The following is a 238461-nucleotide window of genomic DNA, read 5'->3' as shown; positions in this document are numbered from 1 at the left end:
TAAGAAGCTAGCAGATCACAGGTGCAAAAGCTAAAGGGCTGGAGAAGGAATCTGATAGAGTAGACCATAGGAGAAAGTGAAGGGTGGAGGGGTGGTCACCATTGGGTGGTAGATGGGTGAGAGGAGAAGAAGAAAGAGAGGAGCCAGTGTGGAAAATGGAAAATGAGGGAAGGGTATGAGGGAAAAATTACCAAGAGTTGGAGAAACCAATATTCATGCTAGCAATTTGGAGGCTACCCAGACAGAATATGAGGTGTTGCTCCTCCAACTGGAGAGTGGCCTCATTGTGGCAGTAGAGCAGGCCGTGGGACTACTTGTGGGAATGGGGTGGAGATTGGAATTAAAATGGTTAACCACTGGGAAAATTGTTGCAAATGGAGCTTGACAAAATGGTCCCCCAATCTATGTTGGGTCTCACTAATGTACAGGAGGTTGCATTGGGTGCACGGGATACCATAGGTGACCCCAAGAGACTTGCAGGTGAAGTTCTGCCTCACCTGAACAGACTTGAAGGGAGGTAAATGGGCAAGTGTAGCACTTCCTCTGCTTGCAGGGGGTAAATGGCAGGAGGGAGATTAGTGGAGAGGGATGAATGGAATCATGGAGGGAGCAGTCCCTGTGGAAAATGGGGGGTGGGGGAGGTGGCGCAGTAGTAAAGATGTGTTTGGAGGTAGGATCCCATTGAAGATGGCTAAAGTTGTGGACAGAACTGCCGTTCTCCTGGTGGGCTCGGGCATGAGCTGCATTAAAAAGCCATCTCGAGGGCATTCTACAAATTCCCTCTTTTGGGATCCAACACCAATGGGATTTTCCCAATCTACCTGCATGTTGAAAACCTCCACGATGATCACAGCATTGTCCTTTTTACATGGATGAAGGGAAGGCAGTGGATATTGTCTACATGGACTTCAGTAAAGCCTTTGACAAGGTCCCGCATGGGAGGTTAGTTAGGAAAATTCAGTAGCTAGATATACATGGAGAGGTGGTAAATTGGATTGGACATTGGCTCGATGGAAGAGGCCAAAGAGTGGTGGTAGAGAATTGCTTCTCTGAGTGGAGGCCTGTGACTAGTGGTGTGCCACAGGGATCAGTGCTGGGTCCATTGTTATTTGTCATCTATATCAATGATCTGGATGATAATGTGGTAAATTGGATCAGCAAGTTTGCTGATGATACAAAGATTGGAGGTGTAGTAGACAGTGAGGAAGGTTTTCAGAGCCTGCAGAGGGACTTGGACCAGCTGGAAAAATGGGCTGAAAAATGGCAGATGGAGTTTAATACTGACAAGTGTGAGGTATTGCACATTGGAAGGACAAACCAACGTAGAACATACAGGGTTAATGGTAAGGCACTGAGGAGTGCAGTGGAACAGAGGGATCTGGGAATACAGATACAAAATTCCCTAAAAGTGTCGTCACAGGTAGATAGGGTCGTAAAGAGAGCTTTTGGTACATTGGCCTTTATTAATCGTAGTATTGAGTATAAGAGCTGGAATGTTATGATGAGGTTGTATAAGGCATTGATGAGGCCAAATCTGGAGTATTGTGTTCAGTTTTGGTCACCAAATTACAGGAAGGATATAAATAAGGTTGAAAGAGTGCAGAGAAGGTTTACAAGGATGTTGCTGGGACTTGAGAAACTCAGTTACAGAGAAAGGTTGAATAGGTTAGGACTTTATTCCCTGGAGAGTAGAAGAATGAGGGGAGATTTGATAGAGGTATATAAAATTATGATGGGTATAGATAGAGTGAATGCAAGCAGGCTTTTTCCACTGAGGCAAGGGGAGAAAAAAACCAGAAGATATGGGTTAAGGGTGAGGGGGGAAAGTTTAAAGGGAACATTAGGGGGGGCTTCTTCACACAGAGAGTGGTGGGAGTATGGAATGAGCTGCCAGACGAGGTGGTAAATGCGGGTTCTTTTTCAACATTTAAGAATAAATTGGACAGATGCATGGATGGGAGGTGTATGGAGGGATATGGTCCGTGTGCGGGTCCGTGGGACTAGGCAGAAAATGGTTCAGCACAGCCAAGAAGGGCCAGAGGGCCTGTTTCTGTGCTGTAGTTTCTATGGTTCTATGCCTTGTCCATCTCCCATCGTAATTTGTAGCCGTCATTCTGGCTACTGATCAGAGGCCTGCATGTAACTCCCATCGGGGTCTTTTTACCCTTGTAATTTCTTAACACTACTGGCGTGTACAGTTCAGCTGGGTCTTCCAATATAAAGAAACAAACTACAGCAAATCAGTGGATCACATTATTAATGCATTTATTATTGTACACACAAACATTTGTAGGTTTGCTCACCCAAACCAGCAAAGCACCTTGGGCTTTCATAGATCCCATTTCGTTATATTACACTTCCACGTGCCTGGACATCGATTCAAACCCAGCAGTTTAGGATACTGGTGCTGTTTCTACATTTGCAAGTCAATCGCAAGAAAATGTTCCTGTCAATTGCATCTGTCAGAGAAAAGACAAGCGCTAATCCAACCGCTGTCTTTAGGACTCGTTTTTTTGTTCATGTAGTTAGGCACCTTTTTACAGTGAGAACAATGGCTTTTCTCTTGCCTTAACGGCTGTATACAGTCTCTGGGGGCTGTATCGTCGTATTCAGCGTGCAGAGAACGACAAGACACAGAAGACATCCTTGTCATCCACAGCGCCTAGTCCCATCTCCAGCCGTCTAGACTCTTGTCTTGCCACTGGATCCAGATGGGAATTGGGAAGAGAGAGTGAGGCTGACGCTGCGCAACTCTCCCTCACTTAAATCCAAATCACGCGCCAGTCTCGACACCACCATCATCATCATCATAATGGTGTCGAGGTCTTCATCGACGACAATGGACGAACAACGACCATTCAGCGTGTGCTGATGGTTGCTTTAGTACCGCTTCCTCACGCATTTAGCCAAGCCTATTCTTAAATTGTACCGTTCGTCCTTTGCACTAGGGCTGTCTGACTGAGAATGGAAGTTGATTCACCCGTAAGGCTTTGCATACTTCTCCAAATTCTTTTACCAGTGTAATAGGTACTAATCCCAAATTACGGGATTATTTTCTTTAACAAACATTTCGCTACTGTGACTGCTCCATTCTTTCCACAAGGAAATACTTCACACCATCGTGAGAACTCATCAATAATGACTAATACATACTAACACCCTTTACATTAAGACAATTCAATAAAGTATATATCTAAGTGTTAAAATAGGCCATCTGATGGCAGGGTACGAACCTCTGTTAATTATGCCATTTTCCCGGGATTTTGAAGGTACATCTCACATCACATAAATTGCCTACAGATTTGTTCCGCTACTTGAGATACTCCAGGGTCATGCCAAGTTTATTTCAATTAATTAATCAATCATTCCCCCCTGCCCACATGTGTGAACTTGTGAACTCATCCGGCAATCCACGGTACGGTACCTGGGTCCAGTTTGTCTGGGGCCGCAATCCGTTTTCTCGGGGTGAAGCCTCACTGTGCTACTTACAACCCAGTTTTTCCCAGATCGTCACCTAAAGCCGAACTGTCAACGACGACCATTAACTCGGATTTAACAATAGGAGGATTAGTAAAGTGCTCACGAAATGGTATTGCTTCACGTGTAACAGTTTCAGAGCAGCGTGGGTCGCCGCCTTCCTCCGCGGGGCAAGAGTTGCACAGCGAGTAATTCTAACATTCGGGATCATCGATAACTCGATTTCGCACGTCGTTGACCTAGCGAGGGTAAGGTATTTACGCGGCACAGCGAGTCAGCATGTACTGAACAGTAAGGCAAGAGGTTGCCACTGCTGGGGGACAAACCGATAAACCTCTGGCTATTGGGTCTGAACTCTGAAATAAACAGTTGGCCTTTGTCTTTCCCTGTAATTCTGAGTCAAAATGAGCCGAACAAACCACTCGTGGTGAACAAAAGGTGAAACTCCTTCTGACAGTCTGGGAGGCAGATATCATTGCGTCTTTTATACATTCGAATGCTTCCTCCGCTTCTGGGGTAATCTGGTTGACTGGGAAGAGGTATTTTCTGGAGGGGCTTAACAACAGCGGCATAATCTAAAACCCACTGTCTACAATACCCAGTCAACCCCAGGTTTCCCCACGAGCCCTTGGTTTTGTGACTTTGGCTATTGCTTCAGTTCGAATCTTAATCATTGACTTTGCATCTTGGGATAAGGTGGGTATGTCCCAGATAAGTAACTTCGAAGTGGCTGCACGATCTGGAGTTTCTGCTTTGATACTTCATGATCTTCCTTAGCTAGTTTATGTAAAAGGTAGAGGGAGTCCTGCTCGGGGGCTTCTTTGCTTGGGGAAGTCGACTGGGGGTGATCCACGTGGGTCCTGGGGTCAAACTCCTTGCCTTCTTCCGTTCGCAGTTTACACGACAAAACACAACAAAATACAGATTGCCTCAAAACTGTGTATTGCTCTCTGGTAACTAATTACTTGGAACAACTCTCTGGATCAGGGGTAGGCAACCTACGGACCGCGGGCCAGATCCGGCCCGCGAAGGTCTTTTGACCGGCCCACGAGCAAATACTGGGATACTATGCTTACCCGGCTCGCGAGCGATTTTTCCTTATCCTGAGTGTTTCACACGACCACACTGATGGACATGCATGGCGTCTTGTTACACTGGCCCCAGGTTCCGTTTTGCGCCAAACCAAACACCGGTATACAGTATACGAATGACGGGAAGGCAGACTACCTTATTAATATGTATTAGGTGCAGGTTTTCAAATGGGATCGTTCAAATTTGTAAACAGAAACAGCATCACTGTGTTTTAACAAGAAATCCACGCTAAATATCCAGATATTTACACGTGCTACGATACTTGTTGAATAACTCGGGTTTCGAAATAAAATCGAAGGAAAAAATTCCAATGGCAATGAATGCAAAACGCAGGAAGGTAGACACTGAGTGCTGAAATTTCCAAGGCACTTGGACGCTAGATTACTTCTTCATCCAGCAAGCTGGGAAACCAGTTTGTCTCATTTGCCTAGAAAATGTTGCTGTGAAGAAGGTGGCAAATATCAGGTGACGTTACGAGATCCGCCATAGTGAAAATTTTAACAAATTTACTGGGCAAGCAAGGAAAGATGAAGTTGAGCGAATGAAGGCTAGTTTCGGAAAACAAACGTCATTTTTTGCCAAGAAAAGCAGTGAAAGTGAAGGAAATACCCATGCCAGCTACGAACTCTCAAAACGTATTGCAGAAAAGATGAAGCCTTTTACAGATGGAGAGTTTGTCAAAGAATGTTTACTGGCAGTGGTGTATATTGTTTGTCCTGAAAAGAAATCTTTATTTGCATCTATCAGCCAGTCAGCAAGAACGATCACACGGCGAGTTGAAGAAATGTCAGCAGATGTTAAAAGTTGCTTAAGGGATACCTGCAACGAATTGCAATTTTTGACTTCTATAGAAAATATATTCATCCAAGTGGGAAGTATCCTAACTTAGTGGACCATGCAAAAGAGATGGCATCATTGTTTGGCAGCACTTATCTGTGTGAGCAATTATTTTCAAAAATGAAGCACACCAAGAACGATTTGAGAACAAGATTAATTGATGCCCATCTGGATAATGTCTTGCTTTTGACATCAACAAGCCTGACACCCAATATTGAGAAGCTTTTAAGCAACAAACAGCATCAAGTTTCACATTGATTTATCGGCTGTTTGCATTAAAATTTTCTTTTTTATTATACTTAATTTACCACCATTCAATGCATCATGTTCATACGTTTTACGTTTAAAGATTCTTTGTGTCCTTTTAATAGATTCAAAAGATGCCTTGATTGAAATAAATTGCAACTAAACTGAGTTCTTTGATTACTAATTGGCATCCTTGATTAAGCACAAATGATTTTCTAGCATGCGTTATTCATTAATTTGAGGCAAAACATAACTATATGTATTTAAATGGATAATTCCCATATTTCAAGTTTTTATGGCATTTATCTGGCCCATCGTCCGCTCGTTAATACGCGATCCGGCCCACAGAGGTGAAAAGGTTGCCGACCCCTGCTCTACATTCTAGAATCAGCCATAGACACACATATCCCAATATCCTTAACAAAATCCCTTTAGCTGCTGTACCCTGAATGAGGGGAATGGGGCATTTTTTTTGGTTTTTATTGCCTCCCCCCCTCCCTCTCTGATAGTAACAGGGGGTGGGGGGGGAAGGATCCTCGTCATAACCATATCTGGTCACCTTATCTGTTGCATCGTTCCAATCCATATTTCCATATTAATCCTCTTCCCCTCCTTCAGATCCCAAAACAGATGTTATTCCTCTCTATGCAATAGGTTGGCTCTGCAGCTTTTGTATCTGTTTTAAACACTTTGTATTATTTCCAGTGTTACTTTTTTTTCTTTCCATGTACTGGTTTCTTGTTCAGGATCAGGGAAAGACGCACCCTATCCCGTCTTTTACTTCATTATTAATTTGTTATATTTATGTTTACCAATATTCTAACAACTTACCAGTTTTCGCTACAACGTTCAGCATTTAGTTCCGGCGCCCGGTGTTCCTGACATCTTTTAGCGATTGGATAGTTTACTAATCTCCTTTCTCAGAAAATTTTCACGCGTCCCAGACGCTAGGTCGATCTCTTAACCTTATTCAAAGTTTCTGTCGTCACGCCGACGGTGTCGGAATCGAGACAAGAGAAACTGATCCACCCAAGATCACAGCGTTGATCGCAGTGAAAAGGGCGAAAGCGAGGCAAAGCCGAAGTCAAATTGCTAAGGGTTAAAAAAAGCGTAATTTTCCTTCGGTGGCCTATTTTCCCCTAGGCTGTCCTGTCCTCGGAATTTCCTTCCCGAGTCGCTGTCGCACCCAGACAAGCGTCTCGGTGGAACCTCCAAATTCTGCCGTGTACCGCTGAGCTGGGTCTTCCAATATGCGGGTACAAACTACAACAAATTCGGAGCCGATCACGTTATTAATGCATTTATCATTTTACTTGCAAGGGGAGATGTAACTGCAGCCACGTTTCGTCTGGAAATATAGCTCCCATCTTCTATTTCACCCAAAGTACTTTCATACTTTTTTTTTACACAGAATGGTGATCAGTTTACTCCATTCCATAACATTACATTCCTCTGCGATCTTCATCCTCATCTTGTTCTCATATTTGATCTTTAGAAGTTCCACACACAAAAAAAAATGCTGGTGAACGCAGCAGGCCAGGCAGCATCTATAGGAAGAGGTACAGTCGACGTTTCTGGCAGAGGCCCTTCTCAGGACTAACTGAAAGAAGAGATAATAAGAGATTTGAAAGTGGGAGAGGGAGGGGAGATCCGAAATGATAGGAGAAGACAGGGGGGGGGAGGGATGGAGTTAAGAGCTGGACAGTTGATTGGCAAAAGGGATATGAGAGGATAATGGGACGGGAGGCTGAGGGAGAAAGAAAGGGGAAAGGGGAGGGAAGCCCAGAGGATGGGCAAGGAGTATAGTGAAAGGGACAGAGGGAGAAAAATCTGATGTCTACTATAAGCCTACGGACTCTCACAGCTGCCTAGACTATTCTTCTTCCCACCCTGTCTCTTGCAAAAATGCCATCCCCTTCTCGCAATTCCTCCATCTCTGCCACATCTGCTCTCAGGATGAGGCTTTTCATTCCAGGACGAAGGAGATGTCCTTTTTTAAAGAAAGGGGCTTCCCTTCCTCCACCATCAACTCTGCTCTCAAACACATCTCCCCCATTTCAGGCACATCTGCTCTCACTCCATCCTCCCGCCACCCCACTAGGAATAGAGTTCCCCTTGTCCTCACCTATCACTCCACCAGCCTCCAGGTCCAATATATAATTCTACATAACTTCCGCCACTTCCAACGGGATCCTACCACTAAGCACATCTTTCCCTCCCCCCCCGCTTTCCACAGGGATCGCTCCCTACGCGACTTCCTTGTCCATTCGTACCCCCCCCCCCATCCCTTCCTACCGATCTCCCTCCCGGCACTTGTAAGTGGAACAAGTGCTACACATGCCCTTACACTTCCTCCCTCACTACCATTCAGGACCCCAGACAGTCCTTCCAGGTGAGGAGACACTTCACCTGTGAGTCGACTGGGGTGATATACTGCGTCCGGTGCTCCCGATGTGGCCTTCTATATATTGGCAAGACCCGACGCAGACTGGGAGACCGTTTCACTGAACATCTACGCTCTGTCCGCCAGAGAAAGCAGGCTCTCCCAGTGGCCACATATTTTAATTCCACGTCCCATTCCCATTCTGATATGTCTATCCACGGCCTCCTCTACTGTAAAGTTGAAGCCACACTCAGGTTGGAGAAACAACGCCTTATATTCCATCTGGGTAGCCTCCAATCTGATGGCATGAACACTGACTCCTCTAACTTCCGTTAATGCCCCACCTCCCCTTCGTACCCCATCCATTATTTATTTATTTATTTATTTATTTTTAAATTCTCTCTTTTTTTCTCCCTCTGTCCCTCTCACTATACTCCTTTCGCATCCTGTGGGCTTCCCTCCCCCTCCCCCTTCCTTTCTCCCTAGGCCTCCTGTCCCATGATCCTCTCCCTTCTCCAGCCTCGTATCCCTTTTGCCAATCAACTTTCCAGCTCTTAGCTCCATCCCTCCCCTTCCTGTCTTCTCCAATCATTTCAGATCTCTCCCCTCCCCCTCCCACTTTCAAATCTCTTACCATCTCTTCTTTCAGTTAGTCCTGACGAAGGATCTCGGCCCAAAACGTCGACTGTACCTCTTCCTAGAGATGCTGCCTGGCCTGCTGTGTTCCACCAGCATTTTTTGTGTGTGTTGCTTGAATTTCCAGCAACTGCAGATTTCCTCATGTTTGTGTTTAGAAGTTCCATCCTGTTTGCCCTGTTATCAGCATCCTATCTGGCCATAAAACAAATTGCCTGTCATCAAAGAAAATAGTTTATTCCTATATAACACAAACACTTGCAAGTTTTGTCACCCAACCCAGCAAAGCACCTTGTGATTTCATAGACCCCATTTCGTTACATTACATTTTACAAAAGTCACAAATTCATGAAGTCTTCAGGGTTACAGATATATTTCCACACCACCCTCAAGGATTCTACATTTTCTGATCCTATGTCACTTTTTTCCAGGGACTTGATTTCATTTTTTACCAGTCAAGACACCCCACCCCCTCTGCCAACCTTCCTGTCCTTTCGAAACAATGAGTATCCTTGGATGTTAAACTTCCATCTATGATCTTTCTTTAGTCACAACTCAGAGCTGCCCACAACATCATACCTGCCAACCTCTAACTGTGCTACAAGATCATCTACCTTATTCTGTATGCATTCAGATATATGAATATTTGAATTCAGTCCTGTATTCAAAACACTTTTGACTTTGGTCCCCCTTTATACTTTAACTCATCCCACTGACTGCCCTATTATCATCCTGTCCTTCCTTACAGTCTCACTGAACACTGCACTTTTATACCAACTGCCCCATCCTCAGCCCTATCACTCCAGTTCCTATCCCCATGCCAAATTAGTTTAACCCCTCTGCAACGGCTTTAGCAAACCTTCTCGCAAGGATGTCGAGGAACCGACTAGAGAGCAGGCTATTCTGGACTGGGTTTTGAGCAATGAGGAAGGGTTAATTAGCAATCTTGTTGTGAGAGGCCCCTTGGGTAAGAGTGAACATAATATGGTGGAATTCTTCATTAAGATGGAGAGTGACATAGTTAATTCAGAAACAAAGGTTCTGAACTTAAAGAGGGGTAACTTTGAAGGTATGAGACGTGAATTAGCTAAGATAGACTGGCAAATGACACTTAAAGGATTGATGGTGGATATGCAATGGCAAGCATTTAAAGGTTGCATGGATGAACTGCAACAAATGTTCATCCCTGTTTGGCAAAAGAATAAATCAAGGAAGGTAGTGCACCCGTGGCTGACAAGAGAAATTAGGGATAGTATCAATTCCAAAGAAGAGGCATACAAATTAGCCAGAGAAAGTGGTTCACCTGAGGACTGGGAGAAATTCAGAGTTCAGCAGTGGAGGACAAAGGGCTTAATTAGGAAGGGGAAAAAAGATTATGAGAGAAAACTGGCAGGCAACATAAAAACGGACTGTAAAAGCTTTTATAGATATGTAAAAAGGAAAAGACTGGTAAAGACAAATGTAGGTCCCCTGCAGGCAGAAACAGGTGAGTTGATTATGGGGAGCAAGGACATGGCAGACCAATTGAATAATTACTTTGGTTCTGTCTTCACTAAGGAGGACATAAATAATCTTCCAGAAATAGTAGGGGACAGAGGGTCCAGTGAGATGGAGGAACTGAGCGAAATACATGTTAGTAGGGAAGTGGTGTTAGGTAAATTGAAGGGATTGAAGGCAGATAAATCCCCAGGGCCAGATGGTCTGCATCCCAGGGTGCTTAAGGAAGTAGCCCAAGAAATAGTGGATGCATTAGTGATAATTTTTCAAAACTCGTTAGATTCTGGACTAGTTCCTGAGGATTGGAGGGTGGCTAATGTAACTCCACTTTTTAAAAAAGGAGGGAGAGAGAAACCGGGGAATTATAAACCGGTTAGCCTAACGTCGGTGGTGGGGAAACTGCTGGAGTCAGTTATCAAGGATGTGATAACAGCACATTTGGAAAGTGGTGAAATGATCGGACAAAGTCAGTATGGTTTTGTGAAAGGAAAATCATGTCTGACGAATCTCATAGAATTTTTTGAGGATGTAACTAGTAAAGTGGATAGGGGAGAACCAGTGGATGTGGTATATTTGGATTTTCAGAAGGCTTTTGACAAGGTACCACACAGGAGATTAGTGTGCAAACTTAAAGCACACGGTATTGGGGGTAAGGTATTGGTGTGGGTGGAGAGTTGGTTAGCAGACAGGAAGCAAAGAGTGGGAATAAACGGGACCTTTTCAGAATGGCAGGCGGTGACTTGTGGGGTACCGCAAGGCTCAGTGCTGGGACCCCAGTTGTTTACAATATATATTAATGACTTGGATGAGGGAATTAAATGCAGCATCTCCAAGTTTGCGGATGACACCAAGCTGGGTGGCAGTGTTAGCTGTGAGGAGGATGCTAAGAGGATGCAGGGTGACTTGGATAGGTTGGGTGAGTGGGCAAATTCATGGCAGATGCAATTTAATGTGGATAAATGTGAAGGTATCCACTTTGGTGGCAAAAATAGGAAAACAGATTATTATCTGAATGGTGGCCGATTAGGAAAAGGGGAGGTGCAACGTGACCTGGGTGTCATTATACACCAGTCATTGAAAGTGGGCATGCAGGTACAGCAGGCGGTGAAAAAGGCGAATGGTATGCTGGCATTTATAGCGAGAGGATTTGAGTACAGGAGCAGGGAGGTACTACTGCAGTTGTACAAGGCCTTGGTGAGACCGCACCTGGAGTATTGTGTGCAGTTTTGGTCCCCTAATCTGAGGAAAGACATCCTTGCCATAGAGGGAGTACAGAGAAGGTTCACCAGATTGATTCCTGGGATGGCAGGACTTTCATATGAAGAAAGAATGGATGAACTGGGTTTGTACTCGTTGGAATTTAGAAGATTGAGGGGGGATCTGATTGAAACGTATAAGATCCTAAAGGGATTGGACAGGCTAGATGCAGGAAGATTGTTCCCGATGTTGGGGAAGTCCAGAATGAGGGGTCACAGTTTGAGGATAGAGGGGAAGCCTTTTAGGACTGAGATTAGGAAAAACTTCTTCACACAGAGAGTGGTGAATCTGTGGAATTCTCTGCCACAGGAAACAGTTGAGGCCAGTTCATTGGCTATATTTAAGAGGGAGTTAGATATGGCCCTTGTGGCTACGGGTATGGAGGGAAGGCTGGGGCGGTGTTCTGAGTTGGATGATCAGCCATGATCATAATAAATGGCGGTGCAGGCTCAAAGGGCCGAATGGCCGACTCCTGCACCTATTTTCTATGTTTCTATGTTTCTATGATACTGGTCCCCCTTGGGTTCAGCCGCAACCCATCCTTTTTGTACAGGTCATACCTTCATTAGAAGAGATCCAAATGATCCAGAAATCTGAAACCCTGCCTCCTAAACCAATTCCTCAGCCATGCATTCATCTGTCAAATCATCCTATGCCTACCCTGAATGGTGCATGGCACAGGCAGCAATCCAGGACTTACTACCCTGATTTTCAGCTCTCTGCCTAACTCCCTATATTCTCTCTCCAGGACCTCCTCTCTTTTCCTACCTACATTGTTGGTACCCAATATGTACACGAATTCAGGCTGTTCACCCTCCTTTAGTGTACTGTGGACCCAGTCTGAGACATTCCTGACCCTGGCACCTGGGAGGCAACATATCATCCCACTGTCTCTTTCACCACAGAATCTGCTTTCTGTTCCTCTTATTATGGAATCTGCTATCACTTCTGCACCCCTCTTCTCACCCTTCCCTTCTGAGCTACAGAGCCATACTCAATGCCAGAGACCTGGTTGCTGTAGATTCTCTAAGTAGGTTGTCTCCCACCTCCCCCCACCACCAACAGTATCCAAAGATGTATACATATTATTGAGGGGAATGGTCACAGGGGTACTCTGCACTGGTTACCTATTCCTTTTCCCTCTCCTGACAGTCACCCAGGTACCTGCTTCCTGCAACCTACCTCCCTGTATCTCCTGCCTATCACCTCCTCATTCTCCCATGTGAGACGAAGGTCATTGATCTGCAGCTCTAGTTCCTTAACATGGCCTCTAAGGAGCTGTAGTTCTGTGCACTTCATACTGATGTAGTTATCAGGGAGATAGGAGGTAAACAGATTTCCCACGTCTCACACAAGGAACATACTACTACCACCAGCTCCATTCTCAGCACACTAGCTATGTATTAACAGAAAAAGAAAAGTTGCTGGAAACTTTCTTACTTACTTAGAAGCTCGAGCCCGAGCTGTTGGTCACCAAAGCAAGCCCGCTCTAACAATGCCCACTCCAACAATGGCTGCTCTGCTCACTCCTCCTTTTTATTGGCTGATTGCCACCCAATTAAAAAAAGCTAAAATGCACCTGGGCTCTTTTTAAACCTCGCACTGTGTCACCGACGAATGACCTCTCGCACTGATTGCTGCCACGAAGGAAAAAACCTTGGCCATTTATCAATGAACTGCATTTAGGTTATCAAAACCTGTCAAGTAAAAGCATGAAGATTTTGGATCATAACAGTGTACTTAAGAAACAGCAAAGTGTTCTCTATATGAATAGCTGAGTTACAAGTCATCCCTGGATGAAAATGCTGTACACTAAGCATAAAAATTGTGATAGAATTGGCTCACAGTAAGCATAGCAACATAGAAACATAGAAAACCCACAAAGCTGTGCCAGACATGTCCTTATCTTAGAGCTACCTAGGCTTACCCATAGCCTTCTTTTTTAAAAGATACTTCATTTACAATTTTCAGTCTTACAAAGACAAAGTAAATTGAAGACATTCAAAACAATACAGGGGAAATACAAACAACAGGAATTCTGCAGATGCTGGAAATTCAGGCAACACACATCAAAGTTGCTGGTGAACGCAGCAGGCCAGGCAGCATCTGTAGGAAGAGGTGCAGTCGACGTTTCAGGCCGAGATCCTTCGTCAGGAAATACTTCAAAGGAAATACAACTAGCTCCAGGTGGAGCACAGACAAAACAAATCAAGAACAAAAAAAGCAAAAAGGCTGCCAGACAATTTACAAGATTAAATAAATAAACTTTCAGATAAAGAGTTGACACAATAGTGACATCACGGAAGCAATGTAAAGCAAAATCAATAAAGAAATCTGGTTAGGCCCCACACCCACTCATGAGACTAAACAGGTCAAGGTCACTATGACTGTGAGGTAATATGACACTGAGCCAATAAGGGTCCCCATATTCTCTCAAATGTATTCTGTGTACTGTATTGGGTTCGTGCAGACGCAATCTTTCCATTTGTGTAATAGACAACATCTCCTTGAGCCAGTGTGCGAAGGTGGGTGGAGTAGTCGACTTCCAGGTCAAAAGAATAAGTTTCTTAGCCACCACCATTCCGAGATGCAGAGCAATCTGCGTGTCATGAGGCAACTCAAGAGTCTCTGCAGAGCATCCGAAGATGACTGGGCTGAATGTCTCTAGAATAGACTTTTGAGAGCCACTCAAAAATTGCAGTCCATTTTTCTATTTTTCTAAGCTCCATGTATCCATCTAGGAGTGTCTTAAAAGACCCTATCATTTCCACCTTCACCACTGTCGCCGGCAGCCCATTCCATGCACTCTCCACTCTCTGCATAAAAAGCTTACCCCTGACATCTCCTCTGTACCTGCTTCTAAGCACCTTAAAACTATGCCCTCTCTTGCTAGCCATTTCAGCCCTGGGAAAAAGCCTCTGACTATCCACAAGATTAATGCCTCTCATTATCTTGTACACCTCTATCAGGTCACCGCTCATCCTCCGTTGCTCCAAGGAGAAAAGGCCAAGTTCACTCAACTTGTTTTTATAAGGCATGCTCCCCAATCCAGGCAACATCCTTGTAAATCTCCTCTGCACCCTTTCTATGGTTTCCACGCCCTTCCTGTAGTGAGATGACCAGAATTGAGGTCAGTACTCCAAGTGGGGTCTGACCAGGGTCCTATATCACTGCAACATTACCTCTTGGCTCTTAAAGTCAATCCCACATTTGATGAAAGCTAATACACTGTATGCTTTCTTAACCACAGTGTCAATCTGTGCAGCGGCTTTGAGTGTCCTATGGACTCGGACCCCAAGATCCCTCTGATCCTCCACACTGCCAAGAGTCTTGCCATTAATGCTATACTTTGCCATCATATTTGACTTACCAAAATGAACCACCTCACACTTATCTGGGTTGAACTCCATCTGCCACTTCCCAGCCCAGTTTTGCATCCTATCAATGTCCTGCTGTAACCTCTGACAGCCCTCCACACTATCCATAACACCCCCAACCTTTGTGTCATCAGCAAATTTACTAGCCCATCCCTCCACTTCCCCATCCAGGTCATTTATAAAAATCACAAAGAGTAGGGGTCCCAGAACAGATCCCTGAGGCACATCACTGGTCACCAGCCTCCATGCAGAATATGACCCACCTACAACCACTCCTTGCCTTCTGTGGGCAAGCCAGTTCTGCATCCACAAAGCAATGTCCCCTTGGATCCCATGTCTCCTTACTTTCTCAATAAGCCTTGCATGAGGTACCTTATCAAATGCCTTGCTAAAATCCATATACACTACATCTACACCTCTACCTTCATCAATTTGTTTAGTCACATCCTCAAAATATTTAATCAGGCTCGTAAGGCACGACCTGCCTTTGACAAAGCCATGCTGACTATTCCTAATCATATTATGCAGATTTATAGATTTTATGTAAGAAAGATTTTTAAATTGTATACGTAAAATAATGTAATACTATAAAGGTTTAAATTAAAATGTTCATATTGAGACTCTTCTCATAAAGTATCTTTCTGATAAACTGAAATATCTGTAAAGGAGCTCTATCAGCCAGAATTCACCAGGGATATGTTACAGTAGACATCTGTAGTTAAGTTTTAAGAATGCCTTTAAAGGGAAGTAGGACAAGGGAGGGAGATATGACAACTGAAGGCTTGGCATCAATCGTGGAGCAATCAAATTCAGAAATGATCAAGGAGGCAACTGGTAGAAAACATACTTTTGCAGGTTATAGGGCAACTGGAAATCATAAAACAAACTGAAAACAAGAGAACTCTTCTTCCGCCGTCTCCGTCTTCGAGCCTACTTCTTCGGCAAGGACTCTCCCACCCCCACCAATGACCCCTTCTCCCGTTTTCAATCCTCCTCCTCTTCATAGACACCCTGCTCTGGTCTTCTGCCTGCTCTGGATCTCTTTATCGCTAACTGCCGACGGGACATCAACCGTCTCGACTTCACCGCACCTTGTCCCCATTCCAACCTCACTCCTTCCGAACGCTGTGCTCTCCACTCCCTCCGCACTAATCCTAACCTTATTATTAAACCCGCCGATAAGGGGGCTGCTGTTGTAGTCTGGCGTACTGACCTCTACCTTGCCGAGGCACAGCGACAACTAGCGGATACCTCCTCTTATTTACCCCTCGATCGTCACCCCACTAAGGAGCACCAGGCCATTGTCTCCCACACCATCACCGACTTTTATCTGCTCAGGGGATCTCCCATCCACTGCTACCAATCTTATAGTTCCCACACCTCGCACTTCCCGTTTCTACCTCCTACCCAAGATCCACAAACTTGTCTGTCCTGGTAGACCTATTTCCGAACTCATTTCTGCATACCTCAACACTGTTTTATCCCCCCTTGTTCAATCCCTTCCTACCTATGTTCGTGACACTTCTCACGCTCTGAAACTTTTCGATGATTTTAAGTTCCCTGGCCCCCACTTATTTATTTTCACCATGGACGTCTAGTTCCCATATACTTCCACCCCCCATCAGGAAGGTCTCAAAGCTCTCCGATTCTTTTTGGATTCCAGACCTAACCAGTTCCCCTCTACCACCACTCTGCTCCGTCTAACGGAATTAGTCCTTACTCTTAATAATTTCTCCTTTGGCTCCTCCCACTTCCTCCAAACTAAAGGTGTAGCCATGGGCACCCATATGGGTCCTAGCTATGCCTGCCCTTTTTGTTGGCTTTGTGGAACAATCAATGTTCCAAACCTATTCTGGTATCTGTCCCCCGCTTTTCCTTCGCTACATCGACGACTGCATTGGCGCTGCTTCCTGCACGCATGCAGAGCTCGTTGACTTTATTAACTTTGCCTCCAACTTTCACCCTGCCCTCAAGTTTACCTGGTCCATTTCCGACACCTCTCTCCCCTTTCTAGATCTTTCTGTCTCTATCTCTGGAGACAGCTTTCAACTGATGTCTACTATAAGCCGACGGACTCTCACAGCTATCTGGACTATTCCTCTTCTCACCCTGTCTCTTGCAAAAATGCCATCCCCTTCTCGCAATTCCTCTGTCTCTGCTGCATCTGCTCTCAGGATGAGGCTTTTCATTCCAGGAGGAAGGAAATGTCCTCCTTTTTTAAAGAAAGGGGCTTTCCTTCCTCCACCATCAACTCTGCTCTCAAACGCATCTCCCCCATTTCACGCACATCTGCTCTCACTCCATCCTCCCGCCACCCCACTAGGAATAGGGTTCCCCTTGTCCTCACCTACCACCTCACCAGCCTCCGGGTCCAACATATAATTCTCCGTAACTTCCGCCACCACCAACGGGATTCCACCACTAAGCACATCTTTCCCCCCCCCCCCCCGCTTTCCGAAGGGATCACTCCCTACGCGACTCCCTTGTCCATTTGTCCCTCCCCATCCCTCCCCACGAATCTCCCTCCTGGCACTTATCCTTGTAAGCGGAACAAGTGCTACACATGCCCTTACATTTCCTTCCTCGATACCATTCAGGGCCCCAGACAGTCCTTCCAGGTGAGGTGACACTTCACCTGTGAGTCGACTGGGGTGATATACTGCGTCCGGTGCTCCTGATGTGGCCTTCTATATATTGGCGAGACCCGACGCAGACTGGGAGATCGTTTTGCTGAACACGTACACTCTGTCCGCCAGAGAAAGCAGGATCTTCCAGTGACCACGCATTTTAATTCCATGTTCCATTTCCATTCTGATATGTCTATCCACGGCCTCCTCTACTGTAAAGATGAAGCCACACTCAGGTTGGAGGAACAACACCTTATATTCCGTCTGGGTAGCCTCCAACCTGATGGCATGAACATTGACTTCTCAAACTTCCGCTAATGCCCCACCTCCCCCTTGAACCCCATCCGTTATTAATTTATTTATATACACACTTTCTTTTTCTCTCCCTCTGTCCACCTCACCATACCCTCTGGTTTTTCCCCCTCCCCCTTTTCTTTCTCCCTAGGCCTCCTGTCCCATGATCCTCTCATATCCCTTTTGCCAATCACCTGTCCAGCTCTTGGCTCCATCCCTCCCCCTCCTGTCTTCTCCTATCTTTTCGGATCTCCCCCTCCCCCTTCCACTTTCAAATTTCTTAGTAGCTTCTTCTTTCAGTTAGTCCTGATGAAGGATCTCGGCCTGAAACGTCAACTGTACTTCTTCCTAGAGATGCTGCCTGGCCTGCTGTGTTCACCAGCAACTTTTATGTGTGTTGCTTGAAAACAAGAGGCAAAGTTTTAAAATTAAGGTATTTATTAAATGGGAACCAGTGTAGGGCGGGGCACAGAAGTGATTGGAGAGAACTGGCAGAGAGTTATGACATGGGCAAAAGTATTTTGCATGACCTTGACCTGAGGCAAAACAGATTGAAACTGTGTTAATAAAGTGTATAGACATGGATAAGAGCTTTTGTAACAGCTGAGCTGAGGCATGCGTGAGATTTTGTAATGTCACTGAGTTGCAAAACGAAGTCAATGGAAGCAACCTATGTGTGATTAGGAGGCTGAGATTGGAGACTGTGAGGCCAGTGACTGAGAGACAGAAGCCCAGTGTTTTGCAGTGTCGGGTTATGGTCCAGAGAGTGGTGAAAGGAGCTGTCAGAGAGCTGCTGTTCAGTCTCTGCAGTTCACCAGACTACAATAGCACCAGTCTTCTGAGTACTTCCTGCAATGTATTTTATTTCAGGTACACCAACAGCTGCAATATTCTATTTTTGGATTACAGAGATGGAAACTGGCAGTCTCCGTGATGTGATCCAAAGCTGATCCTGTGAATTTACTTGACAATGGAGTTTCAATTTCAGGCAATAATTGTATCCTGTGACTAGGGAATGAAATCTCTCACCAGAAGTAAAGACAGTTGTTTTGGTATTCTGAATATTAAGCAGCAGACTCTTTCTCTCCAACTGGTACTGTAAGCCGGACAAGTAGTCTGATGGTTTTGAAGCAGTAGAGACCATCAAGAGAGGTCAATTTGTGCCAAGGGTTGATATATCCATGCACAAATGGAAAATGACAGTGTTTTCAGATGATGCTGTTAAGATGAAGCAGACATACAGTATATGAAGTCAAAGAAGACCAAGTATAATTACAAGATGTAACCGTGTGGATGAAGTAAGATAAGATGCTCTACAATTCTGTGGCTGCTGAGAGTTATATAAGAATGTGACCCGGGGCGAGCATGGTCCAATTTGCTCGATGATGGTGGACACATTTGAGGGGAGTACTAGCAGTGGCAATGTAAGGTTGCAGACAGGGTAAGTTAGGATAGATTACATAGGATGCTATGAGTGAATAGCATGAGGCATTATTGATGGAAATCTAACTGGATTTAAACAAAGAGTTTCAGGAAGGATGATGAAGGATGCAACATGTTCAAGGATGGTGTATGCAGACAAAGACAACAGGCTCAAAGGTATTTCTTTTGGGCAATTTGAAAGTCAGGGCATTAGTATCAGCTTGGATGAGAAGTTGAATAAACAAGAGAAAATCTACAGATACTGAAAATCCGAGCAACAGAGACAAAATGCTGGAGGAACTCAGCAAGCCAGGCAGCATCTATGGAAAAAAAAAGCACAGTCGACGTTTTGGGCCGAAACATCGACTGTGCTTTTTTTTCCCCCTAGATATTGCCTGGCCTGCTGAGTTCCTCCAGCATTTTGTATGAGAGGTTGAATAGACAACTGTTTAACAAGAAAAACTGTTGAGGGAGCAAGAGGTGGGTCTTTTGGACAAGCTGAGCTTTGAGAGGATGCAGGGACGAAACCAGAGAGAGATATACCTGTAACACCCTGGTTAAGCACGTTTATTGTATCACTACAGTTACCCCATTGGATATTTTATTTTCTGCAGATTTATAGTAAAACGCAGTGCATTCTGTTAGTCAAATTTGACAGTCTCTGTTAAGTTCTCAGTTTCCTTCTCTGTTAAGATAATGAGTCATTTAGTTATCTTAGGTACGTTTTATCAGTCAGTCGGGCTTGTCCTGATAGCATTTTGTCCGGTAAGATGCCATGGAACATTCGGGAGAGATTAGTGGCATCCAATTTCTGGGAGAACGTGGGTTTTTGGGGGTATTTTTGTGGGAGCTGAGGGAGAAGTGAGGTGCAGAGAGGAACGCAATGGACGATGCTTACGGAACCCTGCCCGAAGGAGAGACACTGTTGTAAGAAATTCTTTGTGCAGACAATTGGTTCCACGGAGGAAGTGCCAATACTTCTGAGTTAGCCAGTGAGATCGTAACGGACTTCGAGGAAAGTTCGATTCGTGGCTGGTGTCTTCCGCGTGGAATGTGAGTGCAGTGTTGTGAGTGATTAAACCAAAGCACACGACTACACAGCAATGAGCTCCGTTTATGTGCACATTCGGTTGGACCTGCATGGACCTCGTTTCTGTTACTGTTTGTTAAAGTTGAAATATTTGTAAATAAACTTCCACTGAAAGTTTGTGTCCGTGTAAGTTTCGTTATTTCCTGGTGAATGATAACTTTTGCATATCGCAGTGTTTATACAGCATTCACCATAATCTTCCTTCCCTTAATGGAACATTCCAACTTTCCTGCTTGTGCTGGACCCGAATCATTCCAACCCCGGAAATGTGTTGCTTATTGGAAAAAGCTGTCCCAGGCATGCTGAGTTAATCGGAGATAGCCAATGAGCCTAATTTGTTACGAGCCACTGGAGAGGGTTACGTACCAAATAGCCCATAACTCTAGAACAGATTAAACACACCCACCCACCACACCCTTCCCAAACCTTGTAAAAGTCTTATGAAACGCTGCTGTACAGATTCCTGACGAAGGGTCTCGGCCTGAAACGTCGACTGCACCTCTTCCTAGAGATGCTGCCTGGCCTGCTGCGTTCACCAGCAACTTTTATGTGTGTTGCTTGTACAGATTAAGGATTGAAAGTCTAAACAAATGGACTTTAAGAGTTTAGCCATTCTTCTTTCAAATGACAGGAGGAACTTTCCCATGATTTTCTGACATTAAAATAGTGTGTTGCTTTCTTTTGGAAGATCACCCACGGAAGAGTTTATGCCATCACCCACTGAAATTCTGAAACTGCAGAGCAACCTATTCTTCACGTGCAGAACTTGAAAATGCAAATAGAAAATAAATCCATGGTGTTTGCAATACTGTAAGATTCACTGAGATCATTATACACCGTGCAGGTTTTAAGTTGTTTTTATGGGTTTTTTTCTTTTTATACTAGTCTGGTAAAATATAGTTTTGGCATCACCAATATCTATAATTAAATTTAAAGGAATTACTGGAATATGGTTCCAGCAAGAAATTCCTCCGCCAAAACTATGGTATAATTTGTCACCAGGAGTTGACACAGTGGATTCAGACGATAGAGCTGCTTCCTTTCCAGCTCCGGCAACCCCGAAACGATCCGTGTGGAGCTGGCACATTCTCCCGGTGACCACGTGGGTTATCCACAGAACGTAAGTTGGTAAATTGCCCCTAATGTGCAGATGAGCTGTAGCAGTGAGTGGAGTGGAGTTGCTGGGTATGTGTGGTAAACCATATATGTACGTATGTTGTAACTGGGTTAACTGTCTGGACACACCCCTCTGCTGACTGCTCCTGTGGCTCCTCCCACAGACCCCTGAATAAAGGCTCCTCCCACAGTCCAGGACAGACATACAGCATGGACGTGGATCCATTTTACTGTTAATAAAAGCCTTTCAGTATTTACTCTACTTCCAGTCTTTTGGAGTAATTGACAGTGCATCAGTACGCGAAGAAAATAATGTAGGTTTTCGTAAATAAAATGGCAGAGGCGTTTTATGTTTAAGAGAAACTGTAACTACTCCTTTTATTGTAAAGCCAGATGCTAAATATAAAGCATGGTAAAAAAAAATACAGCAGACTAGCCTCTTAAAGTGAACTCCAACTCAACGTCGATGGTTGTGCATTATGCATATATTTCCACTCGTTACATTACCTACACAGAAATCCTACCACCCTGCCAGAATTTACCAAAACCAGCACCGTGAGCCTGGCCCGAGCTTAGATGGTGTGCATCATGGCGGACGAAAACAAACGAGCCGGAATGGGGTGTGATGTAGCCTGATATCGAGGTTATGGGCCATTGCAGCCCAGAGGGCTGATGTGAACTGGAGACCGTGGTCAGAGGAGCTATCAGATGGGGTGCCAAACCGCGCAACCCAGGTGCTGACGAACGCTCGGGCCACATCTCTGGCTGTCGTCGATGCTAGGGTGACGACCTCTGGCCACCGTGGTAACAAGGTGCACGATTAAGAGGACCAAGCAGGTCCACGTGGACATGGTCAAATTATCGCTCAGGGTGGCAGTGGTGCCCAAACATGACAGCTAATTTTTGCCCGCTGGCACAACACAGGCTGCACTCCAATCACACCGTGCCACACAATCTTTAGAGCAACCAGTTTCTCTGAGGTCTTAGGGCTCGGATGTGAGAGGCCGTGAATGGAGTTAAAAACAGTATGCCTCCAGTTTGTGGGCACTACGGAGCAAGGACAACTCGTTGAGACATCACACAGGGAAATAAGAAAGAACAGCTTTCCTGAACTTAATGCAGCCAACCGCAGGCCCGTGACTGCTGATCGGTAAGCCTGGACCTCTGGGTCAGTAGCTTTGCCGGCTGCCATGCCGACACAGTCAACCCCTATGTGTACGGCCTCAATGGCTGGCCGTGAGAGGCAATCAGCCACAGCATTATTTTCCTCTTGATGTGTTGTCTTATCAGTTGTGAACTCTGATACGTTGACTCTGAAAGGTGGCGTTGCTGTCGTGCAGACCAAAGGTCTGATATTTTGGCCATCACATGCATGAGGGGTTTGTGCTTAATGAATGTTGTGAAATGGCATCCCTCTAGAAGAAAACAAAAAAAAAAACCAGACAAGCAGATAGAAACTGAGAAGCTTACGATTAAACGTGCTGCATTTCCTTTCAGGTGGGACAGGGTGCTCGTTGAAGAAGGCATGCGGCTGCCTGCCACACACCGCCGACCAACTGTTCACGCACAGCACAGTCTCAAGCGCAGTAGTAATGGCTCTAGGTGAAGAGCTCGTTTGGTGTCATCAAATGCTCTTGGTCGTGTCCGCTGACCAGTCAAGCATGTGATTGAGGGTATTGCCTTTAAGCACACTATACAGGGGGGCATAAGTTCAGCAACTCACCGAATGAAGCTATGATAGAAATTCACCGTTAAGTAAAGACTCAGTATTGTTAGTAGCGTGGGGTGGTGGGAAAACCATAATAGCAGAGACTTTTGATGGGGTGTACACACTGACTGCAGATACGCAATGGCCGAGAAAGTTAATGGTTGACAACCCAAACTGCATTTATCAGGGTTAATAATCAACCCGTGTTGGCTTAAGTGCTCAAAAAGTGTGCGGAGATGTGATACGTGTTTGGATGTACTGTCAACAAGTATGCCATCCAGGTAAACAAAAAGAAAAAAAACAAGCCTTTTAATACAGAGTCCATCAGCCGTTGAAAAGTCTGTGCTACATTTTTCAGACCAAACAGCGTGCACAGAAACTCAAGCGGCCAAACGGGGTTATCACAACCGTTTCGGGAATGTCATCCGAGTACACAGGCACCCGATGGTAGCCCCTAAGTAAGCCAACTTTAGAAAAAAGTTACTTTTCCAGCTAAACGTGCGTAAAGGTCTTGGATGTGTGGGACTGGGTAACAATCGGGTGTGGTGGCCTCGTTAATCACAACATGGGCGGCAACCACCATCGGACTTAAGGACCATGTGGAGGGTGAATGATGCCCAGGGGCTATTTGACCTACGTAAAATGCCAAGTCTTTCCATGTTGGCAAAGTCAGCCTTCGAGGTTGCCAGCTTTTCTAGGTCTAGTCTTCGCACGCGAGCGTGGACTAGTGGGCCACATGTGGGAATGTGGTGCTTGACTCCATGTTTTGTGACCGTAGTGGGGAATGTGGGAATCTGGGCTTGGTGAGGCTTGGGAATTCAGCCAGTAGTCGAGTGAACTCACACACGGTGGTGTAGGCGCTTGACAGAGTCGTTGTGGGGAACTTACTGGGGGACCAGGGTAATGACTTAAAGTCTTTGTGCACACAGTGCGTCGAGCAGAGGTCTAGCCTCTTTGGCCAGGATGAAGTTCCACGTAACGTTGCCCACTGCAACAGAGTGTCACCCATCATGTCCCGTAAGTCTGGATCCTGCTGCTGTTGGCGGCCTCCAATGAGGTTTCATCACTCTTTGCCTTCTGATCAATAGGATATGAGTGGCAGCACACTCATGTGAGCACCCGTGTCACACAAGAAGCATTCAGGATGTCTGTAATGAACAGTAGACAGCCCTGGCAGCTGGAACCCTCGCTGTTCAGACCTCTGATGCCCTGACGTGCTGGCACTGTTGAAACTGCAAGGCGGTCGGCACATCCTCGTGTTCCTGCCAAAGCAAGTGTGGGAAAAGCACAGACCCAGCATTGTGTTTCACAGCCATGGGTGTGCATGTGTTCGAGGTCCTGCTGACCAGGATTATTGAAGCAGGGAAAAGAGAAGGGATGATACACCTCTGCCTGGCTGAGTGTGAACTATCAGCCATTTACTACATGAAGAATTCTTTAAAAATAAAACAAGGATTGTGATTTCCCAGGAAAGACAGCATGTGGTCCATTAGCTCCGAAGGCTTAGGATTCCCCCAAGCCAAGCAAAGAGAGGAACTGTTAGGCGTGCTCAGGCTCCAACAGTCCGCATGTCATAAAGGCGAGTCTTCAGCATGCGACATTTTTGTGTTCAGGCAGGTGCACTCTTGCTGCCGTGGAACTACTGAGCGACGCTACCGCGTAATGTCTGGTGCTGCCTGCGGAGATTTCTCGCAGCGCAAATCGGGGCTTGGTTTGTACAAACCAAGCATTGGCATTCTGCTCCCAAAACTCCGGCAGTTTCAAAGCAACTGTGTTAGCCGATGTGTTGAATAACTCTGGAATCGTCCTAGAGCAATGGGGTTACCAATGTAGGTTTTCATAAATAAAGCGGCAGAGGTGTTTTACGTTTAAGGGAAACCATAACAACTCATTTTATTGTAAAAAAACAAACGTAGAACATCAGGCACGGTAGAAACTTCAAGCCATTACGTCATCACACCAGACCGCATCTTAAAGTGAACTCCAACTCCATGTCGGTGGTTGTGAATTAAAATATATTTCCACCAATTATATTACCCTACAATAACATGGATTGAGGTGGCCAGGATCTGCGTAACAATATTTACTCTTGGTTAGCAGCATACTGTCTCTCTCCATGACTCCAATTCATACAGACCAACCTTAAAATTCTGTTAAAAAATAAAAAATGTTACTGTTCTGGTTGCCATGGCTACTTCTTGGGGAGCCTGCCAGCCCTTTGTTAAGTTAATGGAACTGAGATCTCCTCTTCAAAATGAGTAGTAGTTACTATCAGACAATTGTCAAAAAGGGGAGCCATTTAGCGTTTACTGAAAACAATTTTGCAAAATTTATTCACAACCATTTCCTTACAGCAAAATGGTGCATAATTATTCACATCCAGGAAGCTAACAGAAATCAAACAATAAGCTGTAATATTGGTGCACGTTTTTGTGAAAATTGGATTAAACACACCCTTTATGTCCACTTTATTTGTACTGTTCTGGCAGAAGTAGAATTCTATATAACTGAGCTGGCTCAGGGATTACACAAGCATTCAGTAAATGCTCAAGAAATCATGGAAGGAATATATTTATAAAGATAATTGAGCACACCAACCCAGCAAATTCAGTTCCTGAAGGCTCCACATTTACTAGCCCTTCCAATAACCTCTTTCAAGAGATCTCCATCCATTTGCCAAAATGCGTCAGTGTTGGTCACAGCAGTCAAATGATTCACACAAAATTTGAAACAAAATTCTTCTAAATCCTACAAAGAAAGCAGAGAATCAAATGATGGTAATACAGGGAACATTGGAAATATTTTGACAGATCATTTCCTAGATTAAATATTGCAGAACAGTTGTACTTTACAGATGTATAGAGAGTCAGGCAAAGAACATGATGTGACAACTTGCATGTCTTTGGGATGTGGGAGGAATGAAGAGCAGAATGAAAGAAGTACAGTCACAGACTGCACCAGATTCTGGACAGAGCCTAGGTTGCAGAAGCACTACCTCTTGTGCCTCTGTGCTACCCAACGTCATCCAAGACTATGCTGCCATTATCTAAACTTGCACCAGGCTATTGTATTTGAGGTGTAATGGCTCCTGATTAAATAAATAAATGTCTTTGGAGTTGTCAATTCTCCTTTTCTCTGATATAATCCACACTCCTTCAGTTCCAATAATAATCATGACCCCGCATCCCAAACCACTAAACTCTAACTTCCTTCTCCAAGTCACACTTCACTTCTTCTTTTAAAAAAATCCGAGCATTTTTTATTTCCCAGCCTTCATATCTATAATTAAATTGTGAGCAGTTTTGGCTCCTTATCTAAGAAAAGATGTGCTGGCATTGCAGAAGGTGCAGAGGAGGTTCACAAGAATGATACCAAGAATGAAAGGCTTAAGGTATGAGGAGCATTTGATGTCTCTGGGCTCGTAATGCTGGAGTTTAGAAGAGTGATGGGGGGGGGGGTGATTTCATTGAAACCTAGTCAGCATGGCTTTGTCAAAGGCAGGTCGTGCCTTACGAGCCTGATTGAATTTTTGAGGATGTGACTAAATACATTGATGAAGGTAGAGCAGTAGATGTAGTATATATGGATTTCAGCAAGGCATTTGATAAGGTACCCCATGCAAAGCTTATTGAGAAAGTAAAGAGGCATGGGATCCAAGGGGACATTGCCTTGTGGATTCAGAACTAGCTTGCCCACAGAAGGCAAAGGGTGGTTGTAGACAGGTCATATTCTGCATGGAGGCCAGTGACTAGTGGTATGCCTCAGGGATCTGTTCTGGGACCCCTACTCTTTGTGATTTTTATAAGTGACCTGGATGAGGATGTGGAGGGATGAGCTAGTAAATTTGCTGATGACACAAAATTTGGGGGGTGTTGTGGATAGTGTGGAGGGCTGTCAGAGGTTACAGCGGGACATTGACAGGATGCAAAACCGGGCTGAGAAGTGGCAGATGGAGTTGAACCCAGATAAGTGTGAGGTGGTTCATTTTGGTAGGTCAAATATGATGGCAAAATATAGCATTAATAGTAAGACTCTTGGCAGAGTGGAGGATCAGAGGGATCTTGGGGTCCGAGTCCAGGTATCTTATCATCTGGAATGGTGTAAAATCTTGTTTGGGAATGTTCTATAAAGCACAGGCTGAATTTTACTGCATTAAAAACTCTATAGAAACAGGATGCTTCTGTTCAAAAGTAGGTGAGAAGCCATCTCTACTGATCTAAGTCATTGAAGTGAAACTCTGACCTTGTTTCTCACCCTTGCACAACAGCATGCTGCCTGATCCAGGGTATTGGAAACATTTTCTGTTTCCTTTACTGATTTCCAGCATCCGCAGAATTTTGTTTTGAACATTTCATGAACACTCACCTTAGCGTCATATCGTACAGCTGCCGAGAGCAACAAAAACGCGTTCTCCACACTAATGTCCCTCTTGATTATCTCCTGGCACAGCTTCTTCACCCTTTTTTCACAGTAAGATGTAGCCAGATCCAGAAGGCCTATGAACAACAAACTCAGTCAGTACTGTAAAACAATCAGTGTCAAATTCAACTTGTTGTAAACCAAACCATAAACTCAGAGCTAGGTATCTTGAGGTTGCTTCCAAGAAGTTACAAATCACGTACACCACAGCAGGCTGCACTGAAGGCTATATTTTGACAAAGGTTAGATCTGTACTAAGTGCAAAAAGAAACATATAAACAGAAGATATCACCAAGCACTGAGAGAAAGGATAGTATACATCACCCACCATATTACAATGACATACTGCAAAATTACATTTAAGCGTTGGAGTGGATGTAAAAAGAATTTGCAGAAAAGTTCAACACATGCAGTGCAGAGATAAGAGATGACAAGGAAATGAGATGTGTATATTTAGATTGTAAGCAGAAGACAGGACCAGAATTAGGTCATTTGGCCTGTGGCGTCTGCTTTGCCATTCCATCATGGCTCTCATCTTGCTAAGCAGGCCACCATGAACTTCTCAAAGGCCTTCTGAAAATCCAATTCAACAACATACACTCCTTTGTCTAACTTGCCTGTTATTTCCTAAGATAATTCCAATATATTTGTCAGGCAAGATTTCCCTTTAAGGAAATCATGCTGACTTTGGCCTTTTTTAATCATGTGCCTCCAAATATCACAAAACTTCATCCTTAATAATGAACTCCAACATCTTCCAAATCACTGAAGTCTGTCTGTCTGTGTCTTGTTTTACGGCGGTTGGAATTTTTAACTAGCCTAAAAATTCCTTTCTTTTCTTTCCCACCCTTCTTAAAGATTGGAATGAAAATGCAATTTTCCAGTCCTCTAGATCCATTCCAGAAACTAGTGACTCTTGAAAGATCACTACTTAATGCCTCCACAATCTCTTCAGATACTTTTTTCAGAACCCTGGGGTGTAATCCATCTGGTCCAGGTGACTTATCTACCTTCAGACCTTTCAGCTTCCCAAGCATCTTTTCTTTAATAATAGCAACTACACTCACTTCTGCCTCCTGACACTCTTGAATTTCCGTCATACTTCAGGTGTTTTCCACAGTGAAGACCGATGGAAGATACTTATTGACTTTGTCTGCCATATTTGTCCCCCAGTACTACCTCTCCAGCATCATTTCCCAGCAGTATGATATCCACTCTCATCTCTACTCTTTAAATATCTGGAAAAAGCTTTTGGTAAACTTTCTAAGAAAATGCTTTGAAATAGGCAGTTTTGAGTGTCTAAGTAGTCCAGGTCTTTAGGGCCAAGAATCAGGAATTTACAACAATCTTCTGTGCACCAGTGCACATGTGACACACGTTTCCATCATGTTACTGGTCAAATTGAACACAGAAGACAAACAATAGGGCTTAGTGGGAGGAGTTGACTATCAGAAGGGCTCTAGGGGTAATGGTGAAGAGCATGAAGACAGACCCACTGCAGATGATTTTCCGAATGAGAGAGAGTGGCCATGTTCAGCTGGACAATGAGAGATGATGGAGGAGAGCAGTTTCACTGCCATCGCAGAAACATGATTGGAATACTTGAATATAGAGCTGTGAGAAAGGTGGATGTGGATTTGGGAGGCAAATCCATCTGGAAAGGAAGGGGAGATTGGAGAAAGGTCAGTAGTTCATTGGAAATTCCTTAAACAACAAGTAATAAATGCCTGCAATCATACCAAAACAGAAAAGTGATTATTAAAACAGCTAGGTAACAGACTGGCAGAATTGGGATATGGAGGATCAGTTTGCTTCTGCTGTCCATACTCTTTCCTCTCAAGCAGTGGGTTATTAGGTCAAGCCTCACACCATGATCTGATGATTCATTATACTTCTGAAAAAAACATTCATAATTGAAATTCATAAGACAGAGAGCAGAATTAGGCTTTGTGGCCCATTAAGTCTGCTCTGCCATGCAACAATGACAGGAATTTGCAAGGGTTGATTAGGAGACATTGTGAGTAGGTAAAGGGATATCTAGAAAGACTTTCAAAAGTAAGATAGGGAAGTTCAGGGGCTGCATGTTTCTGTTAGAGAAGCGGTCCCCAACACTGGGCTGTAGAGCATGTGCTACCGGGCCACAAGGAAATGATATGAGTCAGCTGCACCTTTCCTCATTTCCTGTCACGCACTGTTGAACTTGAACATAGGGTTGCCAACTGTCCCGTATTTGCTGGGACATCCCGTATATTGGGCTAAATTGGTTTGTCCCATACGGGACTGCCTTTGTCCCATATTTCCCCTGCTGAGGTAGAGCGTTCCTATGAACCATTTTGTGCCAAAATGGCGTAAAGTGAAGAAGCAATTACCATTAATTTATATGGGAAAAATTTTTGAGCGTTCCCAGACCCAAAAAATAACCTACCAAATCATACCAAATAACACATAAAAACTAAAATAACACTAACATACAGTAAAAGCAGGAATGATATGATAAATACACAGCCTATATAAAGTAGAAATAATGTATGTACAGTGTAGTCAGGAAGATGAAGGCAAAACCGATTTGTGGAAAAAGATCAGCATGTACGCGCCTGCGCACGGCTATGTGCACGTCATGCATGCGCACACAGGTGCCCGTGTAAGGCTTCATGGTCATGGTAGTCTTTCCTGGGGTAAAGTGTCCCGTATTTGACTGCTACTTCTGTCCCTTATTTGGGAGTGAGAAAGTTGGCAACCCTAACAGTAAAAGACGCATGGAGGTGAGTTTAACCCTACTTGAACACCGCCCCCCCCCCCCACCCCCGATCGGCAAGAATATTGTCAATATTAAACCGGTCCGCGGAGCAAAAAAGGTTGGGGACCCCTGTGTTAGAGTAAAGGGCAACACTGGTAGAATTAGGAACTCTGGCTAATGAGGCATACTGAGGTCAGGAAAGAGGAGCGATATGTCAAATATAGACGGCTGGGATTAAGTGCATCCCTTGAGCAGTATAAGGGATGCAAGAATACACATAAGAAAACTAGGAGGGTAGTTAGGGGACATAAAAGGATCAAACTCCAGCTGTGATTAGTGGAAGAAAAATCATTTTGCAATGCACTGGTTAAGATTTTTCCTGCTATGCTGTAGGTATTTCATTACAGCGGTTCTGTAAGAGCAGTCTGTTCTGCTTTCAGCCTGTTTGGATTTGAGTTGAGATGAGGGGCCTTGTTGTTCAACTTGGGAATGTGGTGTCAGCCAGTCAGGATGGTGAATTGGCAGAATGCTGGGCGGAGAGCTTTTTGTGACAGACACTGGTGTGGATCGAGGTGTTTTTGGCAGGAGCTGGGAGGGGACGGAAGGGAAGATGGCTGAGGATGCCGTCCCTGTTGCACAAGGAGTTTTGTGCAGATGATTTGCTTCAAGGAGGAAGGGACAGTACTCCCATGGAAGAGCCCATTTGTTTGAAATGAATTTCGAGTGACATTCAGAAGGTGACATGTGCTTTCACGCAGACTGAAGGTGAGTTAAAGCCAACTTCAAGATGAGCTCCAATTTATGTGAACATTTGACTGTTAAATTATGATGAGCCCTTTTGTTTTTTACTTTTTCTTTAATAACAGTTTGGTTAAGTTAACATTCTTAAATACACTTTCTTTATAATTTTATGCAGTGTTCAGTCTGTTATTTCTTGATGACAGGCGACTGCATGGGAGCAGTAAGTTACACAGCATTCACACAATTCGGTGTTCGGGTGGGCGAGACATCCCAACCTCGAGAGAGACGCCCAATAAAAAGGGTTTCGCTTTCCCGTGCCACCTCAAGCAGCATTCTTCTTGTGAAACATCAGCAAACAAACTAATACTGACTCCCATAGCTCTAACTTCAACGGCAATCATTGAGCAGTGAGCAGTCACGCATATTGTACCTACGGCATCCTCAGGAGGTAGGTTAACAGAGTCTGTGTAAAGGTATTCGAGGAAGGCACGGTAAACTGGATAGCTAAACTGGTTGATTTCAATCACTTCTTTCTCGTCCTCACTCCAGTAGGACTGGAACATAGTCCGGAAATGTTCACACCTGGAGTTAAACAAAATAAACATTTGCAACAAATTTTACACACCTTAAATTCCAAAAAAAAAAGTCACTGGATGAATTTTCAAAGCAGTACCTAATTTTTAGAATAGCTTTATGAACATGGATGAATTTTCCTTCCACACAGAACTTTAAATCTGACGTTTCCAAACTGTCAAACTCCTTGAGCAGAGACTGGGCGACTGTCAGGTGATCATCTTCTTCTATAGAGAATGGCATGAGACGACACAGTTCAGTGTTCCACAACTAAATAGATAAATACCCTAACAAACTAAGTCTGCCTTCAACAAATTTGTCTGGGGAAAGCTTTCCAAGTGTACTGAAAACTCATCTAAATAAAGCTCAACTGAAAACAAACAGGAAAAATTAAGGCACAGAAATCTAATTATTCATAATGCAATAATAAAAGAAAAAATATTAACTAGTGGAAATAAATTCAAATAGAAAATGCAAAAGAGAAATGAGGTTTAAAAAAAAAAGTAACAAGAGGGAGAACATCTGAACTTCATGCAGAGAGCACCCAAGATGTGGTTGAGCCTGGATTTCTGACACTACTATCTGTACCATCACATCACCCAACAATGCTACTAATTCCTTTTGGTAACAATTAGTTACTGGACCAAAATAATTAACAGGTCCAAGATAAATGCTATATAATTTATAACTCAAATGTAAACATTTCAGATTTTGAGGGTGTGCCTTCCTCTAATTCATCATGAGCTTACCAACGTGGAGGAGACGCCACATAACTGCTGGGCTCGCAAAGCAAGCAAACACATCATCTGTGCAGGAGAAATGTGTGAGGTGCGGGACAGTCACCGATTGTCCACGACATAGGCCCCACATGTACACTTGACCACTCTGGGTCTTTGCAGCTGAAGTATTAGTGGGATGGCAAGCTGCAATCTCTACAATCCTACCAAAAGAAAATAAAGAACATGAACTGATAGGAAAGCAACAAAGCACAACATAAACACGAGAAAATCTGCAGATGCTGGAAATTCAAGCAACACACACCAAATGCTGGGGGAACGCAGCAGGCCAGGCAACATCTATAGGAAGAAGTACTGTCAATGTTTCGGGTCGAGACCCTTCCTCAGGACTAATGGAAAAAAGAGATAGTAAGAGATTTGAAAGTGGGAGGGGGAGACCCGAAATGGTAGGAGAAGACAAGAGGGGGAGGGATGGAGCCAAGAGCCGGGAAGTTGATTGGCAAAAGGGATACAAAGCTGGAGAAGGGGGAGTATCATGGGATGGAAGGCCTTGGAAGAAAGGGGGAGGGGAGCACCAGAGGAAGATGGCGAACAGGCAAGGAGTTATTCTGAGAGGGAAAGAGAGGGAGAGGGAGAGGTAAAGAGAGGGGGAGGGAGAGGTAAAGAGAGGGGGAGGGGAGGTTAAAGAGAGGGGGAGGGGAGGTAAAGAGAGGGGGAGGGGAGGTAGAGAGAGGGGGAGGGGAGGGGGAGATTAAAAAAAATTAGGGATGGGGTAAGAAGGGGAAGGAAGGGGCGTTAACGGAAGTTAGAAAAAATCAATGTTCATGGCATCAGGATGGAGGCTACCCAGATGGAATATAAGGTGTTGAGCACAACACAACATATTCCAGGCATTTTTCTATTGAATTAATCAATTCTCATAACTGAGTTTCCATACCCCTCACACATACAGCTCAATATGCTCAAGTATCTGTAAATTGCTCAAATATTTACATTGCTGTATTTGCTTCAACTTTCAGTATCACCTTTCATAATATACCCATTTGGTGGTCAGTCAAGAGGTGAAGAGCATTCCATAAACACCAGAGAAGCTCGGAGAGAAATTACAGGAAAGACGGTCAAATTCACCTGACCAAGAACCTGGCTCAGCTTTAGTGAAAGGTGGCAAGGGACAGTCTTTACTTTGGGGTGGGGAGGAACAATGAAGGCATTAAACCATGTAAACAAGGTGGGGAAAGAAAACAAGAATTTTGAACAAATCACTTTATCACATCCAAGATGGTTGTGCATGGGCAACTGTCAGTCAAGATGAAATCATCCACTTAATTTGTACTGACAACTGTATTTAAGTTGGTCTTAAATTTTGCTTACAAAACATGAACTTCACAAGGCAGAATTCATTTCCTGAAACATGCCCAAATTGATACATTTCTGCTTGTAATCACTAATAACAATAAATCCTGAAGGACAAATTTAAATGAGATAAGAATAGACTTTACAATCCAGTTCACCAAACGAAGACAACTTTTGTGGCCTATTCATTTCTGCAGAAAAAAGTCTTCATGCTGTTCTTCAACCAATTTGCTGGCATTTCAAGCTGTATTTAGCTACATGTACAAATTTCTGCTGAATATTTAAAACTCTTGCACATTGATGCTTTTTCCCATTCAAAAGAGCATCAGCATTACAAATGTGCAATTACAAGGCTGAATTGTTAGACATTTAATGCCATTTCCATTGATATATTTTCAATGTCACACTCACAATACTTACAATGTCAACAGCAGTTCATTGGCAATCTCCGAGGGTGGAGATCACAAATCCAGCACCCATTCCAGTGATAAAACAGCTGGATTGTCCAACCTGTTGTCCAGTGGTTACCCCAGTAACCGTCAGGACTTGTCTTCCTTTCCAGATGGAAAATGACCAGATTAGACCACACTTGTAGTGTGTGCAGTTCTGGTCTCTACACTATAGGAAGGCTGTTTTGGGACTGGAGGAGATCCACCAAGATGTTGCCTGGATTGGAGGACTTCAGTTTTGGGGGAAGGTTAGATAGGCTAGGCTTGTTTGTCTTGGAGCAAAGGAGGCAGAGGAGTGACTTGATAGAGATGTGTGGATAGGGTAAATTGTCAAAAACTTCCTCCCAAGGTAGGGGTATCAAAAAGAAGAGTGTAGGTTTAAGATGAGAGGAAAGAGTTTTTGAAAAGAAGTGAAAGAACCAGAGGGGCAAGGTTTTTTTTGTTTACACAGCTGGAATGCACTGCCATAGGTGGTGGTGGAATCAGATACAATCACTACATGTGAGAGGCATTGAGAAAGAGTTAAATAGGCAAAACACAGAAGGATTTGGGCCTAATGTGGGTAAAAGAGACTGGCATTGATGACATGAACGTGTTGACTGTTAAGTATTGTGTGATTCCAGATGCTATGAATCTATTAGTAGAGTAGCTTGTCAGTTTCCCAGCTGGCCATTTTCCTCCAGGCTGGAAATGTTGACTGTACTTTTTTCCATAGATGCTGCCTGGCCTGCTGAGTTCCTCCAGCATTTTGTGTATGTTGCTCGGATTTCCAGCAAATGCAGATTTTCTCTTGCTTCAGCTAAATGATTATTTCCATGCCACTGGGAAATCTCTTCCCCCACCATTCAGCAATCAACTCTGCTGGGATATCATGGTGTTACTCCAAGAGGCCTTTAGCTGAGGGAGACCAGCTGATCAAGTCTGGGCTTCGGTGGGGGAGGGGGGAGATGTGAATTTGGTGATTACTATCCACATAAAGGTCTGTCTAAAATACCAGCTAATAAGGCACAGGTGTATTTTATCCAAGCAAAAGAATAAACTGACCAGTTTTTAAAAAAAAAGTCTTCACATTTATGCTTTGTTTCAGATGAATGTCACGGAAAGTGCAATTTCTCATGTATCCTTTCCTGAGGTGGAGGAGGGTATAATGCTGCTTCCCATCCCCACAAAGGGCTCAGCTAAAAGGTGTCACTGAAGATCTCCATGACAACCACCCATGAAAAAAAGGCAGCAACGTCACCAGATCTCCCCCACACATGGATGACCACAGAGAGCACCAGAACAAGGGTGGCACTCAAAGTGCTGTGGGGTTAGCCTGGGCAATTTAGTCAGAAGCTTGCCACTGTCCAAGAATGCTGAGCAGCAAAAGTTCCAGCTGCAGCTTATAGGTGGATTATTCTGCTCATCATCACAGATTCCAGGCTGATGTTCCACAGCAATATTGAACAAAAGGTAAACTGTCAAAGGAGCACTCCATTGGGCAAGACATTAAACTCAGATGCCAAAACATCCCACAGTGCTATTGAGTCTCTTTTTAGATTCTAGGACTTGCAATTCCATCCCAGTGCACAATCCCAGGAACTTCCTGCTTCATTCTAAATGGACTACACACACTTTACTCTTGATTTTTACCATTTAACCTCAGAACTAAGGTCAATAATGTCTTCAGTATGTGTCCAGATTTCTAAAACCAGGAATGATGGCCAATTTTTAATTTTATTAAATTTTTTAAAAAACTGGCAATCATTCCCAGTTTTAGAAAAGCAAAATCTCTTCCCATAGCTCTTTCTGTAATACCCTGTAAAGTTTTAGTTTTTCATTATTTATCCAACTCCCTTTGGAAAGTTACTGTTGAATCTGCTTCCATCATCATATCCTGCAGTGCATTCCAGATCAAAACAAGTCACAATACAAAATAATATTTTAATCATTTCCACACTTGATGCAACTAGAAATGAGACTAATATAGTCCTGTCATAAACTGAATGAAATGTTCAGCATTTACAAAAAGCATTATTACCTTTCTTTCTCCAAAACGATCTGCACCGGGACCATCTGGTTCACCTTATTTCCAAAACCCAGCTGCCCCACTGCATTAGCACCCCAGGCATAAAGCAAGCCCTCATCTGTTAGTGCGAGTGTGTGAGCATAACCACAGGCAATCTGTAATCAAAGTAACCTTCATCAACCATAATAAAACCCATGAACACATTCTACAAAATAGACCTGAGATTAAATACATGGTACTGAGGTGCACTGAGGAACCAACAGAAAGCATGAAATTTTGAAACCACTCAGTTGTCAAGCTGATTTAAAAAACTAATTTAAGATCACCTCAGATTTCACATATTGTTACGCTGCATCAGAGAATACAGAAGCAGGAAGAGAAATTACAAGGCATTTAGTGAATGGAAAACTATTGGAAGATAAGTGAAGGCTTCGGTCTAGCACAGGCCAAGAGTAAATAACCTTTTTTATTATGAGATGCAAATTCATTGTAATAAATATTTCAGCTGAATGCTTCACAGAACAGACAGCAGGTATTTTAAGGCACCATCTCCCAAAAACTACAAACTGGGTCCCAGTCACCATGATCATCTGTTGAATCAACCCCCCATCCTGGACTTGCAGCTCTTTCAAGGTTGGACAAAGTCTGAAAGCAAAATGGCCCCGCACAATCTCAGAAAGCCAAGCAAAATTCAAGGTGGCAAGTTAATTTTAACACAGGTTTAAACATATTGTCAACAGTTTTGGGCCCCATATCTCAGGAAGGATGTGTTGTCATTGGAGACAGTCCAGAGGGGGTTCATGAGATTGATTCTGAGAATGAAGGGGTTAACAAACGAGGACTGTTTGACAGCTTTGCCAGCCTGTATTCACTGGAATTTAGAAGAATATGTGGGGATCTCATTGAAATCTACCAAATTTTGAAAGGACTAGATAGGGTAGGTGTGGAGAGGATGTTTCCTGTGGTGGGGGTATACAGAATTAGAGGGCACAGCCTCAAAATTGAGGGGTGACCCTTTAGAACAAAGGTAAGGAGGAATTTTTTTAGTCATAGAGTAGTAAATATGTGAAATGTTCTGCCACATACTGTGGGTATATTTAAGGCAAAAGTTGATCGTTTCCTGATTGGTCAGGACAACAAAGGATATGGCAAGAAGGCAGGTGTATCCGGTTCAGCCATGGTGGAAAGACGGAGCAGACTCGAAGGGCTGAATGGCCTAATTCTGCTCCTATGCCTTATGGTCTTATAACTCTCCATACGAGGCAGTAATTGCTCACCATAAAATGGAAGCCTGGATTCAAGAGCAGGAAACACTATGGATATATTTGCAAAGTGATCTGGATATATTTTCCAGCTGGGAAAATGAGTTGAAAAATGGCAAAGAATTTAATGCAGACAAGTGTGAGGTGTCGTCCTTTGGGAGGACAAACCGGGCTATGGCTTACAATATGAATAGTAAGGAACTGAGGAGTGTGGTAGAACAAAGAGACCTGAGGATACAGATCCATAAATCCCTGAAAGTGGCATCACAGGTAGATAGGGTCATAAAGAAAGCTTTTGGCCTTCATGAATCAAAGTACTGAGTACAGGAGTTGGGATGTTATGATGAATCTGTATAAGATGTTGATGAGGCCTAATTTAGATTATTGTGTGCAGTTCTGGTCACCTACCTCGAGGAAAGATCAAGTTCAAGTTTATTGTCATCTGACTACATATATACATTCAAATGAAATAGAGTTCCTCCAGATCACGGTGCACCCACAACACACAAAACAAAATATTACATGTATGTGAAGGACGTAAGAAATAAAGTCAATTCAATTCAATTACCAGAAATAATTAAATAAAATATAATTAAAAATGCATTTAGCGTGCAGCACAGGTGAACAGAAAATAGCTTGCTGTCTAGTGACAAGACCTTGGTGGTGGTAAGGTGTCTAGTAGTCTCACAGCCTGATGGAAGAAGCTATTACCCAGTCTGGAAGTCTAGTCCTGATATCCCAGTACCTCCTTCCTGATGGCAGTGGGTCAAGAGATTGTGGGATGTCTGGTAGGGATTCTCAACAATGCTTCGGGCCCTTCATATACAACACTCCCAGTAAATGTCACAGATGGGGGGAGGGTGACCCCAGTGACCCTCTCAGTGAATTTTACCATCCTCTGCAGGGTTTTGCTGTCCAATGCCTTGCAGCTTCTGTACCACACAATAATACAACCAGACAGGACACTCTCGATGGTTCTCTTGTTGAAAGATGTTTGAATGGGGGCGGGGAATCTCCTCAGAAAGTATAGACACTGCTGTGCCTTCTTGACTAATGAGGAGATATTGTGGGTCCAGGTTAGATCGTCCACTGTGTGCACAGCAAGAAACATTGTGCTCGTCACTCTCTCCACGGCAGAGCCATTGATGAACAATGGAGAGTGGTTAAGCCGCACCTTCATGAAGCCTACAAACATCTCTTCTGTTTGTTCACGTTGAGACTCAGGTTGTTGTTCTTGCACCATTTGACAAGCCTCTCTCCCTCTCTCTGTATGCCAACTCATCATTGTTGCTGCTGAGGCCAACCACTGTTGCATCATCAGTGATGTGGTTTGAGCTGGATCTGGCAGTGCAGTTTTCAGTCAGCAGCATGAAGAGCAGTGGGCTGAGCACACAGCCCTGGGAGGCACCGGTGCTCAATGTGATGGAACTTGAGATGTTACTGCCTTGGGATCTTTCTGTTAAAAAGTCCAAGATCCAATTACAGAAAGGTATTGAGTATTACTGAGGACAGTTTACCCACTGGCCTCTGAGGAATGAGTGTTAAATCTCAAGTTGAAGTCAGTGAACAATACCCTGGCATATGAGGCACCATTTTCTAGGTGGGACAGGACAGAGTGGAGATCCAAACCTATGGCACAGGGGTTCCCAACCTGGGGTCCATGGTTAATGGTCAGGTTTCATGGCATAAAAAAGATTGAGATCCCGCGCTGTGGCATCATCAATGGGCCGGTTTGGGCAGCAGATGAACTGGAAAGGGTCTAATATAGCTGGAAGGTGGGATCTTAAATGGTCCATTGCCAGCTTCTTAAAGTACTTCATGATTGCTCAGATCAGTGCCACTGGGCAGTAATAGTTTAGGCCAGTTACCATCACTCTCTTGGGCACTGGAACGATGGTAGATTCCTTGATGCATGCAGGGAGCAAAGAGATATTAAAGATGTCTGTTAAGATGCCTTTTAGCTGGGCCGCACAATCCCTCAGCACCTGACCAGGTATGTTGTCTGGCCCTGCAGCTTTTCGTGGGTTTACCCTGATTAGCATCCTCCTCCTCTCAGTTGTGGCCAGACAAGGTGCCTGTTCCTCAGGGGAAGAGGGGGCTTACCTCATTGTCACATTATTTGTGGTGTCAAGACATGCATAGAAGGCATTCCCTCTATCAGGAAGGGAGGTGTCACTGTCAGTGATGCACAAGGTGGACTTGCAATCTTGTACGGTCTGTATACTGTGGCACATGCGCCCTGTGTCCCTGGTGTTACAAAGGTGCCTGTGAATTTTCTGTGAGTATTCTCACTTTGCTTTCCTGATGGCACAAGAGAAGGCAGCTCTTGCTGACCTTAGAATTGTCCTATCAGCCCACCTGAAGACAGTGTCCTGAACCCCAAGAAGTGCATGAACCTCTGCAGCCAGCCATGGTTTCTGGCTTGCCCTGGCTGTGTAGTGTATAATCATGGTAAGTATCAATAAACTTGAAAGGGTGCAGAGACACTTGACAAGGATGTTGCCTGCACAAGAGACCTGAGTTATAGTAAAAGGTTGAATAGGTTAAGACTATTCAATGGAGCACAGAAGAACGATGGGAGACCTTATAGAAGTCTTCAAAATTATCAGGGGTATAGGTAAGGTGAATGCTTGCAAGCATTTTCTTCTCAGGCTGTGAGAGGTTAAAACTAGAGGTAATCAGTTTAGGATAAAAGGTGAAATATTAAGGGGGAAACTTCTTCACTCAGAGGGTGGTGCAAGTAGGGACCGAGCTGCCAGCGGAAGTGGTAGATGGAAGTTCAAACACAGCAATTACGTTGGGATAGATACATGGATGAGAGAGTTACAAAGAGCTAGGGTCTGGGGCAAGTAGAAGATCAGGCTAGCATAGACTAGATGGGTCCAAGGGCCTGTGCTGCAGTGTACTATGACTCCATAATTGATTTAAGGGCACTCAGAGGCGACAGCTTCAAAACCCTGAGATATTACCTACATTAAAAGGTACTACATAATTTAGTCTCAAATGTCTTCCAGTTCTGCAAAGAAGATTATTAAATAGCACACAACATAGAAAAGGTTATTCCAACAATTTATGCTTCAGACAGTGTCATCAGTACAAGTAACATTCAAGTCAACAGTAACCACAGCATTAAGACTGGATAAATCATATTCCAACTTCTTTCATCTAACTATGCCCAGTGGCAAATTTAACTTAATACTTTTTAAAATAGTGTAACAATGGATTTAGTCACACAAGTGAACACAGCTTAAGGTTGAAGATAACACTGATAGGAACTATAAAGCACACAATGGATGCAAAAGAGACATGAGGATGGTGTGTTGCCTCCCATGTGCTTGGGTTCAGGATGTATTAGAGCAGCTGCAGGTTATTCTCAATGGGGAGGTGGAGCAGCCAGAGGTCGTGGTGCATATTGGCACCAATGACATGGGCAGAAAGGGGGAAGAGGTCCTATGCAGTGAGTATATAGAGTTTAGGGAAGAGCCTGAGGAAAAGGACCTCCAAGGTAGTAATCTCTGGATTATTCCCTGCACCATGGCTAGTGCAGGTAGGAATGGGGTGATAGCACAGATGAATGAGTGGCTGAGGCGATGGTACAGGGGACAGGGTTTCAAGTTCCTGGCTCATTGGAACCTTTTCTGGGGAAGGGGTGACGTGTTAAAGAGGGATGGGTTACACCTGAGCTGGAGGGGAACCAATAACCTGGCCGGGAGGTTTGCTGATGCTACTCTGGAGAGCTTTAACTATTTTGCAGGGCGCTGGGAACCAGAACTCCAGGTCAGTACAGGAGGGATCTGACCGGAAAGTAGATGCTAGGTAAAGTATTGAAAGGCAGGTATGATGGGTCATATAGTTTTTATATTTTAATATGAGTATTATGGATAAGGACGATGAACTCGGCGGGAGGAGAGAGTGCAGCTCGCTGCGCGTGCGCAGCCCTCTGGTGAAAAATGATATCGTATCCGTTAAATAGGGGCCGTGGACAATTCTGATTTGATGGAGACAGACGTGAAAGCACAGAGGAACATCTGGAGAAATTTCTGAAATGCCCGTTCGCTGCTGTCATTACTGCGCGATCGTGAATCTTCCAGAGGGAAGGCCTCAAAATCCCCGGCTTTGCCTGCTGTTGGTGACCGAGATTGAGGTCAAATTGCTCGGATAGAGATGGTGCTCGGTACACGGTATCGGAGAGCTGATCACAGGCTCGAAGTTTTCGGACGACTCAGAGTTGGACTGTGGTCGGGCATGGCAGAGAGAGTTTTTCTTCCTTCTCCCGTCTGCGTGAGATGTGGGACACTTGAGGGACTTTGAACTTTTTACTGTGCTCATGGACTGTTCTTCATCAAGTTATGGTATTTTTGCACTGTTGTAACTATACGTTATAATTATGTGGTTTTGTTGGTTTTTTCAGTCTTGGTCCATCCTGTGTTTTGTGATATCACACCAGAGGAAATATTGTATCATTTCTTAATGCATGCATTACTAAATGACAATAAAAGAGGACTGCGTGTCTTCATAATCTAAAAAAAACTTAGACCATGGATCAGTATATGGAACTATGATGCTGTGGCCATTACTGAAACTTGGTTGAGAGAGGGATAGGAATGGATGATTAACGTACCAGGATTTCGAAGTTTTAGAAAAGATAGAGGAGGAGATAAAAGGAGGGGAGGGGATTGGAATTGCACTGCTAATCAGGGACAATATCACAGCTGCACTTAGGGGAGACATAATGGAGGGTCAGGCACTGAGTCCCTTTGGGTGGAAATCAGGAGTAGGAAGGATGCAATCACACTGATGGGATTGTACTGTAGACTGCCCCCTCCAATAGCCAATGGGACATTGAGGAACAGATATGCAATCAGATTAAGGAAATGTGTAAAAATAATAGGGTTGTTGTCATGGGGAATTTCAAATTTCCTAATATAAACTGAGACTTTCTTAGTGCAAGGGGTTTAAATGGGGCAGAATTTGTTAAGGATATCAAGGAAAATTTCTTAAATCAATATGTGAACGATCCAAAAAGAGGAGGGGCTGTACTGGATCTGGTGTTGGGTAATGGGCCTGGCCAGGTAACTGACTTCCACTGGGTGAACAGTTAGGGAGCGGTGACCACAACTCCTTAACTTTCAGGACAGCTATAGATAAGGATAGGTATGGTCCTTGTGGGAGAGTTTTAAATTAGAGTAGGGCAAATTAGAAGGGCATTAGGAAGGAACTAAGTGTTAATTGGGAGCAACTTTTCTTTGGCAAGTCCACATCAGAGACATGTGGAGGGTGTTTAAAGATCAATTCCACAGAGTACAGGAAAGGTATTTTCCTGTTAGAAGGAAGGACAGGGATGGAAAGATAAGAGAACCTTGGATGTCCAGCAAGGTGATGAATTTAGTGAGGAAAAAGGAAAAGTATGTAAAGCTTTAGAAGTTAGGATCAAACGAAGCACACGAGGAGTATAAAGAAGCCAGAAAAGAACTAAAGAAGGGAATTAGGAAAGCCAGGAGGGGCCATGAAAAATCCTTTGCAAGCAGGATTAAGATGAAACCCAAGGCATGCCATACATACATCAAGAACAAGAGGTAACTAGGGAGAGGGTGGACCACTCAAGGATAAAGGAAGGAACATCTGCTTGGATGCAGGGTTTGTGAGTGAGGTACTTTAAGTACTTACCAAGGAAAAGGATATGGAGGACTAGGAGATCAGTGCTGAGTGCATAAATACGTTAGGGCATTTTGAGGTCAAGGAGGAGGAAGTGTTGTCCCTCCTAATGGATATTAAGGTGGATAAGTCCCCAGGGATTTACCCCAGGTTATCAATGGAGGCAAGAGACAGGATTGCTGGGTCCTTAACCAGCATCTTCATGCCCTCTCTAGCCACAGGTGAGGTCCCAAAGGACTGATGATATTGTACCTCTATTTAAGAAGGAAACAAGGGAAAATCCTGGGAACTATACACTGGTGAGTTTCACATCAGTTGTAGGAAAATTGCTGGAGAAAATTCTTAGGGATAGGATATATCAACAGTTGGCTTAATTAAGGAGAGCCAGCATGGCTTTATGCAAGACAGGTTGTGTCTTACTAACTGGATTGAGTTTTTTGACAAGGTGATGAGAGAGATTGATGAGAGTAGGGCAGTGAATGTTGTCTACATGGATTTTAGTAGGGTGTTTGACCAAGTCTCTCATGGGAGGCTAATCTAGAACATTAAGATGCATGGGGTCCACAGAGCATTGGCTGTTTGGATTCAGAATTGGCTTGTGCATAGAAAACTGATGGTAGTGATTGGAGTGACTTATTTGAGTTGGAGGTCTGTAATTACTGGTGTTTTGCAGGGATCTGTGCTGGGACTATTGCTCTTTGTGATGTATATAAATAACCTGAATGAAAATGTAGATGGGTAGGTTAGTAAGTTTGCAGATAATACAAAGACTGGTGGAGTCATGGATAGTGTATTAGACTTGCAGTTCTGTTGCAGATATGGGCAGAGAAATGGCAGATGGAGTTTAACCGAGATAAATGTGAGGTGTTGCACCTTGTAGGGCAAATGCAAGGGGACAGTACACTGCTAAAGGCAAGATCCTCATCAGCGTTGCTGAGCAGAGAGATCTTGGGATCCAAATTCGTAGTTCTTTGAAAGTGGCTACACCGGTCAATAGGGTGGTTAAGAAGGCTGATGGAATCCTAGCTTTTATTAGTCGAGGCACTGAATTCAAAAGTCAAGAGGTTCTGTTGCAACTTTATAAAACTCAGGTCAGGCCACATCTGGAATATTGCATGCAGTTCTGGTCGCCCCACTATAGGAAGGATGTTGAGGCTTTGGAGAGGTGCAGAAGAGGTTTACCAGGATGCTGCCTGGTTTAGAGGGCATGTGCTATCATGAGAGACTGGATAAACTTTAGCTGTTGTTTCTGGAGTGGTGAAGGCTGAGGAGAGATCTGATAGAGATTTATAAGATTATGAGAGGAATAGATAGAGTAGACAGAGTGTCTGTTTCCCAGGGTTGAGATGTCTAATACCAGAGGACATACTTTGAAAGCGAGAGGGGCCAGGTTCAAGGGGGATGTGAGGGATACGTTTTTTACTCATAGAGTGGTGGATGCCTGGTACAGGGGTAGAGGCAAATACATTAGAGGCTTTTAATGGATATTTGGATAGGCACATGAATGTGAGGAAGATGGAGGGATATGGACATGATGTAGGTAGGAAGGATTTGTGTTTGGGTGTTTTAGATTTATTTTTTAGCTGGTTTAGCACAACATTGTGGGCCGAATGGCCTGTTACTGTGTTGTACTGTTCTGTGTTCTATGCCAATTACTAACATTCTAGTTGGTGCTCTTTATACTACAGGAAGAGTTGGATAAATTTTATTCAGCTTGTTTAGATCTTTAGATGTGAAAGAGGCAGAACACCTCAATTTTGAAACATTTTATCACTATGATTCCAGCTGCTAATGAAACATTATACCTACACATAATGAAACAAAAATTACAGGAACAATACCTCATATTCCAGCCTCCAACTCGGCGGGATGAACACCAGACTCTCAAACTCCAGTACATGCTGCTCTCTGTGCCTTTTTCCAATTTTCCCTTTTTTCCCTCTTTTCTCATGATCCAACAGGCCACCATCACCCAATGTCTTTCCTCTCCCTCTCCCTATCATGCACATGTTAACCCCACTAGTGTCCCTTCCCACCTCCCTCTTCTGATGCCATGCTCCACTTTCCTTTATCATATTCCATCAGTCACTTCCCACTATTCCTCCCCTCAGCTACCTATCGCCCCTCCCCTCACGTGGATCACCTGTTCCACTCCTCCCCTTCACCTCTTTCATTTGGCTACATCCACTTCCTTTCTGAGTTCAACTGAAGGGTCTCAGCCCAAAAAGTTGACTCTCGATTCCCCTCCTTGGATACTGCCTGACCTGTTGAGTTTGAGCGTCTTCTTTGTACTGCTGCATAATGAAACACTTCTCTACTGGATGTTGCCTATGGAGATAGTGTAAACAACTGAAGAAAAGTGCCTTGAAATATATTGTTTCATTAAATCACAATAATTAAGTAGTTTATTTCACTGCCAGATTGCATTGTAATGAAAAGAAAAAATAACTGAACATTTAAAGTGCATTCTAAAGTTCAAAGTCAATTTTATCGAAGTACATACATGTCATCATATACAGTTGCAAGAAAAGGTTTGTGAACCCTTTGCATTTACCTGGTTTTCTGCATTAATTACTCAGGGTTCACAAACCTTTTCTTGTGTCTGTAGAACTCTTGAGATTCATTTTCCTGCGGGCACACTCAGCAAATCTATAGAATGGTAACTATAACCAGATCAATGAAAGATCAACCAGAGTGCAGAAGGCAACAAATAGTGCAAATGCAAATATAAATAAATAGCAATAAATAACAAGAACATGAGATAATGAAATTGGCTATGGGAACATCTCAATGGATGGGCGAGTGAGTGTAGTTATCCCCTCAAGGGCATGATAGTTGTGAGGTAGTAACTGTTCTTGAACCTGGTGGTGCTCAAATAAACTACAGAAAGTCTCCTTTGATTAGCGATATCTGCCTCACTAAAGCTTGTTAAACAAAGAACTGAAGAATTTCACATATTCAAAGATGGGATAAAAATATCAACTTATCAATGTAATCACAGACTATTGAATAAACGTGTTTATAAACCCTACTTCATCCAGCATAATACAGGCTCTGTCCTTTACATGAGATCAACACCATTAATAGCAGTAAAATGATAGACACAAACTTTACTTATAAGGAGAGATTGCACAACATCACCATAAATGATTTATGTGGCTTTACCTACAAGAGACTGAATTGGCTATATTTATTCTTACTGGGTTTCTCAAAGTCCAACCCTACGTCCCCGTCGTGAGAGGTAGAAATGGGTAAGGCCGGCTAACAGGGCTCTGGTGAAGCAACATAGACCAATTCCTCTGCACAGTGGATACACTGGATTACAGAAACATTGATGAACTCCAACCATACCATCAACTTTGGAGATGGGAGGTCATCAATGGCCTGTGCTCCACTGGGAGCCAAGGGCCAAAGAAGAAGAAGGTTCTTGCTGGAACGCAGGAGGCTGAGAAATGACCTTACAAAGGTTTATAAAATTGTGAGGGCCACAGACAGAATCTTTCTTATAGAATGGGGGATTCTGAAACTAGGTCAGTGCTGATCAACAAGCTTCAAAACCTGGGCTTCTGTAACTCCCTCTGCAACTGGATCCTTGGCTTCCTCATTGGGAGACCACAGTCAGTAACAATAGGTAAATAACATCTCCCCACGCTGACAATCGACACTAGTGCACCTCAAGGATGAGCGTTTAGTCCGCTGCCTTACTCTCTCTATAGTCGTCACTGTGTGGTTAGGCACAGCTCAATTACTATCTATAAATTCGCTGATGACACGACTGCTGTTGGCAGAGTCTCAGACAGTGGCGAAGAGGCGTACAGGAGTGAGATAAATCAGCTGGCTGAGTGGTGTTGCAATAGCAACCTTGCACTCAACATCAGCCAGATGATGGAATTGATTGTGGACTTCAGGGAGGAGAATACACACCAGTCTTCATTGAGGGGTCAGCAGTGGAAGCACATTCCTAGCTGAGTCAGTTGTTAATACAAACGACATATCTCACAATGTTTTGATATACAGGCGAGAAATAAATCTGAAGCGGTAACTGGAAAGAGTGAGCAGCTTCAAGTTCCTGGACTACAGCACCACAGAGAAGATTTATCCTGGGCCCAGTACAGTGATGCAATCATAAAGAGGTCATGTCAGAGGCTCTACTTCAGTAGAATTTTGAGGAAATTTGCTATGTCACCAAAGATTCTAGCAAGTTTCAATGGATGCATGGTGGAAAGCTGAAAGCATTCTGACTGGCTGCATCACCGCCTGGTACTCTAATGAGCAGGATTGGAAAAGGCTGCAGAAGGTTGCAGACTGGGTGAGCTAAATCTGGGTCATGCCATCAGGGAGGAGGTACAAGATCCTGAAGACCCCCCCCCCCCCCACCTCCCCACTCAACATGTTAAAAACAACTTCCCTCCCTTTGCCATCAGATTTCAGAACAGTCCATGAACTTATGAACACTACTTCGCTATTCCTCTTTGGCTCTATTTATTGATATTTTGTAACTTATTGTAATTTATGTCTTGCACTGTGCTGCTGCCATAAGGCGACAAATTTCATGACATACTGCCAGCAATAACAAACGGGATTCTGAGAAATTCAGAAAATATTGCAAAGTTGCTAAGTAAATAAGTGAAAGCAATAAAAACTTGACTATCATTGTTATTTTAAAAGAATGATATCTGTGCATTTCAAAAGAATCTGAAGAAGAGTCATTAATTAAGAACATTAAAAATAGGAGCAGGAGTAGGCCATCCGGCCCATTGAACCTGCCCCGCCATTTAATAAGATCATGGCTGATCTGTCCGTAAACTCAGCTCCATCTACCTGCCTTTTAACTCCCTTACTATGTAAAAATCTATCTAGCTGTATCTTAAATATATTTAGTGAAGAAGCCTCAACTGCTTCCCTGGGCAGAGAATTCCACAGATTCACCACTCTCTGGGGAAAAACAGTTTTGCCTCATTTCTGTCCTAAATCTTCTCCCCTGAATCTTGAGGCAATGTCCCCCAGTTCTAGTCTCACCTACCAATGGAAACAACTTTCCTACTTCTACCTTATTTATTGCTTTCAAAATTTTGTATGTTTCTATAAGATCCCCTCTCATTCTTCTGAATTCCAGAGAGTATAGTTAACAGAGATATATTCAACAATGCATTTTAGCAAAACTGCAGTTAGAATATTATGGGTAGCTAAAATAACATCCCATGAAGAATACAAAAATAACAAAAAATTTATAGTTTAACATCACTGGTTATAAACAAAGGAAAATCTACCTAAAGTTGAGAACATTTTGAACAAAAAGTATAATAATGAATGTCAGCATGAATTTCAAAGGTTAGATCCTACTTAACCAATTTTAATAACCTTTTGAAGTGTCCAGATAGGATAGACAATACTAATACTGTAGATAAACCAATTTGCAAATGTTTAAGGTATAAACGGACGAATGATTAAGATTGGACAATGCAGATTCAGAAGACAGGCAGCAGAATGGGTTAGTAGCTGACTTTAATATAAAAATCAGAAACGGTGAGTAAAAATAATGTACTTCACAATGGAGTACAGTTGTGATTACTGCTGTGCAATGAGTTACAATAACAATTTAGATTTTGGAACCAAAAACACTGATTCTAAACTTGTGATGTTGCCAAGTTATTGAGTGAGGTAGGTTGGTTTAGAATAGACCAGCTCAGAGAACTACAAAATAAAATAAACAAATACATATTTTTGCAGAATGGGCTTATGCACAGGTAGTATATTTTGGTAGCAAGAACAGGGGGTCAGATTACTTGGAAAATACAAATCTAGGTGGGGTAGAGGAACAAAAGGAGCTCAGAGTACAAACATACACCAAACATAAGATACTATACTCCAGGTTAGTGTGGAATTCAGAAGAAAATGATGTACACCAAATTAATGAAAATATGGAACTGGTCATCACAGGGAGTGGTTGAACAGTATTGAACAGTTCTATGGAGGCTGCTAGAGAAGGTCATGTGGTTAGATTTAGATGAGAAAACTCGTGCAGAACATAAACCTGGGCTGAATGAGTTCTTTAAGCGTCAAACATCCTAAATTACAGCACAAAACACTTAAAGATACTTTGATATCATTACAACATAACTGCAAGAAATTTATTGAAATATGTAGTAGACATAAAAAGCACAATAAAAATATAATTTCTTAACATCTAACAGTTACTTATTTCAAAACATGTTTTATACAGTTCACATTTAAATTTAGCTCATCTTGTTCCCATAATCCCATCATTGAAAGAACAATTAGCCTATTTTAAAAAAATTAATATTTAGAGTCACAGGGAAATTAAATAAAAGGACAAACATACAATAGAGATCATTTTGCCAGGAGATTAAAGTAAAAATAAACACAAAATTCAAAAACAAAATACTTTCAACCTATGGCACCATTTAAGCATAATAAAACCAAGCAGCATAGGTTGATTGCACCAAAGTTGCTGGATTGGAAAACTATGTATAAAGCAAGGTTGAATGGACCATAAATGTTCTTTTAAAAAAAAACTGCTAAATGATTTTAAAACCTTTTTTACTTCATGCAACTAATAGTTCAAATTAATTTATGATTTAACAGAACAACTTAAAATTCAGGTCACACCATGTTAGAAAAAAAGTTACTATACATTCTCTAAATGAACGAAGTAGTTTATAAGACCATAAGCTATACAAGCAGAATTAGGCCAGTTGGTCCAACGCGTTTGCTCTGACATTTCATCATGGCTAACCCAATTTTCCCCTCAACCCCAATCTCCTGCCTTCCCCCCCGTATCCTTTCATGCCCTGACCAATCAAGAAACTATCAACCTCTGCCTTAAATAAAGACTTGGCCTCCACAGCTGCCTGTGGCAAAGAATTCCGCAGATTCACCAATCTCTGGCTAAAGAAATTCTTCATCTCCATTCTAAAAGTTCGCCACTCTATTCTGAGGCTGTGTCCTCTGGTCTTAAGACTCTCCCACCATAGGAAACATCCTCTCCATGTCCACTCTATGAAGGCCTTTCACCATTCGATAGGTTTCAATGACGTAATTCTTCTGAATTCTAGTGAATACAGGCCTAGCGCCATGAAACGCTCTTCATATCACAAGCCATTCAATCCTGGAATTATTTTCACGAACCTCCTTTAAACCATCTCCTGTTTCAGCACATCTTTTCTAAGATAAGAGGCCCAAATTTGCTCATGCTCCAAGTGAGCCCTCACCAGTGCTTTATAAAGTTTTGAACATTACATCCTTGCTTTTATATTCTAGTTTTCGTGAAATGAATGCTAATATTGCATTTGCCTTCCTCACCACAGATTCAGCCTGCAAATTAACCTTTAGGGAATCCTGCACAAGGACTCCCAAGTTCCTTTGCACCTCAGTTGTTTGTATTTTCTCTACATGTAGAAAATAAACAACCCTGTCATTTCTTCTACCAGCGTGCATGACTATACAATTCCCAACACTGTATTCCATCTGCCATTTCTTTGCCCATTCTCCTAATCTAAGTCCTTCTATAGCCTCTCTACTTCCTCAAAACTACCTGCCCCTCCACTTATCTTCATTATCATCTGCAAGCTTTGTAACCAAGCCATCGATTCTATCATCCAAATCATTGACATATGGTGTAAAAAGAATCAGTCCCAACACAGACCCCTGTGGAACACCACTAGTCACCAGCAGCCAGCCAGAAAAGGCTCCCTTCATTCCCACACTTTGCCTCCAGCCACTGCGTCATTCATGCTGGAATCTTTCCTGTAATACCATGGGCTTGTAGTTTGTTAAGCAGCCTCATGTGTGGCATCTTGTCAAAGGCCTTCTGAAAATCCAAGTACACAACATCAAGCGATTTTCCTTTGTCTATCCTGCTTGTTATTTCTTCAAAGAATTCCAACAGATTTGTTAGGCAGGCTTTTCCCTTGAAGAAACCATGCCTATTTTATCATGTGCCTCCCAGTACCCTGACCACATCCTTAATAATCGACTCCAACATCTTCCCAACCACTGAGGTCAGACTAAATGGCTTATAATTTCCTTTCTTCTGCCTCTTTCCCTTCTTGAAGAGTGCTCTCTATTGTATCTTCTTGATCTCTATTGTATGTTTGTTCTTTTATTTAATTTCCCTGTGACTTTAAATATCATGAGATAATTTTTAAAAACAGCCAAAATAGACTAATTGCTCTTTCAATGATGGTATTATGGGAATTCATTTATGTTCCAATATTGAACATCCATACTCACCTGTAGGACACAAATACTTTGTAAAGCAGTCAACCTCCAAGGAATAAGGTGGTTTCCACTGATCCCTGATCCAATCTGGCCATTGCAATTGTTTCCCCAACCAAAAACCTGCAAAATGAGGAGGAAAATGCTCAAAATGAATATAGACCTGAAAGGAGGCTATTGAGCACAAGATGCACATGTTAAGCTCTGAAGCAGTTTCATTGCCCTGCCGTTTTACTTCAACATTGCGTTCCACCTTCTCCCTAAATATTTATCCAGTTCCTTTTTGAAAGTCAGGATTGAACTGCATCCACCGTACATCCAGTCAAGGTAATGTGAATTACTGCATTAAAAGAAGTCTCGCTGGCTCCTAACTTAGCACCATGCCTAATACCTACTTCATATCTTTGTACATACATTTAGTTTTATATTACTGGGAGTGTTGATAAGAGTGCCTCAGAGCCCTCTTCTGTGATATTCCTTTTTAGCATGAGGTGAATTGCATAGAAACATAGAACACATCCTTACCTTACAACTACCTAGGCTTACCCATAGTACCCATCCAGGAGACTCGTAAAAGACCCTATCATTTCTGCCTTCACCACCGGCACTGGCAACCCATTCCACGCACTCACCGCTCTCTGCGTAAAAAAACTTACCCCTGACATCTCCTCTGTACCTACTTCCAAGCACCTTAAAACTATGCCCTCTCGTGCTAGCCATTTCAGCCCTGGGAAAAAGCCTCTGATTATCCACATGATCAATGCCTCTCATCATCTTGTACACCTCTATCAGGTCACCTCTCATCCTCCGTCGCTCCAAGGAGAAAAGGCCGAGTTCACTCAACCTATTCCATTAAGGCATGCTCCCCAATCCAGGCAACATCTTTGTAAATCTTCTCTGCACCCTTTCTATGGTTTCCACATCCTTCCTGTAGTGAGGCAACAAGAACTGAGCACAGTACTCCAAGTGGGGTCTGACCAGGGTCCTATATAGCTGTAACATTACCTCTCGGCTGTAAACTCAATCCCACAATTGATGAAGGCTAATGCACCGTATGCCTTTTTAACCACAGAGTCAACCTGTGTAGCAGCTTTGAGTGTCCTATGGACTCAGACCCCAAGATCCCTCTGATCCTCCACACTGCCAAGAGTCTTACTATTAATGCTATATTCTGCCATCAAACTTGACCTACCAAAATGAACCACCTCACACTTAATTAAGGTTGAACTCCATCTGTCACTTCTCAGCACAGTTTTACATCCTATTAATGTCCTGCTGCAACCTCTGACAGCCCTCCACACTATCCACAACACCTCCAACCTTTGTGTCATCAGCAAATTTACTAACCCATCCCTCCACTTCCCTCATCCAGGTCATTTATAAAAATCACAAAGAGTAGGGGTCCCAGAACAGATCCCTGAGGCACACCACTGGTCACTGGCCTCCATGCAGAATATGACCCGTCTCCAACCACTCTTTGCCTTCTGTGGGCAAGCCAGTTCTGGATCCACAAAGCAATGTCCCCTTGGATCCCATGCCTCCTTACTTTCTCAATAAGCCTTGCATGGGGTACCTTATCAAATGCCTTGCTGAAATCCATATACACTACATCTACTGCTCTACCTTCATTAATGTGTTTAGTCACAACCTCAAAAAATTCAATCAGGCTCGTAAGGCACGACCCGCCTTTGACAAAGCCATGCTGACTATTCCTAATCATATTATGCCTCTCCAAATGTTCATAAGTCGTGCCTCTCAGGATCTTCTCCATCAATTTACCAACCACTGAAGTAAGACTCACTGGTCTATAATTTCCTGGGCTATCCCTACTCCCTTTCTTGAATAAGGGAACAACATCCACAACCCTCCAATCCTCCGGAACCTCTCCCGACCTCATTGATGATGTAAAGATCATCACCAGAGGCTCAGCAATCTCCTCCCTCACTTCCCACAGTAGCCTGGGGTACATCTCATCTGGTCCCGGTGACTTATCCAACTTGATGCTTTCCAAAAGCTCCAGCACATCCTCTTCCTTAATATCTTCATGCTGAAGCATTCCAATCCGCTGCAATTCATCCCTACAATCGCCAAGATCCTTTTCCATAGTGAATACTGAAGCAAAGTATTCATTAAGTACCCCTGCTATCTCCTCCGGTTCCATACACACTTTTCCACTGTCACACTTGATTGGTCCTATTCTCTCATGTCTTATCCTCTTGCTCTTCACATACTTGTAGAATGCTTTGGGGCTTTGCTTAATCCTGTTTGCCAAGACCTTCTCATGGCCCCTTCTGACTCTCCTAAAATCATTCTTAAGCTCCTTCCTGCTTGTCTTATCTTCTAGATCTCTATTACTACCTAGTTTTTTGAACCTTTCGTAAGCTCTTTTCTTCTTTACTAGATTTACAACAGCCTTTGTACACCATGGTTCCTGTACCCTACCATCCTTTCCATGTATCATTGGAACATACCTACTCAGAACCCCATGCAAATATCCCCTGAACATTTGCCATATTTCTTCCATACGTTTCCCTGAGAACATCTGTTTCCAATTTATGCTTCCATTATGCCTGATAGCCTCATATTTCCCCTTACTCCCATTAAACATTTCCCTAACTTGTCTGTTCCTACACCTCTCCAATGCTATGGTAAAGGAGATAGAATTGTGATCACTATCTCCAAAATCCTCTCCCACTGAGAGACTTGACACCTGACCAGGTTCATTTCCCAATACCAGATCAAGTACAGCCTCTCCTCTTGTAGGCTTATCTACATATTGTGTCAAGACACCTTCCTGAACACATCTAACAAGCTCCACCCCATCTACACTCCTCGCTCTAGGGAGATGCCAATCAATATTTGGGAAATTAAAATCTCCCACCACAACAACCCTGTTATTATTACTCCTTTCCAGAATCTGTCTCCCTATCTGCTCCTCGATGTCCCTGCTACTGTTGGGTGGTCTATAAAAAACACCCAGTCCAGTTATTGATCCCTTCCTATTCCTAACTTCCACCCACAGAGACTCTGCAGAGAACCCCTCCATGACTTCCTCCTTTTCTGCAGCCGTGACACTATCTCTGATCAACAGTGCCACGCCCCACCTCTTTTGCCTCCATCCCTGTCCTTTCTGAAACATCTAAAGCCTGGTACTTGAAGTAGCCATTCCTGCCCCTGCACCATCCAAGTCTCTGTAATGGCCACAACATCATAGCTCCAAGTGCTGATCCACGCTCTAAGCTCATCTGCTTTATTCATAATACTCCTCGCATTAAAACAGACACACATCTCAAACCACTGGTCTGAGCGCGTCCCTTCTCTATCACCTGCGTATCCTCCCTTTTGCACTGTCTCCAAGCTTTCTCTATTTGTGAACCAACGCCCTTTTCCTCCATCACTTCAGTTGCGCATGCAAGTAATGAATATCAACTGTGGGTGTGCGACCAGAAGATTTGGAACCTGGGAAGCTGAGACTGTGGCTGGAGCAAGAGTCTGGAGTACTTACAAGTTTCAGCTGGTTTTAATAAGCTGAAACACAGAAACCAAAACTTACACAAAAATTCTTGTGTCCTGGAGTAGACTACTCTACCTCATTTTAGCCTTAGAATCATTGCCAGTAGCCTTAGAGCCTCACTTTTCCTTATTACCTGTGGGAAATCTGTGCCACACAGTAAATACTGCAGGAACTCAGCAGGTCAGGCAGTAGCAATGGAAATCCATGCCGTTATCCTTTCTGAATAACAAGGACTAATTTTACATTAAATGTACCCTCTGCTAATTGAATTTTCTGGCTGTGTAAGTCATTTCTCTCTACCTATATGATTGCATCTCTTTAATTTTTTTTCTGTTCTATGAACAAAACCTTCTTTTGTTCTAACCACACACAGCCATAACTAACTGTCCAAGTCCCCCTCAATAAAACTAAGTGGAAGACAGAGTTCCCTACTGCTTCTCACAGGGCTCATTGACAGTGACCTTGCTGTTGGAACTGAACTGGTTACAAGACTGATGCAAGGTTCTGATCACAATTCAACAAATGATACACAAACTGACTTCTAAAAAGAGTGAAAGTATCTTTCACATCTCTGAGGGGTGCTTTTAAAATGCAACTACTGTTGATTTGTAGACAAGGATAAAGGTCAGAGAAAGGAAATTAGCTAAACGGCCAGTTAATCTGTTTGGCGGTGCTGACTCAAAGATAAATGGTGGGTAGGATGGTGAAGAACTTCCTTTAGTGCTGCACCAAAGCATCATCTATATTTTGGATTGAAGTTGTGAAATAAAATTTGATCCCATATCTCTCAAACCCCATTAGTCAACACAGACAGGGTCCAATGAATGGCCACAAACTACAGTCATTTTAAATGGCACAACTCTGAACAAACCTTAGTAGCAAAGGAACTCATTGTATTTACACAGCCAGTTTATGAAATAGATAGTAGTAGTGTTTTAATGCAGAGAGAATAAACCAAGGAAGAGCTTTATAATCATGGAAGTGTTTTTGAAGTCTAGTCACAATTATAAAGTAGGAACAGCAACAAGCAATGCACATAACAAACACCAGCAATTAAACAGTGATGAGATATTCTATCAGAGTCATACAGCACATACAGCATAGCAACCAAGAGCACAGTGACCACCAAATACTGACTTCATGCTACCCCCACATATTCCCTACAACTGCTCCTTAGACTCAACGACAAACTCACAAAAGGGGCAATTTACAGTGACAAGTTATCTTACCACATGGTATGTGAAAAGAAACTGTAGCCCCTGAAGTAACAGTCACAGGACAGGCAGCACCCATGGTTAGGATTGAACAGAGACCACTGAACCATTAAGCTTTTAGTTTCACGCTCCTTGCTTAATATCAACGTGAAAAGCAGGATTGAAGGAATAAATATTTACATCACTGGAATCACTTTACACTCATGATCTTTCCAGGAGGTGAAAAATGAATACTTGCTAGTGTACTGGGTCACAAGACAAGAATTACCTCTCCATTGTCTGTTACAGCCATGGAGAACAGCTGACCACAAGCAATAGTGACAACTTTTCTGTTCTCCAGACCATGCATGACTCTACGCGGTGTTGCCTGGGTTGCGGTTGATCCAGATCCTGATCCTGATCCCACTTGTCCATAATTGTTGGAACCCCATGAATAAACCTGCCATCAAAACAAGTGAAAAAGAACACGTTAAAATATGCAAAGCAGCTGCATTCCACTGCTAAGTATAAAACCTAAATAAAACTAAGTCTGCCTTGGATCAGAAATTGTCACATGGGAAACTGCTGATGATTCAGAGGCTCTAGCTTCCATAGACTGAACAATAGCCCAATTTATGGAAAGTTACTTACGGAATCATTACAGCATGGAGAAAGGACATTCAGCCAATCAAGTCTATACTGGCCCTTTGTAAGAGGAGCCATTTGATCTCATTCTCTTGATCTATTTCACATTGAAGTTTAAATAGTTTTTAAAAAAAATACTTATCCAATAGCTTTCAGAACACTACATTTGAGACTACAACTATCTCTGGCTATCATTCTAGACCATATAACCATATAATAATTACAGCACGGAAACAGACAATCTCGGCCCTTCTAGTTCGTGCCAGACACCTAAAAGTTGCTTGTGTTACTTTTAGCTCTTTTGTCAACCACCTTCATTAAATGTTCCTTGATTTTTGACCATCTGCCAATGGGAACAATCTCTCTCCATCCACTTAGTCAATATTCTTCATAAATTCTGTACGTCTGTCTATCAGATCTCTTCTCAACCATGCTTCCATGCTCCACCTTCCTTTTGGTCAGATTCCATCATCTACTGCCTTTTGTTGCCTCTATCTATCACTTCCCCACCCGTGTGATTATTTCCACCCTTCCCTCCCTACTTTGGACTCTATCTGCCAATCACTCTTTCTCACTTGGATTCACCTATCACTTCCCAACACTTATCCCATCCCTTTTAGATTATGAGAACACTCAGTCCTCTTTTATTGTCATTTAGAAATGCATACATGCATTAAGAAATGATACAATGTTTCTCCGGTGTGATATCACTGAAAACAGGACAAACCAAAGACCAACACTGACAGAACCACATAATTATAACATATAGTTACAGCAGAGCAAAATAATACCATAATTTGATGAAGAACAAACCATGGACACGGTAAAAAAAAAGTCTTAAAAGTCCTCGAGTCGATCAACTCCCGAGTCCCCGATAGCAGGCGGCAAAAGGGAGAAACTCCCTGCCATAAACCTCCAGGCACCGTCAACTTGCCGATGCCTTGGAAGCAGCCGACCACAGCCGACACTGAGTCCATCCGTCTGAAAACTTTGAGCCTCCAACCAGCCCTCCGATACAACCTCCCGAGCGCCATCCTCTGCCGAGCACCTTCGACCTCGCCTCAGCCGCTGAAACAAGCAAAGCTGAGGATTTTGGGGCCTTTGCTCCGGAGATTCTGGTTACCACACAGTAGCAGTGGCAGCGAAGCGGGCATTTCAGAAGTTTTCCAGATGTTCCTCCTTACTGTCACGTCTATCTCCATCAAATCAGAATTGTGCACGGTCCCCTACTTGACAGATAACAGATATTCATCACCAGAGAGGCCGCGTGTGCTGCCATCTTCTCCTCCTCACTTCTTCCCCTCACCTCTTAGTTTAGATCAGGGACTCCCAAACTTGGGTCCATGGACCCTTTGGTTAATAGTAGAGGTCAATGGCATAAAAAAGGTTGGGAACCCCTGGTCCAGATGAAAGGTCTCAACCCAAAACATCAACTGTCCACTTCCCTCTCTTACGTCTCCTTTTAGCTTCCGGTTTAAGAAGGCACAACCAAAGGCATGCAGCAGTTCCAAAGCACAGTAATTTGATTAAAAACATTAATAATAACACTTTCTTTTAAGAAGTGAATTGTGGTGAACTATTCCCACAAACAATGAAGAGGCAAGCGAAGGCAAAGTGAATTCGCGAGATGTGCCCTGCAAAATCCACACACATGGAGTTGAAGCCGTGCTGGTTGGAGTGGATGATTTGAAGGGGAGAAGATGAGAGAGAGGAGTTCCAATGTCTGTCCAGCTGGCCTGGGCACGAGGGTGGATCGCTTTAAGTGCCCAGTCAATTTGGAGAGGTTGAGAAGAACCTCTTCAGCAGCAAAATCCAGGTCCACAGTGACTCGTTGGTTGGTGTGTTCTAGGCCCAGAGTAATTCACCACAGTGAGGCCCAGGCCCCAAAGTGAGGTACAATCCACTCTTTGGACAATCTAAACGCGGCCCGTATAGACTGGAAGGGCAGGGTGTTGAGAGTTGGCCGAGGTTGGGTCGCTCTGGGCACCGAGTTGATTTTGAGTGGTTGAGAACAGCTTCTTCAGCAGCAACATCTAGGCCTGGAGCGATTCGCCGTGGCAGGGCCCAGGTCCTACTGAGAGATACAATCCACTGGTCACACAACTTAAATGTCCGCCCAGATAGACTGGGGGCTCCTCTCTCCACGACACTAAGTCTGTGAGATTGCTCCTGGCTGCTGCACTTCATGTCTGCAAATGGTGTGGTGATTTGCCCCGCTAATATGATGAACTGAATACTGAGGCTTTGGGCCTATTCCGGCTGCTCTGGGGATATGGATCTAAGGACTCAATTTAGTTTGGAATGCTGTTGGTGTTGCTTGCTTCTATTTGCATGATTTGAGTCTTTTTCTTCTTTCTCTGTCCACACTGGAGGAAGGTCTTTATTTTTTAATGTTATTTCGGGTTTTTTGCTTTGTGGCTGCCTGTAAGCAAACAATCTCAGAGTTGTATAACTTGTAAATTATTTGATAATATGTGTACTTTGAATACTTATAATTTCCCCTTTTGAGAGGAGATCAACACCAACTTCGACAATAAATCCAGACAGTTGGTGGCCCTTGTTGTAGCAGACACCCCACCTCTCCCGGAAGTTCCCGGAGTCTCTTGTCTCTTGCATATTGATAGTGGCTCCCTGATGCTCGCAAATTATATACAATATCCCGGAAATCGATTTTTTTGAGAGCAAGCGAAAGAGCGTGAGAGAAAGCGCGCACGAGAGGGAGCGAGAGAGCGAGAGAGAGAGAGAGAGATCGCGCCCATGGCAGAGTGTTCCAAAAAAAGAAAATATAAAACGTACGTCACCCCAGACTACACTAAAGTGTACCCCTGCCTAATAGGGGTCAAAAATAATGACAGCGCTGCTCACTGCACTGTTTGCAACAGTGACTTTTCTATTGCCCTTGGTGGGTTAAGACTGTAAAAGACATGTTGAGGTAAATTTAACAGGTATCATTCGTTCATTAGCATAGCTAACATTATTTAAACTAGCTGGCTAGCTGCTAAGGAGCTACTCTATTGCAGTCATCCCATCTCTCCCGGAAGTTCCGGGAGTCTCCCGCAAATTGATGGCGCTACCTCCCTGAAATGAGTTTTTGCAGGGTGGGATGTCTGCTGTAGAGGAGAGAGTTGTGAGGGCTAGTAACTACTAAATAGGGATATAGATTGTGCTAACCTGGTAACAGGGAATCACAGACAAAACATATAACTAGAGACATGGAATGCAGCAGAGATGATGTCCATGTTTCAGGAATTTTACTAATTATGTTGCACCATGCATCCATTGTTGTAATAAAAAATTGGATTTACTGTAGACCTGTGGCCAATAATTTTACTCTGTAATCAGGACCTAGTCCGTTACTTAATTAAGTCTTCCTATAGCCACCATTCTGTTAACAAAACGTAGTTTTACTGGTAATCTCATCAACTGAGAACGTAAAAGCTCTACCAAATTCATGCTTAGGGAGATCAGCTTTCACTGGTCTCCTGGTATGCACCAGTTTTTAATAAATTGCCTGTTATTTTGAACACCAACTCTGTGTGAACACCAACTCTGTGTGATCTTTCAGTTTCCTCCAACATCCCTCATCCCTGAAATTATTTTAGCATACCTCTTCTGCACTTCTTTAATATTTTTACAATTCTCCCAAGAGCAGCACCAGAACTGAATACCGTAATTGTGGCCAAACCATTTAAGTGCTCTTACCCTTCCTTACAATCTTGGGAGGATGGAATACTATTATATCTACTGCTGCATAAATCAGAAGTGTGTCAGCTGGTGAGTAAACTTTGGAACAAAATGATGGATTTGGGTTACAAATCACTGTCACACTCTGTTCAGTTTTAATCTGCATTAAACAGATAGCCACCCCGAATTAGCTAGATTTCCAGCAGACATTGCCTCCAATCACACAGAACTCCAAGTCTATCTGAAAAGTCATTTATTGTCTTCCTCTGTCTTCACAATAGTAGTATCCTTTTTATCCTGTGAATTTTGCTTCTTTAGGTCTTCAGAAGTATGCTGACCACCCATAATACTGTATCCATTTATATGGCAAATCATTCTGACCCAGAATATGCTGCCTGCAAAAAGCGTGGACCCAGATACCATGGGGAATTGAACAGACTCTCCTCTACTTTCTCAGAAGTTTGTGAAGATTTGGAATGTCATCTAAAACTCTGACAAACTTCTATAGATGTACAATGGGGAGTATATTGACAGGTTTCATCATGGTCTGGTATGGAAACACCAGTGCCCTTGAATGGAAAAGCCAACAAAAATCAGTGGATACAACCCAGTCCATTGTGGGGAAAGGCTTTCCCACCACTCAGCACATCTACAAGGAGAACTATCGCAGGAAACCTGCATCCATCATTGAGGAGGCCCCCACCATTCAGCTCATGCTCTCTTCTCGCTGCTGCCATCAGGAAGGTGGTACAGGAGCCTCAGGACTCGCCACACCTGGTTCAGGAACAGTTACTACCTCTCAACCATCAGGCTCTTGAACCAGTGGGGGTAACTTCACTCATTATTTGTCCCATCACTGAACTATTCCCACAACTTGTGGACTCATTTTCGGGACTCTTAGAAATATAGAAAACCTACAGCACAATACAGGCCTTGCAGTCCACAATGCTGTACTGAACATGTACTTACTTTAGAACTTACCTAGGGTTACCCATAGCCCTCTATTTTTCTAAGCTCCATGTACCTATCCAGGAATCTCTTAAAAGACCCTATTATATCTGCCTTCACCGCAGTCGTCGGCAGCCCTTTCCATGCACTCACCACTCTCTGCGTAAAAAAACTTGCCCCTGACATCTCCTCTGTACCTACTTCCAAGCACCTTAAAACTGTGCCCTCTCGTGTTAGCCATTTCAGCCCTGGGAAAAAGCCTCTGACTATCCACACAAACAATGCCTCTCATCATCTTATACACCTCTATCAGGTCACCTCTCATCCTCCATCGCTCCAAGGAGAAAAGGCCAAGTTCCCTCAACCTATTCTCATAAGGCGTGCTCCCCAAACCAAGCAACATCCTTGTAAATCTCCGCTGCGCTCTTTCTATAGTTTCCATATCCTTCCAATAGTGAGGTGACCAGAAATGAGCACAGTACTCCAAGTGGGGTCTGACCAGGGTCCTACACAGCCATAACATTACCTCTCAGCTCTTCAACTCAATCTCACGGTCGATGAAGGACAATGCACCATATGCCTTCTTAATCACACAGTCAACCTGCGCAGTAGCTTTGAGTGTCCTATGGATTCGGAACCCAAGATCCCTCTGATCCTCCACACTGGCAAGAGTCTTACAATTAATAATATATTCTGCCATCATATTTGACCTACCAAAATGAACCACCTCATACTTATCTGGCTTGAACTCCATCTGCCACTTCTCAGCCCAGTTTTGCATCCTATCAATGTCCGCTGTAACCTCTGACAGCCCTCCACACTATCCACAACACCTCCAACCTTTGTGTCATCAGCAAATTTACTAACCCATCTCTCCACTTCCACATCCAGGTCATTTATGAAAATCACAAACAGAAAGGGTCCCAGAACAGATCCCTGAGGCACACCACTGCTCACCGACCTCCGTCAGAATATGACCCGTCTACAACCACTCTTTACCTTCTGTGGGCAAGCCAATTCCAGATCCACAATGCAAGGCCCCTTGGATCCCATGCCTCCTTACTTTCTCAATAAGCCTTGCATGGGGTACTTTATCAAATGCCTTGCTGAAATCCATATACACTACATCTACTGCACTACCTTCATCAATCTGTTTAGTCACATCCTCAAAAAGTTCAATCAGGCTCGTAAGGCACGACCTGCCTTTGACAAAGCCATGCTGACCAATCCTAATCATATTATACCTCTCCAAATGTTCATAAATCCTGCCTCTCAGGATCTCTTCCATCAACTTACCAACCACTGAAGTAAGACTCACTGGTCTATAATTTCCTGGGTTATCTCTACTCCTTTTCTTGAATAAGGGAACAACATTTGCAACCCTCCAATCCTCCAGAATCCCTCCCGTCCCCACTGTTGATGCAAAGATCATCGCCAGAGGCTCAGCAATCTCCTCCTTCAACTCCCACAGTAGCCTGGGTATATCTCATCCGGTCCCGGTGACTTATCCAACTTGATGCTTTCCAAAAGCTCCAGCACATCCTCTTTCCTCATGTCTACATGCTCAAGCTTTTCAGTCCGCTGCACATCATCTCGACAATCGCTAAGGTCCTTTTAAAACCATATAGCAATTACAGCACGGAAACAGGCCATCTCAGCTCTTCTAGTCCGTGCCAAACTCTTACTCTCACCTAGTCACACCGACCTGCACTCAGCCCATAACCCTCCATTCCTTTCCTGTCCATATATCTATCCAATTTAACTTTAAATGACAACATTGAATCTGCCTCAACCACTTCTGTTGGAAGCTCATTCCACACAGCTACCACTCTCTGGGTAAAGAAGTTCCCCCTCATGTTACCCATAAATTTTTGCCCTTTAACTCTCAACTCATGTCCTCTTGTTTGAATCTCCTCCACTCTCAATGGAAAAAGCCTATCCACGTCAACTCTATCTATCCCCCTCATAATTTTAAGTACCTCTATTAAGTCCCCCCTCAACCTTCTATGCTCCAAAGAATACAGACCTAACTTGTTCAACCTGTCTCTGTAACTTAGGAGATGAAACCCAGGCAACATTTTAGTAAATCTTCTCTGTACTCTCTCAATTTTATTGACATCTTTCCTATAATTCGACAACCAGAACTGTACACAATACTCCAAATTTGGCCTCACCAATGGCTTATACAATTTCAACATTACATTCCAACTCCTATATTCAATGCTCTGATTTATAAAGGCCAGCATACCAAAAGCTTTCTTCACCACCCTATCCACATGAGATTCAACCTTCAGGGAACTATGCACCATTATTCCTAGGTCCCTCTATTCTACTGCATTCTTCAATGCCCTACCATTTACCATGTATGTCCTATTTTGATTAGTCCTACCAAAATGTAGCACCTCACATTTATCAGCATTAAACTCCATCTGCCATCTTTCAGCCCACTCTTCTAACTGGCCCACATCTCTCTGCAAGCTTTGAAAACCTACTTCATTATCCACAGCTCCACCTATCTTGGTATCATCTGCATACTTACTAATCCAATTTACCACCCCATCACCCAGATCATTAATGTATATGACAAACAACATTGGACTCAGTACAGATCCCTGAGGTACACCACTAGACACCATCCTCCAATCTGACACACAGTCATCCACCACTACTCTCTGGCGTCTCCTATCCAGCCACTGCTGAATCCATCTTACTATTTTGATATTAATGCCTAACGAATGAACCTTCCTAACTAACCTTCTGTGTGGAACCTTGTCAAAGCCTTACTGAAGTCCAGATAGACAACATCCACCGCTTTACCCTCATCAACTTTCCTAGTAACCTCATCAAAAAATTCAGTAAGATTTGTCAAACGTGACCTTCCACGTAGAAATCCATGTTGACTGTTCCTAATCAGACCCTGTCTATCCAGATAATTATATATACCATCTCTAAGTATACTTTCCATCAATTTACCCACCACTGACGTCAAACTCACAGGCCGATAATTGCTAGGTTTACTCTTAGAACCCTTTTTAAACAATGGAACAACATGAGTAATACGCCAATCCTCCGGCACCATCCCCATTTCTAATGGCATTTGAAAAATTTCTGTCAGAGCCCCTGCTATTTCCACACTAACTTCCCTCAAGGTCCAAGGGAATATCCTGTCAGGACCCGGAGACTTATCCACTTTTATATTCCTTAAAAGCTCCAGTAATTCTTCTTCTTTAATCATCATATTTTCCATTACTACCCTTCTTGTTTCCTTTACCTTACACAATTCAATATCCTTCTCCTTAGTGAACACCGAAGAAAAGAAATTATTCAAAATCTCCATCTCTTTTGGCCCCGTACATAGCCGTCCACTCTGATTCTCTAAGGGACCAATTTTATCCCTTACTACCCTTTTGCTATTAATACAACTGTAGAAACCCTTTGGATTTATTTTCACCTTTTTTGTCAAAACAGCTTCTTATCTTCTTTCAGCTTTTCTAATTTCTTTCTTAAGATTTTTATTACATTCTTTATGTTCCTTGAGCACCTCATTTTACTCCAAGCTGCCTATATTTATTGTAGATCCCTCTCTTTTTCCGAACCAACTTTCCAATATCCCTTGAAAACCATGGATCTCTCAAACTTTTAACCTTTCCTTTCAACCTAACAGGAACATAAAGATCCTGTACCCTCAAAATTTCACCATTAAATGACCTCCATTTCTCTATTACATCCTTCCCATAAAACAAACTGTCCCAATCCACTCCTTCTAAATCTTTTCGCATGTCCTCAAAGTTAGCCTTCCTCCGATCAAAAATCTCAACCCTGGGTCCAGTCCTGTCCTTCTCCATAATTATATTGAAACTAATGGTATCGTGATCACTGGACCCGAAGTGCTCCCCAACACATACCTCTGTCACCTGCCCTATCTCATTCCCTAACAGGAGATCCAACACTGCCCCTTTTCTAGTTGGTACTTCTAGGTATTGCTGCAAAAAACTATCTTGCACACATTTTACAAACTCCAAACCATCCAGCCCTTTTACAGAATAGGCTTCCCAGTCAATGTGTGGAAAATTAAAATCTCCCACAATCACAACCTTCTGCTTACTACAAATATCTGCTATCTCCTTACAAATTTGCTCCTCCAATTCTCATTCCCCATTAGGTGGTCTATAATACACCCCTATAAGCATCACTACACCTTTCCCATTCCTCAATTCCACCCAAATAGCCTCCCTAGACGAGTCTACTAATCTATCCTGCCAGAGCACCACTGTTATATTTTCTCTGACAAGCAAAGCAACACCTCCCCCTCTTGCCCCTCCAATTCTATCACACCCGAAGCAACAAAATCTAGGAATATTTAGTTGCCAATCACACCCCTCCTGCAACCATGTCTCACTAATAGCTACAACATCATATTTCCAGGTATCAATCCATGCACTAAGCTCATCCACCTTTCTTACAATGCTCCTAGCATTAAAATAGGTGCGTTTAGGAAACTCTCCATCTCTTCCTCTCTGTTTATCCTTAATGGAGCAAACAACTTTGTTATCTTTTTCTTCCTTCTCCCCTACATCTTCGGTCTGAGTGCTCCCGATCTCTGTCCCCTGCCTATCCTCCCTCACACACTGTCTACTAGCTTTCTCTATTTGTGAACTAACCTCCTCTCGCCTAGTCTCTTCAATTTGATTCCCAGCCCCAAACCATTCTAGTTTAAATTCTCCTCAGTAGCCTTCGCAAATCTCCCCGCCAGGATATTGGTCCCCCGAGGATTCAAGTGCAACCCGTCCTTTTTGTACAGGTCACACCTGCGCCAAAAGAGGTCCCAATGATCCAAAAACTTGAATCCCTGCCCCTTGCTCCAATCCCTCAGCCACGCATTTATCCTCCACCTCACTGCATTCCTACTCTCACTGTCGTGTGCCACAGGTAGTAATCCCGAGATTACTACCTTTGCGGTCCTTCTTCTCAACTCCCTTCCTAACTCACAATATTCTCCTTCTAGGACCTCTTCCCTTTTCCTACCTATGTCATTGGTACCTATATGTACCACGACCTCTGGCTCCTCTCCCTCCCACTTCAGGATATCTTGGACGCGATCAGAAACATCCCGGACCCTGGCACCAGGGAGGCAAAGTACCATCCAGGTCTCCTGGCTGCATCCACAGAATCGCCTATCTGACTCCCTAACTATCGAGTCCCCTATTACTACTGCCCTCCTCTTCTTTTCCCTACCCTTCCGAGCTACAGGGCCGGACTCTGTGCTGGAGGCACGGCCACTGTTGCTTCCCCCAGGTAAGCTGTCCCCCCCCCCCCCCCCCCCAACAGTACTCAAACAGGAGTACTTATTGTCAAGGAGCACAGCCACCGGGGTACTCTCTATTACCTGACTCTTCTCCTAACCATGACCCACTTGTCTGCCTCCCGTGGCCCCGGTGTGACCACCTGCCTGTAACTCCTCTCTATCAACTCCTCACTCTTCCTGACCAGACGAAGGTCATCGAGCTACAGCTCCAGTTCTCTAACACAGTCCCTTAGGAGCTGCATCTCGGCGCACCTGGCGCAGATGTGGACATCCAGGAGGCTGGGAGACTCCAGGACCTCCCACCTCTGACACCGAGAACAACAAGCTGCCCTCACACTCATAGTTCCCCCTTTCGTCAAATAACAGGAAAAAATGAAAACCAAACCTTCTTCACTTCACCCGTTTCTGCCTAAGCCCATTGAGCCAAAGCCCTTAAGCCTTCACTCTGCTGCCGGCTCACTCCACAGCCCGCAAACGCCGCCGCCCACTGTATAAGGCTGTGCTTCTTTTAAATCTTCCGCGCTTCACTGCCTGACGTCACACGCCTGCGCAGTCCCGCCTCTTTGAACTCCGATGAAGAAAAAACGAAAAATTCAAAATGGCTTCCACCGCACTCCCGCTCCGATTCTCAGACTTCCTTCTCCAAATTAAACCTGAATCAGGATTTCTGACCTTTTAAATCTTCCGCACTTCATTGCCCGACGTCACACACCTGTGCAGTTTCGCCTCTCTGAACTCCAATGAAAAAAAACTGAAAAATTCAAGATCGCTTCTGCTCCACTCCCACTCCGATTCTTAGACTTCCTTCTCCGAATTAAACCTGAATCAGGATTTCTGACCTGTTAAATCTTCCGCGCTTCACTGCCTGACATCACACACCTGCGCAGTTTCGCCTCTCTGAACTCCAATGAGAAAACAACCGAAAAATTCAAGATGGCTTCTGCTCCACTCCCACTCCGATTCTCAGACTTCCTTCTCTGTAGTGAATACTGAAGCAAGGTATTCATTAAGTACCTCTGCTATCTCCTCCGGTTCCATACACATTTTTCCACTGTCACACTTGATTGGTCCTATTCTCTCACGTCTTATCCTCTTGCTCTTCACATACTTGTAAAATGCTTTGAGGTTTTTTCCCTTAATCCTGCACGCCAGGGCCTTCTCGTGTCCCCTTCTGGTTCTCCTAATTTCATTCTTAAACTCCTTCCTGCTAGTCTTATGATTTTCTAGATCTCTCTCATAACCTAGCTTTCTGAACCTTTCGTAAGCTTTTCTTTTCTTCTTGACTAGATTTTCAACAGCCTTTATACACCGCGGTTCCTGTACCTTACTATCCATTCTATCTCATTGGAACGTACCTATGCAGAACTCCATGCCAATATCCCCTGAAAATTTGCCACATTTCTGCCGTACATTTTCCTGAGAACATCTGTTCCCAATTTATGCTTCCAAGTTCCTGCCTGATAGCCTCTTATTTCCCCATACTCCAAATAAATGCTTTTCTAACTTGTCAGTTCCTATCCCTCTCCAATGCTATGGTAAAGGAGATAGAATTGTGATCACAATCTTCAAAATGCTCTCCCACTGAAAGACCTGACACCTGACCAGGTTCATTTCCCAATACCAGATTAAGTACAGCCTCTTCTCTTGTAGGCTTACCTACATATTGTGTCAAGAAACCTTCCTGAATACACCTAACAAACTCCACCCCATCTAAACGCCTTGCTCTAGGGTGATGCCAATCAATATTGGGGAAATTAAAATCTCCCATCACGACAACCTTGTTATCATTGCACCGTTCCAGAATCTGTCTCCCTATCTGCTCCTCGATGTCCCTGTTACTATTGGGTGGTCTACAAAAAACACCCAGTAGAGTTATTGACCTCTTCCTGCTTCTAACTTCCACCCACAGAGACTCAGTGGGCAATCTCTCCATGACGCCCTCCTTTTCTACAGCCCTGACACTATCTCCGATCAGCAATGCCACGCCTCTTACTTCTTTTGTCTCTCTCCCTGTCCTTTCTGAAACATCTAAAGCCTGGCACTCTAAGTAGCCATTCCTGCCCCTGAGCCATCCAAGTCTCTGAAATGGCCACAACATCATAGCTCCAAGTACTTATAAACGCTTTAAGCTCATCCACTTTGTTCATGACACTCTTTGCATTAAAATAGACACATCTCAAACCATCAGTCTGAGCACATTCCTTCTCTATCACCTGCCTATCCTCCCTCTCACACTCTCAACAAGTTTTCTCGATTGGTGAGCCAACCGTCCCTTCCTCCATCTCTTCAGTTCAGTTCCCATCCCCCAGCAATTCTAGTTTAAACTCTCACCATTAGCCTTAGCAAAGCTCCCTGCCAGGATATTGGTCCCCCTCGGATACAAGTGCAACCCGTCCTTTTTGTGCAGGTCTCCAGTTCCCTAACGCGGTCCCTAAGGAGTTGCAGTTTGACACACCTGGCGCAGATGTGGCTGTCCGGGAGGCTGGCAGTCTCCTGGACATCCCACATCTGACACCCAGTACAGAACGCCGGTCCTGCAGACATACTTCCTATTCCTATTCTACACAAATAACTTGCCTCGACCCGTTATCGCTGAAACCCTATTGAGCCAAAGGCCTCCTACTCTGACTCTCTCCACTCCATTGACCGCTCTATAAAGCTGTCTTCTTTTTAAATTCTTCCGGCTAACTTGCTGAAGTCCATGCGCCTGCACAGTTGTGCCTCGATCAAACCCTTCTCATGTTCTTAATATTTATTGCTTATTTAATTTTTGTTTTTTTTCCTTCTTTAGTGTTTTTTGTATTTGCGCATTGGTCATTGTCTGTCCTATTGACTGTATTGTGTCTCTTGTATACCCACAAGAAAATGACACACAGGGTTGTATATGGTGAAATATATGTACTTTGATAATAAATTTACTTTACTTTTATATTTAAAAAAGACAGTCCTTTCAATGAACAAATACTAGCACAACAAAGTGAATGACCTCCGAGTTGCATTTGAGTTTTTGAGAAGTGTTGATAAGGAAATCAGATTAAAGCTCACCGCTTTTCATTTCAACCTCAATGGTTGGTTTTTATGATGCTTAAGTGTTTCACCATGTAGATAAAGTTATACTGTATTATGAAACAAACAAGAAACAATGTTGTCACACCACAACATGAAAATCGCCTCTCACCTCTCCATCTGTTGTCAGAACCATAGAATGAATGGAGCCACAAGCCACCTTCACTACTTTCTTATTAGAGAACATGCTGGAAACAAGGAAAGGCAATGAGGCCGGACCACTCGTTCCATTTCCCAGCTGGTAACTGTTGTTGAGGCCCCAGGAATAGGTCTCTCCATCTGCAAAGGGTACCAGGATTTATGACAAAGTAACTAATTTGTTCCAAAAACTATTCATAGATAAAATCTACAAGATCTTCCACCTGAATGAAAATTCAGATCTTTCATATTCCAAATAATCAGTAGCTAAGTCAGTTTTTCAGAATCAGGTTTAATATCACCAGTATTTGTTGTGAAATTTGTAGTCTTTGCGGCAGCAGTACAGTGCAATAGATAATAATAGAAGAAATATGAATTATATTCAGTAAGTATATATATTAGTTAAATTAAATAAGTAGTGCAAAAATAGGAATAAAAAAGTAATGAGGTACTGCTCACGAGTTGAATGTCCATTCAGAAATCAGATGACGGGGAAAACACTGTTCCTGAATCGAGTATGAGCCTTCAGGCTTTTTGTACCTCGTCCTGATGAGAACAAGGCATAAACTGGATTGTTCTTAATGCTGTCCTGGATACTATGGCGGCTAGTGTCCATGATGAGGCTGACTAAGCTTACAACTCTCTGCAGCTTATTTTGATCCTGTGCAGTCGCCATCACCCCTTCCCCCACCCATACCGCACAGTGATGCAGCCAGTTAGAATGCTTTCCACAGCATATCTGTGACCTACCAAAGCTCCTTACACTCCTGATGAAATATAGTTGCTGTCGTCCCTTCTTTGAAGCTGTATCAATATGTTGGGTCCTCAGAGACGTTAACACCCAGGAACTTGAAATTGTTCACTCTTTCTACTTCTTTTATGAGGACTGGTGAGTGTTCCCTCATCTTACCCTTTCTGAGGTCCACAATCAGTTCTTTGGTCTTACTGACACTGAGTGCAAGGTTGTTACTGCGATACTAATATATCTCGCTCCTGTACGCCCTCTCATCACCATCTGAAATTCTGCCAGCAATAGTTGTAAGGTCAGCAAATTTAAAGAAGGCATTTGGGCTGTGCCTAGCCACACAGTCATGGGTGTAGAGATAGACAAACTGTGGGCTAAGCACACGCCCATGAGGTGCGCCCGTGTTGACTGTCAGCGAAATGGACATGACTATCCAATTAGATAGTCGAGGATCTAGTTGCCGAGGGAGGTTCTGGAGATTTTCGATCAGAACTGCAAAAGTGATTATGCTTTTGGAGAGAGGGATCTTTTGTCAGGTTGAGCCCAAGAGTACAATCCTGAGCTAAAACTGAGATTGCTCATCAGGTCAGGTCAGGTCAGGTCAGGTCAGGTGTGTGTGTGTGTGTGAGAGAGAGGGGGGGAGGGGGGAGAGGGGAGGGAGAGAGAGAGAGAGGGAGGGAGAGGGGGGGGAGAGGGGGGGGAGAGAGGGGGGGGGAGAGAGGGGGGGGGAGAGAGAGGGGGGGAGAGAGGGAGAGGGGGGGAGAGAGGGGGGGAGGGGGGAGAGGGGGGGGAGAGGGGGGGAGAAGGGGGGGAGAGGGGAGAGTGGGGGAGAGGGGGAGAGAGGGGGGGAGAGAGGGGGGAGAGAGGGGGGGAGAGAGGGGGGGAGAGAGGGGGGGAGAGAGGGGGGGAGAGAGGGGGGGAGAGAGGGGGGGAGAGAGGGGGGGAGAGAGGGGGGGAGAGAGGGGGGGAGAGAGGGGGGGAGAGAGGGGGGGAGAGAGTCTTCCATTCTGATAGACCATTTCAATCAAGATCTCGGAGCTGACACAATTTGCATGATCAGCAGTGCCTCTTCACATCAGTTGAACTGGAAATTAAACAATTGTCTTAAATGTTCTCGGGTTCACGAATATTATTGAGAAAAACCATTGTCCTTACCCAGTCCTTCTCATATATGACTCTCAGACCAACAGCAACTTTGTTGATACTAAACTGCTCTCTGAAATGCTGCTGCAAGCTCTTCCATTGTATGAAAGTACTGTTTTTCTTTGAATCACTACAGTTTGGGTAAACACGACACCCTCACGGATGTCCCAGCTGAATTGATTGATATCCAAGCTATCACCTAAAAGTATTCGTTCCCTGGACCACTGGTATATTACGACTACAGAAGCAGCATCTCTAAGTACCCAAGCTGGGGTCCAGGGACCCCTTGGTTAATGAGAGAGGTCCGTGGCATAGAAGAGGTTGGGAAACCTTGCTCTGTAGCAACTTACCAAGGATTCTTTTAATACCTCCGAAACCTAGTATTTCTACGAGCTAAAATGACAAATAACAGGACAATGAGATTAGCATTGTACACAAGCTTCCCATCTGGACTGGGAAAAGCACTGCTGTTTCATTATCGTTACTGGATTCAAATTCTGGAACTCTGCATTCACCAACATTGTGGAAGTACCCACCTAATAGCTGACAACCACTTTCTGAAGCATAGCTATGGACAAACAATAAACTCTGGTTCTACCAAAGATGTTGTCATCAAAACAAAGAAGAGATACAATTTAAGTTTACCTTCAGTAGCAAGTAAAATATGTGGTCCACTTCCATAACTGAGAGATATTATTTCCTTCCCACACAGAGAATCTATTTTCTTTGGTATTGCTATACTTTGACCATCTCCAACTCCTAAGCAGCTACTGCAATTCACTCCAAGAGTAAATACCTGGAAGAGACAGTTTATGTACAGTTATTGTAAGTATACACCACTTGTGTTACAGAACACTTTCACCTTGTCTAAGCAGTCTGGCTAAACACCTCTTTCTCCAGTAGAAGCAAATCTTCCACATTAACATATCAATCAAAAATAGTGACGAGAAAACCCAGATGTGGTCAGCAGTATATGGATATATTAAAAACAAATATGTAAAAAATTCATTAGAAAAAAGATCTAGGAAAATTATAGCTGAATTCTTAAATGTGAGAAGAGAAAAAAAGTAAGTCCAATTTACTGCAGACTGATCAGTTTGATAAGAGTATTAGAAAAGATTACGAATTATTAGTTGAAGAGTTAATAATAATTCCAAAGGGGAATTTCACATTTGATCAATCATATTGAAATCTTTGAAAAGTTAACTGTTAAGATAATGAAATATGCACAGTATATTTAGAATGTGTGGGCACGTGGCCAAGTGGTTAAGGCATTGGACTAGCAACCTGAAGGTTGTGAGTTCGAACCCCAGCCGAGGGAATGGGTTGTATCCTGAGCAAGGCACTTAATCACACATTGCTCTGCAACAACACTGGTGCCAAGCTGTATGGGTCCTAATGCCCTTCCCTTGGACAACATTGGTGTTGTGGAGAAGGGAGACCTGCAGCATGGGCAACTGCTGGTCTTCCATACAACCTTGCCCAGGCCTGTGCCCAGGAGAGTGAAGACTTTCAGGCGCAGATCCATGGTCTCGCAAGACTAACGGATGCCTTTATTATATTTAGAAACTAAAAAAATCTTGAAGATGCTGTATAGTACTCAAAATCTTGCATTTTATCCTATTTCAGATGATGCATGCTTTGGTCGGGAGCTTGTGTGTGTTTCGGGTAGAACTGCAGTCAGAACATATGGCGTACGGGAATGTCATCAAACAGATAGGAACATGAATACCTTTACTCCGAGGATTTGAGATGGAAAAGGCTTAGAAGGTTTCAAAAGAAAAATAGTAGGCTGGATGAGTGGGTGTATTTTAGAATTCAGGAAATTATGATTAGAAATTGACAATTAAAGAAAAGATGGGATATAAGAGACTAGACTGTAAGGACTTTGATAGGTAGCACAGAGAAGACTAGTAGGGGAAAATGGGTGTATGTCACAGCCTGAGATTAGAAAAGTTATAATGGGGGGCAAGGACAAATTCTGATGACTTAGTGATGTAAATTCCACAGTTTTAAACTGTGGTTATAGAAATAACAAATATTCTGGATACTACCTTCCAAAATTCAACACGTTCAGAAATGATTTCTGCAGATTGGAGGATAGCAAACATAACCACACTATTTAATAATGCATGGTGAAAGTAAACTGGCAGTTACCAAAGTAGTATCAATAGTTGGTAAAATGAAGCAACCTATAATTAAAAAAATTAACAAACTTAGAAAATAGCACGATTAAGCAGAGCAACATAGAATGACTAAAAAGGAAATCAAGTTCTACAGTTTCTGATAGAGTAGATGAGGGAAATCAGCAGATGAATCTAGATTTATAAAAGGGTTTTGATCATGTATCACAAAGAAGATTACTGAATAAGGTTAGAGCATGTGAATTTGGAGATATGGACTAATGTGGATATTCAGCTGGTTAACAGTTGAAAAATAGTTGGATAACAGGTCCTTCTAGAATTGGGAGACTGTGACTAGTGGGTACTTCAGGAATCAGTGCTGAGACTCCAATTATACTCAATCTATGTAGCTAATTCATTGCTGCTAAATTTCTTGATTACATGCAGATAAGTGGGAATGTGAGTAGCGATGAAGAGGCTTCGAGGGGTTATGGAAAAGCTAATTTACTGGGCAACAACAATGGGGAAAAGCCAGAGGGTATTTTTAAAATGGTGAGAGAATGGAAAATATTGACATTCGAAGGAATTTAGGCATCCTTGTACATGAAAGTTAATATGCTGGTGTAGCAACAATTAGAAAGACAGATGAAATGTTGGCAATTATTGCAAGAGGATTTGAGTACAGTTCCTCCCTCAGTTATGAACACCCAGCTTATGGATACCTATACAGTACATACAAACGAGCACTCATAAATATTACTAAATTTAAAAAGTCCAACGTTGTTTCCTATAAACAGTAGAACTAGTCTCCTCTCTGATGCCACTTTTAGTAATTGATCTTCCTTTAGCGGTCTAAATTTTACAAAATGGGATTGCATTGAGCTTTTGCCACTTTTTAGGGATTATTATTAATTATGGGACATCATGTATTAATTCAAACAAGTAGTCTTCACAATAAAACTTATTTACATGCAACTCCCCATAGTAATCAGACACTTTTGTTTCTTCAGAACACAAACTTCCAGTTTCACAGTGGGAGGCCACTTAAGAGACTTGCTTCGGAAGCTGACAAAGTCATTACTCATATTGATACACGTACAGGTTTCCCCCGCCATCCGAAGGTACAGCGTTCCTACGAAACGGTTCGTAAGCCGGAATGTCGTAAAGCGAAGAAGCAATTACCATTAACTTATATGGGAAAAATTTGTGAGTGCTCGCAGGCCCAAAAATAACATACCAAATCATGCCAAATAACACATAAAACCTAAAACAACAGTAACATATAGTAAAAGCAGGAATGATATGATGAATACACAGCCTATATAAAGTAGAAATACTTCTCCACAACCATTGCCGCACTGTCCTCCATAGCAAAAATCTCATGCAAGCGCTCTCGGCAGAAACACGGCGCAAGCGCTCTCCAGTAATCTTTAAGCTATGAAGCTGCCAAATCATACCAAATAACACGTAAAAATACACAGCCGACATAAAGTAGAAATAATGTACGTACAGTGTAGTATCACTTATGGGAATCGGGAAGACATCGAGCACACTAATGATGGTGTGTTAGGCTGAGTCGTTGGAGGTTGCAGTGGCCCCCACCCTCTGGGCAGCGAGTCGATGCTGATCTGCGAAGCATGCAGGGGTACAGCGGTAGCTGGGACGCACCCAGCACATCTTTAAGAAAAAAGCCGAAACAAACAAGCTAATTAATTAGGTGCCACCCGGCACGTAATTAATTAGCTTGTTTATTTTGGCTTTTTTCTTAAGGATGTGCTGGGTGCATTCCAGCCAACGCTGCATTCTTCGCGGATCAGTATCTGTCCGCGGCCCAGAAGTTGGGGTGGTGGGACACTGGGGTGTCATCTCGTCGTCTGTTTCCATCAGGGCAAGCATCTATCTCTGCCTGCCTTGATGTTGAAAGTCCAGGTTCGTCGTCTGCTGTGACTGATGTGGAAGGCTTGCTTGACTGCTGAGTGTCGTGCATTTTTAGATCACACAGTTCTTTGTAAGGGCTCAAACCATCCTGCAAATTTGCCCTAAACCAATGTACCCTTTCAAAATTAAAGTCGTACTTTATCATTGCAGCGAAAATCTCACGCAGTTGCTTCACGTTCAGTTCCTGGACAACTTCACTTTTGGTCCGTTCGCTACTGCATTCGGTTTCGATTGTTATCCTTTCCTCTTCCAATTGCATCAGTTCTTCATCTATCAGTTCTTGGTCATGAGATGCCAAATCATCTTCGTCAACTTCCACAAGCCAAACTCACTTTGTCCTTACTTCGTTCACCGTGATCAAAACGCTTAATTATGTCTAGTTTTACGCTAAGTGTAACACCCTTACGAGCTCTTTCAGGCTTTTCCGATACCTTAGAACTCATCTTGCTAACGGCTGCTCACAGGCATGTATCTAAGCAATGCCGGCGAGAATACAGTTCCGAATCCAGGGGAGGAGTGGCTTATCAGGGCGTGCGCTGATTATTTTCACGTGCTGCCTTTTTTCGTAACAGTGAAAACACCTTTTCTGTTAGCGAAAACAGGTAACTAACGTAGGTCTTTCATAACAGTGAGGTTTTGAAAAGCGGGGGACACCTGTACAGTGATACTCTAAAAAGCACCCAGAGTAAACCTACACAGTCATGGGGAGAACATGCAAACTCCTTACAGACAGAGGCAGGAATTGAACCCGGGTCACTGGTACTGTAAAGCGTTGTGCTAACCACTAGGCTACCATGCTGCTGAGGGGGTGCAAAGGCAAAACTTTGATAGGTCAGCTATAATCTTGGCCAATAGTGCAGCAGATTCAAAAGGGCTGAATGGCCAAGAGCGGCTCCTGCTTCTTATAAACAAAAAATGTAAATAAATTTTAGCACTTAGGATTCAAGGTTTAATTTTTTTCAACAGTTGCGTGCTCTTCTGATTTACACCTCAACTAAATCCATGCTTTGTTTCTTCACACTGCCATCCTGCATCATTCAGCCTCATAATCACACAAATGCCTCCTTTTCATCTTTCCTTTCCCTGCTGCTTAGAACCAATCACTTCTCTAACTTCTCCAGGTTCTGATGAATTGTCTGAAACGTGGCTTCTCTCTAGCCTAGCCTGCAACATTAATTATTTCACAAAATGCTACTTGATACTCTTCTAGCATTTTCTCCTTCTCAAGAGGATGCAAGTGGTATCAACATCACGTGATCATAAACATCAGCAAGACACGATGAGGTGAATGGTCTGTTTCTGAGTTGCATGTCCTTTGGAAAAACTGATCGGAAAGATCATGATTAGCCTGGAATAAAGGCATAAACAGAGTGGAAGACACAAAGGCAAATGAGATATGCAATTCAAACTGAACTGAATAATTTAAAGAAACATTGGGCTAAATCTTCCACTAAATATCTGCCAGTTCCATATGGCACTGACCTGTGTAACCATGAGGAAGTTTAGGAGTCTCTTGGCAACACATCCAAATGCTGTTGACCCACAAAGCTTACCGACACTGAAAGGACTACCACACTCTGACTCTGCACCCCTCATTAAATCCAACTGTGGAGCTTCAACTCCAGAGGTTTTCCAGCATATGTGCATAGAGATTATTATTAATTATGGGACACCTTCAGGTATTAATTCAAACAAGTAGTCACCAAACAGGTACTGCATCTGCAACAGTTAGAACTGCAGGCCTAAGTGGAGAGGAATTCTGCAAGGGAGAGGAGTATTACAAGTTCTCCCCAGATTTTTTTTTAAACTTCTTCGAGTGCAAAAAGGATGAGACTGCGCAGGCGCGTGACGTCAACAGGACAGCGAGGAGAGTTTAAAAAGGCAGGTTGCTACCAATGGCTGTCTTTTGGATCGGGACTACAGTGCATTGTGGGAGCTGAATTCTGAAGGAAGGCAGTTTTTTTTAGAAAAAGCTTCTTCGAGTGCAAAAAGGATGAGACTGCGCAGGCGTGTGACGTCAACAGGACAGCGCAGAGAGTTTAAAAAGGAGACAACCCTATACAGCAGGCAGCTGTTGGAGCAGGCAGCGGAGTGAGTGGGAGCAGAGTGTAGGGCTTTGGCTTCAACGGGCTTCGGCGGTAAACAGTGTGACGCCAAACAAAGCTATCGGGTGAGTGATGCTAATGAGAGAAATAAGAGAGACAATGGAGAAACGTTCAGAATGCTAATAAGAGAGGAGAGAAGGATTGACGGAGAAGAAACACAATCCAGAATATTGACGGACCGGTTGTTTTGAACCTGAACTGTTTGAAGTTTGATGGACAGGCGATACCCCAACAGGGGATAAAAAGAGCAGGTTCGCTAAGGCACGCAACACACCACGAGATCACGAGATAATGAGACCCTGGAAAGAGCGGTGTGCCCCACAAGCTGGTGGGAGTTTGGAGGTCCGGTTCGCGGGACTGACCATAGGCTCACAGGGTGTAAAGGTACGATTGGTAGGAACCTGGTGTGTGTGTCCGCCCTTGCCTGGGTGCCGGGTTCACCACAGAAGAACGGTCGTATCCAGAACGGAGGGGTCACAGTCAGTGACCACAGCAGGATAGAAGACATAAAAGGGTCTGCCCGAAAACCAACTGCGAAGACATCAAAGGTCTGCCTGAATCAAATTGCATCCCCCTCCCTCTCTCTCTCTCCAACGGCACAACAGTGATTACTGCAAACTGTACTAAGCTGAACTGAACTCTGCGTCACTTAAGACTGATCATTTTTACCCTAGACTGCGATAGAGCTTGGTTGATCCTTATTACCCTAGTTCTGTGTAAATGTGTGTATTATGATTGCTAACCTGTCTGCATTTATATCCTTACGATTAGAGTACTGTGTTACTTATTTCTTTAATAAAACTTTATTAGTTCCTAGTAATCCAGACTCCAACGAGTGGTCCATTTCTGCTGGTTTGGCAACCCAGTTACGGGGTACGTAACATAAGTGGGGATCTCGTCCGCAATTTTGAATGCCAAATTTGGGACTGGGTAAATTGATTGGATTAAAATTCCCGAAAGAAAGAATGGGCAAACAGCAGAAATGGAGATTGAGGAATTTCTAAAGGCGCCAACCTTGGAGGCATTAGAGGATACCAGGAAATCAGAATTGGCAACTGTTGCCAAATGGTTGAATCTTTTTAAGGGGAAGTCGACAATGAGGAGAGCGGAGATGCACAGAGCTATCATTGAGCATTATGTATCTAAAGGTGTGTTTCCCCAAGGGGAGCTGGAGGTGGTATCTACGGGCAAACCGGGTGGAGAGGCAGTGCAGCTGCAGATAGAAAAATTGAGACTAGAGCACGAGTTCTGAATAAAGCAGCTGGACCAAGAAGAGAGAACGAGAAGAGAGAGAGAAACAGAGGGAAAGGGAATTTGAGCTGGAGAAGTTAAAGATGATGGCAGCGCAGGGGCTCATGCTGAACCAAGGTGGAGGGTTCAGGGTGACCCAGGAGGTTAGGCTGGATCCCCCATTTGAGGAGGCCGATGTTGATCGGTACTTTCTACATTTCGAAAAAGTCACTGCAAGTCAGGACTGGCTGAGGGATAAGTCGGCTGTTTTGCTTCAGAGTGTACTTAAGGGGAAGGCTCAGCAAGCTTACTTGGCATTTTCCACAGAAGATGCCCAGAAGTATGATGTGGTGAAAGAGGCTATACTCAGGATTTATGAGTTGGTCCCGGAGGCATATCGGCAGAGGTTCCGGAATGTGAGCAAGCAGTGGGGCCGCACACATTTAGAGTTTGCCCGTGAGATACAGATGTATTGTGAGTGTTGCTGTGCCACGAAAGGGGTCAATGGGGATTATGACAGACTGCTACAGCTAATACTGATTGAGCAATTTAAAGGTTGTGTCCCTGAAGGTATGAGGCCCTATCTAGATGAGAAAGGGGCAGAAACTTTAGCCGCAACTGCTAAGTTAGCGGATGAGTACGTGTTAACACACAAAGCAAGGTTTACCCCGAGTAAAAGTTACCAGAAGGGTAGTCGAGAGGGCGGAGAGAGTCCGCCAGAAAAGCCAGAAAGTAAGCCGGGGACTAGTGAGAAGGATAAGGAAGACAGGAAGCAGTTTGGTAGGAAGTCTGCTGGGGTCGTATGCTATAATTGTGGGAAAGCCGGTCACTTTGCATCCAGGTGCTCTGCCCCAAAGAAGGAGACGGGAAAAGGAAAAACGATGACTCCCGACTGGCTGTATTGAGCTGGCAAACAAACCGCTAGGGGAGAAGAGGTCTGATAAAGTTCAGGAAGGACGTGAAAAGTTTATTTTGGCTGGATTGGTGTCAGTGAAGGAGGGGTCAAACCCAGTTCCAGTACGGATCTGGAGAGACACTGGGGCTTGTCAGTCATTGATCTTAAGGAGCGTGTTAGACTTTAGTTCAGAGTCCGAGACTGGGGAGGTCAATATGATAAAAGGCATTGGGAAAGGGACTGAAGCAATACCTTTGCACCAGATATACCTAAAAAGTGACTTGGTCTCCGGACCGGTCACGATACGGGTGAGGCCCGAACTACCGATGGAAGACGTGGAGGTCTTACTCAGTAATGACCTTGCAGGCGGAGATGTATGCTCAGTAGTAAAACTGACAAGCCAGCCTGCCAGCATTGAGGCCCTGCCCATGGACTCACAGGTTTATCCCGTTTGCGCAGTGACTCGGCGCATGTCCAGAAAGGCTGCCGAAGTGAATATAGATTTAGCTGAGACGTTTTTACCAGCCTTGTACCAGGAGGGGTTAGAAAGTGAGAAGAAGGAGCATAGTAAAACGGAAGGAAGTGAGGGAGTTGAGGTAGACTTATCATTAGCAAGGAAGGACTTTATACAGGCACAGGAACGAGATGAGCTGATGGTTTTGACGGAGACAGCTCTCTCCGAAGCAGAATTAAAAAGGGAGCCAGTGGGCCATTATGTGAAGGAGGGAGTACTATGAGGAAATGGAGACCAAGTACCGTGCCCGCAGATGAGGAATGGGGGGTGGTGCACCAAGTGGTAGTGCCGAAAATTTATGGGGATGAGATTTTGAATCTGGCCCACAAGATACCCTTTGGTGGACATTTTGGGGTGAGGAAGACAGTCGATAGAATTATGAAAGAGTTTTACTGGCCGAGCATGAGGGAGGATATTATTGAGTGTTGTAGACGTGAACCGACACAGTTAGAGCCTATTAATATGTTAACAGCTTACCACGATAAGAAAGCAGACCTAGTCAGTGTTATCACGAAAATTAATGAGGCTGGGGTGCCACCTGATAAGGGGAAAACCCACCTTGAAAAGATAAATATGGTGCCAACCAGATTGGAGAACTCTATTGTTTCGGCCAACTTTGCTGATAAGGTCTCTCACTTAGCCCCCGAACAGAGCGAGTCGCTAATAAAGCTAATTAACCAGAACGCAGACGTATGTCCGGATGTCCCGAAGCGATGCAAAGGGACAGTACATGATGTTGTTGTCACATTGTTGTTGTCAGCCTAGTAAGCAAAACCCCTGTAGGATGATTAATTCAGTGACAAAAGGGCTAAAGAACGCAGAAGCGTATATTGACGATTTAGTGGTCTGGAGTGACACGTGGGAGGAGCACATTGCCGCGGTAGAGGAACTGTTTAAACGGCTGTCTGAAGCCAGCCTGACAGTGAACCTCGCAGAAAGTGAATTCGGCCACGGGAAGGTCACTTATCTGGGATTTGTGGTAGGACAGGGGCAGCTGGCACCGATGCAGGCTAAGGTGCGGGCTATCTCTGAAGTCCCCGCCCCGACAGACAAGAGAGCCCTGAGAAGGTTCTTGAGGATGGTGGGGTACTATCGGAAGTCTTGCAAAAACTTTGCAGATATTACCCTCCCTCTTACTGAGCTTTTGCCAAAGAATGCGAAGTTTGTGTGGGACGACCTTTCTCAACAGGCCTTCGAGAGTCTGAAGGCGATTCTGTGTCACCATCCTGTGCTGAATGCACCTGACTTTTCAAAACCCTTCTCCCTAGCAACAGATGCTAGCGACAAAGCAGCCAGGGCGGTGCTGTTACAGACAGACAAAGAGGAGGTTGACCACCCAGAGGCTTATTTTTCTAAGAAATTTAATATCCATCAGAGAAATTATTCCACTGTGGAGAAGAAATTACTGGCCATCATACTAGCATTACAATATTTTGAGGTTTATATTTGTCCGGCATGGAAACCACTGATAATTTACACTGATCACAACCCATTAAGTGTTTTTGGCCACTATGAAGGATAAAAACAAAAGGTTACTAAGTTGGAGCCTGGTCTTACAGGAATTCGATATTAAAATAAAACATATAAAAGGAATGGACAATGTGATTGCTGACTGTCTGTCAAGGTGTTGAAACTTAAAGTTCTCTGTATTAGCCGAATAGCTGACGACCCTGTATATTAGTGTGTATCTAATAATGTGCATTCATGCCCATGATTTTTACCCCAGTAAAAATCCTTTGAAGGGTAGGGGTGTGACGCCAAACAAAGCTATCGCGCGAATGATGCTAATGAGAGAGATAAGAGAGACAATGGAGAAATGTTCAAAATGCTAATAAGAGAGGAGAGAGGGATTAACGGAAAAGAAATACAATCCAGAATATTGACAGACCGGTTGCTTTGAACCTGAACTGTTTGAAGTTTGATGGACAGGCGATACCCCAACAGGGGGATAAAAAGAGCAGGTTCGCTAAGGCACGCGACACACCACGAGATAACGAGACCCTGGAAAGAGCGGTGTGCCCCCACAAGTCGGTGGGAGTTTGGAGGTCCGGTTCGCGGGAACCAACCATAGGCTCACAGGGTGTAAAGGTACGATTGGTGGGAACCTGGTGTGTGTGTCCACCCTTGCCTGGGTGCCGGGTTCACCACAGAAGAACGATCATATCCGGAATGGAGGGGTCACAGTCGGTGACCACAGCGGGATAGAAGACATAAAAGGGTCCACCCGAAAACCAACTGTGAAGACATCAAAGGTCTGCCTGAATCAAATGGCATCCCTCTCCCTCTCTCTCTCCAACGGCACAACAGTGATTACTGCGAACTATACTAAGCCGAACTGAACTCTGCGTCACTTAAGACTGATCATTTTACCCCTAGACTGCGATAGAGCTTGGTTGATCCCTATTACCCTAGCTCTGTGTACATGTGTGTATTATGATTGCTAACCTGTTTGCATTTATATCCTTACGATTAGAGTACTGTGTTGCTTATTTCTTTAATAAAACTTTATTAGTTCCTAATAATCCAGACTCCAACGAGTGGTCTATTTCTGCTGGTTTGGCAACCCAGTTACGGGGTACGTAACAACGGGAAGAGGCGAGAACAAAGCACCAACTCTTTTCTTCTCTCCCCCACCCCCCCCCACCTTTCGCGAATCGGCCCGGACAGACAGGAGCAGCAAGGCTCTCACAGCTAACAGTACGAGCTAACGGTTTAAAAAGTTTGTCTGTTTAGCGAGGTAAGTGGGTGAGTAGACTTATTTTTCCTGTTTCATTCCTGTAGAATTAGACAGCATGCCTGTAAGGTTAGTGCTTTGTTCAGGGTGTCAGATGTGGGAATCCTGGGAGATCTCCAGCCTCCCTGATGGCCACATCTGCGCCTGGTGCACCGAGATGCAGCTCCTCAGAGACCGTGTTAGGGATCTGGAGCTGCAGCTTGATGACCTACTGCTTATCAGGGAAAGTGAAGAGGTGATAGACAGGAGCTGCAGGGAGGTAGACATCCCTAGGCTACAGGAGTCAGAAAACTGGGTCACTGTCAAGAGAGGGAAAGGAAATTCCCGGATAGTGGAGAGCACACCTGTGGCTGTCCCCCTCAGCAACAAAAATTTTGTTCTGGATGCTGTTGAGGGGGATGACCTGACAGGGGACGCCCACGGTGACCGGGTCTCTGGCACTGAGCCTGGCGCTGTTCCGCAGGAGAGAAGGAGGGAGAAGAAAAATGCGGTAGTCATAGGGGATTCCATAGTCAGGGGAACGGACAGGAGATTCTGTGAGCCTGATTGAGATACCCGCATGGTGTGTTGCCTCCCAGGTGCCAGAGTGCAGGATGTCTCGGATCGGGTCCTGAATATTCTAAAGGGGGAGGGTGAGCAGCCAGTTGTCGTGGTACATGTTGGTACCAATGACATAGATAGGACAAAGGAGGAGGCCCTGAAGAGAGATTTCCAGGAGTTAGGAAGGAAGCTGAGAAGCAGGACCTCCAGGGTAGTAATCTCGGGATTGCTACCCGTGCCACGTGCTAGCGAGGGCAAGAATAGTAGGATCAGGCAGGCGAATGCGCGGCTGAGAGACTGGTGCAGGGGGCAGGGCTTCAGATTCTTGGATAATTGGGATCTCTTCTGGGGGAAGTATGATCTGTTCAAAAAGGACAGGTTACACCGGAACCCGAAGGGGACAAATATCCTGGCGGGAAAGTTTAATAGAGCTGTTAGGGAGGGTTTAAGCTAATTTGGCAGGGGGATAGGAACCGGAATGACAGAGCAGAGGAAGGGGAAAACAGAAAGAAATCTAAGATAGTGAGCAGTAAAGATGTCAGAAAAGACAGGCAGGTGATGGGGCAAATTTGTAGCCATCGGGATGAGTTGCAGTGCAATAAAGTTGCAGTGAAATCTAAGTGAAAAGTACCAAATACTAGTCTTAAAGTGTTATACTTAAATGCACGCAGCATAAGGAATAAGGTGGATGATCATGTCGTACAGCTACAGATTGGCAGGTATGATATTGTGGCCATCACTGAGACCTGGCTAAAGGATGCATGTCTCTGGGAGCTGAACGTCCAAGGGTACACAGTGTATCAGAAGGATAGGAAGGTAGGCAGAGGGGGAGGCATGGCTTTATTGGTAAGAAATGATATTAAATCATTAGAAAGAGGTGATATAGGATCGGAAGGTGCAGAATCTTTATGGGTTGAGCTAAGAAATTGCAGCGGTAAAAGGACCCTGATGGCAGTTATTTATAGGCCTCCAAACAGCTGCAGGGATGTGGACTAGAAATTACAACAGGAAATAGAAAAAGCTTGTCAGAAGGGCAGTGCTATGATAATTGTGGGGGATTTTAACATGCGAGTAGATTGGGAAAATCAGGTCGGCACTGGATCTCAAGAGAGAGAATTTGTAAAATGTCTGCCAGATGGCTTTTTAGAACAGCTTGTTGTTGAGCCCACTAGGGGATCGGCTGTACTGGACTGGGTATTGTGTAATGAACCGGAGGTGATTAAAGAGATTGAGGTGAAGGAACCCTCAGGAGACAGTGATCATAACATGATTGAGTTCACTTTGAAATTTGAAAAAGAGAAGCCGAAATCTGATGTGTCAGTGTGTCAGTGGAGTAAAGGAAATTACAGTGGCATGAGAGAGGAACTGGCCAAAGTTGACTGGAAAGGGACACTGGCGGGAAAGAGGGCAGAGCAGCAGTGGCTGGAGTTTATGCGAGAAGTGAAGAAGGTGCAAGACAGGTATATTCCAAAAAAGAAGAAATTTTCAAATGGAAAAGGGATGCAACCGTGGTTGACAAGAGAAGTCAAAGCCAAGGTTAAAGCAAAGGAGAGGGCATACAAGGAAGCAAAAATTAGTGCGAAGACAGAGGAATGGGAACTTCTTAAAATCTCACAAAAGGAAACCAAGAAGGTCATTAAGAGGGAAAAGATTAACTATGAAAGGAAGCTAGCAGATAATATCAAAGAGGAGACTAAAAGCTTTTTCAAGTATATAAAGAATAAAAGACAGGTGAGAGTAGATCTAGGACCGATAGAAAATGATGCTGGAGAAATTGTAATGGGAGATAAGGAGATGGCAGAGGAACTGAATGAGTATTTTCCATCAGTCTTTACTGAGGAAGACATCAGCAGTAAGAGAAGTGTGCGCAGTCAAAATTACAACAGAGAAAGTACTCAGGAAACTGAATAGTCTAAAGATAGATAAATCTCCCGGACCAGATGGAATGTACCCGCGTGTTCTGAAGGAAGTAGCTCTGGAGATTGCGGAGGCATTAGCGATGATCTTTCAAAAGTCGATAGATTCTGGCATGGTTCTGGAGGACTGGAAGATTACAAATGTCACTCCGCTATTTAAGAAGGGGGCAAGGAAGCAAAAAGGAAATTATAGACCTGTTAGCTTGACATCGGTGGTTGGGAAGTTGTTAGAGTCGATTGTCAAGGATGAGGTTACAGAGTACCTGGAGACATACGACAAGATAGGCAGAACTCAGCATGGATTCCTTAAAGGAAAATCCTGCCTGACAAACTTATTACAATTTTTTGAGGAAATTACCAGTAGGCTAGACAAGGGAGATGCAGTGGATGTTGTATACTTGGATTTTCAGAAGGCCTTTGACAAGGTGCCACACGAGGCTACTTAACAAGATAAGAGCCCATGGAATTACGGGAAAGTTACATACATGGATAGAGCATTGGCTGATTGGCAGGAAACAGAGAGTGGGAATAAAGGGATCCTATTCTGGTTGGCTGCCGGTTACCAGTGGTGTTCCACAGGGGTCCGTGTTGGGGCCGCTTCTTTTTACATTGTACATCAACGATTTGGATTATGGAATAGATGGCTTTGTGGCTAAGTTCGCTGACGATACGAAGATAGGTGGAGGGGCCAGTAGTGCTGAGGAAACGGAGAGTCTGCAGAGAGACTTGGATAGTTTGGAAGAATGGGCAGAGAAGTGGCAAATGAAGTATAATGTTGGAAAGTGTATGGTTATGCACTTTGGCAGAAATAATAAACCGGCAGACTATTATTTAAATGGGGAAAGAATTCAAAGTTCGGAGATGCAACAGGACTTGGGAGTCCTCGTACAGGATATCCTTAAGGTTAACCTCCAGGTTGAGTCTGTAGTGAAGAAGGCGAATGCAATGTTGGCATTCATTTCTAGAGGAATAGAGTATAGGAGCAGGGATGTGATGTGATGTCATAAGGCGCTGGTGAGACCTCACTTGGAGTACTGTGGGCAGTTTTGGTCTCCTTATTTAAGAAAGGATGTGCTGACGTTGGAGAGGGTACAGAGAAGATTCACTAGAATGATTCCGGGAATGAGAGGGTTAACATATGAGGAATGTTTGTCCGCTCTTGGACTGTATTCCTTGGACCTTAGAAGAATGAAGGGAGACCTCATAGAAACATTTTGAATGTTGAAAGGCATGGACAGAGTGGATGTGGCAAAGTTGTTTCCCATGATGGGGGAGTCTAGTACGAGAGGGCATGACTTAAGGATTGAAGGGCACCCATTCAGAACAGAAATGCGAAGAAATTTTTTTAGTCAGAGGGTGGTGAATCTATGGAATTTGTTGCCACGGGTGGCAGTGGAGGCCAAGTCATTGGGGTGTATTTAAGGCAGAGATTGATAGGTATCTGAGTAGCCAGAGCATCAAAGGTTATGGTGAGAAGGCGGGGGAGTGGGACTAAATGGGAGAATGGATCAGCTCATGATAAAATGGCACAGCAGACTCGATGGATTGAATGGCCAACTTCTGCTCCTTTGTCTTATGGTCTTATGATTATGGTAGGTTTCCATTTCTGTAAACTGTTCATAACCTGAACAGTTTGCAAGTTTGAAATGTGGCCGCGCACCAAGTTTCTGCACGGTAGAAGATCTGCCTGCAGCCCCACAGCAAATCCATCCCGTTGGTCTCCCAAACACACGTTCTTATGTTCGGTCTCCAGGTAAAGTCAGGCATTTGCAATTTGGGTAGGTTCTGCGTTTGACTACTTGCACTTTTGATTTCATTGTTCTAATTTAGATGCATTTCATTTTAAATTTTACCAATTTTAAAAACTTCTACAGGATGACTGACTCATTGTTTGTGATTTTTGGATTTTCATATTAAAGCTTTTTGGCAGTTGGTTCAACTTGGGGTATGGATTCACCAAGTGTCAATGCATTTCAGTGAGGGTTCCAACCAAACCTGCTCAGAGCAGATTCAGTAAACACAAGCAGCAAGGCAATTTGAAGTTGTCTTACGCCATTTCGGGTCCGTACATTAACAATTGAGATAGCACGTCTATATTTGCAGGAGATGAAAAGAACAGGACAAAGTTGAAGAGAACGTAAATGAGAAAGATACTGAAAAAGGAGTAGAAATACATGTCCTCCCCAAGTTAAGAACATGGTGTCTGACTTATAGACACCATGTTACCATGTTCATACATGTGACCAGCAGGATGGATCTGTGGATTTATCTGCTATTACAGAAACCTACTGCCAGGCAGAAGGTGGGGCATTTCCACAGGCTTTCTCTCCCCCGCCCTCACACAAAAGAGCCAAAATAACGAGGGCTGGGTTGAACCAAGCAGAGCTGGGAGCACTGAGCAGATTCACTTGCTTACTCGCGGAGTCAGCAAGGTAAGCTGGCGGCCATTCTTCCTGCACCTGCTCACCCTCCAGTCACAGCTGCTTCTGCGAGCCTCTCCCACACACTGACGTGAACAAGCTCCGTGGAACGGAAGCCTGTTGTAACACAAGGACTGTCTGTAATAATCAAAGATTACATCTTTCAAAAATCTGGAACAAAAAGCTGATGAGACTGAACAATGAAACCACAAATGTATCAAGGTATTAGCCCTCCAGGTTAGGTTAGATTTTGGCTATCTCCCACAAAATTGTTAAGAGCTCTGATGAGGCAAATGCCTGTCAAGTGACTGAGAAATTCTGTAATGAGTCAAGGCAGGAGCACAGGTGGAGAGCCAGTTACCTTAATATTCTATACTAAAATACAACCACCTCATGACTTACATTGTTATCTTTTGTTACATAAACAGCCTCAGTAGCTGAGATGCCAAAGACACAGGCTTGGTAAATCAATTTGAGCTCTTGTGGAGCAAGTAGGCTGAACACGGGCCACTTTCTAACATCCACCATGACTAGATTCCTAAGCAGACCTGATTAACATGATCCTCTGTGATACGATACGGTACCTGGAAGAGGAGGGGAGAAATTAATTTTGATCAGCGTTGCTTAAAACATTCAGTGAAAAAAAATTTACAATCAGAATAAACCTGACCCTGCAGAACCCAGTTAATCAAAGAAAGAAAATTTTAAGACTGCAGCATATAAAAAAAAACAAAAGCATTATTTCAATAGAAATAGCTTTCAAATGCTTCAAGGTTCTTGTGAAATGCATTTTATTGTTGTTAAATTAAACAATGCTACAAAAATCCGAGTTTTTGCTGCACTAAATTATAAAAATGTCTGGTCAAGCTGAGATAGCATTTAACAAGACTACAAAAACAAATTTAGAAAGTATTTGAAATATCCTAGGGCACTCTAGTAAGGTAAACACAAATTGTTTCCACCAGAAAGACATGTTAAATTATTTATAATAAAAATCAGTAGAACTTCTGCATGTACCAAAGATTATTGTGTAATCAGTGCTGTTGACAGGTTTGGTCTCAAGAACCTCTGAGAATGGAGCTGAGTACAGATCAGCTGCAACATGTTTGTTAAATTTAATGTTCTCCTGTTAAAGTAATTTCCATTTAAAGCTTTAGGTCTTTGCCTCAAAGCAGTTGCAGAGCCTTGAGGACATTCATTCAGTGTCAGAACAATAAAAACAGTGAAGTTCTTCCAGAATACTGTAAATACATCACAAACTATATTACTGAAAATTCCACACGGGGGAGATGCAATACACAATGGTAAAGTGAGACAAACAAACTGGAGAGACAAAGAAAATGGCAACATAAACTTTACTAGTACTAAATTCTAAATGTTCAAATAATAGATAAAATCATTATATGTGAACAAGAATATAATGGGAAATATTGATACAAAGGATGATATAGCAACACACAAAATGCTGGAGGAACTCAGAAAGTAAGGCAGTATTCTTATGGAAAAGAATAAACTGCTGACTTTTCAGACCAAGATCTTTCATCAAGACTGGAAAGGAAGAGGGAAGAAACCAGAATAAGGTGGGGGAAGGGGGGAGAGGAAAGAGTTCAAGCTGGCAGGTGATAGGTGAAGCCAGGGAGGGGGAAAGTGGGTGGGTGGGGTACAGCATATGAATGTCTCTTCCACCACAGTTTGCAATGATTACCTACAGCAAACAACCCTCACTCTAATCATGGCATTTTAAATTGAGATCTTCATAGGAATCAACTGAGATCTTCAATTGGAATCAGCAGTCAGATTCATTATTTCAGGCCTCGCCTACTGAGTGCAATGACCTAATTCTACCTCTGTGTGTCTTGGTACTGGGACCTTTATAGAGGGCATGTCACCAACACAAAAGCAATGAGTACACAGCAACTGCAGATGCACCATTTCAGACTGATTTAACTCCCCCCCCCCCCCTTGGTCAACAACATTACAGGAAGATGCAGCCCACAACCATCATATCAAGGGCTAATCAGGGACGAGCAAAATACACTAGTCTCAGCAATGAAACCCACATCCCAAAATGTGGGCTGTGGGCCGCTGGATTTCGTTCTGGGCTGGAGCTGGCTCCTCCCATTGTTGCTGCCCTCTGGTGCTCACTCAGTGATAGAACAAGCTGGACCAAGACAACTCAGGGACCTGGGGTATATATTCTTTTCTATTTGTGACTGTATGCTTTTCATAACCATATGTGCAGTTTGTGCTGTGTGTAGTGAACTGTTGGTAATGTGTTTTGCACCTTGGGCCCTGAAGAACACTGTTTCGTTTGGCTGTATTCATGTATACTTATACTTCATTGTCGCCAAACAATTGATACTAGAACGTACAATCATCATAGCGATATTTGATTCTGTGCTTCCCGCTCCCTGGATTTTAAAATAAAGATTCAGAATCTGTATGTATAGTATGAGGCCTAACCTATTTGTGCAACACACATCATCAAAGTTGCTGGCGAACGCAGCAGGCCAGGCAGCATCTCTAGGAAGAGGTACAGTAGACGTTTCGGGCCGAGACCCTTCATCAGGACTAACTGAAGGAAGAGCTAGTAAGAGATTTGAAAGTGGGAGGGAGAGGGGGAGGGATGGAGCCAAGAGCTGGAAAGTTGATTGGCAAAAGGGATATGAGAGGATCATGGGACAGGAGGTCCGGGAAGAAGGAAAGGGGGGAGGGGGGAAAAACCCAGAGGATGGGCAAGGGGTATAGTCAGAGGGACAGAGGGAGAAAAAGGAGAGAGAGAGAGAGAGAGAGAAAGAATGTGTGTATATAATAATGGATGGGGTACGAGAGGGAAGTGGGGCATTAGCGGAAGTTTGAGAAGTCAATGTTCATGCCATCAGGTTGGAGGCTACTCAGACGGAATATAAGGTGTTGTTCCTCCAACCTGAGTGTGGCTTCATCTTTACAGTAGAGGAGGCCGTGGATAGACATATCAGAATGAGAATGGGATGTGGAATTAAAATGTGTGGCCACTGGGAGATCCTGCTTTCTCTGGTAGACAGAGCGTAGGTGTTCAGCAAAACGATCTCCCAGTCTGCGTCGGGTCTCGCCAATATATAGAAGGCTGCATTGGAAGCACCAGATGTGGTATATCACCCCAGCTGACTCACAGGTGAAGTGTCGCCTCACCTGGAAGGACTGTCTGGGGCCCTGAATGGTGGTAAGAGAGGAAGTGTAAGGGCATGTGCAGCACTTGTTCCATTTACACAGATACGTGCCAGGAGGGAGATCAGTGGGGAGGGATGGGGGGGGACGAATGGACAAGGGAGTCGCGTAGGGAGCGATCCCTGCAGAAAGCTGGGGGGGCGGAGGGAAAGATGTGCTTGGTGGTGGGATCCTGTTGGAGGTGGCGGAAGTTACGGAGAATAATATGTTGGACCCGGAGGCTGGTGGGGTGGTAGGTGAGGACCAGGGGAACCTTATTCCTAGTGGGGTGACAGGAGGATGGAGTGAGAGCAGATGTGCGTGAAATGGGGGAGATGCGTTTGAGAGCAGAGTTGATGGTGGAGGAAGGGAAACCCCTTTCTTTAAAAAAGGACATCTCCCTCGTCCCGGAATGAAAAGCCTCATCCTGAGAGCAGATGCAGCGGAGATGGAGGAATTGCAAGAAGGGGATGGCATTTTTGCAAGACAGGGTGAGAAGAGGAATAGTCCAGATAGCTGTGAGAAAGTCAGTAGGCTTATAGTAGACATCAGTAGACAAGCTGTCTCCAGTGGTAGAGACAGAAAGATCTAGAAAGGGGAGGGAGGTGTTGGAAATGGACCAGGGTGAGGGCAGGGTGCAAGCTGGAGGCAAAGTTAATGAAGTCAACGAGCTCAGCATGCGCGCAGGAAGCAGCGCCAATGCAGTCGTCAATGTAGCGAAGGAAAAGTGGGGGACAGATACCAGAATAGGCATGGAACATAGATTGTTCCACAAAGCCAACAAAAAGGCAGGCATAGCTAGGACCCATACGGGTGCCCATAGCTACACCTTTGAATTGGAGGAAGTGGGCAGAACCAAAGGAGAAATTATTAAGAGTAAGGACTAATTCCGCTAGACGGAGCAGAGTGGTGGTAGAGGGGAACTGATTAGTTCTGGAATCCAAAAAGTAGTGGAGAGCTTTGAGACCTTCCTGATGGGGGATGGAAGTATACAGGGACTGGACATCCATGGTGAAAATAAAGCGGTGGGGGCCAGGGAACTTAAAATCGTCAAAAAGTTTAAGAGCGTGAGAAGTGTCATGAACATAGGTAGGAAGGGATTGAACAAGGGGGGATAAAACCGTGTCGAGGTATGCAGAAACGAGTTTGGTGGGGCAGGAGCAAGCTGAGACAATAGGTCTGCCAGGACAGGCAGGTCTGTGGATTACAGGAATTGCAGTGCACTGCTGGGGTGAGTCATCTGTTTTTTTTGTCAAATATATTAATGTTTCATATGAAATGGTAGCTGATATCATTGGCAAGCCTGTGGATGGCATCAAAATTAGTGGTGCAGTGGATGGTGAAGGCTAGCCAAGGTTACAAAGGATCTAGGTCAACTGGAAAAGCAAGCAAAGAAATGGCAGATGGAATTTAAATTAAACAAATGCAAAGTGTTGCATTTGGGGCAGTTAAACTAGGGCAGGAATTACATAATAAATGACAAGACCCTGGGGAGTGCTGTACAACAGAAACCTAGTGGTACAGCACAAACTAGTGACACAGGTAAGCAAGGTGGTGAAGGAGGAGGCCACCGCTTGGCTGCATGAGATGGAACACTGAGTACAAACACTTGCACAAGGCATCAGTGAGACAGCAGCTGGGATTTGTCTGCCATACTGTTGGAAGGCTACAATTAAACTGGAAAGGACACAAGGATAGTTTGGGATTGGAGAACTCAAGGAGAGAGTGGCCAGGCTGGGACTGTTTTCTCTGGAACAACAGAAGTTGAGGGGTGGTCTTATGGGGGCTTACAAGATCATGACATAGATAAGGTGGATGCTCCTAGGAGAGGGCAGACTAAAACTAGAGGGCATAGAGTTAGGGTGAGGGCATAAAGATTTAAAGAGGACCCGAGGTATGTTATCTGGGAATAGATTCTAATGTTAGTTTCTTTACCACAGCAAATACTTACAGTATGCAACAATATCACAAAGCACTCTGCATTCAATTGATCAATATGTGCGACATTCTAGATCTGAAAGATTGCTACAGCCGATTTCAATAACAATAGCACAGTGTAAACCAATATATCTGGGATAAAAACTAATAGGAATTACACAAACTGGTTCAGCTTCAGCAATATATATATACACCCAACAGCAAATGATTCAGATACAACCTACAACAGTGAAACTAACAAGAGTATAACCGTGAAGTTAATTTAACATGAAAAAGCCGGATCAGCAGTACTTAAAACGTGAAGGTTGCGACCCGACTCAGTCCCTGCCTCCTTCTATGGTTTGTATTGTGACGCTCCCCACAAAACAAGGGCAGGAGTTGAAAGATCATCGCAAAACAGTTATTCCGGCAAACGGTCGACATTACCATCCTTCCTAACGTTATGCTTTGCTGAGTGAGTGTAAGAAAAGCAAGAAGCCGCATTACCCAGCACTTCCTGGACAAAAAAAATGGGCGCAACTGTCCGCCACGGCCGCACGCCTCCAGGTACCTCCTTGCTCGAGCAACGCTGAGTCCGCCAGGGCGGAGCCGGCTCGCCGACTGAGGCTCACATCGATCCATCCGTCGCTCGGCCCTTGCCGCAGCTAGTCGGACTCGATAACGGGCGTGCAGAGGAGTCCCATGGGCCCTCGATAAGGAGTTGGTGAATTTACCCGGATCCCGTTGTGTCAATGCTGGCCGAAAGCATTGGACTATTGCTTTACTCACCTCTTGCCTTACAATGGAAGCACCAAAGACTGCAAATGGAGCAACTCAGGGAGTCGAGCTATGTGTGTGTATAGAGATTGATGACCTTCTATGTCAAAACCCTGTGTACGACTTAAAATTGGTCATTCAGATGACCTTCAGGTCCTATACTTGATGATACTATCCTCCAATACTATCTTGCCACAATCATAGAACGAAGCAGCAACGAGAAATTGTACTTTTGCCTGCTATGTCTGCAACAAGGATGATGTCAAATTAAACTATATCCTCCTTGTCTCTGCATATGCATGTGTCCACCTAAAAGCCTGAGTCACCGCTATCATATCTGCTTCCACCTCTACTCCCAGCAGCCTGTTCCAAGTACCTACTACCCTCTGTAAAATAAAACTTTCCTCCTCTCACTGTGATCCCCTTGAGTATATGATATTTTTATCCTGGGGGTAAAAAAATTCCTACTGTATTCAGCATTCCCTCACCTTGTTTCACCTCCCCAGATATCCCACCTCACTCCCTATTGAGTTCCACGTGATACCTTTGGCCCCCAGCTAACCAGTATGTTGATATCTTCTTGTAGCCTACTTCACTTCTTACAATCAGTCACATTACCAATTTAGGTACCATTAGCAAACTTCTTAATAAGAACCCCTATGTTTGAGTCTACATTATTTATATATGCCATGTAAAACAAGAGGATTAGAACTGAGCTCTAAGAGACTCCATTCCTATAGTTTTTCATTGACTAAAACTCTTTATCCTTTCCCAGTGACTCAGTGTTCTCTCCCAACCATCAGGCTCCTAAACCAGAGTGGATAACTTTACTCACTTTCAAGGACTCTACAACTCACGTTCTCAATATTTATTTATTATTGTTTTGTTTTTTCTTTTTTCTTGTATTTCCACAACTTATTGTCTTTTGCACATTGTTGTTTGTGTAGTTTTCATTGATTCTATTGTGCTTCTTTGTATCTACTGTGAATGCCCACAAGAAATTGAATCTCAAAGTAGTAAATGGTGACATATGTATATATTTCGATAATAACATTACTCTGAACTTCCCATAAAATTGCCTGACTCCCCCTTTGCTCTTAGATCTTCTCTCATCTATGCCTTTGTTATGTCTGACAGTTTCAAAGCATACCTGGCTGACCCCTCTCCCTCACTTTGTATCAGTTGTAAATATACAACTCAATCCAAATCTCAGCTGCCCATCTTTCAACACACAACATGTAAGACCAATGTATTCCCTTTTCCATTCCAAGCATGATAAACTTGATAATCCAGTAGGTTTAAAAAAGAACAAAGTGGCTTTAATGGACAAAAGTTTTAATTCATTTTGGTAAATAATTGTAATCAAATCTGTAATATAGATACTACCAATTTTACCTAATTGTTTTGTCAATGAATAGCCATTCATGATATTTTACAGAGAATAGCTTTTATATTCATTTCTGGGATCTGGGCATCCTTGGCAGGGCCTGCATTTAATGCCAGTTCCTTATTTCCTCTGTGATGTTGGTGGTGAGCTACCCTCTTGAAATGCTGCAACCCGTCCAATGTAGTTCTTCAGAAGTGAAGGAATTAACAGAAACTCAAGGGGCAATATTTTTATTTACTAAAGGGAGGTATATAAGTGGAATAAGATGCCAGAGGGTGGTTGGGGTAGTTACAATAAAAAACATTGGACAGGTTCATGGATAGGAAAGGTTAGAAGGTTATGAGCCCAACACTGGTAAGTGAGACTAGTTGAATGGATATCTTGGCCAGTGTAGACCAGTTGAGCTGAAGGGCCTGTGTCTGTGTTGTATTACTCTATAACTTACTCAGAAATCTGTTAGAGCAGGAATTTGAGATTTAGACCAAGCTATCATTTTTTTTCCCCAAATCCAGATGGCATGTGACTTGGAGGAGATCAGGTTCTCATGTCCATCTTGGTGGTAGAATTTGTGGATTTGTGAAGTGCTGTCAAGATTGCCAAGGCGAATGACTGTAGTGTATTTTGCAGATGGTATAGACTGCAGCCAACGTGCTCTGTCTTACTGTATGCGGCCATAGGCTGCTTTGTTTGCTGAAGAGTTATGAATGGAATCGGACGCTGCGCAGTCTGACCTGTGACCTTAGAACTGAAGATAATTGGTGATAAAAACATTAAATAGTACAGCACAGGAGTAAGTCCTTCGGCCCACAATGTTGTGCCAAAACAAGTAAAATAGTAATCAAATGGCCAACTAAACTAATCCCCTCTGCCGAAATAATGTCCATCCATTTTCCTCATGTTCATGTGCCTATCTAAACATCTCTTAAATATCTCTAATGTATCTGCCTCCACCACCACCACCACAGGCAGCACATTCCAGGCACCCACCATTCTCTGTGTTAAAAAAAAACTTGCCCCTCACATCTCCTTTGAACTCACCCCACTCACCTTCAATACATGCCTTCTGGTATTAGCCATTTCAACTCTGGGAAAGAGATAACATGTGTCTACTCTATCAATGCCTCTCATAACCTTATAAATCTCTATCAGATCTCCCCTCAACCTCCGCCACTCCAGAGGAAGCAACCCAAGTTTGTCCAACCTCTCACGATAGTAATGCCCTCTAATCCAGGCAGCTTCTGGGACTTTGCCTGTGGCTGGAGAGGATACAAGGATATTGGTCAAGGTCCCAGCAATCTTTTTACTTCCATCTTTCAATAACCTGGCATATATTCCATCAGACCCTGGGGATTTATCCACCTTAATGCTCTTTAAAAGATCAAATACTACCTCTCCTTTACTTTGAAATGCCCTAGCACATTAATACTCTCAGCACTGATCTTCCAATCCTCCGTGTTCTTCACCTTGCTAAATACTGATGTAAAGTACTCATTAAGGACTTCAACTACATTCTTTGCTTCCAAGGAAATGTTCCTTCCTTTATTCTTGAGGGGTCCCTGCCTCTCCCCAGTTATCCTCTTGCTCCCGCTGTATATATAGAATGCTTTGGGATTTTCTTTATTCCTACTTGCCAAGAACTTTTCATGGTTCCTCCTGGCTCTCCTTTGAGTTCTATCCTGGCTTCTTTATAATCCTCAAGAGCTCTGTTTGATTTTAGCTTCTTAAGCTTTACATACTTTTTCTTCTTGACTAAATTCATCACCTCTCTTGACATCCAAGGTTCTCTTACCTTGCCACCCTTGTCCTTCCTTCTGACTGGAACATAACTGTCCTGCACTCTGTACAGTTGGTCTTTAAACATCCTCCACATGTTAGATGTGGACTTGCCTAAAATCAGCTGTTCCCAATTAACTTTCCTTAGTTTCTTTCTAATGCTCTCATAATTTGCTCTGCTCCCATTTAATATTCTCCTACAAGGTCCATACTTATCAATAGCTACCTTAAAATTTAAGGAGCTGTGGTCACTGTTGCCTAACTGTGCACCCACTGAAAGGTTGGTCACCTGGCCAAGCTCATTACCCAATACCAGATAAAGTACAACCCCTCCTTCTGTCAGACTATATATTGATTTAAGAAACCCTCCTGGATGCACTTGACAAGTTCTGCCCCATATAAATATCTTGCACTAAAAAGGTCCCAGTTTATATTAGGGAAGTTGAAATATTGCCCTTTTGGCATGCATTTTCTATCTCCTGTTGTAGTTTGTAGATCACATTCTTATTACTGTTTGGGGGTCTGTATACAACTCCCATCAGGGTCTTTTTACCCTTGCAGTTCCTTACCTTTATCCACAAAGATTCAACACCTTCTGACCCTATGTTCCCTTTTTCTAATTATCTGATTTCATTTTTCCCTGACAGAGCAACACCACCCCTTCTTGATAAACTTGGGAACTTGGCTCCCCTTGTAAAATTATAAGTAACTAATTCCTTGATTCAGATTTGAATTTTTAATCCCACATAAAGGAAGTGATCAGAGCAGCATTTCTACATTAAGAGATATTGCAAATGTACATCCATTTCTGTGAAAAGTTCTTGGCAAGTAGGAATAAATAAAATCCCAAGGCATTCTATATATACATCGGGAGCAAGAGGATAACTGGGGAGAGGCACGGACCCCTCAAAGATAAAGGAAGGAACATTTCCTTGGAAGCAAAGGATGTAGTTGAAGTCCTTAATGAGTACTTTACATCATATTCTATGGAACTCAATACCTAAAACTATAAGCGATACAGACTCAGTTGACACTTTTTAATGCCAGCTCAAAACAGAATCAGAATCAGAATTGGGTTTATTATCACTAGCATGTGACGTGAAATTTGTTAACCTAGCAGCAGCAGTTCAATGCAATACATAATCTAGCAGAGAGAAAAAATAAATAAAATAATAATAATAAATAAACAAGTAAATCAATTACATATATTGAATAGATTTTTAAAAAGTGCGAAAACAGAAACACTGCATATTTTTGAAAGTGAGGTAGTGTCCCAAGATTCAATGTTCATTTAGGAATTGGATGCCAGAGGTGAAGAAGCTGTTCCTGAATTGCCGAGTGTGTGACTTAAGGCTTCTGTACCTCCTACCTGATGGTAAAGGTGAGAAAAGGGCATGCCTTGGGTGCTGGAGGTCCTTAATAATGGATGCTGTCTTCCTGAAACACCGCACCCTAAAGATGTCCGGGGTACTTTGTAGGCTAGTACCCAAGATGGAGCTGACTAGATTTACAACCTTCTGCAACTTCTTTCGGTCCTGTGCAGTAGCCCCTCCATACCATATGGTGATGCAGCCTGTCAGAATGCTCTCCACAGTACAACTAGCTTTTGAGTGTATTTGTTGACATGCCAAATCTCTTCAAACTCCTAATAAAGTATAGCTGCTGTCTTGCTTTCTTTATAACTACATCAATATGTTGGGACCAGGTTAGATCCTCAGAGATCTTGACACCCAGGAACTTGAAGCTGCTCATTCTCTCCACTTCTGATCCCTCTATGAGGATTGGTATGTGTTCCTTCGTCTTACCCTTCCTGAAGTCCACAATCAGCTCTTTTGTCTTACTGACATTGAGTGCCAGGTTGCTGTGGCACCACTCCACTAGTTGGCCTATCTCACTCCAGTAAGCCCCCTTGTCAGCACCTGAGATTCTACCAACAATGGTTGTATCATAATCAAATTTATAGATGGTATTTGAGCTATGCCTAGCCACACAGTCATGCGTACACAGAGAGTAGAGCAGTAGGCTAAGCACACACCCCTGAGGTGCGCCAGTGTTGATTGTCAGCGAGGAGGATATGTTACCACTAATCTGCACAGATTGTGGTCTCCTGGTTAGGAAGTCGAGGATCAAATTGCAGAGAGAGGTACAGAAGCCCAGGTTCTCCATCATTTATTTAACCTTGCTTTTAACTAACAACTTTGTCTTTTATTTTCATGTTTACTCCTTATCCTATTATAAAGCACTTTGAACTATATGGTTTGTATGAAAAGTGCTCTTTAAATAATTTACTACTATTATCTTAATCTATGCATCTTTATTTTTGAATTCCCTACCTGGGCAGATGGCCTGATTACATTGCCGACTTGTTTGTAGATATGAGATGAGTGACACCAGTATTTACCAAGAACATGGACAGCCCACCGATTATAAAATCAGAAATTAAAGCAACAGTGAAGAAAATGAAAAAGAATCAGGCATTGGGACCAGGTGGCATTACTATCGAAGTGATTCAAGCGCTGGAAGATTTCGAGATTGAAACGTTGACAGAATTGCTGAATGAAATATACGACAGCGGGGAAATACCCGAGGAAATGATCAAATCAGTGTTTATTGCACTGCATTAAAAATCCTACAGCAATCGAATGCGAGTTACAGCGCACAGTTAGTTTGATAAGTCATGCTGGGAAAGTCTTGCTACGAATCATTATGATGAGAGCAAGAAACTAACACTTGACACCAGAGAACGCAGGAGAGCAGTGCGACTTCAATGGAGATAGTGGAACGCAAAGCGCAACCTTCATCCTTGCGAGCGTACCACTGAAGTCCGGAAAAACCTATACCTATGTTTAATCGTTTATACCAAATATTTCGATGAAGTGACGTGAAGAGCTTATAAAAATCGTTCAGCGCTTGGACATTGATGCGGAAGTATCAGAATCATCAGAAATTTGTATTGGGAACAAAGAGCAGGAATGAGAGTTAAAAACAAGACAAGTGATTTTGTCCAGATTAAGAGGGGAAGTCAGGTAGGGCTGTGTTCTCTCGCCTGGCCTACTCACAGCAAGAAGATTCAAAGAGAAATTAGCAGAATTCCAGGCACGATAATTGGTGGATACAATTGGAACAACCTACAATACGCAGTGCTGACGGCTACTTCTAAAGAGAAGTTCCAAGAAATACGAAATCATTGAAGAAAGTGCATAAAGAGGATAGAACATCAACTGCAAGAAGCCCAAATGTACGGCCGTCACAACGAAGGAAGAAATACAGAAATGCGGACTGAAACAATTTAAACAAACGTGGAAGTGCGATTACTCAGCGAGCACGGTAACATTTGACGGTAGAACTGATGTTTGAATTGGGAGAGGGATTGGGACGCTCGAGCGTTTGAGCAAGAACATCATCATCTCTACGGGCGGGAAACCCAGAGTGTTGCGCTGCTATGTTTATTCCACACTAACATACCGAAGCGAATGTCGGACAAGGCTCGAAGCTGCAGAAATGTGTTTTTTTGAGAAGAATGATGAAAATATCGTGGAAGGACAGAGTAATAAATGGGGACGCGCTGCGAAAAGCCAGATTAAGAAGAGAGCTGATATCATCAATCAGGAAACTGCAGGTGGAATTTCTGGAGCATGTACTGAGGAAAGAGAAGCTGGAACATCTTGCAGTGACGCGAAAATTGATGGAAGAAAAAGTCGCGGTCAACAGCGCACGACGTTCGTGAATTACGTCAAGGAAAGGACAAGCAAAAAGTTGTTTAGAGTTTATTAGAACTTCTCAGATTAAAGACTGGTGGAAGACCATTCACAAAAGAGAAAATCTGCATATGTTGCAAATCTAAGCAACACACACAAATTGCTGGAGGAACTCAGCAGGCCAGATAGCATCTATGGAAAAGAGTCCAGTCGACGTTTCGGGCCGAGACCCTACATCAGGACGGGGGTGGGGGTGGGGGTGGGGGAGATGAGCTGGGCAGTTGATTGGTGAAAGAGATACGGGGCTGGAGAAGGGGGAATCCGATAGGAGAGGACTGAAGGCCATGGGAGAAAGAAAAGGGGGAGGGGCAGGCAAGGAGATAAGGTGAGAGAAGGAAATGGGAATGGAAGTAGGAAATGGAGAAGGGGACGCGGCGTTACCGGAAGTTCAAGAAATCGATGTTCTTGCCATCAGATTGGAGGCCACCCAGACGGAACACAAAGTGTTACTCCTCCAACCTGAGTGTGGCCTCATCGTGACAGCAGAGGCGGCCATGGGCTGCAAAATCGAGATAGAAATGGGAAGTGGAATTAAAATGGGTGGCCACTGGGAGATCCCGCTTTTTCTGGAGGACGGAGAATAGGTGTTCGGCAAAGCGGTCTCCCGATCTACATCGGGTCTCACCGATGTACAGGAGGCCACACAGTGCTGACCACGACAGACTCACAGGCGAAGTGTAGCCTCACCTGGAAGAGCCCTGAGTGGTAGTGAGGGAGGAGGTGCAGGGCAGGTTGTTCCGCTTGAAGGGAGATCAGCGGGGAGGGACGAATGGACAAGCGGGTCGCATAGGGATGATCTGCAGAAAGCAGAAAGTGGGAGCGAGGGGACCATGATCGCCATGTCATACGACACGGCACAGGATGATAATAATAATGACGACCTGGTACCGACTACCCTATCCCTACTTGTAATAATTTTACACACCTCTATTTCTCAACCTCCTTCACTCCAACTTGTACCCATAACTGCAGTCGTCCAATCCTGGTTAATCACCTTTGCACTCTCTCCGACATGACCACATCCGTGTGCTCCCGTTTCCTCCCCCATTCCAAAAACGTACCGGTTAGCAGGTTCGTAAACAGGGGATGCGGGGGAAATCCAAGGCAGAACGCACAAAAATGCTGGAGGAATTCAGCACGTCAAGCAGCTTCAATGGAAACGAACAAACAGCCGACGTGTCGGGCCGAGACCCTTCTTCAACACTGAAAAAAGAGAAGTCAGAGTAAGAAGGCGGGGAGGAAGAGAAAGAAATACAGAATAGACGAAACCGGGGGAGGGGGAGGGGTGAAGTAAATAGCTGGGAAACTGATAGGTGAAAGAGATACAGGGCTGGAGAAGAATCTGATAGAGAGGATGGAAGGCCATGGCAGAAAGAAAAGAGGGAGGAGCACCATGAGAAGTGGTGGGCGGCTAAGGAGGTGAGGTGAGAGAGGGAAACAGAAATGGGGAATGGTGAAGGGGGTGGGGGCAATGACTGGATCTAACCAGACAGACTATAAGGTGTTGTTCCTCCAACCTGAATGTGGCCTCATCACGCCTCTTTTTCTGGTGCTCGGCGAAGCACTCTGTCAAACTATGTCGGGTCTCGCAGATATACAGGATGCCGCATCGGACACAGTCGATGACCCCAACAGACTCACAGGTGAAGTGTCGCCCCAGCTTTAAGGACTGTTTGGGGCCCTGAATGGTAGTGAGGGAGGAGGTGTCGGGGTAGGAGTAGCGCTTGTTCCCCTTGCAGGGATAAATACCACAAGACGAGTGGACAAGGGAGTCACGTGGGGAGAGGGTTAAATTAACATGAGAATTAAATCAAAACTGGTAACAGTAACCACGGAGACTCCTAGATTGTTGTATGCTGGACACTTAAGAACTCCAAGTGCTGCGGGTCTACGCCCGACAGCTCGTTGGCGTAGGAGCTGGACTCGGTGCGTGAAGGCAGCGTGCAGTCTAACAGCGACCGATCGTCTTGTTCTCTTACTTGTGATCGCAAGATCCTGTTGGACACCGGTGATGGAGGATGCTGTAAGTCTGGTTCACAGGTTTACTGGCAGGACCAACGGCAAGGAAGCTACATGGCCTTGGTTGTAGTGTGGGCTAGGCCGAAGCCCTGGGCTCGCCTGTTTGCAGTCGCTGAGGAGAGAGGCATGGTGTCCGTGCTAACCGCCAGTGTTCACTTAGAAGACGAGCTGGAATGCGGTCATCAGCAGACTGCCGCGGGCTTGCTGTAGCCGACAACGTTCATGGATTCGGGGTATATTATTTTTTTGTGTGACTGTATGATTAATGCTATTTATATGTGCCTTGTGTGACTGTTGGTACTGTGTTTTGCACCGTTGTCCCTGAGGAACAGTTTCATTTGGCTGTATTTATGGGTATTCATGAATGTTTGAATAACTATTAAACTTGAACTGTAAGAATATCCTTCGTCCTTTTGTTACATAGGACTCCAGACCCACAAACGTGGTTGAACTTTCATTCTTCCTCAGTTCATGTACAAACAGATGGGCTGTACAGCAAGTGTTAGGATAGTCTAAGCTTGTGACCAAATTTAAGACAAAACTTTGAAGGTAGATTCATGCATTCAACAAGCCAACAGTCAAACTGTGAAAACAGCTAAACATTATTTATGTGCTAAATTTAAAAGTACCTGTATTATTACATGCAATAAATCTGAGATTATAACAATACTTTTAAGCTTCACTGAACAAATCTGCAAAGATAATATCAAAAGACAATTCTTACACAATAGTTGCTATTACATGCCAATGGGTTGGGTTCCCCGGATGCCTATACATCACATTAATCAGCAAAACAAAACATTTAAATGGATGGGGAAAACACAAAGCTGTGATAAATCTTCATACCAGTACACAGATGGGGCAATTCTAATAGTATTTCAGAAGCTCATCGATTTGAATATTGCAGGAGGTAGAATGAAGACCCAAGAAGTTGGATAGTAATAGTATTAAATCTGAAACTTAGTAACATCAACAGGTGACATATTGTATAGTGTAAGTGAGAAGGTTATGGTAACCTCTAAATTGGATCAACCAGAAAGCTTTAAATGTGTAATGTAAAGTTTTATACTTTAAATTTCATTACAGATCAAAGAACAGCATGAATGTTAAAATATCTTTAACGAATTGACAATATTAAGCAGAATTGTTTAATTTTTTAAACAAACCCAATAAAGCTTCTTTCTAAAATCTAAAAAAACCCAAAACAGATGTTTTAGGACACACATCTAAACCTGTCATTTTCGACATTTAAAAAAACTACACAGTCAACTCTGCAGTTAACTAATGTTGAAGCAGAAATGTTGTTACAAAATGGTAAATTTAGAGATTAAAATAAAACAGAAATTAAAAATACGAACACAAGGAAATCTGCAGATGCTGGAATTTCAAGCAACACACATAAAAGTTGCTGGTGAACCCTCTCCCCCTTTTCTTTCTCCCTGGGCCTCCTGTCCCATGATCCTCTAGTATCCCCTTTTGCCTATCACCTGTCCAGCTCTTGGCTCCATCCCTCCCCCTCCTGTCTTCTCCTATCATTTCGGATCTCCCCCTCCCCCTCCCACTTTCAAATCTCTTACTAGCTCTTCTTTCCTGATGAAGGGTCTTGGCCTGAAACGTCGACTGTACCTCTTCCTACAGATGCTGCCTGGCCTGCTGCATTCACCAGCAACTTTTATGTGTGTTGCAAGTAAAAATGCAACATTGTTGAAAAATTAAAAGAGAACTCCAAAACTTGCTACTTGGTAGAATGGTCCTCATTATTATGTGAACTGATGGTCACTGTCCATCAAATCTGAAGCCATCGTTGCCTACATCACGACCTGACAGCTCAATTAAGCAATTAGAGTGCAACTAATGCCGATTAGCTGTTACATTCACAAATAACTTCTTCAGAAGTACTTTATAGGCTGTAAACTGTTTTGAGGTATTCATGGGCAGTGAGAGGCCCATATAAATGCTAGCCAATTCTCAGCATTTGACAATAACGTCATAATTTCTCAGGACACAGTTCATGCTTATATAATTAAAAAGAGGAAATATTGCTTATGAATGATGGAATGTAACTGCATTGAACATAACCAATTGTAAAATATAAATCAAATGTAAAATAAATCCATTATTTTGATGGAATTCTATGAACTTTTCTTTACCAGAAACTTCTAGAGGGTTCATTTTCTCCTGGCTGTATTGGCAGAACTGTTTATTTTAATTTTTTCTCTGCACTGATTTTCTTTTGGTGCATTTCCTTGAGACTGAGCCAAGAGTGCCACAGCAATAGTCCTGGAACAACCAGCCACACCCCATTGAAGAAAGCCAGGTATACCCAGAGATAAAGCCAGTTGCTGGTATTCAGGTGTGGGTTTCCCGTGAGCCACTCCGGGCAGAAGGTCATCCAGCCACCGTACAGTTCACAAACACATAGTGTGATCTGCACAAAGTGCCTGAAATGAGAGAACAGAAAGCAATGTTAGTTCCTTAGCAACACATGAGGAAAGCAAGGTGCAGTGAAAAACAGAAACCAGGAAACATTGGGCATATCACAGCGAACAACTCATTTGGATGAGGAAGAGAAGTGGTATGGGGTGAGGAAAAGAAAGGAAGGCAAAGTTTGAGTTATCGCAGACATCCCACTTTCCTGCTGCTTTCTTCCCTGGCTGGGAATTTGCATAATACCTGTTCGTCCTCTGGTCATGGTGAAAAGTAATCAGCCTTAAAAGTTGTCTCTGATTCTCCTCTCTCTCTATACCCCCCACCTCCAACACCCTGCCGTGAGCGCTTCAAGTATTTCTACTTGATGAAGACGTTGGGAATCTTGCTGCTTTCCAGAAAGCACCAGTTTTAGTTTATTTTGGTTGGCAACTGGCACCAACTGAATAGTACTACATGTTCCAAAAGTAGCTAAAGTATTAGTTATCAATCTGAAGACTTAATGAGCCAAATGCTGGAGTATATGTCCACCGTTGTCTTTTTTAAATTTAACTTTTCATTGCATTTTTAAAAAAAATCTGATTATACTTTTAAGGATAATCCAAGTTGTGCATATCGTCTGGAAATTATGTGCTTTTATTATGTAAGAGAGGGTCAGGTCCAGTGTCAGAACTCCTAATGATACAATGACACACCTTGCAGCTGCTTTTCCATACTCTTGTCCTAGATTGTAAACCCAGGGAGTAGAATCCATCCCTGGGATTATACCTGTTTCACCCCCTTAGTGTGCAGATGCATCACTGTTTGTGAAACATAACGAAGTGTTACTGGACAGGAGACTATTATAATCAATGCTTAACCAGGGCAAAAGATCTGCACACTTTTTTATTATTTCAATAATAATCTTTTAATTATTGGAAGATCTGATATCTGCTCATGTTCTGATGCAAGCCATTCACAAACAGAGTGATTACGTTCATGTAATTTCCAGTAAGGGCAGAAGAATGTTGTTTTATCTTACTATTCTGGAGAATGAAAGGAACGTGGAATTTGACTGTAGACTTTTTTTGGTCCCATAGTTTTTTTGTGTTGTGTTTTCACTTGATTGTTGTGATTGTTTTGTGTGGGAGGAGTGATTTGGGGATTGATGTGCCTGGTCCGTTTTTATTTTTTTTGTGTGTGGGGAGGAGGGTTTTGGATGTTGATGATTGTGCTGCCTTTCTTTTCTTTCTTGGTTTCATGGCTAGCCGGAGGAGAAGAATTTCAGAGTTGTATATGTCGATGATAAATGAATCTTTGAACCTTTAGTTCCCTGCTCTGCGCTGACCTAAGGGTCTGTGGACAGGACTGTCTTTGTGAACTTCAATTCAGAACACTATTTGTTTATATGATTTGCTTTTTTTAAAAAAACTCCTGCACAATGAGTGTTTGACCTTTTTTAATGGTTTTTTCTTTGGGTTTCTTTGTTTTGTGGCTGCCTGTTAGGAGGTGAATCCCAAGGTTATATAATGTATACATACTTTGATAATAAATGTACTTTGCACGTTAATATTGAGCTATAAATATTGGCTGGATCTATACTGCTATCCATAAAATGTTAATAGGGGTCCTTTGGTGCTTTCATTCAACATTCTTTTTCACCTCCCACTAAGGTACGAGGGGTGATTGATAAGTTCATGGCCTAAGGTAGAAGGAGTCAATTTTAGAAAACCTAGCTCATTTATTTTTGTCCACATTTACACACTTAGTCCAGCGGTCGTGGAGCATACGGATCCCTTCTTTGTAGAAGTCGGCGTCTTGGACCTCCAGAAAGTGGTCCACAGCAGGAGTGATTGATAAGTTCATGGTCTAAGGTAGAAGGAGATGAGTTAACTTCAAACTTTCTGCATTTGCACTGCAGAACTGCATGTGCACGTAACAAGAGCTGTATAACTCATCTCCTTCTACCAAAGGCCACGAACTTATCAATCACCCCTGCTGTGGACCATCTGGAGGTCCAAGATGCTCTCGTTACCTGCACGTGCAGTTCAACTCTTTGAGTGATGATGCAGAAAGGTTTAAGTTAATAACTCATCGCCTTCTACTGTAGGCCACAAATTTATCAATCACCCCTGCTGTGGGCCACTTCTACAAAGAAGGGATCCTTATGCTCCACGACCGCTGGACTAAGTGTGTACATGTAGGAGGGGACTATGTTGAAAAATAAATGTGCTAGGTTTTCTAAATTTGACTCCTTCTACCCCAGGCCACGAACTTATCAATCACCCCTTGTATATTGGCTAATGCATGCATGGGTGTTGTCTTTCATGTTTTAATCAGCTTTTCACTAGACCAAAGAGCAGTAAAAGTACAAAGAATGAGAAGGGCCAGTACCCTCAGCACCATAGCCCTGAAGAGAGTCATATGGCACAGGAGCCAGCTCATCAATGTGTCGCCTGGCGAGCTGGTCCCATTTGTCTGCATTTGGCCCACAGCTCTCTAAACGTCTCCCATCTGTGTACAAATCTCGATGACTTTTAAACAGGTCACTGCTTTCACAAAGATAAATGAAAGGAACAGAACCAAAGGCAACCTGTGAGAGACAGGACTCAACATCTTAAAAAATGGATTTGTCAACAATAGAAACTTTCCTAAAAAGAAAAAACAAATTAATGCAAATTTTGATGAGGTATTCAACAAAACTGTTACAACTTTGACATTTTGTATAATATTGCAATCTTCTTACCTAAAATATTTATCCTTCACAATTGCATAGATAAGAAGCAGTGCTAAAAACCCATCCAGCGCCACTGTCAGGATTTCTAATGATACAATGGTCGGATCAGAGTAAAGCCATCTTTCATCTGCTTTTCCATATTCTTGCCCTGGAAGCACACAGACATTAAACCCAATATCCCCTGGGGTTACACCTACACATGGAGGCATACCAATGACACATTCACTTTCAGCAAAACGTAACAAGGCTTTACTGGAAGGTGTCACACATTTTAATATGCAGGTGGGAAAGGCTGGAGGCAGCATTCAGATTAGCCGGTGTAGTAAGCATAAACCTGTGGTGCATTGTTGTGCACAGTGCTTTGGTGATAGTTCTATTTTTCCGAAGCAGTTCAGAAGATGCTTGGAGGAGTGTTGCATTAGGTCTGTGCTCAATACTGCGTAGGGGGCAGTGTAGCAGACTAGAAACCATCACAGCAGATTAGATGCAGAAAAGATGACTTTGGAAGTTCAAGAGGGGCTCGCTGGGAAGAGCAGCTGGTATTGTGAAAGGTGATAGTCAAGTGCGTCTAAGGAGTTAGAGTAAGAGCTGGGATGCAAGTCAGGATGAAACCAAAGGCAGAGGGATGGAAAAACAGGAGACTGCAGACACTGGACATCTGGATCACGCACACAAAGAGCTGAAGAACCCAGCGTGTCAGGCAGTATCCATGGAGGGAACTGGACAGAACGTGTTTTTAGTCCAGATGAAGGGTCTTGACTCGTCTATTTTCCAGGACAGACACTGCCTGACTCATTGAGTTCCTCCAGTCCTTTGCATGTTGCACGGAGATAGAAACCTGATCCACAAGGTTCACCAATGTCTGGAGATGAAGAGTTCAGTGAACACAGATCAAATTGGTTGGATTTCCAGTGATATATCGATGTAGGTAGTGAATTGATTGTATATAGTTAAATGCTTGATGATAGCACTTTATTATTTTTTCAGACAAAATAATGTATATGTGTAAGTGTACATAAAATCTGAGCATCCCACATGGTGATGTTTGATACATTGTTGTATCAAGCACTACTATTAGTTGAGTTACGGGTTTGCAGTAAAAGGTGTTCTGTTGATGGCTCCGCTCTGTTACCTCTCCTTGTAAAATAGACAGGAGCCTACAGATTCCATTATGGTGCTGAGATCGCCTTTATTACTGACCAGTACTTTCAAAGTTTTCTCGCAGATTCAAAGTATTGAGAACTTACACAGAAAAGCAAGAACATGATTGGATTGATCCACAGTCCCCACCAAGGACATGTAAACAAATGGCCCTTCCTGCAAGGCAAGACAAAAGTAAGGTTAATTGTTTGCCATGTGATTTTTAGACACTTCAGTATGTTTTATGTCACTTTGTTCTTCTCAAAAAGTGAGTTGACAAGAACCTTAAGACAGCATCCTCCACTAGTTCCTGGGGGTGGCATAATGGGCAGTAACACACAATTTCATCAATGGATCAAAGGGAACCAAACGTACCTTTAATATGCTGTAGTTTACATTTAGCTCAGATACAAATAACAAGTGAGTCCATAATTTCCATTCAAGTACACTAAACTTTACACTAACAAGAAATATAATAATTTCTACATTTGTAAATACAGAATTGTAAAAACCACGTCAATGGTTTTTATAGTGTCCATATCTTTCCATTTCCAGTATATTTTACACTTGAAATGGAGAGATATAGACATTGTATAAGCAGAGAGATTAGTTGGTTTGTTGACTGGTTTGGCACCACACTGTGGGGCGAGGGCCTGTACCTGTGATTTGCTGTTCTATACAACTATAATTAACACGTGTAAATTGGATAGCCCTTTAAATCATTTTATGAATATTATTTCATATTTGCCATTAAAGTGTCACATTTTAGTGATCTTGTCAATTTCAATGTATAATTCCTTTTCAGTAAGTATGTGACTGGTTTTGCTTACTAATGTCTGAGTATGGCATTAGGGTTAGTGTACTGGAGTGGACTGAAAACTGGTTGACAGATAGAAAAGAAACAGAAACGAACAGGAATAAACACGTAACACACATCAAAGTTGCTGGTGAACGCAGCAGGCCAGGCAGCATCTCTAGGAGGAGGTGCAGTCGACGTTTCAGGCTGAGACCCTTCGTCAGGACTAACTGAAGAAGAGGGAGTAAGGGGTCTTTTTTTTTGGATCAGCTGATGTTAACTAGTTGAATACAGCAGGGATCCAGACACTCAGAATATACACCAATGGATGAGGGAACAATGGATGTATACATGTACAACTTTTGAATTTAATAGCATTACGGGGAGCTCTTTTGTACCTAGCGAGTGTCTGCAAGTTTGGTCTTTGTAACCAGGAGTTAGCCTGTTATAAATTTGCTGACGAAATGAAATTAAAATACTTGGGATTTAAAATTATGAGGAGAATGCAAAGTGACTTCACAAGTTAGATGAGAGGGCAGTCTGCATACTCAAAGATCCCACTTATCCCATTCTCTCTTCCTCCCCCTCCCATTGGGCAGAAGATACAAAAGCACATAGCACCAGGCTCAAAAGCACGGCTTCTACCCTGCAGTCATAGACTACTGAATGGTCACCTGACCTCACAACCTACCTTGTTATGATGCTGTACCTTACCATCTGCCCACACCTTCTCTGATACACTTCCTTCTGCACTATTATTTGCCCTCGTACTACAGCAATGTAGGACGGCATGCAAAACAAAGTCTTCCCACTGTACCTCGGTGCATAGGACAAATATAATCAATTGACCAACTTAGCCTTTTCTCTGAGGGCGAGCTGATTGCGGGGTGGTCCCACAACAGTAACTCGATCGCAGCAGTGAGGCAGTGACAGGTGGTACTACACAGAGTGCGCTAGTAAGCCCCGCCACCCTGAGTGTGGCCCGGTTTTGGAACAGTCTGTGTCCAGCTCCGGCTTTATCTTTGGCACAAGAGGAGGCCGTGGACCGACACGTCGGAATGGGAATGGGAGTGGGAATTAAAATAGTTGGTCACTGGGAAGTTCCGCTTGAGGCGGATGGAGCGGAGGTCCTCAATTTATACCTATGAATTCTGGTCACATCTTTGCTGCCTTATAACAGCACAAATTACTTCATTTCTCCCGGATTCGAGTCAGGATGGGGAAAAAAACTGCGGAGGGTTGTAGACCCAGGTCACCCCTTCATCAAGGACGTCTTCAAAACAACGCTGCAAAAGAAGGCGCCCATCACGAAGGACCCTCTTCTCACTACTGCATCAGGAAGTAGGACAAGAACCTGAGGAAACACACTCAACATTTTAGGGACAACTTCCATCCGAACAGTTCGTGAATCTATGAACAATGCTCACTATTTTACTCCCTTTTTGCAATACCTATTTATTATTGTAATTTTATGTATTACACTGTACTGCCGCCGCAAAACCTCACATTTCACGACACATGTCCGTGCAAACCTGAATTCCCAAGGTTACAAAACTACCTTCGTAACAGCCACCATGGGACTTTGTAATATGCCACCTACATTGGTGCAATGATGGGGCTTTTTTAAAAAAATGCGTTTTTCCAAATTGTTTTCAAACTCATATTTCTCACCCGTGGGAAAATATCCCCAAACAGCAAAATTACCTGACAGGGGAACTTTAGCCGTCTCATGCCGCGACAGAACAACTTACCAAGGTAAAGTGCACAATGCAGTCATAGAAGAGCCAGGCCAGGAGCGCCCGGTCCCGTGGAGCACATTGCCGGCCGAAGGACAGCGACAGACCATAAACCAGAGGCAACTGAACAAAACACAAGAGCAGCGACCACAGAGCCCCCGGGCTCAGCACCGGGTCCTCCTCGCCCATTCCTGCGCCTCTGTGAACTACCCCATCACCACAAGACGCGAAACAGCTTGTATTTTACCGAACCTCGCAGGAAACACTTGTTTCTCATTCAGTTCAATAACCGTGCCTGCATTTTCCTTGCCACAGGTCGAAGTGGCTTCTATTAGTATCCAAGTATTCTTTCCTGCCGGGCAATCGGAAGTGAGGGTTATTTATCACAACAACTCGCGGCTATCAGACACATCTTGGAGATATCATAGCGCCCAGCGTTTGGTTGAGGAGGTTATCAGATTGCCGCTGTTTGCGCGATGTTATCCCTCCCTGGTGGTCAATGCTCAGCCAATGACACAGTGCGGTCTCCGCCCTCTTCCCCGCCACACACGCCGCCTACTGGCGAGACACGCAACTGCAGCTGCTAATTGTCAGGCCACTCTCCCGAGACCTTCCCTTGGCCCCGGAGTCCCGGTGCCTGCTGCCCTCTGCTGGCGGCCGCCGTTAACACAGGGGCGAGTTGTCGCCGCCTGCTGGCAGCCGCCGGTAGCTCCGGTTGTGGAACATTCTCTCATTTCCTGGGTGGCGGGAGGAGCGGAGCAGCGCGATGGCCGACAGTAGCGCCGCCGAGAACCACCGCATCAAAAGCTTCAAGAACAAGGGCCGCGATGTGGAGGTGAGCAGTCCCGGGCCAGGGTGAAATCGGGACCCGCGGCCCGCGGAGTTGGGTGGGCCGGCGAGGCCTGAGGCCTGCGGCCTGTGCTGGACTGGGCGCTGCCGCCGACGGAGCGACCCGGGGAATGTTGTTGGCGGCGCCTGGCAAGCCAAAGCGCTTGAGCCCGACATCTCCCGGGATGACCGGGTTCAGTGCGGCTATCCGCAGCCGGAGACGCACCCTGCTTGTAGGCCCCGTCCCTGCCCGGGACTAACGACGTTCCTGCCAGGTCCCGGGCGAGGTGAGGGTGCGAGTCACAAACACCAGACACCCCGTGGCCGCTGCACACCCCATCGTCACTCCACGCACACCCCACCCCTCCACGTTCAGCCCTCCCCACTCACTCCTCCTCATCTACTTCCACTCCCTCACCATACCTCAACACCCACCTCACTACCCCCACCTCGCTCCCCCTCTCCCCCCAACACCCACCTCGCTCCCCCTCTCCCCAGCACCCACCTCGCTCCCCCTCTCCCCCCAACACCCACCTCACTACCCCCACCTCGCTCCCCCTCTCCCCCCAACACCCACCTCGCTCCCCCTCTCCCCAGCACCCACCTCGCTCCCCCTCTCCCCAACACCCACCTCGCTCCCCCTCTCCCCCCAACACCCACCTCGCTCCCCCTCTCCCCAGCACCCACCTCGCTCCCCCTCTCCCCAACACCCACCTCGCTCCCCCTCTCCCCAACACCCACCTCGCTCCCCCTCTCCCCCCAACACCCACCTCACTACCCCCACCTCGCTCCCCCTCTCCCCCCAACACCCACCTCGCTCCCCCTCTCCCCAGCACCCACCTCGCTCCCCCTCTCCCCAACACCCACCTCGCTCCCCCTCTCCCCCCAACACCCACCTCGCTCCCCCTCTCCCCAGCACCCACCTCGCTCCCCCTCTCCCCAACACCCACCTCGCTCCCCCTCTCCCCAACACCCACCTCGCTCCCCCTCTCCCCAACACCCACCTCGCTCCCCCTCTCCCCCCAACACCCACCTCACTACCCCCACCTCGCTCCCCCTCTCCCCCCAACACCCACCTCGCTCCCCCTCTCCCCAACACCCACCTCGCTCCCCCTCTCCCCAACACCCACCTCGCTCCCCCTCTCCCCCCAACACCCACCTCGCTCCCCCTCTCCCCAGCACCCACCTCGCTCCCCCTCTCCCCCCAACACCCACCTCGCTCCCCCTCTCCCCCCAACACCCACCTCGCTCCCCCTCTCCCCAACACCCACCTCGCTCCCCCTCTCCCCAACACCCACCTCGCTCCCCCTCTCCCCCCAACACCCACCTCACTACCCCCACCTCGCTCCCCCTCTCCCCCCAACACCCACCTCGCTCCCCCTCTCCCCCCAACACCCACCTCGCTCCCCCTCTCCCCCCAACACCCACCTCGCTCCCCCTCTCCCCCCAACACCCACCTCGCTCCCCCTCTCCCCCCAACACCCACCTCGCTACCCCTCTCCCCCCAACACCCACCTCGCTCCCCCTCTCCCCCCAACACCCACCTCGCTCCCCCTCTCCCCCCAACACCCACCTCGCTCCCCCTCTCCCCCCAACACCCACCTCGCTCCCCCTCTCCCCCCAACACCCACCTCGCTCCCCCTCTCCCCAGCACCCACCTCGCTCCCCCTCTCCCCCCAACACCCACCTCGCTCCCCCTCTCCCCCCAACACCCACCTCGCTCCCCCTCTCCCCCCAACACCCACCTCACTACCCCCACCTCGCTCCCCCTCTCCCCCCAACACCCACCTCGCTCCCCCTCTCCCCAGCACCCACCTCGCTCCCCCTCTCCCCAACACCCACCTCGCTCCCCCTCTCCCCCCAACACCCACCTCGCTCCCCCTCTCCCCAGCACCCACCTCGCTCCCCCTCTCCCCAACACCCACCTCGCTCCCCCTCTCCCCAACACCCACCTCGCTCCCCCTCTCCCCCCAACACCCACCTCACTACCCCCACCTCGCTCCCCCTCTCCCCCCAACACCCACCTCGCTCCCCCTCTCCCCAACACCCACCTCGCTCCCCCTCTCCCCAACACCCACCTCGCTCCCCCTCTCCCCCCAACACCCACCTCGCTCCCCCTCTCCCCAGCACCCACCTCGCTCCCCCTCTCCCCCCAACACCCACCTCGCTCCCCCTCTCCCCCCAACACCCACCTCGCTCCCCCTCTCCCCAACACCCACCTCGCTCCCCCTCTCCCCAACACCCACCTCGCTCCCCCTCTCCCCCCAACACCCACCTCACTACCCCCACCTCGCTCCCCCTCTCCCCCCAACACCCACCTCGCTCCCCCTCTCCCCCCAACACCCACCTCGCTCCCCCTCTCCCCCCAACACCCACCTCGCTCCCCCTCTCCCCCCAACACCCACCTCGCTCCCCCTCTCCCCCCAACACCCACCTCGCTACCCCTCTCCCCCCAACACCCACCTCGCTCCCCCTCTCCCCCCAACACCCACCTCGCTCCCCCTCTCCCCCCAACACCCACCTCGCTCCCCCTCTCCCCCCAACACCCACCTCGCTCCCCCTCTCCCCCCAACACCCACCTCGCTCCCCCTCTCCCCAGCACCCACCTCGCTCCCCCTCTCCCCCCAACACCCACCTCGCTCCCCCTCTCCCCCCAACACCCACCTCGCTCCCCCTCTCCCCCCAACACCCACCTCGCTCCCCCTCTCCCCCCAACACCCACCTCGCTACCCCCACCTCGCTCCCCCTCTCCCCCCAACACCCACCTCGCTCCCCCTCTCCCCCCAACACCCACCTCGCTCCCCCTCTCCCCAACACCCACCTCGCTTCCCCTCTCCCCCCAACACCCACCTCGCTCCCCCTCTCCCCCCAACACCCACCTCGCTCCCCCTCTCCCCCCAACACCCACCTCGCTCCCCTCTCACCCCAACACCCACCTCGCTCCCCCTCTCCCCCCAACACCCACCTCGCTCCCCCTCTCCCCCCAACACCCACCTCGCTACCCCCACCTCGCTCCCCCTCTCCCCCCAACACCCACCTCGCTCCCCCTCTCCCCCCAACACCCACCTCGCTCCCCCTCTCCCCCCAACACCCACCTCGCTCCCCCTCTCCCCCCAACACCCACCTCGCTCCCCCTCTCCCCCCAACACCCACCTCGCTCCCCCTCTCCCCAACACCCACCTCGCTCCCCCTCTCCCCCCAACACCCACCTCGCTCCCCCTCTCCCCCCAACACCCACCTCGCTCCCCCTCTCCCCAACACCCACCTCACTCACCCCACCTTGCTCCCCCTCTCCCCCCAACACCCACCTCACTACCCCTCTCCCCCAACACCCACCTCGCTCCCTCTCTCCCCCCAACACCCACCTCGCTCCCCCTCTCCCCCCAACACCCACCTCGCTCCCCCTCTCACCCCAACACCCACCTCGCTCCCCCTCTCCCCCCAACACCCACCTCGCTACCCCTCTCCCCCCAACACCCACCTCGCTCCCCCTCTCCCCCCAACACCCACCTCGCTCCCCCTCTCCCCAACACCCACCTCGCTCCCCCTCTCCCCCCAACACCCACCTCGCTACCCCCACCTCGCTCCCCCTCTCCCCCCAACACCCACCTCGCTCCCCCTCTCTCCCCAACACCCACCTCGCTCCCCCTCTCACCCCAACACCCACCTCACTCCCCCTCTCACCCCAACACCCACCTCGCTACCCCCACCTCGCTCCCCCTCTCCCCAACACCCACCTCGCTCCCCCTCTCACCCCAACACCCACCTCGCTCCCCCTCTCTCCCCAACACCCACCTCGCTCCCCCTCTCCCCAACACCCACCTCGCTCCCCCTCTCCCCCCAACACCCACCTCGCTCCCCCCTCCCCCCAACACCCACCTCGCTCCCAACACCCACCTCGCTCCCCCTCTCACCCCAACACCCACCTCGCTCCCCCTCTCCCCCCAACACCCACCTCACTACCCCCACCTCGCTCCCCCTCTCCCCCCAACACCCACCTCGCTCCCCCTCTCACCCCAACACCCACCTCGCTCCCCCTCTCACCCCAACACCCACCTCGCTCCCCCTCACCCCAACACCCACCTCGCTCCCCCTCTCTCCCCAACACCCACCTCGCTCCCCCTCTCCCCAACACCCACCTCGCTCCCCCTCTCCCCAACACCTACCTCGCTCCCCCTCTCCCCAACACCCACCTCGCTCCCCCTCTCCCCAACACCCACCTCGCTCCCCCTCTCCCCAACACCCACCTCGCTCCCCCTCTCCCCCCAACACCCACCTCGCTCCCCCTCTCACCCCAACACCCACCTCGCTCCCCCTCTCCCCCAACACCCACCTCGCTCCCCCTCTCCCCCCAACACCCACCTCGCTCCCCCTCTCCCCCCAACACCCACCTCGCTCCCCCTCTCCCCCCAACACCCACCTCGCTCCCCCTCTCCCCAACACCCACCTCGCTCCCCCTCTCCCCCCAACACCCACCTCGCTCCCCCTCTCACCCCAACACCCACCTCGCTCCCCCTCTCCCCAACACCCACCTCGCTCCCCCTCTCCCCAACACCCACCTCGCTCCCCCTCTCCCCAACACCCACCTCGCTCCCCCTCTCCCCAACACCCACCTCGCTCCCCCTCTCCCCAACACCCACCTCGCTCCCCCTCTCCCCAACACCCACCTCGCTACCCCTCTCCCCCCAACACCCACCTCACTACCCCCACCTCGCTCCCCCTCTCCCCCCAACACCCACCTCGCTCCCCCTCTCCCCAACACCCATCTCACTCACCCCACCTCGCTCCCCCTCTCACCCCAACACCCACCTCGCTCCCCCTCTCCCCAACACCCATCTCACTCACCCCACCTCGCTCCCCCTCTCCCCAACACCCACCTCACTACCCAAACCTCGCTCCCCCTCTCACCGCAACACCCACCTCGCTCCCCCTCTCACCCCAACACCCACCTCACTACCCCCACCTCGCTCCCCCTCTCCCCAACACCCACCTCGCTCCCTCTCTCACCCCAACACCCACCTCGCTCCCCCTCTCACCCCAACACCCACCTCACTCCCCCCCTCACCCCAACACCCACCTCACTCCCCCCCTCACCCCAACACCCACCTTGCTTCCCCTCTCCCCAACACCCACCTCACTCCCCCCACCTCGCTCCCCCTCTCACCCCAACACACACCTCGCTCCCCCTCTCCCCAACACCCACCTCACTCACCCCACCTCGCTCCCCCTCTCACCCCAACACCCACCTCACTCCCCCTCTCCCCCCAACACCCACCTCACTCCCCCCACCTCGCTCCCCCTCTCCCCAACACCCACCTCGCTCCTCCTCACCCCAACACCCACCTCACTCCCCCTCTCACCCCAACACCCACCTCGCCCCCCTCTCACCCCAACACCCACCTCGCTCCCCCTCTCACCCCAACACCCACCTCGCTCCCTCTCTCACCCCAACACCCACTTCGCTCCCCCTCTCCCCCCAACACCCACCTCACTCCCCCCACCTCGCTCCCCCTCTCCCCAGCACCCACCTCGCTCCCCCTCACCCCAACACCCACCTCGCTCCCCCTCTCACCCCAACACCCACCTCGCTCCCCCTCTCACCCCAACACCCACCTCGCTCCCCCTCTCCCCAACACCCACCTCGCTCCCCCTCTCCCCCCAACACCCACCTCGCTCCCCCTCTCCCCCCAACACCCACCTCGCTCCCCCTCTCCCCAACACCCACCTCGCTCCCCCTCTCCCCCCAACACCCACCTCGCTCCCCCTCACACCCCAACACCCACCTCGCTCCCCCTCACCCCAACACCCACCTCGCTCCCCCTCTCCCCAACACCCACCTCGCTCCCCCTCTCCCCAACACCCACCTCGCTCCCCCTCACACCCCAACACCCACCTCGCTCCCCCTCACACCCCAACACCCACCTCGCTCCCCCTCACACCCCAACACCCACCTCGCTCCCCCTCACACCCCAACACCCACCTCGCTCCCCCCTCACCCCAACACCCACCTCGCTCCCCCTCACCCCAACACCCACCTCGCTCCCTCTCAACCCAGCACCCACCTCGCTCCCTCTCACCCCAACACCCACCTCGCTCCCCTCTCCCCAACACCCACCTCACTCCCCTCTCCCCAACACCCACCTCGCTCCCCTCTCCCCAACACCCACCTCGCTCCCCCTCTCTCCCCAACACCCACCTCGCTCCCCCTCTCTCCCCCACACCCACCTCGCTCCCCCTCTCTCCCCAACACCCACCTCGCTCCCCCTTTCTCCCCAACACCCACCTCGCTCCCCCTCTCTCCCCAACACCCACCTCGCTCCCCGCTCCCCTCTCCCCAACACCCAGCTGGCTCCCCTCTCCCCAACACCCAGCTCGCTCCCCTCTCCCCAACACCCACCCCGCTCCCCCTCGCACCCCAACACCCACCCCGCTCCCCCTCGCACCCCAACACCCACCCCTCTCCCCCTCGCACCCCAACACCCACCCCTCTCCCCCTCCCACCCCAACACCCACCCCTCTCCCCCTCCCACCCCAACACCCACCCCTCTTCCCCCTCCCACTCCTCTCCGCAACACCCCTCCTCCCCCAACACCCCCCTCCCCCACTCTCCTCCCACCTCCCTTCCCTCCCCCCCCCCAAGCTTCCACTCCCTTCTCCCCCCTGCCCCCGTTCCCACCTCCCTACCCCTCCCTGGCACTCACCCACCTCCCCCCCTCAACTCCCCCTAACACCCACACCCACCACCTGGTCCACCTCCCCACTCTTCTCCCCAACCCTGACACCTCTCCCCCCGACACCCAGCTAGCTCTGCTCCCCCTCTGTCCCCTGTTCACCATCAGCCCCCTCGCCCCTCTTGCCGAAGCCCCCATTGCCCTACCCTCCCTGCTCCCTCACTCCCCTCCCCCAACCTCCCTCTTGCTCCTTCACCAGCCCCTTCCCATCTCCGTCCTCCATTTCCACCCAAAGTGCCCATCATCCCGGAAACTCCCATTCTTCCCCCTCCAACGGCGTGTATCACAGTCAGCAATCCCTAAAGGTCCCAATCCTTGGACCCCTGCCACTATCTGCCCCTTGGTCCCTGCTGTTCCTCCTCTGCCTATCACCCCATGATTCCCCTTCTCCCATCATACTGATGTCTCATTTCCCCTGCACTAATTCACTCCACCCCGTTCCAACCCTATGCTGCTCCCCATCACAGGCCCACTAATTGCACGTATCCTTAGCTGCTGATCGTGCTTCCTACCTGTTTCTCCATCCCCCGTGCCACATTCCCTTTCTCTCCTCCCCTCCTCCTCCTCACCCTGTTCACTCACCTTCCCTCTTCCAGACACCTGTACTCCCTCTCCCACCCCCACAGTCGTTTTGTGCCCTCTCCCCTTCTACACGTCTGCATACACACTCAACCATCGCTCTTCTGTGTCGCTGTGTCTGACCCGCTCAGTATAAGAAGCGAGTGAGAAGTAAACTGAGGGATGTTGGGGAAAGTAGGATCATTTCTGCTGTGTTATATGGTTTCTTGCGATACATTCTCTCTTTCTGTGCAGGCGGACAATACCGTATACCAAGTTTGGCTTTTAAAGTATTTTCTGCATGTGCTAGTAACGTAATTGAAATTTGTTGCACAAAGCTTTTGTTGTGTTAATGTTGAACGTAATGGAAATAAGTGTAGAATGCAGTTTCTACCTGTGACACATGATAAGGCAGTAGGGAGCGTGAAAACTCTTCACACAAAATAACGAGGTCAGGTTGCCTGAGTAAACTGACCACACCAGCTCATCAATGGACCATTTTCTCATTTCATTAATACTCTATATGAACTGAATGTTTATTTTGAATACAATCACAGTACATACTTACTGTCTGTTACGCCACTGCCGATTCGGCCAGCAATGAAGGTCCTCCATCATTTTGACCAGTCAGGGTTGTTAACCCTGAGCTGAAATTGGTGGACCAGCGGTCTATTCTTAGTCTGGCCTCTACCCTTCAACCTATTTGGTATGGGTGACCCTAACAAGAGGTAAAGCACGAGGCCCTGACATGGATCTCTGGGTCATTGAGTCACACAAGCCTCCAAAACACAACAAAGTTGTGGTTCTCTTAGGGGAATTACAGTTCAAGCTTTGTTCTTAGTTCTGTAAGAGGTCAGATTTATCATGGCTACTGTTGTAGTATATGCCCCGGTGAACTGTGATGCAGCCCCCTTGTTGCACCACTCCCCCTCGTAACTCTCTCCACCTTATCTCCCCTCTTATCCCTAAAGACGTAAGCAAAAGAAACTTAATTTGCTCACTGTGTGCTTCAGCCTGGCTCCAACATGCGGTCTGCTTTCTGGTCTATATTTTCCTGACCAAACAAGAGCGTGTTTACTTTGCAGAGACAAATTTTGCTTAGTAGAGCAATCCCACCTACATGATGGGGATAAAGACAAGTATAGAGCAGAAAATGATTTGCACTGGAGGGTGAGTTCAGAGCAGAAGGATACAAGGTCACAAGTGGTTGAGAGAATTTACAGGAAGCATTTAACACAGAATAAAGTGGAAGTCTGTAACTCATCATTCCAAAAATAACTTGTTAACTTGGAAATTTTATAATTGACTTTTGTTAAAGGTTGTGGACTGAAGTTTAGGTTGGCACAGTGGCATAGCCAGTAAAGCTGCTGCTGCTGCTTGGCTGTGTTGAGCCTCATTCAGTCTCTACCCTCGGTGTGAAGTTTGCGCATTGTCCGAGTGAGAACATGGGTTCCCGCCCTGCCCTGCCCCCTGTGTCTGGTTTCCTCCGACATCCAGAAGATGTGGGTTTGGTTGGTTAATTAGCCATTAAATTGGCTCCTAGCGTGTGGGTAAGTGGATCTGGGAAAGTTGAGGGGAACGTAGGATTAATTTAAAATGGGATTACTGTAGGAGTAGTGCCAATGATCAGCATGGTCTCAATGGGCAGAAGGGCCTATGACCATGCAGATTAATAACAATCTAAATGGTAGAACTGCGTACGTGTATTTCAACGTGGGCAATATTTAACAGCCTGATATTAAACTGACTTGTTAGAGAGAGTACAACTCAACGTTCACTACTTTATAGCATATTAGCACCACAGAAATTTGTTGAGAAAGTTGATTAATTCTGGGTGATTGTTATTCTGTTACAGACGATGAGAAGGCACCGAAATGAAGTTACAGTGGAACTAAGAAAGGTAATAGCATTTTCATGGAGCCTTGTGCTCAATCATTGTAACTTGTTCTTTTAATATGTAACCAGCTGACACAAATCACTAGTTGGGTGACGTATTTCTAATGGTGTAGGTTGTGGAGCCTCTAGCCTGTCCTATTGCCATGCCGTTTCCACCTCTAGCATACTTCGAGCAGTAAGCTCTTATGGACATTGTTTTGACGACATATTTTGCCACGTCAGCTATCCAAGAACTTTGACAAAGCTGATCAGTTAATTCCAATCCATGGATTTCACTTACTTTTGTTACATTACTATTATATATACAATTATATTTTGGAACTTACTACGTCCATAAGTTATTGACTTGTTGTATTGATAATTTAACTTTTAAAAATTGATTTTCCCCTTGGCTGCCTAGTGATGGAAAGTTTCCCAAATATTCCGGAAATGTTTAACTGCAATGTCACTAGTAAGAGGGAACCAGTGAACCCCTTACGTAAGATGTCTCTGTTGTAAGTGTTGCACTGGTGCTTGGAAATGTTTGGATCTATGAAAAGCATGATAGAGTTCACTAAATTAGATACTGACCTAACTGGCAGGTATACATTTTAATATCTAAGGCCGCAACGTCATTGCCTCGAGGTAAGGTTTCAGATTGGAGCACTGTTTTGAGGTTGGCAGTTTTGTGAACAGTCATCACCAGTAGCTAAGATTTTGAGGATCCCTACGGTGCTGAATTATTGGAGTTTTACCATATTGATTTTTAGCACTTAAGCTTTGCTGGTTTGGTAATTGCAGGTAATGATGGCGAGTCACCTCTTTGAACTGCTGTAGTCCTTCTGATAAAGATACAGCCACATTACTGTTCGGCATGGACTTCCAGGATTTAATCAGCATGCTTTCCTCAAGGGAAAATTTTGCCTGACAAATCTGTTGGAATTCTTTGAAGTAACAAGCAGGATACACAAAGAATTGGTTGATGTTGCGTACTTGGATTTTCAGAAGGCCTTTGACAAAGTACCACACATGAAGCTGCTTAACGTGTTAAAAGCACATGTCCCTCCACCTATCTGTGCAACTTTGCAACAAAACCAAATTGGCAGGAGGCAAAGAGGGAGCGTTTTCTGGTTGGTTGCCAATGACTAGTGGGTATTCCACAGGGGTCTGGTGATTGGACTGCTTCTCACACTATGTGTCAATGATTTGGATGATGGAATTGATGGCTTTGTTGCAAAGTTTGCGGATGATACAGATATAGGTGGAGGGGCTGGTAGTTTTGAGGAAGAAGGGAAGCTACAGATGGACTTAAACAGATTAGAATAATGGGAAAAGAAGCGGCAGGTGGAATATAGTGTCAGGAAATGTATGGCCATGTACTTTGGTAGAAGAAATAAAAATGTAGACTATTTTCTGAATGGAGAGAAAATTCAAAAATTTGAGTTGCAAAGGGACTTGGGAGTCCGTGTGCAGGATTCCTTAAATGCAACGATGTAATGTTGAGGCTTTATAAAGCACTGGTGAGGACTCACTTGGAATATTGCGAGCAGTTTTGGGCCCCTTATCTTATGAAGGATGTGCTGAAACTAGCGAGGGTTCAAAGGAGGTTCACGAAAATGATTCTAGGATTGAACAGTTTGTCATATGAAGAACATTTGACGGCTCTGGACCTGTATTCAATAGAATGCAGAAGAATGAGGGGGAGATCTCATTGAAACCTCTCGAATGGGGAAAGGCCTTGATAAAGTGGAAGTGGGAGAGGATGGTGGAAGTGTGTAGGACCAGAGGACACAGCCTCAGAATAGAGCGGTGTGCTTTTAGAATGAAGCTGAGGAATTTCTTTCGTCAGTGAGTGGTGAATCTGTGGAATTCTTTGCCACAGGCAGCTGTGGAGGTCAAGTCTTTGCGTATATTTAAGGTAGAGGTTGATAAATCCTTGATTGGTCAGGGCATGAAGGGATATGGGGAGAAGGCCGGAGATTGGGGCTGAGGGTAAAAATGCATCAGCCTTGATACGATGGCAGAAGACTCAATTAGCCAAATAGCCTAATTCTGCTCCTATATCTTTTGGTCTTGCATCTAATGGTGATGAGAGATGGGTGATGTGTTTTGAAATCAGCATCAGTGGTGGAGGGAATGAATGTTTAAGGTAGTTTATGGGGTGCCAGTCAGCTTCTTTGTCCAGGGTGATATTGAGCTTCTTGTGAGCTATTGGCATTGCATACTTCCAGGCAAGTGGAAAGTATTCTGTCGTACTCCTGGTTTGTGTCCTGTGGAGGTCTTGGGTGGAGACTCATTTGCTTCTGACCTGCTCTTGTAGGCTTGGGGTATTTATATGGCGCTGCCAGTCAAATTTGTGGTCAGTGGTGATGCCGCCCCCACCCCCAGAATAATAATAGTGGCGGTGGTGGGGTGGACTTTAGCAATGGTGATGCCATTGAATGTCAAGGGTAGGTGATTAGACTTTTTTTTGTTGAAAATGATCAATGCCTTACCCTTTTGAGGTGTGAATGTTACTTGCCCAGCATGACTGTTTTTATGTTTTGCTGTGTACAGGCACCGGCTGCTTCATTAGCTGAGGAATGAAGTTGGATTTGAACACTGAGCAGTCATCAGTGATGAACTAGTGATCTTATGCTAGGGGCTGCTGAATACATTTAGGAAATAGTCTACACTTTTATTTCCTCTACCAAAGTGCATGCCCCAATGAGTTTCTGCAGTGATGCTCCAGGGCAAGGGTTCCAAACCTTTATTTCATGGACCCCAACCATTAACCAAGGGGACTGTCGACCCCAGATTGCGAACCCCTTTTCTAGAGAGATGATAGACTCCAACCACAACTATCTTCCTTTGTGGGAGCTATGACTCCAGCCATTTGAGTGTTTTCCTTTCAGTGCTCATTAATATCTGTTTTACCAGGCAGCTTGGTGCCACACTTTACTGCTGCCTTGATCTCAAGGACAAGTCCTCCACATCTCTCAAATTCAACTCTTGGGTCCAAAACTGATGTGATCTGAGCTGAGTAGTCTTTGGAGAAGGTCCAGAGGAGGTTCATGAGAATGATTATGGGAATGAAAGGGTTAATGCACAAGGAGTGTTTGATGGCTCTGGGCCTGTACTTGCTGGAGTTTAGCTATTGAAAAGCTGAGAGAGAGTGGATGTGGAAAGGATGTTTCCTATAGTGGGTGGGTCTAGGACCAGAAGGCACAGCCTCAGAATAGAGGGACATCCATTTAGAACAGAGATGAGAAGGAATTTCTTTTGCCAGAGGGTGGTGAATCTGTGGATTTCATTGCCATGGACGGCTGTAGAAGCCAAGTCATCGAGTATACTTAAAGCTGAGTTTGATCGGTTCTTGGATTAGTCAAGGTGTCAAAGGTTACGGGGTGAAGGCAGGAAGATGGGATTGAAGGGGATAATAAATCAGCCATGATGGAATGGTAGAGCAGATTCTTTGGGCCGAATGGCCTAATTCTGCTCCTATGCCTTATAGTGAAATCCAAATTATACATTATTGAGTAGGTTATTGGTGAATAAGTGTCTCTTGATAGTCCTGTCAACTAAGACTTCCATCACATTGCTGATGGTTGAGATTAGGCTGCTTATTTGCAGCAATAACACCTGTAAATGTCTAAGGTGTATGTGACTTTTTATTGGTGGCAAGCCAACATACAATACTGATAAGTGGTGTAATAAATCCTTTAACAAATCTAGTAGCTTGTTTGTCTGCATGAAGCTTTGACAGATTATACGTGAGTTTTTTCCCATCTTTCTACTTCTGATTGGATACCTGCGTCATTTTGAGCTGAAATTTAGAGTCCATTTAATGCAGTGCTTTTAACGTTCAAACCTTCATCCATAATTGTATTACTTCTAAGTTTGACTATTCCAATGTTGTTCTGATTCTTCTTTCTTTTAAATCATGACAAACTTCAGATACCTCAGTATTTTGCTGTGTCTTCCAACTGGCACACCTTGCCTTTGTCTCACGGATTTATACTGAATCATGTTAAGCCATGGCTTAATTTCAACTATTTGTTTCTAGATGCTTTCATATCTTTGCGTCTTTCTGACTGGTTAAATGTAAAAATATTTTCCTATGTACAGTTGTCTTATAAAAAATAAATTGTTATTAAATAAGATATGCTATTTGTCATGCACAATTTGCAATAATTAGCCTGCAGATATAGTCAGGCACACTTAAGCTCACGTTCTGACGTGTGAGTACATTGTAGATTCTCTTTTCTGGAGATGCCAATGTGACTGTGTAGTAATTGCCCTTTCATTGTGCCTTACATTGCCATCTAAAACGGATTTGCACTCAACTGAAGAGCAAGTTCGACAGGGAGAGGACTGACATGTTTCCCAAAAACGATATCAGCTCAGTACTTGGATACAATAAAATGAAGTTTAAATGACTATTTTAATAACCTATTGGATGAGGATGTACTGGGCTGTAGTTGGCCAGTGATTACAATTTTGGAGTCCAGAGCACGGTGTTTCTGTTATGAATCAGATTAGAGGTAAGGATGCTTGACTCTTTGCTGTTTCCGGGCCAGTTTTGATACTATTTTACAGATTTTTTTTATTATCAAAATATACTTTATTGACAATAAAATTATTTACAGTAACTGTTCAATAACTCTAAATTCTTTACAGACATTACCATTACATTCTATACAGCTAAAAAGTTTCATCCACTCACGTGGCACTCTGCTGGTTCATATTGTACAATACAACCATTGTTGAGGGGTATACTTCCTGCTGCCCAATCCATCCCACTCCCGCAGGAGAAGAACCCTAAACTGTGGTCCTTCCCCCACCGGGCCCTTGCAGTGGCTGCACCAAGTTTCAGTGCGTCCCTCATCACGTATTCCTGCAGCCGAGAGTGTGCCAGTCGGCAGCATTCTGCCACAGACATCTTGATGTGCTGATAGTACTATTTTGTAGATAAACTTAACTTTTGGCTCAATACAAAGATTTATACCTTTTCCGCAGTGACGGGATGGCACTAGGCTCTACAGTACCAACGACCCAGGTTCAATTCCTGCCGCTGCCTGTAAGGTATTTGTATGTTCTCCCCGTGTGCATGTGGGTTTTCTCTGGGTGCTCCAATTTCCTCCCCTAATCCAAACATTTACTAGTTCGTAGGTTAATTAGTCACTGTATTGTCCCGTGATTAGGCTGGGATTGCTGGATGGCACGGGTCAAAGTGCCGGAAAGGCTTATTCAATAAGTAAACTAATCAGAAGTATTGTTCCACCCACCGTTGAGCAGTAGCAAAGGAAGTGATTGAATGTGTTAGTTTGCTAGAACCTAAGGGCCTTTGGTAAAGTACAGAATGGACGGATGAGAGAATTAAGAAAGGTTGGAAGTGAACGTTTATCTATGATACTTATTGACATGAGCTTTGAATGACAAGTGTCTGATATCGGAGTTATTGAGGTGATTTAAACAGTTATTTTACTAAGTTTTATTGATCAAGGTTTCTTTTTTTATTGTGTATGAACTGGAAGTTTGCCTCCTGAAAACCTTTTTGACTGGATCTCTGCAGAATTTACCATAACCACAACCTGTGCAGAGGGTTCTGAAGTGACTGTAGTGACAGCAAGAAAGGACCTGCTGAATGGTAGCAGTTAGATCTTAGTGCTTTTGGCAATTGAAATGTGGGTCCTGGTATCTGTTTACAAGACAGTTAAATTTAGCTGACAGTAATTATCGGCTTCTGCATCCTGCAAGGTGCTGAGTAGGGGATGGGGGTTGAAGAGCCCAGCCACGACATTCACACAGCACATCCTGTCTCCTCAGATCGCATCTGTGGCTGATTTACAGACCAATCTGCAGACTGTTTCATGAATTTTGTTCAAGAATGCTTATGGTTAACACTCTGAATAAGTGTTGCTTTAGTGACCCAAGGTGCTCGGTAGAGATTAAGATAGCGCAGAGATCATACTACTGGAGCCAATGAAGCTGTTACTGCAGCTGGTGTGGTACTTTACAAGGCTAGTGATTCCTGTTGCGGTCTGTGGAGAGTCTGCGCATTCTTGAAGCACGGCAACATTTGCAGGCTGCCTCCAGCACATCCTTAAGCTGTGTTAGTTGTTGACACAAGCAACACATTTCACTGTATGTTTTGATGTACATGTGACAAATAAAACTTTATCTTATCACAAACGAGAGAAAATCTGCAAATGCTGGAAATACGAGCAATACACACAAAATGCTGGAGGAATTCAGCAGGCTAGCCAGCATCTATGGAAAAAAAGTGTGGTTGATGTTTCTGCCGAAGGGTTTCGGCCCAAAACGTTGACTGTACTCTTTTTCCATAGTTGCTGTCCTCCAGCATTTTGTGTCTGTCACTAAAACTATACCTTTTATATCTTTAAATTTTAATTAACACAAAGAGTTGTTGGATTCTGATTTGAGATTTGAGGTGCTTTTGGAAGTCAAAAATGAGACATAAAACTTACCGCTTCACGGTTGTATATTAAGCGCTAAGACAACAAAAAGAATAGGAAAATAGAGAGAAGGTGATAGGGAAGGAGAAAAGAGAAGAAAAGTAAAAGATGGCGATCTAACGTGCTCTGTTCTTCTACCCTATAGATAACACATTCCATTCAAATTTGTAGATAAAGAGTTAACCGATCAGCTAGCCCCTATTCTAATAATGCATTACCCAGTAAGCTTCCAGGTTAATACAAAGAACTGTAACCACTAGGGGACACACTGAAGAATTGCATATACATAGAAAATTATGTAAAAATGCAAGGAAGCATAAGAAAGTTAAAACTACAAAGAAAGTAGCAATTATACAGTGCAATCCAACATTTCTGCCTTTGATTCTAAATCACACATTTAGAATTATTACATCTAAAAATTCAGAGGCAGGAAAGCTTGTAACATCTATGTTAAGTATAAAATAATTTCAAAAAATCACCTGAGTTATGAAAATATCAAAGAGTATGCATAGGATTGTCATTGTTAGGGAGATTGTCTTTGTTAAGTAGGCACATTCACGTGATTTTGACCTACTCTATTAATGATTGGCCTTTTATAAATAGAAAAGGTGTGCAGTTGTAATTCTCACCGGGCTCGTATGCAAACTTGGCTCGTTAGCTAAGTTTGGACTCAGTAGTGAGAAGGCCACCTTTCATAAACAATATACATCTAGGGTCAGTATGATTTGGGGTTCAACCAAACAGGAAAGTTGGGATGTGCCAATGAATGGAACCTGGATTTGAGAGAATGTTGTGCAAATATTGCCCATACACAATTATCAGTTGGCAAGCAATAACACTGCATAAAATTATAAAGTAAGTATATTTGTCAATTTCAGCTTTATCAAATAGTTAATAGGGAAAAGAAAAGGGCCATTACAGTTAAACCAGTCCAATATGCACATAACTGTTGTACTAGAGTATACTAGAGTATTCGAGGTGTATCCCTTACTCACATGCTGGGCCTATGGTCCGTGTGAAAGCACCCACCACATTCTGAACTTCCCTCGGAGTCCATGTTGAACTAACTGACTCTCGCTCAGGAGTATCGGCCCTTCCTCCTTGGAGCCATTCATCTGCACAAAGCACTGCTTGCAATGGGAACTCTCCTTCCAATGGCATTCTGTGGAATCTGCCTTTCTGCCCCGCTCTGCAACTCCTGCCAAAAGACCCCAAACTAAACTACTGTCCTTCAGAAAACCCTTCCCCACAGTTCTCTAGACTTCTTTCCCATCCCACAATCCTGATTGGCTGACACGCATTCCTAAGTTGGACAACATGGCTCCTTATCTTAGCTGAAGTCAAAACATACTTTCCAGCATGGCACACTGCCTTTACAGAAAACTGCTAATATAAACCATCTCACAGCACAGCAGTGGAAATCTTAACTAGGGTATTACACAGTAAATTTTGATCAAGCGTATCAGGATAAATATTATGACTCGTAATGTTGAGTAATCCCAGCTTCCTAGACTTAATTGAATCTAGTCAAAGAAATCCCATCCATGAGATTGATGTATTTTAGTTACTGCCTTATAAATGTGATCAGCCAAATCAGTTATTTTTAATCTCTCTTTATATTCCATGCAACATCATAAAATGGGAATTAAATCAGTGCAAAATGAGCTACTTTTGAAATGTGTCATTTAGTTCCAGACTCAGGAAGTAAACTCTGTGTGGAAGAGCGATATATGCCCCATTTCCACACACAAAGTGGTATCATTCCATGAATTTAGACCACTTCTTATTACTTAACAGGAATCTTGTTGAACTGCAATATTTTCTTCTGTATATTGTCTGTTACATGCTCAAGGAGATCTTTTTTTTGTGAGAATGATGTAATGGTCTTTTGGAGGTCACCTGATGTGATTTTCCCGCCAATGTGAGGTCACGTGATGACATGTACCCTGTGACTATATAAGGGTCAACCCAGGCGACGCAGTTAGTTTTTTAAGTTTGTAGATTTCCAGGTAGAACGTGCTGTATCTCCGTTTCTGTTGTGTGTTTGTTTTTGTGACGCAGTTTCATTTTTAAAACGGAGTGTGTGTTCTGTTGAGAGATTCCATATTATTTGGACTGGGAATTTGTGGCTGGATGTGCCAATTTACTCAATTCCAACAGTTGAAGGGAGAGTGAAGAACTTATCGAAGGATCGAGAGAAGGCGGCATCGTTTGGCAGTTTAATAAAGAATCGACCTTATTGAATCTTCGTTGGAGGAGTACCTGCATCGAGATAACCCTTGTCAGAAAGAGCAAAGAGTTCATGCAAGAAGGTGCTCTCTCTCTCTCTAAAGGAATTTAAGGTCAGTCGATTTGAACTGTTTATTTTCGGCATCGTGAATCCTGTGGACAGAACCAGCAGTAAAGGTGCGTCTGTGAAGAAATCCTTCTCCAGACAAGTCTCTCCCAATTGAATGTGTAAATCTGTTGGACTTTCGAAGTTATCACTTTAAGTACTATATCTGACTGTATCGCTTTAAGAACTGTTGCTGCATTTAGCGCTTTAAGAACCAGAGCCGAGTGGCGAGTTGGTGAACGACTGCATATCTGTTAACTTCTGGTTAAAGTTTTCGTTTGTTTTCTTTTTTCCCATATCGTTTATCGATGTTTAATAAATGTTTGGTTATTTTTATATAACCTGTCTCGATTGATATTCATTGTTGCCGCTTACGTAGCATAATTTGTAGGGGTTCATGGGATATGTTCGGATTTTGTGTTTAAGTGCTGGTAATTGCCATTTTGATTTGGAAAAGGGAACTACTTGATTTTTTTTTGGTTTTATTGGTGTGTGTGTTGTATTCGGCAACAATGGATATTGACGATTTTTTTTAAGGCGCCTGACTCGGGACTTTTAGAGACTGCGAGAAAACCTGTGGTATTGGAGATTGCTAAGAAGTTGGATATTAAAGGAATTACGAGGAATTCTACCAAGGCTTTCATACAAAGAAAGATTGCTGAACATTATATTAATTTGGAATTGTTTGATGAGGAGGTGTTAGATAAGTTTCCACTGAGTAATCTGGAAATACAGTTGCACCTTGAACAGTTAAAGTTTGAAACATTTAAAGTGGAAATGGCCGAAAGAGAGGCTAATAAAAAAAAGGGAATTCGAGGAAAGAGAAGCCCTTAAAAAAAGGGAGTTTGCAGAAAGAGAAACTGAAAACCAGGGGAAATTCGAGCTAGAGATGCAGAAATTAAAGTTCGGGAGTCAGTCTTCTGGTTCTACGAAACAGTTTATTGCTAGTTGTGAGGTTGTTTTGGCTCCTCCATTTAATGAAGCTGATGTGGATGCATGTTTCCAACATTTCGAAACAGTTGCTCTGAGTTTAAAGTGGCCGAAGGACCAATGGCCAGTGATGTTACAAAGTGTAATTAAAGCCAAGGCACAACAAGTTTATACAGCTTTAAATGCTGAGCAAACACTGGATTATGATATTGTTAAGCAGAATATATTAAAGGCATACGAGATGGTTCCAGAAGCGTACAAAGAAAGATTTAGAAATCGGTGGAAAAAACTTATGTGGAATTTGCCTATGAGAAATCTGTGTGTTTTAAGAGATGGGTTTCCTCTAAAAATGTGAATAGGGAGAGCTGATTTTGCAGGAGGAATTTCAAAGAAGCATTCTTGTGGAAGTGAGAACATACTTAAATGAATGGGACACTGCTACATTGCAGGAGATTGCTAAATTGGCTGATGAGTATGTTTTAATTCATAAGAATAAATTTTCTCCAGGTAAAATTTTTAAAAGGAAAACTAGCCCGGAGAGTCAAGGTAAATCAGACATTAAATCTGAAGTTTGTGAGAAAAGTGAGGGTGAAGGGAGACGTGAAGGAAAGACATTTTGGTATTATTTGTAATTTTTGTAAGAAACCTGGACATGTAGTAGCTAATTGCTTCCGATTGAAATGGAAAGAGAAAGAAGTGGTCCCAGATGCTTGTGTGCAGCATATTGAAAAACCTGTAAAGCTACAGGGTTTAGAAAATATTACTGAAGATGTGTCAGAGTCTGATCAAGTTAAGAGGGGATATGAAGCTTTTATTTAAGGTCAGAATTTAAGGTCAGAATTAGTTACAGGGATTGTTAAAGTTGGACTACAATCCAGTTTACCTGTGAATGATGTTTCTCTTTTGTTAGGGAATGATTTAGCAGGTGGACAAGTTTTTCCTGAAGTGCATTTGACAATAAATTCAAATTCTGAGGAACCACAGAGGGACTCTTAACACAGATTCTTCCTGTGTTGTAACAAGAGCTATGGCTAAAAAGACTGATGTAAAGGATGAGGTTGTTACCCATGACAGTTCAAATCAAGATTCGAATTTTGAGGATGTATCAGGAACTTTCTTACCTGCCTTATTTGATCAGGATTTTGGTGGTAAATCTAATCAGGAAGTTTTGTCTTCATCTCGGAAGGAGATGATAGCAGAGCAGGGTAAAGATCCTGAGAGAGTTAAATTAAAAGGACAAGCTCTTCCAGATAGTGAACTTGAAAAAGTACCAGTTGGATATTATTTTGAAAAGGGGGTATTAATGAGAAAGTGGAGATCGCCTACAATTCCTGCTAGTGAGGAATGGGAAGTTAATCATCAGGTTGTTGTTCCTAAAATTTACCGAAATAAGATTTTGACTATGGCTCGTAGTATTCCTTTGGGTGGTCATTTAGGTGTAAAGAAAGCTATGAACAAAGTTTCTAAACATTTTTATTGGCCTAGTTTAAGACAAGATGTGGCGACATTTTGTAGAACGTGTCATACGTGTCAAATTGTGGGTAAACCTAATCAGGTTACTCCAGTGGCCCCACTGCAACCACTTCCAGTATTTGGTGAGCCATTCTCAAAAATCATTGTAGACTGTGTAGGTCCTTTGCCAAAAACTAAAACTGGACATCAATATTTATTAACTATTATGTGCACAGTGTCTAGGTTTCCAGAGGCAGTACCTGTTAGGAATATAACAGCTAAAACTGTGCCAAAGGCTCTTATAAAATTCTTTACTTATTTTGGGTTGCCTAAGGAAATACAATCAGATCAAGGTAGTAATTTTATGTCTGGGTTGTTTCAGCAGATAGTTTATAAACTGGGAGCAAAGCAGATTATTTCCTCAGCCTATCATCTAGAATCACAAGGAGCCTTGAATAGATTTCATTCTACACTAAAAACTATGATTCGGACATATTGTGTGGAAAATGAAAAGGACTGGGATAAAGGTATACATTTACTACTTTTTGCAGTAAGGGAGGCAGTACAGGAATCATTAGGTTTTAGTCCTTTTGAACTTGTGTTTGGACATAGAGTTCGAGGACCTTTGGCTTTATTGAAGGAACAGTGGGTTAATAAAGAGGTACACACTAGTTTGCTAGATTATGTTTTGAAATTTAAAGACGGATTGTACAAAGCTTGCAGCATGGCCAAGGAAATTTTAAAGTTAGCTCAAGAGAAGATGAAGACGTGGTATGATAAGGAAGCTAGGATGAGGTCATTTAAGCCTGGAGATAAGGTGTTGGTTCTTTTCCCAGTGCAAACAAACCCATTACGAGCCAAATTCCATGGTCCTTATGAGATTAAATCGAAGGTAAATGATGTGGATTATGTGGTTAAAAACCCCAGATCGGAGAAAGACAACACAGCTGTGTCATATAAATATGATAAAACCGTATTATGAGAGAGAAGTTGCTACTATGAATGTTGTGATCAATAATGAGTCTGATCTTGGTGAAAACTTATTGGAGGATTCATCCGAAACTCATTTTAAACCCAACATTATTGTAGCCAGGTTACCAAATTCAAAAATTCTGGAAAATATTGATAGAAAATTAGCTCATTTACAGCCAGAGCAGATGAAACAGTTAACTTTTAAGTATAGAGATTTATTTCCAGACGTCCCTAGAAGAACCACCGCAGCCACACATGATGTAGATGTGGGAGATGCAAAGCCCATAAAACAACATCCGTATTGAATGAACAGGGAAAAATGTGAACTGGCTGAACAAGAAATTAAGTATATGTTAGAGAATGATATTGTTAGACATTCTAATTGGAATTGGAGTTCACCGTGTGTTATGGTGCCTAAGCCAGACAATAGTATTAGGTTTTGTACGGATTACAGAAAGGTGAATGCTGTGACAAAGACCGATGCATATCCAATCCCTAGGGTAGATGATTGTGTGGACAAAGTTGGACAGGCCAAATTCCTTACAAAAATTGATTTGTTGAAAGGTTATTGGTGTGTTCCATTGACGGATAGAGGTAGAGAGATTTCAGCATTCGTAACCCCATCTGGGTTATATGAATATAATGTTCTTCCATTTGGGATGAAGAATGCACCAAGTACTTTTCAGGGGATGATTAATAGCGTGATTCAGGGATTAAAAGATACAGATGTCTATATTGATCATTTGGTTACAGGGAATAGTACATGGAAAGCACATATTACGGCAGTGGAGAAACTATTTGAGAGACTTTGAAAAGCTAACTTAACTATTAACTTAGCTAAAAGTGAATTTGGTCATGCCACAGTGACTTACCTTGGTTATGTTGTGGGTCAGGGAAAATTAGCACCTGTTCAAGCAAAAGTTCAGGCAATTTTAGAAGTACCCACTCCAACTGGTAGAAAAACTCTCAGAAGATTTTTGGGCATGGTAGGATATTACAGAAAATTTTGTAAGGATTTTGCAAGCATTGCTCTTCCATTAACTAATCTCTTGAAAAATAATGAGAAGTTTGTTTGGACAGAGTCTTGTCAGGAGGCATTTGATAAATTGAAATCTATAATATGTAGTCAACCTGTACTTAAATCTCCTGACTTTGAAAAACCATTTTTGTTAGGTGTAGATGCTAGTGATGAAGCTTCAGGAGCAGTATTACTTCAAAAAGATGATGGTGATGAAGTTGATCGTCCGGTAGCTTATTTTTCTAAGAAAATTAATACCCATCAAAGAAATTATTCAACAATAGAAAAAGAATTGTTATCTCTTGTTTTAGCTTTGCAACATTTTGAAGTATATGTTGGTTCTACGCATAAACCACTCACAGTTTATATGGATCACAATCCATTAGTGTTTTTTAAGTAAGATGAAAAACAAAAATAGAAGATTATTAACTTGGAGTTTAATGTTACAGGAGTACAATATATTTTGATCACTCATATTAAGGGTAAAGATAATGTGATTGCTGATTGTTTGTCTAGATGTTAAATGTATAATGAAAATTTTGTTTCTTTTTGGAGTGATATTTTATCATTTGTAACACTCCTACTGTAGATTAGTTTGTAAAGGGCTGAAAGATAAGATTGTATGTATTGTGTATTTTGTAAATTTTATACATTTGTTTTTTTTTGTATAATTTGTTAAAATTTTGTTTTTCAAGAGACCAATTTTTTTTTTTGGAGGGAGGTGTTACATGCTCAAGGAGATCTGTTTTTTTGTGAGAATGATGTAATGGTCTTTTGGAGGTCACCTGATGTGATTTTCCCACCGATGTGAGGTCAAGTGATGACATGTGCCCTGTGACTATATAAGGGTTGACCCAGGTGACGCAGTTAGTTTTTTTAAGTTTGTAGATTTCCAGGTAGAACGTGCTGTATCTCCGTTTCTGTTGCGTGTTTGTTTTTGTGACGCAGTTTCATTTTTAAAACGTGTGCGGTCTGTTGAGAGATTCCATATTATTTGGACTGGGAATTTGTGGCTGGATGTGCCAATTTACTCAATTTCAGCAGTTGAAGGGAGAGTGGGGAATTTATCGAAGGATCAAGAGAAGTTTGGCAGTTTAATAAAGAATTGACCTTATTGAGTCTTCGTTGGAGGAGTACCTGCATTGAGATAACTCTTGCCAGAAAGAGCAAAGAGTTCATGCAAAAAAGTTCTCTCTCCTCCTCCTCCTCCTCCTCCTCCTCCTCCTCCACCTCCACCTCCTCCCCCTCCACCTCCTCCCCCTCTCCCCCTCCTCCCCCTCTCCCCCTCTCCCCCCCCCCCCAGAATTTAAGGTCAGTCCATTTAAACTGTTTATTTCGGGCATCGTGAATCCTGTGGACAGAACCAGCAGTAAAGGTGCGTCTGTGAAGAAATCCTTCTCCAGAGAGGTCTCTCCCGATTGAACATGTAAATCTGTTGGACTTTCGAAGTTATTGCTTTAAGAACTATATCTGACTGTATCACTTTAAGAACTGTTTTCGCGTTTAATGCTTTAAGAACCAGAGCTGAGTGGCGAGTTGGTGAACGACTGCATATCTGTTAACTTCTGGCTAAAGTTTTCGTTTGTTTTCTTTTTTCCCATATCGTTTATCGGTGTTTAATAAATGTTTGGTTATTTTTATATAACCTGTCTCGATTGATATTCATTGTTGCCGTTTACGTAACATGTCAATGAAAATTTCAGAGTCATTATCCCATTTAGTACAATAAGTGTAACTGCATGAACTGTGCCCGACTGGAAAGGTACCTTCTGAGCTCAACCAAAAGGTAGTTTTTATAGTGAACACATGAAAAAATCCAACAGCTTTGTCATGAACCTTAGATGTAGATATAGAGATATCCTGGGAAAAATATGAGTAGGGTCAGATATGATTCCTTATATCATGCTGATTATATTTACAGAAATGATCTAGTTGAAGACAGTATGTGGGGCCATAATCATTGTATATTTATGTCTTCCCTGAGAATGAATTATAGGCATGATGGATTGTGATAATGAATTTTGCTTAAGGAAGAGGGTGCATGTTTGTTCTGGATCTGCAGGAATGTCTAGCATTGAATATTTTAGAGTGTGCTGTATATCTGTATATATTGACATACCTAATAGCTAGAGGCATTAATGGCATCAGCAAATTCATGTGATACTCATGACTATATATATATATATATATGTGTGTGTGTGTATATATATGTGTGTGTGTGTATATATATGTGTGTGTGTGTATATATGTGTGTGTGTGTGTATATATGTGTGTGTGTGTGTATATATGTGTGTGTGTGTGTGTATATATATGTGTGTGTGTGTGTGTATATGTGTGTGTGTGTGTATATGTGTGTGTGTGTGTGTATATATGTGTGTATATGTATGTATGTGTATGTATGTATATATGTGTGTGTGTATGTATGTGTGTATATATATATATAATGAATCATCTCAATTGGCGCATCGTGAGTAGGAAAAATTGGCAAAAATATAACAGTAACAAATAATATTAGAATCTTCATAATTTCCAGTAACTGTCAACTGTAGTTTTCTGGCTGATTAGTGACTTGCTCACTGAAGTCCAGCAGCATAGAGGTTACGAGCACATTAACCACAACACTTGTTGTCCTAGTCAGATTCCACTTTAGTTCACTTGGAGTGACTGGCATATATCCATTTATTTTACCTTCTACTTTCACTGTCAAGTTGGTAAGGACCTTCCCATTAAGCTTCCAGTCGTTCCTTATGAGGTTTTTAATCAGGACCCACTCACCAGAAATCAAGGTGTGTCCACCTTCTGTTGGATCACCCCAAGTCACAGAAGCCTGTTGAGAAGCAACCTGGCAGCTTGGGTTAATGTGAGTATCAGCCTCTCTGAGATCAAGGGCTCCTGGCAGTGACATATTTCCCTATTACTATTCTAAATGGCCAGTTTACTTTTCTTGTTTGGGGTTGCTCTGAAACTACTTAAGACCATAAGAAGAGCTGTAGGCCATGGCATACCTTCTTCATGATGCTTGTTGTTTTATGATTCCATTCATTCATTTGACCTGTTGTGATGATTGGGAGTTGTGGATAGTGAAAAGACCTTTCAATTTTCAGCAGTGAACATAATTCCTGACAATCATTCCCAGTGAAAATTGCTCTTTGGTCAGAGTCAATTTGATACGGCAATCCCTATCTTGGAATGTAGTCGTTGATCAGACTTTTTGCTGTATGTGTGACAGTAGAATTCCAGCTACCACCTATCTTGAAAACTTGTCCACTGTTATCAGTACGTCTGGGTATCCTTGACATTTGACGAAGTTATGTAGTCCACTTGTAAATGTAAAAATGGACCAGATGGGGCGGGAGCACTTAATTGTGGTAGCTTTTCTGTTGCTCCAGGATTTGTTTTCTGGCATGTCATGCATCTTTCAAATGTTTGTTAAGCTTTTGCCTTGAACTTTGGATTCCATCACCATTGGGAGAACGTGTTGATAATTTTTTCCACTCTAATGTGTTCTAGGGAGTGCCAGGTAAAAGAGCAATGTAGTTAGAGCTACTAGTCTATGACTAGTGCTGTATCTCCATGCTGCATCATTGTTTAACCTCCCACTATTCTCCATACAGAACCACTTTTCCCAGTTAGAACATTGAGCTTGCATCTCTTGAACATCTTGTACAGCTTCGTTTCCATAATTTCAGTTGTGTTCACTGCATGTGTTCTCTGTACTTAACTTAATTCTTTGACTTTTTAAAAAACTTCAATTTCTTTCACATTTTCTGGTTCTACTCTTTTTGCAATTTCATAGATGAATACATTTCCACAGCTTTCCATTGTATCATTTTGGAGCAGCTTTTACATTTTAATAAAGCAACTTAAAATGGCAATTGTATGACATCCATAAGTTCTTGTACTATTTGACAATTCTTGTTTGGAGTTCATATAGCTGTAAGAAATCCCCTTTCTCTCTATAAGTTTCCAAAATCATGAACTACTCCAAAAGCATCTGGAGAATCAGTGTAGCTGATCTTCCTTCTGCCACCTTAAAGGCTTCAATTGGAGCTTTCATTCTGCCTGTTGTGTAGAGGTACCAGGAGCCATATTTCCTGATGCCTGCACTTCAGTTTCAGAAAGAACAGCCCATTCAGTTATTCAGATTCCTCCCTCAATTGTTGAGGAGTTATCAGTGTACAGAAGCAGATCTTTGACAGAATAATAGTGCTGGGTACCACGGTAGTGCAGCAGTCAGTGCGATGCTATAGCAGTCCAGGGCATTGGTACGTAGTGTTCAATTTCGATGTCATTTGTCGGAAGCCTGTACATCCTCCCCATGGAGTGTATGGGTTTTGCCAGGTGCTCCAGATTCCTCCCACAGTCCAAAGATGTACCAAGTAGGTTAATTGGTCACTGTAAATGATTGCATAGTTGGGCGAGTGTTAAATCGGGGCGGGGCGGTGCAGCTCAAAGGACCAGAGAGTCTATTCCACGCTGTGTTGCTAAATAAGTAAATAACCGACTTCATGCTGTCAGTCACACACACGTAAGAAAATCTGCAGATGCTGGAAATCCAAAACCACACACACACAATGCTGGAGGAGCTCAGCTGGTCAGGCAGCATCTGTGGAAAAGAGTAAACAGTTGACGTTTCAGGGAAGGGGGAAGGAGTCAGACTAAGGAGGATGGGATAGGGGATGAAGCAGTACGAGGTGCAGGTGATAGCTGACACCGGGAGAGGGAGAGGGGTGAAGTAAAGAACTGGGAAGCTGATTGATGAAAGAGATAAAGTGCTGGAGAAGGGGGAATCTGATATGAGAGGACAGAAGACTATGGAAGAAAGGGAAGAGGGAGGAGCACCAGAGGGAGGTAATGGCAGGTGAGGAGAGAAGGTGAGAGAGTGAAACAGGAATGGAGAATGGAGAATGGTGAAGGAGAGGAGAGGGGAAATTACCGGAAGATTGAGAAATCAATGTTCATGCCATCAGGTTGGAGGCTACCCAGACGGTATACAAGATGTTTCTCCTTCTTACTGAGTGTGACCTCATCATGGCAGTCGAGGAGGCCAAGGACTGACATCTTGGAATAGGAATGGGAAGTAGAATTGTAGGATGGCCACCAGGAGATCTCGTTTTTTGTGGCGGATGGAGCTAAAGGTGCTTGACAAGTGGTCTCCCATTTACGTTGGGTCTCACTGATTTACAGGAGTATATCCTGTACTGGATACAGTAGATGACCCCAACAGACTTGCAAGTGAAGTTTACAGTTGAGTTTTTCATTAATCTTATCAAACTGAGGTTTTATTCAGGTAAGCATTCAAACCCTCAGTCAATTGTTCACACGTAACTGTAGATTCTGCAATAGGTTTCACCACTTAAACTGTTGTCTTAATTCAATCTCATGTAACATTTAATTTGTGCATACTTTGTATCACTTGTGATCTGAAATATTATTGGTTTGCCATATTGCAACTAAAATTTTGTAGGATTGCTTCCAAATCTTTGTAGGACTGCAGTCTAAATCTTAGTAGGTTGCAACTAAAATTTTATAGGGTTGCAGGTGATATTTTAGAAACAAAAGCGAAACAAAATTTTGTAGACTTGCAATAGATATTTTAAATTTGAGCACAATATTAATCTTAATGCTTTTTTTAAAAAAATCTTTTTTTTCTAGAATAGCATAGTTTTCCTCACTTTTAAACCTCTACTAGATGGCATATTAAAGCACAAACTAGGCAGTTTTCTCAGATGATTTGGAATTTATGGAGAAAGCTCTTGCCTCCTTTTAAGTTTACTTTGGGATTCTTTGAGCCCTAAAATCTTTGCAACCATCCTTCCTGACTATGCCAAATTGTTGGATTCTAATGTTTTTGATCTGAAATTCTTCTGGAAGTCAAGAATGAGACATAAAACTGGTTGCTTCAAGAGAGTAGTGACAAGACGTGAAGACGGAGGAGAGGAAAGAAGAGAAGAAAAGAAAAAAAAGATGGCCCCTAATAAGCTCTGCTCTTGTACCATAGATGACAGACATTCCATTGAAATTTGTAGGTAAGAATTAACCAATCAGATAGCCTCTATTCAAATAATAAGATACCTAGGAAGCTTCCAGAACAGGACAAAGAACTATAACCACTAGGAGATACACTGAACAATTGCATATATACATTGGTAATTATATAAAAATACAAGCAGGCATGAAAAAGTTAAAACTACAAAGTAAGTAACAATAATGCAGTCTAATCCAACAGAGTGGATTTATGTAACAACATTCACAGATAAATTAAGTCCTAAAAAACCTTTAATTTTTTACTGTCACTGTCGTAACTTATGGAAACATCGTAATCTATTTATGAGCAGTGAGGTCTTGAACAACAATAAAGAACGAATCTGATTATCTGTTTCTGATTTGAGGATAAACGTTGCCAGGTCATAGAAGTCCACCTCTTTTTTTTGTCATCCAATGCATGGAATGCTGTATTTCACTCGGGTATCCATGTAATAGCTAATTCAACAGATCATAATACTTTCTTGGAAGAGTCAATTAATAAGCTCCAAGTTTAACTTTCAGAGGTTAACTTTGTTTTTTGGTGTCACATTATAGATCTTCAATCTTGAATTCTTGATTGCTTGAAAAATTAGATTCAAAGGAGCTTTTTCTCAGACCATTGATGTCTGTTAATTCTTGGCAAATTTTAGATATTGTTAAGCTTTCAAAACTGTAATGGTAGAAGTAATAAAATAATTGAAGGGTTTAAATTATAGGCCTATCCCACCAATGTAAAGTGTGGTTGACATATTATAGGGAAGATGTATTTCTTTTGCTTAGGTTGAGAGAAGAGGAGCAAACTTGAGTTATAAATTAATGCCTGAAAGAGGAGAGAGGAGGAAATTAAAGATGATTGATCTCATCCATGGTTGATAGCATTTCTCAGCTATCTGCCACCAGGAAGATCAAGGAGATCAGCCACATGAAAACATCACCATCTGTAAGGACCCTTGAGATGCTGACTTGAATGTACATTGAATTCCTTTCAGTGCTATCGCACCAATATCCTAGAGCACACTACCTAAGAACATAATGGAAGTGCTTTCAACATGGTGACTCCAGTAGTTCACATCAACACCTGTAAAATAGTTAGGGATGGGCTTTAAATACTGGCCCTTAGTAACATCCACACCTCAAATAGGAAATAAAGAAATGATGATCTCTGAGCCCAAAGGCTTGTGATGTTTACTGGTACAAGGAAATTCCCATGTACTTTTTACAGTCCATTTTTCCAACACAGTTAAGAGGAGATGGAAGAATCTCCCACATTTCTATCCTACAAGAATGAATGAACTGGTTTCTACAAACAGCCTTTTATCATCTCCCAATTGCTTTACAGACAACGCAGAATTTTTTCTCAAGTTACTGATACATAGGAAACTTGATTGCTAATTTTGTACTGGACATATCCCCTCAAAAAGTAGTGTAATAGTAAAATCTGGTTTTCTATCTATGCCTTTTCTCAGCCTGCAACATCAGACTTTCGAACGATAAAAAAAATCCATCAACAAGATCTTTTTGGGTTTGACTTAATGTGTTATCCAAAAATTTAACAACTTTGACAGCACACAACACTCCTTCAGTTTTGCACTTGAATGCCAATCTTTATTTTGAACTCTGGTTTCAGAAGTGGCGTTAGAACTTCCAATATTTAATTCTGATCTGTGTCCTTCTGCAGAACACCAGGAAGTGACATGGCCCTGGACACTGCTATTTAATAATATGACTATTCTGATCTGATATGACTAGACTTTGTGTGTTTCATGAAGATCATAAATAACATGTTTTAATCACACTATAAGAATGACTGGGAAGTATTCTCATCCTGTAATTCCATTAGCAATCCTTTGATCCTTAAATGCTCATTACAGTGGAAGAGCTGAGCCTAGAATCTAGCTATTCAGATCTGTGTGACATACACATAGCATCTGCAGTATGCTATCTCAGATTTACTGTAACTACTTTGATGTGAAATGAAGGATATCCTATTGATGGCCAAGTTTGTGGTTTTACTCTTTAAGAGTTGTCCCACATAAGCAGTTGCCCTGATTTATAGATGGCCCAATTAACTGGAATCCACTGTATTCAGTTAGGTCATGGCTGATAAACGCCTCAGCTCCATTAATCCAAATTCCTTACCAGCAAAAACCCAACAATTTCAATTGATGCACATATCATTAACCACTTGAGTTTTTGGGACAAATAATTCCAGACTTTTAATATTCCTTTAGTGGAAAAATGTTTCCTCTTTCACTCAGCCTGGTTCTAATTTTTTCTCAGCTTATTATTAGTTATTGTATTTACACAGTTTAACTTTTGCATATTGGTTGCTTTGTGTAGTTTTTCATTGACCCTATTGTACTGTGAATGCCTACAAAAAAAATCACGGAGTAGTATTTGGTGATATATATATACCGTCATAATAAATTTATTTTTAAACATTTGTGTATTTTGTCGATAGTATACTGTGCAACCTTCCCAGTTGATCAAAAAAAAAATGAACAGATAATGTGTGCCTCCAAAATCTGGTCATTTATTCTGATGAGGTGCTGTAAGTGTTAATATCATAGAGCAGTGGTTCGTAACATGGGGCATGTGCCCTCCCCCCCCCCCCCGAGGCCAAGCTACATTTCCTAGGGCCCATGAGTAAAAAAAAACAAGAAACTAGGGGCCACAGGAGTTTCTGAATGGGCCATGATAAGTTTACCATTTCAGTAAGATATCACTAAAATATATAAATAAATAAAAACGAATAAAGTTGGCAAGGCTATTCGACATGTGTGCAGCAGGAGGCTGATTCTGTTTGCCTTCTACTGACCTGTGTGTTATAATACTTACAAAACATGACATGAAGGCTGCAGTTAATGCAATGGGGTCGTCTGCTAGAAATGGCTGAACTGCAGAGGTGAGAACTCTGCCTGCAGCTTTTGTTGTGATTTCCACTGTTATGAATCAGAGTTCATATGAAACTATCAAGCCATCCCCTTGAGTATCTCATCAGTATCAAGGCTTGTTGATGAAACGTCAGATGATGTGGAAAGCAATTAGTTGCACCACTGCCCTGCAAACCGATGAAAGCACATTACATGATACTAAACTCCTTTTGGTGATCTGTGTTAGGTTTTTGGATGGTGATCAGGCTAGTGAGGAAATGCTTTTTGCCCAAGAGTTTAAGACCGATAATAAAGAAGTGGAGTCATTTCTTGGAAAACAATATTCCGCTGGAAAATATAACGGCTTGTGCTGCATCTGGTGGTGCTGCTTCGATGGTGGGAAGATAGAGGATTTATTGCTCATTTAAAAATATTGGTGCTTGATGTTCTATGCATCCACTGCCAGCAAAAAAATTGGGAAGATGTTTGCACAACACCCTTGCTTCTGCAGTAATAGCTGTAAACTTCATCAAGTCAAATACACTTCAAGATGGTCTTTTTCAACAAGTTTGTGAGGAAAAGTAAGATTTTGAATGGCTACTAATGGATACAGAGGTTCAGTGGTGATCAGAAAGCAATTATCTTCATCGCTTTGATGCACTTTGATGTCTTGATGTTGTGAAAAGAGGTAATCTTTGATTATCCTTAATCAAGTTGCAATCAGTTATTCAAAAGCTTGCTGGTTTGCATCAGTTGTAAGGACCTCACTAAATAACCAAAGTAACAATATTAAGCGCTTTTACTTTGCTGGTTGGAAGAATGTTAAATAGTGCCTACAAAAATTATTCACCCCCCCCCCCCCCGGAAGTTTTCGTTTTTATTTTACAACATTGAACCATAGTGGATTTAATTTGGCTTTTTTGACACTGATCAACGGAAAAGACACTTTTGAGTCAAAAGTGAAAACAAATTTGTACAAAATAGTCTAAATTTATTACAATTATTAATCATAAAGTAATTGATTGCATAATAACCCCCTTCAAGTCAGTATTTAGTGGATGCACCTTTGGCAGCATCTTTTGTCTTCATGGTGTAGATTTTGCCAGGATACTGACTCACCAGCAGTTGGACCTTCCAGATACAGGTGTATTTTTCTACAATCAATTGAAGCACCTTGACTGCACACAGGTGATCACCAGTTAACTAATTATATGACTTCTAAAACCAGTTGGCTGCACCAGTGATGATTTTGTGTGTCATATTAAATGGGGCGGGGGTGAAATGTTTATGCAATCAATTAGTTTGTGTTTTATATTAGTAATTAATTTAGATCACTTTGTAGAGATCTGTTTTCACTTTGAATCAAGAGTCTCTTTCTGTTCAGTTTCCAAAAAAAAGCCACATTAAATCCACTGTAATTCAATGTTGTAAAACAATAAAACATGAAAACTTCCAAGTGGATGAATATTTTTGATAGGCACTGTATATACTATAAGTAAAGTATCCTATTCAGAACTTCAAAATAGTTTTATTTTTTGCATACACCTGCAATATATTTAATATGAGAATAATTTTTATAACTTGTTAAAATGTAAATATTGACTGTATATTAGAATAATTAGTACAGTTGTGTGGGCACGTGGCCAAGTGGTTAAGGCATTGGACTAGCGACCTGAAGTTCGTGAGTTTGAGCCCCAGCCGAGGGAACGCGTTGTGTCCTTGAGCAAGGCACTTAATCACACATTGCTCTGCGACGACACTGGTGCCAAGCTGTATGCGTCCTAATGCCCTTCCCTTGGACAACATTGGTGTCATGGAGAGGGGAGACTTGCAGCATGGGCAACTGCTGGTCTTCCATACAACCTTGCCCAGGCCTGCGCCCTGGAGAGTGAAGACTTTCCAGGCGCAGATCCATGGTCTCGCAAGACTAACGGATGCCTTTACTTTACTTTAGTACAGTTGACTATAAAGACACTAGCAACTAACAGGGTGAGGGCCGCAGAGGTAAATGAAAGTCACAAGTGGGCCATGAGCAAAATGGTTTGAGAACCACTGTCACAGAGAATAGAGAATGTTGGTGATATTGAAAGGGCATATTATCTTTCTCTAACTGTTGTGATGCAGTAATGTATACAAATCATGCTTGATTTCTGGAGGAAAAAAGGATTACTGAAGTGCACAATCAGTTCCTATCCTAGCATATTTAAGGCAAAGTAGTAGCGCCAATTTTATTGGATAATAAAATTGAGTTTATAAGCCTACAATATCTTGCCTTAAATGTGAATGCATGTGTATGTAATATTTATAAATGGGGCGGTTTCTGCTATTTTTGAGTTTACACGTTTCATTACATTGAGGGGAGGAAGAAAAAGTCGTCTTATTTGGGTGTACAAGCAGGGGCTGGGAAAAAGTATCTTAGAGTTACTGATTGCAGTCTTTGCTGTAAGAGGCATTGTTAGTTTGTTTTTTGTGTTGATATTGGGACAGCTTTCACAGTTGCTTATGGCATTGTGCATAGAACATAGAACAGTACAGCTCAAGAACAGGCCTTTTAACCCACAATGTTATGCAGAACCAATTAAATTGATAATCAAATGGCCAACTAAACTAATCCCTTCTACATGCACAATGTCTGTATCCTTCCATTTCCCTCACATTCATGTGCTTATAGAAATGTCTCTTAAAAGTTTCTCATGTATCTGCCTCTGCCAACACTCCAGACACCCACTACTCTCTGTGTATAAATAAATCTTATCTCTTACATCTCCTTTGAACTTGCCCCCTCTCACCTTAAATTCATGCCCTCTGGTATTAGATATTTCAACTCTGGGGAAAAAGATGCTGTCTTTCTACTCTTTGCCTATCATAATCTTATAAACCTCTATCAGATCTCCCCTCAACCTCAGCTGTTCCAGAGAAAACGAACCAAGTTTATCCAGCCTCTGTTATAGCACATGCCAGCTAATCCAGGCAGCATCCTGGTAAATCTTTTCTTCACCCTCTCCAAAGCTTGGACATCCTCCCTATAATGGGGTGACCAGAACTGTATGCAATACTCCAGATGCGCCTAACTAAAGTTTTATAAAGCTGCAGCATGCTGACTTTTGAAGTCAGTGCCTCGACTAATAAAGGTAAGCGTACCCTGTCTTAACCACTCTATCAACCTGTGCAGCCACTTTGAAGGAGCTATGAACTTGACCCCAAGATCTCTCTGCTCAGCAACACTGTCAAGGGTCTTGCTGTTAACAATGTACTGTCTTTTTACATTTGGCCTACCAAGGTGCAACACTTCACATTTAACCCGTTTAAGCTTCAACTGCCATTTGTCTGCCTCTATCTGCAACTGATCTGTATGTGGCTGACTTCTTTGCCAGTCTTCGACGCCATCCACAACACCACCAACCTTCATATCATCTGCAAACTTACTATCCTACCTACCTACATTTTCATCCAGGTCATTTATATACAGTGGTGCTAGGGTTTGTGAGCTGTTCAGAATTTTCAGTATTTCTGCATAAATATGACCTAAAAGGTGATCAGATCTTCACACAGCTCTTAAAACTAGATGAAGAGAACCCAATTAAATAAATAACACAAAAACATTATATTTGTTCATTTCTTTATTGAGAAATATGTTCTTGTTGGAAAACATATGTGAACTTTTAATTTCAGTAACTGGTGTGACCCCCTTGTACAGCAATAACTTCAACCAAACATTTCTGATAACTGTTGATCAGCCCTGCATGTTGGCTTGGAGGAACTTTAGGCCATTCCTCCTTATAAAACTGCTTCAATTCTGGGATGCTGGTGGGCTTCCTTGCATGAACTGCTTGCTTCAGATCCTTCCACAAGATTTCTATAGGATTAAGGTCAGGACTTTGACTTGGCCATTCCAAAGCGTGCAATTTCTTCTGCTTTAGCTGTTCTTCGGTAGACTGCCTTGTGTGTTTAGGGTCATTATCTTGCTGCATGACCCATTTTCTCTTGAGCTTCAGTTCATGGATGGATGCCCTGACATTTTCATGTAGAACTTGCTGATACAAATCAGAGTTCATAGTTCCATCAATGATGGCAAGCCGTCCTGGTCCCAAGGCAGCAAAACAGGCCCAAACCATGACACTGCCACCACCATATTTCACAGATGGGAAGAGGTTCTTATGCTACAATGCGGTGTTTGCTTTTTGCCAAATACAATGCTTCTCATTTAAGCCAAAAAACTCTATTTTGGGCTCATCCGTCTACAGAAAATTCTTCCGATAGCCCTCTGCCTTACTCACGGGGTCTTTACCAAACTTTAGATGGGCAACAATGTTCTTCATGGAAAGTAGTGTCTTTCTGCTTGCAATCCTGCCATATGCACCATTGTTGTTCTGTGTTTGCCTGATGATAGACTTATGAACAATGACATTAGCCAATGCAAGAGAGGTCTATAGCTCCTTACATGTTACCCTAGGGTTCTTTGTGACCTCCTGGAATATTACACACCTTGCTGTTGGAGTGATTTTTGTTGGTCAACCACTTTTGAGGAGAGTAACAACGGTGTTGAATTTTCTCTATTTGTACACCATCTGCCTGCCTTTGGATTGGTGGAGTCCAAGTTCTTTAGAAATGGTTTTGAACCTTTTCCAGCCTGGTGAGCATCAACAATTTTTTTTCTGAGGTCCTTAGAAATCTCCTTTGGGGGCCGGCTGGTGGCAATCGGCAATCGCCTCTGATCTGGACCGACATTTATGTGCCAGGCGGCACCTAATTAATTAGCTTGTTTATTTCGGGTTTTTTCTTAAAGATGTGCTCGGTGCGTCCCAGCTACTGCTGCACAGCTGCATTCTTCGCAATCTGGTATCGGTCCGCGGCCCGGATGTTGGGATGGTGGGATACTGGGGTGTCATCTCATTGTTGTCTGTTTCCATCAGGGCAGGCAGGTCATCTTCTTCTATGTCTGCCTACCTCAATGTCGAAGATCGAGGTTCATCGTCTGCTGTGGCTGATGTGGAAGGCTTGAAAAACGATAGTATGCTTGACTGCTGAGCCTCGCGCATTTTTCTATCATACAGTTCTTTGTAAGCACTCAAACTATCCTGCAAATATGCCCTAAACCTACGTACCCTTTCAAAATTAAAGTCGTACTTTTCTGCAATCATTGCAGTAAAAATCTCACGCAGTTGCTTCACGTTCAGTTCCTGGACGACTTCACTTTCGGTCCGTTTGCTACTGCATTCAGTTTCGATTGTTATCCTTTCCTCTTCCAATTGCATCTGCTCTTCATCTATCAGTTCTTAGTCATGGGGCGCCAAAACCTCTTCAACATCACCTTCGTCAACTTCCACAAGCCAAACTCACTTCGTTCTTACTTTGTTCACCACAATCGAAAAATTTAATTATGTCTAGTTTTATGCTAAGTGTAACACCCTTTTGAACTCTCTTAGGCTTTTCTGATACCTTAGAACTCATCTTGCTAACAGATGCTCAAAATAAATCGACATAAAGCACAGATGCTCACAGGCACGTGTTTAAGCAATGTTGGCTAGAGGGCGTGCGCTGCCTTTTTTCGTAACAGCGAAAACACCTTCTGTTAGCGAAAACAGGTAACTAATGTAGGTCTTTCGTAACAGCGAGGAATATAAGGTGTTGTTCCTCCAACCTGAGCGTGGCTTCATCTTTACAGTAGAGGAGGCCGTGGATAGACATGTCAGAATGGGAATGGGATGTGGAATTAAAATGTGTGGCCACCGGGAGATCCTGCTTTCTCTGGCGGACAGAGCGTAGATGTTCAGCGCACCTTATATTCCGTCTGGGTAGCCTCCAACCTGATGGCATGAACATCAACTTCTCTAACTTCCGCTAAGGCCCCACCTCCCCCTCGCACCCCATCTGTTACTTACTTTTATGCACACATTCTTTCTCTCACTCTCCTTTTTCTCCCTCTGTCCCTCTGAATATACCTCTTGCCCATCCTCTGGGTCCCCCCCCCCCGTCTTTCTTCCCAGACCTCCTGTCCCATGATCCTCTCGTATCCCCTTTTGCCTATCACCTGTCCAGCTCTTGGCTCTATCCCTCCCCCTCCTGTCTTCTCCTATCATTTTGGATCTCCCCCTCCCCCTCCAACTTTCAAATCCCTTACTCACTCTTCCTTCAGTTAGTCCTGACGAAGGGTCTCGGCCTGAAACGTCGACTGCACCTCTTCCTACACATGCTGCCTGGGCAACTTTGATGTGTGTTGCTTGAATTTCCAGCATCTGCAGAATTCCTGTTGTTTTTTTTGTTGTGTTTGTTTTTCCTGGTGGACCACATGACAGTAGTATCAGGATAACTAGGACGTTATAAATTCCCACACTCAACCTAAGAGAGGAATGAACTAGATAATCCACTGTGGAGGAAACCCATTCCATATCTGTTTTTCCCCCCCCCCCAACTAAATTGGGAACATCATAGTTAGGTGTTATGATGTGACAAAAATGGAACAATTTGATGTTGTATTGAAAGTTGGTTATTGGCAATGTGTAAAGTTCTGATGTGTTAGCAGTTTAAGAAGTATTGTTATAAAGAAGAGAAAATCTGAAGATGCTGGAAATCCAAGCCACACACACACAAAATGCTGGAAGAACTCAGCAGGCCAGCCAGCATCTATGGGAAAAGAGTATGGTTGAGGTTTTGGGTCGAGACCCTTCAGTAGGACTGGAGAAAAAAAGATGAGTAGATTTAAAAGGTGTGGGGAGGGGAGGGAGAAACACAAGGTGACAGGTGAAACCAGGAGGGGAAAGGGTGAAGTAAAGAGCTGGGATACAGGCTGGAGAAGGGGAATCTAATAGGAGAGGACAGAGAGTCGTGGAAGAAAGAAAAGGGAGCACCGGAGGGGGGCAACACACATCAAAGTTGCTGGTGAACGCAGCAGGCCAGGCAGCATCTCTAGGAAGAGGTACAGTCGACGTTTCAGGCCGAGACCCTTCGCCGGAGGGGGGGGTGATAGGCAGGCAAGGAGATAAGGTGAGAGAGGAAAAAGGGGTTGGGGAATGGTGGGGGGGGGGGTGCGAGGGTTAGTATTACCAGAAGTTGGAGAAATCAATGTTCATACGATCAGGTTGGAGGCTACGCAGACAGAATATAAGGTGTTGTTCCTCCAACCTGAGCATGGCCTCATCACGACAATAGAGCAGGCCATGGATTGACATATGTGAATGGGAAGTGGAATTGAAATCGGTGGCCACTGGAAGATCACGCTTCTTCTGGTGGAAAGAGCATAGGTGCTCGGCAAAGCACCTACGTCGGGTCTCGCCGATATACAGGAGGCCACACCAGGAACACTGGACATAATATATAACCCCAACAGACTCTTAGGTGAAGTGTTACCTCACCTGGAAGGACTGTTTGGAGCCCTGAATGGTAGTGAGGAAGGAGTTGTGGGGGCAGGTGTAGCACTTGTTCCACTTGAAAGGATAATTGCCAGGAGGGAGATCAGTGGGGAGGGATGAATGACAAGGGAGTTGCATAGGGAGTGTTACCTGTGGTAAGCAGAAAGTGGGGGGGAGGGGGAGAGAGAGAAAGATGTGCTTGGTGGTGGGATCCATTTGGAGTTGGTGGAAGTTACAGAAAATTATGCTCTGGACACGGAGGCTGTGGGGTGGTAGGTGAGGACAGAAACAACTGTATCCCTGGTGGGGTGGTGGGTGGATGAACTGAGAGCAGATGTGCATAAAATGGAAGAGATGCAGTTGAGGGCAGTGTTGATGGTGGAGGAAGGGAAGCCTCTTTCTTTGAAGGAGGAGGACATCTTCCTTCGTTCTGAGAGCAGATATGGTGGAAAGAAAGGAATTGAGAGACAGGGATGGCGTTTTTACAAGTGATGGTGGGAAGAGGTATAGTCCAAGAAACTGTTGGAATCCGCGGGTTTATAATACACATCAACAGATAAGCTGTCTCCAGAGAGAGACAGATAGATCGGGAGGGGGGAGGGAGGTGTCAGAAATGGACCAGGTAAATTTGAGGACAGGGTGGAGGTTGGAGGCAAAGTTAATGAAGTTGATGAGCTCTGCATGGGTGCAGGAAGCAGCACCGATTAAAAAGATGTAAAGTGAGGGTTTAGATTTCCATGTGCTTTTAGTTAGCAGAACAATACTACAATGAGCTATCAACTTCTGACAAAAAGTTATTGACCTGAAATATTATTAACCATATTCTCTCTCCATATATCCTGCCTGACTGACTTGCTAAGTTTCTAGCTTTCTCTCTTGTTATTACCGGTCATATTGGTGAAGGAGTTAAGAGCAGGTAGAATTTTTTTTGTATAATAGGGTATTATATCTGTACACCCATTTGAGAATGCATCACCTAAAAGCAAAGTGTTAACTGCTCATGTTTTAATCAGCTATTTATCTGAGTATACTTATTTTGCAAATATGTGCTGTCTGTATTACACTAGTTGATAATGCCATCATTCAACATGCCTGCCAATGATCCATGCCACAATCTATAACTTCAGTAATCTTTGTCTTTACCCTCTTCCCGGTTATAGTCACTTCATGTCTCATAAATAGAGCCATGGCAATCTGACTGGTATTCTTTTATAGTTTTGCAGGGCAGTCAAGGTGTGATTTTAATTTTTAAAGCTTGCCCTCATCTTAAGTGGTTTAATTAGAACTAGCTGAGTGCCATCCCAATATCAGAATAATTAATCCTTGTGCAGGACAGATTGTGAGCACTGGAATGTGATGAAATGCAACCCTGCATTCAGAGGCCATGTATGTAGACCTTGCAGCAGCATGTATTACCATGTAATGACTAATGGGATTTCTCTGCACACCATTCTTCCCCTCACTGACAACCATAATCCAGCTGAGACATCCTTGCTCTCATCTAGACTCTCAGCAGCAATCTTCAATAAGGTGATTTTTCCATTTGTGTTCTATTTTCATTGCCTACTGCACTGTTTGTATAAAACCTCTCAACTTATTCTTTTGCATGTGACTTTTTTTCTCTGGTGGCATACTGATAGACTCACACAATGTAGGATTGTGCTGTTCCAGTGAGAATGTGCTAAAACACGAGGACCGGTCTGTCACGATTTGCAGTAAACAAATATAAATCCGATGTCACAAAACTTCTTCTTTGGAGGTTTTTAAAAAGTTGGACTAAACTGATGCTTAACTATTTGGGTATGTGTATCTGTGCATAACCATGATTATTGAAACAAGAATGCTGACATAGCTCATTCTATTCTGCTGTGTAAATGGAACTAAACTAGTCTGATTACTTTCCTGCTAACTTGAGAGCAGCTGTTTAAGTTGATTTGTCAATGGGCAGAGCCTCAGGGAAAATTTATATGAATTCTACATATGATGTAGGGACTGGGAAGGTTTTTAATTGAGTTAGCCCTAATAATGTAATCAAGTTGCTTCCTGGTTAGATTTTTTTTTGTGGTTCAGTGACTAGTACTACAAGATAACATGAGTATTTAGTTCAAGGAAATTTGTTTAGGCAACTAAGTAGGAAGTACAGTGCAGATCAGTTGTATTCTTGCTTTAAGTCTGAAACCATTGCTTGACTGGCTGTGCACAAAGTGGAATACAACTTTGCTGGATGCTGGAGATTATCATGTAGGGCCTTTAGAGTCACTAAATAATAAAATTCTGGATTGCGTTTGAGCTAGTTATCCATTTGAGAATCAGTTGTCATGTCATTATGAACTGAGCTAGTAGGATTGCATAATTAAGTTATTTAAAATCAAAGTCAGGTTTATTATCACTGACATGGCATGAAGTTTGTTGTTTTCCAGCAGCGGTACAGTGCGATAAATAAAAAGTACTATAGGTTATGATAAGAAATAATAAAATAAACAATTAACACAAGATTCTGCAATGCTAGAAAACTTGAACAACACACAAAGCGCTGGAGGGGAATAAACAGTCAATGTTTCAGACCAAGGTCCTTTATTGGAACTGGGAAGGAAAGGGGAAGAAGCTAGAATAAGAAGATGCAGGAAGGGGGAATAAGTATAATCTGACAGATGAAAGCAGGTGAAGAAAAGGGTGGGTTGGTGGGGGAGGGTGAATGAAGCAATAAGCTAGGAGATGATAAGTGGAAGAGGTAAAAGGCTGAAGAAGGAATTTGATAGGAGAGGACAGTGGATCATGGAAGTAGGAGGGCACCAGATGGACAGGTGAAGAGAAGGGGTGAGAGGGGAATGGAAAGAGGGAAGGGAGGGGGAGAAATTACTGAAAGTAAAATAAATTGATGTTCCTGATTTCAATTTGGAGGCTACCTAGGTGGAATATAAGGTGTTGCTCCTCCAGTCTGAGTGTGGTCTCATCATGGCATTAGAGAAGGCCATGGACAGATACGGGATGGGAATGGGAATTCAAATTGAGATGGGTGCACACTGGGAAATCAATTACCTTTTTGTCATTTACAGAACAAAAGAGATGAACATCTACTCAAAAAAAGAAATGTACCGCAGGAAGAAAGTTTAGAAGACTCTGATTTGGATGGAGATTTTAAAGCAGTAAGTAGTAGTTTTGATTTTAAGTTTTAAAATCAGGTCTGTGTATAAATGTTACTTTTATAACTATTTTCTAATCAGATTAATACAAATTAAGGCATGTTTATGGTTGGAATAGACCTGCAATTCAATATTATACAGTAAACTTTTTCAAAATTCTTGGAAACTTCAAAATAGCAATTTATTTGGTAGCAAGATTCAGGTTGATTAAAGTATCTGCACTTGATTAGAGTGATATACAGTGCAGAGTAATCTTCCTCAATATAATTCAACAAGTATTTCAAAGTGATGTATTAGCAAAATATATTATTTTTCTGATTATCGTGGGAGGTGAACACCAGTTTAGTATGCAAATCAAGCTTGATTGTAGGTTTAAGAACTAAAAATTCTGTCTTTTACAAATAAATTTTGTTGTAAGTTGTATGTAATGTCTATAGTTTTATTTAATGCTTCCTTGTTAAATAGCCACAGGGGCATTCTTTTATAGTTAAACAAATCACCATATAATTTTGACATTTTGTAAAGTGGGAGATTTGAACCTTTGAAATCGTATCAATCACAAAGAATTGTACTGCTCTTGGATTTGATTTTTACAAAACCTTCTGTCATCCTCTTATTGCAAAAGTATAACAGTTAAGGATGACCAGGCGTGAATTTAAAATAAACAACTTCCTTATTAACTTTACATGTGACTAGTTTAATTCACAAATGTGGTCTGCTGCTAACCCTTACCCTAAAAGCAATCTAAAAATATTTTTAAAACATCCTTAATTTGAGGTGGTTGCAACTTTAGCATATACAGTGGATTCCAGATAACTGGGACACATCAGGACCAGCACATTCTGGCCCAATTAAGCAGCTGCCGCAATTAGCCAGTTTCATGGAAGCAGTTAAAAATGTATACAAAAAAGACAAACTGCTGTTTAAGTGAGTAAAAAATTATGTACACTTACAAGAAAAGTGTACATGAACCCTCTCTGAACCCTTTGCAATTACTTGGTTTTCTGCATTAATTGCTCATCAGATGTGGTCTGATCTTCATCTAAGTCACAATAATAGGTAAACACAGTCTGCCTAAACTAATAACAGACAAACAATTGTACTTTTCTTGGCTTTTTTGAACATTGTTTAATCATTCACAGTCCAGGCTGGGAAAAAGTACATGAACCCTTGTATGTAATAACTGGCAGAATATCCTTTTGCAGCAATAACCTCACCAAATGTTTCCTGTAGCTGCTGATCAGACTTGCACAATGACGAGGAGGAATTTTAGACCATTCCTCCATACAAAACTGTTTCAGTTCTTCAGTATTTCTGGGATACCTTGCATGAACAGCTCTCTTCAGTTCATACCACAGCATCTCAATTGGGTTAAGGTCTGGACTCTGACTTGGCCATTTCAAAACACACATTTTCTTCTTTTTAAACCATTCAGTTGTTGATTTACTTTTACGTTTTGGATCATTGTCTTGCTGTAGCATCCACCTTCTATTAAGCTTCAGGTGAAGGACCACTACTCTGACATTCTCCTGTAAGATGTCTTGATACAATTTTGAATTCATTGTTCACTCAACAATTGCAAGCTGTCCAGGCTCTAAGGCAGCAAAGCAGCTGCAAACCATGATGTTTCTTCCAGAATGCTTCATGGTTGGGATGAAGTTTTGGTGTTGGTGTGCAGTGCCCTTTTCCCTCCAAACATAGCGGAGTACATTTCTGCCAAAAAGTTCAACTTTTGTCTCACCTGTCCACAGAACATTGTCCCAGAATCATTATGGAACACCTAGGTGTCTTTTGCAAAATTGAGATGTGCACGGATTTTGTTTGGAGAGCAGTGGTTTCCTCCATGATGCCCTTCCAGGAATCAGTGTTTTTCTTATAGTGGACACATTAACAGAAATGAACTGGAACAGTTTTGTATGGAGCAATGGTCTAAAATTCCTCCTCGCTGTTGTGTGATCATCAGCTACAGGAAACGTTTGGTAGAGGTTATTGCTGCTCAAGGAGCTTCTACCAGTTATTAGATATAGGGTTCACATACTTTTCCAGCCTGGATTGTGAATGATTCAACAATGTGTTCAGTAAAGACACAAAAAGTACAATTGTTTGTGTGTTATTAGCCTGGGCAGATTGTGTTTGTCTATTATTGTGACTTGGATAAAGAACAGATCACATTCAATGAGTAATTAATGCAGAAAACCAGGAAATTGCAAAGGCCTCAAACTTTTTCTTGCAACTGTATTTAAATGAAATGCAAAACAAATTAGTACACTAACAATACTATAAAACTGTAGTTCCTAATAGTTATCAACAGATGAATTTATCCAATCTATACTCCCATGTTCTTTTGACTGTAAGTGAACAAAATCAGTGCAGGTACCTAGTGCAGATAATGAACTGCTTTCGTGCAATGCTTTCGATGATTGCATCCTCCAAATCTTCATTTTCATTGTAATATTGAAGATCATGTTGATACCTTCAAATTCTTCATAGTCCCTAACTTGTTGAAGTAGTGAAATCGTTTTATTTTCACTCCCAGCTGTTTCTGGCATGTCTATGCCTGAATGCTTGAAACTGCAGTGAGCAAAGCAGTTCTGAATTGCTTTAAACACGAGGAATTCTGCAGATGCTGGAAATTCAAGCCTCAAATTTGCTGGTGAACGCAGCAGGCCAGGCAGCATCTCTAGGAAGAGGTACAGTCGACGTTTCGGGCCAAGACCCTTCGTCAAAACTAACTGAAGGAAGAGCTAGTAAAAGATTTGAAAGTGAGAGGGGGAGTTCCAAAATGATAGGAGAAGACAGGAGGGGGAGGGATGGAGCCAAGAGCTGGACAGGTGATTGGCAAAAGGGATATGAGAGGATCATGGGACAGGAGGCCCAGGGAGAAGGAAAAGGGGAATGGGGGGAAAAAACCCAGAGAATAGCCAAGGGATACGGACAGAGGGAGAATAACCCCATCCATTATTTATTTATATACACACATTCTTCCTCCCCCTCCCCCTCTCCTTTTTCTCCCTCTGTCCCTCTAACTATACCCCTTGCCCATCCTCTGGGTTTTTCCCCCCATCCCCCTTTTCCTTCTCCCTGGGCCTCCTGTCCCATGATCCTCTCGTATCCCTTTTGCTAATCACCTGTCCAGCTCTTGGCTCCATCCCTCCCCCTCCTGCCTTCTCCTATCATTTTGGATCTCCCCCTCCCCCTCCCACTTTCAAATCTCTTACTAGCTCTTCCTTCAGTTAGTCCTGACGAAGGGTCTCGGCCGGAAACATCGACTGTACCTCTTCCTAGAGATGCTGCATTCACCATCTGAATTGTCTTACTGCTTATTTCTCACTGACTATTAGTGACAAAAATCACTGCTTTATGAACACAAACACACACAACTGATGCTTTTTAAAAACTGTTCATTTTAAGTACGGTGTAGTATTTACCAGCCACACAAGTGCACACAAATGATGCTAGTTAGGAACTTCGGCAGGGCCGGCTGGTGGCGCAATGACATCGGCGTCAGACCCGGGAACGGAGGTTCCTAGGTTTGAAACCAGTCGGTCCACTCCCGAGTATGCTTTCCATCCGTGCCGAGTTGAGTGTCAAGGTCGCAATTCGACCTCGTAAAATAAAGGGAAAAATACTGCAAAAATGTCTGTGTGAGGAGTGACACGCCACACAGTCTCTCTCTCGCTCCATGCCTTGTAAAAGACATCATCACAGACGCACACATGCACACGCAGACGCACATGCACAGACTCGCACGCATGCAGGCACACGGGGGGATAAAAAAGAAACTTCGGCTGCAGTCTTCTGTCCCAGTTAAGTGGCATAGTGTCCCATATAAATGAAGGAAATCCTTGCTATTTTCTTGATTAGATTTTGTTTTTTAAGAGTTGTCCCAAATAAGCAGCGCTCCAATTAACCGATGGCCCAATTAACCAAAATTCACTTTATTTTACCATTTAAGAAAAGAACAACATTTTGATCAAATTTATTTTATTTGATTTTGTGACTTGGGATTTGTATTTTAAAGATGCTTGATAAATTGAAATAGATGAATTCAGCTGCAGACGATAACTGATTTTATTTGGGGAATAAATTAAGACGAAAAGGAAAATTTTCCTTAATTAACTGCTTTGTTTGCCTCTATTTCAGGTAACAAGGTTATTTATTACATTTCTTTTTCATTCTGCATTTATTAATGGTTCAGTCTAAGAAATGAGGAAACATTTAACACTGTTTATGCATTGCAATAAATTTGATCTTGTCTCCGAGAGCAGACATACCCTACTGTAGTGAAAAACGTATTGTGCTGAAGTATTCTGACAATGCAATAAATATGTAGATGAAATCCATAAATTGCTCAGATTTGTCATTTTTATGCCATTAGCACATAGCAGGGTTTCTCAGCGGAGCAATTAGCTCTGCATGTAAACATAATATTTCCAGAGCTGCATGACAGATGTAATTTCTAGCGCAGTGAATTTTAACTTGATCTGGGCCAATGGCAATGAGCTTATACCAAAATATGAACTTTGTAACTCAACTATACCTTCTTTCACTTGTTTTGCCATTCTGCCACTGGAAGGTGCAGTGTGGGTGTTTATTTTGTCTCCCAAACATTGCTACTCTGAGTAATTTCTTCTCCATGGTTAACTACTCAAACATTGGTCTTCACCAAAGACTGGGATGATGGAATTCATAAACACAAGAGATTCTGTAGGTACTGAAAACCTTGGGAAACACACAAAAAGTGCTGGAGGAACTTAGTAGCATCACTGCTGTAAATCATTCGTGCAAATAATATGGTTTATGTTCTGATTAATCCTTTGATATCTAATCAACAATTTAAATTAGTGTTAGAGTTAATATTGATATGCTAAAATTGCGAAACTTGCCCTCATATGGGACATTTACTGAAGAAAATTGACAGTTTTTCTCAGTCTTAATACAGACAGTTTTGAGGTAAGTGCTGATAGAATGTTCAGTAGACTTGAATAACTTAGAGCTTTTGCTTTGTGCAGCATTTCCAGGTGTTCACACAAATCACTTCATCTTTAGTTGGCTTTGAACAGTTACAGGTATAACTTGTGCAAAATGATAGTAATAAAATCAGCTTACAAAGTGAAGTGTATATTATAGCATAAGCATTAAGTTCATATTATATGTCTACTGTTTTCAAACCATTTCATTACTTATAGGATTTTTTAAATTGAAAGATATATTTGATTATTAAATTGGTCACCAAAATTCTTATGTCCTGAAAGGTCGTAAACAATCCTGTATTTGTCTTTCCAGATGTTACATGACTTACCAAAATTTTCTGTTCTTATTTTAGATTTCCAACATATTCAGTTTTTTGCTGTTATTCTGGTGTGTTTTTTCATGCATGATTGACTGAAATAATTTGACTTGACCTGTTGGATTGCTGGGGAATGATGAGGATTATTTAACAATGTTACAAATAGTTGGTATTTCAAGAATTATGAAATACTTTCTTCTACGGTACATAGCAGCTGGTAAATTTGCAAGGGGAAATACTTTAAGGAATACGTATTTGGGAACTTCTGACATAACTGCAGTATCATAAAATATATGTGTAAATGCTGAATTCTGACATCTGATGCACAGGTTTAAAGCACTCCAAATAAAGTCTAATAATGTGCTATCTAATCTTGGTTTTAATTTTCTTTCTAGCAAAATATAACATTAGATGCCATCCTTCAGGTAGGCAAACTTAACTGATGTTTTTGATGAATTGTAATATAAGGAATTCTGTCATTTTACAAGGAAATTCCAGTTTATTATTTCAGATTCAGAAGACTTGTATATGCTTTTATGCTAATAATGCACCATTTCTGCATATTCTTTTAAAAGTGTAGATACAGACAAGAAACACTCATCCAGAACAAAAATATTAGAAACGTTTAATGGGGTTATGTTATACTTATTACGGCAGTGGTGTGTAGTGGTTTGAATCTTGCATTTATTTGATCTTGCTATGTGAGTGTAACAACATTGTGCAGACCTTCTCTGTTACAGCTGTAGGTAGATGCCCACTGAACAACACTTTGAAGCTTTCTTACCTTCCGTCATAAAGCAAGTTGCACAGCCATTTGTAATCACAGACTTCTGTGGTAGTCATTATAGTATTCGATCATAGTGCCTAATTCACCTTAACCAAACAAGTTTACTGACCGTAGAAGTATTTTTTAACTACATAAAATCACTTTAATACCACTCCCCGTAATCCAGATGGGTTGGTTTTCATTTCTTTAATTATTCGTTTTTTTAAAACTTACCTTTCTTGTATTGCACATTTACTACTCCTGTCCTAGGTTCATAAGTTTATTTTATTGTCAGAGTATGCATGTAGAATACAACTCTGATATTCGTCTTCTCCAGATAGCTGTGAAATACAGAAAAAACATAGGTGTTGTTGAAAGAAAAGACATCAGCCACCGCCCCCCGCACAAAAAAGAAAAAGAAAGAAAACTCGCAAACCCTAAACCCTCACTCCTGTCTCTTGCACAAAAGAAACTAACAGATTTCCCATTTGGAAAACGGCAGCTGGAACATCGGAAACCCCAAACCCCCAGCCCACTCCCTCGCAAAAATGAACAGTGACAATAGCATCAAGCCCCCAATCCCTCGCTCCCACACAAAAACTAACAGATCGCCCACACACAGAAAAACGCCAACAAGAACATCAGACCCCAAATCCCCACCCCCTCCCTCGCACAAATCTATAGTGATTTCCATATGATATTCAGCCTAGTGTTCTTATAATGAACAGTATAACATAGAGCATTGCAACTTTGTGAAACACAGTAACCCAGAAACGTTTTAAGGTTTCCTGTTGCTTTTTACCAAATTAAAGCTGAATCATAGATTCATTGGCAAAAGAAATGGTTGTTATTTTTTGATCAGGTTGGGAGTTAACTTCTACTCTTTAAACTGCAGAATGCAACAAATGAAAATCCAGTTATTCAGCTGAGTGCTGTGCAAGCTGCAAGGTGAGTTGGTGTGTTGGTTCTGTGCAGGTGCTAAGTCTGTATGCCTGCACATGCTAGTTCAAATCTGCATAGAATCATTACTTTGCCACTCTGACTGTTCTTCAATAGGCAGGTATTTTGTATTTGGGATTGACAATTAAACATATTGCTACATTGGATGTGTTGTTAATGGCCAGTGGGTAAATTGTGGATTTTAATGACTGCATGTTACACTTAACAGCAAACTGACTTTTCTTTGTAACCTGTGACTTGGCAGCAGTCTTGCTGGTACATGGAAACTCATCATTGTGAAAAACTCGTCAGTAAAAGATAACTTGCATCTTTATGCTGCTAATAAACGACCTAAGATGCTTTACAAAGATTTATTCAAAAGTTGTTGCAGGAACAAAGGAGATACTTAAAAGGCATGAACTTCAGCATGTTAAATGTCAAAGATTTGAGTGAAAATTCCAGTGCATTAGACCTGATTTGTAGGAAAAGGAGGAATAGATTAGGATATTCCCTTGCCCCTCCCCCAAGAGCATAGGAGAATGAAGGGAGATTGAATAGAAGTATAGAAAATTGTGAGGTGTATAAATAGTGTAAATGCAAGCAGACTTTATACCACTGAGGGTGTGCACAACTAGAACTAGAGGTTATAGGTTAAGGGTGAAAGATGAGATATTTAAGGGGAACCTGAGGACCTGAGGGGCAACTTCGCTGCAAGTATGGAACTGGTGGATGTGGGTTAGGAGAAGTTTGGATAAGTACATGGATGGGAGGGGTATGTAGGGCTATGGTCCAGGTATATGTCAGTGGCATTAGGCTGAACAATAGCTCAGTATGGACTAGATGAACTAAAGGGCCTATTTCTGCTGAAGTGTTCCCTGATTCTATTGTTGTATCTGGCCAAGTGAAAGCGCAACGAGTTGGAGATGCACTTAACTCTTAAACATAAGATAAATTGGTAAAGTTGTAACCGGTTACAGTGATTGAAGAAGGGCAAGCTCTTAGGAAATTTAAACATAATGATGGTAAAGGAACCAGTATTCAATGTACAGTACTGTGCAGAGGTCTTGGGCACATATACAATTACAAGAAAAAGTTTGTGAGCCTTTTGCAATTATCTGGTTTTCTGCATTAGTTATTCATAAAATGTGGTCTGATCTACATCTAAGTCACACTAATAGAAATGCTATCGACCTAAACTAATAATTCACAAACAATTGTACTTCTCTTCAATACTGAGTTCACCACCTAAAACAATCACAGTCTACGTTCAAAAAAGTATGTGAACCTCTGGAGTAATGCCTTCTACAAAAGCTATTTGGAGTTAGGTGTTCCAATCAATGAGATTGGAGTTGTGGATTGTAGAGGTGCTCATTCCATATAAAAAAGACACAGAAAGTCAGGTTACTGACAGCCTGATCTTCTCAAGAAAGATCTGTTTTTGTGCACCATGCCTTAATCAAAACAACTTCCAGAGGATCTTAGAAGAAGAATTGTAGAGATGCATGAAACTGGAAAAGAATACAAAGGCATTTCTAAAGACCTGAATGTTCATCAGTCCACAGTAAGAGAAATTGTCTCCAAATGGAGGAAATTCAGTACTGTTGCTACTCTCCCTTGAATTGGGCATCCTGCAAAGATCATACCAAGAGCACAATGTGCAATGCTGAAGGAGCTGAAAAGTAACCTAAGAGTAACAGCTAAAGACCTGCAGAAATCTCTCAAACTTGCTAAAGTGGAGTTTCCTGGTGGTGGCTGATGGAGTAACAGCAATCTGCCATTGCTCCAACCCTAATTATCTTACTATTTCCAACCTGTCATGAAACTTTTTTAAGTGTGATATTCTTTCATTATGACTGCAAGGAGTGCCAGAGGTACTAAAAGGGATGATCTCCTGCTTTTTTGGACTCTATTATGGATTTGCTGCAAAATCATACATGAGAAGCCTCTGAGAAGTTTCAACAATTCAGCTCTGAATTTAAACAAATAGATGATAAATTGGATTCTATTCAACAAACTCTTAATGAACACGATAAACATATTAAAAAAATGAAGCAATTTTGACATCTCTGGAAATAGAAGTGGATGAATTGCAAAAGCTTTGTGAAAAGCAATCGAAGTCCAACGAAAAGTTAAGACAAGATGATCAACCTAGAAAATAGAAGTAGAAGAAACAACCTACGGGTTCTGGGCCTCGAAGAATTAATCAAAGGTAATCATCCTATGGAATTTTTTTGCTAACTTTTTGCAAGAATTATTTCCAGAAATGTTGACATCTTTGCTTATGATTGATCAAGTTCACAGATCTCCTGTGTTTAGACCTAAGGGAGATAGACCAAGATCAGTAATAATCTGTTTCCATGAATTTAAAACAAAGGAACTATTAATTCGCGAATCTCGTCGAGGAGGCATGATTGACTATAATGGTCGTAAGATTAGAATGCCATGATGAAGCTAAACTCAGGTTGGAGGAGCAACACCTCATATACCGTCTAGGTAGTCTCCAGCCCCTTGGTATGAACATAGAATTCTCCAACTTTCGGTAATTCCCTCCCCCTCCCTTCTTCTATCCCTATTTCACTCTACCCCCTCCCCCAGCTCCCTCATGGTTCCGCCTCCTTCTTCTACTACCCATTGTTTTCAGGGCTATGATGTCAATGCTTCCCCTCCCCCACCCCTTTGTCTTTCAAATTACTGGTCTATCAACTACAAGCATTCTTCAAATCCTTCTCCACCTTTCATTCTTCAGTCCTGACGAAGGGTTCTGGCCCGAAACGTCGACTCATAGTTTCTGACTGATGCTGCCCGACCTGCTGAGTTCATCCAGCGTACTGAAAGTGTTGCTTTGATCCTTTACAGCATCTGCAGATTATTTTGTGTTTAAGATTAGAATTGTCGAAGATTACTCGCCTGAGATTATGCAGGAACGTGCTAAATTCAAAGAAGTTATGTCCGTGTTTTTTAACAAGGGTTTCAAGCCTTCCCTTTGTTACCCAGCCTGACTCAGAATCACACTTAAAAATGGTTCTTTTGAATGGTTTCTTTCGACTGTTGAAGCACAAAAGTTTTTAAAATCCGAAGGCTAGCTGTTTAATTTGTCTTTACATGAAGACACAAGATTAAATGAGAAACTTTTAATTCGCGGATCCCGTCGAAGGGGCATGATTGGTTATATGTTGGAATATTAAGATTCTCGAAGATTATTCTTTTGAGGTTATGCAGGAACATGCTAAGTTTAAACAAGCTTTGTTGGATTTTTTTTAACAAGGGTTTCAAGCGGTCCCTGGCTACCCAGTTTGACTGAGAATCTCATTAAAGATGGATCCTTCAAATGGTTTCGTTTGAATGCTGAAACACAAAAGATCTTTTAAATTTGAAGGCTAACTGCTTAGTCTCTTTTTTTCATGAAGATACAAGATTAATGTTTAATGTCTTTCTATATGAATAATTACATCTTGTACTTTTGGTAAAGCTTTATAACTAATTTCCTTTTGTATTTTTTAATACTGTATTTTTGTTATACGAGAATTGAATTTCTTGTTTGGATATTGTTCTGTCTAGGTTGGAATATAAATAAACTTGAAACTAATTGGAGCAATTACCAGGTTTTTAGAGGGATTGTCCGTAGTTGTAGATGCCAGCTTCCTATTGGTCGGCCCTCTTTCTTTGAGAGGTGGGCGGGGGTATGGTTTTTTTCTCAGAAGCTGTTTTTGAATTTTTACCCAACTTGTTGCTTGGTTACTACTTCTCAATGTTTATGGGTTGGTTTTAACTTGTATTTTAATGCTTCCTTTAAATAATATTAAAAATGGACCAAACTATTAATTTACTCAGTTTTAACGTGAAAGGGTTAAATCACCCTGTTAAACATAATAAGATTTTTGTTTATATTAGGAAACTTAAGGTCCCTATTATTTTCTTACAAGAAACTCACATACGCAAATGTGATAATTTATGTTTTTTTAGCCGTTGGAATGGACTTTGTTTTCATTCTTCAGGCCAAATCTCGAGGAGTTTTGATTCTCATAGATAATACACTTTCCTTTATCCAACATAAAGTAGTGTCGGATACCAATGGACGTTTTGTTATAGTTTCAGGAAAACTAGATAATAATTTAATAGTATTTGCCAATGTGTATGCCCCAAATGTGTGTGTGGCACATGGCCAAGTGGTTAGGGCGTTGGGCTCACGATCTGAAGGTCATGGATTCGAGTCTCGGCCAAGGCAGCGTGTTGTGTCTTTGAGCAAGGCACTTAACCACACACTGCTCCAGTCCACTCAACTGAAAATGGGTACCGGCAAATGCTGGGGGTTAACCTCGTGATAGATTGGCGTCCTATCCGGGGGGAAGTCTCATACTCTTAGTCGCTTCACGCCACAGAAACCGGCATAAGCACCAGCCTGATGGGCCACAAGGCTCGGGACAGACTTTAACTTAAATGCCTCAAATGTAGATGATCCAGGATTCTTAGAGCTTTTTTGTTTTTACCAGATCTGAGTCTTTATTCTCTGGTGATGGGAGGAGATTTTAACTGTTGGCTAGACCCAGTTTTAGACTGATCATCTTCTAAACCAGTGTCTCTTCATAAATCAACTTCGTTTATTCAATCTTTTTGTTGAAGTGTAGTATTGTTGATGTTTGGCATTTTGTACATCCTTTAGATAGAGAGTACTCGTTTTTTTCCCTATGTCCATCATACATATTCCAGGATTGATTATGTTTTTATTGACCAGGGAGATTTCATCAGTTTGTTCCTGTGAATATAAAGAGATTGCTGTCTCAGATCATGCTCCTGTATTTCTATCTTGAAATCTCCCTGGTCTTCCTCAAACAAACAGATTTTAGCGTTTTAATACAACTTTGTTATCTGATAAGGAATTTTTAAAATTTCTAGGAAAGCATATTATTTTGTTTTTTGAAGAGAATAAAAAAGAAGAGACTTCTAATCTTATTGTATGGGATACTTTCAAGGCCTATATTAGAGGGCAAATTATTTCTAATACTGCAAGTGTTAGGAATAAAGCTAATAAAGAAAGAACTGAATTAGCCAATCAATTGAAACAATTAGATCAAAAATATTCTATAGCTCCAGATCCTGTTTTATATAAAAGACGTGTTGAAGTTAAAACTAAATATGATCTTCTGTTAACGTATCCAATTGAAACTCAACTTCTTAAAGATGAAACTCAATTTTACATTCATGGAGATAAATCAAGCAAAATATTGGCCAACCAATTAAAAACTTCTGTAGTTAAATGACAAATTAAAGAAATTTGTAAAACTAATGGTGATAGGACAACTGATCACTCTGAAATAAATATACCTTTAGAGAATTTTATTCTAAACTTTATAGTTCTGATTCCCCTAAAGATAGTACTGTAATGAATAATTTTCTAGATCAATTAAATATCCCTGCACTTTCTGCAGATAATTGCAAACAGATGGATCAACCCATTTCTTATGAGGAAATTGCCGAGGCTATACATTCATTACACTCGGGTAAGGCTCCGGGTCCAGATGGATTTTCTGGAGAATTTTATAAGGCTTTTTCCTCATTAATTATACCGCAGTTACACAGTCTTCTTGGATTCTTTCAAATTGGGTAGTTTGCCTCAATCTTTCTATGAAGCTTCTATTTCGCTTATCCTAAAAGAGAGCAAGGACCCAATTGAATGCTCTTCATATAGACCAATTTCATTACTCAATGTTGATACTAAAATCCTTTCTAAAGTTCTGGCTCGTAGAATTGAAAATATCTTACCTTCTATTATCTCTGATGATCAGACTTGGACTCATTAAAAACTGACATTCCCATTTTAATATACGCCGTGTATTAAATGTTATTTACTCTCCTTCTCAGGAGATATCGGAATGTGTGATATCGTTGGATGCTGGGAAGGCCTTCAATTGGGTTGAATGGAATTATTTATTTAAAACCTTAGAAAAATTTAATTTTGGACCAGATTTTATTCAATGGATTAAATTACTTTATTTATCTCCTGTTCGGGTTCTTACTAATTTTCAAAATTCCAAACCATTTAAACTTCACTGCAGAACTAGACAAGGTTTTCTGTTGAGTCCTTTGCTCTTTGATTTGGCTTTAGAACCCCTAGCCATTGCTTTTGAAAATCTAATGATATCTGTGGTATTTTAAGGAGAGATATTACTCACAAAATCTCACTTTACGTTGATCATACATTGCTTTTTATCTTTAATGTTGAGACCTCGTTACCTTGCGTACTTTCTTTACTCTCCTGTTTCAGCCAGTTTTCAGGATATAAATTGAACCTACTTGAGAGTGAATTATTTCCTTTAAATAATTTGGTATCAATTAATACTAATCTCCCTTTTAAAATTGGGAGGAATCAGTTTACTTATTTTGGGTGTAACAGTCACTAAGAATTACAAAACACCTGTTTAAAGAAAACTTTCTTTATTGAACCATGTAAAAAGGATATCATTAAATTGGACACCTCTTTCAAGATGGTTGATTGGACAAATTAATTCTATTAAAATGAATATTCTACCTACATTTATATATCTTTTTCATGCTTTACCTGTTTTTATTCCTAAATCCTTTTTTGACTCTTGATTCTATTTTGTCCTTTTATATATGGAAAGATAAATGTCCTCAATTAAATAAAGTTCAGCTCTAAAAATCTAAAAAGTCCGGAGGTTTAGCCTTACCTAATTTTAGGTTTTATTACTGGGCAGTAATATACGATATCTTACGTTTTGGCTATGTTTTATTAATTGTGTAGACTGTCCGGTATGGGTTTCTTTAGAAGCTAACTCTGTTAATAAATTTTCTATTATCTCTCTTCTTGGATCCTCACTTCCTTTATCTGTAAGTAAACTAATTGGTAGTTTAATAGTTAAACATACTCTGAGGATCTAGATACAATTTAGAAAACACCGGTTTATTGAGATTTTCCCTTTCAAGTCCCACTTATTCTAACTTTTTTTTTAAACCCTCCATGACTGATTTAGTTTTTAAAGAACGGGACAGGTTGGGTATTAAATGTTTTTGGGATCTGTTTGTTGGAGGAAATCTTTTTTCATTTGAGCAATTGTCAGCTAAATATAGCTTACCCAAAACTCACTTTTTTAGATACTTACAAATCAGAGACTTTCTAAGATCTCAATTATGCATATTTCCTATAAGCTCAGATAAGAACTTATTAGTTGTAATTTTCAATTTGACATCTTTTCATAATGGTTCAATATCTAATATTTATGGCATGTTACTGGAGACGAGGAATGTTCCTTTAGACAAAATTAAGAATCTCTGGGAACAAGATTTACAGACTTCAATATCTGAGGAAACTTGGAATGAAATTTTTAAACTTGTTAATACTTAATCGCTCGCCATTTCCTCATACAATTTAAGGTGGTACATAGAGCTCATATGACTAAGGATAAGCTATCTCATTTTTATTTGGATACATCTCTGTACTGTGATAGATGTAATAATGGAGAAGCTTCATTAATTCATATGTTTTGGACTTGTCCGAGTCTTGAAAAATATTGGAAGGAAGTTTTTCAAACTTTTTCTTTACTTTTCAAAGTCAATTTTAAGCTTAATCCTCTGACGGCCCTATTTGGTATTGTTGCCGGACAAGATATCAAGCTGGAGACATCAGATTTACATATTTTGGCTTTTAGCTGTCTTATAGCTAGGAGGGTGCTTTTGTTTACATGGAAAGAAGGTTTTCTTCCTACTCATGCTCAATGGTTATGTGATATTGTGTCATTTAGAGAAGATTTGTTGTTCAATTTCTGAATCTCATCAAGACTTTCAAACATTGTGGGGACCTTTTCTGAATTATTTTCAAAACCTTCAATTTGTTGTTTAAATTCAGATGTTGGCTATTATTATTTTTTATTATATGAGAAGGTATTTTACCTTTTTTCTCCTTAATAAACAGCTTCAGTCTTGGTAGGGGTTAGATTCTTTTTTTTTGTAATAAATTAGTATATTTCAATATAACTATTAATTAACTTACATGAATACAGGGTAATAAGATTGTTATTATGGATAGATATAATGTAATCGGTAGTTTTTTAAAAATTCTTTTTTGACCTTTTATATATACTTTCTTGTACTCTTGTATTCTATGTAGAAATTAATAAAAAATATTGGAAAGAAACTTGCTAAAGTTTCTGTTCATGTGTTCACTATAAGAAAAACACTGAACAAAAATGGTGTTCGTGGAAGGATACCATGGAGAAAACTACTGCTCTCCAAAAAAGAACATCTATGCACGTCTCAAGTTTGCAAAAGGCCACCTGGATGTTCCACAACATTTCTGGGACAATGTTCTGTTGACAGATGAGACAAAAGTTGAACTTTTTGGCAGAAGTGCACATTGCTTTGTTTGGAGGAAAAGGGGCACTGCACATAAACACCAAAACCTCATCCCAGCTGTGAAGCATGGTGGAAGAGGCATTATGATTTGCTGCTTTAGGGCCTGGGCAGCTTGCAATTGTTGAGGGAACAATGAATTCAAAATTGTATCAGGACATTTTACAGGAGAATGTCAAGGTAGCAATCCGTCACCTGAAGCTTATTAGAAGTTGGATGATGCAACAAGACAATGATCTGAAACAAGAGTAAATCAACAACAGAATGGTTTTAAAAAAGAAAATGAAAATTTGTGTTTTGGAATGGCCAAGTCAAAGTCCAGACCTTAACCCAATTGAGATGCTGTGGAATGACTTGAAGAGGGCTGTTCATGCCAGGTATCCCAGAAATATTGATGAACTGAAAGACTTTTGTATGGAAGAAGGGTCTAAAATTCCTCCTCACCATTGTGCAAGTCTAATCAGCATGTACAGGAAATGTTGGGTGTAGGTTATTGCTGCTAAAAGAGGTTCTACCAGTTATTACATACAAAGGTTCACATACTTTTTCCAGCCTGGACTGTGAATAATTAAACAATGTGTTCAATAAAAACATGTAAAGTACCATTGTGTGTGTGTGTGTGTTATTAGTTTAGGCAGTTTGTGTTTGCCTATATTTGTGACTCAGATGAAGATCAGACCACATTTTTTTGAGTAATTAATGCAGAATACCAGGGGTTCCTAAACTCTTTCTTGCAACTGTAGGGTGCCTAAGACCTTTGCACAGTACTATAGTAACCTTTTTTTATTGCACTGTACTGCTGCCGCCAAAAAAAACACTTCATGAGATGTAAGTGATTATAAACCTGATTCTGATATGGGTCTCTATTGAGAGTGGGAAGGGGGCAGGGAGAGGGGAATCATGGTTGTGAAAAGAGGAAGGGAGAGTGGAGGGAGCAGGAAGCACCAGATAGACATGCTGTATGATCAATAAACCAATTGTTTGGAATTAATTGATCTTGCCAGGTGTCTGAGGGCAGGTGTGTCTTCAACTGCACCAGCCCCAACTCTTGGCTCACACCCCTCCTGTGGAGCTCCGCCCTCACCATTACCAACATCCTTTGCTCCCACCTGATTTACAAACAAGCTCTCCGCTCAACATTGTCATATACTGTACTGAGCAAAAGTCTTAGGTACTCAACCTATATATACATATGCAGTTTTGCACAGTACTGTACATTAGAGAGCATGTGGATAATAATTGGGGTTGGGATAGTGGAGTTTTGAACGTTAAAGTTGTAACAGATGGGGCAATGGAAGATTGCCCAAGGGACTGTATTAATTAAGTGGGGTTAACAAAGGATTGGGAATGTAATGTTGAGGCTTTATGAAGCACTGGTGAGGCCTCACTTGAGTATTGTGAGCAGTTTTGGGCCTTTTATCTTAGGAAGGATGTACTGGAACTGGAGAGGGTTCAAAGAAGGTTCACAAAAATGATTCCAGGAGTGAACTGCTCGTCACATGAAGAACGTTTGAAGACTCTGGGCCTGTATTGAATAGAATTCTGAAGAATGAGGGGGGATCTCATTGAAACCTATCGAATGTTGAAAGGCCTTGATGGAGTGGATGTGGAGAGGATGTTTCCTATGGTGGGGGAGTGTAGGATCAGAATAGAAGGGCGTCCTTTTAGAACAGAGATGAGGGAGAATTTCTTTAGTCAGGGAGTGGTGGATCTGGAGAGCTGTGGAGGCCAAGTCTTTATGTATATTTAAGGCAGAGGTTGATAAGTCCTTGATTAGTCAAGACATGAAGGGATACGGGGAGAAGGCAGGAGATTAGGGCTGAAAAGAACATTGGATCAGCCATGATGAAATTGTAGAGCAGACTCGATGGGCCAAATGGCCTAATTCTGCTCCTTTGTCTTATGGATTTCAGCAGTAAGCAGCTGAAGATAATTGATGTTAATGTGGTGACTTTTAAAATGTCAGGATGAACTAGACCACAAATGTCAAACAATCTGAGTGGTTGGGTGGGGTGCTGATGATGTATTCCCTGTATCTGTACTAGCAGGCATGCTTTCAGTTGGCATACTTACTGGAATTCGCACTCCAAGGTTTCTGTTTCCCTTGTTAAAAGCTGACATTCATCAAAGGTGATGGTAAAATGGATCATTTTCAGGGCTGCATACAAAAATCTTTGAAGGTAGTTCATGTAAACCATTGCAGTTTCATTCCAAAACTATTTTTCCATTATTACTAATTTCTAAAGAATGAACTTTATTATCTGACTGTAATTCTGCAAAATAGCGTTTAAATTCATCTACCAAACTTTATTACCCTAGCCTCTAAAGTTACACCTGAGTTGCTCAAAGTGATGTTAACACAGTCATTTATTTCTTTAAACAAGCACTTTTCACATCAGGAAACAAGAAGTGCTTCCTTTTGTGACATATCAAAGCCACTCTATTTATACTGAAAAATCTCTTGCTCCATTATAGAATCATTAATCTTCTAGCACTTGTGGCGTCTAACTTTTTATTTCTTCTTTATCATGTTATAATGTTGCATATTGTTTACACACTTTATTTTATTTAATATGTGCTGAACTATAAACTCTGATTTGCCATCCTAAACCTTTAAATGATTTCTCAATGGTAGCATATTTCATATACTGTATACGCATTCAATGTCAGAACTTTTAATGTAACGGAGTAGCCTATGATAATTATCTTCACTACTTCTCAATTTGAATCAGCCGAAGACGGCCATTTATCAAGGCTTATTCGCATAGAAAATTATCTCAGTTGATTATTTTATCTGGCAGAATTTCTGTTTGGCTAGTAAAATAAGGAAAATCTGCTGCACCGTTCCATATGACTAAGATATAGTGGATTTTCAAAATTTTGGAAATCTTCTTTATCATCCGTCTTTTAATGTCCATTGCTGTTTTACTTCTTAGGTACTTTAATTGGTGTAAGAAGTTAAATCTGAATTTTTGAAATCCAAATTGTATGCAACTCTAATTCCAATTACTAATTGACAGGAAACAGTGCATAATACTTAATTTAAAGTTAAGGTCACAGTAGTCATTAACTAGTGCTTTGATAACAAATTTCACTCCCAGAGCCACAATTTTATGTTCTATTCTTGTCAGGTTATGATGTCCTAAGCTTGTTTTTCAGTGCATTCTTGAACATACTTGTGTGCTGATTGTTCCTTGCACATCACGTGTGCACATCCTAGTTTATCAATCTCATATTGCACTTAGTACCGATGCAAGCCACACTTGTACCTTTAAATTGTCTTCAGATTGAACTCTTCTGAAATATCCTTACATGAAAATGTCAGGAAAAAAAAAGTTCAGTTCTTGAACAAAACTAGTATGTCTTTGTCCCTCCTTTCATTCTATAAATTTTAATAATATAAATTTTCAAAAGGTTCCGTTTGACTGAGAAACCAACTATTTTCTCAGATTCCACCCTGTTTCCCAGACTGTAATTATTAGGTGTTAATTTCATCCACAGCCAGTACTGAATTATACTGAACCTTTGTAAACTTGCTTTCTTTTGTGGTTCACAATATGTATTGGAGAAGCATGAGGGACCATATAATGCAGACAATGTGGAAAATAACATTATTGATCTCTGTAATGAGACATCAACTCAATCTGGGTTGGTGTGGCCTTTCAGTTTTCTACATCTTTGAATTTTGGAATTCCTTTTGAATTATTATTAAAACCCATCATATTTTGGCATGAAAGATACAAAGGCTGCATCTAGATACTTTGACGTCTCTTCATGTAAACAGTTGTACTTTTACTTTCTTCTGAAGAAATATTCTCTATTTAAGTGTTCCCAGTATCAACTACAGGTTTCCCCCACCATCCGAAGGTAGAGCGTTCCTATGAAATGGTTCGTAAGCCGAAATGTCATAAAGCGAAGAAGCAATTACCATTTATTTATATGGGAAAATTTTTTGAGCGTTCGCAGATCCAAAACTAACCTACCAAATCATGCCAAATAACACATAAAACCTAAAATAACAGTAACATATAGTAAAAGCAGGAATGATATGATAAATACACAGCCTATATAAAGTAGAAATACTTCTCTACAACGATTACCTGCACAGATCTCTGTAGTGAAAGTCTCACACAAGCGCTCTCGGCAGAAAATCTCACGCAAGTGCTGTTGGCATAAACGCGCTCTCCAGTAACCTTTAAGCTATGAAGCTGCCAAATCTACCAAATAACACGTAAAAATACACAGCCCATATAAAGTAGAAACAATGTATGTATAGTGTAGTATCACTTACGGGAATTGGGAAGACATCGAGCACACTCATGATGGTGTGTTAGACTGAGTCGTCGCAGGTTGGGGTGGTGCAGTGGCCCCTACCCTCCAGGCGGCCGACTGATACATTGCCGCGAAGCACACAGGGGTAGCCGGGAGGCACACAGCACATCTTTAAGAAAAAAGCGGAAATAAACATGCTAATTAATTAGGTGCTGCCTGGCACGTAAATGTCGGTGCCGATCAGAGGCAATTGCCGATTGCATCGGCACTGATCTGGGCCGACAATTACATGCTAGGCGGCACCTAATTAATTAGCATGTTTATTTTGGCTTTTTTCTTAAAGATGTGCTGCGTGCCTCCTGGCTACCCCTGCGTGCTTCACGAATCGGTACAGTATCTGTCCGGAGCCCGGGTGTTGGAGTGGTGGGACACGGGGGGTGTCATCTCATCATTGATCAGGGCAGGCAGCTTATCTTCTCCTATGACTGCCCGCCTTGATGTCGAAGGTCGAGGTTTGTCGTCTGCTGTGGCTGATGCGGAAGGCTTGCTTGACTGCTGAGCCTCGCGCATTTTTCTATCATACAGTTGTTTGTAAGCACTCAAACCATCCTGCAAATATCCCCTAAACCTACGTATCCTTTCAAAATAAAGTCATACTTTATCATTGCAGCGAAAATCTCACACAGTTGCTTCACTTTCTGCATTCGGTTTTGATTGTTATCCTTTTTTCCTCCAATTGCATCTGCTCTTCATCTATCAGTTCTTGGTCATGGGATGCCAAAACCTCTTCAACATCATCTTCATCAACTTCCACAAGCCAAACTCACTTTGTCCTTGCTTCGTTCACCACGATCGAAACGCTTAATTATGTCTAGTTTTACACTAAGTGTAACACCCTTACTCTTTCAGGCTTTTCCGACACCTTAGAACTCACCTTGCTAACGGCTGCTCAATGCAACGTGTTTCAGCAATGCAGTTCCGAATCTAGGGCAGAGCGACTGCTTGGGGCGCGCGCTGCCTTTCTTCGTAACAGTGAAAACGCCTTCTGAAAGCGAAAACAGGGTACTAATGTAGGTCTTCCGAAACAGTGAGGTTTCGTAAAGCGAACATTCGAAAAGCTGGGGACACCTGTATTAGTTTGCCCTTAAAACTAAGGGATATTGCTATCAATATTCAACTTTCTACTATATAAGATGAAACTGTAATCATTATTGCATTATGTAATTGCTGTTGCAATTCCTTGCAAATGCAGTTTTCATGCAAGAAACATCATTATTTTATGGTCAGATCGGTCAATTTGTACTGAAAACCCTGTTGTTTCTTGATACAAAAATACTCCACTGTTAATATTTTAAGATCTATGGTGAGCAACTTTATGCACTTGCAGTTACAAATTTTTGTTATACTTTTCAGGTAAAAACATCTAATAAATTTAATTGTAGAGCATAGAACTGTACAGCATAGAACCAGACCCTTTGGCCCACATTCACTACTTTTTCAGTAGTTTTACTGCTGCTTGGCAATTGGAAGGGGAAACTAGAGGCAAATTTCCATTCCACCCAAGCTGGATTGTATGGAGTTATAGAGTCATATCCCATAAGAACAGGCTCTTCACCCACAATAACCGTGTTGACCTTTTTGCCATCTACGCTAATCCCATTTGCCCACATTAGGACTGTATAATTTATTGCTTTGTCTATTCATGTGCCAGTCTAAATACATAGTGATTGTATCTGATTCTATGGCCACTTCTGACAGCACCTTCCAGATATCAACTGCTTTTTGTTTTGAAAAAACTTTCCCTCCAGATCACTTTTCAATATCCTCGTCATACCTTCAGTCTGTTTCTCTTGTTTGTGATATCCACATCATGGTGAAAAGAATCTGACTGTCTACCCTTTGACATGCACATTTTGTATCTCTCTGTCAGATCTCCCCTCAGCCTCCTTCACTCTGGGGGAAAACAAGTCCAGTTAATCCACTGTTTCCCTATAACTGAAGTCCTCCAATCTAGGTACCATCCTGGTGAATCTTTTCACAATATCTCACCATGTTATGACTAGAACTGCACAGAATGTTATCAATGTTTGTGGAGCTGGAACATAACATTTCAATGTTTATATTTTGCATTCAGCCTGCAAAGAAAGCATGCCACATGCCTTCTTCACAACTCTATTTACCTACATTGCCACTTTTAGAGAACTATGCATTTGTATCCCAAGGTCTCTCAAGTCCTCAACATTTCCTAGTACCCTCCATTTATGATGTATGTTCTACCCTTATTTGAAGTCCCAAAATAAGCCACCTCACTCTTGTCAGGATTAAATTCCATCAGCAACACTCTGTTCAATTTTCCGTTAGACGTATTGCTGATGTAGCCTTGACCAACTTTCTTTGTTATCCACAGCCCAGCAATTTTTTTGTCAGTTGCAGACTTGCCAGTGACATCTCCTACATTCACATCCAAGTCACACAACTAAAGAGATAAAGATTAGCTTTATTTGTCACATGTACATCGAAGCATACAGTGAACTGCATCGTTTGCGTCAAAGACCAGCACAGTCTGAGGATGTGTTGATGGCAGCCCACAAGTATCGCGACGCTTTTGGTGTCAACATATTATGCCCACCACTTACTCACCCTAACCTCTACACTTTTGGAATGTGGGAGGAAGGTGGAACACCCAGAAGAAAGTCACACATATGTGAGCATAACATCCAGACAGCAGCGGGTATTGAACACCAATCATTGATTGCTAATGCTATAAAGTGTTGTTCTAACTGCTATGATACCATGCTAACTTTAATATACTGTGTGGTCAGTAAAATATATCACAAATAACAAAGGTCCCAACACATCCCTCTGTTGTGTATGTTTTGTTAAAATGCATTGTGAAAACAGGAGCAGTTAATGAGCACGGTTTTTATTGGGAATGATGGACTTAACATTGGAAACATCGATGGATAGTTGCATTGATATAATTCAATAGAAGTGGAAGCTTCTTAAATTAAAAAAAAACAAGCAAAGTTATGCTAATTATATGTTAATCAGCTTTTAAATAGAAAATAGGATCAGTAATTTTGTCATAGATTATTATTTTCAGGTAATATAAAGTAATTTTCACTATTTGGAAACACTTAGCCACTAATGTTTTTCACATCAAGATTTTAATTGAATATTTGGGATGTTGATACTATTCTGAATGTCGTAAAGCTGTGCTGCTTTAATTGCAGTTTATTTAAAATTAATTCTTTGTGTACGAGTGTCTACACCTATGTTATGATTAAGATGCCTTATTTATTGTAGATGAAAATGGAGGATTTATTATGTATTTGTAATTTTGTTATTCCTTAAAATCTTGCAGGAAGTTGCTATCGAGTGATAGAAATCCACCAATTGATGAATTAATAAACTCTGGTATCTTACCTGTGCTAGTCCAATGTCTTGAAAGAGATGACAAGTAAGTGTTGAAATATGACAGTCTTCATTTATTACTTTGCATTGACCTATTAATTATGAAAGATGTGGAAGGTACAGAAATATGCCAGTCATTTAACATGTATTCCACTTATTGAGTCCTCTCCCATTTCTTTGTCTGTTCCTATCAAAGTAACCTTTTATTAATGTCTCCCTTAAGTTTAGTAGTTATGTTTTGTTTATTGATTTTCATTTTTAAAATCTTTTTTATTAACTATTATTAAAGATCAACAAAAAATACATTAAGATAATCAAGTCAGTATGTCAATATGTACAACAAAGAATTAAATTAGCAATTAACTGATTAACAAAGCTAAGCAATATATCAATAATAATGAGAAAAAATAAAGTGTTAGAGTATTTTTTTGAAAGAAAAAAAGAGAGGAAAAAAAAAGAACCGCTACTAACTAAGAGGGAAAAAACCCTACTAACTAAAAAAACGGGGGGGGAAAAACCCCATTGGGAGCACAACCCTGGAGTTCTACGTCATACAAGCTTCCATAAAAGAAAAACATCAATCCACCAACTCAAATCCATTTAAACAAAAATCGGAAGGAAAACATATTAGTTAACTCAAATCAGATGATAATAGCAGGCAAAAGAATCCCACCTTTTCTCGAAATCAAATCGAGGATCAAAAGTTCGACTTCTGATTTTCTCCAAACTAAGACATAGCATCACCTGAGAGAACCATTGTATCAAAGTAAGAGCAGAAGCATCTTTCCATTTCAACAAAATAGCCCTTCTGGCCAATAATGTAACAAATGCAATTATATTTTGGTCTGATGAAGAAATACCATGAATATATTGAGGAATTATACCAAACAAAACTGTCAATTTATTAGGTTGTAAATTAATTTTTAAAACTTTGGAAATTGTAGAAAAAATAGATTTCCAAAAATGTTTCAATACAGAACACGACTAAAGTGTATGTCAATGTAGCTGTCTCGGTTTTACACCTATCACACTGACTATCAACATTAGGAAGCATTTTAGGCAGTCTCTCCTTTGTCAAATAATAACAATGTACAATTTCCTGCAATATCTTCAGATCAGACACTTCTTACAAGAATATTTAAGTAATTTTCCATATATACAGGATTCTGACATGTTAGGTATTATTTTAAAAATGAACCCTTTAGTGAAAAGTTTTATTGGGAAAATTTATAATTTATTGTTACAACAGCATAATTACTCTTCACTTAAGTTTAAGCGAGATTGGGAGAGAGAGCTTAACATGACCTTCATAACAGAGAATTAGTTGCAGATTTTGAAGTTGGTTAACTCTTCTTCAATCTGTGCCAGTCACTCTTTAATTCAATTTAAAATTGTACATCATTTTGTTTATTGATAATAGGATTTAAAACACTGCGCTACAGTGTGACATACATTTGGAGTTAGTGCTTTGAAACATTAAAATGGTGATGTTTACATGTGTTATTTTTATCACACAGCTAAAGCAGGACTTGACTGGCAATGCGTATAGATGTTTTATGCTATTATAATTGGCCTGATGCTGATCTAGATTATGGGAGTTCGGAATTTTGGAAATTTATGTTTACCAGTTATTGAACAAGAAATAGTTATTTTCTGTTGCATTATGAGATGTCATTGCTGATGTTTGCCTCAATGAAGTGTATGCAGAAAGAACCCATCACTTTTTTTAATAACATTATTTATAGCAAAAGTTCTGGACTAATAATAGAAAAAGTTTTTTTTCTCTTTCTATTGGTCCAGAGTTTTTGTTGTAGGTTATGTTATGAATATTACAATCATTATTCAATACATGCAGTTATTCACATGCTCAACACCTAGTGAATACTGGTGATTAGATTTCAAGCTTTATTTTTGTGACCTTGGATCTATAATTTGTACTCTGTCTTTTTCATTTCATAATGGGACCCAAAGTACTAATTGTTGAGAGAATTGTGTGCTAGATAAAGTCCTTATGTCTTCTAGAGTAGTACCATTTATTATTGGCAAGTATGAAACAGGGGTGCTTTGTGTGGATTTACTTTGATCACATGCACATATTGTTTAGACCAAAGCTGTCAGTGGCAAAAGTAGCCTCCAGATCAATAACTTCTGCGGCTCACAACAACATGAATCATTCTTTTCACATCCAATGTCCATGATTAATATAGATCTTTATTACACAGTTTCTTAGCATTTTTAAGTGTTGATGAGTTGATATTGAACAGTTGATACCCTGTAGTCAATTTTTGGTGTTGAATACTGTATGTGCTCAACAAATAGAGCAGTGAGATACAGTGGAATTGGAATTTATTGCTGGGATATTAATACATGCAATGCCTTGGAAAAACTACTCAGCCCCCACAACTATTGTCACATTTTACTGTCTTATTTTCTACATTTAAAATGTATTGAAGAAGGATTTTTTGAGCTAATCTACAAAACATTGTGTATTATGTCAAATCAAATGAAAAATTCCAAAACCTGTCAACAATTTACTAAAAATTGAAAACCAAAACTGAGGCTGAAAAAGTATCCATCCCCTTTGTAATTACTACACTAACTTTCCTCAGGTGCAATGCTGTATATTACCTTACTAACTCATCCAATTTGTTGATGTAGACAATTGGAGGGTCAGCTGAATTAATACTCCCGCTGTCTATAAGGTCCAACAGTATGGTAGATTTTTAACAAACCAAACCAAAACAGAGGCAAAAGAGCATTCAAAGCAAGTCAGGGAAATGATAATAGAGAAGCTCAAATCTGGGGAATGGTACAAGACCATCTCAAAGGCACTGAATGTACCTCGCAGCTCAGTGCAATCCATTGAGAAAAAATGGAAAAATATGAAACCACAGCCACACTGCCTAGGTCAGGCCACCCTCTAAACTTAGTTGCCAGAGAAGAATAGCCCTTTAAAAAGGGTACTGTGATGCTAGCAATCACTCTGAGTGAGCTGCAGAAGTCAGTGATTGCAACTGGAGATGAAGTTCATGGCTCTACAATCTCTTAAGGCCTTGCACAAAAACGGTATTTATGTAAGAGTATTAAGGAAGAAGCCCTGGCAAAAAAATAGCATTTCCTTGCCCGTAAAGACTTTGCAAAGCATAACTTTTTGGTGTCAACACTAAGCTGTACGTGTACTTTTAAATATATGAAGAGTAAAAGAGTGACAAGGGTAGATACGGGACCGATTGAAAATGATGCTGGAGTAATTATAATGGATAACAAAGAGATGGCGGAGGAACTGAATGAGTATTTTGCATCAGTCTTCACAGTGGAAGACATGAGCAATATACCTGATAGCCAGAGGTATCAGGGAATAGAATTAGGTACAGTCAAGATAACTAGAGAGAAAGTGCTTGGGAAGCTAAGTGGACTAAGAATAGATAAGTCTCCCGGCCCGGATGAGGTGCACCCAAGGGTTCTGAAGGAGGTGACTTTGGAGATTGTGGAAGCATTGGAAATGATCTTCCAGGAATCAATGGACTCTGGCATGGTTCCGGAGAACTGGAAGGTCGCAAATGTAGTTCTGCTATTTAAGAAAGGAAGGAGGCAGCAAAAAGAAAATTACAGACCTATTAGTCTGACATTGGTGGTTGGAAAGATATTGGAGTCAATCCTCAAGAACTAGGTTATGAAATACCTCGAGATGCATGACAAAATAGGCCGAAGCCAGCATGGTTTCATGAAGGGAAGATCCTGCCTTACCAACTTATTGGAATTTTTTGAGGTAATCTCGAATAAGATTGACAAGGGAGAGGCTGTAGATGTTGTGTATTTGGATTTTCAAAAAGCCTTCGATAAGGTGCCGCATATGAGGCTGCTTAATAAGATGAGAGCCCATGGAATTGTAGGAAAGATATTGAAATGGGTGGAGCATTGGCTGATAGGCAGAAAGCAAAGGGTGGGAATAAAGGGATCCTATTCTGATTGGTTGCCGGTTACTAGTGGTGTTCCGCAGGGGTCGGTGTTGGGGCCGCTTCTTTTTACGATGTATATCGATGATTTGGATTATGGATTAAATGGTTTTGTGGCCAAGTTTGTGGATGACACCAAGATAGGTGGAGGAGCAGGAAATGTTGAAGAAATGGAAAAGTTGCAGAGAGACTTAGTCAGTTTAGGAGAGTGGGCAAAGAAATGGCAGATGAGATACAATGTTGACAAATGTACGATTGTACATTTCGGAAGAAGAAATAATCAGGCAGATTATTATTTAGATGGGGAGAAAATTCAAAAATCGGAAGTGCAAAGGGACTTGGGTGTCCTCGTGCAGGATACCCTAAAGGTTAACCACCAGGTTGGATTGGCAGTAAGGAAATCGAATGCTATGTTGGCATTCATTTCAAGAGGAATAGTGTATAAGAGTAAGGAGGTGTTGATGAGGCTCTATGGGGCATTAGTGAGACCTCATTTGGAATACTGTGTGCAGTTTTGGGCCCCCTATCTTGTTCTGATGTTGGAGAGAGTTCAGAGAAGATTTACGAAGATGATTCCTGGAATGCAGGGGCTAACATATGAGGAGTGTCTGTCAGCTCTTGGATTGTATTCATTAGAGTATAGAAGAATGAGAGGGGATCTCATAGAAACGTTTCGAATGTTGAAAGGGTTGGACAGAGTAGATGTGGAAAGGTTGTTTCCATTGGTGGGTGAGTCCAGGACAAGAGGCCATAATCTTAGAATTAGAGGGTACCCAGTTAAAACAGAGATGAGGAGAAATTTTTTTAGCCAGAGGGTCGTGGATTTGTGGAATTCATTGCCACATATGGCTGTGGAGGCCCGATCATTGAGGGTGTTTAAGGAGGAGATTGACAGGTATCTAATTAGTCAGGGTATCAAGGAATATGGGGAAAAAGCTGGAAATTGGAACTAGATGGATGAAGAGTTTAGCTCATGGGGGAGCTGCGGAGCAGACTCGATGGGCCGAATGGCCTACTTCTGCTCCTTTGTCTTGTGATCTTGTGTAAATCTAATACTGCGCATCAGCCAGGTAACACCATCCCTGTATGCTGGAGGTAGCATCATTTAGCATCTTTTCAGCAGCAGGGACTAGAAATCTGGTCAGGACTGATGGAAAATTGAATGCTGCTAAAAAGAGAGATCTTGGATAAAAACCTGCCAGAAAGCTTAAACTGGGGAGGAAGTTTGTCATTCAGCAGGACAACGACCCAAAGCACACTGCCAGAGAAACTATAGAATGGCTTCAAATGAAGAAAATTTATGTCCTTGAATGGCCCAAAGTCCTGACAACCTGGCTGAACATCTCTGGCAAGACCTCAAGATTGCTGTCCACCACCATTCCCCAACTAACTTGGCACAGCTTGACTAATTTTGCAGGAGGAATGGGCAAATCTTGCTCCATCATGTTGTGCAAAGACTTATCCAAAAAGCCTACTGGCTGTAATAGCTGCAAGAGGTGGCTTAACTAAGTACTGAGTAAAGGGGAATTAATACTTCTGAATTGCTGATGTTTCAATTTTTTAATTTTTTTTATTTTTTTTATTTTTCATACTTTACAAATGTTCTCTTTTTTTGGTGGACTCTACTGTGAAAACAGGAGTATGTGATTCACAAATTAAAAATTCTCAGTTGAATTGATCAAAATCCCTGGTTGCAGTGCTCATTTGTGTGAAAAAGGGTTGGGGGATGAATATTTTTACAAGGCACTGTATCTCTATGAAATCAGCCAAGTAGTATTATTTTCTTAACCTTTTTTCAATTGTTGGACGAGAGAGACAATATTTTGTTTTAAATAAATGAAGTTGGTGCCCTTTATTTAGTAGTAAACAGATTCAACAGTATAACATATGGTACATTGAACAGTTGATTCCATGTTGCTAAAGAGTTCTAAAGACTCAATCCTGAAGTTGGTCATAACTCAAGTCTAAACCCAACTAGACCACATCCAAACTGAACCCAGGTTAAGAATAACATACAGTTGGAACCTATCAATTTTGGATCAGGTAGGCACTTGAGGAAAGGACTTTTGCTCTAGCTTGAGGCTCCTCCAGTGTGACAGCATTTTTTGAGATTTTCTGGATGGCATTTGCCACTGGATCTTTTCTTCTTACCTGTTCACTCTAGGTCAAACACATCTCTCAACCTTGGTTCCTTTTCATTTTCTCAAGTTCAAGTTTAATTATCATTCAACCATACATATGAATACAGACAAGCGAAACAGCATTCCTCTGAGGCCAAGGGGCACAACATAGTGCCAACAGTCACACACAGCAAACAGCACACATAGCAGAAAAACATGTAGTCACAAAAATATATAGCCCAAGTCCCTGAGTATAGTGGCCTGTAGGTTTATGATGTACATGATGTTGTCCTGGAGCCTTGTTTCTGCAAGTACAAGCACACAGCAGTCTTCATCATGCACTGATGCAGCTGCAAACGCAATCCAGCTTGTCTTCTACCAGGTGAACACTAGAGGGCAACACTGGGCGGGACCAGCCCCCAACTCAGCACTGATTCCAGCTGTCTCTTACAATGCCTTGGGCATCTCCTCTCCTGAAATTGGATTTTCCCGTTTAAGCTGGCGCTGGTGAAGCACAGTGACAACTTGCAGGCAGCAAACCCAACTATTAACTACTTTATTACTCACTTTTTCTTGAAAACGATCACTACAATCATAGCCTGTAACTTCCCTTTTGGAGTTGAGCTTTCAAACTGCCTGTACAACCTGGCATTTTTGCAGTGTGAAAGTGGAGGACGGTTGTGGCCTGGTGTGTATGGGCCGAATTGAGGCAGTGGGGAACGAGGCAATGTTTGGCTGCCGGAGTGGACTCAGAGGTGATTTGAAGCAACACACCAGTGGGACAGACCTGCAGCACTGGATGATCTCAATATCCAGCAGTATTTTGCGATCCCAAAAAATCCGCAAAGGACAAACAAATATACCTTTTGCTTAGAACCCGAGAGGCCGATACAACCGTGCGAGTTGCCATCTTATTGGGAGACTTTTACCAAGCCAAAGGACTTTTCTCCCCCCTAAAACAGACCAGAACTGAACCTAACACAATAGGGTTTTGTTGGGCTTCAATCATGTAGCCAAGCTCCTGGAGTAGTATGTTAAATACCAACTAGAAGCTTTAATTCTTTCTAGAATTCTAATTTTAATGTGGTGAAAGTGACAATAAAGCCTGTACAATGCCTTTTGCAATTTTGATGTTTGTGACTTATCACGGTAGACTTAAGTGCTTATTTGTCTTGCAGTCCATCCCTTCAATTTGAAGCTGCTTGGGCATTGACTAATATAGCATCTGGGACTTCAGCACAAACTCAAGCAGTAGTTGAAGCAAGTAAGTGACAGAACTGATCCACTGAAGATATCAACATATTGTTAATTTATTGTTTTGTATTGTTCACTTAATTTATTGCTTATTATTGATTAGAAAATAATGAGAAAGCGCAATGCACTAACAGTGCTAATGTGTAGGAATATTTCACGAACATTTAGCTGTATTTGTCAACAGTTTCTTCAGTTCTACAATGTCAGGCTGCTGAACTTCCCTTGAGCAATGCCCAAGACTCAATGGCAACTTCCTCATGTAGCGCATCTTTATCATACATCATTCCCTCGTTGTTGACAATCTTTCTTGGTGTATTGTAAATCAAAATTCTTGTGACTGTTTAAAAAAATATATTTTGGCTTTTGCAGCTGCATTTCAGCAGCCTTCCCCGGCTCATACTGTGCACTCCTCTGATCTTGAAGGTTTTGCATTTCTTCAGTTGGTAGGAAAACTAAATACTGTTTTCACAAATCACTTCATCTTTTAAAGTCATTTTGAAGGCAAGGTTGGGCAGATTTTCTAAATACTTTCCTCCCTTCCCCTATTTTCTATGCTGCTTATTTCATCTCTCAGTGAAGTATTTGGGGTGATATATGAGCTATATTATTAATGGACTATATTGAGCAGTGATTTGTAAATTTCTTACCACAATAAACTCAATTTTAAAAATTATTTTGGCTGTACCTTTCCTTCTTCCAGCCTTTTGCACCACTTCGTGCAAGAAATTTTGATCATTTTGAATTTACATTCTAGAATTCCCTCCAGTAATCTTTCTGCATCTCCTTTCTCCATTATAAAAAAATATGTAAGCTTATCTTTTAGAGTGAGTTATTGCCAGTTATATTACAGATGCAGATGAATAATTAAAATACCAACAGGAGACACGCGTTTAACTTGAATGTTTTCAAGCAAACTCAACCTATGGGAACAGACATTTGGAGGAGTGACTGAAAACTTATCTAAAATAATGATTGAACTTTTTATGGCTGTAGAACAAGAGCAGAAAAGTCTGGAAGATGATGTAGTTGAAATAAAGGACACAGAGATGGTACTCTTATAGGTCAACAAGGACAAGGCCAAAGAGAAAGTGGAATATTATATGTAATTTAGGTAGGAATTTGTGGAATAACAATGAAAACAATGGAGAAACTGAGTCGAATGTAAAACCAGAGATTTCAGTGAAAGGTTGAAGTTGGTAGATTCAGCGAACAGACCATATAGGGTTCAGAGCTGAGATGAAAGGAAATAATGACAGAATTTAGAAGAGGTAGAGATCAATTATTTTCAGCTGTTTAAGTTTCATGAATTTTGATTGGTTTTGCTGTAAAATCTGAGAGAATGCGAATCAGAATCACTGCCATATGTTGTGAAATTTGTTGTCTTTGTGGCAGCAGTACAATGCAATACATAATAGAGAAAAATTGTGAATTACAGTAAGTAAATGTATTCATACATGTCCATTCTGAAATCGATGGCAGAGGGGAAGAAGCTGTTCCCGAATCATTGAGTGTGTGCCTTCGGCTTCTGTACCTCCTGCCTGATGGTGGCAATAAGACCAAGGCATGACCTGGGTGATGAGGCTCCTTAATGATGAACGTCACCTTTTTGAGGCATTGCTCCTTGAAGATGTCCTGAGTACGACAGAGGCCCTAGCCCATGATGGAGCTGACTAAGTTTACAACTCCCTGCAGTTTATTTTGATTCTATGTAGAAGTTCTCTCTTCCCCCACTATACCAGAAGATGATGCAGCCAGTTAGAATGCTCTCCACAGTATGTCAGTAGAAATTTGCGAGCGTCTTTGGTGAGCTACCAAATCTGCTCAGTGAAATATAGCTGCTGTTGTGCCTTCTTTGTAGCTGTATCGATATGTTGTGTTCAGGATAGTTCCTCAGAGATATTGCCACCCAGGAACTTGAAGCTGCTGACTCTTTCCACTTCGGATCCCTCCGAGGACTGGTGTGTATTCCCTCGTCTTACCCCCTCTGAAGTCCGCATTCATTTATTTGGTCTTACTGACATTGAGTCCAAGGTTGTTGCTGCAACACCAGTCAATTAGCTGATAATCGCACTCCTGTACGCCCTCTCGTCACCATCTGAAATTCTACTAGCAATAGTTGTATTGTCAGCAAATTTATAGGTGACATTTGAGCTGTGCCTAGCCACACAGTCATGGCTGTAGAGAGTAGAACAGTGGGCTAAGCACACATCTGTGAGATGCGCCAGTGTTGACTATTAGCAAGGTGGAGATGTTATTTCTGATCCGCACAGATTGTGGTCTTATGGTTAGGAAGGCAAGGGTCCAGTTACAGATAACTTATACATTTGACTTACTTAGCAGAGAATTGCTTTTTAAGTGGGATTGCATTTCATCTTATATATTTGGTGAAGATCTGGGCTAGTAAGTCTTCAGTAATTTCTTTTTTTTCATTTTTGCAGAGATTACATAGCTGCTTGTGCGATTGTCAGCAGCAGCATTAAACTGTTTTCTTTCTCACTTTGTAACGTAAAAGTGTCAGTAATCTATATGAAGAATTAAATGTAAAGCAAATAGATTTTGCAGTGCAATATAATTATTGCATGATACTTTTAACTTGCTATTCATTCATCATCTTATTGATGTCTACATGTAATTGGAAGATGAGACCTTTAATTGTGTGCATGTTGTTGTTTCTCCCCATATTGAAAGTAATGGGATATACTACAAAGCTTGTATTCCTATGTTTATATTACCAAAGCCTGAGAAATAGTGTGCTGAAATATTTCTCTGCTGAGTTAAAAGAATATGACAACTTTAACTAGAATGGCAAACATTAAAGAAATGCTTTCTTGGCTTATTGAACAAAATCCTTGAAATGTAACTGCTAATTAATCTGCATCTCTAGTTTCTTTTTTCCATATATTTAGGAACCAATCACTTTGAAAAGATTGAAGCTGACATTCTGTCTTTTGGTTCTAGATGCTGTACCTCTCTTTCTGCGATTACTCCACTCCCCTCATCAGAATGTTTGTGAACAAGCTGTCTGGGCTCTAGGAAACATCATAGGTTTGTAATATTGGAAAGCCTTCTTCGTGCATTACAAGCACATGGAGTTCCTGATTTTGTTAAATAGAAGTATTAAGTACAAAAGCAAAAAAGTGAAGCTAAGTTATAAAATTTAATTTTAAATTTACATTTCTTTGCACTGCACTTTATAAAGGAATTCATTGTTTTGGAGAAGGAGCTATGGAAATTTATTAAGAGTGCAAGATATTCGAGATTTGACATAAGTGGAAGTTTTATACGGAGTAGATGCAATTAGGAAATATTTAGCCAAAATACTCTTAATTTTGATCAGAGGAAATGAGAAACTTTTCCATTGACAATATGTTTAATTAGAGTTTTGTCAAAAGCAGTTGTGGAGAAATGTGTTTAAGTGAAGACTGCACTGTGTGGAAGTGTGGTGAAAGCAGAAGCAGCTGGGCCAAGAGCAGTCGAGTGGTACAAACTTGGTACATTCAAAGAGCAAGCAGAGATGTGTATGGCTTTCTTCTTTGGTATACAATTCTACTATCGACTGTTTCTGAACAGGCCACTAAAGTGTCACATTTTTATTTTTAACTGTTTTAATGAGTTGTTGCATTAACATTTTCATCAAACTGTTGTATATGCAACAGCCATAGCATTGCTCCTTTCATCTAACTTTCTAGGTTCTCATCTCTAATGCAAGCCCTTTCATTTCCACTTCTTTAGGTGATGGTCCTCGGTGTAGAGATTACGTCATCTCACTGGGAGTTGTTAAACCTCTTCTGTCCTTCATCAATCCCTCCATTCCCATCACTTTCCTTCGTAACGTCACATGGGTCATAGTTAACCTCTGCAGAAATAAGGATCCGCCACCACCAATGGATACTGTTCAGGAGGTAAAGAGATTGGACTGACTATGGTTATTATGAGTGAAAATACATATGCTTTTGGCTGGCCCAAGTATATCTTAAAATGTAAATTTCTCTGTGCCATAATGAACTCATGAAATTTCAGTATCAGAGACCTGCAGAGATGGCAAACTTGTAAATGTGAAAACATTCTTGTAAAGAGTACACATAATTGAAGTGTGTGCCTATAGTGTTTAGGGGTGTTGAGGTTAGCCTAGCGCTGAGAATTAGTATACAACAAAAGTTTTGTTTCTTGCTTTCAAGTGATTATGCTTAATAGGGCACACCATTTTAGAGGTTGTACATATATGCAGATTTTCTTTGCAGCTCAGAGTCCTCATTAAATATGGCAAATTCAGATACATGCTAAGTATATGGAATTGGTATTGGTCCTGTTATTTTCAATGATGTAAATATTCATATGAAACAATTAGAGCAGAAATGGTACCTTATTTTGTGAAACTACAGTATGACAATATGTCATATGGTCAAAGTAATCAGCAGATGTGAACACTTGCAAATATTTAATGCATTTACTGTTATAACATAAGTATACAGTAGTTAAGTTGCACATAGGTTCCTGCAGTAGTAATATGATTAAAAATTCTAAATAATAATTTTCTGGTGCTGTGAGTTAATGCATAAGTAAAGTTGAAACCAAAATGTGACCTGTTCTTTGGAAAGTCAGGTGGATTCCTTTTGTGTCCATCCAGGATAGCGGTTCCCAACCTTACCATTAACCGAGGGGTCTGTGGACCCCAGGTTGGGAACCCCTGATCTAGGAGGACATGCATTGTTACTTTAACATGTCGGCTAAAGTATGGTGCTTCTGGCAGTGCCGACATCAAACAGTTCTTCATGAATCATCAACCTACATCATGTGTTCAGTCTCTGGACTGGACCTAGAAAAGACATTCTTTAGATCTGGATGAGCGTGCTGTTAGTGTTGGCACGTGGTTAAGGCGTCGGTCTAGTGATCTGAAGGTCGCTAGTTTGAGCCTCAGCTGAGGCAGCGTGTTGTGTCCTTGAGCAAGGCACTTAACCACACATTGCTCTGCGACGACACCGGTGCCAAGCTGTATCGGCCCTAGTGCCCTTCCCTTGGACAACATCAGTGGCGTGGAGAGGGGAGACTTGCAGCATGGGCAACTGCCGGTCTTCCATACAACCTTGCCCAGGCCTGCGCCCTGGAAACCTTCCAACTGCGGAGTGGAGGTCTGGACTGCAGATATCTTTTGTCACCTATCCATATCTCTGTCTTTCGAGTGCGGAGCAGAAGCCTGGAACGCGGATATCCTTTGTCACCCATTCACGTTGCTGGACTTCAAATGTGAAATATCGAGCACGGAGCAGAGGCCTGACTTCTAACTCCCCTCTCTGTCCTTAAAACCATCCCTATGAACTTAAAAACTCAACTAAATCCGAGCCACAATCTGGGCAGGGACTGCAGCTTGGTGCCATCTTGAAAAGAAAAGAATGCCATTCAATGATGTTACTTTGTCCTTGGTGGTGTTGAGGTTTTTGATTATGGGATTTACATATTAGAGACAAATGAACTGCAGTCAGTGACATTCCTGACTTTACCTTAAAGCAGTGTAAAGGCTTTGCACAGCTTAAGGTGAACCACTTTTCACAGAATGTCTACTCTGTGCCGTATGCTTATACCCACAATGACTAGTCTAGTTTCTGGTCAGTGGTGACCACTGGTGTATTGATGGCAAGGAATTGCACAAGATAAGTCCACTCAGTCAGCCAGTGGTGTAGTGGCATCTGCACTGGACTTTGAGGCGAGTGGTCCCAAGTACGAATCCAGCCAGCTCCTTGCACGCTTTCCATCCGTGCTGGGTTGAGCGTTGAGCTAGCAGCTCCGCCTCATAAAAAACAGACAGATAGTAAAGAAATGTCAAGGTTGCCACCCAGTGTGCCACGAGGTGTGATGAGCAACAACAACAAGGCCACTTAATGTTGATGAGAGGTCATTAGATTCTCTTGGAGTTAGACATTCCCTGAGACTTGCGTCTTGCAGATGTAGCAAACTACATTTTGGTCCAAATTTGAATATTATCCTAAGTCTGGTCATGCAAGATACTGTGCTTCTTCATTTGAGTTGTGAATGAAATGGAATACTAAATATAGTCAGAGAACAATACTTCTGATCTTATTGGAGAGTGAAGTTTATTGATGAAGCATCTGAAGATGGTTGGATTTAGAATACTGTCATGGTATCAGAATGTGTGGTATCCCTAGATGCTGAGAAAGCTTTCGACAGAGTTGAATGGAATTATTTATTTAAAATTTTAGAAAAATTCAATTTTGGACCCGTTTTCATTCAATGGATTAAATTACTTTATTTAGCTCCTTCCACTAGGGTTATCACTAATTCTCATAATTCCAAACCATTTAAGCTTCAACGTGGCACTAGACAAGACTGTCCATTGAGCCCTTTGCTTTTCGATCTGGCCTTAACCCTTAGCTATTGCCTTTGGAGAATCTAATGATATCACTGGTATTTTAAGGAGAGACACTATTCATAAAGTCTCACTGTATGCTGATGATCTGCTGCTGTTTATTTCTAATATTGAGACTTCATTACCCCATGTGCTTTCTTTACTCTCCTCTTTTAGCCAGTTCTCAGGTTATAAATTAAACCTACATAAAAGTGAACTTTTCTGTTTGAACAATTTGATACCAAGAAATTCTAACCTTCCTTTTAAAATTGTGAGAAACCAATTTACCTACTTACGTGTAACAATCACTAAAAACTGTAAGTGTCTATTTAAAGAAAATTTTCTTACCCTATTGGATCACGTAAAAAGGATACTATTAAATTAGTCGCCTCTTTCGTTATCGCTGATTGATCGAATTAACTCTATCAAAATGAATATATTACCTAAATTTATATATCTTTTTCAGGCATTGCTGGTTTTTATTCCTAAATCTTTTTTTGATTCTGTTGACTATTATATCATATATATGGAAGAATAAGCGTTCTAGATTAAATAAAATTCATCTTCAAAAAGATAAAAAGAATGGAGGATTAGCCTTATCAAACTTTAGATTTTATTATTGGGCAGTTAATATAAGACATTTTGGTTATATTACATTAATCGTGAGGATTGCCCAATGTGGGTTTTTTAGAAGCTAATTCTGTTAATAAATTTTATATTATTTCTCTTCTTGGATCCTCACTCCCTTTGTCTCTGAGTAAGTTAACTGATAATCTGGTAGTTAAGCACGCTGTGAGAATTTGGATAGAATTCCAAAAATACTTTGACTTACTGAGATTTTCTCTTTTGAGTCCCATTTTTTCTAATTATTTTTTCAAACCCTCTATGATTGATGTGGCTTTTAAAGAATGGGATAGATTAGGTATTAAATGCTTTCAGGACTTGTTTCTAGAGGAAAGTCTCTTTTCGTTTGAACAACTGTCAACTAAATATAGGTTACCCAAAACTCATTTTTTTCAATACCTACAAATAAGAGATTTTTTACAGTCTCAAATAAGTATATTTCCTAAAAGTCCTGATAAAAATCTACTAGATGTAATTTTTAATTTGAAACCTTTTTATAATGGATCTATATCTAATATTTATAATATGTTGCTGGGAATGAGAAGTGTTTCTTTAGATAAAATTAAAAATCTTTGGGAACAAGATTTTCAGACTTCAATTTCTGAGGAAACTTGGAACCAAACTTTTAAATTGGTTAACACTTCATTGTTATGTGCCCGCCACACTCTCCTACAATTTAAAATGGTCCATAGGGCCCATATGACTAAGGATAAGTTGTCTCTTTTTTATTTAGATATATCTCCGTATTGTGATAAATATAATAATGGAGAAGCTTCACTCATTCATATGTTTTGGACATGCCTGAGTCTTGGAAAATATTGGAAAGAAGTATTTCAAACTTTCTCGATACTTTCTAAAGTAAACTTTAAGCCTAATCCTTTGTCCGCTTTATTTGGTATTGTTGGAGGAAAGGATATTATTTTGGAGTCATCTGACTTGCACACTTTGGCTTTTTATTATTATTATTATTTTTATTATGGCCAGAAGGACGCTCTTGCTTAAATGGAAAGATGCGGCCCCTCCTATTCGCGCCCAATGGTTACGTGATGTGATGTCATGTTTAAATTTAGAGAAGATTTCGATACTCAATCTCTGAATCTAGTCGAGACTTTCAAACATTGTGGGGACCTTTTCTGAATTATTTTCAAAACCCTTGATTTGTTGTTAAAGCACAGATGATGACTAATAATTTTTTTTCCTTTTTTTCCTTTACTGATCAGATTCGGTCTTGGTAGTGGGTTAGATTTTTTTTAATATAATAAAATTGCTATATTTCAATACTACAAATTTAACTTGTATGAATATAGGGTAAGGAGTCTTTATATGCGATTTAGTATAATGTATTGATATTTTTTTCCTGTGCTCTGTATTCTTATATGTAAATTAATAAAAATATTGGAAAAGGAAGAATACTGTCTGATGGAGTTCCTACACTCTTGTCCTATGGTTAAGATAATTGTCCTGCAGCAACCACAATCATCAGCTTGGTTGTTGCTAGGACTTACTAATTTGTAATGATTTTGATTTTACTTAAGGTTTTCATGTCACATTTGGCTTGATGTCAAAGACACCAACAGTCATGTCACCCACTGGAACCTATCATAAAAAATTTACAGTAGTAGATCATTTGAACAATCTAGTCTGAATCTCATCTTGGCTGTAGGTTTGTGACTTTGCAGGTCATGGCTCTTCAAGTACACCTAGATTCTACATGCCATTTCGGTCAATGTTCCAGACATCTACCACCATCGAGATGAAAACATTCTTTTATATTTTTTCCTCTAAAACATCTGCCAGTTACTTTAAATTTAAGCCTTGTGGTTTTTCACTGTTTTGCAAAAATCTTCCTAATTTATCTAAGTCTCTCATTTTTCCCACAATTGCTATCCCCTCCTCCACCTCCCCATCCCCATCAGCCTTGGCTCAAAAGAAAGCAACATTAGCTTACTAGTCATTATTCTTCTTCAGTATAATTTTCCAGATCTAGAAGTATCCATGAAAACCTTCTCTAGTGCACTCACTGGTTTCCTATAATGTGGTTACCAACTCTGTACACTGCTTTAGTTGTGGTGTAAATACATGCCTGAACTATAACTTCCCTCCTTTTATATTCTGTGCATTAACTAATAAGAGGATTTACACTTCAAGATCCCTTGTTCCCCCACACTGTTCAGTATTCTCCCATTCATTGTACATTCCCCCTTGCCTTGTTGCATCGTCTGTAACGTATTACTTGGTACTACTGTAGATTAAATTTCATTTGATATGCTTCTGCCCAAGTATTCAGACCATTGAGTTTCAACAGTCTCACTATCAACTACATTGTTTGCAAACACCTTTATTATCCCTGATTTATTTGTTTTATAAAAACCAGATTATAATGAACTGGTGACTAAATGCTGCTTCAAGCATTGTTTGCCTTGTCAGTGTCAAAGACAATTTCCATATCAATATATTGATTTGAGTGCAGAGTAACAATTCATCGGATTGGATTTGTCCTGCTTTCTTTTTTTTTTGTAATTTATTTTTTATTGAAGTTCATCATCAAACAAACATTTCCATTATGGACATGCCATGCCCAGATAATTATCCACGTTGTCAGGTAGAAGTCAGTGCTTGCAACTATGTAAGAAATAGTCTGGTCAGACGGGATGATTTTGGAGCATGCATCTTCAGCTGCAGCTGTAGTCTGGTTACGACCCAAAGCCTTTGCTGTATGCAGCACACTGAGTCATTTCTTTATAGTCGTGAGTAATGATTCAAGCTAGCTGAAGACTTGCACCTCTCAGGAGGAAACTGAGATGAATCATTCCCTTGGCACATAATGTAACAAGTGGAAAACAGAGGAGGCCTTATGGCCCATTGTGCACAAACTTACATCCAGTTCAACAGTGTCTTTTGCCTCATTGTAACTTTCCTGTACTTACAGTATATATCTTTTATTTCTTCAGTATTTAAGCATCTATCAGTTTGTTTGGAAGCGACTAAGCTTCCAAACCCTCTATGTAGCAAATTATACAGATTTGCTGCCTGCTTGGTGAAGAACTTTGATTTCTCCATCTTGAATGGTTGAGACTGACTCCTGATTGTAGAAGCCCCAGTTGAAGGAATATTATCGACTCATCTGGTGATGGCCAAGTGGTTAAGGCGTTGGTCTAGTGATCTGAAGGTCGTGAGTTCGAGCCTCAACTGAAGCAGCATGTTGTGGCCTTGAGCAAGGCACTTAACCACACATTGTTCTGCGAGGTCACTGGTGCCAAGCTGTATGGGTCCTAATGCCCTTCCCTTGGACAGCATCGGTGACGTGGAGAGGGGAGACTTGCAGCATGGGCAACTGCCGGTCTTCCATACAACCTTGCCCAGGCCTGCGCCCTGGAAACCTTCCAAGGCGCAAATCCATGGTCTCATGTGACTAACGGATGCCTATGTAGAAATAGAAATATCGACTCATCTGACAAGACATGTATGTTTTGATGAGATCACCCTCATTCCTTGAAACCTGTGAGATACTTCAATTCTGCTTTATGACAACCCCCTCCCCCCCCCCCCCCCAAATCCCAGGAGTTACTCTGGTGTGTGTTACACCCACGTTGCTGCAATAATACCCTTCCCTTTGTTAGGGAGATCAGATCCTGTGCACTGTTCCAGATGTGACCTCATCAGGGCACCAAATAATTTTATCAAGACATTTCTGCTCTTGTACTCTTGTCTTCTTGCAATAGAGGCTAACATATACTGATTCCATCTGCATTCTGTACCTGCATGTGAACTTAGCGATGTATCTCCTGGGACACCAGGAGCCCTTTGAGCACCAGCATCATTTGTTCCATCATCATTTTAAAAAGACGCTCTGCATTTCTATTTTCGCTGTGGATGGTTGCAGGTATTTAATCTTTGCCTTTTGCACTCATTGAGGGTAGTGATGCTCATAGATCCTCCTCCTCATTTTTGCATAATTCACTACCTGTGATGACTGAGTGTGGCAGGACTGAAGAACCTTTGGGGATTTCTTAGCTCTGATAATGGCTTATCTATGTTTTCTTGTAGTTTTGGTTTGCCCTGTGGTGTTCCTGGCGTGCTGTTCTTCACTTCTGATCCAGAGTTAGCCCCTGGTTTTGTAATAATAGTGAGGGACCCTGACATCTAATTGATGTCCTGGTTTGAGTTGCTGCTTCTCTTCTGCTATTGCATTTAGTTCAAGCCTGCCTGGCATTCTTTTGCCTGTATCCCAAGCAATATAGTGGAGAATACCTCCATGTGAACAGTATAGTGGGCAGTCCTGGCAAAGGTGATGAACAAAGGTATCTGCAACTGGTAGATAGATCAGGATGAGGTCAGATAGGATTTTCCTCTGTAATATTCTTTTACAACCTATTCCAGAACTTGGTTAGCAGTGTTTATTAATTCAAATACAATCCTCTTGTGAAGCCCTTAATGTTTTACAGAATATTTGCTTCATATGTTATTGTGTGATTTGTTATTTTGGTATTTGTTTTATTGCATAGAAAATTATTGTACTGGATAATAAACCAGTCTAATCCAGTTTTCTTTTTTAAGTGGAAATGATAGACTGACATAACTGTGTAGCTGTCGGGTGAGCTGCCATTGCCACATCATCTTGCCACAGCCTCTCTCCTTTCAAAGCCCCTGATCCAGCTTCCTGGTCTCCCACATTGATCAATGGCTTTAACCTTCATATCATCCAGTAACTCATATCCTGCCTGAGGCCATCTAGTACTGCAGGTATCACCTTCAGTTATTCCTCTTTAATGACTTCCCATTTTCCATGTTGGGCTATTTCAGGTCATTGTAAGTTCCTAGTCAATGTTCTCAATGGTCACCCAGCCTACCCTCCCTCCTCGACCTCACCAGTCCCTTCTCTATGGCCTTCACCACCTCACATTCCCATTGCTACTATGTTTCCTAGCATGCTTGGATCCCCAAGTGTTCTCGCTCCCTCCTCCTCCTACACTCAACTTATAGCCGCCATTCCCTCTGCCTGCACATCCTTGAGACATTTTCCTCCCTCCTGCATTCTCAGGTTGTTGTCAGTCTCCCAACACCACAGTGCCTGTATCCTTGGGTCATTCTCCCCCTCCAAACCCTGTCAGTTATTCATGTCCTTAGTTGTTCCCCACGTCTCAAACTCCCCCAAACCCTTAGATCCTCCTCCGCCCCCTAACCTTTCTTAGATGCCACACCTTCAAATCTCCACCAGTCCCACACAGCTATCTGCTCCCTCTCCAACCCATCAGGTTTGTCCGTCCTTCCTTGCCCTTACCATCCCTTTTTGCCTTTCCACCCATCGCCAATCCTCAACTCACACACTTGTCAACTCTTCCCACATTCTTTCACGTTTCCTCTTTTCCCTATTTCAGCCTTTGTACAACCCCTCTGAAATGTATTAGTCATTTAAACTCCTCCCACCCACCATCTACTATTTGCTGACAGGAGACTGCAGACGCCAGAATCTGGAACAACACACAAGAAACTCGAGAAACTTAAGAGGATCATGCAGCTTCTGTGGAAGGAAATGAACTGTTGACCTTTCAGTTTGATAGCCTTTGTCCACCTGAAGTGTCTAGACTTTGACATGTTGACTGTCCACTTCCCTCTATTATTTGCTGCCTTTTCATCTTTTGCTTTCCCACCTTAGTTAATTATATCATTATTGGCATTGTTCACCAATTATTTGCAGGTTATCTGTAGTACCTGCTTGTTCAATTAAAATGTCAGCTGTGTGAAGAATGTTGTATCATGTAAAATCTTAGGAAATACTTCCAAAGAGAGGTAAAATAACTAATTGACCTTATGCATGTTGTAATTACTGCCTAGCAGGTTTATTTCATGCTGGTTAATTTAGTCCAAGAACTTAAACATCTAATGTATTGTTTTCTTTTCCCACAGATTCTACCAGCCTTATGTGTGTTGATATACCACACCGATATTAATGTAAGTGATACCAGACTTGCATTAGGGAAAATTATCAGTCTATGGGGACTATGTATTCTCAGATTTGATTAATTTTACTACAAACAGGATTTCACATGTAGACTTGCATTATGATTTAGGAAATTTGAACACAGAACCTTAGATCTGTGAAAGAGCATCTCATGTCATGGGAGAATTCCAAGAACACCCACTGGTGCAAGAAATATTGTCAAATGAGCTTAGAGTTTTTAGAGTATCCCTTTAGTATCTATCAAGTTGTAGAACTTGTGCATCAGCTAATGTTGTTCCGTTCCATCTGTGACTGAGTGTTTTATTGTTGACATAATTCAACAGCTGGTAGAGAGGGGATGTGTTGGTAGTTGAGAGAGATAAAAGAGATCAGGCTGAGAAGTCAGGAGAATCCTCAGGATATCTTGCTCTCTGGCTAGCATTCTGTTTTGAGCACTGATGGAGAAAATAATTTTCCTGTTGAATTCTGCCCGAGCTAAGACCATAGCACCAGAGATTGCACAGCTGTGCAGACGGAAGAAGAAAGTTCAGGAGGGAAATATTTATAGGTGTTTCTGTAACTGGGCAAGAATCTGTGGTTTCAGAAGCAAGTTCAAGAGAGTATGGTACTTTCCTGCTGCCAAGGTAAAGGATAAACTACAGAAAATTCTTAAGAGCAAAGGTGAACATCTAAATTATATAATTCAAAATAAATGCATTGCAGAGGTAGAAAATGGAAGGACTTGCTGCAAGCAGATTTTTAGGAAAGGAATTATGAAATAGAACTTTAAATTGGTCATCTTTGTATTGTTCTCAGTGACATGCTAGTGAGTACAGAAATGGGAGGATTATGCAGATAAATTAATGGCTGGAATGATAATGCAGACTTCTGGGTCAATGCAGTCATTCTCAGGGAGGTGAGGTTACATCTCATCAGGGATTGTGCCTTTATTGACTGATTTATTTATATTGTTGTGGCAGATTTAAACCAGTTTGGAAAGTGGGTGGCTCTTCTTCTGGTAGCATGATGTAAAGAGTTCTATAGGAATTGGTGCTGCAGCCTCAATTGTAGAAATGATCATGTAAACACACTTTTAGTGTTGCTAAATTTGCTGATGACAAAGCTAGGTAGGAAAGTTGTGAAGAAGACAAAATACAGAGGGTAACCTGCAGTTTAAGTCTATCGGCAAACATCTGCTAAATTGATCAAATCTACAGACAGCATGCAGAGTAAACTAGAGTAAACTTTTTATAGAAATGAAAAGGGAAATTAGAAAAATAGGGCACAAAAACTTGACAGGTAAAATCCAAGCAAGTACTCTGAGGTTAGTTAGACAGAAAAGTAGCAAATGCCGTTTCATCCATGAAAGTGTGAGATATTTCAATTAGAGAGTTTCAATGAGATAAGGGAATATATGATGAATGGTAGGACCTTGGAGTTCCGAAAGATAGCAAAATAGCTGAACAAGGTGGTTAAAAAGGCATACAGCATGCTGTCCTTTACTGGACGCTGAATTTTACAGCAGCCAGGTTATACAATGAATGTGTACAGTAGTTAGGCCACAGCTTGGGCATTATGTAATGCAATTACACTATGGAAGAGATTTGAGGACCATAACTGGAATAGTTATGCAGACAAATTGGATGGACAAACAAAGAAGGCTTAAAGGGAGAGTTAATTGAGGTATATAAAATTAGGACATATAGTAAATAGGAATGACCCATTTCTCTTAATAATATTAAAAATCAAGGGTCTCTGAATTGAGGTAAATAGAAGGATTAGAGGCGAGGATATTTTTTGACCACCTGGAGGGTTGGAATTGTCTGGATCTCGGTCCCTTAAAGGATGGTAGAAATGGAAATCTTTACCACATTTTAAAAAGCGCCTGGGTGTATATTTGAAGGCACAGGGCCTGCAGGGCTATGGCTGAAGCGCTGAAAGGTGGGATTATTAAATTTATGTGGGTATTTTCCATTTGATGTCTCAAGAAATCATTGAAAGCTGCGGGGATTGATGGAAACAAACAGAAACATTTCAACCAACCTGCAATTGGCTGGGCTTTTAGCCATTCCCCCTTTGCCAACCAGAAGTGAGGCCTTCTTTGTTAATGCCTCACTTTTGTAGTACAGTTTTGAGCAGCCAGCAACACAGACCTTCAAGGTCGACGGAGGTGCAGCAGGTGAAACTAATTACTCAGATTATCAACTAATATCAGCAAGGTTTGCTCTAAGGGAGCGGCCTTGTCAAGGGAAGTGCCTTGTGAGAAAAGGGCGAGTCTTTGGCGAGGAGGCTGAGAAAGGAGACTACGCCACAGTTGGAGAGGGTGAGAAGTGGTGAAGAAAAGACCACTAGGCTGATTCAGTGTGCTGTGTGCATGATGTGGGAAGTCAGGGACACTGATGGTGCCTCTGGCTCCTGTAACTGTGGAAAATGTGCCCAGATTCAGCTTCTGAAGGACCGAGTTGCAGCACTGGAGAAGCAACTGGATGACCTCAGGTTCATCTGGGAAAACGAGTGTTTTCTGGACAGGACCTACAGCAAGGTCGTTATACCGAGGATACCGGAAGAGAGAACGGGGCAAAGATGAGGAAGGAAAGGATGCTTGAAGTACAGGAGACCCCGGGGGATGTACCTCTTGAAAACAGGTTCACCCTCTTGGAAGCTGTTGGAACAGAAGATGATGCCAGCCTGAGAGGCGGTCAGGTCTGCGAGTCAAAAATTGGTGCTGAAGCAAAGCCAAGGAGACAGACGTCGGGCAGAGCAGTGGTAGTAGGGAACTCCATAGTGAGAGGTACAGAAAGGGGTTTTTGCGGCAACAGGTGAGATTTAAGGATGGTGTGTTGCCTCCTTGGTGCCCGGATCCAGGACATCATGGACCGATTGCAGGGAGTCCTCAAGGGTGAAGGTGAACATCCGGAAGTGGTGGTGCAGGTCAGCACAAATGTTGTGGGGGAGAAGAGGAAAGACATTCTACACCGTGACTTCAGAGATCTCGGAAGAAGGCTGAAAAGCAGGATTTCCAGGGTGGTTATCTCCGGTTTGCTTCCAGTTCCTTGTGCTGGAGAGGGCAGGAACAGGGAGATAATGGATCTGAATGTGTGGCTGAGGAACTGGTGCAGGAAGCAAGGATTTACATTCTTGGACCACTGGGGTAAAGATGAATTGTACAAAAGGGACGAGTTGCACCTTAACAGGCGGGGGAGCAGCATTCTGGCAGGCAGGTTTGCCACTGCTACACGGGTGTGTTTAAACTAAGTAGTGGGGGGGAGGTGACGAACTAGAAATATAAGGATGGATTTAAAGGGAAAGTTGAGAATAAAAATAGTTAAGAAAGACAGCAGAATCAACGGAGCAGTAAGCTCAAGTAGATTAGTACAGTATGGCCAAGTGAAATAGGAATTGATATGAAAGGTGAAGGGAGTAATGAATTCAAAGTATAATGCATGAAGTATAAGAAATAAAGTAGATGAGCTTGAGGCACAGTTGGAAATTGGTAAGTATGATGTTGTGGGAATAACAGAGACATGGCTTCAAGTGGACAGGGCCTGAGAAATGAATATTCAAGGGTATATGTCCTTTCAAAAGGACAGACTGATGGGCAGAGGGGGTGGAGTGGCTCTGTTGGTGAGGAATGATATTCAGTCCCTTGTGCGGGGGGGGCATAGAATCAGGAGATGTAGAGTCAGTATGGATAGAACTGAGAAATTCTAAGGGTAGAAAGACCCTAATGGGAGTTATCTACAGGCCCCCAAACAGTAGCCTGGATGTAGGGTGTAAGTTGAATCAAGAGTTAAAATTGGCATGTCACAAAGGTAATGCTACAGTTATGGGGGATTTCAACATGCAGGTAGACTGGAAGAATCAGGTTGGTACTGGACCCCAAGAAAGGGAGTTTGTGGAGTCCCTCCGAGATGGATTCTTAGAACAGCTTGTACTGGAGCCTACCAGAGAGAAGGCAATTCTAGATTTAGTGTTGTGCAATGAACCGGATTTGATCAGGGTCCTCGAGGTAAAGGAGCCATTAGGAGGTAGTGATCATAATATGATAAGTTTTAATCTACAAATTGAGAGGGAGAAGGGAAAATCGGAAGTGTCAGTTTTACAGTTGAACAAAGGGAACTATGGTGCTATGAGGGAGGAGCTGGCCAAAGTTCAATGGAACAATACCCTAGCAGGGATGATAGTGAAACAGCAATGGCAAGTGTTTCTGGGAATAATGTGGAAGGTGCAGGATCAGTTTGTTCCAAAGAGGAAGAAAGATCCTAAGGGGAGTAAGGGGAGGCCGTGGCTGACAAGGGAAGTAAAGGACAGAATAAAAATAAAAGAGAAGAAGTATAACATAGCAAAGATGAGTGGAAAGCCGGAGGATTGGGAAACTTTTAAAGAGCAGCAGAAGATAACTAAAAAGGCAATACACGGAGAAAAAATGAGGTATGAAGGTAAATTAGCCAAGAATATAGAGGAGGATAGGAGAAGCTTCTTTAGGTAAGTGAAAAGGAAAAAAAAAATGTTAAGACCAAAATTGGGCCCTTGAAGACAGAAACGGGTGAATTTATTTTGGGGAACAAGGAAATGGCAGACGAGTTGAACAGGTACTTTGGATCTGTCTTCACTAGGGAAGACACAAACAATCTTCCAGATATAATAGGGGCCAAAGGACCTAGAGTAATGGATGGACTGAAGGAAATTTTTATTAGGCAGGAAATGGTGTTGGATAGACTGTTGGGTCTAAAGGCTGATAAGTCCCCGGGACCTGATGGTCTGCATCCCAGGGTTCTTAAAGAGGTGGCTTTAGAAATCGTGGATGCATTGGTAATCATTTTCCAATGTTCTATAGATTCAGGATCAGTTCCTGTGGATTGGAGGGTGGCTAATGTTGTCCCACTTTTCAAGAAAGGAGGGAGAGAGAAAACAGGGAATTATAGACCAGTTAGCCTGACGTCAGTGGTGGGAAAGATGCTGGAGTCAATTATAAAAGATGAAATTACAACACATTTGGATTGCAGTAACAGGATAGGTCTGAGTCAGCATGAATTTACGAAGGGGAAATTGTGCTACTAATCTTTTGGAATTCTTTGAGGATGTAACTATGAAAGTAGACAAGGGAGAGCCAGTAGATGTAGTGTACCTGGACTTTCAGAAAGCCTTTGATAAGATCCCACACAGGAGATTAGTGGGCAAAATTAGGGCACATGGTATTGGGGGCAGAGTACTGACATGGATTGAAAATTGGCTGGCTGACAGGAAGCAAAGAGTAGCGATTAACAGGTCCCTTTCGGAATGGCAGACGGCGACCAGAGGGGTACTGCAGGGTTCAGTGCTGGGACTGCAGCTGTTTACAATATACATGAATGATTTAGATGAGGGGATTAAAAGTAACATTAGCAAATTTGCAGATGACACAAAGCTGGGTGGCAGTGTGAAATGTGAGGAGGATGTTATGAGAATGCAGGGTGACTTGGACAGGCTTGGTGAGTGGGCAGATGCATGGCAGATGCAGTTTAATGTGGATAAATGTGAGGTTATCCACTTTGGTGGTAAGAAAAGGAAAGCAGATTATTATCTAAATGGAGTCAAGTTCGGAAAAGGGGAAGCACAACGAGATCTAGGTGTTCTTGTACATCAATCACTGAAAGCAAGCATGCAGGTACAGCAGGCAGTGAAGAAAGCTAATGGCATGCTGGCCTTCATAACAAGGGGAATTGAGTATAGGAGCAAAGAGGTCCTTCTGCAGCTGTACAGGGCCCTGGTGAGACCACACCTGGAGTATTGTGTGCAGTTTTGGTCTCCAAATTTGAGGAAGCACATTCTTGCTATTGAGGAAGTGCAGCGTGGGTTCACAAGGTTAATTCCCAGGATGGCGGGACTGTCATATGTTGAAAGATTGGAGTGACTGGGCTTGTATACTTTGGAATTTAGAAGGATGAGAGGGGATCTGATTGAAACATATAATATTATTAAGGGATTGGACACACTGGAGGCAGGAAGCATGTTCCCGCTGACGGGTGAGTCCAGAACCAGAGGCCACAGTTTGAGAATTAGGGGTAGGCCATTTAGAACGGAGTTGAAGAAAATCCTTTTCACCCAGAGAGTGGTGGATATGTGGAATGCTCTGCCCCAGAAGGCTGTGGAGGCCAAGTCTCTGGATGCTTTCAAAAAAGAGATGGATAGAGCTCTTAAAGATAGCGGAATGAAAGGTTATGGGGATAAGGCAGGAACTAGATACTGATTGTGGATGATCAGCCATGATCACAGTGAATGGCGTTGCTGGCTTGAAGGGCCGAATGGCCTACTCCTGCACCTATTGTCTATTTAACAGCCACAGTCATTAATGTTTTGTCATGTAGTTAATTTTGTAGAGATGAAAAACATTAATGTTCCATCTTGCTGTACTGTTGCATCTAGCTACAGTCACATTGTACTTGTGGCCCAGAAACGGGCCATTTACCTACCAGTATTCTTGGTGATGCTGTGTGTGAGACCCTTCTTACTTATTATTTTCATTAATAATATACCATTTTTTGTCAATGTATGTATTTAACATCCTGTTAAATGCAATCAATCCATTCCTATCATGAGGTAACACACATCAAAGTTGCTGGTGAACGCAGCAGGCCAGGCAGCATCTCTAGGAAGAGGTACAGTCGATGTTTCAGGCCGAGACCCTTCGTCAGAGATGCTGCCTGGCCTGCTGCGTTCACCAGCAACTTTGATGTGTGTTGCTTGAATTTCCAGCATCTGCAGAATTCCTCTTGTTTGCATATCATGAGGTAACAAGTTCTGTATTCTAACCACTCTTGAGTAAAGAAACTACCATTGCCCTGATGATATATTAGTGACTCTTAAATGTTTGTTAAAATTACAGGTTACAACTTCATAACTGAATGAATTTTCCCTGTTAGCAGTGTTAGACTTGTGTTATTTTGATGAGATCTAATTATTTCTTTTAATATGTTCAAGATACTTGTGGATACAGTCTGGGCTTTGTCCTACCTGACAGATGGAGGTAATGAACAAATACAGATGGTGATTGACTCGGGTGTGGTGCCTTTCCTTGTTCCACTTCTAAGTCACCAAGAGGTCAAAGTTCAGGTAAGAAAGCATGATAAAGGTTACACTGTCCAAAAATGAACAGTAGAAGTGAAAAAACCATGAACAAAGTATTTTTGACTCCTATGAGTGCAGGTTTTATTTCTCTGTAAAGACTTTTTCCCCATCCTTATCTTTTCCTTTTGTTATTACAGCTTTAATGTAAGTACTTAATTTCTCATATTGGTTGAGTTTTAAATACTGTGGGTTAAATACAGTGACATGACGGTGGATTGTAGGAATTTTTCTATCATGGGTTGGATACACAGGGTGTGGTTAACTCTCTTGTTCTCTATGGTAACGCACTTTCTTCTACAGATTGTATTAAGGTGTAAAGTGACCTTTATGCTTGAGATCAATTACTCAGGGTGGAACAGAGAGAAAGCAGCACCTTCTTGATCACAGCCCAAGTTAATTTGCATAGGGGAATGTTGGGAAATGTGTGGTGGGAATAATAATGATGAAGCAACCATAATAATTCGGAACAAGAATTGTTTTTGAAAATAGTTAAAATTAGTAATTACAAAGCTTGTAATTTTAATGAGCAAGTTGAATAAATATGCATAAGATTAGTATGTTATTATGTTTTCCCTCTTGCATACAGACAGCTGCCTTGAGAGCAGTCGGCAACATAGTGACGGGTACAGATGAACAGACACAAGTTGTTCTGAACTGTGATGTACTATCACACTTTCCCAATCTCCTGACCCATCCTAAAGAGAAGATCAACAAGGTAAAAAGAGAACTGGCATTTTGGCACTGCTGGTGGCATCGGTCATGTGACCATAACAAAATGTAGCGTACTTTTCCCAGTTGTTATGTTAACATTAACAACATTTCAGTTGGTGGATCTCAAATTGTTGCCACTCTCAGCAATTGGAGATTTGGTTATTCTGATGGTCTCAGTTTGTTCCTTTTCTTTTGGTGAAGAAGGACCTCTTTTTCCTCTTGCAGTTCATACCAGTTGTTGATGTGCATAGATTTACTTTTCCCCTCTCTCCAAAAATGTCTTCCCCCCCCGTAACAAACCTGAGAGTATTTTAATATTCTCCCCTCAATTTCCCTTCACCTAAAGCCTGAGTTCACTTTGCCAAATTTGAGTGTAGTGCATGTTTATTAAATGCATTTGAAAAATGGGAATCCATGAGGCTTAGCGAAATGTCAACATCATGAAATTGATCACCACTATAATCTGTAACTTTATAGTCCCGCAAATGTATCACCATACCATCACTGGATTCACACTGGTTCAGTGAAGAATGTGGAAGGACATGCAGCACCGTATTTACCTAAAAGTAGGGTGAAGCTGCAGGACTGCCAAACACCAGAAGTGGGCAGCAATAGAAATTGTTAAACCATCACTTTACAGAAACTCTGCAGTCCTGCCACGTGTTCTTCTGAACGGAAGCAAACAAACAGAATGTGGTTCCAGGGCTGAGTCTCAGGGTTGTATATGATGATATAAATATACTTTGATAATAAGTTTACTTTGACTACAAATATGGAAATGTTGTAGTTGAATATTCATACTTTCTGGACACATTTGGATCTGCTAAGACTTCAGCAACAGGCCATACTTAATCATCCAACATCCAAACACAGTGTCTTTCTCACCACCCTGTATATCTGCTGCACCTCAGTTGGTTGCTGCTTGGTTTCACATAGTGCTTCGTGTCTAGAACTTGTGTGGGAATAGCTGAGATCACTGTGGTTTATAGATTGAACCTGGGAAGCCCGTTGAATCTTATCATACTGCTATGCATGTACCTAATCTGCAAGAAATTGTTGGTTGATTGGTGAACGGAATCCATAGTTGATATTTTGTACAAATTGTTTTCGGCAGGAGGCAGTGTGGTTCCTCTCCAACATCACAGCAGGAAACCAGCTGCAAGTGCAAGCTGTGATAGATGCTGGTTTAATTCCCATGATTATTCATCAGCTGGCAAAGGTAAGCAAAAAGATGAGAACTTTGCATAGGTTCGGTTTTCACTTGGAACTGAAATAATGGGAATATTTTAACGAAATAAAATTACTAAATTGGTTTATTATTGTCACATGTACAAACGTATAGTGGAAAATCTTTGCATTGGATGCCATCCATACAGATTATTTTGTCACATTAGTGCACTGGGATAGTGCAAGAGAAAAGAATAACAGAACGCAGATAAAACGTTGAAGTTACAGAGACGTTCAGTGCAGACAGACAATAGGTCATACTGAGGTAGATTGTGAGGTGAAGAGTCCATCATATCATATTAGGGACCATTCATTAGTCTTTTAACAGTGGGTTAGAAGCTATCTTCAAGCCTGGTGGTACTGCTTTCAGGCTTCTGTATCTTCTGCCCGGCGGGAGGTGGGAGAAAAGAGAATGTCTGGTGAGTGGGGTCTTTGATTATACTGGCTGTTTTACCAAGTCAGCAAGAGATATATGCAGAGCCTGTTGGAGGCTGGTTTCTCTGATGTTTTGAGTTGTGTCTACAACTCTACAGTTTCTTATGGTCACAGACAGAGCAGTTGAAATACCAAGCCATAATGCATCCAGATGGAACGCTTTCTGTGGTGCATCAGTAAAAATGGGTGAGGGTCAAAGGGGACATGCCAAATTTCTTACTACCCAAATCTGGAGTCTTCAGCAATTCTTTACTGCTATAACTTAGATGTGCCTGAAAAGATCATCCCCAGGAAAATGCAGTCATATTTCGTGGCCTGATCTAGAATAGCAGGATATTATGCTCAAGTGGCTTGGGAGAAAATGTTTCACAAATACACATTATAATAGTGTTAAACTAAACAAAGGTTCTCTCCATCTTTTATATATCCTGCAAAGATGAATGTAAATTTGGGAAGTTCACAACCACATTTCTAACTAATGAACTGTTCAGGTTACGAGCAGTTCACAGGAACTGGACCCTATCCTGTGGGTGATCTGTACTTGAATTTCTTTTTTGCAATTGTAACTTATTTTACTTTGGGACTTAGTTCTGTTAGTATAACATAAGAACCTGATTATATGAAGTGAAGGAAAAGTTTTCTTTATTGTAGACTGCATTTGCATAGCATTTTGATTTTCCACTTGACCATCAGTCTGTTTCTTTGTCAAAGCATTCAAAAAATGGAACCCTTAATTAAACTCTTAATTTATTTGAATGTTGAGAATTGATAGTTTGAAATGGTTACTGAGGCTGCATTTTTGTTAATGGTGCAGTGAAAGTTGAGCTGCATTGTGTTTCACTGTAGGGAGATTTTGGAACTCAAAAAGAAGCTGCGTGGGCGATCAGTAACTTGACAATTAGCGGCAAGAAGGAGCAAGTAAGTGAAAAAATACTTTTGCAGTCAAAGGATCATGATTTTCACTACATTCTTATTGCTTTTACCCTTTTGCCGTTCCCTTTTTATTCATTCCCTTTTTTATGGATCCTACTTTTACATAGTATCACTAATTTGTGAGTTAACTCTAGCACAGAAGGAATTTCCCTGTCCTCTACCACTAATCTTTTGGTGGCAGTATTGTATTGTTGCTTTAGCTATTTTTCTGGGTTTTGCTTATCACAGGCACCACCACCAGATATTTTAACTTCCCTTGTAAAGAAAGCCAGGTGTGTGTGCGTCAGAGCTCAAGTGCCTCTTCTCAGGTTCATCGTAGTTAAATCTATATTGCTCTGCTGCTATAATCTTGCCAGCTTCTGAAAATATAACATGGAAAAGATAGATCTGGTCCTAGGGTTGAGGTTCTAAATTGGAAGAAGGCCAAATTTGAAGAAGTGAGAAAAGATCTAAAAAGCGTGGATTGGGGCAGGTTGCTGTCTGGCAAGGATGTGATCGGTAAGTGGGAAGCCTTCAAAGGAGAAATTTTGAGAGTACAGAGCTTGTATGTTCCTGTCAGGATTAAAGGCAAAGTGAATAGGAATAAGGAACCTTGGTTCTCAAGGGATATTGCAACTGTGATAAAGAAGAAGAGAGAGTTGTGTGACATGTATAGGAAACAGGGAGTAAATAAGGTGCTTGAGGAGTTAAAAAGAGTGCAAGAAAATACTTAAGAAGGAAATCAGAAGGGCTAAAAGAAGACATAAGGTTGCCTTGGCAGTTAAAGTGAAGGATAATCCAAAGAGATTTTACAGGTATATTAAGAATAAAAAGATTGTAAGGGATAAAATTGGTCCCCTTGAAGATCACAGTGGTCGGCTATGTGCGGAACCAAAAGAAATGGGGGAGATCTTAAATGGATTTTTCTGTCTGTATTTACTAAGGAAACTGGCATGAAGTCTATGGAATTAAGGGAAACAAGTAGTGAGATCATGGAAACTGTACAGATTGAAAAGGAGGAGGTGCTTGCTATATTGAGGCAAATTATAGTGGATAAATCCCCAGGACCTGACAGGGTATTCCCTCGGACCTTGAAGGAGCTAGTGTTGAAATTGCAGGGGCCCTGGCAGATATATTTAAAATGTCGGTGTCTACGGGTGAGGTGCCAGAGGATTGGAGAATGGCTCATGTTGTTCTGTTGTTTAAAAAAGGATCCAAAGGTAATCTGGGAAATTATAGGCCGGTAAGTTTAATATCGGTAGTAGGTAAGTTATTGGAGGGAGTACTAAGAGACAGAATCTACAAGCATTTGGATAGACTTGGACTTATTAGGGAGAGTCAACATGGCTTTGTGTGTGGTAGGTCATGTTTGACCAACCTATTAGAGTTTTTCGACGAGGTTACCAGGAAGGTGAATGAAGGGAAGACAGTGGATATTGTCTACATGGATTTCAGGAAGGCCTTTGACAAGGTCCCGCATGGGAGGTTAGTTAGGAAAATTCAGTCGCTAGGTATACATGGAGAGGTGGTAGATTAGACATTGGCTGAATGGAAGAAGCCAAAGAGTGGTGGTAGAGGATTGCTTCTCAGAGTGGAGACCTGTGACTAGTGGTGTGCCACAGGGATCAATGCTGGGTCCATTGCTGTTTGTCACCTATATCAATGATCTGGATGATAATGTGGTAAATTGGATCAGCAAATTTGCTGATGATACAAAGATTGGAGGTGTAGTGAACAGTGAGGAAGGTTTTCAAAGCTTGCAGAGGGATTTGGAGCAGCTGGAAAAATGGGCTGAAAAATGGCAGATGGAGTTTAATACAGACAAGTGTGAGGTATTGCACTTTGGAAGGACAAACCAAGGTAGAACATACAGGGTAAACGGTAAGGCACTGAGGAGTGCAGTAGAACAGAGGGAGCTGGGAATACAGATACAAAATTCCCTAAAAATGGCGTCACAGGTAGATAGGGTCATAAAGAGAGCTTTTGGTACATTGGCTCTTATTAATCAAAGTGTTGAGTATAAGAGCTGGAATGTTATGATGAGGTTGTATAAGGCATTGGTGAGGCCGAATCTGGAGTATTGTGTTCTGTTTTGGTCACCAAATTACAGGAAGGATATTAATAAGGTTGAAAGAGTGCAGAGAAGGTTTACAAGGATGTTGCCGGGACTTGGAAAAACTCAGTTACAAGAAAGGTTGAATAGGTTAGGACTTTATTCCCTGGAGTGTAGAAGAATGAGGGGAGATTTGATAGAGGTATATAAAATTATGATGGGTATAGATAGAGTGAATGCAAGCAAGCTTTTTCCACTGAGGCAAGGGGAGAAAAAAACCAGAGGACATGGGTTAAGGGTGAGGGGGGAAAAGTTTAGAGGGAACATTAGAGGGGGCTTCTTCACACACAGTGTGGTGGGAGTGTGGAATGAGCTGCCAGACGAGGTGGTAAATGCGGGTTCTTTTTTAACATTTTTTTTTTATAAGACCATAAGACAAAGGAACAGAAGTAGGCCATTCGGCCCATTGAGTTGCTCTGCCATTTTATCATGAGCTGATCCATTTTATCCTATTTAGTCCCACTGCCCTGCCTTCTCACCATAACCTTTGATGCCCTGGCTACTCAGATACCTATCAATCTCTGCCTTAAATACACCCAATGACTTGGCCTCCACTGCTGCCCGTGGCAACAAATTCCATAGATTCACCACCCTCTGACTAAAAAAATTTTTTTGCATTTCTGTTCTGAAAGGGCGCCCTTCAATCCTGAAGTCATGCCCTCTCGTACTAGACTCCCCCATCATGGGAAACAACTTTGCCACATCCACTCTGTCCATGCCTTTTAACATTCGAAATGTTTCTATGAGGTCTCCCCTCATTCTTCTAAGCTCCAAGGAATACAGTCCAAGAGCGGACAAACGTTCCTCATATGTTAACCCTTTCATTCCCAGAATCATTCTAGTGAATCTTCTCTGTACCCTCTCCAACGTCAGCACATCCTTTCTTAAATAAGGAGACCAAAACTGCCCACAGTACTCCAAGTGAGGTCTCACCAGCGCCTTATACAGCCTCAACATCACAGCCCTGCTCCTATACTTTATTCCTCTAGAAATGGATGCCAACATTGCATTCGCCGCCTTCACTACCGACTCAACCTGGAGGTTAACTTTTAAGGGAATCCTGTACAAGGACTCCCAAGTCCCGTTGCATCTCAGAACTTTGAATTCTTTCCCCATTTAAATAATAGTCTGCCCGTTTATTTTTTCTGCCAAAGTGCATAACCATACACTTTCCAACATTGTACTTCATTTGCCACTTCTCTGCCCATTCTTCCAATCTATCCAAGTCTCTCTGCAGATTCTCCGTTTCCTCAGCACTACCGGCCCCTCCACCTATCTTCGTATCGTCAGCAAACTTAGCCACAAAGCCATCTATTCCATAATCCAAATCGTTGATGTACAATGTAAAAAGAAGCGGCCCCAACACTGATCCCTGTGGAACACCACTGGTAACCGGCAGCCAACCAGAATAGGATCCCTTTATTCCCACTCTCTGTTTCCTGCCAATCAGCCAACGCTCTATCCATGTATGTAACTTTCCTGTAATTCCATGGGCTCTTATCTTGTTAAGCAGCCTCATGTGTGGCACCTTGTCAAAGGCCTTCTGAAAATCCAAATATACAACATCCACTGCATCTCCCTTGTCTAGCCTACTGGTAATTTCCTCAAAAAATTGTAATAGGTTTGTCAGGCAGGATTTTCCTTTAAGGAATCCATGCTGAGTTCTGCCTATCTTGTCATATGCCTCCAGGTACTCTGTAACCTCATCCTTGACAATTGACTCCAACAACTTCCCAACCACCGACGTCAAGCTAACAGGTCTATAATTTCCTTTTTGCTTCCTTGCCCCCTTCTTAAATAGCAGAGTGACATTTGCAATCTTCTAGTCTTCCGGAACCATGCCAGAATCTATCGACTTTTGAAAGATCATTGCTAATGCCTCCGCAATCTCCACAGCTACTTCCTTTAGAACACGAGGGTGCATTCCATCTGGTCCAGGAGATTTATCGACCTTTAGCCTATTCAGCTTCCTGAGTACTTTCTCTGTCGTAATTGTGACTGCGCACACTTCTCTTCCCTGCCACCTTTGAGTGTCCGGTATCCTGCTGTCTTCCTCAGTGAAGACTGATGCAAAATACTTGTTCATTTCCTCTGCCGTCTCCTCATCTCCCATTACAATTTCTCCAGCATCATTTTCTATCGGTCCTATATCTACTCTCACCTGTCTTTTACTCTTTATATACTTGAAAAAGCTTTTAGTATCCTCTTTGATATTATTTGCTAGTTTCCTTTCATAGTTAATCTTTTCTCTCTTAATGACCTTCTTGTTTTCCTTTTGTAAGGTTTTGAAGACTTCCCAATCCTCTGTCTTCCCACTAATTTTTGCTTCCTTGTATGCCCTCTCCTTAGCTTTAACTTTGGCTTTGACTTCTCTTGTCAACCACGGTTGCATCCTTCTTCCACTCAAAAATTTCTTCTTTTTTGGAATATACCTGTCTTGCACATTCCTCATTTCTTGCATAAACTCCAGCCACTGCTGCTCTGCAGTCTTTCCCACCAGTGTCTCTTTCCAGTCAACTTTGGCCAGTTCCTCTCTCATGCCACTGTAGTTTCCTTTACTCCACTGAAACACCGACACATCAGATTTCGGCTTCTGTTTTTCTAATTTCACGGTGAACTCAATCATGTTATGATCACTGCCTCCTAAGGGTTCTTTCACCTCAATCTCTCCAATCACCTCCGGTTCATTACACAATACCCAATCCAGTACAGCCGATCCCCTAGTGGGCTCAACAACAAGCTGTTCTAAAAAGCCATCTCGCAGACATTCTACAAATCCTCTCTCTTGAGATCCAGTGCTGACCTGATTTTCTCAATCTACTCGCATGTTAAAATCCCCCACAATTGTCATAACACTGCCCTTCTGACAAGCCTTTTCTATTTCCAGTTGTAATTTGTAGTCCACATCCCTGCAGCTGTTTGGAGGCCTATAAATAACTGCCATCAGGGTCCTTTTACCCCTGCTATTCCTTAGCTCAACCCATAAAGATTCTGCACCTTCCGATCCTATATCACCTCTTTCTAATGATTTAATATAATTTCTTACCAATAAAGCCACGCCTCCCCCTCTGCCTACCTTCCTATCCTTCCGATACACCGTGTATCCTTGGATGTTCAGCTTCCAGAGACATGCATCCTTTAGCCAGGTCTCAGTGATGGCCACAATATCATACCTGCCAATCTGTAGCTGTACAACAAGATCATCCACCTTATTTCTTATCCCAACTCATCCCAATGGCTACACATTTGCCCCATCACCTGCCTGTCTTTCCTGACATCTTTACTACTCACTATCTTAGATTTATTTCTGTTTTCCCTTTCCTCCGCTCTATCATTCCGGTTCCCATCCCCCTGCCAAATTAGTTTAAACCCTCCCTAACAGCTCTATTAAACTTTCCCGCCAGGATATTGGTCCCCTTCGGGTTCAGGTGTAACCTGTCCTTTTTGAACAGATCATACTTCCCCCAGAAGAGATCCCAATTATCCAAGAATCTGAAGCCCTGCCCCCTACACCAGTCTCTCAGCCAGGCATTCATCTGCCTGATCCGACTACTCTTGCCCTCGCTAGCACGTGGCACAGGTAGCAATCCCAAGATTACTACCCTGGAGGTCCTGCTTCTCAGCTTCCTTCCTAACTCCTGGAAATCTCTCTTCAGGACCTCCTCCTTTGTCCTATCTATGTCATTGGTACCAACATGTACCAAGACAACTGGCTGCTCACCCTCCCCCTTCAGAATATTCAGGACCTGATCTGAGACATCCCGTACCCTGGCACCTGGGAGGCAACACACCATGCGGGTATCTCTGTCAGGCTCACAGAATCTCCTGTCTGTTCCCCTGACTATGGAATCCCCCACGACTACCGCATTTCTCTTCACCCTCCTTCCCTCCTGCACAACAGCACCAGGCTCAGTGCCAGAGACCCGGTCACCGTAGGCATCCCCCGTCAGGTCATCTCCCTCAACAGCATCCAGAACAAGATATTTGTTGCTGAGGGGGACAGCCACAGGGGTGCTCTCCACTATCCGGGCATTTCCCTTCCCTCTCTTGACAGTGACCCAGTGTTCTGACTCCTGTAGCCTAGGGATGACTACCTCCCTATAGCTCCTGTCTATCACCTCTTCACTTTCCCTGATGAGCACTAGGTCATCAAGCTGCAGCTGCAGATCCCTAACACGGTCTCTGAGGAGCTGCATCTCGATGCACCTGGTGCAGATGTGGCCATCAGGGAGGCTGGAGGTCTCCCAGGATCCCCACATCTGACACCCTGAACAAAGCACTAACCCTGCAGGCATGCTATCTAATTCTACACGAATGAAACAGGAAAAATAAGTCTACTCACCCACTTACCTCGCCAAACAGACAAACTTTTTAATCTGTTAGCTGTGAGAGCCCTGCTGTTCTGTCTGTCCGGGCCGATTCGTGAAAGGGCTGGGGGTGGGGGGGGGGGTGGGAGAGAGAAAAAAGTGTTGGCGCTTCGCTCTCGCCTCTTCCCGTTTACCGCCGAAGCCCATTGAGGCCAAAGCCCTACACTCTGCTCCCACTCACTCCACTGCCTGCTCCGACAGGTGCTCGCTGTATAGAGTGGTCGCCTTTTTAAACTCTCTGCGCAGTCCTGCTGACGTCACGTGCCTGCGCAGTCTCGCCCTTCTTGCACTCGAAGTTTTAAAAAAAAAAACTGCCTTCCTTCACAATTCAGCTCCCACGACGCTCTGTAGTCCCGATCCAAAGAATAAATTGGACAGATACATGGGTGGGAGGTGTATGGAGGGATATGGTCTGTGTGCAGGGCAGTGGGACTAGGCAGAAAATGGTTTGGCACAGCCAAAAAGGGCCAAAAGGCCTGTTTCTTTGCTGTAGTTTTTCTATGGTTTCTAAAACAGATGCGATGTCTAATTAGATGTATGTATAATCATAGCATTATGCTTTTGATTTTTTTGCTCAGTTCTCCTATTTAAAGATATCAGTCTGTAATTGGAGGTATGTTACTTTCTGGTTCAACCATTAATAACAGTACAGGTTCTTGTCCATCCCTTGGAAAGGAATAAACAGTCGACATTCTAAGCTGAGATCTTCCATCAGTCCTGATGAAGGATCTCAGCCTGAAAAGTTAACAGTTTATTCCTTTCCATAGATGCTGCCTAACCTGCTGAGTTTCTCCGGCATTTTCTGTGCATTCCTCTGGATTTCCAGCATCAGCAGATGTTTATTGTTATCTATTCTAGAGCTTGACCAATCAGGAACCTTAAATACACACAATGCTTGGCCTCCACAGCTATCTGTGCAATGAATTCCATAGATTCACAACTCTTTGGTAGAAAAAGATCCTTTCTTACTTCAGTTACAAATGGAATTTCTGTGGCTGTGCCTTTGGATCCTCAACTCTTCTATTAATGGAACCTACCTCGGCATGTGCACTCTTTGCTTTTCAGTACCCACTGGGTTTAAATAAGAACTGGGCCCCCACCCCCATCTTTCTGAACTCTCAGTACAGGCCCAGAGATGTCAAACACTTCTCATACATTAAGCCTTTTACTTCTGGGATCATTCATCTGAACCTCCTATGGAACCTCTTCTGATTCCTCTGGAATTAATGAGAGTCGAGGGAAATAATTTGGAAGAGCCATTTATAAATGAGTTGGTCTAAAGTATTAAACATAAGTGTTTATCTTTTGTTCTAGGTTGAGTATCTTGTACAGCAAAATGTAATCCCACCTTTCTGCAATTTACTGGGAGTGAAAGATACTCAGGTAGTGCAGGTTGTGCTTGATGGACTGAACAATATCCTAAAAATGGCTGGAGAAGAAGCAAGCACAATAGCAGAAGTGATAGAGGAATGTGGAGGTAAATTTTCAGTGCTTGATTTTCTCATTCAGATTCATTTCAGTTTTAGCTGTATTGTTCTTAATCATTTAACTAAAAATGTGTAAGTCTAGATCGTAGATGAATTGTTATGTAAGTTTGTGCTCCATTAGCAATCCAAAGTTGGCTATAATCTTCACAATTGTTTCAGTGACATCTAATTTTTCTTTCTATAGGTCTGGAAAAAATAGAAGCCCTGCAACAACATGAAAATGAAGAGATTTATAAACTAGCCTATGAAATAATTGATCAGTACTTCTCTGGTGATGATGTAAGTAGAAAATAATGTTCTTCCAGTAAGTTGGTTTAGCTTGTAGGTAGTTTGATTTCAAGGGAAATGTGTTCTTAAACTAGACCCTATATTCTTTAATTCATTAGTATTAACTGGAGACACATGTGTAACTGCATAAATGTGTATCTCACCTTCCAGCACTGAGATCAGAATTTGCATGTTTTATACGTATTGGGTCCTGGTTTTGCTTTGCTTATGACACAGGCCAGTGTGGTTTTATGAAGTGAAATTTCCTATGGAGTTGTTAGTCTATGAAATTATTGTTAGTAGATAGTTGTATATGCTTCATTGTGGAGTATATTTGAAAGAGACAAAGAAGTTTCTTGATAATAAGGGAATCAACTATTTATTTACCAGTGAAGCATTTGTGGAAAGATATCTGGAATTTCAGTTACACTATTTGGTGGCATAATGCTTTTCTTTGCTTGTCTTATTGCCTTGTTAGCAAGTCTGATTCTCTAGCACCATCAATTAGATCTTTTTAATATGTGATTGCTGGCAGTTCTGTGTAACTGGGCCTAATTCAGAATATTAAATTTGGATCATGTATGTCTTCCACAGATGCACAGGGCTGGGAATGCTGGCCATTTTTGCCCAACCCTAGGGACATCTGTGGCAGCTATAGTATTCTTACTGGTGAGGTCACTAACTTGCCTAATCTAGGGATTAAAACAGGGTGTTTCAGAATGTACTCTTCAGCAACTAAATAGGTGAACTCATTGAGAGCATGTGCATGGAAAGGAGTACGAAGGAATTTTTGCTTAATTCAGTTTTCTTTGTTTTTATCCCTGCATCATGATTGAATTGCACTGTGCCTTATGTTCTGTTGAGTGCAGTAGACTGGATCCTATTATTCCTTGTATGTACCTACTGAGGAGCTGAGCAATCAGATGTGAAATTCTCTGCTTTCTTTTTCTCCCCCTCACGGTCTGTGCTGAATGAGCTGACAGAGTCGGATAGTGCAGTCAGAGTATGTAGGTTGACGTAACTCTGGAACATAAAGACCAGGAGTTATCGGTCTTGGTACATCTCATCTCAAAGTTTGTAGGTAGAATGTCTGGCACCAATGGTGATATGTTAATCTTCCCAATAATTGAAATAATTACTTGATTTTCTTATATATTTGACCTGGTCTTTCAAGCTATCTGATTGCAAATGAATATTAACTTTTGCTCAGTATAAAAATATATTCACTCCTTTGGATATTACTTTAATAACTGCTTAGATTTCTTGTTTCATAGTGACTGTTTGATTGCAATCAGTGTTGAGGTTAAATGCTGCTGCTTTAACTTGAAGTCAGATGGTTTGTAGCTGCTCATGGAGATCTTAATATTCCCAAGTATTTATTAATGTTTCCTATGAGTAAATGGAGTTAGGTAGAAGGAAAACATAATTTCTGTATTAAAGTTTGACATACTTAAGTGAAGTTTCTTAAATTATTTTACTAATTTGCTAAGTAAATTTTAGTGTTTGTTACATCTAATGCTCATTAATTCTATTTCTCAATAGATTGATGAAGATCCAAGTCTTCTTCCTGAAGCAACTCAAGCTGGAACTTTCAATTTCGATCCATCAGCGAACCTTCAAACGAAGGAGTTCAATTTCTAAGCTGAGAAGATGCTGTAGCTTCCCTGTCCCTTGCCTACCCAAAACAGCAAAAAAATTCACCAAGCAGGAGTGTGATGGAGGCTCGAGAGACATCTGCGCATCTCATTTGATGCTTTTTGAAAAGTCTAATTATCAATCACTCAGCAATTGCCAAAATCTGCTACCACACGGATTGTTGACACGTGTGCATGATTCTTGTGAGCCCATGAGTAACTATCATATCAGAAAACAAGAGTAATCCCAACATCGCCTGTGATTCTACCTTTTCCTCCCTGGTCCCTGAGTCCTGTGACAGTAATAGCAGTCTCACTTACAACGTTGCACATTAGACACACAAGATAGTTGCTCTCTACATAGAACAGGAAGATTTCTGAATGATTAGGTATTTATTAATGGGACTTGAAACAAGAGTTGGCTTTGACATGTGAAGTAGGCTTTTTAGAAGACTTTACCTTGTGGCTTACAGTAGAAGGATTTGGAAATATTGTAGAAACATCATTGGTCAAAGTAGTCCTTGGATGAATTGAAATCAGGATTTTTATTTTTCTGGTGACTGCAAAAACGTCTTTTTACCACAAGGAGGTTAATATAAAAAAATCCTGCTTGCATCCATGTTAGATTGTTAAGCTTGCATTGCCTCTCAGACTAGGCTGGAAACTAAACTTAATGAATGGAGCCAAGTTTAATAATGACTTCTTAACAGTTTATGCAAATTCTATGAGGAGAAAACCCCTGCTGATTACTACAACCACTACTAGGAACCTGTGTTTCTTTTTCTCTACCCTGCTCTTTGGAAGTACTTACAGATGCTGTTCATGGTGTTTTACCCACACTGCAGTTATTATTATCAATGTGACTTGAGCCTCTGCTTTAAGCTGAAAGCAAGATTCGCCCATATTTCATGTTCACATTTAGATTTTCATTCTGTTAGATAAATCCAATTCTGTGTACACAAAAGAAAAAAAAACACTTAAAAATTAAGCATTTCATCTACTGAGAATCTTGCTTCCAACTGTTAGGTGAATCAGTATTTTCTTTAATTTCAGGTTAAGCCAATCTAGTAGAAAAGTAAATTGCTGGACTTTTAGTGGGTTTAAACTGTGGAGCTTCCATGTTTGCAGTGATACACAGTCTTAGACAGTCTTGCATCACATATTGACCGTTCCTTACTGTGGATACTGCTGATGGCTGTGAATCAACAGCTGTTTTATTAAATCTGGTCATGGACTTGAGTGTTACTGACAAGGATCTAAAACCACACCTTTTTATCAGATGATTAGAACATTGATGAAATGTATAAAAAGGAATGTAAATCTTTACGGAGAATGTAACCTAAGCATTATATAAGGCTGTAAAGAGGCTTACAGTTCAGTATACATCTGGTCTGTTAACAATGAATGCTTTATTTACAATACTCAAGGTGCGTAGAGTGGGTTTTGCGGGTATCAGGCTAGGTGACTCCATTCAGGAATGGGGTTTGTTGCTATGATGACTGAGTGTATAGGTCCCTCCCCTGCCTCTTCCACCCCAGAGTATTATTGTAAAGGGACAGCAGATTGCATTTGATTAATGTCATTATCAAGTGTGGGCAGTATCTACTGTAATCGAATTTGAAAAAATGCAATCAAAGCTCTGCTGATAAATTGTTTTTCATTGATGAACAAAATTGTGCAGGTTTATATCCATCATAATACCTTGCCACCAAGACTGAGCCACTTTAAAGATTACCATATCTTGTATCTTTAAATGATACAAGTTCATATAAAACTGCAAGATTTTTACTTGCTAATAAAACTGTTTTAATGATACAAATAGTGTTTTGGCCTTGTTTATTTATATCCTTTTTATAAATTTTAAATTAAAATCTCTCTTTAAGGTGGCTCATTTCAGCTCTTCTGTCTGAAGAATGAGTTGGATTTCATTGTGCCTTTGTTTTTCCTATATATTTTTATGTTGTAAAATCTGCTACATATGGTAACTGCATAATATTCATTCGCACAATATAGAGTTTAAAATGTTGCGTGTGTGATTTACTATGTGAAAAGATACATCATTATGCAAATTAACTATGGAATCTAAAACTAAAGCTTTAAAAACTACTTCTTATTTTAAAGGTCTAAAAGACAACAATTCCGCACCCCCTCCAACCACCCCCCACCCTATCCACACTGTCACTTAAATTCACTTTCTGAGGTACTTGTTGGTGTCCTGTTGGCAGCCCTGAAGCCACATGAGACATTTGGACTTTGCCTATCCAATCCTCCAAGCTGCTCAATTAAATCCTACTTGCAGTTACCTGGATATTTGAAAAGGGCTGTCTTTATGAGTAACTCATCTTTAGAAAATGCTTATCCAAATTAACAGGAACTTCCATTTAAACGTTATTATTAGTCTGAAAGGCTCCATAGTATGTATTCAGTAGGACCATGAAGATTGAAGCATAGTAACCTCTGATAATGAAGGTCAGCAAATTTCAGAGAGGAAAGAGATCATGTATATTTTACTCACATGGTGTAAGTATTTTGTTTGTGTAAGGTTCCTGTCATGGATTTAATTACACAAGGAAATGCAGAATGTTGGGATGATTAGTTACATGCCAACTGGAAAGACTTGGGTTTTCCTTTACTACTTGGGCTTTTGTTTTCGTTTTATATATTTTGGAGGATAAGTTTGACTGTGCTGCTTCCAGCTACCAGATGGACTGGAGTATATTTGTTAGGGACAAACATATGTGCCACATGCTTAATGTAGAGAATCCACACACATGTAGCTTTTTAGAGATTGTAGAGGAATGCCAGTGTTAGGCCTGACCTTTTTATTTTTGCATCTCTGAACATGCAAGGGTTTGTAAGTTATTTAAAGTCATTAAAATAATTTTACTAATTTCCTTAATTCCATTAGTGATTTTTTTTTAAGCAGCAATGTTTTAAAATGACATTGCCATCTATAGAGAATGGACATACCATCAACTTCTCTTACGTACTCCCCATTTTGCCACTGGCATTTAGGGCCTCAGTGAAGGTCCTTCATCTCTGCTGGTGTTCTGGGCTTCCTTCATCATGTCAGAAGCTCCCTCTCAGTTTGCATTACCGTCAGTCATGCAAGTCCCGGTTGGAGATTCAGGAATACTGTCGCACTCAGATGTAGAAGGATTCTTCATTGCTGTTTCTGTAACAATTTTGTTTTACCTGTCAGAATTGTTAGCCCTGAGCAGAATCCCAGAAGCTGGAGAACTGGTGGACCACTCTTAGTCTGATCTCTACCCTTTGACCTGCTTGGCATGGTTGACCCTACCAAGAGCCAAAGCATAAAGCCCTGACTTCAGCCAACACAGCTCTCCGGGTCATTGAGGTACACGAGCCTCCAAACCACGACAAGGTTGTGGTCCTCTTGGAGGTTCAACTGCTCACTCAAGTATAATTTGTGTAGAAATCATACTTTCAAAAAAATATCCCCGTGGGACTTCATGGAAAATTAATCAATCTGAGGATATAGGATATAAAATATTTATTTAAAACAAGTGGACACAGATAAAGCAGTGGTTGGCAAAACAAATGCTGGCAATCTGAAATAAAAACAGAAAATGCTGGAAACCTGAACATAATTACTATCTGATACATTAAACCTATCTTGTTTCAGTGAGGCTGAAAGATTTGTGTATTTATCATTTTCTGTTTTGTATTGCATATATCACAGTTAATTACAATATTATCTTTCATTATTTTCTTGTTCATTGTTGATTTCAACCCACTACCTGATGACACAGTACATACTAAAAGTGAGCCTGTTTGGTGTTTTAACATTTTCCAGGTTGAGGTCCATGGTCACACAAGACGTACAAAAATTATAAGTTATAGCTGAAATGAAGATGATCACTGAAAAAGTTTTGATTTTCTCTTTGTAACATTTGAATAGTGATTCTTTATGTAAACCATCAATTTGAAAATTTAGTGTGTTGGTTAATCAATTTTTTTTCTTCCTCTGGAATTGAAAACCTCTGATCCCTGTTCTGTTTGATTAGCTGGTCCCAATTTAGCACACCAGCAGAGCAAGACATCCTGGTCTCCTGGCTAGGAAAGGTAGGTCTGGATAAATCCACCAGGGTGACCGTGAGCACAGTTAACCCTCCAGCAGATTATACAGCTGGAATTTAGTCAGGATTGACTTTGTCGTAAGTGTTGCCATTGATAGAGCAGCTTGTGCCTCTCATTGTTGGTTATATGTAAAGACTGGTTACAGCATCTCCTTGTTTAATAAAGCCTTCCTGAAGGTGGTCATGGTGGGTCACAGAATACCATGCGTGCAGAGCTGGACATGAAAAGGTGGTGGAGATGTTCTGAAATGCTACTTGTGTTGTACATTGTGTTGTAAAGGTAAAAACCTTCAAGTCTGGACAAGTATTTTTCCCCTGTTCACTGCCCCCTGTTATCTAACAGCCAGTGAAATGGTTCTTCATGTCCTCAATGACAGAAGGACCCACTAGGCCCGTGTCTGTACTGGTTCTGTGTAAAAGCAATCCAGCTTTCCCCTCCCCTTCCTTTCTGACACTCTGCTGGCCCTTAAATATTGCAAATTGGCCTCTACCACTACTCCTTGCAGGGCATTCCAAGCCTAACGACAGTATATTTAAAAATCCTTGCAGTTGTTTCCTAGTTCTTGACCCCTCTACCAATAGTTACAGTTTATCTCAATATACTCTCTCGAAACATTCTATTTTTATTTCTGCCATATCTCCTTTTAGCCTATTTCAAGAACACTCCTAGTTTCTCAGTCTATCCATATAATTAAAGCCCTTTAGACTCTGGAATCACTTTACCAAATCTCTTCTGCATCCTTTGAAAAGCATTTGTATCTTTCCGGAAGTGTGGTGCTGAGAACTATAGTATTCCAGTTGAAGCTGAATCAGTGTTTTGTAAATGACTTCTTTGCCTTTAGAGCCTTTTTATAAACCCCTATTCCTTTAACCACTTTCTTCACATGCCCTATCACTTAAAAAAAAACATTATATACACACACACACACATATCCTTGTTCTTGTGCCTCTTTTGAAATTGTACCCTGCAGTTGATTAAGCCTCCTATTCTTCCTACCAAAGTACTTCAGATTTCTTAGCATTAACTTTCAGCTGCCACTTTATGCCAACTTATCAGCCTGTCTGTATCTTCTTGAAGTCCACTGCAATCATTCTGTATTCACTAAACCTCCAAGTTTTGTCATGAAAATTATGGCCTGTATTCCCAAGTCCAAATCATGAACATAAATTAAGGATTGCAGAAAAAACATTTATAATTTTCAGATTTGTTATGAAATCTGTTCTAAGTTGTAATTTCTCAAGTGGTTTTGTCAATTACCCACATCAACATTGGGCCAAACATGGGCCAATGTGACTAGTTTGGTGGGCAACACAGTCGCCATAGATGAGTTCAGCCGAAGAGCTGTATGGCTATCTATTAGAAAAAGAGGCTGTGATTTTAAAATGTAGCAGATTTTGAAGTTTCACCTTTTCAAATTCCATTTACTACTTATCACATGTTATCTATATATCAAATTCCATTGCCAGTTTCATGGTTCGCGTTATATCCATCCCCTCCTTTATCATGTTTTTGGAATCCTGTTCAGAGTGATTTGTATCCAGTCTGGCATCAAGTCCGTCACAATGACTTCCTCTGGAGCCTCACTTGTTTCTGTCATTAAAGTGTTTTTTTTTAATGCTTTTATTGCTTTTTGTACTCTATGGCTTGTGAACTTCAATCTTTTACTTTGAGGCCTACCCATACATCACCCCAATCCTCTTTGATCTACTTTAATAACCAGTTTACATACTTCTACACTTAAGTAAAATCTCTATAGCCCTGCAAATCTGACCTGTTCAAAAGAAGGATATATTGACATTGGGCAACCTGGCATTTTATTCAAGGTCTGAGTTTCCATGTTAGGGTTACTCATTGTGACAGATCTTTCAGATGGGAAGCCACACACTTTCACCCCGTTCATGCAGAGAGCCCATATTTATCAAAGGGATGCTCTGTTAAAATATGTAAATCACGCAATTAATTTGAAAATGGGAAACTTGCAACAAATGTTACATAGGTAGATGCGAATGGTTTTCAAAATTGATGAGATCCCTTTCCATTCTATCATTGTTGAAATTAGTTATAAACAGTAGTAAATTTATTATAACTGGTATAAAATAACCTGGTTATTCATTTAAAGAATACTTATTGAGGACGTGTGAAAAAGAAAACTGATGTGGACTTACTGCAAAATAAATTCAATAACTTTTCCAAAGAAGTCAAGATAAATAGAATATAGCAGCTGTAATGTATATAATAAATTGTCTTGATGTGGTTAGATATATTTAGCGGTATTATTAAACATGAATAAGCGGAAAGTATATCTTAATTGAATCAGGAATTGAAACATACGTGTTTATAAAGACGTGGAGCTGAGGTATTTAAATTCATTGAAGAGATTTCATATGGCAAAGACTGAAGATTTCTGGAAGGTATTAACATAAAGTTGGACAGGGAGCATATAGATGGAATTGGTGTGGAATACTTTATAGGATGACATGATGAAAGATGTTAGTATTCTCACAAAGCTACTTATCAGTCAAAGTACATGAAACTACAAGTAAATGAAGCCTGAGCAGCAGGTTTGATAATTAGGTGTGTAGATTAAAATATCCTGGTTGTATTAGAAAACGGTATAATTAGACTACAGTGGGGAATGTCAGTGTATAATTATAGATGGGCATGAACCAGTCAGTGCAGCAAGTTAGTTCTGCGGGTAGGCAACTATTAGGAATCAAACGCCGAAAATATGGGAAACATTCAAGAGTTCAAACAGCATTTATGTTTCAAGTTGTAAGACCTTCCAAGTTCTGAAACATTAACTCCCAGCATTTTCTATCTTTAGATTTCCAACATCTGCAGTTCAGTTGTTTTTTTTAATTTTCATTTATTGTTGAGTGTGTTGGAATACTAAGGAAATTTCTGCTGGAGTAGCAGATGCCAGGAAATTTAAGAGGTTTTGAGGAAACCTCTGAGGAATTAAAAAGGTTTTTTAAAAAAATTCGTTCCGATTAAGAAGTCAGTGAAAAGGAATTTTCAATTTGAAGTTGTCACCGTGAAGGGAAAGGATAAGGGAAACTTGTGCTGTGCTGGATCATTTTCCATCTTGAGGTGGACCTTTGCTCTTCCATGGGATTGGAAGAGATTGTAGTAGGATTTGCTTGGATTGCTCTGGTAAAATCCTGGTACAGACATAATGGGATCATAATGGCCTGAATTTTGTGTTGTAACCTTTTATGAAAACAGTAATTCTGTGCTTGTTGGTGATCACGTGGACATCCTCATTACTTCCCACACATCCATTTTTCCAGCAAGTTCACTTAAAAGTGGGCTAAATGTTCAATCAGGTCTCAGCCTGAAATGCTGACTATGCTTTTCCCTCCATTGATGCTGCCTGGCCTACTGAGTTCCTCCAGCAGTTTGTTTTTTTGCATCTTTCAGATTTTTTGTTCAGTTTTTACTAGCTAAGTTACGTAGGGAGCTAGCCATAGGTCAAATCTTTTGGCTTTCTGTTCTCTGTTTATGGTTATGGGTGGAAATCCATGAAGCAATTCTTTGTGTAAGTATATATCCCTATAAATCCCACAGCACAATTTAAGTTTTGTTTTTTGAAATGTTAACATGAATCAGAGTGAAACTAACCGGTTAGAATAGTTTTTAGATTTTAGTTTTTAGACCTTGTGTTAGTATTTCGACTGAATCAAACAAGTTTTTCTGCATTTCATCTGCAATTACAAAGCAGCTTGAGAATGGAAGGTAAACTGATGGTAAATGAATTGTAAACTTTACCCATCAAAAAGCAATCAAATTTTCCCAAAATAATTTACTGGTAAAAGTTATAACCAAAAATAAGCCATGATCATATGTTCCATGCCAAAAATTGAGCTTGTCCTTTAGAACAAATAATCTAATGATCCAAGGAAGGTGAAAAGCCATGAAAAGCATGCATGAAGGCTGAAATCAGAAATGGCCCAGACCTGATATGTGATCTGTTAGGTTATCTGAATTTTAGTATGGACTCGAGCAAGAAAACTGGTCTGCCCCCACCCTCTTCTACATCTTGGGAAGTGACAATAGCAGTAAAATGTAATCTCCCTACCGCCACAATGCATTTTACTGGAAATATTTGACATTATATGGTCTATTAATGTTTTCCATAAGCTTGGCTAAATATGATAAAATTGGGTTAATTGGAGTTTATGAAAATAGATGTCACTTTCATCAAAAAGCAAAGGAAATTACTAATTATTGTTGTGTAAATATTTATACCTGATACTGATAGTTTACCATTTTAGGCTAATCCGTTAATCAATTGTTTATTTCTTTCCTTTCTGAAATGTCCTGGAACTAAAATTAGAAGATAGCTGGGAATACAAATCCTGACCTTTCAAATTATATGTTTTCTCCTTTGTCATTCCTGCAAGTAACTTTGTTTCTCAAGGAAGTCAGAATAGGTCGTGGCAGAAGAGATTCCTGTGACATTTACGTATGTAGATGAATATTTGACTCGCTAAGGCATGCAAGGCTATGGAGCAATTGCAGTACTTACACATGGAATTAATATAGGCAGGAAGAGAAGAGAAGATGTTTCAGGCCGCAATCTTTCATCAGGACCGGGAAGGAAGGGGAAGAAGCCAGAATAAGGAATGGTGGGGAGGGGGGGAAGAGGAAGGAGTACAAGCTAGATGGTAATAGGTGAAGTCGGTCTGGGGGGTGGTGATGGTGAGAAGCTGGGAAGTGATAGGTGGAAAAGGTAAAGGGTTGAAGAAAGAATCTGATAGGAAAGGAGACTGGACCGTGGGAGAAAAGGAAAGAGGGGTACCGGGGGAGATGATGGGTAGGTGAGGAGAAGAGGCAAGCGGACAACCAGTGGGGAATGGCTAGGGATGGGGATTACCGGCGATTAAAGAAATCTATGTTCATGCAATAAGGTCGGAGGATATGACGTGGTGTTCCTCCAACCCGAGAGCGCAGTAGAGGAGGCCATGGACATGCGTGTCGGACTGGAATGGGGATTGGAATTCATAGTCATATTTATTGATCCCGGGGGAAATCGGTTGGCCGCCGGTAAGTCCCGCTTGTTGTGGTTGGATCGATAAAGTGGTCCTCCAATCATCGTCGGGTCTCACCGATGCAGAGAAGGCCACATCGGGAGCACCAGATACAGTATATAGACTTGTAGGTGAGGTGTTGTTTCACCTGGAAGGACAATTTAACGCCCGGATTGGAGGTGAATGAGCAGGTAGAGCTTTCGCCATCTTCAACGGGATATTACCACCAGACACATCTTTATCTCTGTCCCTCGCTCTCTGTGTGATTCTCATCCATTCATCCGTCCCCATCACTTTACTCTCCCTCCAGGCGGAAGAAGTACTACACCTGCCCATTTTCAGGTTTTTAGAGTTGGAATACTCTTTCAAAATGTTACTACAACTTCAATAATCCTCCAAAATCTGAAATATAATTTGCAATAACTCAAAAATGATTTTCTGTGTCATGAAAAGTCAAAACTGCACTTGCAAACACAAATAATAATAAATGGAGTAAATAGAGTACTTCTTTTATTAGAAGTTTCACGGATTTATATTCGGAAATTTCAGAATATTTCCCCCATTTTATTGTTACAAATCTTTGAAACAGACTCCCATGATTGAAAACAAAGTGCAGATGATTATCTTGTTTAGAAAAAAAAGATACAAATGATTAACTACAATTTGGAGAAGAGTTTATTAAAAATAAACTAAGAAATGTATGACATACAAAGAAGGGTTTAATTTTGCAGAATAATGGACTGTTTTTAAATCTTTGGTATACTATGAGAATAAAAAGCTTAAGTATTTAGTTTATAGGCCTGGTAGGAACTTTAAGAATGTTTTCCAGAAAATTACGCCGTCAAACGCACGCAAATACTAACCGTAGTTCACTGCAGTTTAAATAAAGGGAACGTCATTTGTCTGTTGTTTGCTACCAGTTTAAAGATGCTTTAAAATTATGTCTCATACGCATGTTAATATCTGGTTATGTGCTTTAGTATAGACGGTATATGTGAGTAAACCTTGGAAATAATTAGGATTGTAAATCCTTAAATTGTATTTATTTTCCTGTAAATGCCTGCAAGAAAATGAATCTCGAAGTAGTATATGGCAACATATACATACTTTGATAATAAATGTACTTTGACTTTGAGATTGTCAATGTGGTTTGTTTATTTTATCTAGCGATACAGCGCAGAGTTGACCCTTCCGGCCCTTCGAGCTATACTGGCCCAGCAAGCCCGACAAACCCGATTATCCTTAATCTAATCACGGAACAATTTACAATGACCAATTAACCTACCTGGTAGGCATTTATACTATGGGAGGTAACGGAAGCACCCGGGGAAAATCTACGCTGTCTACAGGGAGAATGCACAGGCGACACCAGAACTGAACTCCGGAACGCTCCAGGCTGTAACAGAGTCGTGCTACCACGGCGTCCTGGCCGCAAGCAAGTACTCATCACTGGTCTTTGACTTTCCTTTGTAGAAGGTTCTTCTGTGAACTGTGATGCCGCAGACAATCTTGAGGCTAGTGCCCCCGCATTCCGTCCTTCAAAGCCCGCGAACTTCTAACGTGTTCTGAGTGGGCTGTTGTTACTGTTACATTGCTTCCAAGTAACATGGATTTTTCTGAGACAGTCAAATTCTGAATATCATAGAAATCAGCTTACTTTGCCCTGACGCACAATAACGAGAACGATATTTGAATTAGAGATCAGTACGACAAAACTGAATCCTTTCAGCCTAAGGTTCTAATTGGTTTAGTCATGGCTGATCAACGGCGTAACGACTGCTCTTGGTCGTGACATTTTCAGAGAAGTGGTATCCATGACTTTGTGCAGGAAGACTTCCTGATTTCCTCTACCTTTCCTGCGAAGATGCTTGCAAAAGCCCCAATTCTGAAAACGTAGCTTTAATGTCAAGATTACCAGGTCCTCTCTGGAATTCTGCAGCTAAGGAGATAACTTATTTATCAAGTGTTTTCATCAATTTGATTAGGTTATACCCTTGTGAAGTTTAGCCCATTGATGCAGCCAAACTTAAGAAAAATGACTTATCTGATGTGTATTGCATTGTAGATAAAGGGGAATAATAACAACCACAATCAAACCCAATGAAACTTAACTGATGTCTAGTGTCATGAATAGAATAACATCACAAACAAGGTAAGTTATTCCAACAATTGTTTTCTAATCTTCACCAAAGGATCAATCTAACCTTTAAAATTTAACCAGTCATAAGAAATTTGATGTCTGCTAGCCTTGTATCCCATTGCTTCCTTTGTACATTCTCAAAAGCTTTTATTAAAGGCTTGGTATATTAAGGTGAAATTAAACATCAAACATATAGGTTTAGAACTGGAGAGTTTGGAATTTTTATTGCAAGTAAATATTTTTCTTCTTCTTCTTGGACAACCCTTGAGATTGAGAATGACTTGTTTCCACCTGGTTTCTAAGGCAAGACCATAAAGCATTGGAAAAGAAATAGGCCATTTGGCCATTGAATTTACTCGGCTGTTTGATCATGCTTGATATACTTTTCCCTCTCAACCCATTTGCCTGTCTTCTCCCCGGAATCTTTATCACCTTTAGTAATCAAGATGCAATTAATCTCCGCTTTAGATATGCCCTCTGACTTGCCCTCCACAGCTATCTGTGGCTATGAATTCTACAGATTCACCACCCATTGGCTGAAGAAATTTCTCCTCATCTCTTTTCTAAAGGGATGTCCTTTTATTCTGAGGCACCGCCTTGTGGTCCTGGACTCTCCCACCACTGGAAACATTTTCTCAGCGTTCACTATCTAGCTCTTTCAATATTCAGTTTAAAAAGGTGGCTCTTGCTGCCAATGGGAACAGCAGAAATGGGCAGGAGGTAGCTGACTGGGCCAATGCGTAGTTTGAGAGATGGGGAGTTTCTTCTGCTCCTTCCACAGGGCATCTGTGTGCTTCCATTCATGGACTTGTGATTCTTAATACAATTCCTAATACTACTCCACTTTGGCCATGGGCCAGAGTACTCAGGGGTCAGTGGGAATGTTGCATTCATTCAGGGAAGCTTTGAGTGTATTTTTTTTCTCTCTGTACAAGCGGTAATCACTTCCTGTGCCAGAACTTGGCATAAAGTGTTTGGGAGTCCACTGTTGGGCGTGTGAGTGACATGGTCTACCCAGGGCTGTCAGCTGAGGGTAACTAGGGCTTCAATGCTGGGCATGTTAGTCTGGGAGAGAACACTGGCACCAGATCATTAATCCTTCCAGTTAGTTTGGAATTTTATGGAAGCAGAGTAGGGCAGCATATTTCCAATTACTTGAAATGCCTCTTGTTGGTTATCCAGATATCAGAGATGTTTGGGAGGGCAGGGATCACTGCTGCTCAGTAGACCATAAGTCTAAAGTCTTAATACCTTAAGTCTTGATCTTCAAACTTTATTTATCTTAGTCAACTGAAGACTGCGCTGGCATGTTGGAGGTGATGGTGAATCATCATGGAAACTTTCCCTTTTCCGCGGCCTAATCGAATCAAGAGAGGAGGCTGCACATAGGTCGGGGTGACAGATTTGAAAAGGAGAGTTTGTGGACTTTCACCTTTTTCTGATAGCCCAATAAAATCATGATTCATTAGCAAGGGCAAATAAAATAAGGCAGAGATGAGCGGAGTGGCCATTGGAGTGGAACCGTGTTACAGCGGAGAGGCTTGGGTGTGACAAGTTTCTTCTTCTTCATTCTTTATCTGTTAGTACATAGTTAGTGCAGTCAGAATGGCTCCAGGGGCTGTGGTATGTTCTTTGTATGAGATGTGGGAATTCTGGGAGACATCCAGCCTCCAGGATACTACATTTGCACCAGGTGAACGTGTTAAGGATATACGAGCATTTGGAAGCCCATAGCCTAATTAGGGAGAGCCAGCAAGGCTTTGTACGGACCAGGTAAAGTCTTACCAACTTGATTGAGTTTTTTTTTGAAAAGGTGATGAGAAAGATTGATGAGGGTAGGGCAGTAGATGTTGTCTACATGGATTCTAGTAAGGCGTTTGACAAAGTCCCTCGTGGGAGGCTAATCCCAAAGGTATTAAGATGCATGGGGTCCACGGTGAATTGGCTGTTTGGACTCAGAGCTGGCTTGTGCATTGAAAACAGGTTGGTGTTTGAAGGGACTTATTCGAGCTGGAGGTCTGTAATTAGGGGTGTTCCGTGGGGATCTGTGCTGGGACCTCTGCTGTTTGTCATGTATGTAAATTACCTGGATGAAAATGTAGATGGGTGGGTTAGTAAGTTTGCCGATGATACCAAGATTGGCGGAGTTGTAGATAGAGTAGTATACTGATGAAGAGTACAGTATGATATGGATCAGTGGCCGATGTGGGCAGAGAAATGGCAGATGGAGTTTAACTCAGATAAATGTGAGATGTTGCACCTCGGTAGGGCAAATGCAAGGAGACAGTACACTGTTAAGGGCAAGGTGCTTAACAGTGTTGCTGAGGCAAGAGATCTTGAGATCCAAGTTACCGCTCCGTGAAAGTGGCTACACAGGGTGTCTAAGAAGGCACGTGAAATGCTTGCTTTTAATAGTCGAGTTCAAAAGTCAAGAGGTTATGTTGCAACTTTATAAAACTATGGTTAGGGCATATCTGGAGTATTGCGTACAGTTCTGCTTGCCCTGTTATAGGAAGGATGTTGAGGCTTTAGAGAGGGTGCAGGAGAGATTTACCAGGATGCCCCCTGGTTTAGAGGTCATGTGCTGTCATGAGAGGCTGGATAAACTTGGGTTGTTTTTTCTGGAGTTGGGGAGGCTGAGGGGAGATCTGATAGAAGTTTATAAGGTTATGAGAGGTACAGATAGAGTAGACAGGGAGTACTGTATCTGTTTCCCAGGATTGAAATGTCTAACACCAGAGGGCATGCAATGATGATGAAAGGGGGTAGGTTCAAGGGGAATGTGAGGGGTAAATTTTTTACTCAGAGTAGGAGATGCCTGGAATGTGCTGCCTAGTATAGTGGTAGAGCAAATTCATTAAAAGACTTTTAGATAGACATACAGATTTAAGGAAGGTGGAGGAATATGGTCATTGTGTAGGTAGGAGGGATTAGTGTTTGGGTGTTTTTGATTTGCTTTATAGCTGGTTCAGCACAACACTGTGGGCCGAATGGCCTGTTCCTTGCTGTACTCTCCTATGTAAAACTGTACTGTTCTGAACTGCATTTGCAAATCAGTGACCTTCGGCTCACACGGTAAACTGAATAGTGACAGATAGGAGCTCAGAGAGGTAGTCGCTGAGGCAGGCAAGGCAGGCATCTGGGTGACTATCAGGGGAGGGAAAGGAAATGGGGCAGAGAATCACAGTAGCCATTCCTCTCAATAAGTATACTACTTCCGATAGCGTTGCGGGGTGAGGGGGGATGCAGTGACCAGGTCCCTGGCACTAAGACTCAAAAGGGAAGGGTGGAGAAGGGGACTGCAATAGTGACAGGGGACCCCATAGTTAGGGGAGTAAACATGAGATTGATTCTGTGGATGTGAAAGAGACGTTGAGGTAATATGTTGCCTTCTAGGTGCCAGGTCAGGGACATCTCGGATCAGGTCCACAGAATTCTAAAGGGGAATGGTGAGCAGCCGGAAGTCTTGGTACCTTTTGACTCCAACGTCATGGGTAGGAAAAGGGAGGAGGTCCTGAAGAGAGAATTTAAGATAGAAAGCTGAAAAGCAGGACCTCCAGGGTAGCAATCTATGGATTGCTGCCTGTGCCATGTGCCAGTGAGGGTAAGAATAGATGACTTGACAGATGCATGCGTGGCTGAGGAATTGGAGGAGGGGACAGGGTTTCAAATTTCTGCAACATTGGGATCTCTTCTGGGGAAGGTATGACTTATACAAAAGGGGCAGATTACACTTGAACCAGAGGGGGAACCAGTATCCTTGCAGGTAGGTACACTGGAGCTGTTGGAGAGGGTTTGAACTAATTTGGCAGAGCATTGGGAACGAGAGCAATGCAGCTGAAGATGGGGCGGTTGGTATACAACTAGCTGCAGTGTGCAGTGAGACTGTCAGGAAGGACAGGCTAATAGTAGGGCAAAATTGCAGCTAGTGGGATGAGTTGCAGTGTAATATGGGGACAACATCGAAAAGGCTGATGAATACAGGACTGAAGGTGTTATACTTGAATGCATGCAGTAAACAGAATAAGGTAGATAATCTTATAGTGCAGTTAGTTTGGTAGGTATCATTGTGGGTATCACTGAGTCATGACTGAAAGAAGATCATTGTTGGGAGCTTAACATCCAAGGATATTCATCTTATTGAAAGGACAGGCAGGTAGGCAGAGGGGACGGGATGGCTCTGTTGGTAAAAAATTGAAATCAAATCCTTGGAAAGAGGTGACATAGGATCGGAAAATGTAGTATCCTTCTGGGTAGATTTAAGAAACTGCAAGGGTAAAAAGACCCTGATAAGAATTATATATAAGCCTCCGAACAGTAGCCAGGATGTGGGCTACAAATTACAACAGGAGATAGATAAGTCATGTCTAAAGGGCAATGTTGCAATACTCATGTGGGATTTCAATGTGCAGGTAGATTGGGAAAAACAGGTTGGTGCTGGATCCTAATAGAGGGAATTTGTGGCTTTTTAGGGCAGCTTATGGTAGAGCCCACTAGGAGAAAGGCTATTCTGGATTGGGTGTTGTGTAATGAAACAGAACTGGTCAGGGAATCTTTAGGAGGCGGTGATCATAATATGATAGTCTTCACCTTGCAATTTGAGAGGAAGCTGAAGTAAGATGTATCAGTGGAGTAAATGGAATTACAGAGGCATGAGAGAGGAGCTAGCCGAAATTGATTGGAAAGGGACACTAGCATGGAGGATGGAAAAATAGCAGTGGCTGGAGTTACTGGAAGAAATTCAGAAGATGTAGGATAGATACATCCCAAAGAAGTATTCTGAAAGCAGGATGATGCAACCTTGGCTGACAAGGGAAGTGAAAAACAACATAAAAGGAAAAGGAAGGGTATATATTAGAGCAAAAATTAGTGGGAAGTCAGAGAATTGGGAAACTTTTAAAAACTAACAGAAGGCAACTAAAAAGCTATAAGAAGGGAAAACATGAATTAAGAAGGTAAGCTAGCCATTTCAGATATATAAAGAGTAGAAAAGAGGCAAGAGTAGATACCCGATTGCTGTAAAATGATCCTGGGGCAGTAGTAACGGGGAGCAAGGAAGTGGCAGATGAATTAAATAAATATTTTGCATCAGTCTTTACTGTGGAAGACACTTACTGGAAGTTCAGAAATGAGGGGGCAGAAATAAGACCATAAGCTATAGGAGCAGAATTAGGCCATTTGGCCCATTAAGTCTGCTCTGCCATTTCATCATGGCTGATCCAATTTTCCTCTCAACCCCAATCTCCTGCCTTCCCTCACTGTGTCCATTCATGCCCTGACCAATCAAGAATCTATCAACCTCTGCCTTAAGTATACATAAAGACTTGGCCTCCACAGCTGCCTGTGGCAATGAATTCCACAGATTCGTCATTCTCTGGTTAAAGAAATTCCTTCTCACCTCTGTTCTAAAAGTTCGCCCCTCTATTCTGAAGCTGTGTCCTCTGGTGTTAAACTCTACCAGCATAACAAACATCCTCTCCACATCCACTCTATCAAGGCCTTTCACCATTCGATAGGTTTCAATTAGGTCACCCCTCATTCTTCTGAGTTCCAGTGAATAGAGCTCATCAAACGCTCTTTATGTGACAAGCCGTTCAATCCTGGGATCATTTTTGTGAGCCTCCTTTGAACCCCCTTCAGTTCAGCACACCCTTCCTAAGATGAGGGGCCCAAAACCGCTCACAATACTCAAAGTGAGGCCTCACCAGTGATTTACTAAGTCTCAACATTACATCCTTGTTTTTATATTCTAGCCCTCTTGAAAGGAATGCTAACATTGCATTTGCCTTCCTCACCACTGACCCAACCTACAAATTAACCTGTAGGGAACCCTGCACAAGGACTCCCAAGTCCCTTAGAGCCTCAGGTTTTTGTATTTTCTCTCCATTTAGAAAATAGTCAACCCTTTCATTACTTCTACAAAAGTGGATGACCATACACTTGCTGACACTATCTGCGACTTCTTTGCCCATTATCCAAATCTGTCTATTGTAAGTGCAAATGCTATTTCTAGGGAGAAATTGCTTAGGAAGCTGAAAGGTCTGAAGGTAAATAAATCACCTGGATTACATGGACTACACCCCAGGGTTCAGAAAGAGGCAGCTGAAGAGATTGTGGAGGCATTATTAATGAGCTTTAAAGAATCACTAGATTCTGGCATGCTTCTACAGAACTGGAAAAGTTGCAAATATCACTTCACTCTTCAAGAAATGGGTGAGGCAGAACAAAGAAAATTATAGGCAGCGAGCCTGACTTCAGTGGTTGGAAAGATGGAGTTGGATTGTTAAGGATGAGGTCTCAGGGTACTTGGAGTCACGTGATAAAATAGACCAAAATCAGGATTATTTTCTTAAGGGAAAATCTTGCCTGACAAATCTGTCGGACTTCCTTGAGGAAATAACAAGCAGGATAAACAAAGGAGAATCTATAGATGTTGTGTACTTGTATTTTCAGAAGGCCTTTTCTGTGTATGAGGCTGCTTAACAAGATAAGAGCCCATGGTATTACAGCAAAGCTACTAGCATGGATAGAAACATAGAAAATAGGTGCAGGATTAGGCCATTCGGCCCTTCGAACCTGCACCGCCATTCAGTATGATCATGGCTGATCATCCAACTCAGAACTCTGTACCAGCCTTCCCTCCATACCCCCTGATCCCTTTAGCCACAAGGGCCATATCTAACTCCCTCTTAAATATAGTCAATGAACTGGCCTCTACTGTTTCCTGTGGCAGAGAATTACACAGATTCACCACTCTCTGTGTGAAGAAGTTTTTCCTAATCTCGGTCCTAAGAGGCTTCCCCTTTATCCTCAAACTGTGACCCCTTGTTCTGGACTTCCCCAACATCGGGAACAATCTTCCTGCATCTAGCCTGTTCAATCCCTTTAGAATTTTATACGTTTCAATAAGATCCCCCCTCAGTCTTCTAAATTCCAACGAGTATAAGCCTAGTTGATCCAGTCTTTCATCATATGAAAGTCCTGCCATCCCAGGAATCAATCTGGTGAACCTTCTTTGTACTCCCTCTATGGCAAGAATGTCTTTCCTCAGATTAGGGGGCCAAAACTGCACACAAGTCACCCTGCATCCTCTTAGCATCCTCCTCACAGCTAACACTGCCGCCCAGCTTCGTGTCATCCGCAAACTTGGAGATGCTGCATTTAATTCCTTCATCTAAGTCATTAATGTATATTGTAAACAACTGGGGTCCCAGCACTGAGCCTTGCGGTACCCCACTAGTCACTGCCTGCCATTCTGAAAAGGTCCCGTTTATTCCCACTCTTTGCTTCCTGTCTGCCAACCAACTCTCTATCCACATCAATACCTTACCCCCAATACCGTGTGCTTTAAGTTTGCACACTAATCTCCTGTGTGGGACCTTGTCAAAAGCCTTTTGAAAATCCAAACATACCACATCCACTGGTTCTCCCCTATCCACTCTACTAGTTACATCCTCGAAAAATTCTATGAGATTCGTCAGACATGATCTTCCTTTCACAAATCCATGTTGACTTTGTCCAATGGTTTCACTGCTTTCCAAATGCGCTGTTATCACATCTTTGATAACTGACTCTAGCATTTTCCCCACCACTGATGTTAGGCTAACCGGTCTATAATTCCCTGGTTTCTCTCTCCCGCCTTTTTTAAAAAGCAGGGTTACATTAGCCACTCTCCAATCATCAGGAACTAGTCCAGAATCTAAAGAGTTTTGAAAAATTATCACTAATGCATCCACTATTTCTTGGGCTACTTCCTTAAACACTCTGGGATGCAGAGCATCTGGCCCTGGGGATTTATCTGCCTTTAATCCCTTCAATTTACCTAACACCACTTCCTTACTAACATGTATTTCCCTCAGTTCCTCCATCTCACTAGACCCTCTGTCCCCTACTATTTCCAGAAGATTATTTATGTCCTCCTTAGTGAAGACAGAACCAAAGTAGTTATTCAATTGGTCTGCCATATCCTTGTTCCCCATAATCAATTCACCTATTTCTGTCTGTAGGGGACCTACATTTGTCTTAACCAGTCTTTTTCTTTTCACATATCTATAAAAGCTTTTACAGTCAGTTTTTATGTTCCCTGCCAGCTTTTTCTCATAATCTTTTTTCCCTTTCCTAATTAAGCCCTTTGTCCTCCTCTGCTGGACTCTGAATTTCTCCCAGTCCTCAGGTGAGCCACTTTTTCTGGCTAATTTGTATGCTTCTTCTTTAGAATTGATACTATCCTTAATTTCCCTTGTCAGCCACGAGTGCACTACCTTCCCTAATTTATTTTTTTGCCAAACTGGGATGAACAATTGTTGTAGTTCATCCATGCGATCTTTAAATGCTTGCCATTGCAAATCCACCGTCAACCCTTTAAGTATCATTTGCCAGTCTATCTTAGCTAATTCACGTCTCATACCTTCAAAGTTACCCTTCTTTAAGTTCAGAACCTTTGTTTCTGAATTAACTATGTCACTCTCCAGCTTAATGAAGAATTCCACCATATTATGGTCACTCTTACCCAAGGGGCCTCTCATGACAAGATTGCTAATTAACCCTTCCTCATTGCTCAATACCCAGTCTAGAATAGCCTGCTCTCTATTTGGTTCCTCAACATGTTGGTTCAAAAAACCATCCCGCATACATTCCAAGAAATCCTCTTCTTCAGCATCCTTACCAATTTGGTTCACCCAATCTATATGTAGATTGAAGTCACTCATTATAACTGCTGTTCCTTTATTGCATGCATTTCTAATTTCCTGTTTAATGCCATCCCAACCTCACTACTACTGTTAGGTAGCCTGTACACAACTCCCACCAGCATTTTCTGCCCCTTAGTGTTATGCAGCTCTACCCATATTGATTCCACATCCTCTTGGCTAATGTCCTTCCTTTCTATTGCGTTAATCTCCTCTCTAACCAGCAATGCTACCCCACCTCCTTTTCTTTCATGTCTATCCCTCCTGAATATTGAATATCCCTGAATGCTGAGCTCCCATCTTTGGTCACCCTGGAGCCATGTCTCTGTGATCCCAACTATATCATATTCATTAATAACAATCTGCACTTTTAATTCATCCACCTTGTTACGAATGCTCCTTGCATTGACACACAAAGCCTTCAGGCTTGCTTTTATACACTCTTAGCCCTTATACAATTATGTTGAAAAGTGGCCCTTTTTGATTTTTGCCCTGGATTTGCCGGCCTGCCACTTTTACTTTTCACCTTACTACTTTTTGCTTCTACCCTCATTTTACACTCCTCTGTCTCTCTGCACTTGTTCCCATCCTCCTGTTGTGAACTAACCTCCTCTCGCCTAGCCTCTTTAATTTGATTCCCACCCCCCAACCATTCTAGTTTAAAGTCACCTCGGTAGCCCTCGCAAATCTCCCCACCAGGATGTTGGTCCCCCTAGGATTCAAGTGTAACTTGT

General features: G+C 42.4%; 3 protein-coding genes across 6 annotated transcripts; 1 reads left to right on the top strand and 2 right to left on the bottom strand.

The window, feature by feature from the left end:
* Positions 1–24926: 24926 nt before the first annotated feature.
* On the bottom strand, positions 24927–101992 carry LOC140199157 (RCC1 and BTB domain-containing protein 1-like). Of its 4 annotated transcripts, none has more exons than XM_072260764.1 (12): positions 101887–101992; positions 88430–88611; positions 72258–72408; positions 69699–69865; positions 56228–56398; positions 51247–51354; positions 36089–36231; positions 32279–32469; positions 31630–31756; positions 31387–31538; positions 27425–27555; positions 24927–25807 (listed from the first exon to the last, which is right to left on the bottom strand). In XM_072260764.1, exons 2-12 carry the CDS (start codon positions 88553–88555, stop codon positions 25667–25669), a joined length of 1608 nt encoding a protein of 535 aa, XP_072116865.1. In that variant the 5' UTR covers positions 88556–88611; positions 101887–101992; the 3' UTR covers positions 24927–25666. The 4 variants fall into 4 exon arrangements, with proteins under 4 accessions (XP_072116865.1, XP_072116864.1, XP_072116866.1 ...); XM_072260763.1 differs by lacking the exon at positions 101887–101992 and adding an exon at positions 93638–93739; XM_072260765.1 differs by lacking the exon at positions 101887–101992 and adding an exon at positions 93443–93460.
* Positions 101993–104379: 2387 nt separating this feature from the next.
* ebpl (EBP like) lies at positions 104380–112812 on the bottom strand. Its single transcript, XM_072260762.1, has 5 exons — positions 112714–112812; positions 111675–112011; positions 109235–109304; positions 107997–108135; positions 104380–105285 (listed from the first exon to the last, which is right to left on the bottom strand). The coding sequence occupies exons 2-5, from the start codon at positions 111846–111848 to the stop codon at positions 105045–105047; spliced, it is 624 nt and encodes a 207-aa protein (XP_072116863.1). The 5' UTR covers positions 111849–112011; positions 112714–112812; the 3' UTR covers positions 104380–105044.
* On the top strand, positions 112346–220663 carry kpna3 (karyopherin alpha 3 (importin alpha 4)). The gene is made up of 17 exons (XM_072260761.1): positions 112346–112494; positions 121632–121676; positions 154122–154211; positions 159894–159923; positions 161160–161212; positions 177204–177299; positions 184508–184593; positions 187542–187628; positions 188316–188485; positions 197476–197520; positions 204470–204601; positions 205203–205331; positions 206442–206546; positions 207836–207907; positions 215696–215858; positions 216053–216147; positions 217678–220663. Exons 1-17 carry the CDS (start codon positions 112426–112428, stop codon positions 217774–217776), a joined length of 1566 nt encoding a protein of 521 aa, XP_072116862.1. The 5' UTR covers positions 112346–112425; the 3' UTR covers positions 217777–220663.
* The last annotated feature ends 17798 nt before the right edge of the window (positions 220664–238461 follow it).

This window comes from Mobula birostris, chromosome 6 (genome assembly GCF_030028105.1).
Source record: "Mobula birostris isolate sMobBir1 chromosome 6, sMobBir1.hap1, whole genome shotgun sequence".
Lineage (NCBI taxonomy): Eukaryota > Metazoa > Chordata > Chondrichthyes > Myliobatiformes > Myliobatidae > Mobula > Mobula birostris.
The sequence above is the reverse complement of the archived record's forward strand: the minus strand, read 5'-3'. Positions and strand labels throughout refer to the sequence as shown.

What these genes read in the sequence shown, in the direction of transcription:
- kpna3 (XM_072260761.1), top strand. Translation starts at nt 112,426, where the DNA reads ATGGCCGACAGTAGCGCCGCCGAGAACCACCGCATCAAAAGCTTCAAG. An exon ending in GGCTCTAGGAAACATCATAG is followed by an intron (nt 187,629 to 188,315) that starts GTTTGTAATATT and finishes CCACTTCTTTAG; the next exon opens with GTGATGGTCCTCGGTGTAGA. An exon ending in CTAAAGAGAAGATCAACAAG is followed by an intron (nt 205,332 to 206,441) that starts GTAAAAAGAGAA and finishes TGTTTTCGGCAG; the next exon opens with GAGGCAGTGTGGTTCCTCTC.
- LOC140199157 (XM_072260764.1), bottom strand. Translation starts at nt 88,555, where the DNA reads ATGGTGGATGTTAGAAAGTGGCCCGTGTTCAGCCTACTTGCTCCACAA. An exon ending in ATGTAACAAAAGATAACAAT is followed by an intron (nt 72,409 to 88,429) that starts GTAAGTCATGAG and finishes TGTCTCTTCCAG; the next exon opens with GTATTTACTCTTGGAGTGAA. An exon ending in TTCTGACAACAGATGGAGAG is followed by an intron (nt 56,399 to 69,698) that starts GTGAGAGGCGAT and finishes TTTTGATGGCAG; the next exon opens with GTTTATTCATGGGGTTCCAA.
- ebpl (XM_072260762.1), bottom strand. Translation starts at nt 111,848, where the DNA reads ATGGGCGAGGAGGACCCGGTGCTGAGCCCGGGGGCTCTGTGGTCGCTG. An exon ending in TCATGTTCTTGCTTTTCTGT is followed by an intron (nt 108,136 to 109,234) that starts GTAAGTTCTCAA and finishes GTGTGCTTCCAG; the next exon opens with GGCAAGAATATGGAAAAGCA. An exon ending in GTGAAGGATAAATATTTTAG is followed by an intron (nt 105,286 to 107,996) that starts GTAAGAAGATTG and finishes CTCTCATTTCAG; the next exon opens with GCACTTTGTGCAGATCACAC.